This window comes from Haliotis rufescens, unplaced genomic scaffold (assembly GCF_023055435.1).
Source record: "Haliotis rufescens isolate VD_foot unplaced genomic scaffold, xgHalRufe1.0.p SCAF_10, whole genome shotgun sequence".
Taxonomy (NCBI): domain Eukaryota; kingdom Metazoa; phylum Mollusca; class Gastropoda; order Lepetellida; family Haliotidae; genus Haliotis; species Haliotis rufescens.
In genome coordinates, this window is record NW_025963780.1 from 8838876 (window position 1) to 9114301 (window position 275426).

Below are 275426 nucleotides of genomic sequence, written 5' to 3' on the forward strand. Positions count from 1 at the left end.
ATGTAACATGTCCGATATACACACACCCGCCTTTCATTCTGAATGATGCATATATAAGATGTCCGATATACACACACCCGCCTTTCATTCTGAATGATGTATATAAGATGTCCGATATACACACACTCGCCTTTCATTCTGAATGATGTATGTAACATGTCCGATTTACACACACCCGCCTTTCATTCTGAATGATGTATGTAACATGTCCGATATACACACACCCGCCTTTCATTCTGAATGATGTATATAACTTGTCCGATATACACACACCCGCCTTTCATTCTGAATGATGTATGTAACATGTCCGATATACACACACTCGCCTTTCATTCTGAATGACGCATATATAAGATATCCGATATACACACACCCGCCTTTCATTCTTAATGATATATGTAACATGTCCGATATACACACACCCGCCTTTCATTCTGAATGATGTATATAACATGTCCGTAATCACACACCCGCCTTTCATTCTGAATGATGTATGTAACATGTCCGATATACACACACCCGCCTTTCATTCTGAATGATGTATGTAACATGTCTGATATACACACACTCGCCTTTCATTCTGAATGATGTATATAACATGTTCGATATACACACACCCGCCTTTCATTCTGAATGATGTTTGTAACATGTCCGATATGCAAACACCCGCTTTTCATTCTGAATGATGCATATATAAGATGTCCGATATACACACACCCGCCTTTCATTCTGAATGATGTATGTAACATGTCCGATATACAAACACCCGCCTTTCATTCTGAATGATGTATATAACATGTCCGATATACACACACCCGCCTTTCATTCTGAATGATGTATATAACATGTCCGATATACACACACCCGCCTTTCATTCTGAATGATGTATGTAACATGTCCGATATACACACACCCGCCTTTCATTCTGAATGATGTATATAACATGTCCGATATACACACGCCTGCCTTTCTTTCTGAATGATGTATGTAACATGTCCGATATACACACACCCGCCTTTCATTCTGAATGATGTATATAACATGTCCGATATACACACACCCGCCTTTCATTCTGAATGATGTATGTAACATGTCCGATATACACACACCCGCCTTTCATTCTGAATGATGTATGTAACATGTCCGATATAAAAACACCCGCCTTTCATTCTGAATGATGCATATATAAGATGTCCGATATACACACACCCGCCTTTCATTCTGAATGTTGTATGTTACAATGTCCGATATACACACACCCGCCTTTCATTCTGAATGATGTATATAATATGTCCGATATACAAACACCCGCCTTTCATTCTGAATGATGTATATAACATGCCCGATATACACACACCTGCCTTTCATTCTGAATGATGTATATAACAGTCCGATATACACACACCCGCCTTTCATTCTGAATGATGTATGTAACATGTCCGATATACAAACACCCGCCTTTCATTCTAAATGATGTAATATAAGATGTCCGATATACACACACTCGCCTTTCATTCTGAATGATGTATGTTACAATGCCCGATATATACACACCCGCCTTTCATTCTGAATGATGCATGTAACATGTCCGATATACAAACACCTGCCTTTCATTCTGAATGATGCATATATAAGATGTCCGATATACACACACCCGCCTTTCATTCTGAATGATGTATATAAGATGTCCGATATACACACACCCGCCTTTCATTCTGAATGATGTATGTAACATGTCCGATTTACACACACCCGCCTTTCATTCTGAATGATGTATGTAACATGTCCGATATACACACACCCGCCTTTCATTCTGAATGATGCATATATAAGATGTCCGATATACACACACCCGCCTTTCATTCTGAATGATGCATATATAAGATATCCGATATACACACACCCGCCTTTCATTCTGAATGATGTATGTAACATGTCCGATATACACACACTCGCCTTTCATTCTGAATGATGTATGTAACATGTCCGACATACACACACTCGCCTTTCATTCTGAATGATGTATATAACATGTCCGATATACACACACCCGCCTTTCATTCTGAATGATGTATGTAACATGTCCGATATACACACACTCGCCTTTCATTCTGAATGATGTATGTAACATGTCTGATATACACACACTCGCCTTTCATTCTGAATGATGTATATAACATGTCCGATATACACACTCCCGCCTTTCATTCTGAATGATGTATGTAACATGTCCGATATACACACACCCGCCTTTCATTCTGAATGATGTATATAACATGTCCGATATACACACACCCGCCTTTCATTCTGAATGATGTATGATACATGTCCGATATACACACACCCGCCTTTCTTTCTGAATGATGTATGTAACATGTCCGATATACACACACTCGCCTTTCATTCTGAATGATGTATGTAACATGTCCGATATACACACACCCGCCTTTCATTCTGAATGATGTATTTAACATGTCCGATATACACACACTCGCCTTTCATTCTGAATGATGTATGTAACATGTCCGATATACACACACCCGCCTTTCATTCTGAATGATGTATATAACATGTCCGATATACACACACCCGCCTTTCATTCTGAATGATGTATGTAACATGTCCGATATACAAACACCCGCCTTTCATTCTGAATGATGTATATAAGATGTCCGATATACACACACCCGCCTTTCATTCTGAATGATGTATGTAACATGTCCGATATACACACACCCGCCTTTCATTCTGAATGATGCATATATAACATGTCCGATATACACACACCCGCCTTTCATTCTGAATGATGTATGTAACATGTCCGATATACACACACTCGCCTTTCATTCTGAATGATGTATGTAACATGTCCGATATACACACACCCGCCTTTCATTCTGAATGATGTATATAACATGTCCGATATACACACACCCGCCTTTCATTCTGAATGATGTATGTAACATGTCCGATATGCACACACTCGCCTTTCATTCTGAATGATGTATGTAACATGTCCGATAGACATAAACCCGCCTTTCATTCTGAATGATGTATGTAACAGTCCGATATACACACACCCGCCTTTCATTCTGAATGATGCATATATAACATGTCCGATATACACACACTCGCCTTTCATTCTGAATGATGTATGTAACATGTCCGATATACACACACCCGCCTTTCATTCTGAATGATGTATGTAACATGTCCGATATAAACACACCCGTAGTATAAATAAAGCTTCAAAGCAATACATTTTGTAGTATCCAGACGCTTTGTGAACATATTGTCGTACCGTTCACAATAAAACCATACGACTAAAATAAAACCATATTCCGTATATATAGCAGCATACGATTTAGAGTTAACTGAAAGCAGTACCGCAGTTAATGTGGTTTTAGAGAAATTGTGGACTGTTTATCCCAGTTCTGGTCGATACACACGTGTGCGCGAACTGCACCATAGCGTTGCAGAGTCGATGAAATCGCATCACTAAGTTTGATCACACCAGGGGACATAACTCTTCCTGCCTTCGTTTCATCATAAATCCATGCGCTCATTGTTGGGGAGTGCTGCAAATGTATTTTCTTAAACATATATGCTTGTGTATTTTTTTACAATGTTTATTTCAGGATTATTGTTTTAAAGCAAGTGAACACAAATCAACACGGAAAGCAGTCTTCTTTAACCTGCCTCATCTTCCTTGGATTATTGACCAAGCATGTCAATAAGACAAGAAGCCAAACTAGTCCTGCCTAATAACGTATTTCAAAATATAAACTGGGCGGCTAAAGAAAGTATAGGTCGAGTTCCATGATCGATAAAAAAATAACAAGAAGAGGTTTTGTTGTGAATTATAATTATATAATCTAGGGAGGGGTAACAAATGATTGATCAACCACAGTTTGAATGAAATTGTGCAATCACAGGTAATGTAAGCTCAAGGTAAACAATGGTGGGGTAAGAAATTTCCTTTTCAAAAGTTGTCTGAAATGTCCCCAAAAATTGTCAGACACACTACAAGTTCATTGTCGACACAGTTGCCTTCAATAGCGTGTATGACCTCCAGCTGCCTCAATGCATGCTGTGATACGCCGCCTCATCGATGACGTCAGTCTTCTGATGACGTGGACTGGAATCCGTTGCCACTCAGCCGAGTGGCAACGGATTCCTGTCCACGTCATCAGAAGACTGACGTTATCGACTCACTGCTCAGGACCTGCTGCAATTCTTGTCTGTTGACGGGAGGCTGATGGCTTGCTATGATCTGCCTGTCAAGATGGTCCCTCAGATAGTCAAAAGGATTCATATCGGGTGAGTGGGCAGGCCAGGGCAAAACGTCAACGTTCTGCTGGTTTAGAAAGTTCCGAGTCAATCTTGCAGTATGGGGCCTGGCATTTGTCGTGTTGAAACAATGTCCCCTGCTGTTGATTTTGTAAGAACGGAAGCACAACTGGCTGCAACACTTGGTCTCTGTATTGCACAACGTTCAGGTTTCCCTGTATAATCACCAAATCAGTCTTCTGATCTCCACAAATACTGCCCCACACCATGACACCTCCCCCGCCGAATGGATGGACCTCTCGAATACACGCCGGAGCCAAACGTTCCCCTCTGCGTCGATAAACTCGTTCTCTGCCGTCATTTCGAAACAAGTTTAACCGACTTTCATCAGTAAACAGCACTCGACGCCAATTTCTCACTTGCCAGCGTCGAACCTACCTCACCCATCGCAGTCTCAGGCGTCGAGGTTGAGCAGTCAGTACCATTCCTCGGAAAGGACGATACGCTCGGATTCCAGCAGCACCAAGTCGTCGTAGTTCTGTACGTTGGCTAATGGGATGTCCCAACGCTGTTGCTGCCGTCGCCGTCGCCGTTACGAATCTGTTTCGCAGGTGAATGAGCCGTATCTGACCGTCTTCCAGTGGTGTTGTCACTCGGGGTCGTCCGGTTCTAGGCCTGTCCTGTGTCGTCCCTGTCTGCCTGTACCGTTGAATCAGCCTGGCTACTGTCAATGGTGTACAACCAAACCTTCTGGCAATTTGGACCTGTGTTGCCCCCATTTCGGCCATACCGATGGCTCTCTCTCTCTCTCTCTCTCTGCTCCTGTGACAGTCGTGGCATTTCTTTTGCGTGCTTTCATCACGTGTGGTTATACCCTGCAGACGAACGCATTTATACAAGTAACATGCACGTGCGGTTAGGCGTAGTCTGTCTTACAGACCCTGATACAAATATATATAAAAAATAGCCCATGCAAGTCTATAATGTTTGGCAAGTCTAGATCACTGCAGTATCAGGGTCTGTACAAATCTGCTGAATTCACAAGCGAGCACAGAGCTTGTAATTATCAGTAAATCTCTAGCTGTCATTAGTGTTTAGTATTAGGATGTGAAAATGAAGAGAGTCACTGGGCTCCTTTTTATTATATTTTTATTAAGATAACTGAACAACTGTTTTTTTTATGTACGATATGTTCATTTCAGAGACTAGATTTTAGTCTAGGTTAGGCGGGAAACCTGGGTTTTTTTCACCATTGTTTTGTCACCGCACGAGCGCCGTCAAAGGGGGCGCGTTCGGGTGAGGTGTTTTTTTGTACCTGCTCCTGGGCAGTCATATTCCCAATACCCACTTTCCACTAGTTATCGCTGTTTTTTAGGAAAATTACAAATTGCCAACCTATACTTTCTTTTGCCGCTTAGTTTATAATAAAAATGCCCATACAATAACACTGATTAAGAACCCAGGCGAGAACAAATTATTGCAATTGCAATTAATTAAGTGTATTCTTTCTGATGTTTCAAAATGTCTCTCCCATTAGAAACACAAAAGAAACTCTTGAAATTAACATTGTTTTTCACCCGAGCCGTAATAACAACAGATAAACAAATACGCCTACTCTGAAGAAGAGTGTTGTCTGTCCAACCCAACAAACAAAAATCACACAAGAAAGCAACCATAAACCACTTGCTCTAATCAGTTCGATTTTGTACAACGTTTTTTTAACCCCTATTCCTATTGTCTAAAACACGTTGTAAATCACGTTGCCATATGGTGATAATCTCGTGTTTATATCCTAATACAAACTGTTCTATAAATATTGAGTGATGTATGGTGTGATGGATTGATTCCTTTCTCATAATCTTATTATTTCTGTTCGCATTATTGCAACTATATTTAGCAACAGATCGATATTCTATTGACTAGACCGACAAACTGTCCATGGATATATCAAAGTATTGTCAAATCCATGAACCCTGCCAACGAAACTGTTCATGCCCCTGAACCTTTAAAACTTGAAATGCCCGCATGGTGCGAATGTCAATAAATTTTAAGCTGATTTTAGCTAGATGTACACGGTTAGACAATTTCCTGTTGTGATAAAACGTCTACTTGATGTCAAAAATAGGATCTTGGTGTAAGTGCCTTTGATATTGAAGTGTAAACCTTATCATTTGCGCATGTGCAAAATCATGAATTTATCGATCTTGTACTACAAAAGATGAGTGCGTTACCATTTATGAGTTTTGATCAATGTTCTAGTCATTCGTGACCATTCGTTCAGTTTAGCAGAGATTGGACAAAGGTTTGTCTGGAAATAAATTGTGCAGCCATAATTGTAATCAACATTGCACGAAAATGTCATCAAAGATACCTTGGTGTGGTCATCTTCCAGAGGCAAGGGAGTTAACTGACTGAATAGTCCCGTTTCCACCCTGGTCGAACTATGGAGTTATGGATGGACTAACGGCTCTATGCATAGTCCAATCGAAGTCGCGTAACGAAATCAACATCCGGTTCATAAACTGCCGTGAAGATTTCGATCGATTGAAGTATTTGCGAAGCATGTGTCCCGTCAACTAAGCGTCAACGGATATTTTCCAAATCTTTTCATTTTTCTAATCAAGGTGCTCACGTGATGTGATGCACTTTGCGAAGTAAAACCCTGTTTATGACAATGTAGATCTTTTATTTGATGCAAATGCAAGTAATACGAGAAGTGGAATCTGATTGGTCAGTAGGAGGGACATAAAAGGGACATAACTCGTAATAGCCACTGGTGGCGCTACGGTCGATCCCAGAAACTCTAGGTTCTACAACACAAAATCAGAATCAGTCGTTTAACAAGCAGTTATCGTAAAGCCTTCAGTGCAGACCGAATCATCCGGCAGCTGTAAGTGGATGTTTTTGTGTAAGATGTTTTTTTTTTAAAATTTATTTTACATCCATCCAGTAATTACAAATGACCATTTTTGTCTATATTTAGTCCTGTGACCACAGGTATATTTAAGCACAGGGATGTGTTTGGCGCGGAACTGGGGTTGGTGGTGATAGTGCGTGTTTAACTTCCTGTACTAGGAAAAGGACTTCTTTAATAGGCATTTAGAAGTTGGAGTACTAAGTAAGGATAAGAATTTATGGATTGTAAATTCTTATCCTTACTCGGAGAAGGAGCTGGCTAACCTAGTAATGTTTTTGTTGTTATTGCTGCTCTAAGGCCAGCCAGTGCATACATGTACAGGTAAGATCTGTTGAATGCTTAGTTAATTTAAAAAAATGTATAACGCTACAATAGAAGTCTATGGGAAAACATTTGGTTGTGTGTTATCTATTGCCTAGTTAGGCAAGTGTGGAAACTGGACTTTTATTGACTTTCGACATTAGACATGGCGAAGCACGTCAAAATACGAAAATGGGGTGTATCTTTCACAGAACTGTTACTCATGCGGTTGTGATTATGTGTTTCTTTCGACACTCGAAAAAACACTTGAAATCGCAAATAATATGACAATGAAACATATGAACAAAGGACTGTTAGAAATGATTGAACGAATTTAAACATTTCAATATTTTGAACACAAGTACGATTTGAGGAGGTAGGGGGAGGAATGTGTGCTAACCCTGAGTCCATATTATCAATCCGTGTGTGTGTGTGTGTGTGTGTGTGTGTGTGTGTGTGTGTGTGTGTGTGTGTGTGTGTGTGTGTGTGTGTGTGTGTGTGTGTGTGTGTGTGCTCTAACCTGTTTGTCCAGGATTTGTTGTGCTACATTGACTTACACATGGCTTTTAAACAATACATAGGCATGCCATGGGAAAAGTAGGTTACATTGTGGTGGACGTCAGCGACAGTTTCGTAACCATTCATGTCAATAAATTGCATTCGACGATTATGTATACACCGGTCTAAAAAGTCTGCACTCACAGAATGTATTAGAAATAGGCAGAACAATCCCAAACAGTCGTGTTTTTAACAGCATATCGAGTAATGGTTTCAGAAGACTATGTCATACAGCCTTACGATTGCAACCTTAGCGCTAAGATTGACACACAAAGTTAAGACCGAGCTTCGGTTGCTTTGTGAAACAGGCGTAATTTCAGATTAGGGTAAACTTAAAGCTAACCTTAGTGGTTAAAGCTAACCTCAGTCGAGGTGTTTTTGTGTGATGGGGCCTTGACTGTCTACAAATAGCAGAGTAGATATACCAACAGAAGAAGTAGGGGGCTAAGCTGGGGCGGGTTTTATTCATAACTGAATTAATATATTGAACTAAGTCGCCTTTACGATCACTGCTGGCTTCTAACCAGAGTACCACACCCAAGGGTGAAGTAAAGATAGGGCAACTTGTTAACACTGGCCAACCAAAGTTAAACTGGTTTATACCTAGGTCAACGCTGTCCATAACGGCCGTCCGTGGTTTGTACGGAATATAGAACATCGTAAAAGGTAACTATGCTTGTCGTAAGAGTCGACTAACGGGATCGGCTGGTCAGGCTCGCTGACTTGATTGAAGATACATGTCATCGTTTCCCAATTGCGTCGATCGATGCTCATGATGTCAATCACTGGATTGTTTGGTCCAGACTCGATTATTTACAGACTGCCGTTTACAGTGTGACGTAAAACAACAACCAAACAAAATACTGTGTGCAGGAAACACAATGGCTCATATTGTTGGGAACACGGTCAATGTTGCAGAACACGGTAGAAGGCACACAGGGTATGACTTGAAGTTGCAAAACACATCATGACAGAAATAGAAAATACATATTCTTTCGCTTACAAACGCTTGTTTTAAAACCCACGTGTACTCAGTTATCTCTATAGGGTCGTCTGAACAATTGTCTATCGAGAAAAACCATGACATAGGGATGTCAGACTATGAACTTCGATTATATTTGGGGGAATAGAAACCACTGGATGGTGTACCAGCAGCGGTCATCTCCGCTATCACTGAGCGACATAACCGACTCAATTAGGGAAGTTTGGAGATGCTCCCTGTCCAGTGATGTCAAGTAGCGGTCATAGAATTGGAAATGCAGGCTTCTCCCCAGAAGTGTAGAACTCAAATTGTCTTAATTAAAGAAAACCCCAAAACATGACCAACTTACCATCATGATAAACAGATTGCCTAATTAGTTCCCCTGAACGTGCCAAGTTATTAGTGCATTGTGAAAGTCGAAATGTTCACGACAAGTGTAACCATTTCATCATCCGACGGTGAGGTAAACTGGTAACAGTGTTCGTTCGTCATGCGAAAAGTTCCTGTATAGGCTTAATTTGTAAAACCGATTGTTGGTGTCTTTGGACGTGAGCAGTTGAAATGTTCACCCAGCAGTGATTTGGGGAACCCGGTGGGATGAGGTAGTTGTGTGAATGCAAACCTCGCGCATATAGGAAGTGCTGTTGTATTGGAAATACTATCATGCATAATACATTACCGGGGATAGGAATCATCCGTGTGACTTCGTCTTACTGTTCTATGGTATATTATATCCCAGTAACAATTTGACATTACAAAAAAACCAACACTTTGCGATGACAGACTGTTCCAACAGGACTGTGGCAAGACCTGTTTTTCACGTGGCTGCACTGTTATACAAGTGTCCCTGGTTGGGTTACATGTCAGCTACCCACATCTGTTGAATACAGTATGCCAAAGAAGGAAGTCAAAAGCGTGTCCCCCTGAAAATGACAAAATCAAAGCTTTGTGCGTCAGGACCTTGATGTCCCGATAATGCACTGTCTGAGGTTCACTGCCGAACTTAAATCTCAGCTAAATATAATATTTTACTTTTAATTCATGTGCAGCAAACAGTTCTGCGAAATGCATTGTCTGCAATACAATTATGGGGATATAAATGTACCCCATGTGATCGAAAAACGTCCTCCTATTTGACAAGAGCATTAAGTTGATCTTTGATGACATGGTATTCCTGGTGCTAATTGTGTGCATACAACAGTATTGAGTCAAGGCACTCGTGGACATAATGTGTTTGCACGGATGGCGTGACAACCGTGCATGGTTAATCTTATATCGTGTTAGTCCGTTGAACCTGCTGATGGCAATAACGTTTGGGTGCGGTTGCGTTTCTATTTTATGACGCACGTTATTTCCACCTGAAACCTGTCCCAGGGGCAAAGGCTATGTCCCACTATGTCTCAGGGGAAACACAGGGGAAAGATGTCACTGGAGTGTCGCTTTGAATGTATTCTACCGGAAACAGCGGAATCTGCAAAATAACTTCACTTTCAACTGATCTGATGGTGCAACCGTGCTGAGCGTTTTTCGTGTTGTAAATAACTCGTAACGATGGTTCTTAACTTGTAATTGTTGGTGTCCAATGGCAGGCTGATTGCGAGCAGCAGTGTAAATCCTATTCAACCACACAAACACTCACATTCAAGCAGCAAGCGGGAGTAACAGCCGCGGTTAGAGTGACTTCTACGGTGTATATATTGCTTTAATCAGCAATGCTTAAAAAAATGTCAGATTAAAGAAAGTTTTCGATTGATTTAAATGTGCCAACGGCAAAAAAATTCAATATATCCGAACATGGTGTCGTTCTTGACAGCAAACTTTCTAACATGGCGTGTGCGAGAGGTAAGTAACTGAAGACCACAAATCCGTATTCGGTTTATTTAGAAGGAATTCCTAGAGACCAGTGTAACGACAAAAACAAACCATGCACGCGGAACAAAAGTCCCTGAGATATTGAATAAGATTTAAGCAAAGTTATGTTTTTTACCAAATCTGAAACAATTTCGGTTTCCAACAGATAAAAGACTCCTGTAAGTGTTCAAATGGTTTAATTTGCCATACTGACTTCAGAAAATGCGTGATTTCATAAAACAAAAAACATGAACATGCCAAAATGTCAATTTATAAATCAATAGCGTGTGTGTCCACCTCTGGTTGCGATGCAAGCAACACATCTTCGTCTCATGGAATGGACCAAGTGTCGCACAAAGTCCTGTGGGATATCTGTCCCTATCTGCTGGAGCATGTTACGAAGTTCCTGGAGTGTCTGTGGAACAAGTGGTTGACGTCGAACAGCGCCGATCCATCTTATCCCACATGTGCTCGATTGGTGAGAGATCAAGTGAGCGAGCCGGCCAGGGGATGACATTCACGTTGTTTTGTTGAAGAGAATCCTGAACAAGTCGAGCAATATGAGGCCGGGCGTTGCCATGTTGAAAGGCAATGCCTGGGCCATGACGACGCAAAAACGGTAGAACAACAGGGCCGATGATCTCGTCGCGGTAGCGCTGTCCATTGAGATTTCCCTCTACCACTATCACTGTCTTGCTGTAATCCAACCCCATACCATAACGCTGCCGCCCCCAACCGGTCTTCTTCCATGACACAATGATTGACGTAACATTCACCACGACGTCGGTACACTCGAATCCGTCTGTGGCTTAGTTGAAAACGAGACTCGTCAGTCAATAGAACTTGTCCTCACTGCATGGCCGTCCAGCGTAGACGCTGTCTGCACCACTGTAGACGTGCTTGACGGTGGTTTCCTGTCAAAATGGGACGTCTGGCGGGTCTTCTGGCGACAATCCCTACACATCTGAGGCGACGACGTACGGTTTGTGAAGATATTCGTCGAAGGCCAGGGATGCTTCTTGCAGTCACTGTTGCTGGCTGGAATCGATTTCGTAGGTGTGTTGTTCGAATCCATTTGTCTTGTCGATTATTGGTGCCACTGCCACACCGAGGATGGTCTCTGACTGCATTCGTCTGTTGCCAACGTTGCCATAAATACCAAATGGTGTTTCTGTGGACGTTAAATTGTCTTGCAACATCACGTTGACTCGATCCTGCTTCAAGCATACCAATGGCTCGCAGACGCTCATTTTCGGACAGGCGTGGTATTTCGTAATGTTGAATGATTGCGTAATTTTGTGGTTGTTGTCAGCACGATGCTAAACAATGCATATGGAATCCCGTTGCAGGGTCTGTAGAAATGTGGAGCAAACAGTAGGGTCTGTAGAGATGTGGAGCAAACAGTAGGGTCTGTAGAGATGTGGAGCAAACAGTAGGGTCTGTAGAGATGTGGAGCAAACAGCAGGGTCAGTAGAGATGTGGAGCAAACAGCAGGGTCTGTAGAGATGTGGAGCAAACAGCAGGGTCTGTAGAGATGTGGAGCAAACAGTAGGGTCTGTAGAAATATGGAGCAAACAGTAGGGTCTGTAGAAATATGGAGCAAACAGTAGGGTCTGTAGAGATGTGGAGCAAACAGTAGGGTCTGTAGAGATGTGGGGCAAACAGTAGGGTCTGTAGAGATGTGGAGCAAACAGTAGGGTCTGTAGAGATGTGGAGCAAACAGTAGGGTCTGTAGAGATGTGGAGCAAACAGTAGGGTCTCTAGAGATGTGGAGTAAACAGTAGGGTCTGTAGAGTTGTGGAGTAAACAGTAGGGTCTCTAGAGATGTGGAGTAAACAGTAGGGTCTGTAGAGTTGTGGAGTAAACAGTAGGGTCTCTAGAGATGTGGAGTAAACAGTAGGGTCTGTAGAGTTGTGGAGTAAACAGTAGGGTCTCTAGAGATGTGGAGCAAACAGTAGGGTCTGTAGAGATGTGGAGCAAACAGTAGGGTCTCTAGAGATGTGGAGTAAACAGTAGGGTCTGTAGAGATGTGGGGCAAACAGTAGGGTCTGTAGAGATGTGGAGCAAACAGTAGGGTCTGTAGAGATGTGGAGCAAACAGCAGGGTCTGTAGAGATGTGGAGCAAACAGTAGGGTCTGTAGAGATGTGGAGCAAACAGTAGGGTCCCTAGAGATGTGGAGCAAACAGCAGGATCTGTAGAGATGTGGAGCAAACAGCAGGGGCTGTAAAAATGTGGAGCAAACAGCAGGGGCTGTAGAAATGTGGAGCAAACAGCAGGGTTTGTAGAGATGTGGAGCAAGTAGTAGGGTCTTTTGAAATGTGGAGCAAACAGTAGGGTTTGTAGAGATGTGGAGTAAACAGTAGGGTCTGTAGAGTTGTGGAGTAAACAGTAGGGTCTGTAGAGTTGTGGAGTAAACAGCAGGGTCTGTAGAGATGTGGAGTAAACAGTAGGGTCTGTAGAGATGTGGAGTAAACAGTAGGGTCTGTAGAGATGTCGAGCAAACAGTAGGGTTTGTAGAGATGTGGAGTAAACAGTAGGGTCCCTAGAGATGTGGAGTAAACAGTAGGGTCTGTAGAGATGTGGAGCAAACAGTAGGGTTTGTAGAGATGTGGAGTAAACAGTAGGGTCCCTAGAGATGTGGAGCAAACAGTAGGGTCTGTAGAGATGTGGAGTAAACAGTAGGGTCTGTAGAGATGTGGAGTAAACAGTAGGGTCTGTAGAGTTGTGGAGTAAACAGTAGGGTCTCTAGAGATGTGGAGTAAACAGTAGGGTCTGTAGAGTTGTGGAGTAAACAGTAGGGTCTGTAGAGATGTGGAGTAAACAGTAGGGTCTGTAGAGTTGTGGAGTAAACAGTAGGGTCTCTAGAGATGTGGAGTAAACAGTAGGGTCTGTAGAGTTGTGGAGTAAACAGTAGGGTCTCTAGAGATGTGGAGCAAACAGTAGGGTCTGTAGAGATGTGGAGCAAACAGTAGGGTCTCTAGAGATGTGGAGTAAACAGTAGGGTCTGTAGAGTTGTGGAGTTAACAGTAGGGTCTCTAGAGATGTGGGGCAAACAGTAGGGTCTGTAGAGATGTGGAGCAAACAGTAGGGTCTCTAGAGATGTGGAGTAAACAGTAGGGTCTGTAGAGATGTGGAGCAAACAGTAGGGTCTGTAGAGATGTGGAACAAACAGTAGGGTCTGTAGAGATGTGGAGCAAACAGCAGGGTCTGTAGAGATGTGGAACAAACAGCAGGGTCTGTAGAGATGTGGAGCAAACAGTAGGGTCTGTAGCCACCTTGTGGAAACAGTAGGGTTTGTAGAAATGTGGAGCAAACAGTAGGGTCTGTAGAGATGTGGGGCAAACAGCAGGGTATGTAGAGATGTGGGGCAAACAGCAGGGTATGTAGAGATGTCGAGCAATAGGTAGATATGTGGAGCAGATAGTAGATTTCGTTGTTATGTGCTGCAGACAGTATAGATCTATAGACGTCTTGAGCACACAATCAGGGTTGTTGAGTAGGAGAAATCTCGGATGGTCAGTCGTCTTGTGGATTTAAGTTATTGGGGCAATGGCTGCCGAACATACTTGCGCAATATATTAACTCGGATGCAGATACTCAACGATCCCTGCACCACGATGCCCGATGTTGATCAGCACGGAGTCACACCCCTTCTGCCAGGAAACAGCTATCTGTCACGTCGAGTCTCGTCCCATGAGTCACGTTGGGTGATTATGTAACATGTGTTGTTGAGAGCATCCATGATAACGCCAGTCATACACTCTTCAAAAAAAGAAACGCACATTGAACCTGACTACACAAAAATCCGGTATATAAATTGGATATATGTTATTGGAAAATGTTGGTGGCCTGATATGCGACAAACGATGCCTCAAAGAACAGCCATTGTCAATTTGCAATGTCTTAAACGGCATTGTTTTCACACTTGTTCAAAAATGTCATGGAGGAAAACAGTAAAGCAAAATGCACGTGCAACTTATGGCATTCGTAACTCGTGCTAGTGGCTATCAAAAGGTAAGCATAAGCCAATAATTTGTTATTCAATTGTCAACATTTTTTCAGTTCGAAAATGCCGAGACTCAGCGCTGCCGATCGGAAAATAGCCATAGGACGTATCCAAAGAGGGGAATCGCAGTAGTCTGTTGCACGCCACTTCAACGTTCACCACAGCACAATTTGCCGCCTTTGGGACCGATACACACTGTTCAGTTCCACTGCAGACCGTCCTAGGACCAGCCAACCACCCCTGCACAGGATCGCTACATTCGACTGTTCCACCTACGTCATCGCAATGCCACAGCTACGGAGACTGCAGGACGCATCCCTGGTTTGAGGAGGATCTCGGACCAGACTGTCAGGAACCATCTTAGCGAGGCTGGAATCCGACCCAGAAGGCCAGTTGTCGTCTCTGTTTTACAACAGATCCATCGACAGCGACGCTTGCGTTGGTGCCATACCTTACAGCCTTGGAATTTGAGAACTGGAGACGAGTGTGGTTTAGCGATGAATATCCTATCTGGGAAATTTGACAGCAAATCGCTACATGAATCAAATTCTTCAACCTCTCCTTTTTCCAATCATTGACCGCCAGACCGCCAGACCGCCAGAACTGTTTCAACGGGATAACGCTCCACCGCACACAGCTCGTGTCAACGTAGACTACCTCTATAATGCCAACATCAACGACTTGCCCTAGCCGTAGAGATCTCTAGATCTCAACCAAATCGAACACCTCTTGGATGAACTCAATCGACGCGTACGTCAACGTCAGAACACGCCGCAGACATTCCATCAACTGGCCAACGCGTTACAAGCAGAATGGCGCAGAATTCCGCAGGACAGAATTCGTACACTTATCCAGTCAGTACCGAGGAGATCCAGAGCCGTGATTGCTCCCCGGGGCGGTCACACGAGATACTAAGTTCAGCGCAACCTTGTGGCCTTATGTGACATGACAATGAACAGTTTTCAACATGTGACTATTGAGCTCCAAAATTTCATATTTGTATCTATGATATTAAATTAAATATATTTACTTTACTAGGTACAATAAAGTTACTAGTGAGTGAGTGAGTATGGTGTTACGCCGCTTTTAGCAATATTCCAGCAATATCACGGCGGGGGACACCAGAAATGGGCTTCACACATTGTACCAACGTCGGGAATCGAACCCGGGTCTTCGGCGTGACGAGCTTACGCTTTAACCACTAGGCTACCCGACCGCCCCTATAAAGTTACTAAACATGTACCTGTGCGTTTCTTTTTGGGGAGAGTGTAAATGACATTACATCCCTAGCCAAACATGGTTGAACACAGTTATTTATTGACACTCGGAGCCATCGTTATTTCTCAGAAAATGGCCTGGAATTGTGAAGTAGATTTTATGTTGAGTCTTGATTATGTGAATACCCAATACATATACCTACAATGTCATGGCTTTACGTTCAAGATTACATACCTCATTGCTTGTACTAAGTGCCGATTATAATTGGGATCTCGACATGTGATCTGGTTGACTCGGTATTCCCGCAACCCGACATGATAGATCGACTCTCTGTCCATAGACTCCGGCACTACACAGTCATTAGACTCTGTCCATAGACTCCGGCACTACACTGTGTCATTAGACTCTGTCCATAGACTCCGGCACTACACTGTGTCATTAGACTCTGTCCAAAGACTGCAGCATTTGATCATGTCATTAGACTCTGTCCATAGACTGCAGCATTTGATCATGTCATTAGACTCTGTCCATAGACTCCGACACTACAATGTGTCATTAGACTCTGTCCACAGACTCCTGCACTACATTGTGTCATTAGACTCTGTCCATAGACTCCGGCACTACACTGTCATTAGACTCTGTCCATAGACTCCGGCACTACACTGTGTCATTAGACTCTGTCCATACACCCCGGCACTACGCTGTGTCATTAGACTCTGTCCATACACTCCGGCAGTACACTGTGTCATTAGACTCTGTCCATAGACTCCGGCACTACACTGTGTCATTACACTCTGTCCATAGACTGCAGCATTTGATCATGTCATTAGACTCTGTCCATAGACTCCGGCACTACACAGTCATTAGACTCTGTCCATAGACTCCGGCACTACACAATCATTAGACTCTGTCCATACACCCCGGCACTACGCTGTGTCATTAGACTCTGTCCATAGACTCCGGCACTACACAATCATTAGACTCTGTCCATACACCCCGGCACTGCACTGTGTCATTAGACTCTGTCCATAGACTCCGGCACTACACTGTGTCATTAGACTCTGTCCATAGACTCCGGCACTACACAGTCATTAGACTCTGTCCATAGACTCCGGCACTACACTGTGTCATTAGACTCTGTCCATAGACTGCAGCATTTGATCATGTCATAAGACTATGTCCATAGACTGCAGCATTTGATCATGTCATTAGACTCTGTCCATAGACTCCGGCACTACAATGTGTCATTAGACTCTGTCCACAGACTCCGGCACTACATTGTGTCCATTAGACTCTGTCCATAGACTCCGGCACTACACAGTCATTAGACTCTGTCCATAGACTCCGGCACAACACTGTGTCATTAGACTCTGTCCATACACCCCGGCACTACGCTGTGTCATTAGACTCTGTCCATACACTCCGGCAGTACACTGTGTCATTAGACTCTGTCCATAGACTCCGGCACTACACTGTGTCATTACACTCTGTCCAAAGACTGCAGCATTTGATCATGTCATTAGACTCTGTCCATAGACTGCAGCATTTGATCATGTCATTAGACTCTGTCCATAGACTCCGGCACTACACTGTGTCATTTGACTCTGTCCATAGACTCCGGCACTACACAATCATTAGACTCTGTCCATACACCCCGGCACTACGCTGTGACATTAGACTCTGTCTATAGACTCCGGCACTACACAGTCATTAGACTCTGTCCATAGACTCCGGCACTACGCTGTGGCATTAGACTCTGTCCATAGACTCCGGCACTACACAATCATTAGACTCTGTCCATACACCCCGGCACTACGCTGTGTCATTAGACTCTGTCCATAGACTCCGGCAGTACACTGTGTCATTAGACTCTGTCCATAGACTCCGGCACTACACAGTCATTAGACTCTGTCCATAGACTCCGGCACTACACTGTGTCATTAGACTCTGTCCATAGACTGCAGCATTTGATCATGTCATAAGACTATGTCCATAGACTGCAGCATTTGATCATGTCATTAGACTCTGTCCATAGACTCCGGCACTACAATGTGTCATTAGACTCTGTCCACAGACTCCGGCACTACATTGTGTCCATTAGACTCTGTCCATAGACTCCGGCACTACACAGTCATTAGACTCTGTCCATAGACTCCGGCACAACACTGTGTCATTAGACTCTGTCCATACACCCCGGCACTACGCTGTGTCATTAGACTCTGTCCATACACTCCGGCAGTACACTGTGTCATTAGACTCTGTCCATAGACTCCGGCACTACACTGTGTCATTACACTCTGTCCAAAGACTGCAGCATTTGATCATGTCATTAGACTCTGTCCATAGACTGCAGCATTTGATCATGTCATTAGACTCTGTCCATAGACTCCGGCACTACACTGTGTCATTTGACTCTGTCCATAGACTCCGGCACTACACAATCATTAGACTCTGTCCATACACCCCGGCACTACGCTGTGACATTAGACTCTGTCTATAGACTCCGGCACTACACAGTCATTAGACTCTGTCCATAGACTCCGGCACTACGCTGTGGCATTAGACTCTGTCCATAGACTCCGGCACTACACAATCATTAGACTCTGTCCATACACCCCGGCACTACGCTGTGTCATTAGACTCTGTCCATAGACTCCGGCAGTACACTGTGTCATTAGACTCTGTCCATAGACTCCGGCACTACACTGTGTCATTAGACTCTGTCCAAAGACTCCGGCACTACGCTGTGTCATTTGACTCTGTCCATAAACTCCGGCACTACATTGTGTCATTAGACTCTGTCCATAGACTCCGGCACTACACAGTCATTAGACTCTGTCCATAGACTCCGGCACTACGCTGTGGCATTAGACTCTGTCCATAAACTCCGGCACTACACAGTCATTAGACTCTGTCCATACACCCCGGCACTACGCTGTGTCTATGGACTCTGGCCATAGACTCCGGCACTACACAATCATTAGACTCTGTCCATACACCCCGGCACTACGCTGTGTCATTAGACTCTGTCCATAGACTCCGGCAGTACACTGTGCCATTAGACTCTGTCCATAGACTCCGGCACTACACTGTCATTAGACTCTGTCCATAGACTCCGGCACTACGCTGTGTCATTTGACTCTGTCCATAAACTCCGGCACTACATTGTGTCATTAGACTCTGTCCATAGACTCCGGCACTACACTGTCATTAGACTCTGTCCATAGACTCCGGCACTACGCTGTGTCATTAGACTCTGTCCATAGACTCCGGCACTACACAGTGTCATTAGACTCTGTCCATAGACTCCGGCACTACACTGTGTCATTAGACTCTGCCAACAGACTCCGACATAAGACTCCGTCTCAATACTAGGATGGTACGACCCGAAGCCGTATTTTTATCAGTTACTGTATATGATTTACGGATGTTCTTTCATAAAGAAGGTACAGTTTGGTGATTCGGTCGGGTGAAATTAAGAAAAAAGGGTGCAATTCCTGTGAAAGAATGTATGTAAATCTATAGGCGCTTATTAACCCGTAAAACCAGAATTTACAAAGCGATATAATTTCTGCAGATCTGTAAAAAAGATGTGTGACAACATATCGAAGTACTTGCGTGATTGTCCACAGGCCGATACGGTCGATGGCGTTTGAAGATACCAATGGTTGACATCGATAGCATGCCAGAGTAGGGGCAGTTTCGACATACGTCATATGAAAGTAGATGCACTGTCACCACATCAGTATACATCCTTATCATTTTTTCAGTCATAAAGTATCAATAATTGTACACAGGCTTTAGCCAAGGCTACATGTACTTAATTCTTGAATAACTTGACAGGCTACAGAACCTACTCATACATGTAAGCGGGAGCGTATGTTCGGGTTGAAGACGAGTGAGTGAGTGAGTGAGTTTGGTTTTACGCCGCTTTTAGCAATATTCCAGCAATATCACGGCGGGGGACACCAGAAATGGGCTTCACACATTGTACCCATGTCGGGAATCGAGCCCGGGTCTTCGGCGTGACGAGCGAACGCTTCAACCACTAGGCTACCCGACCGCCCCGGGTTGAAGACGAACGTACTAAAGAAATGTGCAGTGATGAAAGGTAATGGAACTCGGCTCTCTATTGCAAGTATTGTTTGCTAAAAGGAAAGTGTCACATCAACTTAATTAATATTTTATCATTTTCAGTTTATGTTTGACGTGAGCTCATGTACGTTCAGGTCAGAAATGAATACCAAACCTATAAATATTTAAGCATAATATGGATCTTGTTGAAATACATCTGTCAACTTTCTTTCTTCATCTTGTATAGTTAAATAGCGTGGGTTTTGTCCTATAAATAGGAAATGGGTCCATCTGCGTCAGTATTGTACCACATAGAACTTGCTGCTTAAAATTGGCATGATTAATAAACACAGACGTCAGTATGACGTCACTCGGTTAATCGTGACAATCCATATTTTAATGTGAGATAAGGCAGACAGCAAGTGCTATTCCTCTACAGCCAGATAATCTGAGGTAGCCATGAAAAAAGATTGATTATTTGTTTGCCGGATTTATTTTGGGACGCTGATCGACGAATGGATAATTATTTATTAACGTTATTAATTACAAAAAAACCACCATGAATTCGACCGATTCAGGACAACGGTTGTGTGAGTGAACATTTCCTTCCAAAGGTTAAGTTTCCTGCAGCCATGAAATGTACATGTCTAGAATCACTCAACTGCCTTTATTTATATGAAGCTATTCCTACTTGATAATCCTCATTAACATACTATATATGAAAAAACGGGATTTTGATTATCTTGATGCTGTTAAATTTCGATACGTAGTTTAATAGATGTAACTTTACGTTTCCGTTGATTCGTGGATTCTAAAACAATTCGGCTTCTTAACTTACTGCCTTCATTCGGAAATTTCTTTCTGTATAAGGCCACGCAGAACACACATATTTTTTCAACAATAAAATGACGCGACCTTTTTTATCTACATCCCGAAGTTGTCTTTTAAGTTCATGTTTAACATACAAAACCCAGATAGGTCTTCTGGTCTGAACGCTTCACAGATTCTTACAGCGAAGTTGGTATTTGGCTGATTCGACAGTTCACTAGACGCGACCTAACATGGAGGTGTCCTCAGATCTTCGTGCACAGTGGTATCGAGTCCCAACATGATCTTTGATTTTAAGGGGTCGACCATTTGATATTCTGGGGGCCTTGGAGTTTATCGAAGTTTTCCCAAAAAATACTTCATGCTTCAGTCTTGTGGAAAAAGTCGGGTTTTAAAAAAAACAACATATATTAGACACGTAGTTTTAAGTTTTAAGCTGCGGCTGAAAACAATCTGATCTCCATACAAAATCCCAGCCATAGCACGGCTACCAACAATGTGTAATCGGGTCTAAACTACCTTTTTCAAAACATGTCACGGCAACCAACAATGTGTAATCGGGTCTTAAACAACCTTATTCCAGCCATATCACGGCAAACAGCATTGTGTAATCGGGTCTAAACTACCTTTTTCAAAACATGTCACAGCAACCAACAATGTGTATTCGGGTCTTAAACAACCTTATTCCAGCCATATCACGGCAACCAACAACGTGTAATCGGGTCTTAAACAATCTTATTCCAGCCATATCTAGTCAACCTACAATGTGCAATCGGGTCTAAACTTATATAGTCTACCTTTTTCAAAACATGTCACAGCAACCAACAATGTGTAATTGGGTCTTAAACAACCTTATTCCAGCCATATCACGGCAACCATCAATGTGTAATCGGGTCTAAACTACCTTAGGCCAGCCATATCACAGCAACCAACATTGTGTAATCGGGTCTAAACTACCTTTTTCAAAACATGTCACAGCAACCAACAATGTGTAATCGGGTCTTAAAAAACCTTATTCCAGCCATATCACGGTCACCAACAATGTGTAATCGGGTCTTAAACAACCTTATTCCAGCCATATCACGGCTATCAACAATGTGTAATTGGGTCCTAAATTACCTTTTTCAAAACATGTCACGGCAACCAACAATTTGTAATCAGGCCTTAAACAACCTTATTCCAGCCATATCACGTCAACCATCAATGTGTAATCCGGTCTGAAACAACCTTATTCCAGCCATATCACGGCTATCAGCAATGTGTAATCCGGTCTTAAACAACCTTATTCCAGCCATATCACGGCAACCAACAATGTGTAATCGGGTCTTAAACAAACTTTTTCAAAACATGTCACAGCCACCAACAATGTGTAATTGGGTCTTAAACAACCTTTTTCCAGCCATATCACGGCAACCAACAATGTGTAATCGGGTCTTAAACAACCTTATTCCAGCCATATCACGTCAACCAACAATGTGTAATCGGGTCTTAAACAACCTTTTTCCAGCCATATCACGTCAACCAACAATGTGTAATCGGGTCTTAAACAATCTTATTCCAGCCATATCACGGCAACCAACAATGTGTAATCGGGTCTTAAACAACCTTATTCCAGCCATATCACGTCAACCAACAATGTGTAATCGGGTCTTAAACAACCTTATTCCAGCCATATCACGGCAACCAACAATGTGTAATCGGGTCTTAAACAACCTTATTCCAGCCATATCACGGCTATCAACAATGTGTAATCGGGTCTTAAACAACCTTATTCCAGCCATATCACGGCAACCAACAATGTGTAATCGGGTCTTAAACAACCTTATTCCAGCCATATCACGGCTATCAACAATGTGTAATCGGGTCTTAAACAACCTTATTCCAGCCATATCACGTCAACCAACAATGTGTAATCGGGTCTTAAACAACCTTATTCCAGCCATATCACGGCAACCAACAATGTGTAATCGGGTCTTAAACAACCTTATTCCAGCCATATCACGGCAACCAACAATGTGTAATCAGGTCTTAAACAACCTTATTCCAGCCATATCACGTCAACCAACAATGTGTAATCGGGTCTTAAACAAACTTATTCCATTCATATCACGTCAACCAACAATGTGTAATCAGGTCTTAAACAATCTTATTCCAGCCATATCACGGCAACCAACAATGTGTAATCGGGTCTTAAACAACCTTTTTCCATCCATATCACGGCAACCAACAATGTGTAATCGGGTCTTAAACAACCTTTTTCCATCCATATCACGGCAACCAACAATGTGTAATCGGGTCTTAAACAACCTTTTTCCATCCATATCACGGCAACCAACAATGTGTAATCGGGTCTTAAACAACCTTTTTCAAAACATGTCACAGCCACCAACAATGTGTAATCGGGTCTTAAACAACCTTATTCCAGCCATATCACGTCAACCAACAATGTGTAATCGGGTCTTAAACAATCTTATTCCAGCCATATCACGGCAACCAACAATGTGTAATCGGGTCTTAAACAACCTTTTTCCATCCATATCACGGCAACCAACAATGTGTAATCGGGTCTTAAACAACCTTTTTCAAAACATGTCACAGCCACCAACAATGTGTAATCAGGTCTTAAACAACCTTATTCCAGCCATATCACGTCAACCAACAATGTGTAATCAGGTCTTAAACAAACTTTTTCAAAACATGTCACAGCCACCAACAATGTGTAATCGGGTCTTAAACAACCTTATTCCAGCCATATCACGTCAACCAACAATGTGTAATCGGGTCTTAAACAACCTTATTCCAGCCATATCACGTCAACCAACAATGTGTAATCGGGTCTTAAACAACCTTATTCCAGCCATATCACGTCAACCAACAATGTGTAATCGGGTCTTAAACAACCTTATTCCAGCCATATCACGTCAACCAACAATGTGTAATCGGGTCTTCAACAACCTTATTCCAGCCATATCACGGCAACCAACAATGTGTAATCGGGTCTTAAACAAACTTATTCCAGCCATATCACGGCAACCAACAATGTGTAATCGGGTCTTAAACAAACTTATTCCATTCATATCACGGCAACCAACAATGTGTAATCGGGTCTAAAAGTACCTTATTTCATGGAGTCACATTGCCACAAGACCCGTGAAGCAACCCATGCTTGTCGTAAGAGGCGACTAACAGGATCGGGTGGTCAGGCTCGCTGACTTGGTTGATGCATGTCATGGTATCCCAATTGCTTAGATCAATGCTTATGATGTCAATCATTGGATTGTTTGGTTCAGACTCGATTATTTACAGACCGCCGTCTTATAGCTGAAACCTTTCTGAGTGCGGCGCTAAACAGTTAACAAACAAACAAACAAACAAACAAACGAAACATTGCTACAACCAATATGATATCTCATCTGGGTAATATTGAGGGCCTGAGTACAGGTTAAACTACATCATATTATTGATTAAGTAGCTTTATTGACATTTCCCAATGTATCTTCCATGAGTACACGTTACACACTATCCCACACATTGTACTTGAGTGACATTCAGGTGGAACTATGTTGGGACTGTGCGTGTTTAATTCACATCGTTAATGGCAAGTGAGGAAATTAGGTCCAAACAGTCTCTGGAATAATGGGATTCAATAAAGCGTGACTAATATCCTGTGTGGCGTGATGACATACGACGGCAACCGCTGTCCTAACGTTCTTCACTTATATAAACAAATACTCAACCCTGCATTCCCACTGACTCCTCAGTTTCACACCCGACCCCTCAGTCTCACACTCTCGACCCTTCAGTCTCACTCCCGACCCTTCAGTCTCACACCCGACCCCTCAGTCTAACACTCCCGACCCTTCAGTCTCACGCCCGACCCCTCAGTCTCACACTCCCGACCCCTCAGTCTCATACTCCCGACCCTTCAGTCTCACGCCCGACCCCTCAGTCTCACACTCCCGACCCCTCAGTCTCATACTCCCGACCCTTCAGTCTCACACCCGACCCTTCAGTCTCACACCCGACCCTTCAGTCTCACTCCTGACCCCTCAGTCTCACACCCGACCCTTCAGTCTCACTCCCGAGCCCTCAGTTTCACTCCGGACCCTTCAGTCTCACTCCCGACCCCTCAGTTTTCACTCCCGGCCCCCCAGGCTCACTCTTCCGACCCTTCAGTCTCACTCCCGACCCCTCAGTCTCAATCCCGACCCCTCAGTCTCACTCCCGACCCTTCAGTCTCACTCCCGACCCCTCAGTCTCACTCCCGACACCTCAGTCTCAATCCCGACCCCTCAGTTTCACTCCCGGCCCTCCAGTCTCACTCCCGACCCTTCAGTCTCACTCCCGACCCCTCAATCTCAAACACCCGACCCCTCAATCTCACACACCCGACCCCCCAGTCTCACACACCCGACCCCTCAGTCTCACACACCCCACCCCTCAGTTTAAAAACACCCGAACCCCCCTCAGTCTGAAACACCTGACCCCTCAGTCTCACCACTGGACCCCTCAGTCTCAAAAACCTATCCCCTCAGTCTCAAACACCCGAACCCTCAGTCTCACTCCCGACCCCTCAGTCTCACTCCCGACCCCCAGTCTCACACACCCGACCACTCAATCTAAAACAACCGACCCCTCAGTCTCACACACCCGACCCCCCGTCTCACACACCCGACCCCTCAGTCTCACACTACCGACCCCGCAGTCTCACACACCCGACCCCTCAGTCTCACTAACCTCACCCTTTAGTCTCAACGACCGACCACTCAGTCTCAAACAACCAACCCCTCAGTCTCACACACTCGACCCCGTAGTCTCACATACCCGACCCCTCAGACTCACACACCCTTCCCCTCAGTCTCACACACCCTACCCCTCAGTCTCACACACCCGACCCCTCAGTCTCACACATCCGACCCCTCAGTCTCACACACCCGACACCTCAGTCTCAAACACCTGACCCCTCACTCTCAAACACCCGAACCCTCAGTCTCAAACACCTGACCCCTCAATCTCACACACCCAACCACTCAGTCTCACACACCCAACCCCTGACACGTCGGTCTCACACCCAACCCTTCTCATTACACTCAAACCCTTAGTCTCACAATGGACCCTTCAGACTCACACAAACACACCCCTGATCAGTTGCACATCCCACCCACAGTAACACACAAACACACACACATCTGATCAATCACACTCCCTACCCCACAATGATCACGCAAACACCCCTCTGATCAGTTACACACCCCACTCCACAGTAACACACAAACACAACCCTAATCAGTTACACACCCCACTCCACAATAACACATAAACACCCCCCTGATCAGTTACACACCCCACTTCACAATAACACACAAACACACACCTGATCAGTTACACACCCCACTCCACAATAACACAAACACGCCCCTGATCAGTTACACACCCCACTCCACAATAACACACAAACACACACCTGATCAGTTACACTCCCCCCTTCAAAATAACACACAAACACAACCCAGATCAGTTACACACCCTACTCCACAATAACACATAAACGCACCCTTGATCAGTTACACACCCCACTTCACAATAACACACAAACACACCCCTGATCAGTTACACACCCCACTTCAAAATAACACACAAACACCCCCCTGATCAGTTACACACCCCACTCCACAATAACACACAAACACACCCCTGATCAGTTACACTCCCCACCCCACAATAACACATAAACACGCACTTGATCAGTTACACTCCCCACCCCACAATAACACACAAACACCCCCCTGATCAGTTACACCCCCCAACCCCCATAACACACAAACACACCCCTGATCAGTTACACAGCCCACTCCACAATAACACATAAACACCCCCCCCCCCCCCCCCCCCCCCTTGATCAGTTACACACCACACTTCACAATAACACAAACACGCCCCTGATCAGTTACACACCCCACTTCAAAATAACACACAAACACTCCCCTGATCAGTTACACACCGCACCCCACAACAACACACAAACACCCCCCTGATCGGTTACACATCCCATTTCAGAATAACACATAAGCACTCCCCTGATCAGTTACACACCCCAATTCACAATAACACATAAACACCCCCCGGATCAGTTACACACCCCAATTCACAATAACACATAAACACCCCCCCGGATCAGTCTCACTCCCCACTTCACAATAACACATAAGCACTCCCCTGATCAGTTACACACCCCAATTCACAATAACACACAAACACCCCCCTGATCAGTTACACGCCCCATTCCACAATAACACACAAACACCCCCCTGATCAGTTACACAACCCACTCCACAATAACACAAAAACACCCCCCTGATCAGTTACACACCCCACCCCACAATAACACAAATACCCCCTGATCAGTTATACACCCCACTTCACAATAACACACAAACACCCCCGTAATTAGTTGCACCTCACACCCCTGAATAACACACAAACACCCCTCTGATCAGTTACACACCCCACTCCACAATAACACATAAACACCCCCCTGATCAGTTACACGCCCAACCCCCCAATAACACACAAACACCCCCCTGATCAGTTACACACCCCACTCCACAATAACACATAAACATCCCCCTGATCAGTTACACATCCGACTCCACAATGACACACAAACAGCCTCCTGATCAGTTACACTCCCAACTTCACAATAACACACAAACACCCCCCTGATCAGTTACACTACCCACTCCGCAATGACACATAAACACCCTCCTGATCAGTTACATTCCCCACTTCACAATAACACATAAACACCCCTCTGATCAGTTACACACCCCACCCCAAAATAACACACAAACACCCCCCTGATCCAGTTACACACCCCACTTCACAATAACATATAAACACACACCTGATCAGTTACACACCCAACTTCACAATAACACACAAACACCCCCTGAACAGTTACACACCCCACTCCACAATAACACAAAAACACACCCCTCATCAGTTACACACCCCACCCCACGATAACACAAACACCCCCCTGATCAGTTACACACCCCACTTCACAATAACACACAAACACCCCCCTGATCAGTTACACACCCCAGTCCACAATGACACACAAACACCCTCCTGATCAGTTACACACCCCACTTCACAATAACACACAAACACCCCCCTGATCAGTTGCACTCCCCATCCCACAATAACACACAAACACCCCCTGATCAGATACACACCTCACCCAACAATAACACAAACACCCCCCTGATCAGTTACACACCCCACACCTCAATAACACATAAATACCCCCCTGATCATTTACACACCCCACTCAACAATAACACAAACACATCCCTTATCAGTTACACAGCCCACCCCACAATAACACACAAACACACCCCTGATCAGTTACACACCCCACTTCACAATAACACAGAAACACACACCTGATCAGTTACACACCCCACTCCACAATAACACAAAAACACCCCCCTGATCAGTTACACACCCCACTTCACAATGACAAACAAACACTTCCTTGACCACTTACACATCCCCCTCCACAATAACACACAAACACAAACGTGATCAGTTACACACCCCACTCGACAATGACACACAAACACCCTCCTGATCAGTTACATTCACCACTTCACAATAACACACAAACACCCCCCTGATCAGGTACACACCCCACTCCACAATAACACACAAACACCCCCCTGATCAGTTACACACCCCACCCCACAATAACACAAACACCCCCCTGATCAGTTACACACCCCACTTCACAATAACACACAAACACACCCCTGATCAGTTACACACCCCATTTCACAATGACAAACAAACACTTCCTTGACCACTTACACACCCCACTCCACAATAACACACAAACACAAACCTGATCAGTTACACACCCCACTTCACAATAACACACAAACACAACCCTGATCAGTTACACACCCAACTCCACAATAACACAAAAAAACACTGATCAGATACACACCCAAATCCACAATAACACATAAACACCCCCCTGATCAGTTACACAGCCCACTCAACAATAACACAAACACACCACTTATCAGTTACACAGCCCACCCCACAATAACACACAAACACCCCCCTGATCAGTTACACACCCCACTTCACAATAACACACAAACACACCCCTGATCAGTTACACACCCCATTTCACAATGACAAACAAACACTTCCTTGACCACTTACACAGCCCACTCCACAATAACACACAAACACAAACCTGATCAGTTACACACCCCACTTCACAATAACACACAAACACCCCCCCCCTGATCAGTTACACACCCCACTCCACAATAACACACAAACACCCCCCTGATGAGTTACACACCCCACCCCACAATAACACAAACACCCCCCTGATCAGTTACACACCCCACTTCACAATAACACATAAACACACCCCTGATCAGTTACACACCCCACTTCACAATAACACACAGACACCCCCCTGATCAGTTACACACCCCACTTCACAATAACACACAAACACCCCCCTGATCAGTTACACAGCTCACCCAACAATAACAGAAACAGCCCCCTGATCAGTTACACACCCCACTCCACAATAACACATAAACACCCCCCTGATCAATTACACACCCCACTCCTCAATAACACATAAACACCCCCCGATCATTGACACACCACACCCCACAATAACACAGAAACGACCCCCTGATCAGTTACACACCCCACTTCACAATAACACACAAACACAACCCTGATCAGTTACACACCCCACTTCACAATGACAAACAAACACTTCCTTGACCACTTACACACCCCACTCCACAATAACACACAAACACAAACCTGATCAGTTACACACCCCACTTCACAATAACACACAAACACAACCCTGATCAGTTACACACCCAACTCCACAATAACACAAAAAAACACTGATCAGATACACACCCAAATCCACAATAACACATAAACACCCCCCTGATCAGTTACACAGCCCACTCAACAATAACACAAACACACCACTTATCAGTTACACAGCCCACCCCACAATAACACACAAACACCCCCCTGATCAGTTACACACCCCACTTCACAATAACACACAAACACACCCCTGATCAGTTACACACCCCATTTCACAATGACAAACAAACACTTCCTTGACCACTTACACAGCCCACTCCACAATAACACACAAACACAAACCTGATCAGTTACACACCCCACTTCACAATAACACACAAACACACCCCTGATCAGTTACACACCCAACTCCACAATAACACAAAAAAACACTGATCAGTTACACACCCAAATCCACAATAACACATAAACACCTCCCTGATCAGTTACACAGCCCACCCCACAATAACACACAAAGACGCCCCTGATCAGTTACACAACCAACTTCACAATAAGACACAAACACCCCCCTGATCAGTTACACACCCCACTTCACAATAACACACAAACACAGCCCTGATCAGTTATACACCCCACTCAACAATAACACACAAACACCCCCCTGATCAGTCGCACTCCCCATCCCACAATAACACACAATCACAACCCTGATCAGTTTCACACCCCACTTCACAATAACACACAAACACCCCCCTGATCAGTTACACACCCCACTCAACAATAACACACAAACACCCCCCTGATCGGTTACACTCCCCACCCCACAATAACACACAAACACCCCCCTGATCAGTTACACACCCCACTTTACAATAACACAAAAACACACACCTGATCAGTTACACACCCCACTCCACAATAACACACAAACACAGTTACACCCCCCCACAATAATACACACCTCCACAAGAACACACAAACACAATAACACACAAACAACACCCTGATCAGTTACACCCCATACCCCACAATAACACACAAAGACCCCCCCTGATCAGTTACACACCCCATCCCACAATAACACACAAACACACCCCTGATCAGTTACACACCCCACTCCACAATGACACACAAACACCCCCTGATCAGTTACACTCCCCACTTCACAATAACACACAAACACCCCCCTGATCAGTTACACACCCCACTCCACAATAACACACAAACACAGTTACACCCCCCCACAATAATACACACCTCCACAAGAACACACAAACACAATAACACACAAACAACACCCTGATCAGTTACACCCCATACCCCACAATAACACACAAAGACCCCCCCTGATCAGTGACACACCCCATCCAACAATAACACACAAACACACCCCTGATCAGTTACACACCCCACTCCACAATGACACACAAACACCCCCTGATCAGTTACACTCCCCACTTCACAATAACACACAAACACCCCCCTGATCAGTTACACACCCCACTCCACAATAACACACAAACACACACCTGATCAGTTACACACCCCACTCCACAGTAACACATAAACACCCCCATGATCAGTTACACACCCCACTCCACAATAACACACAAACACCCCTGATCAGTTACACACCCCACTTCACAATAACACACAAACACACCCCTGATCAGTGACACACCCCACTCCACAGTAACACACAAACAAAGCCCTGATCAGTTACACACCCCACTCCACAGTAACACATAAACACCCCCATGATCAGTTACACACCCCACTCCACAATAACACACAAACACCCCTGATCAGTTACACACCCCACTTCACAATAACACACAAACACACCCCTGATCAGTGACACACCCCACTCCACAGTAACACACAAACAAAGCCCTGATCAGTCGCACTCCCCATCCCACAATAATACACAAACACATCCGACCCCACAATAACACACCCTTGTCCGACACCTCATTCACACACCCGGATTTACCTCCCCACACTGATCCCTCAGCACAAAAACCGGACCCATCACACACACACGACCCTTCATTCCCCTAACCGATCCTTCGTTCCTACGTTCAACCCCTCATCCCACACCAGTACCCGTGTCCCTCTACCCGACCCCTCACCCCACACCAGTACCCGTGTCCCTCCACCCGACCCCTCATCCCCACACCAGTACCCGTGTCCCTCCACCCGACCCCTCATCCCACACCAGTACCAGTGTTACTCCAACCGACCCCTCATCTCACACCAGTACCCGTGTCCCTCCACCCGACCCCTCATCCCCATATCAGTACCCGTGTCCCTCCACCCGACCCCTCATCCCACACCAGTACCCGTGTCCCTCCACCCGACCCCTCATCCTCACACCAGTTCCCGTGTCTCTCCACCCGACCCCTCATCCCACACCAGTACCCGTGTCCCTCCACCCGACTCCTCATCCCACACCAGTACCCGTGTCCCTCCACCCGACCCCTCATCCTCACACCAGTTCCCGTGTCTCTCCATCCGACCCCTCATCCCACACCAGTACCCGTGTCCCTCCACCCGACTCCTCATCCCACACCAGTACCCGTGTCCCTCCACCCGACCCCTCATCCCCACACCAGTACCCGTGTCCCTCCACCCGACCCCTCATCCCACACCAGTACCCGTGTCCCTCCACCCGACCCCTCATCCCCACACCAGTACCCGTGTCCCTCCACCCGACCCCTCATCCCCATATCAGTACCCGTGTCCCTCCACCCGACCCCTCATCTCACACCAGTCCCCGTGTCCCTCCACCCGACTACTCATCCCACACCAGTCCCCGTGTCCCTCCACCCGACCCCTCATCCCACACCAGTCCCCGTGTCCCTCCACCCGACCCCTCATCCCCACACCAGTACCCGTGTCCCTCCACCCGACCCCTCATCCCCACACCAGTACCCGTGTCCCTCCACCCGACCCCACACCAGTACCCGTGTCCCTCCACCCGACCCCTCATCCCCACATCAGTACCCGTGTCCCTCCACCCGACCCCTCATCCCCACACCAGTACCCGCGTCCCTCCACCCGACCCCTCATCCCACACCAGTACCCGTGTCCCTCAACCCGACCCCTCATCCCACACCAGTACCCGTGTCCCTCCACCCGACTACTCATCCCACACCAGTCCCCGTGTCCCTCCACCCGACCCCTCATCCCCACACCAGTACCCGTGTCCCTCCACCCGACCCCTCATCCCCACACCAGTACCCGTGTCCCTCCACCCGACCCCACACCAGTACCCGTGTCCCTCCACCCGACCCCTCATCCCCACATCAGTACCCGTGTCCCTCCACCCGACCCCTCATCCCCACACCAGTACCCGCGTCCCTCCACCCGACCCCTCATCCCACACCAGTACCCGTGTCCCTCCACCCGACCCCCCATCCCACACCAGTATCCGTGTCCCTCCACCCGACCCCTCATCACCACACCAGTACCCGGCTGCTGCTTCAAAAGTCTTGACACAGCACTTCCTTATCCCATAAACCGTTCCACTCTGAAACACCCACGTTGCGTATGAGAATTACAGCGCATCGCTTTAAGATTTTATCGTCACTGGATCGGAAATCACAAACGTCCCTGCTTAATCGGCCACACGGATCCATGTTTTTATACTCGCCTGGTCACTGTTGATCAGGTCGTTTGAAGCAGAAGTTAGAATTGTTCTGAAGCTCATTATAATCAATACACTCACTCTCCGCCGAAGACCAGTCGGAAAATTGCGGGGATGTTGCCACAAAACTGGTAATTTTATCTCACTGCAATTGTAGTTAGATACGTAATCTAAGCAAAGCCAGAAAGAGTCGAAAGTGAAGGCCGACCATCATAATAGTTTCAAAGGGGCAGTCCACGGCCTGTGGCTTTGTAATGAGGGCTAATTAAGTTGTAAAGTGGGACGTTCTCTCCCACAAAGCAACTCCTCCGCGGTGCATCCATGGCACAGGTATTCACAGATCGCTCTTGGGTTGCGGTCTGAACCATTGGGAGGGAGACAGAGAGGGAAACTCTCACGTGTGACGTCACCCATGTCTATTTTTGGCCTCTAATGCTTCTGGGCCCTGACTGCAGTGGAAGAGTGTTGAGCATATCTGTATCGAAGCCCGGCCTGCCCCTGCACAATGGAGAGCGGTAGGACTAGCTTTCGATCCACTTTACAGTAGTTCCACTGAATCTACCAACACAAATAGGCCAGTTTGCAAACGAAAGGCCTGTTGCACGTTCGCACCATGGCGCTCTCTCGCCTTTTCTCTCTATCCATTTGTCGCCTGCTCAGTGCAGATGTATCGTCTGCTCTCTGTACGAACATCGCCTGCCCGTGACATGTGTGTTGGTCTAGTGCGCGGGATACTAGAAAGAAGATTACATTTGTGATTTGCCGGACTAGCATTCTCTGTCGGGAAACTGCATCAGTTAGTTGCTGTCGCCGAGCACGGTGGAGTTTCTAGGCTCGAGTTGGATTACTTCAAGAAACTTTGTGAGGGCAATGTAGACAGCCACGTTTATACCGACTCGGACCATGTCTGACTCACACTCACAGGATCTTAATAGTGGTGTATGTTTGTAACAAGGAACAGACTTTAACATGGAGAATACCCCTATGTTGAAGACATCTCGTCGACCACGAGTCCGCCGTCTGTTCAGTCGTTACCACTTCCACTGTGACGAACTGGAGCATCTGTATGGGAGATACGTTTACAAGCTTCAACAATCGGCTTTGGGATACTTGTTGGGGCTTTTCATACTCCTTTCGTTATGCCTAGCGATCCTGGATTTCTCCTATGCAAAATATGTGACTGTGGAGGCCCTGTACCTCACTGTACAGTTTGTAGTGTTCTTAGGTTTGCTGATACTGATTAATACCCGCTGTATGAAGGAGATTCACTTCCCTGTTGTGTGCTACGTTGTGCTCCTGTTATTAATTTGCTTCGCAATCTCATCTCTGCCCCTGGATTTTGGATTGGATATACCTGATCGTCCACGTCCTAAGAAGAACCTTGCGGACGGAGTATGGCAGACCGTGTATGTCATATTTATGATATACGCAATGATGCCTATAAGGTCCCTCATCGCTATACTTTTGGGATTTTTGTTACCTGTGCTCCACCTGACTGTCTCTGCCCTAGTTGCCAACAGGTTCCCCTTGTTGCTATGGCGACCGGTAAGTTTATCTTTTTTTCACTTTCGAGTTGTTGGCCCACGGAAGTGAGCTATCCGGCGACCTATGGTTTAAAATTAGCACATTTGACGCAGGCGCTAAAATGCTGCACGTCTGTCTATCTTATGTAATCAAAGATTTGAGCACCCTTCATCTTCCATCATTTGAAATGGGCACCAACACATAGCATGTTTGATTAGGAAGTTAAGAAACAGCCTAGAAGAATAACATTTGCTGACTAAGGGCTGTCCGTGTCTTCTAGCTGCATTGTTTGATAAACTCCACGATAGGAGAAGCCGCCAGCTGTTTATCCATATCCGCGATGTGTTTAAGAATAACGTTTTTGAGGTTGCTCTAAGTTTGAGGGATAATGAAACAAACTATATTCGTTCACAGATGACAATTTATTTTCATCGCGATTAAATGCATACTTATAGGTCGTGGAATGTGGATGATCTTTCCATTCATTGAGGACGTTGTGACGTCAATGTAGTGGAATATCTTTGAATGTTTTATATTTTTACATACATGGATCTATTATAGTTTGATGTGTGAGATGAAATGAAACGATTATACTTCAAACCTGCTAGGTGTATATTTTGAAAATATGGAATATTTACACTTGACATAAGGAAACATCCAACAGTCCTCTTAAAACAGGCGTATACGTCTCTGTCCATACCGTCATTAGTAACACACGAAATACATATGAAACTGTAAATTCACCGCCATTGAACATACTTCACTCCGCTTGAGAACATTAACACATGTTACCCGTAAATTATCACTCTCCCAGACATAAAATCTTGTCTATATGCACCTTCACATGTGTCCGTGTCCCTTTGGACACTTCACTATCTTAGCGGCAGGCGTGGGGGACCGATATCACGATGACATAGGCGATGCGGCGGAGAAGTCACCATGCGCTGTGTTTGTGTCAGCGCAGTGCAATCAACTAACGCACACGAAGCTGGTTCTCCTTAAAACCCTTTTACCAACTACTGGAAGCGTTTATACCGTCCTCCCAACCTTGTTGGGCCCTGCGATGCTGGACCATTAGAGTCCATCACATTGCCGACGAGCGTCATACAATTTCTTGTACTATCTTCGCGATATCCACAGGGAAATTTAATGTATGGCTCCATGGTTGCGGGAGGAAATGTTTGTTGAAGGTTGTGCTTTTGAGATGTACTTTTATTTCTTCATTTTAGCTACGGTATAAACGTGTGTTTTCTGAGTATGTGCTCTGGTGGCGGGAATCAGAGTTATTGAGAGCACTAGATTTGTGTATAGACAGTATAGTACATTGCAGTTATGTTTGAAACAGTATTTGACTCCAGATTATTGAAAGTAGAAATGAGTTGAAGCAGATAGGCATGGATCGTTGCTGCTACTGTCGACCACTATATGTCTGGCCCGAATGCTGATCTCACACCGCTGTGATATGGTTGTGATACTTCTGCCTTCGCTTCATACATCAATATGCCATGGCGTATTCCGGAGACATGAGTGTGAGCCATATATCGTCACCAGCAAAGTCAGTAATTCAAGTTTAGCGTAGCAGTCAAAATGTTACGATGTATTCGCTATTTGTGTATGTTGTTACATGCAGTACTGTTACTACGTGCTGCGTTCGATATAATCATTTGAGTGACATGAGTCAATCGAGGCTACCATTCTTCTGGTATAACAGGCTTCAGCAAACCCATGCTTGCCGTAAAAGGCGACTATGCTTGTCGGATGTGGCGACTAACGGGATCGGGTGGTCAGGCTCGCTGACTTGATTGATGCATGTCATCGTATCTCGGTTGTTGAGATCGATGATCATAATGTCAATCACTGGATTGCCTGCTCCAGACTCGATTATTTACAGGCCGTCGTCATATATCTGGAATATTGCTTAGCTGAACGACAATCAAACAATAGATTCGAGCTGAGTGAACTAGTGTTGATCAAGCAGAACTGAGGGCAGTGTCCCAAATATAGCGCATAACATGCAACCTTAGATATAATACAAAATGGCTACCAGGAGAAAAACGCTACAACCATGTGTATTGCTATGAGAGGTTAGCCAGTATTTCATTGCTTGGCAAAGCTGCCATTGTACATTGCCTCTTTAATGCATGTGAAACAGAGATGCAAATTCATCATCAAAGTCAACTTTCATTATTGATTCGAAACTATTCATATGACACACTGAAAGATAACTGTCCCTCACGCATGTAGGTATGGGCGGCTGTTTGGCGTAATAAGTTATCAGGTTTTGCCATTGGTCATCACGGGTTCCCCTGGGTCGTCTAGGGTTTACACAATGACTTTACCTTCATGATAAGTAGATATCAAGAGCTGAGTCGTTTGAACTGCCACTTATAAGTTATTGCAAAATGGAGTTGGAGTTCAAATATCAACTATTTGTATCCTAGCTCAATATGTGTGACGACTATCAACCCGACAGTTTAGGAGCACCCTAATTACACGTATGTCTTGCTCGCAAGACGCAAATGTCGTTTTGACCAATTCTGTTACTGGTCAATGGACCTATTTACGACAGCGGCCTGCGCGTCATAGGAAAGGTTGGGGTGGTATAGAGTTTGCAATGTTGACTTGTAAAGTATGGATTCATTTCAGTTATAAGATGAATTATTGCGCAATGTTCGTGCATGACTTCCCTAAAGCATGCACACGTTATTGTTCAATATGATGTTATAGTCATTGTCAAGTCTTGCACAGACACTTGTACATTGTACTTCACGTGGTCAGAAACTACCCATGAAGCGTGGCAGAGAAATAGAACAATTCAGACATCACGTATACTCCCACAGCGCGTAGTATCTTATATCTCTTAAAATACTCACTGCTAATAGGATATTGTACACACACACGCACACACGCACACACGCACACGCAGAGCGCAGCAGACCTTCAGCTTTTCCCATCCCAGTACATCAACTGCTGGCCATTCTGCATCCAGACCAGATGTCTTAAAGCGCTAATTACCTTAACTTAGTGAAAGGTGGAACTAGCAACGAGTGTGTGTATCTGTCGGTATCCTACAGGTATGACGTCATTATGTTGAATAACACAGCCTTGATGCTGCAACACACTGTCATTAATGACTGCCATTTCTAAACATCTGAAATCGTTTTTCAGTCCACATGGCTTACATCGTTAACCTCCTTACGTCACTGCAGCAGGGCCAGCCAGCCAGCCAGACCGACTGTAGTGGTCCCCTACTGTCCCCTACTGACAGTTTCCGGTGTTCCTGGCATCCAGGGCACAACCAGTCCCTGATGTGTCTACAGTGATTACACACGGAAGCCAATATCAATCAGACTTCGCAATTATTTCCTTTTAGGAACAAAGACACGCATATAAGTTTGATTATTTCTTATGTCGGTTGCAAGTGTATGTTGAAAATAGGCACTGCGTGTATTTCACGTGTTTCAGATTAATTATTGCTTTGCCGCGTTGCTTATCAAACACCACAGGGATAATTATATATTGATATTTTGTTAATTTTTTACCACGGTACTCACGTTAATCGTTGAAATCAATCACAGATATACATAGCTGGATGTGACTATTATTGAATACTGGTTTGCTGACAAGTGGTTTTGTAGCAATCGTAATCACCTGAAGTGTTACCTGGGGCACTATGCTAAATCCCCCTGAAGATCTGTGAAGATCCGGCATAGAATAGTATAGAAGGTTAAAAGGTTGATGCTAGTCTTCGTATCCCGGTTGCGTAGATCGATGCTTATGATGTCAATCACTGGATTGTTTGGTCCAGATTCGTATATTTACAGACCGTCGTCATATAGTTGGACTATTGAGTTCGGCGTTATAGAAACAAACGAGCCATATGTTTTGATGCGCTTTAGCTTAGATACAGACTCTTGACAGTGCTTGACAGTACATTTGTACCTTCTTCCTCCACGTTGTGACATTATAGGCCAATTCTCGAGCCTGAGAAGGTATGATTTGAACATGCTTACCAGCTTTGACATGTTTATTTGTTTGTAATTAACTTCTATCAAACGACTTTTCGAGAACTCTGGTATGGACTTGTCACACCGTCCTCTTGATAGTCTTATGAGCAACGCGTGAGTCTACAGGAGCAAGGTCAATTTCCTCGTCATGACCTGCACGTGCACAACATGCGTACATCTCTCTACCTGTAACAACTAAATATGTTTGCCCAAATTCTGTGCACGATCTTCTTGTCTCAAACACGGATTGTGAGTTGGCTTTACTTATCCTGGACTACCAGTAGTTGATCAGTTATCCAGATATTGTATTTGCTATTTCGATCAACCATTAATCATTTATGGTTTTCGTACTCGGATTTCGAGTTTGAAAGGTCATTCCCGACTTACCAATATACACCTCCTATAGAAACACCGCCCAGGCTTGGTCTGGTGCTCACCAACGCATGTTGCCCATCCATTATTCAAGCAAATAGTCTCATCTTTACATACGATTTACAACTCTGGTGTGTGTAAGTATTCATGTTCTGGCCACACGCTCGTTACTGTTACACCCTTACCAAGGATATGTACCCGTGCGCAGTGACCAGTTGGTCTAAAACATGTCAATGTCCCGTTATGCCCGACAGCCAGGCGGACATGCTATCATTCTTTGAAAGCATTCCTATTGATAGTGGTACATCTAGGTATGGTTGACATCACTTCCACAATAGACTAGTACAACTATCACACGACTTTCTACAGAAGGGTTGCAATACGAGACCTATACAACTATCATAAGCGAATTTATAACAGGGACCACTTAGGTTGAGCAGTGGGTTCATTACATGTCTATCAATGTCTATCTATAATCAACAATTCCGAGCGATTTCTCTAACTTAACCATGTTATGATTGATATGTACATACATACACACACACACACACACACACACACACACACACACACACACACACACACACACACACACACACACACACACACACACACACACACACACACACACACATATATATATGTGTATATATTGTCTGATGAAACCATCTATCTTCACTGACAAAGGTTTAGTTTCAAGTGACAATGATTCAGCGTCCGTCCGTCCGCACACCCATCAGTTACATGACCTTACAACTCATGGAACAGCATGGAATCAGAACTATAGTGCTGACCAATACAAACACTATTAAAGTTAATTGAATCAGTGAAGCATATGTCATCCAATCAACCCTGCATGTCCCGTCAATCGTTGTCTATAAACGTCTAATGACTTGTTTGTCAGCATTAACACTATCATCAGCTACATTTGGGTCCCTGGGACTAGTGGTTGAGGGGTGGACGTTTGTTTGGACCCACATCTGAAATATCTCTCCCTCCCTGTATCTCTCTCTCCCTGTATCTCTCCCTCCCTGTATCTCACCTCCCTGTATCTCACCTCCCTGTATCTCACCCTCCCTGTATCTCCACCCTCCATGTATCTCCACCCTCCCTGTATCTCCACCCTCCCTGTATATCACCCTCCCTGTATCTCCACCCTCCCTGTATCTCCATCCTCCCTGTATCTCTCCCTCATGTATCTCTCCCTCCCTGTATCTCTCCCTCCCTGTATCTCTCCCTCCCTGTATCTCCACCCTCCCTGTATCTCTCCCTCCCTGTATCTCCACCCTCCCTGTATCTCTCCCTCCCTGTGTCTCTCCCTCCCTGTATCTCACCTCCCTGTATCTCACCTCCCTGTATCTCACCCTCCCTGTATCTCCACCCTCCATGTATCTCCACCCTCCCTGTATCTCCACCCTCCCTGTATATCACCCTCCCTGTATCTCCACCCTCCCTGTATCTCCACCCTCCCTGTATCTCTCCCTCCCTGTATCTCCACCCTCCCTGTATCTCTCCCTCCCTGTAACTCCACCCTCCCTGTATCTCTCCCTCCCTGTGTCTCTCCCTCCCTGTATCTCCACCCTCACTGTATCTCCATCCTCCCTGTATCTCCACCCTCCCTGTATCTCTCCCTCCCTGTAACTCCACCCTCCCTGTATCTCTCCCTCCCTGTGTCTCTCCCTCCCTGTATCTCACCTCCCTGTATCTCACCTCCCTGTATCTCACCCTCCCTGTGTCTCCACCCTCCATGTATCTCCACCCTCCCTGTATCTCCACCCTCCCTGTATCCCCACCCTCCCTGTATATCACCCTCCCTGTATCTCACCCTCCCTGTATCTCCACCCTCCATGTATCTCCACCCTCCCTGTATCTCCACCCTCCCTGTATCTCACCCTCCCTGTATCTCTCCCTCCCTGTATATCACCCTCCCTGTATCTCCACCCTCCATGTATTTCCACCCTCCCTGTATCTCTCCCTCCCTGTATCTCTCCCTCCCTGTATCTCACCTCCCTGTATCTCACCTCCCTGTATCTCACCCTCCCTGTATCTCCACCCTCCATGTATTTCCACCCTCCCTGTATCTCACCCTCCCTGTATCTCTCTCTCCCTGTATCTCTCCCTCCCTGTATCTCACCTCCCTGTATCTCACCCTCACTGTATCTCTCCCTCCCTGTATCTCACCCTCCCTGTATCTCCACCCTCCCTGTATCTCCACCCTCCCTGTATCTCTCCCTCCCTGTATCTCCACCCTCCCTGTATCTCTCCCTCCCTGTAACTCCACCCTCCCTGTATCTCTCCCTCCCTGTGTCTCTCCCTCCCTGTATCTCCACCCTCCCTGTATCTCCATCCTCCCTGTATCTCTCCCTCCCTGTATCTCCACCCTCCCTGTATCTCTCCCTCCCTGTAACTCCACCCTCCCTGTATCTCTCCCTCCCTGTGTCTCTCCCTCCCTGTATCTCCACCCTCCCTGTATCTCCATCCTCCCTGTATCTCTCCCTCCCTGTATCTCCACCCTCCCTGTATCTCTCCCTCCCTGTAACTCCACCCTCCCTGTATCTCTCCCTCCCTGTGTCTCTCCCTCCCTGTATCTCACCTCCCTGTATCTCACCTCCCTGTATCTCACCCTCCCTGTGTCTCCACCCTCCATGTATCTCCACCCTCCCTGTATCTCCACCCTCCCTGTATCCCCACCCTCCCTGTATATCACCCTCCCTGTATCTCACCCTCCCTGTATCTCCACCCTCCATGTATCTCCACCCTCCCTGTATCTCCACCCTCCCTGTATCTCACCCTCCCTGTATCTCTCCCTCCCTGTATATCACCCTCCCTGTATCTCCACCCTCCATGTATTTCCACCCTCCCTGTATCTCTCCCTCCCTGTATCTCTCCCTCCCTGTATCTCACCTCCCTGTATCTCACCTCCCTGTATCTCACCCTCCCTGTATCTCCACCCTCCATGTATTTCCACCCTCCCTGTATCTCACCCTCCCTGTATCTCTCTCTCCCTGTATCTCTCCCTCCCTGTATCTCACCTCCCTGTATCTCACCCTCCCTGTATCTCTCCCTCCCTGTATCTCACCCTCCCTGTATCTCTCTCTCCCCGTATCTCTCCCTCCCTGTATCTCACCTCCCTGTATCTCACCCTCCCTCTATCTCTCCCTCCCTGTATCTCTCCCTCCCTGTATCACACCTCCCTGTATCTCACCCTCCCTGTATCTCTCCCTCCCTGTATCTCACCCTCCCTGTATCTCTCTCTCCCTGAATCTCTCTCTCCCTGTATCTCACCTCCCTGTATCTCACCCTCCCTGTATCTCACCTCCCTGTATCTCACCCTCCCTGTATCTCTCTCTCCCTGTATCTCTCCCTCCCTGTATCTCACCCTCCCTGTATCTCTCTCTCCCTGTATCTCTCCCTCTCTGTATCTCACCTCCCTGTATCTCACCCTCTCTCTATCTCTCTCTCCCTGTATCTCTCCCTCCCTGTATCTCCCCCCTCCCTGTATCTCCACCCTCCCTGTATCTCACCCTCCCTGTATCTCTCCCTCCCTGTATCTCTCTCTCCCTGTATCTCTCCCTCCCTGTATCTCACCTCCCTGTATCTCACCCTCCCTGTATCTCTCCCTCATGTATCCCCACCCTCCCTGTATCTCACCCTCCCTGTATCTCTCTCTCCCTGTATCTCTCCCTCCCTGTATCCCTGTATCTCACCCTCCCTGTATCTCTCCCTCCCTGTATCTCTACCTCCCTGTATCCCTCCCTCCCTGTATCTCCACCCTCCCTGTATCTCTCCCTCCCTGTATCTCTACCTCCCTGTATCTCACCCTCCCTGTATCTCACCCTCCCTGTATCTCTCTCTCCCTGTATCTCTCCCTCCCTGTATCTCACCTCCCTGTATCTCACCCTCCCTGTATCTCTCCCTCCTTGTATCTCTACCTCCCTGTATCTCTCCCTCCCTGTATCTCCACCCTCCCTGTATCTCTCCCTCCCCGTATCTCACCTCCCTGTATCTCACCCTCCCTCTATCTCTCCCTCCCTGTATCTCTCTCTCCCTGTATCTCTCCCTCCCTGTATCTCACCTCCCTGTATCTCACCCTCCCTGTATCTCTCCCTCCCTGTATCTCACCCTCCCTGTATCTCTCTCTCCCTGAATCTCTCTCTCCCTGTATCTCACCTCCCTGTATCTCACCCTCCCTGTATCTCTCCCTCCCTGTACCTCTACCTCCCTGTATCTCTCCCTCAAGTATCCCCACCCTCCCTGTATCTCTCTCTCCCTGTATCTCTCCCTCCCCGTATCCCTGTATCTCACCCTGCCTGTATCTCTCCCTCCCTGTATCTCTACCTCCCTGTATCTCTCCCTCCCTGTATCTCCACCCTCCCTGTATCTCTTCCTCCCTGTATCTCTACCTCCCTGTATCTCACCCTCCCTGTATCTCACCCTCCCTGTATCTCTCTCTCCCTGTATCTCTCCCTCCCTGTATCTCACCTCCCTGTATCTCACCCTCCCTGTATCTCTCTCTCCCTGTATCTCTCCCTCCCTGTATCTCACCCTCCCTGTATCTCACCCTCCCTGTATCTCTCTCTCCCTGTATCTCTCCCTACCTGTATCTCACCTCCCTGTATCTCACCCTCTCTGTATCTCTCTCTCCCTGTATCTCTCCCTCCCTGTATCTCCACCCTCCCTGTATCTCCACCCTCCCTGTATCTCACCCTCCCTGTATCTCTCCCTCCCTGTATCTCTCTCTCCCTGTATCTCTCCCTCCCTGTATCTCACCTCCCTGTATCTCACCCTCCCTGTATCTCTCCCTCATGTATCCCCACCCTCCCTGTATCTCACCCTCCCTGTATCTCTCTCTCCCTGTATCTCTCCCTCCCTGTATCCCTGTATCTCACCCTCCCTGTATCTCTCCCTCCCTGTATCTCTAACTCCCTGTATCCCTCCCTCCCTGTATCTCCACCCTCCCTGTATCTCTCCCTCCCTGTATCTCTACCTCCCTGTATCTCACCCTCCCTGTATCTCACCCTCCCTGTATCTCTCTCTCCCTGTATCTCTCCCTCCCTGTATCTCACCTCCCTGTATCTCACCCTCCCTGTATCTCTCCCTCCCTGTATCTCTACCTCCCTGTATCTCTCCCTCCCTGTATCTCCACCCTCCCTGTATCTCACCCTCCCTTTATCTCTCCCTCCCTGTATCTCACCCTCCCTGTATCTCTCTCTCCCTGTATCTCTCCCTCTCTGTATCTCACCTCCCTGTATCTCACCCTCCCTGTATCTCTCCCTCCCTGTATCTCTCCCTCCCTGTATCTCACCCTCCCTTTATCTCTCCCTCCCTGTATCTCTCCCTCCCTGTATCTCTCTCTCCCTGTATCTCTCCCTCCCTGTATCTCACCTCCCTGTATCTCACCCTCCCTGTATCTCTACCTACCTGTATCTCTCCCTCCCTGTATCTCCACCCTCCCTGTATCTCACCCTCCCTGTATCTCTCCCTCATGTATCCCCACCCTCCCTGTATCTCTCCCTGCCTGTATCTCACCCTCCCTGTATCTCAACCTCCCTGTATCTCACCCTCCCTGTATCTCTCCCTCATGTATCCCCACCCTCCCTGTATCTCTCCCTCCCTGTATCTCTCCCTCCCTGTATCTCTCCCTCCCTGTATCTCTACCTACCTGTATCTCTCCCTCATGTATCCCCACCCTCCCTGTATCTCTCCCTCCCTTTATCTCACCCTCCCTGTATCTCACCCTCCCTGTATCTCTCCCTCCATTTATCTCACCCCCCTGTATCTCACCCTCCCTGTATCTCTCCCTCCCTTTATCTCTCCCTACATGTATCTCACCCTCCCTATATCTCACCCTCCCTTTATCTCTCCCTCCCTGTATCTCTCCCTCCATGTATCTCTCCCTCATGTATCCCCACCCTCCCTGTATCTCTCCCTCCCTGTATCTCACCCTCCCTGTATCTCTCCCTCCCTGTATCTCTCCCTCCCTGTATCGCCAACCTCTTGGTCGGTCTACCCTTCCCACTGTATCATTCTCCTTCCCCGTCTTTTTTTCCTGTTTCGCTCGTCTTCACGCATTTCTCAAACTTTTCTCTTATATGTTTTAAGTAATGATTGAAAAATGCCTGGCAAGGATCATGGACATCCATGGGATCTCGGTGAAGGGGTCTCTCTCACGAACACACAAACCACGTTAGCCATGCAGAAACCGCCGTCTCGCCGCCTCAGTGAGCGACGCTTGGCGTTCACGAGGCTTTCTGTGGATATAATGTTATGAGACGATACCCCCTGTAAAAAAAGAAATAAGAGGATAGTTATTGAATATGACACCCTTTGTGTACAGGGTATCATAGGCTCCGGATGTCGTTAACGTCCTGATATACGTCTTGGGAGCAAGCTCCACCCTGTGGCCTAGTATATGTACAATTGTGTTATTCAATGCTTTGGCTTTAAGAGATGATAATGCTAAAACGATGTTTTTAATTTGATAAAATCTTCGAAAGACTAGGTGGCTGCGGGATGTATAGTTGAAATGAGAGACCACAGAAATGTGTAACACCGGCATCACTGTGGTCGTAGTCCCACACCAAGCTGACATGCCGGGATCTGTAATTAAAATACTGAACAAAGCGGCGTTAATCTAAACTTACTTACAATTAAACTCAATATAAAAGTTTTGTGTGCGCATTCATTTCTCAAAAGTTTAAGATTAAAGAGTGTAGCGTCAGGCTCAGCTGTCCTTCTCAAATGGTCAGGTGCCCTTATTATGCCAGTAACTCGTTGTTTAACGCCCACTAGCTGTTTTGCTGTGAAGCAAGATGAGTCGGAAATAAATATTGAAACTAGAACCTTAAACCTTCGAAGAACGCTTACCTATAGCGATTCGGTCATGACCGGAGTATACGAAAATAATGGTTCAATGTGACCGTCATAAGACATGTCATCGGCTGTTTAGCTTTCGTTAGGACAATACCCGTTGCTTTTGTCAAATTTCATTTAAAGTCTGTTTGAGCGACAGGGTACTGTAGAAAAAGGTTCAATGACCGCTAAATCGACACATCATCCTTTCAGTATCCTGCGAAAATAGTATCCCCCAAAACATGTCAAAATGTCTCTGCACGGAATGAGATAGGCGGCCCCGACCTTGTAGTGAGTGAGTGAGTATGGTTTTACGCCGCTTTTAGCAATAGTCCAGCAATAATACGGCGGGGGACACCAGATGTAGGCTTCACACATTGTACCCATGTCGGGAATCGAACTCGGGTCTTCGGCGTGACGAGCGAACACTTTAACCACTAGGCTACCCGACCGCCCCCCTCGACCTTGTAGGTTCCATAAAGGTACGAGTCTGGATGAATGAACAGATAAAACAGCTCAGTGTACTGTGTGTGGCCCATCCTTGTGGCCCGTCGTGGTTTGCTGGAATATTCCTGAACACGGAGGCAAACCATACCCACTCACAAAATCACTCACATCGGACAAAACACACCAACGAACGCCCAACGACGGATACACTTAAAGTCCATTTCAATTTGAATGTCCTGGTCGATGATATGTCTAATGTCAAAATTACATTCTCCGCTCTCTTTGGAGTACGTTACTCACGTGAACTGTTGTACAAACTTTGTGCACGAATACGGCATCGTGCATTAACAACATCTACTCAACCTTGTCCGCGCCGGCCACAGAGACCGAATGCGGTCGACAGAGATAGCAGTTACTACACTGTCTATTCCTGACGAGACCGGAAGCGTTTAATGTAATATCAAGGCATTGTTTGGATCAGTGAAATTCATTCATTCTTCACTGCAGTTTTAGTTTTCTTCCATTAATCTGACCCATCAAACTCTGCCGTGTTGAAACCAACTGGCAAAACAAGACCTGTTGTTCGTTTTCATGCTCAAGTATTAGACCCTCACATATGATTGAATTGAACACATTTACGCAAGTCACCTTAAATGCCCATGTTTGCTGCAGCTCAAATGTCTCCCCAATTACCCCCTTTCTTTGATAGCCCCTAAGGCGCAGAACGCAAGGGGTAGGCTTACATGTAAAGGAAGGGATAAAACGTCTTTCCTTACTGAGATGTACACTACAACACAGATGATAACATCAAAGATGTCAGTGCATGCAGCACCGCGGGACGCCAGTTTGGCGAGTTATACATGTGCAGTGGCTCTGTTGACGGCAGATAGCGGTAAATTCAAGTCGGTCACTTTTGCAAACAAACCATGATTCATTATGTTAAGTCACGAACCCACAAGACACGAAAATGAGCACAAAGCACTATGTTCAATTTAAAGTTTTCTCGCTTGAGCTTCTCTTCTTCCGCCTGCCGCATCAGTCGTTGAGCAGTGTGGCATGAGTTTGATTAAGATAAATACCGAGGTTCCCAGAAAGGACGGCACATGTTCGCACATAATTGATGGCAAAAACATCACCACCATCGCAGGTTGAGAGTGATGTAACCTTTTTCCCGATCTAAATCTCGCGAAAGTTGTAGGGGTCCAAACATCATTGTCCAATTATCCGCTGACTGTGGTGCGATCTCACATCCACTCCACGTAGTGCTCCGCAGTTTGAGTGAGGAGTTTGTCAATGGGAAATGCAGCATGATACAATGATTAACATTTCTTCAAGATAAATCTGTTCAGCTCATGCCTACCTATCTGTCTTTTGTTTCTGTCGTTCTTATAATCGGCGAGTTTGATTAATAGATTTGATCCAAAGGCTAATTGTCAATGAGATGACACCCATCAGTTGAAATTGCTGAGACTGTCGTTTCCAAACTGGGCAATAGATACAGCGTCCATTCAATATCACGGTTTTGTAGCGCCGGTAATCGCATTAAAGCAAATGTTTACATGACAGCATCGGGAAACCGGTAAAATGTTCGCAGAGAACCAACATTAACAATCACATGCAAAAACAATCGCCTTTTGTAACAACATCACCGCCAAATGAGGAGGCAATTGTCACATTTACATGGAATTCAAGTATCAGTGCAGATAAAAGATGTGGGATTTTTATGAAAATAGCTGATAAATATCAAGATCTGATTACAGCCGCCATTCTCCCAGGGCAGGCTTTGGCTGAAAATTAATGAAGTGATAAACGTCATTTCATATACGATAAATCACCTTCTAATGACATTTTCGTAATATGTGGCATATTATCTCATTAGGGAATCTCGGGGGCTCCAGCGACCATAATTAAACGAGCGTTACTTGATTATCACGGAGAATGTCTAATCTTGGAAATGGTGACCCTACCACAACCGGCGGCTGTCATCCAGTGCTAATGTCATGCGCCAGAGGGGTCAGGGGACGTATGCAGATGATGTAGCTAGAATTAGGTATGATTTTACGTGATTTGCAAGGTCAACTGTTGTGATCCGCTATGCTTTCTACTTGTTCTCAACGTGGCGAAGGTCCTATTGTTGGAGTGCGCGGCGGCGACCACCTCGTTGAACCTACACTATGTGTGTAGAGAGGAACCCAGTTGTCTCTGTCTGGTTTCCACGTAGAGGCTGATACGTATGCAGGAAACATCCACATTTCTCATGAAAGGAGATCAAAGAAGATTAAAACCCCAGAAATTCTCATCTGTAATGCTTTCCTATTCGATCATAAAACAGTGAAATCTTACACATGCATATAATTTCCCCGAATCAGAAAAAATATAATCATATTTGGTCGAAAATTCTTTACATTTATTAAAACATTCATAAATGTACATAAACTATGCATGTTATGAGAGCTCATTCCATCGTTAGCCCGTCTGTATAGTTACCTATATCGTTCAATGTTCCTTTGTTTCCAGATTTACATTCTACCAAATTATGTTCTGTCTGCCCCTGTCAATATTCATTTTGGTGAATCAACTTTCATTTCATCCGTACACCGAGTAAATAAGTTACTATTGACCTTGTTTGAACTGTAAAATGTTATCCATAGATTTAATCTCAAAACCTTGCCGTTATTATATTCCCTCATTAGAAGTACCAATGTTATTTTCCGACAACCCGGATTTTCATCATTGAAAGCTGTGTTATTGAAATATGTTTGTCCAAGCCCTTTGTTAATTCTTTGTTTGACGTTGGCGACAGGACGAGCTGGCATTGCTTACATTCTGCTTCTTGACAACTATTTCTGCTTTATATTATGCAGCTGTGTTGCCGACCTCAATACGGTGTCAAGTCCGGGAAATGCTAGACACAACATGGGCATGACGTCATTTCGCCTTGCATGAGATCACGCTCTTCACGCCCAATGTAATTTGTTTTGACCGCAGATGTCGATTCGGTATGACCGATGTCAGTTTTGTTTCTGGTTATGGGGTGTGTTATGACCAATACGGCGAGAATGTGTACGGGTGAAGCACCGGTTTGACAAGTGATTACCAGCTGATGTAACACGCTGCCATCACCTGTGTATGATCAACACAGCAAGTTCTATGCTGGTTCAACATTGGCATCCACTGATTCTGTAGGCTATATTCTTTGTCATGCCGTGTTTGGTTCAGTGTGTTATATTTTAACAGGATTTCAGTCGTATCACGGCGTGTCGCCGTAAAGGAGGACAACCATTTCTTAGTAGTTATGATGCAAGTAATTCAAAATCCATTTTATGTGTCTGCTAACTCAGATTATATTCCAACTCCCTTATATCTAGTATACTCTAATTACCTTATAGTTACTTGTATGTTCAAAGTAGCTTATTTTTACTCGTATATCCTTAATACCCAATATTTACCTGGATATTAATTACTTATCAAACGTGGATTCCTGGTTCGAATTGGTTCCAACAAAAACTAGACTTAAAATCTACTGACAATTGGTTTAACTATTTTAGATCTCTCTTAAAACATCCTGCTGATATAGATTCTAACCCTTGCGGGGTCCATTTTAAGGATCATTTTGAATGCAATGGTAATGGTGAATTTCGTGGAAGTGGTATGATGTGATTGTATTATCATTAAACAAATTGAAAAAAGATAAATCGAGGAGATGGGCTATCTGTTGAAGCATTCCTTATTGCTACCTACTAAGAGCGTCGTTCTTGACTTGATATTGTCCTGAATATTGGATCGCTGGATTAATCGTTCACCTGCACAAATCAGGTGGTGAGGATAATGAAACAACTAATTACAGAGCAATAGCATTGCCGAACACTTTAATAAAATATCCGTTTCGATAATACACAACCGTGTTAAAACTTGGCTGTCCACAAACACATTGTGTCAGAATGACGAGCAGGATTCAGAGAAAAGTATTCCAGAAAACAAGGTGGAATCTATAGTGTTAGATTGTAAGAAAAGCCTTTGTCTCTGTGGGGAGACTGAAGTTACTGTATTTATTGCTTTAATATAGTATTCACGGGAAACGTAATCCGTTTCGCTTGTTTCACAATATATGCACACAAGTCAAAGCATCTGTACGAGTTAAAAGGTATGTAATAACTGATATATTTACAACAGAAATAGGTGTTTGAGAAGGCTTCCTATTGCCACCTGTTCTGTTCCTATTGTATATTGCAGAATTAGTGAAGGAAATAATCCTTACGACAATAGAGGAATGTTGATCAGTCAATACTGATGTTTGCCGACAGTGTCGCTATCTTTGATACATTATTACAAAACACATTCAAAGTGAATATGAGGTTTGTCTATTGACGTACCTACGACGAAAAAAGAAGTATTACAAAATATCAAGATGGACATGGACAAGTATTTATGCATCATCTTTTCATGCTAAAATATTATTCAAACACACTTGGGACACACTTGCTATACAAGCGGAGAAATCTTTTTATGTAATTAAGCTTTTTTTTTAGAAAGTATCAATATTTGCCACTTGATTCAGCATTTCAATTATTCGATGAAACTTTAGCCTATCTTGATATATTTTTCGGAGCTCTAATGAAATAATTTCAATCATTCTTTATAGAAACTTATCGTTACCACACGATTAGCCTAGGCACAAGTGATGCAACATTCCTTAAGGCTAAGTTCAAAGTCAAAACTATTAATTGAACTGCTTTCTCGTTTCTTATTAGCTGCATATTATATGTTTAAAACTTTATATATTAATCGTAATTTTGATACCATGATGGTTTGATCTCAACTAGCACTTCTTTAAAGAACGTATTACAAACCCTGTATAGATATCAAATATTACAGTTGACAATAGTTTTATTGTTGGCCGGTGATCGAAAAAAACAATATCCAATTTCCGGAACATGAAGTAAATATGATGTACACAAACGTGAACGTAGTTAAGTCCCGTAGTTAGAACAATCCCGCCACGCCTAACCTTGGTGTCAACGATTGCACACTGTCCGAGATTAAACCACCCCTTTCCTGTGATTGTAGCACGTATTGGTAATCCCACGGAAACGTTTTCCTGGGAAACCTGACTTTATCGCCGTTTTATTGACATAAAATATATCGCCCCCGTCTGTACGTTGTAATTAAGGTGTTACGGTAGAGACGCCACTTTCGTAGAGCAATTTTGCATTAACTCGGCGGAAGAGAAATCTCACCTGGCCAAGGATCGGCACCTTTGATGTTTAGATAAAACGATGACTGTAGAGTGATCTAAAGTTCGTGGTGTGTGGTGTTTGGTGGTGGGAGCAGCATGTATGATGTGTGTGCTGAAATTGTCCCTGTGCTTCGTTTCACAAAGCAAACGTAGTGCCACTATGTACGTCGGTTGTACATACTAGCCCCAGTCGGAGCACACCGGCTTTGGAAGGACGAGACCCTGGTGAGCGCTCCCGGTATAGGCCCGTGTCAGGAATATGTTATTACTGTTTGGATATCAGATATTTTATTACTTCTTTATAATTAGTTTAAAATGAATGTGGCATATATATTGTTTTAGAACATAATACTAAAACGCATATTTATGATCCAAACATGTACTTGGTTATATTCAGGGCTCGATCTAAGAATCTTGATTTCACTTGCACCAGATGCGTTTTGACATGAAAACCCAGTTGCACCAGACACAATAGGTTAAATAATAATATGTCGCAATGGTGCATGTTTACATAGCTACATCGAGGCCTGGCTATAGTTGGTAGACTCCAAGACCCTGTACAGGTGTTATGTTGAGATCCCGGGGACTCAAATACAAAGACATCAAACATTCCTGTCGGTCAATCAAATACTGCATTTTCCACATGTTGCGAATGAGGAAAATTGGTGGGAAAATATTCATTCGAAGATTTCTTCCTCTAAGATATCCCACCAATCAGATTGAGGCACTCACAAAACTGCACGTGACAGGATTCTTGTCAAGGTGTAGATGGATGTCATTTATCCCCAGTCATGTAAGTGATACAGTTATGTCTCCACAGTACGGAAACAATATTGAGTCGACGCCAAGAAAACCAGTGATTGATAGCGTAAGCATCATATATCGTCATACGTTTATACACTATCACAGCTGGAGCATACATTGTCACCTTTCAGCTGGCGTGTACGTCGACCCTGTCGACAAGCCTGTGGTCCACGCAGTGTCTGGAATGGGAACACACGTGTTTGTTGTGATATTCCCACAGGACCCGACACTTCTTGCATATAACTGATTATAAATGCTGAAGTTGCTGTAAGTCCCCAATCACAAACTGTTAGATGTATTCACGTCCATAATTTTGTTCGAATAGTTGGAGAACTAGGGGTAACCAGTTTAATTAAGTTAACTTTTACAACACATGCGTGAAACACTCATTATATTTATTATTCTTAGCAGTTGTTAATATTCATGACAGGCCTTCGTATCGAAACTTTACGGTAATAGCAAACACCTCTGCGGATCAAACAGATTGAACAATTCAAGAATGTGCGTGTAAGCCGATGTACTCACGTCTCAAAACAAGGAGGTTATACATGTTTCACCACGGTTTTCACTATGGTAAACGGCTCAGCGCCCATGCTAGATTGAATTCGTTGTCTATTGACATAAGGGTGATTGGGACAACGGTCGTGCCAAATTGATATCCGAACGGTTTACATAAAATTGATTCTCTTCCATCTGGCTTCATGTCGCCGTTGGTACACTCCGATAGTGAAAGTCGGAAATAGGACATTAAAGCGACATGGTCAGCTGTGTGAATTGTATTGTGCCTTTAAATTATGTATGTAAGTAAAGTAAGCAACGATTTGAATGACTGGCAACATCAGTCAGGTCCGGTCAGGGGCGGGGGTGGAAATCCTACCACAGACAGGCCTCGAGGAAGAGCAGTAGGAAGGACCTTTCAGGAAAACGTTTTTAAATGTCAACATCTATCACGTGGTGTTCTAGTTGCGGGTTGCACAGTTTCCTACGCAAGGACAGTTGGAGACGTGTGGCACATTGTATGGCGTCGACGTAGTATTCTTGTTTGTTATCATTAACATACAATGAATGACCCCAGGCAGCCGTCCCCGTTCTGCTATACTAAGATGTTAGGTGTCTGATGATGAGCGATTGTACGTTAGTGCAGTAATAAATCCAGCAATAAAACCCTTACGACAGTCGTGGCGAAGACTGATTTGTGGAACGGGTTCCTGTGAACTATATTGTTCCTCGGAAGATCGTTTTGACGTCTTCAACTGTTCGATACCGGACGGTGCAGCTAGTATCAGTGAGACGAAATATTCATATGAAGTTAACGTTTTCTATCCGGGTACTGGCGCGAGTTGCAATCGGTCGATCTGATTCTAAAACCATCTGAGTGTGTTCCGAATAATTTAAATGACATACCCACTTAATTGAACATTTGAGAAGATTATGGCAGTGCATAACCTATTGGTTCAGTGACTTGTACACGAGCTGATCTCTACAGTGTTTACATATGCTTTGGATGTCAAGTGTTTGAGACTAGCATTGTTGTTTATGCAGGGAGCTTAATTCACTAATTCAGGTGGGAATAAAGGGGACACTTTCCCTGATCTTATAGAGAGACTGGCCACTGTAAGCCCCGGGGGTTAGCAACATAACTATTGCTTTTAAGGGGCTCGGAGAAATGCACGCGTACATGATATTATCGATACTGTTATACGATTACTGCCAATAACACAAAAAAATAAGATATCTGAATATATTGTCAGTGCAGGGTCGTTACCAGATTTGTGATAATGATACTGTTAATGAGGATGATGATGAGTGCTTTTATCAATGTTTTAGCATTGTTACGACTGTAGTCCTGCATCATGATGGAGAATATCTGCATTTATTTTGACCAAAACCAATTATATATAAAGAGGCAAACTTAGCTACATGTATTTGTATACTTAGTATTGATGTACAGTATCGCCAAGGTTTAAAATGATGATGATGACGGTGATTCTAATATTACTAAGACTCGACTCGCAATACTTACGCCCAATGCTTCACGTTTAGGTGAAAACGTTACAATCAAAGTGTCCCTTCCTGTGAGAGGAGATGGTTGACTCACTGAGATATAACAAACCACGGGCTCGGAACAAGGCATTCACTCAAGAGTGCTAACAAAATTGAGATGAATGTCCGCGTCTTTTGTTGTCGGGGACGACGTTAACTATCGTGACGCTGCCCCTGAGGGACAGCTGACCGGGGACAATTGGTCAGAGATAGAGGAGGAACATCCGGATGGGTTGAGTGGTAAGATATTGAGGGGTATCTGTGAGACGAAGTTATCGGACGCAGTCTGGCGGGTCGGTTGAAAAGAGGAGGAAAAGAAACATGCTCAGCTTTTCGATCACGGCCTTGGATATTTTTATAGCATTGTTAAAAACAATGGTAGTCTCTTGTGGAAGAAGAACGTTTTTTAATTGTAAAGATTGTTTCAGGTTGGATGTTTTATTGCAGTGTCCTTTATATAATAATCACAGACATGGCCTGTTATCAAATGTAACGACATAGTTTCAGTACTTATACCGATTTAGCAAAAGAGTGATTTATATTTTCTAGCACTGAAATGTGTGGTTTATCTTCCAAAACTTGCTTTAATATACTCCGAAAAAGAAGTGTAATTATGCACAATGCCGTGCAACGTAACATTTAAAGTAAATTTTACTGTAAAATAATCTGTTGTTATTTCATCCAGAATGCCCCAGGCATGTTACTGCACGTGTTATATTTATATATGTTGAGGGTAGACTGTACTAAGATGTGTCGGTCCGTTATCGGGCTCAGTGTGACGGGTGGATTGACATGGAAGACGCGGGAAAAGTGAGTGTAGTTGTTATTATTGTTATTGTGTTAACCATTTCAATACTTTTATTTAAAAAAAGTTCAATTACCTAAAATACCTCAGTTTGCCAAGTGCATCGAAATTCTAACATCTTTGTCTGTTTAAAATCGGCGTAAACCCTCTAATCATAAGCTCCGTCTGGGCAAGACCCTCAATCCCCAGCGCTATCTGTAAATGTCAATTAACACCTCCTTACGTCGCCGGATGTCACATATGTACATGTACGCCATTGACCTTCCACCACATTACGTAACACACCTACCTCCAAAACCTCAATGACATATGGTCAATAGAGGAGACGTGCCCAGATCATCGACAGAAGCGGACGGATTGTACATCGAGTCATGGTGTCGGTCAAGGCCGTCGCCTCACAAACGACTACGCCGACAAAGAAGAATCGCCGTTCGACATATTATCAACCTGTAGCCTTTCGACTTATTTCAACCAATCAACAATAAACGTGGTTGCTGTGGTCTTCAACTTCACCCCTGAGTTTTGTCTTCCGTCATCACCCTAAGCAACCATCTGAGGGCACAACTAATATGCTCTTGGACATTATTTTATTTATTTTATTTTAATTTATGTATTTATTTGTTTTAATCTAAAACGAACCCACTGATGATTCGGAAATCCGCTATAAAGGAGGGAAGACACACCCATGGACAACTGGGCCGACCATCAGAGTGCTAGTGGGTGTACGGGTGAGTTCCGTATAACGCTGATTTAAACAGTATTTCCATGATGTCCTGGCGTGTGAGCTTGATGCGGACAAATCCTAATGTGACGATTGTAGTTTACGTGCACTTCGGTGTGACCCTTGCGCCCAAACCAAGGATCATATTCAGCGCGAATCTTTTATTTCGACCCCACAGCAGTAAGGGGTGCACAATTCTCACGCGGGGAGTTGTTGCGCCATATGACTCCTTTGGGGTTAATGAACTCACCGTATGTGAAGTAAGTTTAACAGAAATGTTTGTCAGAAATGGATAAAGATAAAATATGTATGTGATAAAGCACCAAATTCATTTGTAAGGTGATATGTATTCGTAAGCTATTTTCTCAAGTATGTATTATGTTCTTATTTTGTTATGGCAACATAAGTGCACCGCCGCCAGCTGCCCCCCGCCCCTCCTTCGTGAACCAGCCCACTTCCTTGATCACACTGACAATGGAACAGGAAAACAGTTCGTCAAAATTCACCTTCAATCACGTGAAGTCCTATCACTGGACCGAAGGATGTATGGGGATAAGTAATGGGTACTTATTCAAATGAACTTGTTCAGTAAAGCGCGAAGCATAACGCTCTTCATCTGTCTGGGTGCATTGTCTTCGGCAGACTTCAGAAACACACTACTGAGGTACTTGGTCTTGGGGTAGGAATCCACATCTGTCGAGTTTAAGAACAACGGCAGGTGTTCCCCAAGATAGACTAACGCTTATTCTTTGAAAATATATGATTTTGATGGAAACAAACAACTGAAAAAGGTGAAGTGTTATGGAATTTCAGAACCATTGAAAAATCTAGACTTGTTTCATATATGTAGACCATGTAGATATGTAAGTCAAGGGTGTCTTGTGTTCAGATATGTGATCCACCAGTTGACAAAGTTGATAACCTTGTCACGTATATCATTGAGAGGGCCCCTGGGTTCAGGTCACGATGGCACATCAGAGACCACACAGCAGCACAATAGGGTAACAAAATTACGATGGAGTCATTCCTATCGAAAACGCACCACTGAACCACCCGTGCTTCCCACAGACCCATAGGAAAGGCAGTCGGTTACCGATAGCATGTTGCTCACCCATAAACGTGTGGGTGTCAATTCAGATAAGCGTAGTCTGACCGACAACACGTTGGTATATATACTATGCTAAAAAGTGGGGGATATTTTGTTTTGAGGTTATTTCCTAAGAAATCAAGCTCCCAAATATTGTGACAGTCATGAAGCACGTGACGTCGGACAACACGTTCCAGGGGTGGTATGGCAGACTTACCATTGTCACCGAGACCGTTGTGAGCAGAGGCATATTGATTTCTTGGAACCAAACGCTCCAAGAATTTTATTAAACACACCATTCTCATAGATATAGCGACAGGCTGACTCTATGGAAGTTGGATATGACGATGTTAGATATAGCGACAGGCTCACACTATGGAGGTTGGATATGACGATGTTAGATATAGCGACAGGCTCACACTATGAAAGTTGGATATGACGATGTTAGATATAGCGACAGGCTGACTCTATGGAAGATGGATATGACGATGTTAGATATAGCGACAGGCTGACTCTATGGAAGTTGGATATGACGATGTTAGATATAGCGACAGGCTCACACTATGGAAGTTGGATATGACGATGTTAGATATAGCGACAGGCTGACTCTATGGAAGTTGGATATGACGATGTTAGATATAGCGACAGGCTCACACTATGGAAGTTGGATACGACGATGTTAGATATAGCGACAGGCTCACACTATGGAAGTTGGATATGACGATGTTAGATATAGCGACAGGCTGACTCTATGGAAGATGGATATGACGATGTTAGATATAGCGACAGGCTGACTCTATGGAAGATGGATATGACGATGTTAGATATAGCGACAGGCTGACTCTATGGAAGTTGGATATGACGATGTTAGATATAGCGACAGGCTCACACTATGGAAGTTGGATATGACGATGTTAGATATAGCGACAGGCTGACTCTATGGAAGTTGGATATGACGATGTTAGATATAGCGACAGGCTCACACTATAGAAGTTGGATATGACGATGTTAGATATAGCGACAGGCTCACACTATGGAAGATGGATATGACGATGTTAGATATAGCGACAGGCTGACTCTATGGAAGATGGATATGACGATGTTAGATATAGCGACAGGCTGACTCTATGGAAGTTGGATATGACGATGTTAGATATAGCGACAGACTCACACTATGGAAGTTGGATATGACGATGTTAGATATAGTGACAGGCTGACTCTATGGAAGTTGGATATGACGATGTTAGATATAGTGACAGGCTGACTCTATGGAAGTTGGATATGACGATGTTAGATATAGCGACAGGCTCACACTATGGAAGTTGGATATGACGATGTTAGATATAGTGACAGGCTGACTCTATGGAAGTTGGATATGACGATGTTAGATATAGCGACAGGCTGACTCTATGAAAGTTGGATATGACGATGTTAGATATAGCGACAGGCTCACACTATGAAAGTTGGATATAACGATGTTAGATATAGCGACAGGCTGACTCTATGGAAGTTGGATATGACGATGTTAGATATAGCGACAGGCTGACTCTATGGAAGATGGATATGACGATGTTAGATATAGCGACAGGCTCACACTATGGAAGTTGGATATGACGATGTTAGATATAGCGACAGGCTGACTCTATGGAAGTTGGATATGACGATGTTAGATATAGCGACAGGCTCACACTATGGAAGTTGGATATGACGATGTTAGATATAGCGACAGGTCGACACTATGGAAATTGGGAAATTGGATATGACGATGCAAGATACAGTGACAGGTCGACATAATGTAGTTGGGCATGAGGAAGCATGTTTTAAACCCTGATATCAGGTAAAACACTGTTTCCGATTTGGAAAACAGTCCCTACGCAGAATTACATATATGTTGTGATGTTCGGTGACCCGGTTGATAAGACACAGGTACAAGGTCATTCTAGATAAACGTCAGTGCTGTCAGCAGTGTTAGGGAGGCGAAATATAATCAAATTAAAAAAATCACAACCCTGTAATAATTGTAATAACTATGCTCTTCGTTCTACTGGAGTGTTTATTCTGTGCATAAAACTGACGGTAATGACGCACACGTATGACGTCATTTAGCTATATTCCCGGACTTAAATGGTTAAATTACCTTAAAGGAGATTTAGTAAATATCCAGCAGTAATGGACACATTTAAATGCATTTGTTAGAAAAGTACCAACTCGACTGGAAGGATTGAGAAAAAAATACTTTTCCGAAAGTTAAAATAAACATGCTAGTGAAAAGTTGCAGGCAGTAGCTTGCGTCATGGCAAAACAACAGACACTAAGAAACCAGGAAGTAAATTCAGTAATTTGAGACGAGACGAGTTTTTCCGTCCACAATTCTAAGTTACTGGGCTAAAAGGAAGTAATTTTCATTCCTCCGTTTCACTGCAATTTTAGCATCAGTGCCTATAACACCATTTATTGAGCGCAGGGGATTCCATGGATTTCTCAGGACCAGAGTGCCAATGCTGATAATTGAAACTCATCCTTATCGTCCGGCTGATAGCATGGCGCAGGTTGTTGGGCCTGTTGTGAATTTGAGGAAGCAGCTTATGTCAAGTCTAGTTTGAAATCACTAGGATATAGATAACAGCTCTGACTTATCCTATTATAGCGCTTCACATTGACAGCAGCATGTTAACTAGTAAGTTGATGTGACCTTAGATGTGACCATATGTCATGAAGCACTACCTACAGTCAAGTATTTTCACTACTAAACACCATATCTCGCAAGAAGGCGCGACTGCTAGCTGTGTTAATGGATATGTTTGCCCACGTTTGGCAAATGTGTATTGCTTGTGTGTGAGAACATTTCAACCTTATATCAGAACACGCGTCGCATTTAACGGTTTGCAATAAACCACCTTTGTTATGCAGGTAATATATGTTATTATCTCAACTCCACAGGATCAGCTAAGCTTTGAAATATAAACTTTCGGACCAACACTACTGATGTACTGTTACCTTACGCCATTGATCCCACCTATGGTCTCTCTCAAGGGTACTCAAATTATTCTAATCCGAATATCAGCAAGGCCGCCATAACAGTCACATTTCACATCTCTATTTGGACCCTTACTCAAGTGCGTACACCTGGTGACGTTGGTTGCCCAAAGCAAACAACCACGGTTGTCCGAGTTAAGTGACCCGAAAACACGAAACTAAACGTTTTTGGTAAATGTTTCTTGCCCAAATACGAGCTCTCTGAGCGGGAGTATTCTGGAGGGAGTCCAGCTTAAATAGTCCAGAAGTCTCTGTTAGTCTTGCAATTCAATTCAATCGCCAGACATACTCAGGTCATATACGTCAGTAACGGACTAATATCGCCACGCATTCTTTGTATCATAAATCTCTATTCACATGTCATACTTGGCATTTCGTGGTAGGTTTTGTCGGTATCCAGTAAAGTTGCGATAGCATCTCTTTCATGTTTTTAATACCTCTCTCCACACTGCAATCATCCCCAGACACGCACGGGGAAAGATGCAAAGGCCCTAGTCACGAACCAAACAGACTTCAGGGCTATACTCAGCATGTTTTTAAGCCGGCGACGTGTAAATAATGAATTTTCTGGGTCTTGGATAAACGAGTAAAATTTAACTGAGCTTTTAATTTAGTGAACGTTTTTCCGGGTTATTTAAACTTGTATCGATTGATCATAACTGAATGACATCTTATGTCAGATGTGTTGCAAGCGCGAGTAACTATCGATATATGGGTGATCCTTGATCCACATGGATGGTGCGAGGTGATGTGGAGGAGGCCACAAGACTCATCTTGTAGTACAGTGTACGTTTTGAGTAGAGGACGAGTTAGTAAATTTGGTCTTTCCTAGAGTCCAAATATCAACTTCACTATTACACCCGAACAGTTAATATCCGTTTATGAATTAATTGTGTTTTACGCCGCTGTGACAGTACATGTATTTTAGTCACATCACGGGGTGTCGGCTCAAGATTCAAAGAAAGAGCGAAGTGATACACAATGTAGACGATTAACACATGGGTAAAACCTATGGCGAGGTGTTATGCTGACAGACCAGTTATTGGGGCGAATCTTTAGCTCAAACCCACGACCGGGGGCACAGCTCTTCACAGCGCGGGAACATAGATCACATATTGAAATAATGGGACAGAATTACAAAATACGTCGCCAAAGGCACATCGACGGCTTATCTTTAATAACACCAAACCTTCCTATGGTAACGGGATGTCAACGGTTGACATAATCTCAACCCTGATTAGCATCAGACCATGGTTGCGAGGAATACCACAGTCACTTGGACTTCTGTCTGACCACCAACAGGGAACACCTCCATACTAAGCATGTATTTAACATCCCCTGGCCATGTTTTGTTTGATGTGAGTGACGTTGCAGAATCCCCAATGATAGGCACCTTCGTGATTGACCCATTGAACGTCTTCCCTTGAAGCGCCCATAGCCATTAGGACATAGAAACTCGAGACTGAGAAAAACGAAGCCTTTCCCACAGGAACCAATGTAGATCAACCAGTCCATCTTCTGGAGGAGCTGCACCTTAACCATTGGCATACATCTGACGTTAAGCTCTATCTGAAGGATGAATTAAGGGTTTCTGTTCTGTGTGATGCTCGTTTCGGGCACAGCGCCCAGTACCATGTACCCTTACTGAGATTTACTTTATGTGTTTCTTGAGGTATGCGCCGTGTCCGTTTCATTATAACTGACACTAATCTGAATAATGCATTTTGTGTTTTTCTTCTTGAAACATGTTTTGAGGTATTCTTGTTCAGGGTTCAACTGCCTTGTACAATGTCCCCTCAAGTACTGTAGATAGTTGACCCTTCTTCTACAGGAATACTAACCACAGCAAATTTACAGTTATAATTTAAACCCCAAATATGTTTTCCGCATTAATAGTTAATTGTTTTCATATCCTATGTAAAAAAAATAAATCATGTAATTAATCTCGGTATTCGATTTTTTGCAACAGTTTTTGCTTCTTCATGTTATTCGATATTCTGATTACACCGTGGTTTTAGTCCAGATCGTTATCACAAGAACGCCACATCTTGGAAACTATACTTCATATTTCGACAATGCTCTCTTCGTGACATCAGATTTACTCTGAAATGGTAACACGAAGTCACACCAAGGAAGCTGTCTCTGCTCAACGAATGTGTTCAATGCTTCGAATTAAGAATTGGGTTGCTCAAATTGCAGAACCCTTTTAACGCGCGCAAGCTGTACGCCCTATCGTTACTGGACAGCTGAAGGCTCTGATCGTCGTCTATGTTCGCTGATTTTGCCATAGTCAACATTTCCACACACAGGGTTAAAACACGCAGTATATAAATGTATGTATTCTAAATTGAATGCAGCTGTTCATGTTTGTCTGGTAAATATTTTCATAATAGGCTGGTATCATCAGACTAATGACTACACGCCCCACATGTTCGTTTTGAGTCTTCTCATTAATGCCCTCTGAGACTATATTGGTTTTATAATGAAACGTCCAGGACAACGCCTTCAATTCGAAACTAATTGCTCTCCTGCTTATTAAAGAAATCTTTTACATTGTGTAAGGACAAATTGATTTTTGCTCTTCTTAAAGGCCCCACTTCTTCTTCTATCTCATTGTATTTGTGAATCATCCACGCTGTCGACAACCGCCATATATCGGGAATGATGCTAGAAGGGCATAAAACCTTATTCACTCACTTTGATATTGTTAAAATAAGGTAAATGAACACGTTTATCTTCAAGCTACCTACTTAGAAGACACCTCATACTACCTCAGCAGAGAGCGGGTTCTCAAGCTTCCATCTTTCAGGAGGACTTTCTTGTCTTTTCTACATTAATTTGCTCACCAACATCAACTTTGTATCAAGACATTCGACTGACACATTAACGTGTTAGTGAACTTATATGTATGGTTACTGAATGAGTGAATGATGTTTTACGATGCACCTATCCTACACCATCCTACACGTACTCGAGTTCGGAGATCACCCGATCCTTGTAAATAAATGGAAGTTGAACACGAATAGCTTATTCTAAGGCATCGGCCCAAATAGGTCTGTTGTGTATGATCGGGGAGTGGGGTATCTTCAAGTTAATAAGTCGTCGGCAAAGGAAATTGAGCCTGTACTCTGTTCACCACCATGAGCTCTCTCACGCGATATTTTCTTCTCTTTATAGACACGAACACTTTTGGGCATAGTTTTAATATCCCATAAGCGCTACCTCGTCTGGTGATGTAATTCATAATGCCAATCTATGATGAGTGTCCCTTGCTGTGTGGTGTTTTTGACGCGATGTGATGATTATCTTCTTAGTTAGGGAATGCATGGATACCATCAAGCTGGATATGAGCATTGGGCTTTTATTTCATTAATCATCATCGTGGGTCTATTTAACTCAACAATTCACTATTCATGGGAACATCTCTAGTTTGCAGTGGATGTATAAACATTTACTGCCATAGGTACAGCTCATATACTTGGTTAAATAGAAATGCTATTCACCATGAACGGTTATGCCAGAGCGAAAGTGTCACGCGCTGGTAAATTGGTAACCCACTCCTCCAGGGATAAGACGAGTGGTCTGTGGCTTACGGAAAATGCCTGGTCTATTCATTAGGTGGCATGTTTAATTTGAAATAATGGCAAATGTTGGTTTACTTGGAATGCGAACATGGCAATAAATCTGAGAGAATTTAGACGCAGACAGAAGCAACGAATATTTAAGCCTGCTTCCAAATTTGCGGGAAAAGTTTTTAGGATCAAGATTGCGCAAATTAGGTAGACTTCGATCTATCTAATGGACAGCAACAGCGACTGGTGTCTACACAGCGATCTTCTACCTACAGAAAGTCAAGTCCGGCTGGGCTAATTGGGAAATGGGGAGAATCATGTGTAGCAGAGGGGGGAGATGTGCGACCGCGTTTAGCTCTCATAGAATATTGTAGTGCTACATCATCAACTTGCCCGTGTTTCCGCTGGGTTTGTGTTGTGGTTTATCGTTGTTGTCATCGCTATCATTACCTTCACCCGTCACTCACCCGTGTAGTCAACTCCTCACGTCACCAGCATTGACCATGTACTAAAATGACCAAAGGAAATGACCAGTCCGGTAATCAAAACGTTATGTAGTTGGATAAAAAAAATAGTACCAGTAATGGTAGATATTTGTCTCGGCAATGATAAAACTAATAATAACAACAAAAATAAAAACAGTATCAGATGTCGCAGCAATATTGTTTCCATTGGAGTATGATGGGAATATCATTGTTGAACTTAGCATTAGACTTTGCTGAGACAAGTATCTGACTAATGTTGCGACAACAATACTGTTTGGAGAACTAAAGGAGTTTGCAAGATGGACATTGTCCGTCAATGGGCCTCAGGGGGATTAAGCTGCCGAATTCAAAATGGCGCTTTCTGAATTTCTCATCTCGCGTTGATCTCGGCAAGTGCCAGTGTACGAGACGTGAATTGCTGAAGAGGGTTTCTGTGTCATTTAATCCATCAATCGACCCCCTTTTGTAGCTGTTCCGTCCATTAACTATATTTGACGAAGTAACTCGTGGAAAATTGCCCGTCAAGGTGCATATTGTTAACTAAGTGTGAATGACGAATGGCCTCCGTGATAGACAACGGGTACGTAGTTCACACATTTCGTTTCCATTGCTGTAACAGTTGGGTGTTGAGGACACCTAATGCTAAAGGTCATATTCGAACACACATTGAGGGCTCGGTAATCACAGGTGGCATTTCATTGATTTTAAGTATGTGTTAACTTCGACTTGAATTAAACCGCGTGAGTCAGCGAAAACGTGCCTTAAAGGACGTGAAATGGAAGTTCATCTTCTAAACTTGTAAGCAAAGATATTAAATAAAGTGAAAATGACATAGTTTAGTTCTAAACCTGGTACAATATTATGACTTACGGCCATGGGAGCCGTGCCAATTTGCACTGTTCAGAGGGGTACACAAAGTACGCTATCTGGACTATCAGTTGTCGGACTTCCATTTTTTGTGGAAGCCTCAGTGGCTGAGTGGGTAAGATCGCTGACGTTGTGTGCTAGCGATTAGGTGACCCACTCAAAGAGTTTGGTTTCGAATCCCGGATGGGACTCAACCCCAAGGTACTAGAATTAGTACCTAACTCTTTATTCCTAACTATCATGTCGTGAAAACATTCTATAAATATTGCCGATGTTAAGTGCACCTTCACCTCACAATGCCAACAGAGGCTTTTTGATGCCATACATGTGACATGGTAGAAAGGGGGATTTCCACAACGCTAGGGTTTCATTCACCGGAATCAAACCCGGTTTGTGTGTGATACAATGGCATCTGGATTTCCAAGGCGCCAAGCTGAACGTGTCTTCCCATGCTTTCAAAGCAGACAAGATGATGGCCAGCCTATTACATAATAACTTCACTATAGCAATCAAATGTCAGATAAGGCGGAATTGTTACTCAAATTTGCTTAGTGTCATTATGAAAGTCGGAAATATGCGCGGCTGAAGGGAATGATCCAATTACTCTTCGATTTCTTCAATAATAACGCTTTAAAGAAATCTTGATAGATTGGGGAGACAAACGATTGTGATTTGTTTCCCAGAAGTATCATCTACTTTTTGTCATTTAATGATGCCACGATGAAGTTTGATGTATTTTAATAACGACATGTTGGCGGGGACTGCGCGTGCGGATCATCAAACGTCATGTGCTAAGATATGAAATCAATTGATAGTTCCTCACTTTATTTAAAATCAAAGGTTGGTGTCAAAAAAACAATAAAAATCTATTCCTTTTAAATAGTTTCGTTACTTCGATTTGTTGGAGCACTACAAAGAATGATAACGAACGGCCGTGTTTTGCCCTTCAAACGAAAGCTTCATTACGTAAGACAAAAGTAAGACTTATGTTGAAATGTTGGTAGCAGATGTATTGAATAAATACAAGTGCTACGTTTTGTTTGAATATTGAGTCTGACGTTTTGTCGCGAATGATTGTGGTACAGTTCCACCTGCACCGTGGTTGTGTTTGTCAAATAAAAAGTGCCCTCTTCATTTGCCACTGGAGCGCTAGACAAGGCTGTAGTCGAAATTGGAGTGAATATCCCGTGTTTGTTTGACATTGGAAGTCTAAAAGTAGGAATGATAAGTTAATGGCTATAAAACGAAATTAGAGGAACTTAAAACGAAACGCGACCTGAACATTGTAATCAACGTCAATGCAATGGGTTTCTCCAAGACAGGCTGTGGTTGAAAAGTAATATACTTCCCAAGCACACGTTGGTGGACCACATTCGTTCCTTGAGTACAGAGGGGGACAGACACGTTAATCTTCATAAACTGATCGTGCCTTGGTTTTCTCAACCAATCTACGACAGAGGCGGCTGTGTGGAAAGCCAAACAGGGGTTAAATATTATTTTGGCAGTTAATCTGGCTGTGCAGTCTCTCATGCAAAATGTCCTGATTAATATGGAGGTTTCTGTTTTTGGTTTACCATGTCGGACCGATGATTGTTTTGTGTAAGGGTTTTACAACAGAACTGACGTTTGATTGGCGACTGGCAAAGAACTTTTTAAAAAATCATTTTTACCTTATCTAATATCACAACCACAACGGTACCGACATTAATTAGCTATATTAGAGGAAAAGTAACACTGATCAAAACAACAGAAGCAGGGCATCTGTTAGTAACCTAGAGCGCTTTATGAATAAGATCAATGTTTAATTTGCCCGTTCATTGCTCACAGAACACGCTGCTTGTCGTGAGAATTGATTGATGATCGGGTGGTTAGTGAGTGAATGTTGTTTTATGTCTTAGTCAACACTATTCCAGCTACTTCGCGGCTGTAAATGACCAAGGCAGTGTACGATGAAACTAGACCTACTAGATCTGGCTTGTCACCTGGGTGTTCTTGTCTGCTTTGGTACACTAGGTGCAGGGCTAGTTGCCTCATATGCACCACCGGTTACTGTCCTCCAGTTGAGGTGTCAGTAAGCACTGGACATACTGGTATATAGCAGCTGGGTGCCGATATTTGCTCAGCGTTAAATCAGGATTGGCGGGATAATAAACTTTCATCGATGAGCTGGGATTTGACCCTAAGGTTGTGTAGGCTGCCATCATGTCTTATTGGAGCCCTCAGGTTGTGTAGGCTGCCATCATGTCTTATTGGAGCCCTCAGGTTGTGTAGGCTGCCATCATGTCTTATTGGAGCCATCCGGTTGTGTAGGCTGCCATCATGTCTTATTGGAGCCCTCAGGTTGTGTAGGCTGCCATCATGTCTTATTGGTGCCCTCAGGTTGTGTAGGCTGCCATCATGTCTTATTGGTGCCCTCAGGTTGTGTAGGCTGCCATCATGTCTTATTGGAGCCCTAAGGTTGTGTAGGCTGCCATCATGTCTTATTGGTGCCCTCAGGTTGTGTAGGTTGCCATCATGTCTTATTGGAACCATCCGGTTGTGTAGGCTGCCATCATGTCTTATTGGAGCCCTCAGGTTGTGTAGGCTGCCATCATGTCTTATTTGTGCCCTCAGATTGTGTAGGCTGCCATCATGTCTTATTGGTGCCCTCAGGTTGTGTAGGTTGCCATCATGTCTTATTGGTGCCCTCAGATTGTGTAGGTTGCCATCATGTCTTATTGGGCCCTCAGGTTGTGTAGGTTGCAATCATGTGTTATTGGAGCCCTCAGGTTGTGTAGGTTGCCATCATGTCTTATTGGAGCCCTCAGGTTGTGTAAGTTGCCATCATGTCTTATTGGAGCCCTCAGGTTGTGTAGGTTGCCATCATGTCTTATTGGTGCCCTTAGGTTGTGTAGGCTGCCTTCATGTCTTATTGGTGCCCTTAGTTTGTGTAGGTTGCCATCATGTCTTATTGGTGCCCTCAGGTTGTGTAGGTTGCCATCATGTATTATTGGTGCCCTCAGGTTGTGTAGGCTGCCTTCATGTCTTATTGGTGCCCTCAGGTTGTGTAGGCTGCCTTCATGTCTTATTGGTGCTCTCAGGTTGTGTAGGTTGCCATCATGTATTATTGGTGCCCTCAGGTTGTGTAAGCTGCCATCATGTCATATCGGTGCCCTCAGGTTGTGTAGGCTGCCATCATGTCTTATTGGTGCCCTCAGGTTGTGTAGGCTGCCATTATGTCTTATTGGTGCCCTCAGGTTGTGTAGGCTGCCATCATGTCTTATTGGTGCCCTCAGGTTGTGTAGGTTGCCATCATGTCTTATTGATGCCCTCAGGTTGTGTAGGTTGCCATCATGTCTTATTAGTGGCCTCAGGTTGTGTAGGTTGCCATCATGTCTTATTGGTGCCCTCAGGTTGTGTAGGTTGCCATCCTGTATTATTGGTGCCCTCAGGTTGTGTAAGTTGCCATCATGTCATATTGGTGCCCTCAGGTTGTGTAGGCTGCCATCATGTCTTATTGGTGCCCTCAGGTTGTGTAGGTTGCCATTATGTCTTATTGGTGCCCTCAGGTTGTGAAGGCTGCCATCATGTCTTATTGGGCCCTCATGTTGTGTAGGTTGCCATCATGTCTTATTGGAGCCCTCAGGTTGTGTAGGCTGCCATCATGTCTTATTGGAGCCCTCAGTTTGTGTAGGTTGCCATCATGTCTTATTGGAGCCCTCAGGTTGTGTAGGTTGCCATCATGTCTTATTTGAGCCCTCAGGTTGTGTAGGTTGCCATCATGTCTTATTGGTGCCCTCAGGTTGTGTAGGCTGCCTTCATGTCTTATTTGTGCCCTCAGGTTGTGTAGGCTGCCTTCATGTCTTATTGGTGTTCTCAGGTTATGTAGGCTGCCATCATGTCTTATTGGTGCCCTCAGGTTGTGTAGGTTGCCATCATGTCTTATTTGTGCCCTCAGGTTGTGTAGGCTGCCATCATGTCTTATTGGTGTTCTCAGGTTGTGTAGGTTGCCATCATGTCTTATTGGTGCCCTCAGGTTGTGTAGGTTGCCATCATGTCTTATTGGTGCCCTCAGGTTGTGTAGGTTGCCATCATGTCTTATTGGTGCCCTCAGGTTGTGTAGGTTGCCATCATGTCTTATTGGTGCCCTCAGGTTGTGTAGGTTGCCATCATGTCTTATTAGTGCCCTCAGGTTGTGTAGGTTGCCATCATGTCTTATTGGTACCCTCAGGTTGTGTAGGTTGCCATCATGTATTATTGGTGCCCTAAGGTTGTGTAAGCTGCCATCATGTCATATTGGTGCCCTCAGGTTGTGTAGGCTGCCATCATGTCTTATTGGTGCCCTCAGGTTGTGTAGGTTGCCATTATGTCTTATTGGTGCCCTCAGGTTGTGAAGGCTGCCATCATGTCTTATTGGGCCCTCAGGTTGTGTAGGTTGGCATCATGTCTTATTGGTGCCCTCAGGTTGTGTAGGCTGCCATCATGTCTTATTGGAGCCCTCAGTTTGTGTAGGTTGCCATCATGTCTTATTGGAGCCCTCAGGTTGTGTAGGTTGCCATCATGTCTTATTTGAGCCCTCAGGTTGTGTAGGCTGCCATCATGTCTTATTGGGAGCCCTCTGATTGTGTAGGCTGCCATCATGTCTTATTGGTGTTCTCAGGTTGTGTAGGCTGCCTTCATGTCTTATTGGTGCCCTCAGGTTGTGTAGGTTGCCATCATGTCTTATTGGTGTTCTCAGGTTGTGTAGGTTGCCATCATGTCTTATTTGTGCCGTCAGATTGTGTAGGTTGCCATCATGTCTTATTGGTGTTCTCAGGTTGTGTAGGCTGCCTTCATGTCTTATTGGTGCCCTCAGGTTGTGTAGGTTGCCATCATGTCTTATTGGTGCCCTCAGGTTGTGTAGGTTGCCATCATGTCTTATTGGTGCCCTCTGGTTGTGTAGGCTGCCTTCATGTCTTATTTGTGCCCCCAGGTTGTGTAGGTTGCCATCATGTCTTATTGGTGCCCTCAGGTTGTGTAGGCTGCCATCATGTCTTATTGGAGCCCTCAGGTTTTAGTAGGCTGCTATCATGTCTTATTGGTGCCCTCAGGTTTTGTAGGTTGCCATCATGTCTTATTGGTGCCCTCAGTTTGTGTAGGTTGCCAACATGTCTTATTGGTGCCCTCAGGTTGTGTAGGTTGCCATCATGTCTTATTGGTGTCCTCAGGTTGTGTAGGTTGCCATCATGTCTTATTGGTGCCCTCAGTTTGTGTAGCTTGCCATCATGTGTTATTGGTGTCCTCAGGTTGTGTAGGTTGCCATCATGTCTTATTGGTGCCCTCAGGTTGTGTAGGTTGCCATCATGTCTTTTTGGTGCCCTCAGGTTGTGTAGGTTGCCATCATGTCTTATTGGTGTCCTCAGGTTGTGTAGGTTGCCATCATGTCTTATTGGTGCCCTCATGTTGTGTAGGTTGCCATCATGTCTTATTGGTGCCCTCAGGTTGTGTAAGCTGCCATCATGTCTTATTGGTGCCCTCAGGTTGTGTAGGCTGCCATCATGTCTTATTGGAGCCCTCATGTTGTGTAGGTTGCCATTATGTCTTATTGGTGCCCTCAGGTTGTGTAGGCTCCCATTATGTCTTATTGGTGCCCTCAGGTTGTGTAGGCTCCCATTATGTCTAAATGGTGTCATCTTAAGGAAACGATGTTTGGCTTTCAAATACAAGTACAAACTGACATCACCCTTTCAAATTTCAAAACTTGTTTTCGTCCTTACATGGCCCAGTTAATGCTGACGCAACGTTAAATGTGAACTCAATCACATTAACGTAACGAGTTGCGAGTGTTAAGCTGCTGTTAGGAGATAAGTTGAGTTGTAGAAATACAAACCAATGAGAGATCAAGTACTTCAGCTGATGTAAGGAGATATGAGGTAGAAATACCAACCTATGAGAGATCAAGTACTTCAGCTGATGTTAGGAGATATGAGGTAGAAATACCAACCTATGAGAGATCAAGTACTTCAGCTGATGTAAGGAGATATGAGGTAGAAATACCAACCTATGAGAGATCAAGTACTTCAGCTGATATTAGGAGATATGAGGTAGAAATACCAACCTATGAGAGATCAAGTACTTCACCTGATATTAGGAGATATGAGGTAGAAATACCAACCTTTGAGAGATCAAGTACTTCAGCTGATGTTAGGAGATATGAGGTAGAAATACCAACCTATGAGAGATCAAGTACTTCAGCTGATGTTAGGAGATATGAGGTAGAAATACCAACCTATGAGAGATCAAGTACTTCAGCTGATGTAAGGAGATATGAGGTAGAAATACCAACCTATGAGAGATCAAGTACTTCAGCTGATGTTAGGAGATATGAGGTAGAAATACCAACCTATGAGAGATCAAGTACTTCAGCTGATGTTAGGAGATATGAGGTAGAAATACCAACCTATGAGAGATCAAGTACTTCAGCTGATGTTAGGAGATATGAGGTAGAAATACCAACCTATGAGAGATCAAGTACTTCAGCTGATGTAAGGAGATATGAGGTAGAAATACCAACCTATGAGAGATCAGGTACTTCAGCTGATATTAGGAGATATGAGGTAGAAATACCAACCTATGAGAGATCAAGTACTTCAGCTGATGTAAGGAGATATGAGGTAGAAATACCAACCTATGAGAGATCAAGTACTTCAGCTGATGTTAGGAGATATGAGGTAGAAATACTAACCTATGAGAGATCAAGTACTTCAGCTGATGTAAGGAGATATGAGGTAGAAATACCAACCTATGAGCGATCAAGTACTTCAGCTGATGTTAGGAGATATGAGGTAGAAATACTAACCTATGAGAGATCAAGTACTTCACCTGATGTTAGGAGATATGAGGTAGAAATACCAACCTATGAGAGATCAAGTACTTCAGCTGATGTAAGGAGACATTAGGTAGAAATACCAACCTATGAGAGATCAAGTACTTCAGCTGATGTTAGGAGATATGAGGTAGAAATACCAACCTATGAGAGATCAAGTACTTCAGCTGATGTTAGGAGATATGAGGTAGAAATACCAACCTATGAGAGATCAAGTACTTCAGCTGATGTAAGGAGACATGAGGTAGAAATACCAACCTATGAGAGATCAAGTACTTCAGCTGATGTAAGGAGATATGAGGTAGAAATACCAACCTATGAGCGATCAAGTACTTCAGCTGATGTTAGGAGATATGAGGTAGAAATACTAACCTATGAGAGATCAAGTACTTCACCTGATGTTAGGAGATATGAGGTAGAAATACCAACCTATGAGAGATCAAGTACTTCAGCTGATGTAAGGAGACATTAGGTAGAAATACCAACCTATGAGAGATCAAGTACTTCAGCTGATGTTAGGAGATATGAGGTAGAAATACCAACCTATGAGAGATCAAGTACTTCAGCTGATGTTAGGAGATATGAGGTAGAAATACCAACCTATGAGAGATCAAGTACTTCAGCTGATGTAAGGAGACATGAGGTAGAAATACCAACCTATGAGAGATCAAGTACTTCAGCTGATGTTAGGAGATATGAGGTAGAAATACCAACCTATGAGAGATCAAGTACTTCAGCTGTTGTTAGGAGATATGAGGTAGAAATACCAACCTATGAGAGATCACGTGTTTAAGCTGATGTTAGTAGGAGATAAACTGATTAGAGTTGTAGACATATCAACTTAGTAGAACTGAAGTGGATATGCCGCTGTCTGTGTTGGGCCCTTGACGAAAAGCCTTAACCCGATACCTTCATCAAGAGGTGCTAAATATAGACAATAATCTCGGTGCCATTGGGAAAACATACTAGTACTCTGAAGACCAAATTTTGCAATATTTCTTTAAACGTAAGCACGACTACCCCACTGTTCAGTCCGTGACTATCTTCATATCATGATCAGTCGCCAAAGGGGAGATAACTCCCGCAATCCATCCTGCTGTGGAGACCGCCTCCGTGGTCTAGTGGTAGAGCGGAAGGTCCGGGGTTCGATCCCCGGCCGCGTCATACCAAATGACGTTAAAAGATGGTACTTGTTGTTACCCTGTCTGACGCTCGGCATTAAGGGGCTAAAACAAGGACTGGTCGGCTCGGAGTCAGTCTACGGTGTCTGGGTGGGGTGCATGCATGCATGTCGCTACATTCTTGGACGCGACGTTAAACCCCATTTCACCTCACCTCACCCTGCTGTGCATGCGCACCCTGGATGATTAGGACAGTTTATTGGCAATATATCGCGCGTGAAATACCCACACGCCCTCGGGTCGCGGTGCCGTGTGAATGACCTCTAGTCATAGTATAATCTTGATGGTAAAAACGGAAATTATGGTGTCATTTTATAAAACGAGTTCTATAACTATTATAGCGTCATATGGGTGAATTCAAGCACTGCACTCTTTGAATACAGAGTATCCCCTCACCTTCATCGTAATTAAGAGCTTCTGAAATGACGCTTCTCTTACTTGCAAAACGGGTCAGGTGATACACATGATGGCGGTATAAATGGGTGTTGTTCAGGTGAAATAGAGATTATTACTTTAGTTACCAAATGTTTACAGTGTTCCATCGTCCAAAGACTTAAATATGGAGGGGAAGCACATATGGATTGGGGTGTCATTGGTTGTAAGTACAGACCTGATGTATGAACATCGCGTTACAACGGGTTGATTGATATCATACACATGGCCTGTGGAATGCTCATGGGATTTAAAAGAAGAACTTGTGAATGTATGGTTTTCATTAACTTAGATTGATGGAATTATAGGGGTAAAGAGCATGAACTTGCTGCCATTAGACATGAAGGGGTGAAGGTGTTATCACACACCAACCAGCAGCAGCCTTGGATTTTATATGGAAAAGCATACATTATAGAATCCGTAGGTTTATCTCGAATGATTAACCTTGGATGTTATTTCGTTGTATATATGTGTTGTTGTTGTTGTTGTTGTTGTTGTTGTATTACGCCAAAAAGTATTCAAGCTGTCTGACAGCGGGATTTCGTTCGTGGCAAGTTATAGTTTGGTCATTATTTTTAGCAAATACATTTCTTTGAACAAAGAATGACCAAAAATCCGTTCCGCGTGACTAGTGCATGATATAAGCAGTCATCCAAAACCACATATGTATATAGTTCTTACAACACAGTCCAAGACATCTGTCTCACCTTTCGTGACCAGTCGGCTCAGTCCGGAACAACCCGCACGCGTTATTTGAGTTTGCTGGAGAACATAACGGAGACACTCAAGCAGTTATTACGGGCGAGTTCACTAACAAACATGGCTCCTGTCTCACATCGAGTGTGATTCCGGTACTTGCCAGTGCAGATCTCGGAGAGAAGCTGACATACTGGACACCTGTCAGTAATGTGTTGTTACGTAATAGCATGGTGGCTGGAACTGTTTACAAAACGAGGAACTGAGAGACCATTGTTATTCTTTGGTTTCATTAATTACATTACAACACACGAAGAAGACAGGAACATGTAAACCCACGCTGTGTCTACCGCGTGTGTTACGACAATTAACGTCAGCGTAAACTACACCAGGGTTACCTGCGGTGAGTTTCCCCTCCATATACTCGTTACCCTTGCAAAACAGTGTAATCCGCGCCGACTTTCTTCATTCTGGTGTAACTACTTACATGCAGTTTTTTGTCTACGCTGCCGAATGATGTTTATTATATTTCATCGTGGAACCAAAGGGCTCTCATTGGAATTAAAATAGTGTCATTCCGTTTGAACAGACACCAGGTGGTGTTCACGCTCACCCTACACTGTGACCAAGCATGACCAGCGGCGCAGTGACTGCCCGAGCGGAATTCACGTGATCCATAATGTAGCTGTTGGGCGAACACCCAGTAACAGATTATTAGCTATAATGCGATTTTTATGAAGACTTGATAAAGAGCCCTCACTGTGCGAGAGGCGCCAGGTTGCCATATGAATTATTTAAAAACGTTGATTCCTGCACTGTTGGCGTAGCGGTCTGGGCGATTGATTAAATATCAATAGTTGGATCTTATTCCGGAAGTAAAGTAAAATATCGTTGCGAGGGGACATGCAAGTGTTTTTTTCACAGTAATCACAGTTCAAACATTCCAAGCTGTCGAGATTGTTGTAGTACGTGACCGTCAATGTTGGCACCATATGGTGAATGTAAATCCGATCGTAATCCGTTCCTGACACTTTCAAACGTGGTAAACATGATTGTTACCAGTTGGTGTTCGTGTTTGCATTACTTGATAGCAAGCTGTTGACAAAGGGTTTGATTACTATCTAATCGGAGAACGCCGATGTAGTATTTTCGAGCATTTACAATTGTACCTTAGCTCTGGAGCTGGTCGCAGATGTATCAAGGATGTCGTAAACTATATCAGTCGCGACCTGATTAATAAAGTCTGCATTGTGATGGTAATAAAAGCAGGGAAGAAAAAAATATTCAAATAAAAAGCCAAGTGTTGAAGAGAAAATCGATCTTATAAATTTTGCTCTAAAGGGATATTAGGCTTTTCTTGAAACATCTTGCTTAAATGAGAAAGACTTTATCGTCTTTATAGATTTGGCGTTAAGTGTTCCAAACGGCCACGAATGAACTGTGAGAAATTGCAAGAAAACAGGATAGAGGATACCATTCAGAATAAATTGTGAAGTGAAGATATTATAAACAGCAACGGCATGTTGCCAAAACTCGGCATTTTGGAATCTATATATCTAGCTATCATCTCAATATGAATTGTCTTATCAAATGATTTGTGTTTCTATAATATTCTTTCAAATATTGCCAATATCATTAAAGAATACGAATGAAGACTATACAAATTCAAACATTCGTGAAAAAGGAGCACTTTGGTCGAATAAACAAATGTTGCTCTTGGACGTTGCTTTTGGATGAAGCGATAAAACAAATAATTTTATGACCATGTTCTATCAGTGAAAGAGGAAATGTTAACTTCTGAAATTATGACTGATGAATTTATTCCTACTCGTGGGTGTTGCTTCTTTACCTCGACGGTGTACACTACAACCTTTATATAGAAAAACAAGACTTCACATACACGTACAATCACATCAGGGCCAATCAAGCCAGGTCATAGAGCCACCACTCGCTAAGTGGTTTTTTGTACCACAAGGAAATGATATAGACTTTGATTAAAGGTCAACTGGCGGTATCTCGACCCTTTGGCGTTGGTGTGAACAAGGGGCACTATATCGTCGTCGCCTTTTGACATTTCATTGTTTTCACCACATGCGCGTCATTTTGTGTGTACATGTATTGAGCAAGTAAGTCATCGACCTCGGGGCACTGTGTGCAATTACCCTGGCCCTAGTCCCCACGATAAGTCAATACTGACCACGAACCCGCTATTCATGTCCTGTGGTCGAGTAATAACTGTATATCATGTTCATTGCATACGTGCTGTGTTAGGTGTCGTACTGAATTAATGTCCAGCCATTGTTTTCATGGTACTATGCTAACACGTTTCATTAAAAGAACCAGGTGATGGAGGTGGAAGGCAATATGCCGATGTTGAATAGCAGTGTCCCCAAGGTATTCATAAATGCATGGACACGGCAGGGATCGGCATTTAAGTTTTTATCAATTGTTAGTTTGAATGAACATTCCATGATAAATTGTATCGCCGGTTGCATATGTTGGCTAAGTGTGTATATGCCGATAGGCATAGGCAGGATAAACTAGAACATACACACACGTGCACTGCACGCACGCACGCACGCACGCACGCACGCACGCACGCACGCACGCACGCACACACACACACACACACGTCGCTATTTAAGTACAATAATCTCGGACGCTACGTTAAACCTCATGTCACCTCACCTCACTGTCAATCACACACACTGTCAATCTCATACTCAGATAGTACAACACGGATCTCATACACAGAGAGTAAAACACGGATCTCGTACACAGATAGTACAACACGGATCTCGTACACAGAAAGTACAACACGGATCTCATACACAGATAGTACAACACGGATCTCATACACAGAGAGTACAACACGGATCTCGTACACAGAGAGTACAACACGGATCTCATACACAGAGAGTACAACACGGATCTCATACACAGATCTCATACACAGATAGTACAACACGGATCTCATACACAGATAGTACAACACGGATCTCATACACAGATAGTACAACACGGATCTCGTACACAGAGAGCACAACACGGATCTCATACACAGATAGTACAAAACGGATCTCGACCTCATCTCACAATCATCATACAAAGTCAGTACAAGTACAACACGGATCGTGTAAGAGATTAAAACATGTAAAGGTTGCAGCCACCCAGTAAAGTCAATTCTTGACCTTGAAAACAAATTTCCTCCTGAAATCACGTTCACCGAGACCAAGCACGTTCATGCCTCAGTACACAAGTGATGCTCATGACATAAGATTATAAGTCTCTAACAACCAATGACCACTTGTATTGCCACCATACAACACTCTTATGGTTTGTTTTGTTAAAGTGGCGCTTCAGACAAAAGGGATGTGGCTTTGTTGAAACAAGAAACGAAATGAAATAGGTGAAAGTGACATTTTTAAGTCTCGTTTACTGGTGATACTAACTGAACGTAGTAAAGCAAATGTCCTTGAACCATGTACACTCCTGGTGAAGTTATATACAATGTGATCATCTCCTGTGTGCCTCCATCCCACTGTGGCCATCTTCTCCACTGTGTTGTCTGTAGGTCTCATATTGCAGTCGTAAGGAAGAAGGCCAGAACGTACAACCTTGTTCAGTGATTTTGATGATGTGTATTTTATGTTGTCTTCATATGGAGACATATTTAAACAGTCATGATTGTTTTCTTAATCATATTTGTATGATTTACGTCTAATCATTTTGTTAATGTGACCAGATGGAGGAATATCAAAACTTGCTAGTAGGTAATTGCAAACAATATAATTTAGTCACAAGGTATATAATTGCAGTGGGCAACTTGGGCTCTCGGTTCGGTTATCCATGGACTAGGGTTAAGCTATCAGCATATCTAACTTACTCACTTCTTCAGTCGAGGTCGAGGCCTTCACGTTGCATTGTGGGGGAAAAAGATGTATTAACTGAGAAAAAAGTTATTAGTCACAGCAGCCAGTTAGTAAACAACGAATTTACTTAGTTGCCTGGTATGATTGCACGAAGATGCTGACGATTAGTTAATATCACTTATTAATTTATAATGCACTTCTTAAACCACACTGTGAAAAAATGTGTTAAGAATGTAAACACATACAAGACATGTTTATGAATGTCCTTCAATCCTGAACGAGTTGCACCTTTGGCGTGTTCTGTCTTAACACGTAAGGGCCTAAACAGATTAAGCGAGCTATCGCTTCATGGCCTAAACACCACCCAAACGTAACGTCCCCATAATCGAAACATGTTTAGAATGTAAATACCTTTAAACATGTTTCGGAAAACAATCATTTTTATGAACTGTACACAGTTATGATGTAAGTCAATATGTTAGGCTACGGCAAAAAAATTCTCATACTTAACCCAGATTTGAAATACTCTAAGCGCCCTTGAAGGTTGTGTGTCGGGAGAGGCATTGGTAGTTATATTCAGCAACTCAACTTAAATGTCACATATTCGTGACCTTCAGTACTTGTTGCAATGCCTTGAGCTACAAATCAGCATTTGGGTCACCATTTATATATAGGGTACCCGATAGGACGATTCACTACAATATCATGTATGATCCTGTATTCCCTATGGTATTGCTGTACCAGTGCATATTTAGATATGCTGACCAAACGCAAACCGTAAATTTAAACATAGAGAAGTTGTTTGTTAAAATAGACACATTCAAGGACTACCCACGTATACATTTTCGTCTTTGAAGCTTTAAACAAGGAATGCAGGCTTACTTCCTCCACTACTGGTATGGCACATGTAGTGACTGCCTTCATTGCCCAGTCAGGGAATGTAGACTTACTTCCTCCACTACTGGTATGGCACGTGTAGTGACTGCCTTCATTGCCCAGACAGGGAATGTAGACTTACTTCCTCCACTACTGGTCTGATACGTGTAGTGACTGCCTTCATTGCCCAGACAGGGAATGTAGACTTACTTCCTCCACTACTGGTATGGCACGTGTAGTGACTGCCTTCATTGCCCAGACAGGGAATGTAGACTTACTTCCTCCACTACTGGTATGGCACGTGTAGTGACTGCCTTCATTGCCCAGTCAGGGAATGTAGACTTACTTCCTCCACTACTGGTATGGCACATGTAGTGACTGCCTTCATTGCCCAGTCAGGGAATGTAGACTTACTTCCTCCACTACTGGTCTGATACGTGTAGTGACTGCCTTCATTGCCCAGACAGGGAATGTAGACTTACTTCCTCCACTACTGGTCTGATACGTGTAGTGACTGCCTTCATTGCCCAGACAGGGAATGTAGACTTACTTCCTCCACTACTGGTCTGATACGTGTAGTGACTGCCTTCATTGCCCAGACAGGGAATGTAGACTTACTTCCTCCACTACTGGTCTGATACGTGTAGTGACTGCCTTCATTGCCCAGACAGGGAATGTAGACTTACTTCCTCCACTACTGGTATTGCACGTGTACTGACTGCCTTCGTTGTCCAGTCAGGGAATGCAGGCTTACTTCCTCCACTACTGGTCTGATACGTGTAGTAGCTGCCTTCATTGTCCAGACAGGGAATGTAATAAGTCTTATATTTGGGGTAAGTACAGATATAGTATATTTGGGGGTTGAGACCCGTCCGGAATTTGAAGCCACACTACCAGAGTGAGGCACCTAATTGTCAGCGCACCAAGGCAGAGATCTAACCGACTATGGAACCTGTTGTAATCAGTCCACACCTCTTTTACTCCAATGTTATATTGTTGGGATACATTGCAAACTGGGATGGGATTTAGAGTAGATGTATTACCCTTTCTGTATAATGGAATAATGTGTTCAGTACAAGTTTTCATTCTCAAAAGAATGCCAGACTATGCACTTCCCTCTTCGAGAATTATTGTCTTCACGTTGTGCGGTATATCAACCTGTTGGAATTAATGCGAGAAGTCCTACGAGATTTGCCTTTGCATACACAGGATGTATGTTGAATTAGTCGTAATAAAAGATAAAAAATCAAGAAAACATCAGAATGCGTAATGTGAGACAAAAAAATCAAACAAATAAATAAATAGCTTTGTCAGTTTTTTCAGCACTTATCCACTTGTACTACGAGCTGTTTTCGTTTCATCTTGTCTACAGTCATTATACAGTCTTTGTTGAGATTTAGATGTGCGAATACAACGTTGATGTGGGAGAACCATTACCCTAACTCCCTAAACTGAAGAACATCCTCTTTTATGTGAAGGGAGCTGATTCAAATGCAGTAGCATGACGCGTGGTTTACACTTGTCTAACATTACGTTGTAATGGCATAGTCGAAGGTGGCACGTATTCAAGTGGATTTGAATGCATGAACACGACCAGGTCGACAGCATTGAGTTAACATAGTCATGCTTCTAACTGAAACGAATACTACATTTATGCAGAACATATTAGGGTTGTAAAAGAACAGAAGCGTAATGTCAGTACATTCACTCTAAGATTGACGTGCTAGTTTACGAATACAGAAACGTGACCATCCCGATTTGCAGCGAGGACGCTCTTAAGCGCTGTTGTTGACGTGTGGTAGATTTTCATATTTGTGAAGGTGCGTAAAGTTGATAAGTTCACATACCTCTCATTCATATCAGCACATTGAACTTGTGTATATACATCATGAATGACATCACGATTAAGTTACTGCTATGTATGTCCCAGGCTGCCTGAACACAAGGATTATGCCTCCAATGTCCTACCGTACACGAACGTCATGATTTTGTCACACTAATACCCCGATTGGCACATTGTAATTGGAAATAATGTGCTACCATACATTATGATTATGTCATAAATAATTGTTTCACTGTACATGAAATATTCCTATCATTACATCGTCCATTCACGGACGTATATACGTCTTTGGTCCATTACAATGTGAATTGTCGCTTATGCTATCACCCACTGGTTCGTCACAGGCCGTCCTGGAACTGTTAGCTTCGAGAAGATAGTATCTTTCGTTTAACACAAATGATGTTTATTATTAATTATGACACTTGTAATAATTCATTCGTTATTATCACTTACAGAACCAGCGACGCCGCTATGTCAGTCTGAGAAACAAGGTCGCTCGTCAGTTCAATTAATTTCATTATGTGATGATGCCTATTCCAAACTCTGAAATAACATTTTCACGGCAATGTACAGGTGAATACATGCTAGAACGAACCCGCATACCACAAGGCCGGGATGTGTTATCCCGACCCGACCCGAAGGGGATGCACTTTCTGACCTATTGTGTCACCTTTGACCTTTATGCCAAACATGAAAGCTTTGGGATAAGGTCATGTGGTATGTCTAACATTGGGTTTGTGTCAGTTCACGTTTTCTCAGTGGTTGATATATCTGGCCGCTGAACTCACTCTTGGCGTGTTTTATGTGAGTACCTGTTCACGTCTTGGTGATGGTCAAGCCATTACCCTGCTGATAAAGGTTTTCTTGTTGTGTTATGTGTTTACCATATTTGTTGTCTTAATGAAGGTTAATCATTTGTATCGATTGGAAACTGTTTTGTTTTGTTAGATTCGTATTATACTGCATAGCACAGAATCCCTTATATACCTTTGGGACTTTCTGCAGATTTTAATCTGAAAAGTGTTGGTTGTCCTACATGTGAAAATACGATTTATAAAACTATCCTCATACTTGGGGCAAAGTTACACCTCGTAGCTGAAGTATTCACTGGTCGTTGGTTCGAATCCAAGATGTGACCCGATTATTAGCCTTAGTTTGTCAGCACCATGGCGGTACTCGTGGTAAATATCTTTGACTTATCTGGGACCAGTTTACGTTGTCCTTCCACATGAAGCTGATACGACGTGCTATACTGTTCTTACTGTCCTATACCCACTCACCCCGGCTTAGGTCTGTAGGTGCATGCCTCTACAACGGTACAGGATACAAAAGTAACGATAATATAGAAGCACCATCTACGATACTCGTTGCCACAGTATCGACCACTAGTTTCTCTGGCACCGTCATCCTACATGTCGCTGTGACCTGTGAGTACAAATACTGACATTGGTCTGCACATTTAGCACAGATTTTCAGAAATCTGTCATATTGTTCATTGTTTGCTTGCGGTAGAAAAAGTAGGTAGGTGGAGTTATAGCAGCAACTGTGTCCGCGCACAATACCTAGACTTAGTTGTTGTCTGTTCGTCCGCAAAATCTAATATAGCTGACTACCACGAAGTTGTCTCTCTAGCACGCAATGATAATTCAAGCTAGGGATAACTGCTAGACAGACCATTACAGTTACCGTACCGTTTGCTCAATCTCGGACCGTGTGTAATTCGCCATCCAATAATCACGGTACTTTTCAAGAAGGTGATTATAAAGTACTAGAAAAATATAGATAAGTCGATTGACGTCGTCTACAGGCAGTGGTGCAGCTGTATATTATGTCCACTATAGACGGTGACTTCAAAGGATTGACATGTTTATGCGTTCCGACACGCGCCAGATGTGGACCTCAGGAGCATCAATTCCTCCGTCCTGTCCACGTCTTCATCAGCTGTGACGGTCGGAAGAAGATGGAGCGGTGTACCTCTCCGTGGCCTAATGGAGACATCTATCAGCGAATTCCCCCGAGAACGACATTCCCGTATACCGCGATACTGTTAGTTTTACGGTAATTTATCATTTTGTAAGCTATTTTCTCTCTCGGTATGGACAATAAATCTACATTGATGGCAGAATTTGTGAGAAATCGATCTCAATGTTAGGAAAATGCGATTACATATTCGGCTTCTCGTCTCGGTTTTTGATATAACCTAGTTACTCTAATGGCGTCCGGTTATATAGCGGCTGTGGGCTAATCTGCAAAGCGCTAATTGAATAAGCATGTTTCCTTGACAATAATATATCACTGTTGTCGTAATTTCCATCAAAATAGATCTAAATGTGTTCTTATGTAACAATGTTCTTATTAACCCCTTTGTTTCAAAATGATGATCCACCATTAAGCGTTGTTAAATGTCAACCCAGCCCCTGTTCATGTACCCGAGGTCTCCGCTTCGTGGGTTACAGTACTATACATGATATGTGAAGTTTCAGATTCGATTCAGATCATGACATTTACATGTGGAAAAACTGTGACTTTAAACCATTCACAAGTCAATGTTAGATGCATTGTTAAGCAGGCCTGAAAAAAATTGAAATGTAAAACCTCTGAGCAGGTCTCACCTGAAAGTACCTCACACAAGATGAATATGAGATAGCAAGATATACCTACAATACAATAGGCAAAAGTGGTAGTAGGTTTATAGATATCTGACTTCGAGGCAAAGTAGCGTTCACTAAAGTGCAGTAAAGGGCTACGTTCTAACTAGTTGAAAAAATGTCACCATGGTAATTCTTGCTTACGGGTCGTACTTGTTTTGTTCATCACAATTTGAGTTATATTTGGCATGAAGTATTGAGTAGTGGTTTGCTGTGACACCACCAGCAATATCCACATCCACAGTAGAATTCATTGCACTCATAATGAAAACCTAAGTCCACCTTGTGACAAACTCCCACTTTATCCACAGTCGTGCAAAGACTGGACATACGTTACACTGAGCATGTCAATCCAGCATTTGATTTACGGCATCTCGAAAGACGTGTGTTATACACTCTGGTTTGCTTAAGTGGGTACATGTGTGTTGTTGCATGAACTCAAGCAGCAATGACGGCACTTTATGTTGACGCCACCTCTCTAGACGATATGATGTCTCATATTATGTTTGTTTTTCGGAACTTGATTTGTTTATTGAATCCTTCCTTTTCCCGGCTCCCTTACTTAGGGCCACGGCCAGTCAAATTAATAGAAGGCACTTGGAAATGAAGCCAAGATATATATTTCTGATATTGTACCAACTTTCAATTTTCCATGAAAAATCGATAACAATAAGAATGATTAGTGATCGTCCGTGATCAAGGGGTCGTCTGACCGTCTGAGCCTCGGAATGACATGTTCCCTGGCGGTAAATGGCGCACATGAATACACAAAGGGACGATCTGGGGTATGGACCCATCACCATTACAGAGACGCCATGTTAGAAGATCGATGGGACTTTTCCTCAAATTGGGTGATCAGTTTCAACCGATGTTATGTAGACTAATATCCCCAGGGTTTGCCCGGCTCGTTCTAGACTCATTATATGCACTGCATAGCATATGCCTTCATAACGATCTTATCTTTTCAGTTACCCATAGATATAACACCAGTTGCATATGCAGCAGGTGGGCAGGTCTAGGTACTGATATTGCCTGGGCGGATCTGGATGGAAGATAGGGTTGGTTTGGATTGGTTTGGGTTGGTTTGGGTTGGGTTGGGTTGAAGTGAATGTAGATATTGGTGAAGGTGTGGGTGTGGGTGTAGGTGAGTGCGTGGTTGTGCCTTCCAAAAACAGCTCCCCTCTCACTTGTCCATGATATCTGATGTAACCAAGTTCTTTTCATATCGTTAGTGTGGGACGTTTGTTTACGCCCCAGTCATCAATATTTGGACACACCACATCGTTCTAATAATCAAAACTGGTCCACGTTAACCAGCTGTGGTTGAATGACAGGCTACGTCGTCGAGAACGTTGACAGATTATCAGCCAAGTCACGCATTGTACCTGCTAAAGAATTTCAAATTAGGAACTATTTTTCGTGTGAACTTTAATAGTTTACTGATTCTCATCCCAATTGTTTGTATTTGCAAATTGAAAACTTTGACCCTTTCATTCACACCTCGGACAGCGGGACAGTGGTGCATCCCACACCTGAGAATGTGGGTATGTTTGTTGACCCACAAGGATATGACAACACAATGTTGGTGTAGGATGCTGATCCAAGGTTCAGTCTCCCGCATCTGACGCTGAAATCAGTAGTTGTGTTCACCCTTGCCGGGAATCAAACCGCATGGCCTTCGACACTTACGAGAGCACTTGCATCTTGGCTATCCTAAGCTCTCCTAAATGTACATGTAGACATGGTATTTAACATCCTATCACTTAGCGTATTACTTCAATACATCGAATCCCCGTCAGATAACCAATGTCAAGTTAGAGACGGAAAGCAATCTTAAAAAATCAATTATATTTCGTCCTGAGCTCAGACATCCCAACAGAAACCGAAGTCTAAATCCAGACTTCTCTAATGGTCTACTGTTGCCTGTCGCTCGAAACTTCCACACCTCTACGCTGATTCATAGACATTTGTACAGCGGACGGCAGTGACGGATACTGTAGTTCTGTGTGTTCGGGCTATTAGTACGGCGGCAGACACAAATCAATAGGTCCTGCCTCTGGACAGTTGACCGTGACATGCGATTAGCACGACAGGAATCATGCCTTGTCGCTCGCGTAATCAACTTAAAGGATTTCCTTTGCTAACTACAGGATTTTGGGAGATGATGGCCAGCACGCTGTCTCCATGCACTGAGTGCGTAACGGGATGAGTTCTGACGTGTAGTCACTCTGTGGGGGAATCCAACGTAATGTGGTTTTAACGTCATGTTTTTGTCTGTTTTCTGTTTCTTACACATGTTAGAAATTAACTTTGATGTTTATTACGCATGTGAAGTTTTATTGGTAACATTATGTGACACACAGTATATATTATTCCTCAATATGTGCAGTTTGTGTCGTATGTAGTGTTATACTTGTTGCTGTCCCCCAAAGCAAGTGATAGTAGGATTTTCTCGCATAATTTTGTCCACATTCACAGCTCCGAATATCCCAATCAGTAATGTAGAGTTTGAAGGTCATCTATCACTCACAGACATGGATATATGAGTAAAGAACCCTTGCACAGTCAAATGATCCTTTGGAACTTCGTTTTACCTCTCACAAGGCTGACAGGTTTTGTCACGTCTGGCTAATAGTGATTAGCGCCAGTTAAGCCTGAATTAAGATATGGTTACCATGTTGACTGACATTTTATATACAGCATGTGATACGTACTTTTGCTGTTTCCGACTAGCGACTTAGTGATGGCGTTTGTACTGACGTGATATAAGTCCCTGAGGTCCATGTCTCCCTCAGTGCCATATCAACAGTCTTTGTCTTTATCAGGGCCTGATCCTGAAAGATGATGTTTTGCCAACAGATATGTTGCTGTGAAAGTGTAAATCTATCTGATACTTGAATGTGACACGCTTGTTTAAAGAAGAAACGCCCAATCAAGAACTAAAACAAACGTTGCTGATATTATTGACGGAAGAAACGACTAATGTGCACGTGCCCGACATTCTGTGTTATCACAACGCGTCATGTGACTGAAATAGTTCACCATTAAGGAGGCGAAAGCAAAATAAATGCTGGAGGGTCTTGAACTTGACTGTTTAGTATCATCATGCTAATTGTTACGGTTATCACCAGGTCATTGCCAACTAATGCACTATGATAGACAATAAAATAGTCCACCCACTGCTCACGGCAATATACAGCTGTAAAGCGTCCGAGATTACATAGCTTCTATAATCGATACCCTCACGTATTATGCCTCTATAAAGAGCAGCCACGGGCTAACTGTACAACAGGAGATGTACACTCCAGTTTGATGGAAACATCAGCTCTGGAATTTGTTCGATGACCTTTTAAAATTGTTATCATAACTTTTGCTCGTACATAAAACACACTTTACGAAATTCAATAACATCAATTTATGGTTATTCTGCATAAAGAATAGTATCTCATGAACACACTCAAACGCAAATGCTATAAACGTGTGTCAACACTGATTGTGCATTTTCGATTTCTGAAACTATTGTTGGTGCATGTTTAATTATTTGGCGTTTTTTCTGTTTCGATGTATCCTTTCAGTGGTTTTGAATTGAACGATTCTGTTGTGAGATAAAGAATGACTGATGAATGATGTTCCTAGAAACAATAGTTTTACTTTTTACCGAAGATTTGAAATATCGGTCGGAAATCGTACTTGGTAGAACACATTATCGCACATTATTTGGTGACCGTTTTGATTCAACGACAATAACTTGTCCACAGTAATAGAATGTCAATGTCGTTTGTTGTCCGAGTTTGTTGAATGGAGTTGAATCTCACGAGAACGCTTCTGATGCGTGTATACAGGTCAAAGGCAAAGTTAATCAGCCCGGATCTGGGGTTCGAACTGGCAATCAGTGGAGCATTTTCGGCTACGTCTTTGGTAGTCAGGACCTAAGCCACTACGCCGTCATAGGAGTTTACCACGTGTGCCGGGTAGAAAGTTTCGTTTGTTTGTTGCTTAACGACGCATTCAGCAATAATCCAGTTTTATGACGGCGGTCTGTAAGTAATTGCGTCTGCACCAGATAATCCAGTGATTGACATCATGGACATCGATCTTCGCATTTGGGACATGATAACATGCATAACATCACCCAAATCAGCGAGCCTGACCACCCGATCCCGTTAGTCGCCTCTTACAAGCGTTGTCGCCTCATAAGACTTTGGGTTCCTGAAGACCAATTCTAACCCGGATCTTCAGGGGTTTCAAATATGTCGCCACACCACAATCATTAAAGAGACAAATCCAGTTCCCATTCTCCGTTCTTGCCATGTCGTGTTGATATTGCAATTGTCATCTGTCCTCCTGTCTTGTGCTTGTAAGGGTTATGGAAGGAACCAGACCTCCACACAAAGAAAGTGTATTAGTCTTGTAAGTCCTGCCGACCAGGAACATATTGGTCTTCACAGAAGACATTTATACGCAGTGAGCAGATTCACCTAGATTTACTGCAAATTGTAAGTCGTGCAGACACACATACCAAAAAATATATACCTTGTTTAGGTTAAAAAATTTTTTTTTTATTATGGTTCTTTCAAACAGTGTTGTTTATTGCTAAACCACACAGCATCCTCCAACAGCCTAGATGTTATGCGATGTTACATAGTCACGATGCATTCCGATTCCTCCTGGGCTCGTGGCGGTAGTTCAGTTGAAGACAGGTCTCTGGAGTAAGGTCTATTATGGGAGTTGCACGATTTATGAAACGTTCATATATACCAGCGACCTGTGTAAGGTCTATACGCCTGTTTCATATTGCGGACTGACATTTATTACAGAAACACGGCATAATCCATTGTTAGTGCAGTACTTGCTGCGTTTTTTCAGGATTGCCTGGCGTAAATAGCGTCTGTTTTACAAGCGTGGTACATGCATATCCCACAGATTCTATTTGTATTGCACTACATTTGAACTATTTCACAGTACTGCGATCGTAAAACATATTGTTGCTAAGCGATTGCAATAGCTGTGAATCCTGAGTACGTTTGCGGGGACCTCGTTCCATGAAGCGTGGATCTAAGTGCTACGACCCTCGTATGTGTTTTTGACTATTGGAGTTACGGTTACGACAGAGCCCTACAACACAGGAACTCGTTATTGGTCAGCAAATAAAATATGTACTTCCATGTGTAAGTTCTCTACTCCAATAACGAGTTGCTGTGCCCAACAAGCACTTTGTAAACAGGACCCCGGGGCTCCTTCCAGGTAGCGGTCTTAGGGCTACGACTATACTTATATATTAAAGTAACGACAGTCGTATACCTAAGATCGCTCTGATGTGGATGAACACATCTATTTTGTCATATAGCTGTTGTAGATGTCACACATTTCACTTTCCAACACTCATTTACATCATTATCAAATGTGTTTATGATTTGTTTTTATCCTACTTTCCACCTACGTATTATTGTTCATGGGCAGATATACCATGAGCATGAATATTGTAACCTTAGTCTCTTGGCACTGGGCAGGGTGTCAAGAAAGTTTACCAACACAACACAATTACTGAAAACATGGAGTCAGGGCTGACGACAGCGGTGTATACAGTGAAGCCACTACCAGCAACCAGGGACAGCCGTAAGGTCAGATGATCAGCACACTACATTACGGGCGGTCATCTGAGGTCAGGACATTCTCATCACGGCTGTCATGCCCACTGGCAACTGCCCACCGTGGGCCAGGATCAGGCCAGCGTCAGAGTTGACGTCATCTGGGCGCGGGAAGGGAACAGCGCACACAACTAATTGTAATATTGTCAAGGACTGTCATAAACAATGTTGTACTGCCAACATTAACTATTTGAAGGAAACTAGTTCTACGTTCACGCACTATGTACAATATAATGACAAGAGAAAGACAGTAAGTAGGGTACTACACAGATTTAAATAATAATCCAGCAATACTGCGGCAGGGATTTCACTTATTGTCCCCATGCAGGGGATCGAACCAGTATCCTTAGCGTGACGAACTCGTGAATCCGTTATCTTCAGCCCTGTCATCACCCCTCCACCACAAGATCTCCTTCTCCATCTCCCACCTGACAAGACACATAAGCTCTCTGCATTACAATGGAGTACACTGAGAATAATTCACATGGCCATCGTTTTACAGGGACGTAGGAAGCATGAGTATTGTGTCAGATACGCTGTCTTATATTTTGTCGAACATCACCGTTCTTAGTGTGGAAGGCATCTCATGTAAAATGTTGTTCCTAGTGGTCGGGTGCCCTGTTGGCCCACACCTACCTGCGGGTTTACTTCAGGGGGCTTGTCAATTGGAATGCACCAAACACCAAGTAGTTTTGGAGTCTTTACGATCACAGGACCAACAACTGTTGACATTTAAGTGGTTATTTGTGGTAGACAAAAAAGGTTCCATTGAGAAAGAAACAGAGGATCGTGTCCAGTGAACCCACTGATCACAGTTTCACGCCGTCCGGGTACAAACGTTACTGAGCGTTACACAAGAACTGCCCGGCACACGTCTACAACGCCCACATATGAGGAAGCACGCCAAACTACCGCTTCGCCCAAAGTCACGCAGCCCTCTACCATTCCACAGCCCGATTGATACATATTAGATTGAAACGTTTGAATGACACATGTGTATGTAAATGTAAGATTTTAAAGAACGTTGAATCTCCCTCCTGTGTTGGGACTTAATTTTCTCCAGTAGGCAATGCTTTTGTGGGTCAGGGTACCTGGATGGAGACGTCCTGGAGATACTCGTATTTATGGGTTTCAGCAAAGGGACAAATGACTACGACCTACGTGCCGCAGCTGCCCCGCCATCACGTGAATGAACCACTGTACAAAGCGGCGTCAAACCCCAATCCCTCACCATCAATTTTCACAATGTGATTTCCTGCCCTGACGTTGCATGATGCCCCCCACTACTGTGTCTGACCCGACTGAATCACCAAAACCTAGGTCAGATTAGCTGCTCAGATTAGCTGTACGAGTCTTTCTGTATCAGCAGTAGATGCCGGCAAGTGTGACAGAGTCTGTCTATAGTGTATCTAGTGCAGTCAGTGTAGCTAACAGCTGTTACAGATCTTCACACACCACCACGCGACGAATGAGTGAGTGAGTGAGAATAGTTTATGCCGCAATAAGTATGTCAAGGCAACATACGACACGCTTCGTCCAGTAAGGACTGGTTTGCGCCTAAAGGTTGGTCAATCTTTCTGCCTTTTCTGCTGCATAAGGATAAAGCTACCTCAAGTCTACAGGTTTTCACCATATGGTTATGTTTGCAGAAACAGGTTCCCACGGCTCTCCATAAGCCACTCGCCACCACCTATCCCCCATCTGTGCAATACTGTCTCACCTTGTTCATTCATTATGAACTCAATCATAAATAGCGCACAGAAACATCTGTACGGAGTGTGACTTTCAAGGGAGATAATGAGCCTCGATTCTGAGCCGAACTGACAAGTACGCGATGTTGAAATGAGGTGAGCTCGAGTTCGGAACTCGATATGCACTACCTTTTTGTTTTCCTTGCGCGTCCCATATCTCTTATGTGAGGGCATGTTATAGCCGTAACATATGGCAACGATGTTCCCTCAAGGTGAAGGTCAACGTGTAGAGGTAGTGCCTGGAGGCGATGCGGCACCTGTTGTAAACCAGCCTCCATTAACGGCGCTGTTGAATGTAAACTTGGTAGGGCTTGGTAAACGATGTTTGTAAATAGGCCTGTAGGGAAGGCGTCACACTAAACTGTTGTAGTATGTGTTTCTTTCTGTTTTGTCCGATTTAGCCAAGCAAGAACTATTTTCATGGATACATATTTTTAAAAGCATGTTTCATTGTCAATGCTGGAGCGGTTATGTACCCTGGTCTGTTAAGCGTTCAGAAGACCTAAGTTCAATTTCACATATTGGTCCAATATATTCTTTTTAATGTATGCTGCCTATCACACTCACTTATTGACATCAGGCGGACTGATGTGACTTCATAGTGTTGCTGCTGTCGTAAGTCATCGGTATTGGTAATATCAACTATATAAACGTTTCAGTTATTCTTTATCGTTTATCTGAAATACCTTCCACACTGTGATCGTTTTAACGTAGACTACAACTAGGCATCTGTGTGACTCTTTACCCCATGAAACCCTGATTCATTCCATCACGTATATCTAAATTGGCAAGATCGTAGATTACACAGACTCATAAAATCGCATATTCCCAAGTTTTGTGAAGTATTTATCTTCATAAGACGCATATACAAAACCACATACGGGATGGTTATACACTATGAGTGACTCGCGACACAACACATTTAGATATAAACAGGTATAAGGCACCCACCTTGCTGCACCCTAGCTTCGAGATGAGTGCGATGACTTATCAGCTATTTGATACCCCTAGGACGAGGCACAGCGCTGAAGAGAGTTTAATGATGGATGAATTTGGCCTGACTCGTCTGTAAGTGCTTTCCCAGTCGTAATTAGCACGTGCAGGCAGAGTGAAGACGGTTTCTCTGACATGACCGAGGGAGTGATGCATGAGTTCGAAGACGCCACTGACCACCCTCACCACCACCACTGTGTCTGCAGATGAATATAGACACGCTGCACAAAAGACCGGAGTACAGAGGCTGCAGATGAATATAGACACACTGCACAACAGACCAGACTACAGAGCTTGCAGATGAATATAGACACGCTGCACAACAGACCGGAGTACAGGGACTGCAGATGAATATAGACACACCGCACAACAGACCAGACTACAGAGCTTGCAGATGAATATAGACACACTGCACAACAGACCAGACTACAGAGCTTGCAGATGAATATAGACACACCGCACAACAGACCGGAGTACAGAGGCTGCAAATGAATATAGACACGCTGCACAACAGACCGGAGTACAGAGGCTGCAGATGAATATAGACGCGCTGCACAACAGACCGGAGTACAGAGGCTGCAGATGAATATAGACACGCTGCACAACAGATTGGAGTACAGAGGCTACAGATGAATATAGACACGATGCACAACAGTTCGGAGTACAGAGGCTGCAGATGAATATAGACACGCTGCACAAAAGATCGGAGTACATTGCGTCAAGGAAATATTCAGTGTTGAAACTGATATCCAACATAAGTATCATAACAGACTGCTATTGCTCTGAAAATGTTCTGAAACTATTCATAAATATCCTAATAATAGAAGAAAAATATATCAAGTCGGAGTGAGTCCCAGGGATCATATTCGTGTCGCGTCCGACCTATCCTCGGAATGCCCATCGACGTGACTCTGTGCAATGTATTGCGGCAGTCCGTACCATTACGACACAGTTAAAGACTCGATGGGGTAGCCATAGAGACATGAAACGTGACTGACTGTTGCCGTATTAAGTTAATTCAACGGTCCTAACTTAGTTAGGTTGTGATTATATCATGTGCTTGTAACTTTGTTATCGTACCTTATCGAGTTATTCGTGTCATTAGTTGATATTCAAACCCACGGTAATACTATTGACTTGATCCTGTGAATCCTGCAGTTCGTTGTATTGGAATCATAACAGAACTTGTCAGTCATTTTCACATCATAAACCTTTATAATCTTTATCTGCAAATTAAATATGACCTCACATTGGGACCTTGTCATCCCAGCTCGTCATGCGACCACTTTCACGTTCAAGCACATAGCGTTTTACGCACATTACGTTTTACGCACGTGTTATTTGTTCCGAGGTTTGGAAATAATGTATGTCAGGCTATGAAACGTTGTTGTTGTGGATTATCAAGACACATCGCTGACACTAAAAGTTGCCCAATCTGACTGCAGGAAAGCTTCAGCGGCCTAAGGCGTGATACCTTGCCAGCTTGTGCAGAATAGTGTCCTTAACTGCCAGGATCGGTTAATTGTTAGTTCCAAGCCCTGGACTTCGTATGGTGTCCGGTTTGTCATTCATAACCGAGCTCGGAAAGTTTCAAAATATGGCAACCACAATAACACTTCCCTCCAGGAAATACCTGAAACTATGTCACCCCTAATATACACCCCAATACATAACATCGTCATGTTGTCGCAAAGCATGTAAACTATATACACAATTGATTCCAAATATAGTTCGGTATGTTGTCATAACCCTTATTTATTGCTGAAGTAATAACTCAGGTCAAAGACTCCACGACAGGCCTCTAATCAGACACTAACAGGAAAACACGTTACAGCTTATCGGCTGAAGTATTTTGCTGCCACCCCAAAGATTTCATCGATTGACGGAGACCCTGCAAGTATCTTGTTTGGATACTTAAGGTAACCTCCATTAACACATTAAATGCTTCGATAGTCCAACTGTATTTCAAAGGTTTTGAAACCTCTGAGTGAGACATGGAAAAACTGGAGATGACAGCCTAGGTGGAACTTTTCCTATTGAGAGACAGGTTTAAGTTCTAAATCCTGCGTCCATTATCATCTTTCCTAGTACACCACATAGCAACAATACCATCAAACGATGTCGGTAACAATAACGTCTCATCGCTTTCTTTGATGGAGGTTTCTCTCACTCGCAATATTAACACTTCATCAGTTCCTTAAGATGGTCAGATGTTGCTTGCAGACGATGGGCACCAGTTCAAAATAGTGTTGCTGGTTTTGAGAGCTATATTGATTTGAATAGTAAATGCTTGAACACTGAGAGAGTGTGAATGTATGTAAGAAGACGTACCTCGCTACCTGGAGCTGCGTGATAACATTCCAGTGTCTTAGAATACCTTAAGATACGCTGGTTTCTAGTCAAAATTAATCAAAGGTTTTTCTCTGTTATTACGATGATTCGTGGTAAACTTATTTGTATTTATTGCTTCCAGGTTGATTAACCTTTGATGTGTATGAGTATTTTGGTTGATGCATGTTTATGTATTTTTTTAGGATTTCTTCATAATTGTCGTAAATCTGTCTCACGTAAGGTCTCACGGCATTTTCGACTATAATATCTATTAGTTGTGTCATTTACCTTAACTACTGTTCATGTTGTCACTTTAAAGGTTTTAGTTGTGTCATGATTGTTTAACTACTGTTCATGTTGTCACTTTAAGGGTTTTAGTTGTGTTATGATTCTTTAACTACTGTTCATGTTGTCACTTTAAGGGTTTTAGTTGTGTCATGATTCTTTAACTACTGTTCATGTTGTCACTTTAAGGGTTTTAGTTGTGTTATGATTCTTTAACTACTGTTCATGTTGTCACTTTAAGGGTTTTAGTTGTGTTATGATTCTTTAACTACTATTCGTGTTGTCACTTTAAGGGTTTTAGTTGTGTTATGATTCTTTAACTACTGTTCATGTTGTCACTTTAAGGGTTTTAGTTGTGTTATGATTCTTTAACTACTGTTCATGTTGTCACTTTAAGGGTTTTAGTTGTGTTATGGTTCTTTAACTACTGTTCATGTTGTCACTTTAAGGGTTTTAGTTGTGTTATGGTTCTTTAACTACTGTTCATATTGTCACTTTAAGGGTTTTAGTTGTGTTATGATTCTTTAACTACTGTTCATGTTGTCACTTTAAGGGTTTTAGTTGTGTTATGGTTCTTTAACTACTGTTCATATTGTCACTTTAAGGGTTTTAGTTGTGTTATGGTTCTTTAACTACTGTTCATGTTGTCACTTTAAGGGTTTTACTTGTGTTATGATTCTTTAACTACTGTTCATGTTGTCACTTTAAGGGTTTTAGTTGTGTTATGATTCTTTAACTACTGTTCATATTGTCACTTTAAGGGTTTTAGTTGTGTTATGATTCTTTAACTACTGTTCATATTGTCACCTTAAGGGTTTTAGTTGTGTTATGATTCTTTAACTACTGTTCATATTGTCACTTTAAGGGTTTTAGTTGTGTTATGATTCTTTAACTACTGTTCATGTTGTCACTTTAAGGGTTTTAGTTGTGTTATGATTCTTTAACTACTGTTCATGTTGTCACTTTAAGGGTTTTAGTTGTGTCATGATTCTTTAACTACTGTTCATGTTGTCACTTTAAAGGTTTAAGTTGTGTCGTGGTATCTGGGATGACATGATTGCAGCAACACCGACATAGCATACACACAAGTGAGCGAGTTAATGACTGTTTTTTTCTCCATTGCTGGTGATAATATTTCAGCATTATCACGGCTTATTATGTTGTGCCCCATTTAGGAATGGAACCCGGGTCTTCGCCGTGAACCTCTCTTAGCAGTAAACACTTTCTCAATTTGATACAGTCCCACGTAATCCTCAGAGTAAAAGATGCATACATTAATGTTTATCACAAGCGGATATCATCAATGTATAACGTCATGTGCTATTAGTCATAAAATAGACTGTTAACGGCATGCGTCATAGCGTTGATAAACGTAACAGGCGCTTGTGCATTTTCAATGATTAGAAAACCCTCACGATGACTTGCTAATGACATCCTGGAAAATTCCTTTGATTTATCGGCGCCTCCAGCGTCTTTGCGTGCCAGATAAACAAAGAGGATGCTTTTGAGACCGTTTTCATTTCATTCCTTTCGATTCCCTACCAAATAGTAAAGAAACTTTAATTGGTATTGTATTACATAGGTGTTCGTTGAACGAAACATTGTCCATTACTGAACAAACGGAAATGAGTGTTTATAAAATAATTTTCGATTCCAGTCATGTTTGAAATTAATGACATTGTCAATGTCACTCTTTTTAGATATTGGAGGATTTATGTTGTTTTTATATATTTTACGAGGTTCTTTGTGAAATCAAAATAGAAATTAAATATTTATAAATAACACCTGTTTTATCAGGTTCTTGTCTTCTCCATGCATGTGCAATGTAGAGCAATGTAGTTAAGCGTTTTGTCAATCAATGTATACTTATGCAGCACATCGTTTTACGTCTTAATAGATCTACTTAATATGTTTTCAAGCAGAGACAAATATTTCTGTAATGGATGGCCTATTCTTCGGCGTGAAGCCAACATTGATCCCAATCATCATATCCTAAGCTAACATGACGCCATTGCGCCAAGATTCGACTAGTCTCTACACAAATCAATGTCCTTGGACAAATCACACGCCGTTCTATACACCCATAGGGATCATTATAAAACTGTACTTAATTCAACGAGACACTTAACCAGTGTAGCTTCTCTTGCTAAAATATATTGATATCTAAGGGTGTGTAATTTCAGGTCTGTTTGACCTGTATGGTGTGTCTACATTCAAATTTAACTTACTGTCAAAAGCTCTAACGACACGGGGAAGGAAGACAGTTTAGCATTCAATGTCACTTTTTACACTTTCACTTGTTTCACTTCTTTCCCCATTTATTTAGCATGGCCATCTTTACATCAACCAACACAAGTGAATGAATGTGACGGCAATGTGATCACTTTAGACCATCAGTCTAGTACACACCTGTAAATTGATAACATATATTTTAACTTTTATGTCGATGAAGGGTTCAAAACGCCTATCGAAGTTTGTTGTTTATCGGGGCTCATTTGAAGTTACGATTGCCCTGTCTTCATTCACAATCAACAACAACGACGACTACTTATTGTCCAGTTAACGTCAAAAATGAAACATTCCTCAACACCGTGATCAGACACAAGGATTTCACCACAGAGTGGTTTATATCTATTTATTCTGTCAATGGCGAAAAATGACAATTCGGAACATCAAATTATCAATTTAACATTTTTAGATACTTTATAAGAGCCAGTGAATTGTGGGAAATGATAAACGTCATCGCCAATAACGCATCCGTTTACATGTCAAAATAGCGAATTGTGTTAACGTTTAAACATCTTAGAGTATACTGTATCTAGCCTAATGTAACACTGACTACCAGTGTTTATGTGTATGTTAATGCTGGTTGATGTTTAACTAGTATGGCCCTTTCAAGCAATGGTTGTATACAAGTTTCTCTACAACATAGGGTAGAGCACAGCGACTTATGGTAAAAACATGCTGAGTTTTGTAACACCGTAGAAAATGCACTGCTTGGCCTCCTGGAGATATAAGCATCTGTAAGCGAGGCGATGTAGTTTGCAGATGGTATTTTTCCAGCAACTTTTTTGCTGACTATGAATGCCATTACTTTGCAATAGTTTCTTATTTATCTCTTTTGCTCGTGTTACAAAAGAGAGGTAAAATATGTGTGACTAATGTGTGTGTTGGTGTTGGTGAGTGTGTATGTAAGTGAGTGAGTGAGTGAGTGAGTGAGTGAGTGAGTGACGTATTTGTACATTGATTGATATCTGTTCAACCATCGGTTTTACTTCTAGAGGGCGCAAACGACAATATGGTTTATTCACTTCCCGGAAGCATGCTTTCATTTAATTTACGTGTTGACCTTAAATCTTCACTAGCTTTACATCTATTATCATTATCGCTCAGGCAACGTAAATTTGAAGTGATCCACTTGTTGCTGCGTGTACACCCAGGAACCACTTCCAGGCCACCCAACGCGGAAGGTGAACGCCGCATTACGTTGCCAAGATGGTTGACTCGTGGGTTAAATGTCTAATGTTTCTGGTATGCTGCCTGTTGCAACGTATTGCATGGTGTTATACAGAACAAAACGACCTACAACCAGCAGAACACAGTGTGGCAGCTAGCGTTTTGATTTACAACTGACTGACACAGGCACATTCACAGGTGGTACGCATTGAAACACACGCAGAGCGTAATTTAATTTCTTAATTAACGGGACTGACTCGCGATGGTCGCATTTGAAACACGGAAACCCGATTACCAGATGGCGAAATGGCATTTCTACATGGGCTTTGTCTATACATGGATACAGGAATCACTTCGTTACAGAAAACAGGGCCTCTTCTAAAACGGTTAATGTGGGTGCAAACCATTCTTCATATGTCCGCCCCAACTGCCATTATTATTGACGGACTGGAAGCTAACCATCTCACTCAATGACCAACTACATATTACTAACCGATTGGCTGTCTGTGAAGCTAACTCTACGCCAGGATAATTAACTAACAATTGACTGACTGTCTGATCTGGCTACTTATCTAGGGCGGCTGGTTGATCTTGTGGAGAAATGACTCAGGTTTTAAATATCTAACCGACTGGTTTGGTGCTTAACTGAACAACACACCACTACCGATACTCCTAGCTGCCTGGTACCAGTATGTGATTCAGAAATGTATTATTGACTACGGAGAAGAATTAATTTATCGACTCAGACAGTAGGTACTTTGAGATATATATTTGATGAACTAGTATCATCATAACTACTATTATTGGTGTAAGTAGACATTTCACATTTCTCGTCTGCACTGACGATTAAGTGTTTCACTTTACTAAGAGCAATGGACCAGAAAGAGGTTAAGCTATTTACAATTTCTTCCAGGAACCAACAGGATTTGCCATAGGTAATTAGAAAATAATAAAATCTCAGTGAAACAATCTTCATTGTTTCTATTCGACATCGCGTTTTCAAAACTAAAATATTGTTCAAACAGAGTTAAGCTCTCTCATGGCGTGTGAGTAGGTCTTGGGACCTCATCCATGTCACGGGGCAGATATACCAAGCCACTCTCGCTTTCATGTAAAACAAACTCGTGAAAACTCAATCGGTTCAGGTTGTGCACCTCACGAATCAGTATACAATGCCTTGCACCGTAAACCGAATGACATGATGCCCAAAGGCTGTATTTCAATGTGGCCTGATATATTAGCCCAGGGCTGAGTTCCATGTGCATCTCCCATTCTCCTCTAAATGGTAGGAAGTATATTTCATTACAGAATTCGGGATGTTTTGTGTACCGCCAGATTCATAACATCTGAACTAAGTACTTACATCTGTTGTCTGCAAATACGCTAACCTGGATCCAAAAAATGAACACCTTGTACCTCCAGAAATAACATCCTGCAATTCCTGCAGTTATTTGTTCTCTCCTTCTCTTCCCATCGTTCCCTCTGCCTTTCTGGAAAGAGCATTCACCGTTGAAGAATTTGCATTCAAGTTTTCTACCGTCCCTCGAGACACATCAGACGGCAGCAAATTAAGACAAAACCAATAACAGAGCAGTTAGAAATTCTCTCTGTCTTACAGCAAGATGTTTCCTGGCTTTTAGACCTTTTGACAAGGCATGTGCGAAATACGACAAGAGATTTAATCATGTCTCTGTCTTTCTATTGTACGCTCGGTTCTGACAGAAGGTCGCGAGATATGTACAACAGAAGGGTGATGTACATCTTCAGGTGTCGCTCAGGGTTCACGTTCGTTTGAGAACATACAGGTGGTAATGTTTGTTTCAAAGAAAAACACAGAGATAAGAGAATGTTTTACCTTTACTGTAATACCTTATTCGTATATAAACTTCGAATGAGGGTTCACGGTTGGCACTAATTCGTTGGGCGTGGTGTGTGTGTGTGTGTGTGTGTGTGTGTGTGTGTGTGTGTGTGTGTGTTGTGTGTTGTGTGTTGTGTGTTTTGTTTGTTTTGGATTTTTGGTTTGTTTTTGTTGTGTGTTTTGGGGGGAGGGGAGGGGGGTAATGTTCAAAACAATAATTTGGCCGATCAGATAAAATTATTAATCGTACAAATATTTGCCTTTTATATTTAATTTACGCGGAAAGCCATTGATATGCACAGGTGTAACATTTACCTGGAGCGGATGTATTAAAGTTTACAATTCATTACATTAGTCGGAGATAATGAAACTTAGCAACCTGGGTTGCAGGTGAGTCAGTCGAGAGGGGAGAATATCTAAATGAGTCGATGGATGATTTGGTACTGGCCGGGCAAGTAAGGACACTTCCACGGTCACTGAATAAACATTGGCGACTAATGGAAGGGAAAAGCTTGGCTGTGCTACTTTTTTTAACGATTACCATACGCCTCACTGATGCACTTGTGTGTCTACTGCTACATTATCATTCAGTGCTACTCACTCGTACTCCTGTGTATTTATTTCAGAGGATCGTTGTTAACGGGGGGTTGTGTGGTATGTATGGTCCTCCTGCTGTGACGCACGTAGTGTATCTGTATCTGTACAAGAATCAAACCCGATTCATTAGAAATACCGTGTCTGGCCACCCGGTCCATTGAAAGGAAACCCCTTACGACCAGCATAGACTGCTGGGGACCATTCTGACCCGGAATCCCCACGGGGTCGTCATAACTTCCAAATAAGGAACATCAAATCTCGCATGCACAGTTACAAGGCTTTGCCTGACACATGTTTGTACTTTGATGTATTACTTTGTATTTGGTTGGTACAAGTATATTGGTAAAGCATCTTCGTTTGAGTCGTTGGTATAGGTTGTGATCACTTAGATTCTAATGCAAGATTCGAGTATAGTTAGTCAAGATGGAAATGTCCTGTATCAACAAAGTGGGTAATGTTTTATTTTAATCTCGTCTGTTGTACATGAAGATACATACACCACACAGAACGTGCATGCCATACTCCTCCTTCGAAGTCACTGGTCATGTCCTTGCATAAAATGATGATTCAAAAGATTACAGATTTCTTAAATGAAAATTGCAAAGATTTACAGACCGTAAACGTTTCTTACAATAACAGAAACTGTATAAATGAAGATTAAACAAAGAAAACCATCTAGATGGAATTTTATGCAATTTCTATTACCACTGATTATCTATGGTGACGCTCGTCTTTGATGTTTAAGCTACGTAATACAAAATTGACAGGGAAGATTGCAGTATAATGACATACTCTTCCTCGTCAAAGTTGTTACGGAAATTGATGAATGGAGAAATTAATTAAGTAAACGATTTTACTTCAGCAGAGATATGAGCAAGATACTCTAAGACCTTTTCCTCTCGCTTGTCCAAACAGCTAGATACTTCAGTGAGAAAATCTAATTAACGCCTTCATTGCAGACTCTTGTTGATAATAAACGACGCTTGTAAATCCCCTTGATGCCAATACATTGCTCTGTACGGTTTCCCCATTTCGTTTATCGATTTTCTTACAAAGAGAGTTCATCACAAGGGGAGATAATGATTACAAGACTTCCCATTTGACCGTTCATAGTTTGTATTATTCGCCGACGTCTTATCGGCTCAAAGCCAAGACTCTCCAATTGACATTTCTCCCAAGTATGGCTGTAAAGTCAAGTTTGCTGATGACCAATGTCTATTTAGGTGTCTGGGGACGCCAAAGCTGTAAGACAGACACATACGAAGAAACAGGGTCGAGGGTTTTATACGTACATATTCCCAATGATCTCCTGAAGATGTTGATGTTGCTTTGGTGCGTATGTATGAAGGGTATGTAATAAAGGTCTGGTGCTATAGATAAGGGATGGCCTTTTTTGTGAGGATGATCTATTGTTAATATACTGCAATAAAACGTGATGCCGTTTGTGATTAACACAAGTACAAAGTGGAAATGGAAAGTTCTGTGCTGACGAATCAGACTCTATGGAGACAAATAACGCGACTAAATGCTGAGATGATTTTATCGATGAACAGAGTTTCTTATTCAATTGAAGGAAATGTGTTGAAAATTCGTTACTGAATGTATCTTACAACAATAAGTTGTGGATGGGAAACAAGCGCGGAAATGAGTGACTATCCCATCCCCATTCAGGTGAACCTTTTGATCAGCAACTTCAACGTGTAGCATCCGAGTCTCAGGAAACTAATATCGTGGTCTGTTAAGTATTGTCTCAGAAACTTCACCGTGTAGCCTCAGAGTATTAGGAAACTAATATCGTGGTCTGTCAAATATTGTCTCAGAAACTTCACCGTGTAGCCTCCGAGTATTAGGAAACTACTATTGTGGTCTGTCAAGTATTGTCTCAGCAAACTTCACCGTGTAGCCTCCGAGTCAATTAGGAAACTAATATTGTGGTCTGTCAAGTATTGTCTCAGAAATTACACCGTGTAGCCTCCGAGTATTAGGAAACTACTATTGTGGTCTGTCAAGTATTGTCTGAGCAACTTCACCATGTAGCATCCGATTATTAGGAAACTACTATTGTGGTCTGTCAAGTATTGTCTGAGCAACTTCATCGTGTAGCCTCCGAGTATTAGGAAACTATACTGGACAACAAAAAGTCCTGTGACATTGAATAAGATTTAATGCAAAGTTATGTTTTTTACCAAATCTGAAACAATTTCGGTTTGCAACAGATAAAAGACTCCTGTAAGTGTTCTAATGGTTTAATTTGCCATACTGACTTCAGAAAATGCGTGATTTCATAAAAAACCACAACCCATGAACATGCCAAAATGTCAATTTACAAATCAATAGCGTGTGTGTCCACCTCTGGTTGTGATGCAAGCAGCACATCTTCGTCTCATGGAATGGACAAGGAGTCGCACAAAGTCCTGTGGGATATCTGTCCATATCTGCTGGAGCATGTTTCGAAGTTCCTGGAGTGTCTGTGGAACACGTGGTTGACGTCGAACAGCGCCGATCCATCTGATTCCACATGTGCTCGATTGGTGAGAGATCAGGGGAGCGATGACATTCACGTTGTTTTGTTGAAGAGAATCCTGAACAAGACGAGTAATATGAGGCTGGGCGTTGTCATGTTGAAAGGGAATGCCTGGGCCATGACGACGCAAAAACGGTAGAACAACAGGGCCAATGATCTCGTCGCGGTAGCGCTGTCCATTGAGATTTCCCTCTGCCACTATCAAACGGGTCCTCTGTCTTGCTGTAATCCCACCCCATACCATAACGCTGCCGCCCCCGAACCGATCTTCTTCCATGACACAATGATTGACGTAACGTTCACCTCGACGTCGGTACATTCGAGTCCGTCCATCGCTGTGGTTGAGGTGAAAACGAGACTCGTCAGTGAAAAGAACTTGTCCCCACTGCATGGCCGTCCAGCGTAGACGCTGTCTGCACCACTGTAGACGTGCTTGACGGTGGTTTCCTGTCAAAAAGGGACGTCTCGCGGGTCTTCTGGCGACAATCCCTGCACTTCTGAGTCGGCGACGTACGGTTTGTGAAGATATTCGTCGAAGGCCAGGGATGCTTCTCGCAGTCACTGTTGCTGACTGGAATCGATTTCGTAGGTGTGTTGTTCGAATTCAGTTGTCTTGTCGATTTTTGGTTACGCGTAGCCTTCCACTCCGAGGATGGTCTCTGACTGCATTCGTCTGTTGCCAACGTTGCCATAAACACCAAATGGTGTTTCTGTGGACGTTCAATTGTCTTGCAACATCACGTTGACTCGATCCTGCTTCAAGCATACCAGACGCTCATTTTCGGACAGGCGCTGCATTTCGTAATGTTGAATAATTGCGTAATTTTGTTGTTTTTCTGAGTGGTTGTTGTCAGCACGATGCAAAACAATGCATATGGAGTCCCGTTAACGCACATGTTTTTATACCCATTCTTGGGCAGTGAAATGCATGGGGCTTGCATAAAAGTAAACTTTTGCATGGAATGTAGCAGTTGCGTTTTTGTGACTTGATTCCATACCTGTACTACAATATTGAAAACCAAACTTTACTTGTTTGAAAAATACAGTCACTAAAATATTGGTGTCACAGGAACTTTTGTTTTTGAGTATACTATTGTGGTCTGTCAAGTATACTCTCCATTTATGCAGCTCTCTATGGAAGATATGAAGATATGAGGACGGGTTAACACAATTTATGATAAAATGTACAAACTGTGTCACAGGAACAACTTGACTGATATACCATCCAAGTACATCAGTGAGGTAAGTATTAGGATTAGAAATATTGAATTTGTAGACACTAGACTTGTGCGACAACTGCATTAACAGAATATATCATTGAAGACGATTTTACTTTTGGATAGTAACAAAAACATCATTGGTGATCTAAAATATACAGACCGCTTGTCTTGAACTACGGATCAATAGCTTTTATTCGGATGGTTTACGAGTCTTCGAGTTAATTGTCTTTATTCAGGTCGCAGATAAATCGCGTTATCGCGTTAAACATAATACCCCAATATTAATTCTGGTTGAGGAAATCAGATGATGGAGCATAGAAACCCTTTTAACAAAGTATACAAGAATACATAGCATCTTAAGATTGCACACCTGATAATATCCGATACAGTATTAGTAGAAATACACTTTCTCAACTTGAGCTGAGCTTCCTGGTAACATACAAAACATGCAATGTAGACACAAGAACCGCGTCAGGAGGTATGATTAATAACAGAGCCCGGATGTAGCATCATCAACAGCGAGTGGTACTGCCGGGGTAGATGAAAGGGATGAGATACTCGTGTGTTCGTACTCCCATGTAGGTACTCCACGCATGCAGGTGCGCTGGGAACATGAAGTGTTAACTGTCTGCTGAATTCTCAGGGCGTTCATCCTGGCTGGGACTTGTTGACTTATTATCATCAAAAATTTGGTGAATGGGGATCGGCTTTAGCTGTTTGTGTATCGCGGGTAAGAGCTTCTTGATACAGTATATGCGATCACGCATGGTGTGAGGGGTCTCATGGGATGTGTACGCTTTGAAGCTCTAACAGATTATGCTGTCAGAGAAGGGTCGTCACTGGGGTCAATCTCTGTTAACCTTGTTTATATCTGTTTTTATTGATTTCCAAAGGGTATAGTGGATGATGTGTGTGCATATTCACGCGTAGATCACAACAATACTGGCAAACAAAGCGAAGTTAAATACTGAAAGAAACGCTATTGAGATCTGGTTGCGCTGAGGTCGCTCTTATCACTAGCTCCTACCGCCACCTGTCCACACCCATTTCAGTGTTTAATAGGAATAGAAGTATAGCCTTATGTATCTTAGGAGAGTGTTATTATTTCCCTGAGTAGAGGGTATGTTCAACAATATCAGTAATACAGAATTTGATGTGGCCACAGTGAATTATTTACATAATTATCTACCTACATGTGTAAACACGTTTTTTACTCCAGGTGTTAGTGGTCAGGTACATGTACGTTCCATCGGGACTTGTCATGATCGGCTCCTGGTAGGGCACAGACGCTACGGCTGACAATATCTGTGTGGTATTCCTGGTTAGCATGCTGGTGCATCATGTATGTCGGATTTGTCCCTAGAGTCTGTATTGAGTGCCTCTGCTACGCTTTCCAATTACGAGAAATCAGAATACATTTTCATTTATTTTAATAAACCATTTAATCGTCATATCAACTCTTCTAGTCTATAAACTGACAAAAACATAGTACGTATAGGGCAGATGGGTTCAGTATTTAGTGTTTAAATGATATGAAAATGAAATTCCTCTGACCGTCTCCTTCCCGGACCAGTTAACGGAGACACGTTCGAAATACATGAACCTTTGCAATAATTAGCGAATTGGTATAGTGGTGCCATTTGTCATGTATGTTGGTTACATGGAATGTCAAATACATTGTTTATTCTCATCACAACAACATCAAGTACGCCAAAGAATAGAACCAAAATTATTTGCTCATCTGACTGATATCTGGGCATGTTGTTGTCCGTCACACTCAGTAGTCACAGAAATCCTATATCGACATATAATAAACTTTAATGACATGATTTTCATGAAAATTCCAAGACTATAGCTAATCATGCTTTTACACCATAACTTTGCTACAACGGGAACATGTAAATCACGCCAAACAATTACCGTCGAGCAAAGGACCTACAGCTCTTCAAAGAGAGGTTTCTGTCTTATGGCGTGCCACTTGCATGATGCTGGGACCCCTGGTAACCAGACCGCAGACCTTTGCACTTTAACCATGATGTTCTAAAACATCTTCTCTGATACTGCTGGACTGATGATGTTTAAATTTGGCATGGGTGTTCCTTGTTATAACAACATCTTATCATTTTGTTCAAATCATTGTGATAGCTAAATGTTTTTCGTAAAAATATTAATAAGATCCAAGTTAGCAAAATATTTAAATACCTTACTCTCAGGCACCACAAGGCGCAAAAAGCTCAAACGTCGTGGTGATAATGGGAGTTAACAAAGGTGCCAGTTTTACTTCCGTTCCGTAGACGTTTGTCGACATTACAAGGTTTAAGCGTCATTAATGAATGTCTTTATAATTCAGGTGAGTAAAGAGTATTGTGGCTCAATTGTTTAAGAATCGAAAGTTTAGAACCTTAATTATAAAAATTCGTAGCCTTGCCAAATTGTCAGAATTAGTTGTTCAAGAGAGCTGTTATCATACCTCGTCTTCCCTGTATTGTGTTAACAACATCGTTCTTATAACATCCAAGCATATGTCATATAAGCCCGTACCATAATTCCAAACAGGAGAGAGTTGCGGTGATATAGATCACTGGTCTCCTTGTTGTTGCTTTGTACAAATGAAGTCCATGTCAACATGTGTAACTGGATAACCTTCATAACACCATTGCTTTTCAGTCTTAACATCTGTCACATTATGAATTGCCGACTACTGGTGATAGACACCGCAAATTGTTGTAGATGTGTGTCACCATAACTTAGATGCACGCACAACCCAAAAGTACTTTCAGTACAAATCATTTGACACAAGGTCAAGTAAAATTGATATCAAATACTGAGGTTACGCGGGAGACTATGCTAAGACCATTATCTTCAGACACCACTTTCCCGACAACTAACAAATTGGAGTCATGTGTCTCAGAGCGTCTTGAAAATCAATGTTGATTCCACGACCGTTTTTACTACTTTTATACCATTTTCTTTGGCTTCTCTCTTTTTCAAACATCCGGGGCTCACATTCGAACATCTGAGGTCAAACTTTGGAAAAAACTTTTTTTCATTTAGAGGAAGCTATTTTGGAACGCTGAAGATTAAATTAGTATTTTCCCTCATTGAACTCAAGATGTTTTTCCATACCTGTAGCAGCCCTTGTGTCTACGTAAATATCATCTTTTAAGATGGCTCTTTCTCGAAGTATTTATATGGGGAAATCGATATCCGGACTTTCTAAGATGTTCTTTCCGTGGTAATGTCATCTTCTTCTAGTCAGCACCACCTCCGTGGTCTGTTGGTAGAGCGTCTGCCCAGAGAGCGTAAGGCCGGGGTTCGATCCCTGGCCGGACCACTCAAAAAAACGTTAAAAGATGGAACGTGTTGTTACCCTGCCTGGCGCTCGGCATTAAAGGGTTGAAGCAAGGATTGATCGACTCGGAGTCAGTTTTATGTGTCTGAGTGGGTTAGCACTATAAAATCTTTAGTCATTAGTCCGGACTAGTACAATCAGCCACATACACACACATGTGCACGCAAGTCGCTATATAAGTTCAATAACTTGAAAACGCCACGTTAAACCCCATTTCACCCATTCTCTGCTGGTCATTCCTGGTTACTCCTGAAGTTGAGGTAATTATCACCTGTCTTTGATTACAAAGTTAAATAACAACAACACACTATGAATGCCAGATATTGGAATTGAGTGATATACCTTTTGGTATTCTCCCACACCCTACAAATATGCACACAACACTAAATGTGAGTAGTTATACGCTGACCCTTTAGTTGATACATACACTAGTTCTACAAGATGTCGTCATGGATTACTCGTATGATTAAGCTGATAACTTGTCTTTTTCCTTGAAATCACCGCATAACAATTCCAAGTGACCGAATATGTGTCTACCCCACTTTTAGCAATCCCCCAGCCATATCACGACGACCGGCAATAACGATGTCCAGTCCGGCGGGGCTACGTCCCCCTCCACCCCCCGCCCCAGCCCCCACCTCGATGTTATGTATAGTATGTATTCAAACAGTCACCCCTGAATTGAATGGCGGAATAAGAATGCGAATTCGTTTATGCGAATGACAATTTATATGGCCTATCAGCACTAAAATACATTTTCTTACATTGAGTTCCCTCTTTCTCTCTTAGACCGTTTGTCATTGCTTCTACTTAAACATGTTTTATCTTTAACTCAGTATCATTTAACATCTTAACATCTTCAACTCATTATTCAAATAATTAAACATGTCTATTTGTCCACGAATTCTAATCTTCTTAATGCATTTTATCCCCTTGAAATAAATCTTTATTCAAACTGAACATTCAAAGTTGTCCCAATGAATAACAAGCTTGTGCAGAAACCGACCTTTCAGACCGAGTTAAATTGATAGAGTCTTTGTTGTAACCCGGAAAAACGTCGAGAGATGATATTTTCCCATCAACAAGTTTCAGCAGCACCGCAGTGAAATGAAGTTAATCCAAGCACAAAAATCACACAAGGCGAACCTTTACAAAGGCTTGTGATCGATCTACAGTTTGCTTGCGTTCACCACACAGCCGATTTTAAAGACAGGCCTATACTGAAACCCTCTCCCAGCAGAATTAAACCACCTTATGGCCAATACGATTTTGCTTGGAAAGTCTGGAAAGGGATTATCGCAAAAAGCCAGCTTTCCTGGACGACACTGGATGAAATCCGAAGAGGATTTGGAAATGCCACAGACCTTCTCTGGTGATATCGATCTCCTGTATTTAAAGGCAAGCTTGGAAAAATCAATTTTCGTGCGTTTATCTTCGATGATGGCCAGGAGCATTCCAATCGTGCTGAGTGTGCAAAAATACTTGGGATGAAAAGTTCTAATGTCTGAAAACATAAATGTCTTTGATATGAAGAAGAAACTACGTGTATCTCGCTACAGAGAAATATTCCTGAATATCATCAGAGTGTAAATGTTCGTGTTTGCCGTGACTTACATTTTCCCGTTGTATCAAAGTTGTGGTGCAAAGTATGATTAACTGAAGTTCTTGTGATTATCATGGAATGTGTAAATTATTACCATTTTGATTGTCAAGACTTCAAATGATTTGCTCGAAGTTTTGCAATCTTAGAAAAGAACCACGTTCTATTATGTCAAGATATTTGATTTTTCAACTTTGAACACCACTAGCCCACATGACAAACTTAAGGAACAACTCCATTTGGTGATGCATAGGCCATTTGTTAAAAACGTGGTGACCAAAGATATACTTACGTCGTGAGATCTTCACAGGTGCAGAAAAGTTTCTCAAATAGGAAAGCAAATGGCATCTGTAGTTTTACTGGGTGACGTACTGGACTTTCTCGTTGATTACGTTCATGTGAAATCTGGGGATGAGAAATTTAGGCAAGAAGAAGACATCCGCATCGATACCAATCTAACCCTTCTTACTGATTCGTTTTTGTGCACTGAATTTCGAATTTCTGATCGGATTGGCAAGGGAATTTGGACAGAAGTTCAACTTAAGCTTCAGATATATTGATTCAATAATTGTCAAATTGCCAATTCCCTTCCACTGATTTAGTCTCCTGACTTAGAAATAAAACAGAGCAGTGAAACCATCTATGTGGAAAGACCAAGAGTGATAAAAAGGTCTCCAACACACAGTATGACAAGAGGGATGACTTCAACTTTCTTAAAGTCAACTTTCCTTTTTATGTCTACATTTTACAACTTTTGAGGTACAATCGAGCATGCTCGTTCTGCGATGATTTCAAAACTGTCATCAAGTTTATGGTGGCCATGTGGACGAAATGTCCCAATTTGACGCATCAGTGACAAACATGATGTCCGCCGACACAATTCCCTATTTTGACTTGTAACATAAGATCACGTGTTTTTTCCTGTGAACACTTGACTTTCCTTTGCGTGTGTTGTTTGTGTGACGGGTGCCACCGGTGGAGCAGGATACGATCACATTTTCACGAACACTTGGTATAATCATTATTATTTTGAAAGTGATCGTATAATCACTTTTTTACAGTGATGATTGCTTCCGATACAGTCGGAATCGTACAGCTCAAATCCTAGGTAATTGTTTCACACGTGTGACAGAGCGACTGTCGAGGGAGAGATGTACCTGCCGGTTAGTGCAAGAGTCCTTTTATCTGGTAACGCAAAGAAGCCTGGTCTGGCTCAGGCAAAATCAGTCCCAGTGGAGATGTAGGTATATACCTGAATCCGACCAGTCACATCTAGTGAAGAGGTGTTCAAGGTACATGTAGTAGTAATTCTGTACAGATTTCTTGTCCCAGAGACGCGGTAGTTCAACTAAACATGCTGTCTTGTAAATTCAAATTAGTATGAAGTTAATGAGCCTTCTCTAAGATACCTCCTGTTGTTGTTTATAATCGATGGTCATTCAGTCGTTGAGTGGGATACATTCACTTGAACTGCAAGGTTTACTAACACTACTATGTCATGTCTTATACAAACACGCATTGATTGTTCTGTAAGAAGGGGTTTCTACAACTTTTGGGATACAATCGTGCATGCTGTTTCTGTGATGATATCAAAGAGTGTCCACCGACACTTGCACAATAGTTGAAAAGTTGTTCAAAGCCTCAAATTTGACACGTCATTGACAAAAATGATACCCAATCTTCCCTTTTTTTCCGTGAACAATTTACTTACCTTTCATGACTATTTTTCACTGAGCAATGATGTGCATAATAAACGGATCCTATATGGACACATTCACACGGATCCACCAGGTGAAGCATCTCCTTTTAGTATTGACAAGTGTGGGATTCTGCGAAAAACTACTCTTCGGTGATTAATTATTGGAATTTGTCGGGTTCTTCATGATGCAGCTAAATTTTCAGAGGCTTTCTGAAATCAGAAGGAGCACTGGAACCGGTGGGTTATGCGTCTGGAAATCAACTCTGCAAAAAGCACACAACAGTCTGAAATCGGGAAAACTCTCCTCACTTAATTCACTCTCATTAACGCATTTTACCCCAAAGTTTAAACCGGTGACACGGCAAGTCACCCCTGTGTAGGTTACTTCCTAGACTAACATTCAGTCTCTGAAATCTTATATTACACAATATCCTTCTTGACTCTAAAAATAAAAAAAAGATTCCCTATGCTGGGAGCTAGCTTGAGCTGGCTAGACTTGCTTTTGTATGCATTTCTAGATTATTATTTTTTCATAAAATAAATATATTCCACGGTCATGGTGCAGGACTAGTTACTTCCCAGCTGCTCCTTCTCTTATGGGAGTCAACAAAACAACTATTTTTTGCTATATATTGGATGATTCCATGTTTTTCTTTTGTTCTAGTTTCAATATCAAGCAAACGCTTGTGAAACTTTGCGTGACTCGCGGGTTTCCGTGGTAACAGATTGTCACTTATTGTCATTAATTCAGTTTACTTAATTGATCTGGACAGCAGAGATCAATTTTGGCCTTCGTGACGATAGAATACGATTTTGTCTGTGCAGTATGAGGATATATAAACAGGATTTTACGACTTCATTTTCACAGTTGCCAAATCCAAACCAATTATTCTTGTCTGTGCTCAATGCTGACAGTATTATTGTTTTGTATCCAGGCTAAGGACTGACCCCTGTGTATACAGACTACTGGAACAAACATTCCGGGGGCGTCGTTGGCAATAAACGTGTTGCACATAGCAGCACTTCCAATTTATGGATGTTGTTTGAAATGGTGCTTTTCATATAGGTACTTAATCAGTGAAATATCAAGTGTTCCAAAGTAACGAAGGGAACGCAAAATCGATCCTTCATACATAGTAGGAAACTAAACTGCACAAGCGGACCCTTCCAGGGACTTAACAAATACTGTTTCTACCGTTCTGATTGGAAAGTAAATGCCTTGGTTAACCAGCCGATATACAGACATGTCACGACCAAAGAAAGGAAGTTAAGAGAAAGTACTGAAATATCTTTGACATGCATTAGTTAAAGTACCCACTCCTGATGTTTATGTGCAGCTACGCTCAAAGAGGCAGCTTTCACTGCCAGTACCGGGTTGTGTTGAAGCGCAATGGTGGGATAAAGCAATAACCAGACAGGTGCTTTTTGTATTTGGTCATCATATTCCTCAGATAATGTTTGTACAATGCATACTCCTGACATAGGTGGTCTTGTGGTAAAATGTGCCACAACTCTCTGTATGTGGGTCTAGGTCGTGGCAGGGTCATGGGTTCGGATTCTGGATTCCACCCGATTACGATCCCCGAGTTGTTTGCTTCATTACCGCTCATTCGCTTTTCACCAAAGTGGGCGACGTGTACAAGCTCCGTCTCGTCGAAACTCCCTCCCACATTAAGCTCAAGCACTGGAACTATAATACCGTATAAAGCAGCTTTATGTCAAACATGAGGGACCACGTGGTCCTATTTAGCCCTCATTATTTTCATAATTAAGCATGCTAGGATTATCTAGTGTTAAGTCAACCACTCCGTTCCTGTTTTAGCGAGGTTCATGAACTTATTTATTTATCGTAATTGAGACGTAAATATTGAACCTAACAAAATCGTCTGTGGCCATACGTGATAGAATTAAATGAAACTGATGTTATTGTTGAATTTGACATCTAAGTATTCTATATAGCAAGGCAAAGGTGTGTTTGCAAAGGTTAAAAATGCAGAAGACGTGTATCAAGGACACCTTTTTAGATGTGAAATCGAATTGCACTTTAGACGTAATCACCCACAGAGAACAACGGTTTCTATATAAACGAAACGATCTTTGTAAGTTTTCCTTGTCACAGTTTCTGACATGTTCAGTCATCTTTATGTTTGTATATCTGAGATTGGGTTTTCATTCGTATGGTTTCCCCGGAGACGTGGTTGGCACGGGAGTAGTAATTGTATCCTTGGGCTTTCGGCTTTGAAACAAATAAAATTTAAAGAAAACGATAATGACGGATGGCAGAGTCTAGGTCATGCCTACATTGGTCGCTTGAAAGCCTAAGTCCAAGAAAACATTATTGAATAAAATTATTGAATAATTTACGGTTTTCACGTTTGCTCAACAAGTCTTAACATGCTCAATTCGGTTACAACGATCGAACGGAACTTTATGATATACTGTTTCACTGGATATTTGATAGTTAAATATACAGTCATATGTGTACGTCCCATTGCGATTGTATTGTTTCTAAGTGAAACTTGTTGTCCCCTGTCGTAATATTAGTGCTGAAAATGTTAGCACCAAAAGCGTCGTAAAACCATATTCACTCACTTAAAATATTATCTTCCTTGAATAATTAGATAGAATAATTATTGCAGAATGTAGATATATATATTTATACTTCGTTATCCGATGTTGGGACGTTGCTCATAGTATCAAACACTGGTTTATCTTCTCCAAAATCGATTATTTACAGATAACCGTCAGATGGCTGAATTATTGCTGAATGCGGTGCTAGACAACAAACAAACCATCTGAAGATAAGACGATTGAACTGCTTATATATGTTGACAGTGTATCAAATATTTGGATTCTACGTTTGTTGATGTTATCTTTTTCTTTTCCAGCTTGTGGCGAATGGTGTGCTCTTTCTGAGCGTCAACATAGCAGGGATATTTATTCATTATCTCACACAGAGGTCTCAGAGAAAAACGTTCATTGACACACGCAACTGTATAGCAGCTAGATTAGAAATACAGGAGGAAAATGAAAAATTGGTAAGTATACATACGCTTGGGCAGACTTTCTGTCAGTTTGTGATACAGGTTTCACGGTGTTGGCACACGTGTACAGACAAAACAATACAACAATACAACAATAGTAACATCGGGTCTTGTGTGAACTAATGTCGTATCATGTCGGCGGTTCGTCTTGAACATATCCATCCAGAGTTACTACGAAACCATGGGTCTGCCGGATGATTGTATTAAAAAGAGGAAATTAGTAACGCTATGACGCGATTTCAAACGTGTTATCCATGGTGGCTAAGGTGGATATATCTGCTGGCACCTACTTGGTGGTTGATAGTTTTGAAATGTTACAAAATAATGTGTAAGAATAAGTCCACATAAAGGCAAACTTCACTTTTGGCGATGCCACGGTTGATGACATGACACGGAACATACGCGGTGTCCAAGTGTCCCCTGGTGTATACAGCTATCAGTAACATGATGTGGCATGTGCGTGAGTTCTATACTTGGTATGTTAAAGCAGACATGGCAACAGCTGATCTTGTGAGTTAAGCGGCAAGGTTCGGCAGGTGCAACCGATTGACTTGTTCTGAAGTTGTCGGAAAGACTGCAGTGGGCATCGAACAGTCCTTTAACCTATATGTCGTCTTTCCAGCTGACATTTGAGATAGACATTAAGTTCCACTACTTGGTATGCACGGTATTTTTAAAGGTAATATTAAAAAGAGGAAACGTTGTTGATTCCTAAAGCACATTGTTGATTCCTTAAGGTGAAAGCTATGAGAATTACAAGAGCGTGTGTGTCTGTCAGACAAGACGTAGTGGAGGTTACGTCTGTCCTTGGCGTTTCCCCTGAAATGTTGATGGGATCTAACACTATACTGACCCTGTGCAGACAGGAGCATGTAGGACTAGGTCGCCGTCCCTCGTCCCTTGTGCTTGTCAACATATGATTGGCACAAGTCATAATGAGTTATGCTGGAAGATCGTTTGTTTGAAATATACTCTGAGCTGTACATGCGTAATACATACCTTCTTTCTCTACTCTCTCTACTCACCCTCTCAGACCTAATGGATCCCTATGTCTTCTTTCTATCTCTCTACTCTCCCTCTCAGACCTAATCGATCCCCATGTCTTCTTCCTATCTCTCTCTACTCTCCCTCTCAGACCTAATCGATCCCCATGTCTTCTTTCTATCTCTCTCTACTCTCCCTCTCAGACCTAATGGATCCCCATGTCTTCTTTCTATCTTTCTACTCTCCCTCTCAGACCTAATCGATCCCCATGTCTTCTTTCTATCTCTCTCTACTCTCCCTCTCAGACCTAATCGATCCCAATGTCTTCTTTCTATCTCTCTCTACTCTCCCCCTCAGACCTAATCGATCCCAATGTCTTCTTTCTATCTCTCTCTACTCTCCCTCTCAGACCTAATCGACCCCCATGTCTTCTTTCTATCTCTCTCTACTCTCCCTCTCAGACCTAATCGATCCCAATGTCTTCTTTCTATCTCTCTCTACTGTCCCCCTCAGACATAATCGATCCCCATGTCTTCTTCCTATCTCTCTCTATTCTCCCCCTCAGACATAATCGATCCCCATGTCGTCTTCCTATCTCTCTCTACTCTCCCTCTCAGACCTAATTGATCCCCATGTCTTCTTCCTATCTCTCTCTACTCTCCCTCTCAGACCTAATGGATCCCCATGTCTTCTTTCTATCTCTCTACTCTCCCTCTCAGACCTAATGGATCCCCATGTCTTCTTCCTATCTCTCTCTACTCTCCCTCTCAGACCTAATCGATCCCCATGTCTTCTTTCTATCTCTCTCTACTCTCCCTCTCAGACCTAATCGATCCCCATGTCTTCTTTCTATCTCTCTCTATTCTCCCCCTCAGACATAATCGATCCCCATGTCTTCTTTCTATCTCTCTCTACTCTCCCTCTCAGACCTAATCGATCCCCATGTCTTCTTCCTATCTCTCTCTACTCTCCCCCTCAGACATAATCGATCCCCATGTCTTCTTCCTATCTCTCTCTACTCTCCCTCTCAGACCTAATGGATCCCCATGTCTTCTTTCTTTCTCTCTCTATTCTCCCCCTCAGACCTAATCGATCCCCATGTCTTCTTTCTATCTCTCTCTACTGTCCCCCTCAGACATAATCGATCCCCATGTCTTCTTCCTATCTCTCTCTACTCTCCCTCTCAGACCTAATGGATCCCCATGTCTTCTTTCTTTCTCTCTCTATTCTCCCCCTCAGACCTAATCGATCCCAATGTCTTCTTTCTATCTCTCCCTACTGTCCCCCTCAGACATAATCGATCCCCATGTCTTCTTCCTATCTCTCTCTACTCTCCCTCTCAGACCTAATGGATCCCCATGTCTTCTTTCTATCTCTCTCTACTCTCCCTCTCAGACCTAATGGATCCCCATGTCTTCTTTCTATCTCTCTCTACTCTCCCTCTCAGACCTAATGGATCCCCATGTCTTCTTTCTTTCTCTCTCTATTCTCCCCCTCAGACCTAATCGATCCCAATGTCTTCTTTCTATCTCTCTCTACTGTCCCCCTCAGACATAATCGATCCCCATGTCTTCTTCCTATCTCTCTCTACTCTCCCTCTCAGACCTAATGGATCCCCATGTCTTCTTTCTTTCTCTCTCTATTCTCCCCCTCAGACCTAATCGATCCCAATGTCTTCTTTCTATCTCTCTCTACTGTCCCCCTCAGACATAATCGATCCCCATGTCTTCTTCCTATCTCTCTCTACTCTCCCTCTCAGACCTAATGGATCCCCATGTCTTCTTTCTATCTCTCTCTACTCTCCCCCTCAGTCCTAATCGATCCCCATGTCTTCTTTCTATCTCTCTCTACTCTCCCTCTCAGACCTAATCGATCCCCATGTCTTCTTTCTATCTCTCTCTACTCTCCCTCTCAGACCTAATCGATCCCAATGTCTTCTTTCTATCTCTCTCTACTCTCCCTCTCAGACCTAATCGATCCCCATGTCTTCTTTCTATCTCTCTCTACTCTCCCTCTCAGACCTAATCGATCCCCATGTCTTCTTTCTATCTCTCTCTACTCTCCCTCTCAGACCTAATCGATCCCCATGTCTTCTTTCTTTCTCTCTCTACTCTCCCTCTCAGACCTAATGGATCCCCATGTCTTCTTTCTATCTCTCTCTACTCTCCCTCTCAGACCTAATCGATCCCCATGTCTTCTTTCTATCTCTCTCTACTCTCCCTCTCAGACCTAATCGATCCCCATGTCTTCTTTCTATCTCTCTCTACTCTCCCTCTCAGACCTAATGGATCCCCATGTCTTCTTTCTTTCTCTCTCTACTCTCCCTCTCAGACATAATCGATCCCAATGTCTTCTTTCTATCTCTCTCTACTCTCCCTCTCAGACCTAATCGATCCCCATGTCTTCTTTCTTTCTCTCTCTATTCTCCCCCTCAGACCTAATCGATCCCCATGTCTTCTCTCTATCTCTCTCTACTCTCCCTCTCAGACCTAATGGATCCCCATGTCTTCTTTCTTTCTCTCTCTATTCTCCCTCTCAGACCTAATTGATCCCCATGTCTTCTTCCTATCTCTCTCTACTCTCCCTCTCAGACCTAATCGATCCCCATGTCTTCTTTCTATCTCTCTACTCTCCCTCTCAGACCTAATGGATCCCCATGTCTTCTTTCTATCTCTCTCTACTCTCCCTCTCAGACCTAATCGATCCCCATGTCTTCTTTCTTTCTCTCTCTATTCTCCCTCTCAGACCTAATCGATCCCAATGTCTTCTTTCTATCTCTCTCTATTCTCCCCCTCAGACATAATCGATCCCCATGTCTTCTTTCTATCTCTCTCTACTCTCCCTCTCAGACCTAATCGATCCCCATGTCTTCTTTCTATCTCTCTACTCTCCCTCTCAGACCTAATCGATCCCCATGTCTTCTTTCTATCTCTCTCTACTCTCCCTCTCAGACCTAATCGATCCCCATGTCTTCTTTCTATCTCTCTCTACTCTCCCCCTCAGTCCTAATTGATCCCCATGTCTTCTTTCTATCTCTCTCTACTCTCCCTCTCAGACCTAATCGATCCCCATGTCTTCTTTCTATCTCTCTCTACTCTCCCTCTCAGACCTAATCGATCCCAATGTCTTCTTTCTATCTCTCTCTACTCTCCCTCTCAGACCTAATCGATCCCAATGTCTTCTTTCAGGAAAAGCTCCTTCTCAGTGTCTTACCTCAACATGTCGCCATGGAGATGAAAAATGATATCACTACGCCTCATCACGGAATTTTTCACAAAATCTATATACAACGTCATGATAACGTATCGTAAGTTCCTCTGGCTGATCTGGTTAAGATATTAGAGCGTTTGATGTTCGGGTGTATTGTCTGGTGGTTGTTGGTGAAGTGCTTGTACGAAGGATTAACCCAATCTGAATCACCCTGCAACTTTACTGATGTTTGTTGAGCTCAAGGAAACTGCAATCGAAACTCGCTGAATTTTAGTGTAATCTCCAATTTGTGTTTGAAGCCTCATTGAGTCGCATTAATCATAACACACTATTACAGTGTACCGACAAATGTGTATTCCGTCATTCTGTCCAAAACGACATATGTGTTATCCGACATTCTCTTTGAACCGACATATCTGTCCTCTTGTTGTGGGTTCGCCACGATTATTATTATTATTGCATTGGTATCCTATTTCTGTCTGCACCATACCTGCTTCCGGGTTTCATAAAAATGAAAAACGTCAAAGACATCCATCACTTTCGGCTTTCTTCCTTGATTTGACACGCTATAATATGGCTGAACTGCTATAATTAGACGCGGCGGGAAAGCCAACTCAAGTCACTTTACCGTAACAACTTATTGGAACGCCATTATATAATTCATTCTAATCCCTGAATATCCGAACTACTCATCCGCTAGTATTCTGATTTGTGTGGTTCCAGTACACAGTAAACCACCTGGTCTTCTGGATCGGTCGTTTATTACAGTTTCTACTCATGTTTCATAATCCACTGGGAATTCATTTATACGTGCACATTAACTCGACCTTTGTCTCATTTTTCAGAATATTATTTGCTGATATAGTTGGGTTCACCAACCTTGCCTCTCAGTGCACAGCACAGGAACTGGTTAGAATATTAAATGAGCTGTTCGGAAGATTTGATCATTTAGCAAAGGTAAGTTTATTTCAGGGCCATATAAGGTATGTTCCACTATCTCGGAAAGTACATTTTATTGAATCAGTACACGTCATGTTTCATTTTGCGAGTTACTTGGACAAGAGACTACTATTCTGTCAAGTCTGCCATATTTCATTTACCCAATGAAGAACAGAACAGCGTAACAAGTGAGGTTTTATCCCGGGAGTTGAAACGCTTTTCATGTAATATTAAATAAGCGTCAGCTCACAGTGAATTAATGGGAGTTCGGATCTAGTTTGCTGGTGTGAGAGAAAAGCCGCTAGTATTTATGACGTGATATTGCAGTGAGGAGACAACGAGGGCGGATGTTATACTGAATGCATTCCTCTTAATTACAAACCAAACTTTACAAAAAAATTCAATCGCTTTCAAAGCGGAGTCACTGAAGTTCAAAATTAAGTTCTACATTGTTTGATATTCCGATTTTCAGTCGAGAAGGATCTTAAAGCTCTTGCAAGCCACAAATACGATAACGTGTTTTTAACACACGGGCTATTACGGGCCCGCTGTAAAGATAATTATCTCTCATATATGTTCGATCAAAATATGTGGGACTCAAGAGACTGCTTGAAATTACCAAAGTCTAAAGCAAAACTTGGTGACGCCCAGGGAAATCAGGGACAGACCGTTTTGTTCGAAAAATAAACAGTCCAGGAAAATGTGGAAAAAATTCTTTCGCTCTAAATACTGAACAAATAATCATCAGACGTACGTGTTGAAAAAAAAAAATGCAAAGGAAACCTATTTGACATATTTTAACAACTACATATACCACTTGCCAGGTACAATGATAGGCACATTGATTTCTTTTCATTTCTTGAAGTTTGAATCCTGACTATGATTCCAGAACAACTACTGTCTGCGCATCAAGATCCTCGGAGATTGCTACTACTGTGTGAGTGGCCTCCCCGACCCCCGGGCCGACCACGCCCACTGCTGTGTCGAGATGGGTCTGGATATGATTGAAGCTATAGCGTAAGTATTCTCACTATGATTGCCACTTTACTGCATAAGCATAAATGTGAAAATTGACGCTATAGCATACGTATTCTGAATATGATTGACTCTACAATGTAAATGTGAGTATTGTGGATATGATTGACGCTACAACGTACATGTGAGTATTGTGGATATGATTGACGCTACAACGTACATGTGAGTATTGTGGATATGATTGACACTACAACGTACTTGTGAGTATTGTGGATATGATTGACGCTACAACGTACATGTGAGTGTTGTAGATATGATTGACGCTACAACGTACATGTGAGTATTGTGGATATGATTGACGCTACCACGTACATTCAAGTGTTGTGTATATGATTGACGCTACAGCGTCCTTTTGAATATTGTGGATATGATTGACGCTACAACGTACATTTGAGTGTTGTGGTTATGATTGACGCTACAGCGCACTTGTGAGTATTGTGGATATGGTTAAAGGTACAACATACATTTGAGTGTTGTGGATATGTTTGACGCTACAGCGTACATGTGAGTGTTGTGGATATGATTGACGCTACAACGTACATGTGAGTATTGTGGATATGATTGACGCTACAACGTACATTTGAGTATTGTCAGTATTGTGGATATGATTGACGCTACAACGTACATGTGAGTGTTGTAGATATGATTGACGCTACAACGTACATGTGAGTATTGTGGATATGATTGACGCTACCACGTACATTCAAGTGTTGTGTATATGATTGACGCTACAGCATCCTTTTTAATATTGTGGATATGATTGACGCTACAACGTACATTTGAGTGTTGTGGTTATGATTGACGCTACAGCGCACTTGTGAGTATTGTGGATATGGTTAAAGGTACAACATACATTTGAGTGTTGTGGATATGTTTGACGCTACAACGTACATTTGAGTATTGTGGATATGTTTGACGCTACAATGTACATTTGAGTATTGTGGTTATGATTGACGCTACAGCGTACATGTGAGTGTTGTGGATATGATTGACGCTACAACTTACATTTTAGTATTGTGGTTATGATTGACGCTACATCGTACATTTGAGTGTTATGGATATGATTGACTCTACAACGTACATTTGAGTGTTGTGGATATGGTTGACGCTAAAACGTACATTTGAGTATTGTGGATATGTTTGACTCTACAATGTACATTTGAGTGTTGTGGATATGATTAACGCTAAAACGTACATTTGAGTATTGTGGATATGATTGACGCTAAAACGTACATTTGAGTATTGTGGATATGTTTGACTCTACAATGTACATTTGAGTGTTGTGGATATGATTAACGCTAAAACGTACATTTGAGTATTGTGGATATGATTGACGCTACAACGTACATTTGAGTGTTGTGGATATGTTTGACGCTACAACGTACATTTGAGAAAGCTGGATAGGATTGACACAATAGTTTTGCCATGTTGAATTAGATGTAGCTGTATATAGAGCAAATATTGACGATTTGATTATATTCCCTAATTTAAGATGTGTTTGCAGATCGAGGATTATCACTTTCTTTATAAGTGGAATCATTTTGCTCTATACAAAATTGTACGCATTTCTCACTGTAAGTAACAGACGTGATACCATACATTTTTGTAAAAAAAATCATACTTTTGAAAAATTGCAGATAAACAAAACAAATCAAGTAGAATAGGAAAACCATTACTCGTCAGTGAGGAAAATGAAGGACATTAAACTTAAGTGTAATACAGTAGTAGTAGTAGTAGCATTACCTACATCGATTACCTACACTCGGCGTGTCTTGAAGCTCTATTTCTCGAGGGTTATGCGAATCTTACATAACAGCATCAGAGCAATGCTCTTGGGTACATTCGATAAATATTCATCGATATTTCGTCAGTTTGTTTGGTCCTTTTTCCCAGACGTCATGAAGTCAAAGCCATACATTACACCTTCCTATTTGATGTTCACCACTACTTCCCTTGGACTTAAACCTCCACACTCAAAGGTCTTATAACCAGCGATAACATACGCCGGGCCAAATGGTTTTTCTATATGTGTAGCTATGTGCATAAGAAAAGCACCGCTCACTAAACTTACTCCGATGTTCAGGAGAAACACGGCGTACAATAACATCGGTGCTGTTAGGGCCATCGATTCTTTTTCAGATGCCAGAACTATCTTTCATTTCCCATCCGTCAAGCAGTCTTTGTGGCCAACTATTTGCCATTATTTCCATTGGCCGAGGGCAGGGACAAAATATAGGCTTATTGGCCTTTTTTCGTGCCATAATTACGTCAATCAACAAGAATCGATTTCTCTTGAGGGAGACGAAATCTCATGTATGACAAAGGTGGCCCCATGTTATAACCTGCTTGTTTAATCTCGGACCATGATAGAATGCTCTGTTGCTATCAACTTGTCACATTTAAATTTCATCCCCACATCAATCAACACGCGCAACGAGCTGCAGTCGAGGGGTCTCTCCATGATGTGTTCTTTTAACCTTTAGAATATGTCACTGGTTAATAGATAAGGGATATCATTGTGTGTATTTTATACGTGTGTCTCATATGGTGTGGTGAACAATTCCAAAACTTTAGATCAGTCGAACACGCTCCTGCGATATCTATCACAATTGTAACGAAGCAAACGCGACAAAGATTATTTTCTAATGCAGAGCGTTGCTATATCTTTGTAAGGTAGACCTATATTTCGTCTCTTTTTCCTGGTTCTTGCATGATCTTTTTAAAGATTATTTTTTACTCTTTTTTTTCATTTGTTTCTTTTTATCCCCCGTGTTTTCAGCTCACGTACGAACAACACTTTGTGTGTAGTTCTTCCCATCTGTCATGTTCAGTGAATTGGCAGAACTCTAACATTCACAAGCGACCCTAGTCCACTAATTTTCTATACATATATACATATGTATAAGGCATTAACAAATATTTGCACAGATATTATGTTATCAATTTATTAACCAGACTAAAGGGGCGAGATTGTCTGTTATTTATTAAGAGACATGACATAAATGTAATATGCAGCCACAGTTGCTACTAACTGTACCCGGGGGATTAGTATATTTACGCTTGCACTTATGACAACAATGGCTATAAACTTTAATCCAACAGCAACATAAAGATTTGTGTTACTCTTTGTCTTCGGCATTGAACACAAGACTCTCAAAGAGGGATGCAGCTTACATATCTACCATAGGTCGTCCCATCACACGTGGCCGGAAAACCTCAAAGACCTTCACAGAGCTTCCGGAAATAGCCGAGTGTTAACGATTACTAACTCCAGGGGCATTTGTTAATGTCAGTTTTCGTAATGAGATCTTATTTACTGCTATGTGGTCGGCAGTGTTTAGACATGTATTTAATCAGTTGGTACACGGGATTGGAGGCCCAACGACTAAGGTAATTAGAGGGACGTGTTACAGTTGTTGATATCGGGTTACGCAAACCAGACGAGCGGGGTTGTCGTACTTTGCTAAGGAGATAGTTATACATATTGCAAAAGGTCAAACGGTTTTGTAACGCAGTCTCCCAAATCTAGCTCCATTCTCTACCCCAATTCTGGTTAGGGGCGGTCGGGTAGCCTAGTGGTTAAAGCGTTCGCTCGTCACGCCGAAGACCCGGGTTCGATTCCCGACAATGGTACAATGTGTGAAGCCCATTTCTTGTGTCCCCCGCCGTGATATTGCTGGAATATTGCTAAAAGCTGCGTAAAACCAAACTCACTCACTCACCCAATTCTGGTCAATACATTGCGCAATTAGCGCCCCCGAAAACTATACAAAATATAAAATATCATTGATTCTGTGACACCATCAGTAACCTTTACGCCGGACCAGCTACACGTTATTGGGTTAATGACTGAGGTAATTCATTTCGTCCGTTCTCGGTCGCACTTCTACCAATACTTCTCACCTGTCTATGCGTTAGTGTTCTTTCGTGTTGACACTTCTGATTTGTCACTGGTGAATTAGTTAAATATTCTGGTTCCGTCTCGACGCTCATTGTCATCTTTGCGACAGGACAGAACGATACCGTTCCATTTTCTGTATATGGTCTTTGAATTTGATAAAGCCCAATGTTTTGCATATGATACTGTAACAGTTTTTTTGGAAAAAGGTAGAATTTGACAAATAAAAATATGTACGTCTCCATATTTTATGACAGCGATGAATTTGAATTAGACCTTTTCCTTGCCTTTACACCCCGTAGCACCTGGCCTTGCACGTGGACGAATTATATGTTCGTACACCAATATTGTGTGTTTATCTCGAACTTCCACCAATAGTGTGTGTTTATCTCGAACTTCCACCAATACTGTGTGTTTATCTCTCACTTCCACCAATAGTGTGTGTTTATCTCTCACTTCCACCAATAGTGTGTGTTTATCTCTCACTCCCACCAATATTGTGTGTTTATCTCGAACTTCCACCAATAGTGTGTGTTTATCTCGAACTTCCACCAATACTGTGTGTTTATCTCTCACTTCCACCAATAGTGTGTGTTTATCTCGAACTTCCACCAATATTGTGTGTTTATCTCTCACTTCCACCTATATTGTGTGTTTATCTCGAACTTCCACCTATATTGTGTGTTTATCTCGCACTTCCACCAATATTGTGTGTTTATCTCTCACTTCCACCTATATTGTGTGTTTATCACGCACTTCCACCTATATTGTGTGTTTATCTCGCACTTCCACCAATATTGTGTGTTTATCTCTCACTTCCACCTATATTGTGTGTTTATCTCGCACTTCCACCAATATTGTGTGTTTATCTCTCACTTCCACCTATATTGTGTGTTTATCACGCACTTCCACCTATATTGTGTGTTTATCTCGCACTTCCACCAATATTGTGTGTTTATCTCTCACTTCCACCTATATTGTGTGTTTATCACGCACTTCCACCTATATTGTGTGTTTATCTCGCACTTCCACCAATATTGTGTGTTTATCTCTCACTTCCACCTATATTGTGTGTTTATCTCGCACTTCCACCAATATTGTGTGTTTATCTCTCACTTCCAGCTATATTGTATGTTTATCTCTCACTTCCACCAATATTGTGTGTTTATCTCTCACTTCCACCTATATTGTGTGTTTATCTCTCACTCCCACCAATATTGTGTGTTTATCTCGCACTTCCACCAATATTGTGTGTTTATCTCGCACTTCCACCTATATTGTGTGTTTATCTCTCACTTCCACCTATATTGTGTGTTTATCTCGCACTTCCACCAATATTGTGTGTTTATCTCTCACTTCCACCTATATTGTGTGTTTATCTCGCACTTCCACCAATATTGTGTGTTTATCTCTCACTTCCACCAATATTGTGTGTTTATCTCGCACTCCCACCAATATTGTGTGTTTATCTCTCACTTCCACCTATATTGTGTGTTTATCTCGCACTTCCACCAATATTGTGTGTTTATCTCGCACTTCCACCTATATTGTGTGTTTATCTCGCACTCCCACCAATATTGTGTGTTTATCTCGCACTTCCACCAATATTGTGTGTTTATCTCTCACTTCCACCTATATTGTGTGTTTATCTCGCACTTCCACCTATATTGTGTGTTTATCTCGCACTTCCACCAATATTGTGTGTTTATCTCTCACTTCCACCTATATTGTGTGTTTATCTCGCACTTCCACCTATATTGTGTGTTTATCTCTCACTCCCACCAATATTGTGTGTTTATCTCGCACTTCCACCAATATTGTGTGTTTATCTCGCACTTCCACCTATATTGTGTGTTTATCTCTCACTTCCACCTATATTGTGTGTTTATCTCGCACTTCCACCAATATTGTGTGTTTATCTCTCACTTCCACCTATATTGTGTGTTTATCTCGCACTTCCACCAATATTGTGTGTTTATCTCTCACTTCCACCAATATTGTGTGTTTATCTCGCACTTCCACCAATATTGTGTGTTTATCTCTCACTTCCACCTATATTGTGTGTTTATCTCGCACTTCCACCAATATTGTGTGTTTATCTCGCACTCCCACCAATATTGTGTGTTTATCTCGCACTTCCACCAATATTGTGTGTTTATCTCTCACTTCCACCTATATTGTGTGTTTATCTCTCACTTCCAGCTATATTGTGTGTTTATCTCGCACTTCCACCAATATTGTGTTTATCTCGCACTTCCACCTATATTGTGTGTTTATCTCGCACTTCCACCAATATTGTGTGTTTATCTCTCACTTCCACCTATATTGTGTGTTTATCTCGCACTCCCACCAATATTGTGTGTTTATCTCGCACTTCCACCTATATTGTGTGTTTATCTCGCACTTCCACCAATATTGTGTGTTTATCTCGCACTTCCACAAATATTGTGTGTTTATCTCGCTCTTCCACCAATATTGTGTGTTTATCTCGCACTTCCACCAATATTGTGTGTTTATCTCGCACTTCCACCAATATTGTGTGTTTATCTCGCACTTCCACCAATATTGTGTGTTTATCTCGCACTCCCACCAATATTGTGTGTTTATCTCGCACTTCCACCAATATTGTGTGTTTATCTCGCACTTCCACCAATATTGTGTGTTTATCTCGCACTTCCACCTATATTGTGTGTTTATCTCGCACTTCCACCAATATTGTGTGTTTATCTCGCACTCCCACCAATATTGTGTGTTTATCTCGCACTTCCACCAATATTGTGTGTTTATCTCGCACTTCCACCAATATTGTGTGTTTATCTCGCACTTCCACCAATATTGTGTGTTTATCTCGGAAGTTTACATAGCTAGGTTGTAGTCAACCATGTCTTACAAACTAAGAATAGCAGTTAACCTCATATATATGTATGTAGAATGATGTTGTTTACGACACTGCGTCACAGTGTCACTATTTGCCATTGAACACAGCAACAACATGTTCGTTTAATAAATTTTGTTTTCATCGTGGCACATTTATTAATCTGTCATCTGCTATCTACCGTTTGATCGGAATACATGTGATGGTATATGTTGTTCAAAACAGTGTTTTCTTTATATTTGCGAAAACACAAGGAGAATGACATGCAGACGCACGTGATAGATATTTCCGACACGGCACAAAGCTGTATTCAATCCTCATCAGATATGAAAAGCCTTGAAATGATGTGTTTTGATTTGGTTCAATTCAGGACGGTGTGCGAATCTACAGATGTCAATTTAAATATGCGCGTTGGGCTCCATACAGGGAGAGTGTTGTGTGGAGTTCTGGGCCTCAAGAAATGGCAGTATGACGTATGGAGCAATGACGTCACTCTGGCCAATAGGATGGAGGCTGGGGGTCTTCCAGGGTAGGTGGACATATCACACATGACCTTAAACCAGGATGGTTTTGTTAATGTGGCAATATTCAAGCGCATGACATAGCAAATTAACAACTGTTGTGGACAGTATTTAATGTCATTGGTATTGTAGTGTTAGGAAGCATCCATTTGCTTTGTATGCGGGGGATGGTGTGTGTGTGTGTGTGGGGGGGGGGGGGGGGGGGGGGGATGTATGCGAGGGATGGGGTGTGTATAATATGTATGTGTGTCTGTGGGGTGGGGTGTATGAGGGGCATGGGGGTGTATAATATATGTGTGTGTGTGTGTGTGTGTGTAAGGGGGTGGTAATGGAAATATTTACAAGAACAATCTATTTTTTTAGCTGTATCAAAAAGAACTTTTAACTTAATGATTTCCATCAAACATTCTATTCATTTCACTATTAACAGAAACATTTTGATGTTTTGGTATTTCCCACAACACAAACTATTCACATAGGGCATATTTTGAACACAATATCCTCCCCCGTCCCCTTTAGAAATCAAATGGATGCTCCTTTATCACGGTCACTTTGAAATTTGAGCGTTTGCCGTGCAGATTTGCCCTCCTCGGGCGTGAATGGACCGTGTGTGTGGATCGAATCCTAAATATGATCACCCCGGATATGATCATTGGTCTGTCAGAACCGAATCAGTTGCTTTCACCCGTTGGCAAATGTCCTTGACCTGCACCACCCATAACTTTCCTCTCACCTCAAGCTGGCACACTCTGACACAACTGCAATATTGTCCAAAGCGACGTTAAGCCAAACTCACTCACTGACATATTTACCTGTTTTGTAGACGTGTCCACATCACCCAGGCAACGCTTGACAACCTCCATGGACAGTATGAAGTCGAACCCGGCCATGGTGGGGACCGGAATTCCTACCTGAAGGAGGAGGCAATCGAGACCTACCTCATCAAGGCCAAGCTCCCAAGGAGGGTAGGCTGCAATGCTACACATTAATCCACAATTCCTTTTCATGGTTCCGTCAAACCATTTTGTGAATATTCGTGGCCAATATTATGTATATTTCAAGAAAGAAAAAACGAAACGAAAACTTTAAAAAAAAATGAAAACATGAAATAAATCAAAACTAATCTCACACTCTTGAAGTTCACTGTGGCGCAGTCGTACCCTTGCAATGGAAGCGTTTCCTTTTCCCACGCTTGATTCGCGTGGCTGATTGTTAACTGCCGTCAGAAAAACAACGTCTAAAATTGACACAAAATATTATTTTATTATGTCTGTCCTCTAACAATGTTCAGTTGAGGTAAGTTCTTTGTAGTCATATATCCCAGTAACACGATTTTCGAGCGACGGGATATGATTCATCGTGTAAAGGAGGTCATCTATACTAGACCTGTGCAGGCTTAGGTATGTGTACGAATTCTCAGAGTTTAGATTTATCCATAGGTATAAAAATATGGGAGCAATAAAAAGAAAACCTTTATCTTGCGTTCATCTAAGAATAAGAATACTTGTTTATATTTCCTTCTTCGCAACAGACGCCGAATATCCCATTTCTGCTGATCATTGTAAGCAACGGTGATATGCGCACGAGATAGTTACCGTTTCGGTTATACACGATTCAGCTGCTGAGCTAATATTCTGCGCATCCCGGAAACTGTGGCTGTGTAGGGCCAGCTATTTAGGGCCTAGATGATAACTCGCTGTTGGAACTGAAATATAAAGAATAGTATCAAAACAAGACAATTCTCTCTGAGAACCATCTTTTGATATTCGTTGTGTAGCAAGTATGTTTTATCGTGGGGGTAAGTCAGTGAGTGGACGTGATACCGAGTCCATTAGAAGCTACACTAAACACTGGATGGGAGATACAGGTTGATTGCCAGCCATTAATTACCCAGCATTCCGTGCGCGCGGCTATCAAATTGGGTAACTTGCCATGTTTACACAGACTACACCTGACGGCTTTTATCAATTTCAACGGACCATATGTTTGTTTTACATCTTCAGCTATCTGTTTCTTGTTTTCATGACCTGCTTGTATTAATGCTATTAATGTTAGCTACAATGTCGTGTATTTTGTAACTAGATTGATAGATGCAGCAACATGTTTTGTGTTCTTGTGAATATATCCATCTTGAATGACCTCTGCTAAAATGACTAAAGTGACCCCTGTCTGTATTCAAACCATCCCTCATTATGTCCTGAACCAGATACTTTCTGTTCTAGGGTTGATAATAATCTTTGCACAAAAAGTATAATTGTTTTGTCAGTTCCAAATAGACAGTGGCATTAACATTTTGTTGTTCGTAACGGAAAACGGACATTCGGAACGTTAATACAGAATGTAGTTTGTCTTGATGAATAATGTCATTTGCTAGTTCGCTTTTACACTATACTTTTGATGATGGACTTGTGACGATCAATGTAGGGAACACAAAAACATCTTCCTCCCTGCCATATGGCATTACCATGTTCACAGATGTTTAAGCTATGAACACACAATCCCCCAATAAGTCAGTCCACTTTCAAAATTCTGTATACAAAACACAAAGCAAGAAACGCAAACACTAAGACATCTTAATTTAATACAGCCCGGCGTGTTTCATCAGAAGGACTGGACTGGTTTACGGCCGAAGAAGTTGTCATTCCGGAACGTCACCAACTGCGTCATGCGATTGATGCAGTCCGTCAAGTTCAATGCTGAAATCCCATTCCAGAATGTTCTTACCCCAACACAAGACGAGAAACCAGTTCATAAGTTCGTAAGTACTCTGGCTTGAGATGTTAATGTACGTGTCTCTCAGTTTGACTAGGGTTTCAGAACGTGAGGTAATGACTTTGTAGATTGCACTGAGTGCCCCGTACACTGTTGTGTATATTCCCGGTGTCCACCCTGAGGTTGGTAATGACTTTGTAGATTACACTGACTGCTCCGTACACTGTGTTGTGTATATTCCCGGTGTCCACTCTGAGGTTGGTAATGACTTTGTAGATTGCACTGACTGCTCCGTACACTGTGTTGTGTATATTCCCGGTGTCCACTCTGAGGTTGGTAATGACTTTGTAGATTGCACTGACTGCTCCGTACACTGTGTTGTGTATATTCCCGGTGTCCACTCTGAGGTTGGTAATGACTTTGTAGATTGCACTGACTGCTCCGTACACTGTGTTGTGTATATTCCCGGTGTCCACCCTGAGGTTGGTAATGACTTTGTAGATTGCACTGACTGCTCCGTACACTGTGTTGTGTATATTCCCGGTGTCCACCCTGAGGTAGGTGGTGACTTTGTAGATTGCACTGACTGCTCCGTACACTATGTTGTGTATATTCCCGGTGTCCACTCTGAGGTTGGTAATGACTTTGTAGATTGCACTGACTGCTCCGTACACTGTGTTGTGTATATTCCCGGTGTCCACTCTGAGGTTGGTAATGACTTTGTAGATTGCACTGACTGCTCCGTACACTGTGTTGTGTATATTCCCGGTGTCCACTCTGAGGTTGGTAATGACTTTGTAGATTGCACTGACTGATCCGTACACTGTGTTGTGTATATTCCCGGTGTCCACCCTGAGGTTGGTAATGACTTTGTAGATTGCACTGACTGCTCCGTACACTGTGTTGTGTATATTCCCGGTGTCCACTCTGAGGTTGGTAATGACTTTGTAGATTGCACTGACTGCTCCGTAGACTGTGTTGTGTATATTCGCGGTGTCCACTCTGAGGTTGGTAATGACTTTGTAGATTGCACTGACTGCTCCGTACACTGTGTTGTGTATATTCCCGGTGTCCACTCTGAGGTTGGTAATGACTTTGTAGATTGCACAGACTGCTCCGTACACTGTGTTGTGTATATTCCCGGTGTCCACTCTGAGGTTGGTAATGACTTTGTAGATTGCACTGACTGCTCCGTACACTGTGTTGTGTATATTCCCGGTGTCCACTCTGAGGTTGGTAATGACTTTGTAGATTGCACTGACTGCTCCGTACACTGTGTTGTGTATATTCCCGGTGTCCACCCTGAGGTTGGTGGTGACTTTGTAGATTGCACTGACTGCTCCATAGACTGTGTTGTGTATATTCCCGGTGTCCACTCTGAGGTTGGTAATGACTTTGTAGATTGCACTGACTGCTCCGTACACTGTGTTGTGTATATTCCCGGTGTCCACTCTGAGGTTGGTAATGACTTTGTAGATTGCACAGACTGCTCCGTACACTGTGTTGTGTATATTCCCGGTGTCCACTCTGAGGTTGGTAATGACTTTGTAGATTGCACTGACTGCTCCGTACACTGTGTTGTGTATATTCCCGGTGTCCACTCTGAGGTTGGTAATGACTTTGTAGATTGCACTGACTGCTCCGTACACTGTGTTGTGTATATTCCCGGTGTCCACCCTGAGGTTGGTGGTGACTTTGTAGATTGCACTGACTGCTCCATAGACTGTGTTGTGTATATTCCCGGTGTCCACTCTGAGGTTGGTAATGACTTTGTAGATTGCACTGACTGCTCCGTACACTGTGTTGTGTATATTCCCGGTGTCCACTCTGAGGTTGGTAATGACTTTGTAGATTGCACAGACTGCTCCGTACACTGTGTTGTGTATATTCCCGGTGTCCACTCTGAGGTTGGTAATGACTTTGTAGATTGCACTGACTGCTCCGTACACTGTGTTGTGTATATTCCCGGTGTCCACTCTGAGGTTGGTAATGACTTTGTAGATTGCACTGACTGCTCCGTACACTGTGTTGTGTATATTCCCGGTGTCCACGCTGAGGTTGGTAATGACTTTGTAGATTGCACTGACTGCTCCGTAGACTGTGTTGTGTATATTCCCGGTGTCCACCCTGAGGTTGGTTGTGACTTTGTATATTGCACTGACTGCTCCGTACACTATGTTGTGTATATTCCCGGTGTCCACTCTGAGGTTGGTAATGACTTTGTAGATTGCACTGACTGCTCCGTACACTGTGTTGTGTATATTCCCGGTGTCCACCCTGAGGTTGGTAATGACTTTGTAGATTGCACTGACTGCTCCGTGCACTGTGTTGTGTATATTCCCGGTGTCCACCCTGAAGTTGGTAATGACTTTGTAGATTGCACTGACTGCTTCGTACACTGTGGAAGTGTTTCCAGTATCATCCCTTCTTGTAGATTATTATTCTTAATCACCAATATTATTCAGGGACAAATTGAATGGTTTGGAAGAAGTGACTGGTGATGAATGTTAATGTTGCTGCCAGATACTAAAGCCATAAAGAACTAGGTCTACCCCCATCTTATCTTGAAAACCGGTGTTCCAGCAGTCAATTACCTCTTTGCATGCCAAGTATCCCCATGAACCCATAAATATTACAGGGACCATGAAACAAGTACACCGGATCACCACGCATATAAGAGAACAGACATGTAGACACACATTACATGCTACATCGGATTTGTGGAATGCTTGGTGAAAACGGTCGCCTTGATGCAAGTCTCTGAAAGATCAAATAGAAGACATTATCGTTCTGAATATGTTTCAAGAAAATAATGTCTTGTTTTGTTTCCGTTACATGATAACTAGTTGGACATCACGTGTTATTAACATTACATTTGAATTTCAGAGTGTATTTGCCTCGATGACAGACAAACTACGTAAACCCTTCAAGGAACGGTATGTGGACAATTTGTTTCTAACATGCTCATAATCCAGGTTCAACCTCGTAGTGTCTCCCTAGTGGCTTCCGGGCCTCAAGTACACCATGCACCATACATGTCGTAATGGCCTCCTGGAATTACAGCATGTGACCTGTCTGGTGGTATATCGTCGTGGGCCAACGGTGTGTTTTTTCCCGCGTTGTCAACAGCTGATTTGCGTGACTAAGACTACTTACAGGTCACCGCGATATAGCTGCAATATTGCGGACTGCGGACACACTCACTTAGTTCCATTGCGGCTGGCAGCTGGATGGCTTTCGCCAATGGTTGTTCTTATCGGTTGCCTCCCTTTACTGTGACAGTATCTGGGATTCTAATTTAGATGCGTCCCGTTCATGATCTTTGGTTTGTCAGCATATTTCTCATGTTTATAATTACACAGCGTAAAGGAAGGGAAAACACAGTCGTTCAATGGCACTCACTTCCTTTATGGCTGTCCATCAATACCTACAAAAGAACCAGTTGTCTGCGATGCATGGCATCATGAGATTTATTAGAATGTGAATTGGTGCTGTTGTAGGCACTCCCACCTGCCTGAACCTCGGGACCGTGTCAACAAGTACCTGGCCCAGGCCATCACAGCCAGAAGTGTGGAGAGGGAGAAGACCAACCACGTGAATGTCATTACCCTCAGATTCCGCTGCTCGGAGACGGAACGCAGAGTAAGGAAAATGCACACGTCGTAGATGACAATATGTTTTGTTATAACTCTCTGTCATCAACTAGATCGCAGCATAGCATACTGTAAGTGTGCTGTTGAAAATGTCAATGCAGGATCAACTGTTGCCAACAGTCTGTAAAATATGTTTTCCTATAACTTTGGTACATCTGTTTTACACAATACACCGTGTACTTTGCAAAGACATTTGATTCAAAAGCCACTTCTAACCTTCATGACAAGCACACCATTCTTACACGAGGGATGAAACTATCTCTGTATACAACTATGTCTCCGAACATACTTGGTGAACATCTGTGCCTAAAAAATTTTCACAAACAAACCGATTTACTAGATGTCTGTGATATTTAATGTTATTTGGAAACATGAGAATCTCCAAGTTGTCTTCTACTCGAATGTACTGTCACGGCCATGTCGCACTGTGCTCTATATCCTGCCTACATGGCACAGCAGTGTATGTGTTTCCTGGTTGTTGACAGTATCAGACAGTTGAGGACTTTGCGTTTGGCGGCAGCCTCATCTGTTCCCTGCTGCTGCTGCTATCTGCTGCGGGACTCCAGGCGGTGATACTACCCAGGTAAGGTCAGGTCTTGGCTTTCCAGATGAGGTCAAGTGTATGTTGCTGTGTGTGGTCAGAAGTGTGGCTGTCCAGGTGAGGTCAGGTGTATGTTGGTAAGTTTGATCAGATGCTTGCTGTCCAGGTGAGGTCAGGTGTATGTTGGTAAATGTGGTGAGATGCTGGCTGGCCAGGTGAGGTCAGGTGTATGTTGGTAAATGTGGTGAGATGTTGGCTGGCCAGGTGAGGTCAGGTGTATGTTGGTAAGTATGATCAGATGCTGGCTGGCCAGGTGAGGTCAGGTGTATGTTGGTAAGTATGATCAGATGCTGGCTGGCCAGGTGAGGTCAGGTGTATGTTGGTAGGTATGATCAGATGCTGGCTGGCCAGGTGAGTTCAGGTGTATGTTGGTAAGTATGATCAGATGCTGGCTGGCCAGGTGAGGTCAGGTGTATGTTGGTAAATGTGGTCAGATGCTGGCTGGCCAGGTGAGGTCAGGTGTATGTTGGTAAGTATGATCAGATGCTGAATGGCCAGGTGAGTTCAGGTGTATGTTGGTAAGTATGATCAGATGCTGGCTGGCCAGATGAGGTCAGGTATATGTTGGTAAATGTGGTCAGATGCTGGCTTGCCAGGTGAGGTCAGGTGTATGTTGGTAAGTATGATCAGATGCTGGCTGGCCAGGTGAGGTCAGGTGTATGTTGGTAAGTATGATCAGATGCTGGCTGGCCAGGTGTGGTCAGGTGTATGTTGGTAAGTATGATCAGATGCTGGCTGGCCAGGTGAGGTCAGGTATATGTTGGTAAATGTGGTGAGATGCTGGCTGGCCAGGTGAGGTCAGGTGTATGTTGGTAAGTATGATCAGATGCTGGCTGGCCAGGTGAGTTCAGGTGTATGTTGGTAAGTATGATCAGATGCTGGCTGGCCAGGTGAGGTCAGGTGTATATTGGTAAGTATGATCAGATGCTGGCTGGCCAGGTGAGGTCAGGTGTATGTTGGTAAATGTGGTCAGATGCTGGCTGGCCAGGTGAGGTCAGGTGTATGTTGGTAAGTATGATCAGATGCTGAATGGCCAGGTGAGTTCAGGTGTATGTTGGTAAGTATGATCAGATGCTGGCTGGCCAGGTGAGGTCAGGTGTATGTTGGTAAATGTGGTCAGATGCTGGCTGGCCAGGTGAGGTCAGGTGTATGTTGGTAAATGTGGTCAGATGCTGGCTGGCCAGGTGAGGTCAGGTGTATGTTGGTAAATGTGGTCAGATGCCGGCTGGCCAGGTGAGGTCAGGTATATGTTGGTAAATGTGGTCAGATGCTGGCTTGGCAGGTGAGGTCAGGTATATGTTGGTAAATGTGGTCAGATGCTGGCTGGCCAGGTTAGGTCAGGTGTATGTTGGTAAATGTGGTCAGATGCCGGCTGGCCAGGTGAGGTCAGGTATATGTTGGTAAATGTGGTCAGATGCTGGCTGGCCAGGTGAGGTCAGGTATATGTTGGTAAATGTGGTCAGATGCTGGCTGGCCAGGTGAGGTCAGGTGTATGTCGGTAAATGTGGTCAGATGCTGGCTGGCCAGGTGAGTTCAGGTGTATGTTGGTAAATGTGGTCAGATGCCGGCTGGCCAGGTTAGGTCAGGTATATGTTGGTAAATGTGGTCAGATGCTGGCTGGCCAGGTGAGGTCAGGTATATGTTGGTAAATGTGGTCAGATGCTGGCTTGCCAGGTGAGGTCAGGTGTATGTTGGTAAATATGATCAGATGCTGAATGGCCAGGTGAGTTCAGGTGTATGTTGGTAAGTATGATCAGATGCTGGCTTGCCAGGTGTAGTCAGGTGTATGTTGGTAAGTATGATCAGGTGCTGGCTGGCCAGGTGAGGTCAGGTGTATGTTGGTAAGTATGATCAGATGCTGGCTGGCCAGGTGAGGTCAGGTGTATGTTGGTAAATGTGGTCAGATGCTGGCTGGCCAGGTGAGGTCAGGTGTGTGTTGGTAAATGTGGTCAGATGCTGGCTGGCCAGGTGAGTTCAGGTGTATGTTGGTAAATGTGGTCAGATGCTGGCTGGCCAGGTGAGGTGTGGTATATATTTGCAGGTGATGATTAGGTGACAGCTGTGTCTATTCCCCAGAGTCGTATCAGGCAGAATTAGTACATCATGAGTGTCGCAAAATTGCAATGTCGAACCGGTGTTTACAATGGCTGACGACCTGATGGTTGAAAAGAAAGTGAAAGTTAATATATCATCACCGTGACGCCCTTATATCACATCTAGGTAATACCTTTATTTGATGATAATGGCTAAGAAACACGCTCACGCACTCATTATATTTGTTACAGAACACTTTTGCTCCTGATGCTGTTTCTTGCGTCCTTCACGTGGATCGCCATCGTCCTAATGCTCATTCTCAGTGTCAAGATCAAGGTCAGTTACACGCGCATTCTTCCTTGCTGCGTTACATTGGCTCGATGCCACTCAACCTGATCATGTTGACGTTTTGTAACCAATAACCTGCGCAATCTTCTCGTTTAAGAGAGTGAGTGTTTACAACTGTCCTAATATAACAAGACAGTAGAGAAATTCATTTCGCATAACTGCTCATTTATTCCAGTGCACGCCTTTTGATATTCGGAAGTCCGCCGCCTTGAGACTGTTTATTATGATAACTACCATCGTCCTCATCTACGCTACTGCTCAAGTTAACGTGGTGAGTTTAGTCTACAGTCGGCTAATGTTACATCATACAGCTATGTTTGGCTGGTCAAAGACGGTTTGCTTTAGAGAGACCCCGATCCCATTCTTCATAACAAAACTCATCATCGTGTCATGTTGTACTTGTATTCAGAATAGCAGGGAAGTTCTTTTAATGCGCTTTCATTCCAACCTTCAGGCCTTTAATTTAGACTAACTGAATTCAATATGCACTGGACAAGAAATGTTGAAATTGAACGCTTCAAAAGTATGTGATCGATAATTGAAGATAGCGTCTTCAAATACTGCTAGATTGGGTTCACGTTAAATATAGTGTCATATGACGATTTCTCTTAATTGAAATGTGGGCACTCCATTTACTTTAGACCTCCAAGTAGTTCCCATTGGGGGCGGCAGGTAATAGTTACACTTTGAATATCAACCATATCATTACCGCTATAATTTCTTCAAGAGGCTAATTTCCATTCGTGATCTGCTTTGGTTCCATTAATGTTCTCTAAAATGAGAATTAAGCAGATTTGCTCTTTTCGTCCTAAGTATCACTTCTCTAAATTTTACATTTGACAGAAAAAAGCATTTCTAGTTTAAATCAATGATTTTCATCTGCGAGAGAAATAGTCTTTAATCAATCAGACTTTGGAGCCAATCAATTTGGGATTTTTCGGAAATTAGGATGGATTATGCACCTTTAAAAAAATCAGAAAATAACATTATAATCTTCGAGATAGTTAAACGGTAATCATTCATTATCACGCGAGATGAAGACCCATTCTCCTCTCAGACCCAACATGGGTGATCATTGGAATAAAATATTTTATTGCAGACTTCGTTTTAATGACGGAGGTAATGCTGTAATTACAGACCGATCACGTGGCGAGGCAAACCATGGCTGTCAATCACAATGGCCCCTACTAGACTGGTATGGGTGTCGGTTATTGTGGCGACACTGCCCGCTGTTGGGACAATGATAGGGGCCAAAACACTTCAAGTTACAGTGTCCATTTCTTTTGTGAGATATTCAATTTCAACTTGATAATTGCAAAGTATCAACAACATATTAGAATCACCTGTTTAGAATAAACAAAGAACGCAGATTCGATGAATTTCTGAAAGGCGCCTGTAAACAATAGGATCAACAGTTCCAAACCAAAGCGCATTTTATATTTAGCAAAATATTTGTAGTTACCCTCCGATATTTAAAGAGTTTAGTTTTTAGCTTATTTGACAGCCATACTGAAAGTATCATAGTTGCCCTTCCCTCGGGCTATGTATTTATCTTTATGAAGTTTATATATACAGCAAGTACTTCTTCATTATACAACATTGGACTTTCTCACCAACCTAGAATCTTTAACCTTCATATAAACCATGTTTCTAATTTCACTATATTTTCGACGAGTGCTCCGAAACCTGAAATGAAGTGGGAAATACCAGCAATGGTGTTAAGGTAGACACAATTATATGGATAACAACTTCTTTGATACTGTAACAAGCGACGTTTCGGTATAGATCCTATATTCCGTTGTCAAGCAAGACTGAATGAGGGACATAGTACAGAATATATATGGTAGGTGGAGGATTAACAGTAACAACAATTGCATACATGAGTGGGATAACATAGGTAGGTGTTGTGTCTACCTTGTCATCCGTCAACTTCTAAGTAATGCCTATCAAACCATTTAGCAATGGTGTTTCTAAAATTTGTCACGGCAGCCATATTGAAATTTCATTTTCGTCATTTTTTCAGTTTTCAGCATGTTTCATTGGGGCTATTCTCAATAACACCATACTAGTGCTAGTGGGTTTCACCCAGTGTTAACGTATGAGGCTTCACCATGGCCTTTCCAGCATCAGGCTGACAGCCTGTGATGTCAAAAGAGATACTGTTCAAAGCGCATGAATGTAGCATTTCACATCACCTTTTCTCATTAAAAAGTTGCGATTAGTTTGAGCAATGTTTCAGCAATATCAAGGTAGAGGTACCAAAGAATTGGATTTACATATTATTCAATGTAAGGATTCGAACCCGGGTCTTTGGTTTTAAGGTAAACGGTAGCTCATCGCTTGCATCTACTGAAATCTCTAAATGCGTACACACTGAAACACCTTCAACGTTTCAGCATTTCCCGAAAGAATCCCCAATATACATCTTTCATTACCCCTATAACCCAAACATTTCTTGAGTAAGTTCGGTCTGATGCTGCCTTGATCGGTATTAACGATATATCATGGCTTTTCAACCTAACGTCCAGAATATAGCGGGTATGAGGCTGATAGACCAAGGCCCATAATCTGGCGAATGTAGTGCTCGATCTCACGTCCAGTTTCTCCCTGTATCTAATAAACACAACTCTGCAACAGTGCAACTTAGCCACGTCACGGTTGTATCATCGCGCCCAAGACCAGGGTTCGAAATCCAGCAGAATAAAATGTGACGCCAGACCACGGCGTTTGGCTGGACTGTTACCTCTACACTCATTCAATTACTTTGAATTGTGTGATGTGCTTCGGGAATTTTCACAGCTCATATGGTTTTTTTACAGTTCTGTTGCAAGGGTGGGAATATATTTGCCTTTCTTACCAACATCACGATGACGTCATCAAACGACAACCACCTGAAGTGCGATATGCCCCAGTACATTTACCTGAGCTCCATTGTGTCCTTCATCTGTGTGTCCGTGTTCCTCAAGCTGTCCTCCTGCATCCGCCTCGCTCTCATGCTCATAATGGCGGCTTTCTACTTGGTGTTGATGGAGTTTACACATAAGATTGTCTTTGACAATTTTGATGGCAAGGGCACGAATTCGGGAAACTCATTAGGCGCAACGGAGACGATAAGAAGGTAACCTATTGTCATCAAAGCCACACTGCAGTCACGCCACAAGCTGACTGTGGTAATTGTCGCACAGTACAAACTATATATTTTTCGTTGGGAGATTTAAGAAAAAAAGTTATTCTTCTAGAAAAATCCTTAGAAAACCAACTTGCCTCAGGTTTTAGATCCATTATAAATTGTTCCGGGGTGTCCTGAATATATTTTGGCTCCTTATCACAAAAGGGAATCATATGTCAGGAATCAGTGACAGCAATGATAATCTGTCTCTAAAAATGTCCATCTGAATATTATAGGTCGTGCCCTAGTGCGTACATGTAGTTGTTGCCTGAGGATTGCCACCAAGTCGTTCACGCACAGAGCACGAATTGGATCGACGAAAACACATGTGTTATCCACTTATCGTAGACGCGAATATCGTAACACTAACATACAAAACAGTTTAACGTAACGACATAAGTGCAATTGTTCAACCGCGATAGTGTGATGGGTTCTCCGAAAAGTAAATATGGCGGGTTTCATTCGACACGATATCAATGCCTTCCTTTATAGGGGGTTTGTATTCAGTATTCTGTCATTCCAATGAATCGATCGTTCGAGTAGAGATGTAAAAGAATCATGTTTTATAATGTCATCGCTGTATTGCCATTAGGCCAAGGACAAATACGAATTATCAATAGTTGAATACAATCTGTACACCTATAATTTCAAGTCGATTTTGAAGTTTCGACATTCCAAGAACTGTGTGTAAGCTTGGCGTCAGAAAACGTTTATTACGTAATTGGGGTAATTACGTTTTGAAATAAGGCTACAATAAGGTTTAAAAGGAGTGACTTGTTTTTACGAGATCTGCACCAAGTGAACATAACTGCATTGAAACAACATGTTCAACTTGTGTACATACAAACATCGCTCTTATTTCCCATAGTGTTATGTTGATTCTTTTCTCATACTAGAAGAACATAATTTACTGTGTGGGGAAATATATTTGTCTTTTAATTCCAAATGGACACATGAGGGTGGCGAAAGCTTCAAAAACTGACAACGACCTCTGTCTGTTTCAGCGAACCCCTAATTCCCACCCACGTGTCCGGCATCGTGTGTCTCATCATCTTCATCATCACCTTGTTTGTCCAGGGTCGACAACAGGAGTGGACAAACAGACTAGACTTCCTGTGGAAGGCTCAGGTGCGTCAGTAGAACTTCCACCTTCGATCTTTCCAACTTTTGGTAGTTGCGTGACCCTTTATCCGCCGAGTTTGACTTCCCAAACAGACTCGGTGTACACATTGTTGATGCCCTTCCCTGCATACTCACTCACTCAATGGCTGAGAAATGTATGTTTCGTCAGTCGAAGATAACGCTTCCTCGTCAAGGTGCTTCGACTGTACTCAATATGATCAAAGGGAGATAACTTCAAGTACATGTTTGTCATCGCGACATATTTCTTTCTTTTTAACGATTGCATCCTACCCTTAACATGTTCTTGATCTTCTTTTGCGGTAGTACGGGCTACAGCGATGAAAGTACATACATACAGCGTGCAAGATGTAGACCACGATACAGACCACTTATACTCTACAGTGTCTGCCATGATAAATGAAATATATGGATGTTGGAATTTAGTTTAGAACTTTCAATTGAGATAGATCTTCCATAATATATGATAAAGGTACATCTTAACAGGAACTTATATTTATTTTCATTGGCAACAGAACGACAAACTTATCATTTCCTGTGCTAACGAGTGTTTTCATTCATTATTACTGGATCTGGTTTTGATCGACGAAGATGTTTTCCCGCGAGTGCAGCATGTTAGAGCGGGTTCCAATGCATGTAATCATGTAGTCTGGCGTCTGCAGGCGACGGAGGAGAAGATCGAGATGACAGACCTGCAGACCAACAACCGCCAGATCCTGTGTAACCTCCTCCCCACCCACGTCGCCGCACACTTCATCGACAACGGCAGTAGGAGTCACATGGTCGGTTCATTACATACAAATATATATTTCATTTAAAATAGGGAAGCAAATTTATACATTTTCCAAAAATTAAGTCGACAGTTTAACTCAAACATAAGGAAGGAAAACTCATTAGATAATGGTTGTTGGTCTTTGGATATGGAAAACTGTTTGATTAGACAAGGACCATCATTGATTATCATACCTCCATGTCAGAATGATGAGATCTGATTGGTCCACATGATCTTGATAAAATACTTCATCGTACCTCCATGTTGCAAGGACGAGATCTGATTGGTCCACGCCATCTTGATAAAATACTAGGTATCCCGCCTGCGAGAGAAATATATTTCTTGGAGGGAGATTAATCCCTTACACTCCGACACGAAGAAAACAGGCTCCACGTTGATTACTCAGCGGGAGAAGCAAAAAGCCGCACGCTTTTTCCGAGTCAATAAAAGTCAATCAGCTCAATCGAACAGCTGTTTTCTGTCAAGTTTGAAATTGTATTAGTTTCAAAATGACATATTAAAACATGTTGCTAAGATAAGTTCGTTGTATGACTTGGGGTACATGTGGTTTTATGCGCCACCGGCTTGTGGTATAAAACCTAACGCTGGACGCATGAAACCACATGTACCCCGAGTGATACGGCTACAACGTATAATGTTATGTGTTGTTTCCCGAGATCACCCCGAGCTCAATATGGTGAGGCGACTCAAATGTAGATGTCGGCATTGTGCATGTATCTGTGGTAGTAGCTGTAATCTTGTGTTTCACCAGGAGCTGTACAGCCAGCAGTATACTAAGGTGGGCGTCGTTTTCGCCTCTATCCCAAACTTCTCCGACTTCTACATCGAGCTCGATGCCAATAATCAGGGTGTGGAGTGTCTCCGGGTGCTGAACGAGATCATCGCTGACTTCGACGAGGTGAGGCTAGCAAACACCTCTCCAGATGAGGGTTTCATTTTGTTTGATTAGAAATAAAATATGCAAAATTGTTATAAAAAAAAGCTGTGTTATTGTGTCTATTGAAGAGTATCCTTGCTTATCCTTGTGAAGTTTTGAAAACATTCAGAGGGAATATGTTGGTTTAATCATCAGTCATAACGTCAGTTGCACTCTAAAGCTTTAGGATGAACCTCTTGTCGAAAATTTAGGTACATAGAACTATAATGTTTGTGACTGTATGCGGGGTGGGGGGTGGGGGTGGGGGTGTGGGTGTGTGTGGGTGTGTGTGTGGGTGGGGGGGGGGGGGGGGGGGGGGGGGGGGGGGGGGGTATCGATGACTTTGTTTTCTTGTTACTATTTGTAACCAAGCCGACCGTATCACCGACGGCGACACTCCTGCTATCAACCACTGGTTTGTGTGGATTCATTCACTGGCGGTGGGGGGTTCTCTGCGTTGGTGCATTCACTCGTCATGTATAGCAGCCGGGTCTGAGGCTTGGAATGTGTTAGCCCCTGCTATGGTGTTGCTTCAATGTCGCCGGATTGATTTAGTGCTCTCTCATCTAGTAGTCAGTTATCCTATAATGCAATTTTCAAATAGTCTTTTGGATAATTTAGCGGTTCATATCACCTTTCATTCCCCTCATTTTATATTCTTAGCTACTGAATGAGCCCCGGTTTCGAGCTATAGACAAGATCAAGACCATCGGCAGCACGTACATGACAGCCATTGGTTTAATGCCGGAACATCTGATCCAGGTGAGGGAGCTACTTCACTCAACTGCTCTGCCACTAGGACGATCTTATGTCGCTCAGGAATGTCTCGTTTCCATTTATATGTCATAGAAATCGAAGGAATACTCTCAATTACCAACACATGAAGAACTGGGACAAGCTGATGTGTAAATGTTAAAGCTCCCTGAGAAAGACGATGTGTTACGTCGCCTCATTAAAGTTGCCTTTGTACTCTGTGTATTTTGTAGTTCAAGAAAACGAGCAATTTGGTTGCAGTATAATGAGCTGGTATTGTAATGAGGTGTCCTGTCAGCTAGTATCACGTTCCTGCCAAGCTATAGCGCACAACCACCCACTCACCCTATCAAAGTCATGTCTACATGCACAAGCTGCAATAATTCAAATACCTCTCCTAAGACATATCCTCACTGTAGATTTACATCTAAGACATATCCTCACTGTAGAGTTACATCTAAGACAGGGGCGGTCGGGTAGCCTAGTGGTTAAAGCGTTCGCTCGTCACGCCAAAGACCCGGGTTCGATTCCCGACATGGGTGCAATGTGTGAAGCCCATTTCTGGTGTCCACCGCCGTGGTATTGCTGGAATATTGCTAAAAGCGGCGTAAAAACCATACTCACTCACTCACTACATCCTCACTGTTTTGTGGCCAAGACCTGTCAAGGTTTCACTGTGAACAATGTCCATTTATATGCAATATGACCCAGATCCAAGTACATATAAAATTAGTGTTTGAATGGCAACACCAAGATAAATACAACATCAGTTTAGACAGGAGGAAGGTTGGTGTGGGACTGGAGGGTATTTCAACACTGGACGTGTGTTGTTTTATTCATGTATGATATCGTACCGGTAATTAACAAATTTGAATATGGTCGTTGTTTGAAGTTTATGTGATTGTTGAAGGACAACGACGTCTCCGTGACGCATCACATGACGGTCCTGGCTGAATTTGTGTTTGCGATGAAGGAGAAGCTCAGAAACATCAACGAGAACTCCTACAACAATTTTGTTCTAAAAGTCGGTAAGTAGTACACTGTTCGGGCCACACACTGGACACTCAATGTTGCCATGTCAGACGGGTGGAGTATAGGTTCCAACACGACCATGACTGTAAGTCACCAGTAGCCACTGTTACTACTGTAGGTGGAAGAGCATTCCTTCAGAAGTCAGTCCTCGGTCTGTCAGTACCGCTGTTTCACCAAAGTGTATGAACGTTGAAGTCCTGCGTCACTTAAGACTTTTGTCCTACATTAAACTTTCACACTTTATAAATCTGAATTATCGGTAAAAACAGTGTTAGACCTAATTCACTTTCCCCGAAATATATCGAAATAATAGTCGATGTGTGCATGTGTTGAGAGCGTGGTTCCTCTTGAGACGTCAATGTGATAGGACGCAGCATACGCGTAGTTTGGACCTGCATACACTAAGGGAGAGAGTATAGAACCCGCAACCACCCACCCCACCACCATACACCCACACCCACACACACCCACACACACATACTGTAAGGGAAAGAGTATAGATCCCCCCAACCATCCACCCACACCCACAACCATACACACACACACATACTGTAAGGGAGAGAGTATAGATCCCCCCAACCATCCACCCACACCCACCCACACACACATACTGTAAGGGAGCGAGTATAGAATCCGCCACCATCCACACACGCACACACACACACACATACTGTAAGGAAGAGAGTATATATAGATCCCCCTACCACCCACCCAACCACCACCCACACACACACACACCATAAGGGAGTGAGTATAGATCCCCCACCACACACACACACACACACATACTGTAAGGGAAAGAGTATAGATCCCCCCCCCCCCCCCCCCCGCCATCTCACACACATACTGTAAGGGAGAGAGTATAGATCCCCCCAAACCCCCCCCCCCCCCCCCCCCCACACACACACACACATACTGTAAGGAAGAGAGTATAGAACCACCAACCAACCACCCACACACATACTGTAAGGGAGAGGGTATAGAACCACCACCACCAAAACCACCACCACCCAGACACACAGAAGCTGTAAGGGAGAGAGTATAGAACCACCCAACCACCACACACACACACATACTGTAAGGGAGAGAGTATAGATCCCCCCAACCCCCCCCCCCCCCCCCCCCCCCACACACACACACACACACATACTGTAAGGGAGAGAGTATAGAACCACCAACCAACCACCCACACACATACTGTAAGGGAGAGGGTATAGAACCACCACCACCAAAACCACCACCACCCAGACACACAGAAGCTGTAAGGGAGAGAGTATAGAACCACCCAACCACCACACACACACACATACTGTAAGGGAGAGAGAATAGATCCCCCCACCACCCACCCACCCACACACATACTGTAAGGGAGAGATTATAGAACCACCCACCACCCACCACCCACCCCACCCCCACCCACACACACATAATGTAAGGGAGAGAGTATAGAACCCACAACCACACACACACACACACATACTGTAAGGGAGAGAGTATAGATCCCCCAAACACCCACCCCACCCCCACCAACCCACATACACACATACTGTAAGGGAGAGAGTATAGATCCCCCCCGCCCCACCCACCCACCCACCCTCCCACACACACACACATACTGAAAGGGAGAGAGTATAGAACCCCCACCACCCACCCCACCACCACCCACACACCCACACCCACATACAGTAAGGGAGAGAGTATAGAACCCACCACCACCCACCCACACACACACACACACACATACTGGAAGGGAGAGAGTATAGATCCCCCACCACCCACCCAACCACCACACACACACACATACTGTAAGGGAGAGAGTATAGAACCACCCACCATCCACCACCCACCCCACCCCCACCAACCCACACACACACATACTGTAAGGGAGAGAGTATAGATCCCCCCACCACCCACCCACACACATACTGTAAGGGAGAGATTATAGAACCACCCACAACCCACCACCCACCCCACCCACACCCACACACACACATACTGTAAGGGAGAGAGTATAGATCCCCCCACCCCCACCCACACACACACATACTGTAAGGGAGAGAGTATATAACTACCCACCACCCACCAACCCACACACACATACTGTAAGGGAGAGAGTATAGATCCCCCAAACACCCACCCAACCACCACACACACACACATACTGTAAGGGAGAGAGTATAGAACCCCCCACCACCCACACACACACACATACTGTAAAGGAAAGAGTATAGAACCCCCCACCACCCACCCACACACATATTGTAAGGGAGAGAGTATAGATTCCCCCACCACCCACGCACACACACACACACACACACACATACTGTAAGGGAGAGAGTATAGAACTGTGTGGCATCGCCCTTATGTGACATCGTTGCTCATAGTATAGACAATTGGTTTACCTGGACAATGGGCCGCAGAGATACATTTGTACTACTGTCATGGCTTAAAACACCATTTAGTCACGTGCCCCCAACAACATGGCCGAATGAGCAGGGTTCTACCCAATGAGATTACAGCTACCAAGCCTATATTACGAGGGACCTTGAAATGATTCAGACATGGTCCCAGACAACCATAATTATATAATTGGTATGGATCTATGACGTCATGCTATTCGCTTTAGACGGGCGAGAATTGGTAAGTGGGGTTATTGGTGCAGGTGTGGTTTACCTTCTATTGACTTGGTAATGTTCCAGGGATGAGCATCGGGCCAGTGGTCGCAGGCGTGATCGGGGCCAGGAAGCCGCAGTACGACATCTGGGGGAACACCGTCAATGTAGCTAGTCGTATGGAAAGTACTGGCAGGCCAGATTACATACAGGCAAGTAGTACCATTTGTGCGTTGATCTCATAGTGATTAGATAGTGCAATAACATACAATGTGTCTAATAAAATGTTGGTGAATAGGGAGGACATTTCAGAGACGGAATTTAATTATGTTTGGAACTTCTAAAACTTCTAACGTTTGAAGTATCTAAGAATTAATGTATGTGCATTTAACGTTTTGAAAGCTGTGTGTGGACTGATGCTTCTGGTCACAAGTGGTACACGTGCTTCAGTAACTTTACGTTAACGTTATTAGAGCACATGTACTACTTGTCATGACATGTACATATGAACAGACATGTATGTATGATAAATGTATTGAATTCGTTTGTCTAAAGTCGCAAAATTATGATGTATGTTGTGTTTGAATAATTATAGTAATTATTGTATGTTGATAATCTGTAAGTTATATAATAATTGACATATCTATGACCGCATTCATTTCATTGCTGCAGGTGACGGAGGAGGTGTACTCGCGACTGAAGGAGGTGTACGAGTTCAAATGTCGCGGCAAGATCAGCATCAAGGGAAAAGGGGAAATGATCACATACTTCCTCGTTTGCCGGAAGTCGGGGGGTTTCTTCCCAGACTACCCGTCCCCTCTTTCACCCGACAGCCCTCGGTTACCCAGACCTCCGTCACGTGAATCACGCGAGAGTATGTCTATGAGATACGGAAGTGGAAATAATATCCGGGACTCCGTAAAACAGGGTTCGTTGACCTCTCAAGGGCGAGGTGGCAACGGCTATGGTGCTATTAGTTTAGAGCGGCAGCCAAGCTTAGATTCGCAGAGAGGTAATATGCCCACTCCTCCTGGGAGTTTAAGTAAGAATTCCAGAAGGAAGAACAGTAATGACAGTCCCAGGAACCCACTGCGAAAGTTGAGCAATTCCTCCGTGACAAACTGTTTGTCTGGTGACGTGAACAATCAGGGAAGAGTGGAGTCCCCAGAGCTGCCAGCCATACATTACATGAACATCAAGATGCAGGGCAAGACAGACAGGTCAAGATGCAATGTTATACAAAATGCAATGTTTGATAGTCTCAAAGAATCGAATAATGAAAATACAATATACAGAAACGTGCCTTCTCATTGTACAAGTCCCACCGACTCCTCCGCAGCCACTAGTCCAGCTAGTGTTCGCAGTCAGAGTCAGATGACGCAGACTTTCCAGGGACAGAATTCCTCCCAGCCGATAAGAAGAACCACCCATGACATGACGAGTAAGCCTCCCAGTGGGAACACCACGGCTCTTTATGCTCGGCCCACGCCTTTAGTCTTTGCAGGGGTAGCTCCATTTATGAAGCAGCCTTTGAAGATGCCTAGTCCTGACGATTCTATTCCCGAGGATCCTAATATCAGAAATAGTAAAGCATTCTTACTTGAAAAGGATATGCCAGAGAAAGAGATTATACCAATGAGCAATATTATCAAAGAACTTGGTCAAGTCGTCTCCCCTTCACATCCAAACAGACCTTTCCTGAAGAGCGTTGCTCGTCCTCCGTTTTCTGCTACTCCCATACGACAGGACGAAGAGAAGTTTGTGACAGCAGTTTATAGAGAGCCCATTGATAGGTCACACTGTTCTACGCCGTCTCAGAAAAGCAATGCCTCTTCAGATAGGAATTCTACCAACGGTGAAAAGAAGTCTCCTCCCAAACCAGCGCCCAAACCAGAGATCCGACGATCATCCTCTGGGTCAAGGGAGAGTAACTCTTCCGGCTCAACCCTTACGCCAACGTCTGCTCTTGTGGTAAGTGTTGATGGTAAGACTATGTCCATCCTCCCTCCAAGCCCAGAAAGCCCATCTCTTGCGTTGAGGAGAGTGCCGTCGGGGGGAGACAAGCAAAAGATGAATGGTGTTTTGTCTGAAGAAAACCTAGCGAGACAATCACCCAGACTGCCAAAGGGACGATCTGCAGTTTTTAAAAGGCCACTGACAAATGTATCTGACGATGACAAAGACTCTGTTAGTTCTCGACCCATGAGCGACAATTCATCTATTGTGTTGTTACAACCGATAGAATTAAAACCTTCTCGACCTTCTTATATTCGTCAGATTACCTTGCCAGAAGGGAAATATTATGACTTAGATATGAAGTATTTTGATATTCCCTATCGCAGTCTGGATAGGCAGATTTCAAGGTCCAGTGATACCATCAACAGTATACCAAGATGTCCTCCTACACCAAAGTTTCCAGTCCCTTCAGCATCTTCATCTCTCACTCAACTGCTGCAGGAGCTCACTGGAGAACCACACTGTCAATGTGACGGATTGCCCTCCCTCAGACCCCGATTGAGTAGCCCCAGGGCGGGGCGTTCTCCCAGAGAGGTCAGTAAATCCAGTCGAATTCCCAGACCAAAAGCTGCAAACCAAAACGGTCCGACCAAACCAGATAGTGATGATCCTAAACAAAACGATTCTTCAAAAACTATTCCAGCTCAGCATAACCGTCTGTCCATTAACCCTTTCCAAGTGAAACGTCGTCAAGCCCACACCATGCCACCACGGCACTGTCGAAGTCTGGACTATATCCCCAGCGATCGGGAGGATTACGCTTCAGCTATGTCATCCAATGCTTCATCAACGTGTGGAAGTCCTAAAATCAAGCATTCATATTTGATCCCACTGATATTCGGGAAACAGCCCACAACCTTGGACAACATCAGCGTATCCTCTCTCGCCAGCAGCAGTGAAATGTCAAAGAGTGACCCTGCTGTGAACTTTGACTCGGGGTCAGCGGCGTATGAATCTGAGTATGATAATTATAGGCCGGGAATGGCTAGTGACGAGGACTACTTTGCTCCTGACGCTGTAAGCGATGTAGATATTGATATGTTTGATGACATCAACATTGACAATGTTACTGTGAGCGATTCCTACAGCCTTGAAATGCCCCTTCGCCGCCTACAAAAGAAAGTAACTGATGTATGATAACAGACACGCTAACCTACCCCTCTGTCGCTATCTCTTGTGTTATCTAATATTCTATGACCTTGTAGGGAAGAATGTGTCAAATGATCATCAAGCGATGACGATGTCTCTGTAATGTTTGGTGCTGCCAGATAGATACATGAAACGTCAATAAAGATTGATGACAAAGAACACCAATGAGATTAACTTTTGTGGTGCTGCTTATGCCTATTATTTTACCTTATGATGTTGAACCAGTTTTTTCGAAATGCTGCTGATGATGTTTCCAACGTTGATGATCAACGATATTGCTGCTATGTCTCTGATTGTTTTGGAATTACCATTTGGTCCTTTTGGAGAACGAGAGTCAACACAAAACTACAGATCACATCTGACAGACACCTTGCCACTGAAGGACTTCAAACTTGAATGAGCATTTGTCGATTACTGTTATTTCCACGTTAGATCGGGCTCCAGTCATGTGACTCTGATATCATAGAAAGATCAGACATAACAAGCCAGTATTGTTAAGGTTTCAGATGGTTCAGGATTTGAAGTGATCTGGAGGTTGCAGGTATATAATGTATTTCAGTGGGGAAATTCCTGCCGGTCGGAAGTGACGTTGAGATGATGGCCTGCCCATTGTGACGACACCAGACGGTCATTCAGGATAATGACAAGTTCAACCTGAAGTCAACCGGATATTCGTGTGTTGTGTCTATCAACTGACTGATATTGTCGGAGCACCTGTGATTGTGTACATGATTCTCATGTTTGGAAAGGCCATTTAATATTTGATTGGTAAGCGATTAATAAAGTCATTTTGGAACGTCATGTACTTGTGACCAGCGAGGAGTTTATGTGTCTAAACATAGTACTTGGTCAATCCTGGAATGTCTCCTATAAATGTTATCCGCTGGTTATATATGATATAAGCTATTATAATAGCCTCTGTGGATGATTGACCTGTTTGGTACTACTTTGTCACGTTCTAGTTCTTGTATAACTTACTCAACCACAGTACTCAGTGGTTATTGTCATTTTGTATTAAGTACTACGATTTGGGGTACAAAATGAAAACAATTATTTCCGAGTTCTACCAGGAACAAACTCGGATGAAAGGGACCCGTGTTGTAATCATAGAGTGTATGTAAGCCATACGAACGGCGTATTTGGAAGAGAAATATGTTTAAGATATCACATCATTGTGTAATCGCATGTTACAGCATTAATACTTCAAAACCACCTGTGTGTCAGCATTATACCAGGGCTCTTGAGCTCCGCCAAACTGGTAAACATCAGCGATCCCCGCTCCTTCCGCTTTCAGCTGACACGCCGGTATAAAACTGAATTGTGTCCCTTGGACGTTCAAGAGTCCGATGGTCGAGTATGGATCCCATATTTGCCCTATTTTGTATCCTTGCATGGCTTGTCAGCGTAAATACTCGTTCTCCTGAGCTTAACCAAAAAGGTAAACGTGTAAGACCTTATGGTAGTATGCCCACCCACACGTATCCCACGCCAAGGCATGCCAATATCCATCTGTTTCACTTTGATCCCAACCATTTCCTTGACACTTGATGTTTTGAATCCACAGACTTAGGAGAGATGTGTTGCTACTGCATGTATGTACACAACCTTTACGCTGTCTTTGCTTAAGGACTTATGTTGTTTGAGATCTATTTCCAACATTGTGCGACCGAGACACCTTCTTGGGTAACTTATGGACAGTTAAAGGTGAGACTTCTTGTGTAGCAGGGGTTTGTTTAGACCTAAAAGGACGTGATGATAAGGCTGAGTGGGAATCACTTCCATGTTCATGTGCATAATATACTGGTCTTATGACGTGATGTTCGTGATGTCGTGAACACTTAATGTCTACATGCGTATTTATACTTATTTATGTGTATGTTACTATTAAACCATGATCCATGAAAGGTCAAGATTGCGAATATGCTTGTAAATACCATTTGTTGTCTGACCAGATGCTCTTATATTTATTTCATGATTTCGTGAACTTAACTATATATGTGTTTGAGAACAATCATTCGTGATCTAAATTTGTCGGCTCTTTCTTGGAGAACAAGGATTTGTAGAACTTTCGGATGATTTTGTCTGATTGCGATACCTGACGATTTTCTTTTTGTTGAACATCGAGGGATAACTATGTATTGTTTATTATTTAGTCACTGACAATGTTCACACGTGTCAAAATATATCAGACCATGTTGAGATGTTTTGAATTGTCAGATGTTAAAACCTAAAACAAACAGGTGCATATATATGTGGCCGTATTGGGCGGACTATATTGTTGACCATGTCGGTATGTAGACTATGTGAATGTAGCCCTGACCCGAATAGAGTGTATGCTTTGTAATAGATACCAGGAGTACTACAGAACTTCCTGTACACATACAGCTGACCTTCATAGACACATTTAGGAAATACACAAAAACTGCATTTAAATATCTGTACTGACAAATGTGTATTGAACGTAAAGCAGTGAACGTTTTTCGTCTTCAGAATTATTTCATTGAATGTAGGATCGCCGTGTGTATTTTCGGAGTTAGAGAATCTTCGGATATGTCCGGCTTTTCCCTCATGCTGGGGAAAGTCGAGTATGTGCGAGGCAAACTGACTGAAAGCATGCGTTCTCTTTTCGGGACAGGACGATATCGTGAATGTAAATACAGTTGTTGAAGCCCAGCACGTTATGACTCGCGGATCTATATATGCAAGTTTGGATTGGATCCCGTGTTTGAGAAACAATCATCCTTTGATTAATCATACCGCAATCGTTAGCAGTTGGTTGCTTCCCTGATGTCGGATGTTATCGGTATTTGACGGAGATTACCGAAGGTATTTCATGCATTTTTGTACGAAATAAAATCACATTTGTCAAGCCATTTGAGCTGTTTTATTTTCGTGGATTATTTATTGACCATATTTAGACAATGTTTGTGCGTAAGACAACTACAATCTTATCACATGAAAACCATCCGATCCTATACATGTACAATTGCGTGCTACGATTCTCATGAAATCAATCTCTGGATTGTCTTGTCCTCGATTATTTACAGACCGTTGTATATTGCTGGAATATTACCGAGTGCGGCGTTAAGCAACAAACATACACACAAACACGTGGAAAATGACAATAACTGAAGAGATCTGAAGATGAAGGGTTCGATTCACTGCATGGTCACGATCAGTGAAGCCTATTCTTCGTCTTGCACATGGTATGTTTGTTTAGCATTGGTGTTATGGTTGCTGGTATATATGAGAGTGTGGATTACACGTACGTTGTCTATTCCTTTTTATTAACGAATGGTTATACATTGAAACGTTATGATTATTGTATAGTGCTACAGACATGTAACTAACGGAATCAACACAATAAATGCGCGAATCATGTTTTTAGCTGAAGCTGTACCGCTAATATTGGTAAATACACTGAGTGTAGGTCAGCATGATCAACGATAGTAACACTGTCACATTCTCAAGTTGCGCAGTTTAAACGCATGAACAGTTTAACCACTTGTGTTACAACAAACATTGGGTGCTAGGGCCTTATCTGCCCAAACACAAGTTCGACGGGGGTCAACGGGAATTATTCTTATTTTAATGTATAGATAGGCCTTCGAATTACGGAGAGTTTGTTGAGTAGCATACAAAAGCCGAGCATTTCCCTCCGACCTGATTGTGATCCAGGTGCTTTTTGTGCCAATCCTTTCAGAAATTATCAGCACGAATATGTGTTAGATCAGGGCCACACCCAACACTCTCTGATAAGCCAGATAGTTGTGTGCTGCCTTGGGTAGTAGACCAGAAAGGTAAGTTTATACATAGCCAGCAATTCTGAAGGAGACATAAGTACACAGTTGTTAGATACTCCCAGCCTATCTAGTATGCGTATCGTGTCGGATTTGTAGAATAGTCAGAAATCAAATATGTCATTATATATAAACATACCTCCAAAACTCTGAAACACTTAAAAGTGGACCAAACGAAATTAATTATGATAAGAAGTCATTATGGCATTGCCTGTTTCGAGATATTCTTGGTACTGTAGATATAACCAGGTTCAAACGCACTCTCGTCAAGGTATCCGACAGCTGTACAGTTTAGAAGTGCTTCCCACACAAACCGGTACATTGCAGAAAAGGTAATATGAATCACACTAACGTTTCTGTGTATTTGCAGATGGTTGTTTTGCAAGTATTCTTCTATGCCATATTCCTCCATATCACGTCTGCGGAACGATGCGCATGCGCCACCGGAAATGTTCATATGCGTGACGGCGCTGGCGTCACCCACAACGTTGTGGGCACGATGACGCCAGGTGAGTGTGTCAGCTACAAGGGGGACAAGATTCCCGTCGGCAGCATGCAGTGGGCTCACGTCGAATATAATGGAAACGTACGTTAATTTTGATGACCCATTTGGAATATATACAAGTGGGCAAAGGTAGTTCCAGCTACGTGATTCCTCGTGCAGAGTTACGTCACTTATCAGTGCCAGGTTTCGTGGATGCGCATCCAGGATTCTTCCTGCTTATGGTCCTTGGTTTTCAGCACCACATACCCGTGCTCGCGGCTTTCACCGCTGGTCTGGCAGCTTCACCAGAGGGGTATACGTTTACGGCCTGAGTCACTTTGGGTTATTTTCCTACTGGCACTCGATAAACTCAGTCACTCACTGCAGTTCTGTACTGCCGTACAGGTAATCATAATTATACCAACATCGGTATACTGTCTTCCCATGTTGGGAAACGAAAGCAAGCAGCTTCATCAAGTGTATAGTGTTGTGACAGCAAGTACATGCACATGGCTTTATATCAGGCTAAACACATCGCTGCATTTCTAAGTGTCATTTGATGAAAGGAAATAGTTCCCATATTTCATTCAACTATTTCAAACAGACAAAAACCAAAATACTTGATGTTCATGGCCATGTGACCAAAACTTCACATAACTCGTGTTTCAGGACGCCTATGTAGCTGTCAGTTGGCTCAAGTTCCAGGACTGCACGAGTACGTTCATTCATTCGTGTAAACATTCTTCCTGGAGACTATGGGGGGTATATATGTATGTTTGTTTAACGCCGCACTGAGCAATATACCAGCTATATGACTGCGATGATTGACATCATGAGCATCGATCCACGCAATTAGAATACAATGACGTTCATCAACCAAGTCAGCGAGCCTGACCACCCGATCCCGTTAGTCGCCTCTTGCAACAAGCATAGTCGCCTTTTACGGCAAGCATGGGTTGCTGAGATCCTATTCTACCCGGATCTTCACGGGTCAGCTGGTGCATACATAACTGCCAAGAATTGACATTGCCACTGTTAGCCATGGGACGGCTGGTGGCACTAATACTGGGCTCCACACACTGCATCCATGTGATAAATCAAAACCCGGACGTCGGTGTGACGAGCGCACACTTTATTCACTAGACTACCACTACAGTACCGCCCCGAGGGTCAAAGATGGCCCCGGTAAAAGGTGGTACACATTATTTTGATTATTGTAGATACTGTATGCCTATACACAACACAGTTAAACATTGGCTATTTGTGTTTGCATGTACGTGTCCCTTTGTGTCCTACACGACTATCCTTTTCAGTTCCACATGTTTCAAGTCAGTGCGCATGCGCCACCGGAAGCGTACATGTACGAAGTGGAGCCGGAACTAGTCACGGTGTCATCGGGACCTTGACCCCGAATACCTGCTATGCCTTCAAAGGCAAAACAACTCATGTGGGTGGATTAAACTGGGCCAATATTGACTACAACGGGAAGGTTGGTTTTGTTTTTTTCATCATTCCTGTCTTGTCATTGATATTTATAATTTATGACTTTGTTCATCCATCGTGTAAAAAAAACCTGTGAGGTGAAATGTACATGAGAGATTACGAAGTTGTAATTGATAAAACCATGTATAAAACAATGGCTACAAAACGTAAAAAAACTCCACTCCAAACATTGACATGAATCAGTGTAATATCTTCCTCACACTATTGACAATGCCAACTTAATGTCTAGGATGGCTGGGTGGCGGATAGCTGGCTGGCCATTGGGAGTTGCGCAGGTACATGTACACCGCATCATTCAATATTGTCATTAATGGCCATTTTATACCACGTCGATAGCGTTAATAGGTGTAATATAATGAGAGAGATGGGCCGCGCCGTTGTGTGTTAACTGCAGTAAGTGTTTCAAAACCGACATTGTTGTTTATTTTTATTTGATAACAAATTCTGTCTGTTTTAGCTATAATCACGGTAATGCTAATTGTCAGGGCATTATCATTAGAAATGTATACGCACGGACGGAAAACATAGAGAAACATCGATACTTACAACTCCAATAAATCCCAACGTTATAGTCCCGTCATTACCCGCATCGGCAATGTGGTCTAATATCGGAATTCTGTTTGTCTCGAACTATATCTCCATATATGTTCGATGGTCCCCATAACTTCGAGTTAATTGGGTTTAAATCAACAACAAATCCCTCTAGTCTGAGAGCACTAACTACCCCAAATAATCGCTTCATTACATTACAGCATATATGTCGAATTTGTTTTCATCTGAGTTGAATATATAATTCATCTTTTCTCTGAAAGTGGCATTAATCGTACCGCTCCTTAATAAGGAAACCACGGAACGACTTCGACCTCCATTCAGCAACTACCCGGATGTCCCCACATAGTGTCACGGGCTGAGTGGGGCGCTAGAGCCCCGAAGGTGCATATCGGTAATCTACCAGCCACGCCCCAGAACGTGTATATTCACCACGGGGCCTCCACCAGTTGCCATGATGAGTCGACCTGCAAGTCCATTATGAGGTCCTATCAGAACTACCACATGGATGGACATGGTGGGGTCACTTATCCTGTTGTCAATTTAAAGTTGCTTCACTAAGACGTGTCATAATCCTATGATCGTGGGTTCATAATATTAGCCAATAATCCCACAGAATTATATATAAGGCTTTTCCACACTACACCCATGTTTGTGTGTTTTACCAAAGTTGTAACCGTCTGAGATCGCCATCACTTTAGGTATTTCCTCCCACATTAAATTTGAATTGACATAGAACTGACATATGTTCAACGCGGCGTGAAACTCTACTCACTCACTCATTCACTCAAACTCACTCCTCGGGCAAAATGCCATTTCCAGTATAACCGCCGAATCTGTATCATATAGACATCATGTTTGACAACTCAATCAGTTTTCCGCTTTGTTCCGTGTGTGGTCACTATAGGTGTACAGTTGAATCTATGTTAAAGGGTGTGGTTTTCGGGGAATATAATAAGGCGAACATTTGTAAACAGTTGTAATCCAAGACTTTAACGATGAAAAGGGACAATGATATCTTACCATACAGGCTGGGACGATATCGGCTACACTTTCGTCATCGGTGAAGACGGAAATGTGTATGAATCTCGAGGCTGGGACAAGATTGGAACCCACACCCTGAACCACAACTACGACGGCCTAGGTGAGGCATTTCCCAGTTAAACAGTACTTACAACCTTAGCTCTTTCAATAGCGGCGTTAAGAAACAAGCAAACAAACAATAGCAGATGATGGCATCTCTGAAGTACATAGGGTACGGGGCAATGGAGAGTATACACCCATGTTTAATGATGACATCTCTGAAGTATATAGAGTACGGGGCAATGGAGAGTATACACCCATGTTTGATGATGGCATCTCTGAAGTATATAGAGTACGGGGCAATGGAGAGTATACACCCATGTTTGATGATGACATCTCTGAAGTATATAGAGTACGGGGCAATGGAGAGTATACACCCATGTTTGATGATGGCATCTCTGAAGTATATAGAGTACGGGGCAATGGAGAGTATACACCCATGTTTAATGATGGCATCTCTGAAGTATATAGAGTACGGGGCAATGGAGAGTATACACCCATGTTTAATGATGACATCTCTGAAGTATATAGAGTACGGGGCAATGGAGAGTATACACCCATGTTTGATGATGACATCTCTGAAGTATATAGAGTACGGGGCAATGGAGAGTATACACCCATGTTTGATGATGGCATCTCTGAAGTATATAGAGTACGGGGCAATGGAGAGTATACACCCATGTTTGATGATGGCATCTCTGAAGTATATAGAGTACGGGGCAATGGAGAGTATACACCCATGTTTGATGATGACATCTCTGAAGTATATAGAGTACGGGGCAATGGAGAGTATACACCCATGTTTGATGATGGCATCTCTGAAGTATATAGAGTACGGGGCAATGGAGAGTATACACCCATGTTTGATGATGGCATCTCTGAAGTATATAGAGTACGGGGCAATGGAGAGTATACACCCATGTTTAATGATGGCATCTCTGAAGTATATAGAGTACGGGGCAATGGAGAGTATACACCCATGTTTAATGATGGCATCTCTGAAGTATATAGAGTACGGGGCAATGGAGAGTATACACCCATGTTTGATGATGGCATCTCTGAAGTATATAGAGTACGGGGCAATGGAGAGTATACACCCATGTTTGATGATGACATCTCTGAAGTATATAGAGTACGGGGCAATGGAGAGTATACACCCATGTTTAATGATGGCATCTCTGAAGTATATAGAGTACGTGGCAATGGAGAGTATACACCCATGTTTGATGATGGCATCTCTGAAGTATATAGAGTACGGGGCAATGGAGAGTATACACCCATGTTTAATGATGGCATCTCTGAAGTACATCGAGTACGGGGCAATGGAGAGTATACACCCATGTTTGATGATGACATCTCTGAAGTATATAGAGTACGGGGCAATGGAGAGTATACACCCATGTTTAATGATGGCATCTCTGAAGTATATAGAGTACGGGGCAATGGAGAGTATACACCCATGTTTGATGATGGCATCTCTGAAGTATATAGAGTACGGGGCAATGGAGAGTATACACCCATGTTTAATGATGGCATCTCTGAAGTATATAGAGTACGGGGCAATGGAGAGTATACACCCATGTTTGATGATGGCATCTCTGAAGTATATAGAGTACCGGGCAATGGAGAGTATACACCCCTGTTTAATGATGGCATCTCTGAAGTATATAGAGTACGGGGCAATGGAGAGTATACACCCATGTTTAATGATGGCATCTCTGAAGTATATAGAGTACGGGGCAATGGAGAGTATACACCCATGTTTAATGATGGCATCTCTGAAGTATATAGAGTACCGGGCAATGGAGAGTATACACCCATGTTTGATGATGACATCTCTGAAGTATATAGAGTACGGGGCAATGGAGAGTATACACCCATGTTTAATGATGACATCTCTGAAGTATATAGAGTACGGGGCAATGGAGAGTATACACCCATGTTTGATGATGACATCTCTGAAGTACATAGAGTACGGGGCAATGGAGAGTATACACCCATGTTTAATGATGGCATCTCTGAAGTATATAGAGTACGGGGCAATGGAGAGTATACACCCATGTTTGATGATGACATCTCTGAAGTACATAGAGTACGGGGCAATGGAGAGTATACACCCATGTTTGATGATGACATCTCTGAAGTATATAGAGTACGGGGCAATGGAGAGTATACACCCATGTTTAATGATGGCATCTCTGAAGTATATAGAGTACGGGGCAATGGAGAGTATACACCCATGTTTGATGATGACATCTCTGAAGTATATAGAGTACGGGGCAATGGAGAGTATACACCCATGTTTAATGATGGCATCTCTGAAGTATATAGAGTACGGGGCAATGGAGAGTATACACCCATGTTTGATGATGGCATCTCTGAAGTATATAGAGTACGGGGCAATGGAGAGTATACACCCATGTTTAATGATGGCATCTCTGAAGTATATAGAGTACGGGGCAATGGAGAGTATACACCCATGTTTAATGATGGCATCTCTGAAGTATATAGAGTACCGGGCAATGGAGAGTATACACCCATGTTTGATGATGACATCTCTGAAGTATATAGAGTACGGGGCAATGGAGAGTATACACCCATGTTTAATGATGACATCTCTGAAGTATATAGAGTACGGGGCAATGGAGAGTATACACCCATGTTTGATGATGACATCTCTGAAGTACATAGAGTACGGGGCAATGGAGAGTATACACCCATGTTTAATGATGGCATCTCTGAAGTATATAGAGTACGGGGCAATGGAGAGTATACACCCATGTTTGATGATGACATCTCTGAAGTATATAGAGTACGGGGCAATGGAGAGTATACACCCATGTTTAATGATGGCATCTCTGAAGTATATAGAGTACGGGGCAATGGAGAGTATACACCCATGTTTGATGATGACATCTCTGAAGTACATAGAGTACGGGGCAATGGAGAGTATACACCCATGTTTGATGATGACATCTCTGAAGTATATAGAGTACGGGGCAATGGAGAGTATACACCCATGTTTAATGATGGCATCTCTGAAGTATATAGAGTACGGGGCAATGGAGAGTATACACCCATGTTTGATGATGACATCTCTGTAGTATATAGAGTACGGGGCAATGGAGAGTATACACCCATGTTTAATGATGGCATCTCTGAAGTATATAGAGTACGGGGCAATGGAGAGTATACACCCATGTTTGATGATGGCATCTCTGAAGTATATAGAGTACGGGGCAATGGAGAGTATACACCCATGTTTAATGATGGCATCTCTGAAATACATAGAGTACGTGGCAATGGAGAGTATACACCCATGTTTGATGATGGCATCTCTGAAGTATATAGAGTACCGGGCAATGGAGAGTATACACCCATGTTTAATGATGACATCTCTGAAGTATATAGAGTACGGGGCAATGGAGAGTATACACCCATGTTTAATGATGACATCTCTGAAGTATATAGAGTACGGGGCAATGGAGAGTATACACCCATGTTTGATGATGACATCTCTGAAGTATATAGAGTACGGGGCAATGGAGAGTATACACCCATGTTTAATGATGACATCTCTGAAGTATATAGAGTACGGGGCAATGGAGAGTATACACCCATGTTTGATGATGGCATCTCTGAAGTATATAGAGTACGGGGCAATGGAGAGTATACACCCATGTTTAATGATGGCATCTCTGAAATACATAGAGTACGTGGCAATGGAGAGTATACACCCATGTTTGATGATGGCATCTCTGAAGTATATAGAGTACCGGGCAATGGAGAGTATACACCCATGTTTAATGATGACATCTCTGAAGTATATAGAGTACGGGGCAATGGAGAGTATACACCCATGTTTGATGATGACATCTCTGAAGTATATAGAGTACGGGGCAATGGAGAGTATACACCCATGTTTAATGATGGCATCTCTGAAGTATATAGAGTACGGGGCAATGGAGAGTATACACCCATGTTTGATGATGACATCTCTGAAGTACATAGAGTACGGGGCAATGGAGAGTATACACCCATGTTTGATGATGACATCTCTGAAGTATATAGAGTACGGGGCAATGGAGAGTATACACCCATGTTTAATGATGGCATCTCTGAAGTATATAGAGTACGGGGCAATGGAGAGTATACACCCATGTTTGATGATGACATCTCTGAAGTATATAGAGTACGGGGCAATGGAGAGTATACACCCATGTTTAATGATGGCATCTCTGAAGTATATAGAGTACGGGGCAATGGAGAGTATACACCCATGTTTGATGATGGCATCTCTGAAGTATATAGAGTACGGGGCAATGGAGAGTATACACCCATGTTTGATGATGACATCTCTGAAGTATATAGAGTACGGGGCAATGGAGAGTATACACCCATGTTTAATGATGGCATCTCTGAAGTATATAGAGTACGGGGCAATGGAGAGTATACACCCATGTTTGATGATGGCATCTCTGAAGTATATAGAGTACCGGGCAATGGAGAGTATACACCCCTGTTTAATGATGGCATCTCTGAAGTATATAGAGTACGGGGCAATGGAGAGTATACACCCATGTTTAATGATGGCATCTCTGAAGTATATAGAGTACGGGGCAATGGAGAGTATACACCCATGTTTAATGATGGCATCTCTGAAGTATATAGAGTACCGGGCAATGGAGAGTATACACCCATGTTTGATGATGACATCTCTGAAGTATATAGAGTACGGGGCAATGGAGAGTATACACCCATGTTTAATGATGACATCTCTGAAGTATATAGAGTACGGGGCAATGGAGAGTATACACCCATGTTTGATGATGACATCTCTGAAGTACATAGAGTACGGGGCAATGGAGAGTATACACCCATGTTTAATGATGGCATCTCTGAAGTATATAGAGTACGGGGCAATGGAGAGTATACACCCATGTTTGATGATGACATCTCTGAAGTATATAGAGTACGGGGCAATGGAGAGTATACACCCATGTTTAATGATGGCATCTCTGAAGTATATAGAGTACGGGGCAATGGAGAGTATACACCCATGTTTGATGATGACATCTCTGAAGTACATAGAGTACGGGGCAATGGAGAGTATACACCCATGTTTGATGATGACATCTCTGAAGTATATAGAGTACGGGGCAATGGAGAGTATACACCCATGTTTAATGATGGCATCTCTGAAGTATATAGAGTACGGGGCAATGGAGAGTATACACCCATGTTTGATGATGACATCTCTGAAGTATATAGAGTACGGGGCAATGGAGAGTATACACCCATGTTTAATGATGGCATCTCTGAAGTATATAGAGTACGGGGCAATGGAGAGTATACACCCATGTTTGATGATGGCATCTCTGAAGTATATAGAGTACGGGGCAATGGAGAGTATACACCCATGTTTAATGATGGCATCTCTGAAATACATAGAGTACGTGGCAATGGAGAGTATACACCCATGTTTAATGATGGCATCTCTGAAGTATATAGAGTACCGGGCAATGGAGAGTATACACCCATGTTTGATGATGACATCTCTGAAGTATATAGAGTACGGGGCAATGGAGAGTATACACCCATGTTTAATGATGACATCTCTGAAGTATATAGAGTACGGGGCAATGGAGAGTATACACCCATGTTTGATGATGACATCTCTGAAGTACATACAGTACGGGGCAATGGAGAGTATACACCCATGTTTAATGATGGCATCTCTGAAGTATATAGAGTACGGGGCAATGGAGAGTATACACCCATGTTTGATGATGACATCTCTGAAGTATATAGAGTACGGGGCAATGGAGAGTATACACCCATGTTTAATGATGGCATCTCTGAAGTATATAGAGTACGGGGCAATGGAGAGTATACACCCATGTTTGATGATGACATCTCTGAAGTACATAGAGTACGGGGCAATGGAGAGTATACACCCATGTTTGATGATGACATCTCTGAAGTATATAGAGTACGGGGCAATGGAGAGTATACACCCATGTTTAATGATGGCATCTCTGAAGTATATAGAGTACGGGGCAATGGAGAGTATACACCCATGTTTGATGATGACATCTCTGAAGTATATAGAGTACGGGGCAATGGAGAGTATACACCCATGTTTAATGATGGCATCTCTGAAGTATATAGAGTACGGGGCAATGGAGAGTATACACCCATGTTTGATGATGGCATCTCTGAAGTATATAGAGTACGGGGCAATGGAGAGTATACACCCATGTTTAATGATGGCATCTCTGAAATACATAGAGTACGTGGCAATGGAGAGTATACACCCATGTTTGATGATGGCATCTCTGAAGTATATAGAGTACCGGGCAATGGAGAGTATACACCCATGTTTAATGATGACATCTCTGAAGTATATAGAGTACGGGGCAATGGAGAGTATACACCCATGTTTAATGATGACATCTCTGAAGTATATAGAGTACGGGGCAATGGAGAGTATACACCCATGTTTGATGATGACATCTCTGAAGTATATAGAGTACGGGGCAATGGAGAGTATACACCCATGTTTAATGATGGCATCTCTGAAGTACATAGAGTACGGGGCAATGGAGAGTATACACCCATGTTTGATGATGGCGAAACACAAAAACAAGAAATGGTTACCCGACGTTGATGGTATCACAGTTATTGACCTTAAGTTTGCAGTGTTTCGGTGACTGTTTACAACATAGTATCATTTTGATAACGTTTGTAATTTTGGGGTAAAATTCAATTTTCAAGTGTATGCTGTCTTTTGTCACACCCGATATTACGTGAGAATGCACTATCCGGATCGTGTGCATTGTTCCATTGTTTTGAATTTTAATTGAGTGGAAAAGAAAGAAGCATGTAGTACTTGCTGCGCATATATACTTGTTATTACAAAGTAATCAGGAAGTCTCGCTCACACGACGTTAACATGTTGATAAAGTGTGTTAAAAACAAGATAATGTTCAAGTTTAGGATAGCAGGCATTAATATTATTATATACCTTATTATGCTATACCCCATCAGCTATTCCCCTCATCAGCCGTTACTTTCAGGGTTCTGTGTAATTGGAGATTTCACTGATCACATTCCAAATGCGGATGCGCTCAACGCTTTAAAGCAGCTAATCAAGTGCGGCGTAGACAACGGCAAAATCCGCACCGACTATGTGATCTACGGCCACCGTGACGTCAGACAAACAGCCTGCCCTGGTCAGAAGTTTTATGACCTCATTCAGACCTGGCCGCATTACAAGTCTCCTCACTGATGTGTGTGCGAATAAAGTCAGTGATAAAACCTCAGCACATGAAGCTGATGGCTTCCTTGTGTTATTAGTTAAAGCTAAAACGCATCTAAGTTTTCGAATTTTATTAATGTACGCCACTAGGGTGACTGTTAATAATAAAGCGTCACAACGTTTGGTGTTGAGTGAAATTGTTGTACATGATTGTTATCGTAAAAAGTATAATAGTTAGCATAATGATCGCACTCCGTTGGACTTCTTGCTTGCCTCAGGGCCAGAACCCGTAAAAATAAAGGAATTGTCTTTTCCTGGTCGAAAGTAGGATTATAATTCATTGAATAGTTTCTTTCCTGAAATAGTTGATTATCGAAGAAGATCGAGCGTCGATTCGTGGTGTCCAAGTCTACTGCATTGAAGCAGTCTCACATACATGGATGCGGTCGCTAGGTATGAGAAACACATTGGGCAAGTCTCTTTGCACTTTCTTCAATTTTATAAATGTTTGTAAATAAGTTGAATCAGAATTATTGATACACGTCGTTTCCTTCTACACTTTTGGGTTTTATGAACAATATTGATATAAATTTACTTGGTAAGTGTATACATAAGGGGTGGCCGAATCGTTCGGAGCCTAACTATTGAGGAATGCGTTGATAGAGTTGGGTTTTTTACACACATACCAATTTATTTTACATCTGATTCAGCATTGTGACTTTAATGGGGAAAAAAACAGATGAGGATTATTTATTTACCACTGCACCTGTTTATAAATGTTTTGCAGATAGTAAGACATTTTCAGTATAAAATTTATGCCATATTGTGCCAACATTTATTTAAAATTGGAAAAAAGTAATGACAGCTGTAGTTAATACAATTGTGAGATGGGTTTCACACAGTGTATCCATGTGTGGAAATGAAGCCGGGTCTTCGGCGTGGGGAAAGGGGAAAGGGGAAAGGGGAAAGGATGACAGGCAAGCAAGGGGAGGGGGCCAAATCAAAATCACTAAAAGTTTTCAAAGAATAGTAATACGTAGAGATTTACAGAAGTTTTATTTGAGACAAGTTTGTGTCTTTGAGAAAATTGCAAAAAATCAGATAGAGCACATTCATCAAAAGTCACATACTGTAAAGTCAATATGGTGTCATTGCTTCAAGGAACAATAGTGCATTGCCGAAAAAGGCTACTAAACTATGCAATTATAAATACTAATAAAACAGTGCCTTATTATGAGGTTGACAGCTATATGAGGCAGCGTGGTTATGACATAGTGCGTTCACTGCCATATCATTGTGATATTGTCAAAGGTGATGTCGGTAAAGTACACTGACACTACGTTCAAACGGAGTGGTCATGATGTAAGGTGTGAAGGATCGCTTGGCTAGGTGAGTGTTGCAACCTGGGATAGAGATGTGTGGAAACAGTAGACATTTATAGTAACATGGAGCTGGCCTACTGATCAAGGAATGGCCTGGCCAAGTCAGCATTGTCATATCTGTAGATTCAGCCAGTAGTGATTCACAGTATGAATTTAATTATTTATGTTTTGAGATGATCCTTTTTGGCGCTCGCTATTCTGTCAGTTACTGTGCACTCAACACTTATACAACCTTATCACAACGTATAGCGCGATATACACAACCATCCTGCAGATGACAAGGATATTGTCATTCAGGAATTCCTCCCCAAGTTAAAAATAATTACAGTTCGGAGAGCAAGCCTGTTCTAACCACTCCAACATCAACAATTTTGTAGTCAGGAAGGGTCAGTGTCCATGCTGCGACCTATCTGAAGATAATGTAACGTCTATATTGACAATCATGTCGTGTGATATCTCAATATCTGCCTGAATGATTTAGGGGCTTATACAGAATTCCACAATTAATGTAGGTATATATGAATGTATGAAAATTTAGTAAATGTTATCCCTCCCCCCATCCTGTTAAAAAAATATATATATAATTACCAATTAAAACCATTTACTATGACAACACTAAAATTATTGTAACCAAATTGTTTTATTTCAACACATGAACCGTTTAAGCATCTTACATATATGAGCTTGAAAAAATTGTTTTATCCAATATGGCCCCCAAGATGGCCGCCAAAACAGGAAAATGATAATAGTTCATCTTCACTTCGGAATGTATGAGAAGTTTAAATGTCAAAATTTAGGTTTCGACCGGCAATTCTATCTATCATGTTAATATCGCCGATGTTATATACTATAACTGCTGATCATATTGACTTACTTTGAAGTGTCAATGTAAAGCACTTATCTGCAATTGCTTTAATATTATCAGTAACTCAGTAACAAATCCGTTCTTTTTCTCCAATGCAGAAACTTGCATCTAGTCACTGCCGTTGTCACTCAAGCCTCCAGGTTCACCATCATGTGCAGAGTTTTGGCAGCCAGAGCTGGGCCGTGTTCTGTACGTGGCAGTCCAGCCAGGAGGCAAGGACTCTTTCTGTAGACGACATATGACCTGTCACTGCAGATTATGTGTTGCTTGAAAGCATCTTCTGTAGGTGGGAGCATTGTAGCTGCCTTGTCAGTGTTGGAAGCCTTGACATAGCCTAGGCCGTCCAGGGTGACTGGTGTCTTTTACTTGTAGAGCAGGAGTTTAGGGACACTTCTTGGGGGCTCAATCCAAACTGACCAGTTCTTCAACATTTCAATATGTGTCAGCAATATGGAGAAAGTTGTCTTCTAACCAGACATCTCCCTAAGAATACCACGTATTGTTTCACAATGTTCTTCTAGATCACAATTACCAGCATGCAACTGCTTTTCACGTACAAATATATTACAGAGAATAACCACTCTCGATTATCTCAGCTCTTACAATTTCGCCATTGAAGCTTCTGTCCCAAACAGTGTATCATTAAGTGAGAGCAAATAATTTGCATAAGATCTTATCCTTATCATTATCTCAGCAAATAATTAGACATCTAATATTATCTTTGTATATACATTAGTAGTTGGCACTCTCGCCCCCATTAATCTGTTGATTTAAAACACCCAAACACTTTGTTCCTTTTGGGACTGAAACATTAATCCAAGGCACGTTTAGAGGATAAGTATGTTAAGCACCTGTATTATACCTAAACACATATTTACAGTCTCTAAATGTTTAACATATGGACGCGACCCTTAAAATTCAGTATTGCAGCAGATAACCGAATAACATTGTTTATTTATTATAGAATATACTAGATTTGAAGGTGATAGGAATCATTATGAAGTTAATGTAAATCTGAAGGGTGTTTTATTACATATAAGTGATTGATTCTGTTCATGTGTGTATGTGTAGAACGCAAAACACTCATAGTATTGATACCGGGAACATGTACCTTTGCGAGCAATGTCAACCAAAAATACACACACTACAAGGGTAACATATAAACTGACGCCCAAAAGAAACTTTACCAGAGTTTGAAATCACTCTTGCTCAAAAACAACAAAACATACATGCCTGAAGTAAAGTGTATTGAGAAGATCAATATATCAACATAATCAACACTGAAAATGACAATCATACCGCGACCGAGAATGACGTCAGAGCCCCCCAAAGTCGGGTGTGGTACAAAACTCGAGCTTTCAGAATCATGGACAATAGGCAGAGTACATAAACAATCGTTCACGTTCAATAACAAGTCATTAGTAGCGTGTGTGACCACCAAATGCCTCAATACACGCAAACTCTTCGACGCACAGAAAAAGTCAGTCATCTGATGAGGTCACGTGGGATTTGACGCCATTCTTCTTGGAGGGCCAAGATCAGTTCTTGCCGGTTGGCTGAAAAGTGTGGTCGTTGTCGAACACGACGATCCATCAAGTCCCAGAGGTGTTCTATGGGGGACATGTCGGGTGAGCGTGCAGGCCACGGCAGGACGTTGACGTTGACGTTGTTGGCTGCGAGGAAGTTAGTGACAATTCTGGCTGTATGGGCTCTAGCGTTGTCATGCTGATAAATGACACCACGTGGCTGCTGTTGGAGAAATGGTAGGACAACTGGACGAAGAATGTTATCCATGGAACGCTGAACTGTCAAGTTTCCGTCAACGATGACCAGCGGTGTCCTCTCCTGCCCACAGATCCCTCCCCACACCATGACACTCCCTCCACCATATGGCACGACCTCCTGCACGCAACACGCCGCCGTTCGTTCACCCCTTCGGCGGTAAACACGTTGTCTTCCATCAGCCCTAAACATACAGAATCGACTTTCGTCAGTGAAGACAACCCTCTGCCAGTCACGTCGTTGCCAACGTCGTACAGACCGGGCCCATCTCAATCGCAGACGACGATGTTGCGCTGTCAATAGCTGTCCTCTGTATGGTCTAAAAGCCCTGATTCCACGAGCCCTGAGTCTCCTGGCCACTGTCTGTCGACTAACCCTGTGACCTAAGGCATTTGTCGTCACTGTCAGGAAGCGATTTCGGAGGTGCAAGGTAAGCAAGTACCGGTCATCATAGGGCGTGGTCACTCTGGGTCTGCCTGTTCTTGGCCTGTCAGCGGTCCGCCCTGTCTGTCTGTAACGTTGCATCAAGTTGGTAACGGCAACACGGGAGCAACCGAAGGTTCGTGCAATATGGGCGTGGGTAGCTCCCATCTGTACCATACCCAAGGCTCGTTCACGTTATTCGACTGTGAGTCGTGGCATTTCTTTTGTGGGTTTTTTTATCACTGTGGATGTCTGACTTGCCGTTGCAATCGTTTTATACCCTTACCCGCACGTGCATTTGCAGTTGTCCGTGGTGCACGTGTTTTTCACTTTTTCGCGTGTTATCTCGCAAACATGTAACAGACGATTAACATTTTCTGCATACACTATTGTTGTATTTAGGTTATGTGTATTAGATAGACTTCATCGAAAAAGATTTTATACTTTGTCTGAAATTTATATTTTTAGTTGTTAAAGTTTCTTTTGGACGTCAGTTAATATAATAAAATCGTTCCCATGTAGGGCGAGGAAAACAAAGACTTGAACTATTGAACTATTACTACTGTCATACTGATGATAGTAATAAGTTCATTATAACCTATTTAAACGTTTAAACTAATTTCACCAATACTACTGTCATACTGATGATAGTAATAAGTTCATTATAACCTATTTAAACGTTTAAACTAATTTAACCAATACTAAATCTGACCTTAAGATATAGTGAAAAATCGTCAAATGATGAATGTAACTGGTATATTTATACTTGTAATCTTCTCTGTAACCGATGAGACCAACAAACCCGTAAAGATCTTGTTGTTATAGACACTGACACTAATGCAAGATCTACTAAACCGGGCACTTTAAGTTTATCATTCTTAGTTTATCAAACGTCAACAACAGACAACAGCCAGTCTCGATTATCGGCCGATACAGATTCCATTGGGCGAAACAGCAAAATAGCGGTGAAAATTATCTGAAACCATCACTGAAAATCACTGAAAAAGGTAAGCATGTCCTGTCCTACTGGTACCACCTGCCACTCACACAATTTGCATGAAAAGTAAGTGTTTGTATGTTGCCTTCCACGCGACGGTGGGGCGGTCGAGTAGCCTAGTGGTTAAAGCGTTCGCTCGTCACGCCGAAGACCCGGGTTCGATTCCCGACATGGGTACAATGTGTGAAGCCCATTTCTGGTGTCCCCCGCCGTGATATTGCTGGAATATTGCTAAAAGCGGCGTAAAGCCAAACTCACTCACACTCCACGCGACGGTTGTCTTTCTACAAACCAGAGAATCAAGCTATGGACCAGACAGAAAATTCCGTGACTCGATAATGCATTTACTGTTTTTGTGGAAACTAAAAACCGATATGTTAATTATGAATTACGTCTGCCGTGTACAAGTTCAGAAGTTTGTTTGGAACGCAACATGGCTACATAGCCACACTATTCTTTTATGCCAAGAGTAAATATATTTCTCGGTTATTTCTTGGACATATCCATTTGTTGTTACTTTTGACTACTGTTGAAGGTGAAGTAATACCGAGCTGTACGTGTTTTGTGGTTTAAGTGACTTTCCCTAATGAAGAATCAATATAGTTACAAATATTATCATAAGAGTGCACACCTTGGGTATTGAGACCAATGGCGTATTCATAAATATTCTGATTTAAATGTCAGATTCCGAGGTCAACATACCTTTATCTGTCTTGAGATTGTGTCCACAAAACCGTCTGCTTGTCCATTTGTGAGAGGAAGTAGTTATTCTTTCGGTGTGCAAATTTCATACCAGTTAGGGCAGTATTATATGCATTTGTGGCATATTTTATACTGTTTATGCATTAAAATAATCATAAACCTTATTTAGAATATGGACACTGCCATCTCATCAAAAGACGTGTCGGCTAATGTTTACATATCAAATGGCTGGGTTGATAATACTAATAATACATTGCGGTTCATTTTCCAATAATTGGAAAAGGAAAATAATGAAGCAAAAATGTACCATTTTTGGCTTGCTTTTACTAATAACTCAATTTTTGCGAGGCTATGGTTTAAAAAATAATTATAACTCAAGTCTACTATGAGTAGACTATCTCATAAATGATAAAAAAAGATGGCTCAATGCACACACTACCTTTTTAGGGACTTCATTTGATTTTCTCTATTTTTACAACAGAAATGTGTATTTTGACCCCAAAACAGTATTTGCCACCAAAATATTTGACGACAACCATCATTTTCTAGTCTGCTGGATAAAAAAAAGACATAAAGCACATCTAAGTCTACTATGGGGAGGGGAATGTCGGCCGTTTTGGGGTCTTTATAAGCGAATGTTGTTTGTTTGTGACAACCAAGCCATGGTCGCAATGATCAATAAACAAACAGCAAAACCACCCCGAGTTATGTAGTTACTTAGGCGCCTGATACTTCTCTGTTTACAAAAGAACATCTTGTTCAAAGCAGCGTATGTTCCTACGCATGTAAACGTTATAGCTGATTCACTTCCCCGAGTTCAGTGGTCCTGGTTCAAGGAAGCAGCGCCGCAGGCAAACGAGATACCAGCACACATACCACAGGGCATACAGCAGATCTGACCACAGAGGTGCAACGTCTAGTGCAGTTTTCTCTAGCACTAAACACATGGAACCTGTATGAGTCCGCAATAAAGCCATTCAATGTTTTCCCATCTATTTCAACCTGCCACACACAAGTCCCACCCCGGTAGATCACCTTATGCATTTTATCGCTCATCTCTCCTTAACAGGAAAACCTCCTCGCACGGCAAAGTCGTATACATCGGCATTAGTAACATGGCATCAGCTACATGGTATGCATGACCTACCTTTCCATTTTCTTATTCATAAAGTCTTGATCGCATTTGTCAGACAGAAACGGAATGCCGACTCCCGACTCCTAATTACAATTGACTTGTTGTCTGTTATTATCACATCATTACCGGTAGTTTTTGCTTCAACTTATGAAACATCTCTTTTCACAGCTGCATACCTGCTTACAATTTTTGGATTATTTAGAATCAGCGAGCTGGTGGCAACGTCAGTCAAGGATTTCTCGCATAAGGCGTGCTTTTGTCTGATATTCATGTGGCAGGAGATATGTCACATAACAGTAATTTTAGGAACATCCAAAACGGTTCAGAGCGGCACAGGTGTGCAAATAAAAATAACAGCTATTCCTCACACTAGACTGTGTCCTGTAGGGCAATGCAACAGTTTCTATCCATCAGACCACCACTACACGGTCATTTGTTCGTCCATTTTGATGCACGTCCTTTAACTAGATTCCAATTTCAGGCAATTTTAAGAAAGGCCCTGGCTTTTTCTTTAGGGCAGCTCAATCTTCATTTGTTTTCGTCACACTCCTTTCGCATTGGAGTGGCTACCACAGCAGCAATTAATAGGGTTACTTCATGCAGATCCAGGAATACTGGCGTTCCAAATTAAACTGTTACAACAATTATATCCGCATTCCTCAATTCACTACATAACAGTACACGGAGCATAAACTAAGCGGCGAGTACACTTAAATCGGGCGGCATGGCCCAGTTTAAGACAAAAGTGTGCAGGACATTGTTTATTTCTAAAGTAAAGGTACGGGACTCCAAATGGAGTTCCGGGTAAGTATGTAACTTCACTTTGAGGCGCATATTTTTTTCTTTTCCTTCACAGTCCCTTACACCCCCTCCCCAACTTCATAGACTAAATGTTAGTCTAATATTTTTTTAATTTGAAGTTTACACGATATACGGCTTTTCCATTGGACGAGCGGTCGGTCACATGACCGCGAAAATTGACGTTCATTTAAGGATTGAACGTCAGTTTGGATGGGTTCATTGAAGTGTGAACGATTTAAAAGCGCTGGTTAAACTGTGTGAACCTCCGAGCTTATTTATTTTACTCTGCGATAGAGCTGGTTGTTGTATGGCTGTCAGTGTAAACATGAAGTCACAGGTACTAAATAAAATTGTGCTTAGATCTTGGCCTACATCCTTCGAGGTAAGAAATTGTGATAATTGTTTTTATAAGAATTGACTTTCACTTTGTGTATGAACCTTCACAGAGTGAGGGCCAAACATTGTATGAACGTCGTCGCAAGCTCCGACGTTCATACAGTTTGGCCTTCACTCTATGAAGGTTCATACTCCAAACTCACTCAAAGCGAAGGTCAATTCTTAAATAAACACCATGCCGGTATAGTACGATGCCTGCTAACTTCAGCGGAAGGCAAACTTCTGCCCGCTGTTTCCGCGCGGGGAGTGACAATATCTTTGCTGTGGGTCCTGTCTGCCAAGCACGGTGGAGGGACAACTTGACAACTGTATGCGATTTCTGGTCCGCGGTAGGTCCTTGCTTATCGCCCCCGTCTGCATCATCCACACTCTGCCCATTATATCCCACAAAACATCATTGTTATGTAAATCGTTTCTTCTTAGGTAGTCTGAACATAAACTACTCGTAATTATCCTATGCTCCGAACCCAAAATATTATAAAATATGTATATACATGAACTCTCGTTTTCTTTTAATCCTATCATTTTCAATCACTGGGTGATGAAACAGAGCATAATATCATAATATAATAAATTATAAGCTAATAAATAATGAATTCGTTATCATTATATAAATGTTTGTAAAGTGACATTTTGTAAACTGCCATTTTACATTTTGACTGTAACAGATATAACAACAGATAAAAGCGGCGTAAAACCATACTCACTCATCAGCGAATAGAAGCCTATTTCTGGTGTCCCCCGCCTTGATATGGCTGGAATATTGCTAAAAGCGGCGTAAAACCATACTCAGTCATCAGCGAATAGAAGCCCATTTCTGGTGTCCCCCGCCTTGATATTGCTGGAATATTGCTAAAAGCGGCGTAAAACCATACTCACTCATCAACGAATAGAAGCCCATTTCTGGTGTCCCCCACCGTGATATTGCTGGAATATTGCTAAAAGCAGCGTAAAACCATACTCACTCATCAGCGAATAGAAGCCCATTTCTGGGGTCCCCCGCCTTGATATGTCTGGAATATTGCTAAAAGCGGCGTAAAACCATACTCACTCATCAGCGAATAGAAGCCCATTTCTGGTGTCCCCCGCCTTGATATTGCTGGAATATTGCTAAAAGCGGCGTAAGACCATACTCACTCATCAGCGAATAGAAGCCCATTTCTGGTGTCCCCCACCGTGATATTGCTGGAATATTGCTAAAAGCGGCGTAAAACCATACTCACTCATCAGCGAATAGAAGCCCATTTCTGGTGTCCCCCGCCTTGATATGTCTGGAATATTGCTAAAAGCGGCGTAAAACCATACTCACTCATCAGCGAATAGAAGCCAATTTCTGGTGTCCCCCGCCTTGATATTGCTGGAATATTGCTAAAAGCGGCGTAAAACCATACTCACTCATCAGCGAATAGAAGCCCATTTCTGGTGTCCCCCGCCTTGATATTGCTGGAATATTGCTAAAAGCGGCGTAAAACCATACTCACTCATCAGCGAATAGAAGCCCATTTCTGGTGTCCCCCGCCTTGATATTGCTGGAATATTGCTAAAAGCGGCGTAAAACCATACTCACTCATCAGCGAATAGAAGCCCATTTCTGGTGTCCCCCGCCTTGATATTGCTCGAATATTGCTAAAAGCGGCGTAAAACCATACTCACTCATCAGCGAATAGAAGCCCATTTCTGGTGTCCCCCGCCTTGATATTGCTGGAATATTGCTAAAAGCGGCGTAAAACCATACTCGTTCATCTGCGAATAGAAGCCCATTTCTGGTGTCCCCCGCCTTGATATTGCTGGAATATTGCTAAAAGCAGCGTAAAACCATACTCACTCATCAGCGAATAGAAGCCCATTTCTGGTGTCCCCCGCCTTGATATTGCTGGAATATTGCTAAAAGCGGCGTAAAACCATACTCACTCATCAGCGAATAGAAGCCCATTTCTGGTGTCCCCCGCCTTGATATTGCTGGAATATTGCTAAAAGCGGCGTAAAACCATACTCACTCATCAGCGAATAGAAGCCCATTTCTGGTGTCCCCCGCCTTGATATGTCTGGAATATTGCTAAAAGCGGCGTAAAACCATACTCACTCATCAGCGAATAGAAGCCCAGTTCTGGTGTCCCCCGCCTTGATATGTCTGGAATATTGCTAAAAGCAGCGTAAAACCATACTCACTCATCAGCGAATAGAAGCCCAGTTCTGGTGTCCCCCGCCTTGATATGTCTGGAATATTGCTAAAAGCGGCGTAAAACCATACTCACTCATCAGCGAATAGAAGCCCAGTTCTGGTGTCCCCCGCCTTGATATGGTGTATTTGATTTTTGGCTCAGCAATCGCAACCAATAAGTGATTATTCTCTTATATTGAAAACCTTCACAGAAAATCTCCCAACCTCCCCTCTCGCAGTATTATTCGGGGGTTTGACGTTTAAGACCCAATGCTAATCTACAAAACCTGTCATGAATTATATCAATGGGGATGGGTGGAAACCACATACCTCAGATCCATATAATGAAATTGGCATGATTTTAATATCAAAGATATGAAGCTGTATACTTATAAAAAGTTTTTTAAACATAAAAGATTTACATTGCAATATTTGGATAACTTTCCAAGCTTGTTGCGCATGACGTAGCTGAGGAAAAATTACACCCAGATGTTTATAGCAAGATATAAAACCGCAAAGGTCCACCAGTTCTAAAAACAAAGATTTTACTTTTATTAATGTTAACCTTCAATTTCCATTTGTAACAATGAATAACAAATTTATCTAAACGCTTTTGTAGGCCAACTGGTGTGAAATCAAAAATGACAATATCGTCAGCAAACAGCAATAGAAACAACTCCAATTGGTCCATGGGTAATTCCTGTTTGTCCATCAGAACTCAAAAAGTCTACAATATTATTGATATAAAAAAAAGGAAAAAAAAGAGGTGACATTTGACATCCCTGCCTCAATCCATATTTACATATAAGTATGTATATCCAGCATCCATTGAAATACAAGCTTTAATGTGTTCGTACATATCTTCTGTTAACCTATACAGTCTACGTTTAACCCCACCATGCCAAAGTTTACACAATAAACCATTTCTGTAAACTGAGTCAAATGCAGCCTTCAAATCTAAACTAAGCGGCAAAAGAAAGTATAGGTTGGCAATTTGTAATTTTCCTAAAAACAGCGATAACTAGTGGAAAGTGGGTATTGGGAGTATGACTGCCCAGGAACAGGTACCAAAAAACATCTTACCCGAACGCGCCACCTTTGACGGCGCTCGTACGGTGACAAAAAAAATGTTGAACAGGTTTCCCGCCTATGGCATAAACTGCACGTGCATGTTAGTTGTAAAATGCGTTCGTCTGCAGAGTATAACCACACGTGATGAAAGCACACAAAAGAAATGCCACGACTGTCACAGGAGCAGAGCGAGAGAGCCATCGGTATGGCCGAAATGGGGGCAACACAGGTCCAAATTGCCAGAAGGTTTGGTTGTACACCATTGACAGTAGCCAGGCTGATTCAACGGTACAGGCAGACAGGGACGACACAGGGCAGGCCTAGAACCGGACGATCCCGAGTGACAACACCACTGGAAGACGGTCAGATACGGCTCATTCACCTGCGAAACAGATTCGTATCGGCGACGGCGACGGCAGCAACAGCGTTGGGACATCCCATTAGCCAACGTACAGTACTACGACGACTTCGTGCTGCTGGAATCCGAGCGTATCGTCCTTTCCGAGGAATGGTACTGACTGCTCAACATCGACGCCTAAGACTGCGATGGGCGAGGCAGGTTCGACGCTGGTAAGTGAGAAATTGGCGTCGAGTGATATTTACTGATGAAAGTCTGTTTAACCTGTTTCGAAATGACGGCAGAGATCGAGTTTATCGACGCAGAGGGGAACGTTTGGCTCCGGCGTGTATTCGAGCGGTCCATGCATCCATTTGGCGGGGGAGGTGTCATGGTGTGGGCGGTATTTGTGGCAATCAGAAGACTGATTTGGTGATTATACAGTGAAACCTGAACGCTGTGCAGTACAGGGACCAAGTGTTGCAGCCATGGCCAGTTGTGCTTCCGTTCTTACAAAACCAACAGCAGGGGATATTGTTTCAACACGACAATGCCAGGCCCCATACTGCAAGACTGACTCGGAACTTTCTAAACCAGCAGAACGTTGACGTTTTGCCCTGGCCTGCCAACTCACCCGATATGAATCCTATTGAACATCTGTGGGACCATCTTGACAGACAGATTAGAGCACGCCATCAGCCTCCCGTCATCAGAAGACTGACGTCATCGATGAGGCGGTGCATCACAGCATGCATTGAGGCAGCTGGAGGTCATACACGCTATTGAAGGCAACTGTGTCGACAATGAACTTATATTGTGTCTGACAATTTTTTGAAAATGAAATTTCTTACCCCACCATTATTGACCTTGAGCTTACATTACCTGTGATTGCACAATTTCATTCAAACTGTGGTTGATCAATCATTTGTTACCCCTCCCTAGATTATATTATAATTCCAAACAAAACCTCTTCTTGTTATTTTTTTATCGATCATGGAACTCGACCTATACTTTCTTTTGCCGCCGAGTTTATAAATGCACAACAGAAACGACCACGTTTCTGAGACAAATATTTTTGTATTATAGTATTCGAAATATGTATATCATCTGATGTCTGAAACCCTTTCTGAAAACCCGCCTGTTCCTTTATTATTTTATCCGCAATATCAGCCCATGATGTTAATCTAGAGCAGATAAGTTTTGCAAATATTTTCCTTGCAACTTCCAGTTATGTGATAGGTCTATAGTTTCCCGGATCATTGGAGCGTCCTTTCTTCTAAATAGTCAAGATAACACCATGTGTGAACTGGTCGGGATAAATTCCCGTCCGCAAGACAATTACATTATATAATTTATAATAACATTTCGATATAGGGTGGGGGTATATTTTTGAAAAATTCAATTGGCAAACCACAATATCCAGGTGATTTTCCAGATTCATATCATGGATGTCATAAATGTACATTCATCAACCGAATTATTAATACGTTCCTCGGATAATGAATTTACAAAGTCTATCGTCGATAGTTGTATAGAAATCAATATAGTCATCAATATAACCCATGCCTCCAATCAAAGTCTCAAAGTGACATATCCTGTCCTTGGGTGGGATTCAGTTTATTTTATGGTATGGTGTACACGATAGGAGCAACCATGCAGAACTGTTTACTGTCGTGTCCCCAGAAGGCTACTTTTAATTTATCAACAAACATAATAAATGCATCATCCATATATAAGTCTTGATAATATTTTCGAGCTGATGTGTAATTGTTGTCTGACAAATTTCCTGTTACTGGAATGGAATGCACGAAGCCGTCGACGAGTGATTGCACGTGCGTCCCGACATTCCTGGTCATACCAGTTGCCTCCCCTTAATCTATTGTTGTTCGCACGAGTTGTGAGAATCCTGCCGCAGGGGCTTGCACAATTTGTCATCATGTTTGTAAACGTTGAAGCCGCGTTATCAATGTTTTGCAGAGTCAGTTGGAAATAGAAATCCTGTAGAAATGAAGCAGGTGGATGAAATAGAAACCCTGTAGAAATGAAGCAGGTGGATGAAATAGAAATCCTGTAGAAATGAAGCAGGTGGATGAAATAGAAATCCTGTAGAAATGAAGCAGGTGGATTAGTCCATTTAGTAGTGTATTCGTCTTTGAAGCCATCTTTCCATATGTATCGTTGTTTTACAGTGACAGATGTTCATATGTATTAGTATATGTACCATTTCTTTGGTTAGAAGCAACTGGCAAATGTAAAGATTCTACTTGATCACAGACTGTAAACGATGTGAAGCACGCACAGGAATGTTCTGTAGCCAAAACGTAGTCGACTACACTCTAACCGTCGTTAGAGCTCTATACATGTTATCTTTCCACGTCCTACGTCGTCACCAAGCCTAGCTACCATTGCAGATTCTCAAACCAGTTGTTGCATGAATCTGGCTGAAATGTCAAGAAATTGGACTACAGGTATACTGTATATTAAATATTTATTTTAGTAAGTAGGAAATTAATAGTAATTTTATCGATTTTCCATGTATATCTCCCTGCATGGTCCCTTCTCTGTCGACAGCCGACATCACAAGAACGCATTAATGCACGAATAAAGCATATAGAATCGTTCTTAACGATCGTTATTAAATAAAGAGGTGCCGTTTTCGCCAAATGAAGTACCGTTTTCGCCCGAGAAATCGGTGGTGTTTTGCCGTCTAAATGTCTCTCACAGAAGTTAGATAAGGGTGTTTCGTACTTGTATATTTCAAAACGGGGGTTGAAACCCATGACACACACACACACATCCGCACATAAAATCTCTGTCAATGCATCTGGGTGTGAATTAAGATTTGACTGGAGGCAAGTAGGTGTAACAATTTGGGAGTTAAGTCCCTTTGGGTGGGAATACGGAAGTAAGGCACGTGAGCGAAAAAATAGAGGAAAGGAAAACTGTTAGGGAAGTACCTAATGTACTGGCCAAGGATTTGAAAGAACCCAATTGCGCTAACAAGCGGCGATGTTAAGTTTGTCGAAAGCCTTTCATCTTGACAATTCTGCTTTTCCTAACAGGCTTGTCATCTCTCGCTCGTCCAAGTCTCCTGCCTGTTTGATTGCCCTCACATTCATATGCATCATTTCAACCTACGAGAGCGTGAATGGAGATGTGCCAAGCGACACGGGAAATGCAACACTGTCGTTAGTGCAGATTGTAAGTTGAAATAAATAGGTAAATCATTGACAACGCGGTACTGGGATAACGGGAGCCCTAATTCTAGATAATCTATGGCTCATTGATCAGACAGAATACATGTTCGGTATCCCCTCCCCTATCCCACAGCACGTGGGATATTTCTGCTGGAAGACCTATGATCCTCATTTGGGAGGTTAGTACAGCTATGCTAAGATGATAACACTTTAAGTTTTTCATTTATAATATTACATGGTCTCTGACAAAACGAGCTAAACATTCAAATCGAAACAAACATTTACGTGAAAATTATAAAATATAATTGTCTACTGGCTCACAACTACTTAGAGTATTGGCTTTTCACCATTTTATTTCTGATGTATTCGGACATTAGGGTTAAGTATAATACTACAAACTTTGATGCGCTCATGTCAGTCAATTTCTGTTCTAGGCCTTCTGTTAATAGTAGTTTTACTGCCATCATTTACGTATCATGGCCTACGGTCCGTGCGACCTATATAACAAGTCCGTGGTTATACAAGTAACATTCTTTTATTACTCTAAAGTAGCTGTTCACCTCGTTCACCTGTTTTTATTTTATATTGCTAAATAAGACACACATGAAGATGGGGGTTAGAATTTGTCTTTAGCAATACATGCTGGTTGTAAGAGGCAACCTTTAAACTGGATCATGTTGGCAGGCCTTCTAACTTGGTTAATTCAAGGCATTGGGTCCAGTTATGAAGATTGATGCTCATGATGTCAATCACTGGATTGCCTGATCCTCACTTGATTATTTACAGACTGATGTCATTTTTATAGCTGGATTGTTGTGGAGTGCAGCGTTCCAAAAGAACCAAGTAATCTAAATAAGAAATGTTTGTATCAATATGTAGTCTGACAATGGATTCACACAAATATAATGGAAACCTTTATGTAGACTTGCACAGGTCTCTAGGGCAAAAATAATTAGTTCAGGTTTCCCTCAAGGCCAAGGAAGCAGATAATGTGATAAACTTCCAATATATAAATAATATTCTTTATACCACAGGCCTATTCCAGATAAGCAACAGTACCCTGACACAGTCTATATTTACATTGAATATTCCAACCATGATATTCCAACACACCTGCTAATGATTGCAATGTCATGCTCCTTAAGAAATTTACAAATACAGTTTTCTCCTTTCTTTTGCAGTTGTTTCGCCATGGTGATCGGGCCCCCCTGGGAATCTACCCCAGAGACAAGTACAAGGAAAACTCCTGGCCAGTGGCATGGGGGATGCTGACGGACGTGAGTGTATCAGAATATTGCTGGATGTCTTGTGTTACTCAGAATGTATGTAAACTGTAACATTATTATTGTTTCTGTGTTCTACACAGTCTTTGTAAAGTTGACAATTATGTAATTTTGTGTATTTATCATTACGTTTTTAATCACCATCCATGTAATCAGCATGATCAGAGGTCACGAAATTCCTCAGGACAGTTCGATCAACAGAGGTCCAGTAGTTGGAGATGTCTGTCCCTGCTTGATAGTTAAGGTCTATCCCCAGGCAAGAGTGTCCACTCTCCTATACCAGAGTCTAGTTTGTACACGTGCCGCTTCAGTACTACTTTGTTTTGCTCAATCATGGAGCCATCTTTTGTAGAACAAGAGTTCTGCCCCTCGTGATGAAAACGAGATATCCAATCAGATTGCTGTTCTAATTTCGAAATGACTGCACAATGATGACTGCCATAGCAGATGACCTGGTCAATCAGATAAAGACAAACACAAATTTGACAACCACTTAGTTTGGGCACATTTATAACCAGTCGTGAAAAATCATCAATTTTTGTATTTTTGTTTGATTTGAGCCATTTCTGTTCAGAGCTTGAAACAAGTGTATCGTTGTTTGGTCCTGATAATATGAAACATGTTGTTACTTGCTGTTGGACCTATGACCTACACTTAGCTGGCCATTGTGGGCAGGGTTTGACATATAACAAGATGCCAAGCTGCCATCAGGACCCACAGACTTTGGAAGCTCCAGCCCCTGACTCAACTTTTTAAACTTATTGTGACAAATACATAGACGTGATAGACATGTACATTTACTACAGGTCGTAAGGACCCAAACAACTTTCAAACTAAGGGCCAGACATGAGATTTACTTGCCACGGGTCTACGGGGGGGCGCTTATATTGTAAGTCAGTAGATGCATGTATGTTATTTTCTTGTCTCAAAACCCTTTGACTGAGACTGAGTTCAAGCAGTCATCTGTTTAATTGGTATTACCGTATTCGACGTAATTAGCGCCCAGGGCGCTCTCAAAATTAGAAATAGGGGGCCCTTATTAGAATATTATTTTGGTGGAAAAAAAACGAATTGAAAGATAAATTTCTTGGTTTATGCTGACAGCCTGAAATGTTTATATACGACAGATATATTTTTCCAGAATTTAATTGCCCATAATTAAGGATGCATATAGCACACGAGTGCGTATTATATGCGAATAAATAAGTCTTGTGTACATTGATCAATCGGAAGGGGTGCTAATTTGGATTGTTCACTGGCCAATATATTAGCAAATATTGCCGTGGGCGCTTATTAGAGTGGGGCGCTTATTATGTCGAATACGGTACATATAATTGCCACCTTCATGGTGATGATGAGTGTTCTAATTATTGACCACTGGTTTGTGAGACTGGCTAATCACAGGCTGCTGTGATAGTTGTAAGACACTACTGGCACCCTCTTGTTTCAGATAGGAGCAGACCAATCTTTTCTCTTGGGCCGCTTCTTGAGGGACCACTATAAAGAGCTGAATGTTGGATCTCTGACAGATTCTCAGGTGAAGTGTCTGTCCCTGTGGTTGTATAACAAGCACTTGTATGGTCATTGTTTGCAGGGCCTCTGTAGTCTTGGGGAGAAATGAAGGACATACCAAGGGCAATAAACAATCTGTCAGTATTGTCATTAAATAGATCAAAGGTGAAGAAATATGATTTAGAAACCTAAATGTTTTTTCAATTGTGACCAAATTGTGACACTAGACAGGGAATTAAATTTGTTCATGACTATGTTTAAAAACCAAACATTCTAGCATTGTGATTGAATTCAAAGTTGTACATCTTGTTTGTGTCAGTAAAATAACAAAAATATTATTTTTGTAACAAATTGATGAAAGTATGAAGATAATTCTTCTAGTAAATACGTCAAATGAAAAATATGTCGGTATGACATGTAGCGCCCCATTAGGCTTAAAAAAATAACAGAATTGTTTTTTGAAAATATAGTGCGGGTGGGCAGGCAGTTTAGTTTTTTGATTGGTCAAACTAGTATGTAACCAAATAAACAGTTGTGTACAATCAACCTGGGGAAGGGCCTCCCCAAATTAATGTATTCCTTGATAAGTAAAATACTGGAATACAGTATTTGACTACCATTAGACTCCCAGTGCATACAATGAGCCTTGATTCTATGTCACAACAAGTAGTATAAGTAATGATGGTTCTGGACCACTTCCACTGGAGCCAGATTTATATACCTATACTGCTACTACAGAGGGAATTTTTTATGCAAAAATGATGATGTGATTCAAATGTCGTCATGATTCATATTAAAAGAAACATCAATATTATTTTTTTTACAACGAATGAAGTTCATCAGGCTGACCTCTTGTTTCTTCCCCATGATAAGGTAAGACGCAAAAGGTATAAATATGCTTTAACTGCAGTGGATGTGGCTAGTCGCTACAAAGAGGCTGAACCATTAACCTCGAAAGATTCAACAGAAGTAGCTAATGCACTGTGTCGCATATATAAACGCGGACCACTAAAAGGGCCTAAGCTATTTCAAGTAGATCCTGGTCGCGAGTTTATGGGATCAGTAACTAAACTGTTAACAAAGCACGATGTCGCAGTCAGGCATGATGAAAAAAAGGCCCACCGTAGTCAAGCTATCGTTGAAAGATTTAACCGGACATAAGCAGAATGTTTGTTTGGCTATCAGTATGGGATTGAAATGAAATCGGAACGATTGAGATCAACTGAATGGTGACACGATTATCAGCGCTGAATAATGAAGTAACGAGATTAATAGGGAAGAAACCATCCGATGACTTCTGTGACTTCTGAATCTTCTTAAAGATGGACCGGGCCGGGGATTTGTACAAGAAGAGTTGCTCATAGTTCCCAACGATACAGTATTACCACCATAACCATAAGCATAGGTAGTTACACCATCCTTATCAATCCATCTCTTTGTATCTAAGGGGGATAATGATGTCTTGTTCATTCTTAATCCATATATCCTGTGATTGACACTTCTTAAAGTGTTCATCTCGTGTTTGAATGTTCTACCATTGAATAATGCTTCTTTATACTGTTTGTGTTTGATATGTTTTTTTACTACATACTTCTTAACACCTTTAGCTTTTCTTACCTCCCCATTATTAGACTTCTTTATAGAATACATCTTAGGTCTTAATCCGACATACTCGGTAATAGGGGTCCCAGCACATTCATCCTTTATCTTACCTAACACCTTTTTATTTACTACACTGTGCAGTGGATTACTTTTGAGTAATTGCTCGTGTCGTACATATCTATGTTTTAGTCTGTTTTCAGTCGTACAAATGGGTATCTCTCATACCTCTAGTCGCACGTTTAAAAGGAAGCCAGAAGCTGGAATGTAAACATTAAACTTGTTTCCGTCCGGTTGCACACGCACCTCCCTATGACATGTCACAAATCTCTCAGCGCGCCTCTGACCGGTCGCTCGAGAAAGACTTTCGCGAAAGACTGCTAGTTTTTCTACTAGTACTTATCGTGTGTCTACAGTTGTTCTTCTAATACAGTAATAATAATATGTCTTACCTGTAGACTCCTAGAATGTAATCCTTGGTAATCCATTGTTTGTGTTCAACACGTGTTTCACTGTTTGACTTGTTTATACACGTGGCAACATGTCGGGCTTTTCTGCCTCGTGTCAAAGTATACTGTCTAAAGTAGATCCTCACAAGTATTGTCCTTCCTGCATAATAAAGGACGGATTTTCAACGTGTTTGTGGGATGAACGTTGTAAAGAATGTGAGCACTTTAATAAACTTTAATTGGTATCTTCGTGCGTTGGCGAAGCGTGCTACTGACCAGCGCTACTAGCAGAGTAGGTCATCGGGTGGATCCCTGGACTCTGCAGCCTCTACATCTGGCCCTGGGGGTGGCGCGTCGGCCACACCCAAGAAATCAGTTGATAAAGACCCGCCCCAGTCATCTTATGTTTTCGACAAGACACGTGACCATTCGCCTGCTGATGATACTACCCGCACGACTGATCTTCGTCAATCGTTTGATCGAGAGCGTCACTCAGCCACCCCCGTTCTGACGGGACTGGCTCGTGACGAGGACCATTAGGGGACTACTGTCCCCAGTCGGTCCGTCTCTCGTCCTACCAACGACGATAGGGATGTCGTGCAGGTAGACAGTGAACACAGATCCCACTCTACAAGTCGTTCCCGCCCCGGGACGACAGGTCGAGTGCCTCGTCGAGAGACAGTAAACGACACGAGGACATTCGTCGCCTTCGGGGTCGTTGGGAGTTCGATTCGGACGATAACTACGATGGGGATCGTAGTACTTCTACAGTTAGAGATCGTAGCCCTTGTCCCCACGGGGACGTGCGACGCTCTCGAAGGGAGTTTTTGGGAGATCAGCGTCGTAGAGATAATGATCGGTCGTCACCCTCGTCTCACTTTCATATCGACCCGGCTTTGATAGCCCAGATCACGATACTTGCCTCGACGGCGTCGACCAAGAAGGATTTGACTCCGTCGGAGGTCCATGGACCATCGACCAGTACACCAGTACATTGACCAGTATCGACGTCTACGATGGATTGTGACGACAGCCTGGCTATGGCTTGGCTATCTCACTTTTTTGCCTGAGTTATCAAAAGATGATGACAAACCGACGTGTGCTGGCTTTAAGGTCGGAGATACGCCGCAGTCTCTTCAGTATTCTCCTCCCGATGTCTTCAGAGCCATGGCTCACGATATGGACCAGAACTTTGCCTCTGCTCTGCCGGGGCAGAGTTTCAGGAAACCACCTGTTCGATCGCGTTACCCGATCTATGGCATGCCGTTTTCGTCACCCATGAGTAGGGACTTTCTGTTCGTCACCAGCTACAACCGCTTGCTATGCTGTCGACAGCGAGCCAGCAGGGGAGGTAGTGAGGTCCCTTCCCCCTCCGTCACCGTCGTTGGAGTCTACTACCTTTAGACGAGCTACCAGTAGGGGGGAGACTTCATTACACGGATCATAAGGACGGTCGTAGAATGGCTCCATAGGCAGGCGATCAGGGTCGCCTTCTACCTAGATGATGGGCTCCATGCTCACCAGTTCACAGAATCCCTTCAAGGAGAGTTAACGACAACCCTGAATCTACTACGGTACCTCGGGTGGATGGTCAACCTTCAAAAGTCGGGATCTACAGTACATCGGGATATGCTTCCAGACGGGAGTCAATCTGGTCAAGGTACCTCAAGACCGTTGGGACATGATTGTCAGCAGCGTTCCGAGACTTCTACATGCCCCGGTGTCGGTGCACACGTGGCAGGAAGTCCTCGGTCTGTTGACATCGGCTCAAGACCTGATTCGCCGAGGTCGTCTTCAACTTCGTCCGCTGCAGAGATTGCTGTACCCCCACCTGGAGTTTCCCAACCTCCTGGTTCCACTTCCAGCGCAGCTATGTTGTCATCTGGAGTGATGGCTCCAGCCGTCGAACGCTTGTGACGGCGTCTTTATGAGCGAGCCTCCGTTCATACTACACCTATTCGTAGACGCGTCATTGGAAGGCTGGGGAGCCCATTTCGAGGACGACCAAGCGGCCGGGCTGAGGTCGCCAGAAGAAAAGGTCCTCCACATCAACTGCCTCGAGATGGAAGCAGTGATTCGGGCGGTCGTGTTCTGGAAACTTCGACTCCGTCGGAAACGGCTGATGATACAGTCAGACAACTCCACAGTTGTCCACTGCATCAACAAACAGGGGACGGCTCGGTCGGCGGCCCTTCTGGGTCAAAAGATGTTCACAGATGGTACTTGTTGTTACCCTGTCTGGCGCTCGGCATTAAGGGGCTAAAACAAGGACTGGTCGGCTCGGACAACTAGCCGACGCCCTGTTGAGACCATCGAGGCCGTCTCCCATGGAGTGGATGATCCATCCGACAGTCTTTTCATCTGCTGACAGATGGACTGGTTGCCCCAAGTAGATCTCTTCGCAACCCGGTACAACAACCGCCTACCTCGATTTGTGTCGCCGGTTCCAGACCCACGGGCATGGGACCACGACGCTCTAGCGATGTCGTGGGAGGGTCTAGACGCTTAAGCGTTTCCGCCAACGGCGCTGTTACCATCGATACTGGAGAGAGTTCGTCAAACAGCAAACCTACGTCTGCTTTGGTCGCGACTTATTGGCCGGTCAGAACGTGGTTCACGGAACATCTTCAGATCATCGATCAGCCACCGTTCCCGTTGCCAGATCGAGACGACCTCTACTTCATCCTTACAACGATCACTCCAGTCATCTCGGCATCTGAAAGGGTCGACGATCTCGACTTATCTGGCAGCTTTGCCTTCCGTGGTGCCGTCTCCTACGGGCGACAGGCTCACTAAAATACCAGAGTTGCAGAAAATTCTACGTGCCTTCATGGTTGAAGATCAGTCACATTAATTCCGACTGCCGGCCTGGGACCTCGATATCGTTCTGCGCACCCTGTCTCGTCAGACTTACGAGCCTCTCGATCAGGTTGCGTTTGACATTGTCTCAGAAAACGGCTTTCCTTCTCTCGCTGGTTATAGCTGCGAGAGTATCGGAACTACATGCCATTGACGTCGATCGGATTCGAGATTGTTCCACATTCCATCCGTGTCTGCCATAATGGGCCCTCATGATCACGCTGTTCTCACCCTGTGCCCAGTTCGTGCGCTTCGTATTTACCTGCAGCGATCTGAACAGCGCCGACAACATTTTCGACGGCTGTTCATACCGCTCTCAACCAATACAAAGAAAGAGATTACACGTAATACTCTCTCCTTTTGGTTGAGAGCGGTCATTCTCAGAGGTTACGAGGCGCAAGGACTCGCACCTCCCACCTTCTCTCATCTGCACGAAGTTCGAGCCATAGTAGTGGCACAACAGGTCTCGCAGAAAAGACAGTGAATTTGTGCTTTATTCACTTTGGACTTTTTGCTCGACACTTCGTGCCAGATAACAGGTTACAATAAAAACTGTTGGTGAGTGTACGCAGTCTTATGTTTTTTGTTGCGTGCAGTTCTTCGGCTGTTTTATTATGGTTATTCGGTGTATGCATCGTCTTCCCATACTTTATAGTACTGCTCGTATTTTTTAGTTACCTTGTATACTGCGAGTTGCTCTGTAACTAAATTATGCGCTGACCACACTTTGATCACAATTCAACTGACGTGTGCAGTTGTCCTGTCGCATCGATAATTATAGTTGTGTGTCAAAGAGCATTAACCATGCTACTTTTAGTTACCTTGGATACGACGAGTCGTTCTGTAACTAAATTATAAGCCGACCACACTTCGATTGTAATTCAACTGACGTGTGCAGTTGTCCTGTTGCATCGATACTTACTTGTGGGTCGAAGAGCATTAAAAATGCTGTTTTAGTTACCTTGTATACTGCGAGTTGCTCTGTAACTAAACTATATGTCGACCACACTTCGATCGCAGTTCAACTGACGTGGCAGTTGTCCTGTCGCATCGATAAATAGTTGTGTGTTGAAGAGCATTAACCATGCTGTGCGTTCGTGATAAACAACTTGTCTCGTCCGTGCATCTGGTCGAATGTTCTATTGTCACTACAGGGGTGAGGAACTTGGTACATTTGACGTGAACGAGGTCACTTCCTGATTACTTTCCCGACCCTTCTTCCAGTGTTCCGTCGAATTCTACCCATTTGTACGACTGAAAACAGACTAAAACATGGGTTTTTCAGATTAAAAAGGATGTTTTATTGGTCTGTTTTCAGTCGTACGTTCCCACCCGGCCATCCCCACTGGGAAGTAATCCAGTCCAGTCCAGTCCTGCTTGATGGCTTATTCTTCGAGATTTGTGACATGTCATAGGGAGGTGCGTGCGCAACAGGACGGAAACAAGTTTAATGTTTACATTCCAGCTTCTGGCTTCCTTTTAAACGTGCGACTAGAGGTATGAGAGATACCCATTTGTAAGACTGAAAACAGACCAATAAAACATCGTTTTTAATCTAAAAAACCCATTTTTTCTGCCATATCTTTATACACATCCTCGGTTTGTATTTCCATCAACAAAGAATCTGTATCTGTATATAACACCTCGCACCTATCACTGTATTGCTTCTTAAGGTCGTTGTAATAAAAGTCATACATTAAGTGTTTTGACAAGTCAAGAATACTCATACCAACGTACACCGGTCTGTTGAATTTTATATTACTTTCCTGCATATGTAGTGCGGCTAGGTCGTTATCGAATATCTTGCTTCTGTTAAAAGCTGGACTGGCTATAAGTTTCCTGAGTCTTTCTTCCTCATTAGACCTGACTAATTTAACATCAACATGCTTCCTTAGATTCTCCGTAGTTTTACCAAATACTGAGTTATTTATGAGCTTATATAGGTTCTTTTCGAAATCGCTGATAGCCATCTTTCTTAAATCTGTGTTCAGTCTTATATAAGGTTCCATCCAAGGTCTTTGATCAAACTTTAGATCTCTGTGTATTTTTGTAGTGAACTATATATTTTGTCTTCTCCATCAAATTTGGTACAAATTTTTCTTCGCTAGCTAACCTAGTATTACCCATCAAGGACTGTTGATATTCCGACATCCAATTTTTATTAACCATTAATCTTTCGAGAGCTAGCGGATAACTGTTATGGTCTTTCCATATATTCCAAGTCAACTTCTAGTATTTATTCGCATCAGAATCTGTGGGGATATCATTCACATCAACCCACTCAAAACCACCCGCGGGTAAAGGTTGACTCATAGCCCATCCGTACAAATTGTTGGCGTCGAGATATAATATGTGCGTATTGGGTTTACCCGGATCATATCCTTCCACTAATTTATAGCCTTAGAATACCTTTCACCGATATACCACCTCTTAATCCTTTCTCAACAAACAAGTGCATATCGTAATCGGTGAGTAGTTTTAGTTCTACACAGGTCTTCTTCAACAATGCATCCCACGACAGTCCGGGACTGGAATAGTACCATGCCGGATCCAAACCTTATTGTTTTAAACATGTCTTTCTCAATATCTCTAATATATAAAGTACAGATCGGGATAATCATCTAAATTCTTAAACCTAATTTATCCCACACCGTCAGAACGTGTTCATAATCGGCATCGGTTATTTTAGATTCTGTTAAGTTACTATAGAATGATTCAAGGTGTGGTAATTTAGTTTCGTCAAAACTAGACCAATCATCCATATCTTCGTAAGGATATACACCTATTCTCAGCAACAAATGCCGTGTTGTCTGTTCAGTATATTGATTTGTTATTGCAAAGTCATCGGGATTGTTCGCATTAGCTAAATTGTCCAGGGAAGATAACAGAAACTGTACGGAGTCTATGAATCTAAGCCCATTACTTTGCTTTGTTCTAACTTTCCCATCCTTGTCCGTATAATGTATAGTTTTAGTCAACGAGAATGATATGTATTTTCCCATATTATTAGGAATGCACGTTAAGCCGCCGTCAGTCTTTGAGATAGCTTGCATGATGAGATGAGAATCATATCCTCTAAGGTTATGAAACTCAACGGGGATGGGTATTGTTTGAGTATTCATTTTTAGTTTCAAGTTACACTCGTTATGCGCGGCTTGCCGATAATTACCCATGACGTGGCAACGATCTCTTACGGAATCCCCATTGAGGGGTTTATTACAAACATGACAACTCGTTGACTTCTTATAGGCCCTCCAATCATCCCTCGTCATACACATGGGTTTCTTATGCATAAATTTTCCCTGATTATTCTCTCTTCATTTTGTAGATATGCTAGGAACTTTTCTGCTGCATTGGGACCTCTGTAAATCACAGGCTGGTCTGTTTTCCCATCATACCTTACAACTGTATATCCAAATCCACAAGGAATATGTTCTTGAGTTTTGTACGTAGTATTGTGTTCTGTATTTTCTATAGGTTTGCTTGGAAGTCAGCGTAAATTATGTACGGTACTGGCATTTGATTACAATAATGTTCAAATTTTAATATATGCAAAATGGTATATGCAAAATGAGTCAAATGTCTAAATGGTTGTTTTTTCATATATCTAAACACGTATTCTCCCCAACCCATTCCTTTCGTTGATGTAATCTCTCCTCCTAGCGTAAATAATCTGGTTCCTGATCCTATCAGCACTGTGTTTCTTACATAAACAATAACGACCTTTGACCCCTATCCCACATACAGAACACATAATTTACATTTCCTTGTCTGATGTAATAAGCATGAATTCCTCAATATATACTGACGCAACGTCGGTTGCATTGAATTGGTTTTCCCATGAATGTAAATCTGCACAGATTCATGGTTATACACCTATCATATCATTTGTCTAAATGCTAATCACACCTCAACTGGTGAGCAGTTGAGTCATCGCTATTTATGTTGCAAGCTGATACGTAATAAATCATAGCTTATGCGTAATTGTGTAGCTAAAAATAGACACAGCAGTCAGGGTTAATAGCTGATAAGACTCAGCCCGACATGAATCATAGCTTATTGTGTCGCTGAAAATCGCAACTACCGACAACCCACACGTTTAAATACTATCTCGCAGTCTTTCTGAGCCTCTGTAGGTGTATAAAACTGACTTATTGTTGGCCTTGGTATTGGGTCAAGTTTCTTTCCCTAAACAAGGAAGTATTCGTGCATGGCAGATTTAACATCCTTAAATGCTGACCGTTGCTGAATGATACGTTGCGTTTACCAACATTTTACCGTCTGTAACTGGAGTAGTCATGCTTTTATAACATTACATGAGGACTTAACTCTAATTGAACCTCATCTAATTTTTTAACTTTTTTTTTAAATAGCGTGTTCGATGAATGGATCTTTCTCGAGAGATTCGCGAAATACATGCAATTTTCTGCCGGGGTAGGAAGAAACGTACTAGCTACAACTTTGTATAGTTGTAACATAGCGAACCTATTGTTTTAGTCATGGAAGTTCCCTGGCTAAAGTCGTAACGCGCGTACAGTTTTTCAATTTCTTCATCGTACACGTTATCAATTTTTTCAGTGGTATAATTTCCCCCAAAATTTTGGGAACATTTTCCACTGGCTACCAAAGCCGCGAGTCTTTTTCTATGTCTATCTAAAGATTTATCATCTACAGGCTCATCTTTGAGCAGTTGTTCGATTAGTTCATCGTATTCCATAATGTAATACCTAAGGAGATATTAAAGTCTAACATAATGAAAAATTGCATATCCAATACAGCCCGAAATAATAAACTGTTGTAAAAGAATGTGGATTTCAAACCACAATATTACTTAATAACTGCTAATGTTCAATTTATCGTATCTTTTGCCATTTTGTTGCTGAATTTTGCTATAATTTTGCTATATATTTGCTATATATTTGCTAAGCAATTGTACAAGCAGCTTGTTGATCGGTTTTAAATACGAGTTTACAGTGCTTCGTTTCCGCTAACAGTTTTCTGACTCTATCTCGTTCGAGCTTGGTAGAAATAACATCATTTTTGCGTACACGTTCCTCAAATGAATATCTGTTGGCCACTTCTGCGCGAACCATTTACCCCGAAAAGAAGCACAATAACCAATGGATGCAGCAGCGTCTGTGTATAGTTCTATCCCTGGTGCTGCGATCTCGTCTTCGTAGAAGAATGATTTGCCATTCCAGTCTGTTAAAAATGAACACCACATTGAGAAGTCTAGTTTGCACTCATGGGTAAGACTGACATGGTGATGTAGTTTGGGGACAGACTGCGCAAGCTTGAGCAGGTAGCTAACAAAGGCTCTATCTGGTTTAATTACCTGCATTGCAAAATTAAATGTCCTAATACACTCGACAGTTGTCGTTTGGTGACCTTTCTTCTCTCTTGGACTGAATCAATGACAGCAATGATCCTAGCTACTTTATCAGCTGGGAGTTGAGCTTCCATCTTGTCAGCGTCTAGGATGATGTCCAGGTACTCTAAACATGTTGCAGGGCCAATGTTTTTTCTTTGTGACAATGGAATCTTGACATCATTGAAGAGATATCGCAATTTGCTCATGGTTGAATTGCCATCATCATCATTTGCGTCTATTGTGAGAAAATCATTGAGAAGATGAAGAATATGAGGAATGTGGTACACCGTGGTTGCTATCCAACAGATGGCTTGAGATAAAAGGTCCAATATTTTAGGGCTGGATCTGTATCGGAAGACCAATCTTGTGAAGTAGTAGAAGTAATTGTTCCAATGAATACCTTTTAGATGCCAGAGAGCGTGATGTATGGGTATCAGTTTGAAAGCATTCACAATATCAGCTTTACACATATAGGTGTGGGGTCCAAGGTGTTGGATGATTTGTATGGTGTCATCCAGCTTAACATACACCAGGGAATACTGCTCTTTGTCGATGAGTGAGTTTAAACTGGGAATGTCATGGTCGTTATGCAGTGCAGATTAATCAGCAATCATGCGTTGTTTCCTAGAGTACTTGCCTTCGACAATTCCTATGGGATTGATACGATGATAGGGAAATGGAGACACAGTAAAAGGACCAATGAGGTAAACCTTATTTAGCTCAGTTTGTAATAAGTTATCAGTAACATTTGGATCTTTATTGGCAGAGAGGAGGGTTCTGAATACCCGTAAAGAATCCGTTTGTCAGCCCTGTTATAAGTCTTGGCACAAACTCGTTGTCTGGATGGATGAGCAGGTAGGCAGCTAGGCGTTGGACGGATACAGGGGAGGGAGATGCACCTAGTCAGTTCTTCTTTGAAGAGGTTTTATCTTGCCATTTGCTGGTACATTCTTCTGTGTCTAGACTTCGGCACTTCAGGGCAGAGTGGGGTTTATGGCAAAATAAACACAGATGTCTGTATTTGCTGTTGACATGGATGCACTTATCGGCTATATAATTATTTCAAAGTGGAATGCCTTGGTGGATAATGATTGCTCTTCCATATTGATCTGATCTTTTGTCTGACTGCCACCACTGATCTGGGGCGTCATAGTGTGATGACTATGCTTTGGGAGCTTGAGAGGTGGAAACAAGGGACCAGAACTGTGTAGAATGTCCGACGTCGTGACAATGTTGACAGGCGTTGAGTCGTCTTGTAGAACTCAGCATCCACTTTTCACCAGTTGACCCTCCAGTATTGCTGCTCCAGTAATGCTGCCGCCTTTGCCGAGAAACGCTTGTGGTACTGGTTGTAAGATAATATTGAGTGTGCATTTCAATGAGTGCGCTGATACTTGTCCATTTCTTTCCTGCATTGTGGCCAGAGACTAATCATGATATCCTTATAGCAACCACATGCAATAATGAACTTACAATCTGGAATCACCATTGTTAGGCCCCTTAAGAAATAACTCTGTGTCATCGACATGTATTGTTTTGGATGGAGTTGAAAGATCATCTGGCATAAGAAGAAGAGCTAAGTTAACGTCTCTACCCTTCCAATATTTGGCGACAGAGTGTAGACAGGACCACTTCCACCTTGTGTATATTACCATCATTGATTTGTAGTGGCATTGCTGGGAGGTTACCTTTAGGCTCCACTGCAAAGGGGTTGTCTTTAGCAAATCTGGTGGTGTACAAGGTGTACCCTTGACTAGTACTGGCCAGTGCATCCATGAAGAAATGTTCAGGGCATTGAGGTATTTGGTTGTGACCGATATTGGGGTTGTTGTAGCAGTTGAGATTGTGATGACTTTTATGGAATCTGCTGACGTTGAACTTGTTTGTAAGTTTTCCACTATCATCATATCTGACAAGTCAACACTGGAATGAGGTGGGGTGGCTGGAGGAAGCACTTGAGTGTTTATATAACTATCAGACGGTTGGTTTTTAAGAAGGTGGAGATTATCAGTATAAAACAGCTGGTACTGCTGTCCTGTCAGGCCTGATGGAGCTGTGATGTTAAGTGTGTCTTTGATATAGCTGCAGATATTGGGCAGCGACCAGTCCCGAGGGAATGTCTTGTATTGACGTTGATCTCTCACATTGCTTCTTACTGTTGACGGTCTACCTGTAGCATTAACATGGACTGAAGACTGGAATGCTGTGGATGTCCCTGAAAAGTTGACATTCTTGGCGTGAAGAATTTCTCCTGTGTCAGTATTCAGGAGATTGACATGAGATTCTGTGGTTCCCGATCGCCCTGGAGTGGCTGACTTCCTAGGTGCCTTGGGCATCTTTTTTTGTCTCACAGGTGTCATTATGACTTGTGGAGCACAACTACACTGATTTCTACCTCCAGTAGAAGCTGTTTTAGCTCAGTTACTAATAACTTATTACAAATGTTACTAATAACTTATTACAAACTGAGCTAAATAAGCTGTTTTCATCCAAGCCATCCTGCCTCACGGGGCTTGTTTCTCCAAAACAAGCCCCGTGAGGCAGGATGGCTTGGATGAAAACAGCTTGTCATTGTTTACCAATTGATAACAATGGCTGCTGACCTGTACAAACTGTGCATGTGTGGGAGGAAGGTTTGTAAGCTTCCTGGGAGGAAGCTCATATCTGAGCATGCTTCTGTGAAACTTCCTTCCTGTCAAAACAAATAGTTCTAGACTATGACAGATTTGGCATAAACTGTTCAGGTTATCAGTGCATCTTAGAGAAGGGAAATAGATAGCTGGTACAAGCCAGGCTGGCATGACCTGTAAAGTATGTATGTAGCAGCCAGTTCTGGCCGTCACTAATGTAAACAATATCTGATGGGCAAACTGCTGCTAACCACAACATAGCACACATATACCGACCAACTTAAACATAAGTAAAGTAACAAATTCAAGTAGCAAGAATTATGCATGGTTGTTTTGTTGTCATTATAATAATGCTCATAGTACCACAGAGCTATAATTAAGTGGCTGTCACTTTGACATGTAAAACTGTTGACTACATGTCCAGGTGAGCTACAGTGCTAACTTTTCCATGACCCATTGTTTCAGGTGTATGTGCGTAGCACATCCGTCCTGCGAGCTCGGATGACGGCAGAGTGTGTAATGGCGGGGATACTACTGGCCAATGTGAGCAAGTGTGACTTGAAGAAAGTGCTGCAGCCAATCAAAGTGCATTATAAAGATGAAAAACACGATCAGGTAAAGTTTTGTTGTGTGGTTGAACGTACATTTCATTTCCTTGCTCTGGGAAACGGTAATTCATTGTTTTATGGAAACCCAACCAACTCATCATTTCACTTACCACAATGAAATTTGTATGACATCTGTAACCATTTACAGGAGGCATCAACCTTAACACGACCTACATTTTTGTTCCCCTGGCATATAATGTCAAATTATCAAATCACATAGATAATATAGTAGATAAAGTAAGCCCAATGATTAACTGCTTTAGGACTTTCAAATACCGCCTGTCCAGCTGTAACTGTTCTCAAGAACAAGTGTTGGTATTGGAAAGTTTGTTTGTTGTTTAACACCAGCTATATAATGGCAGGATTGGAAAGGCTAAATTTAGATGCACTGAGAACAATATGTGGAGCTAGTCATGAGTCTTTATACTCTGAAACTAACCTTACACCCTTATCCAAAAGACGGCAATCTCATAAATTAATAACATTTTACAAAATGGTAGACAAGTTGGTCCCTGAATATCTATGTGATCTTGTTCCTCCTAATGTCTCAGGGGCGGTCGGGTAGCCTAGTGGTTAAAGCAGTCACTTGTCATGCCTAAGACCCGGGTTCGACTCCCAACATGGGTACAATATGTGAAGCCCATTTCTGATGTCCTCTGCCGTGATATTGCTGGAATATTGCCTAAAGCGGCGTAAAACCCTGCACGCACGCACGCATTCCCATTCCTTCTTTTGGTAATAAATATTGTTTAAATCATATACTGTGGGGGGATAAAGTCATCGTCTGGTATGTTTGTCCATCCATATTTTGTTTCCAGAGCTTAACATGAAAACCGTGAAAGTTTTTTTATCCAAACATTTATTAACCAGCGGCTGAAGTGCTGCCTCTTGCTGTTGTGGGAGCTGGGGGAGATTTGTCATCTTCTGATGACACTGGTATGAACCAGCTACTGTCAGACTGGTGTTTTTGGGGTCATGCCAGCTGAGACCCAAATAGGACTATTTGGCCTTCTCAGATCAGGAACATATTTCATCCAAGCATATTGTAGTAACAAAATCATTGTGTTTTACACAGCTGTTGTCCATGGCACCGTGTCCCCTTCAGGCGAGACTTAAACAGGAATGGAGGAGTAAATCCACTGCATGGGGAAGGTTTCTCAAGAGCTGTGAGGTAGTGTACCAGTCATCTGTTCCCTGGGGTTTTGCTCGAGGGTTTTGTGTCATTTAATTAAGAATTGACCTACACTTTGTGTGAGTTCATTGGAGGTATGAACCTACATAGAGTGAGGACCAAACTGTACGAACGTCGGAGCTTGCGATGAAGTTCATACAATGTTAAAGTAAATTCTTATAATTTTTTTATCACAATTTCTTACCTCAAAGGATGTAGGCCAAGATCTAAACACAATTATACTTAGTACGTGTGACTTCATGTTTACACTGACAGCCATACAACAACCAGCTATATCGCGGAGTAAAATAGTTCCTCAAAAAGAGAGGTGACATGGGCGTATGGATGCACAACATGCTCTTCAGAAACATCTTATGCAGTGCATGTGTTCATATCCTCATTAGATGAGAAAGGTCTGTAAAGAACTACCTCAGTAAGTCAGTCACAATGACAGCGCGTCGTAATACATTTACATCAAGTACAAGACGTCAAAATGGCCGATACGATAAAAGTGACGGGAGAGATTTCTGTAGTTGTTAATGAACCTGTGGCGGTTACATGTGTTAGTCATTGATCAACTGTCCGATCATTGAAAGGTGAATAAGAATGTGTCAAACAGACACTAAAGTCAATTCATAGATTGCAGGAGATGGTCAATGTCAGCCTAGGCACGGAACGAGTCGATACTACGATAGTTTAGATGTGCATTTCTTCGTTTGTTCATTAGGATAGGCCGCAGCGAGGATATTCGTGAACAATCTTGCAGTCACGCTCTCTGAAATTTCTCAATGTATACTGAAACGCTGAGACCAAGAATAAAGGTTCTAAATTATCAGAAAGAACACTTATGTATGTTTTCGTGCTAAGGAATTCCCAGGGGTTTGCCCAGGAATATGGAAGTAGTTCGTCGGTGTTTACGTCATTTCAAGAACACGATCTCATGAAAAACGTATGAACGTCAAATTGTGTCGTTCATACACTTATGAACGTCAATTGCGCATTCATGTGACCGACCTCTCGTCCAATGGAAAAAGCTGTATATCGTGTAAACTTTATTGAAGATTGTTAGATGTCATACTGTATGTGACAGATGATAAAATCTAAAGTGATAGATGGTATTATGCAAAGTGATAGATGGTATTATGTAAAGTGATAGATGGCATTATGCAAAGTGAAAGATGGCATTATGTAAAGTGATAGATGGCATTATGCAAAGTGATAGATGGCATTATGTAAAGTGATAGATGGCATTATGCAAAGTGATAGATGGCATTATGTAAAGTGATAGATGGCATTATGCAAAGTGATAGATGGCATTATGTAAAGTGATAGATGGCATTATGTAAAGTGATAGATGGCATTATGCAAAGTAATAGATGGCATTATGTAAAGTGATAGATGGCATTATGTAAAGTGATAGATGGCATTATGCAAAGTGATAGATGGCATTATGCAAAGTGATAGATGGTATTATGTAAAGTGATAGATGGTATTATGCAAAGTGATAGATGGTATTATGTAAAGTGATAGATGGCATTTTGCAAAGTGATAGATGGTATTATGTAAAGTGATAGATGGTATTATGCAAAGTGATAGATGGCATTATGCAAAGTGATAGATGGCATTATGCAAAGTGAAAGATGGTATTATGCAAAGTGATAGATGGCATTATGTAAAGTGATAGATGGTATTATGTAAAATGATAGATGGCATTATGTAAAGTGATAGATGGTATTATGCAAAGTGACAGATGGCATTATGTAAAGTGATAGATGGCATTATGTAAAGTGATAGATGGCATTATGTAAAGTGATAGATGGCATTATGCAAAGTGATAGATGGCATTATGTAAAGTGATAGATGGTATGATGCAAAGTGACAGATGGCATTATGTAAAGTGAAAGATGGCATTATGTAAAGTGATAGATGGCATTATGTAAAGTGATAGATGGCATTATGCAAAGTGATAGATGGCATTATGCAAAGTGAAAGATGGTATTATGCAAAGTGATAGATGGCATTATGTAAAGTGATAGATGGCATTATGCAAAGTGATAGATGGCATTATGTAAAGTGATAGATGGTATAATGTAAAGTGATAGATGGCATAATACAAAGCGACAGATGATAAAATGTAAAGTGATAGATGGTATTATGTAAAGTGATAGATGGCATTATGTTATAAATGATAAGTGATAAATATTAGTCCTAATGTGAAGTGGTAGACGTCATAATGTAAAGAGATAAATGTTAGTTCTAATGTGAAGTGGTAGACGTCATAATGTAAAGTGATAAATATTAGTCCTAATGTGAAGTGGTAGACGTCATAATGTAAAACAGCACAATGTAATTTGTAAAGAGATATATTGTTTATGTCATGTGCAGTGATTCTTACGTAACACCAATGTGTTCAGATAAGAACGCTTGTATTAATTTCAAATTCACAGTGTATGTATTTTGAGATAAGTAATAAAAAAAAGACATAGGTATAAAGCTTTTAGATATCTAAAATAATTTGTAGCTACTGAAGCATATGTACACTGTAAAGTTTACGTGTGCACTGTGTTGATCAAGGTAAGAGTTCTGATAATTGATTTGAAATGTCGCTGTGTTAACCAGAACAATGTTGTGTTTCCAGAAGTTGTTCATGTACCTCAGTAAGTTCACTGGATGGAAGGTTGACGTGACCAACATACTGAGGATAGCTGATACAGTGTACTGTGAGGTGGGTGAGGGATGTACTGTGAGGTGGGTGAGGGATGTACTGTGAGGTGGGTGGGGGATGTACTGTGAGATGTGTGTTGTGAGGTGAGTGAGGGGTGTACTGTGAGGTGGGTGGGGGATGTACTGTGAGGTGGGTGGGGGGTGTACTGTGAGGTGGGTGGGGGATGTACTGTGAGGTGGGTGAGGGGTGTACTGTGAGGTGGGTGGGGGATGTACTGTGAGGTGGGTGAGGGATGTACTGTGAGGTGGGTGGGGGGTGTACTGTGAGGTGGGTGAGGGATGTACTGTGAGGTGGGTGGGGGGTGTACTGTGAGGTGGGTGAGGGATGTACTGTGAGGTGGGTGGGGGGTGTACTGTGAGGTGGGTGAGGGATGTACTGTGAGGTGGGTGGGGGATGTACTGTGAGGTGGATGGGGGGTGTACTGTGAGGTGGGTGGGGGGTGTACTGTGAGGTGGGTGAGGGGTGTACTGTGAGGTGGGTGGGGGATGTACTGTGAGGTGGGTGAGGGATGTACTGTGAGGTGGGTGGGGGGTGTACTGTGAGGTGGGTGAGGGATGTACTGTGAGGTGGGTGGGGGGTGTACTGTGAGGTGGGTGAGGGATGTACTGTGAGGTGGGTGAGGGATGTACTGTGAGGTGGGTGAGGGATGTACTGTGAGGTGGGTGGGGGGTGTACTGTGAAATGTGAGGGGTGTACTGTGAGGTGGGTAGGGGGTGTACTGTGAGGTGGGTGAGGGATGTACTGTGAGGTGGGTGAGGGATGTACTGTGAGGTGGGTGAGGGATGTACTGTGAGGTGGGTGGGGTGTGTACTGTGAGATGTGAGGGGTGTACTGTGAGGTGTGAGGGGTGTACTGTGAGGTGGGTGGGGGGTGTACTGTGAGGTGGGTGAGGGATGTACTGTGAGGTGGGTGAGGGATGTACTGTGAGGTGGGTGAGGGATGTACTGTGAGGTGGGTGGGGGGTGTACTGTGAGATGTGAGGGGTGTACTGTGAGGTGTGAGGGGTGTACTGTGAGGTGTGGGGGGTGTACTGTGAGGTGTGAGGGGTGTACTGTGAGATGTGTGCTGTGAGGTGAGTGAGGGATGTACTGTGAGGTGTGAGGGGTGTACTGTACTGTGAGGTGGGTGAGGGATGTACTGTGAGATGTGTGCTGTGAGGTGAGTGAGGGATGTACTGTGAGGTGTGAGGGGTGTACTGTGAGGTGGGTGGGGGGTGTACTGTGAGGTGGGTGAGGGATGTACTGTGAGATGTGTGCTATGAGGTGGGTGAGGGATGTACTGTGAGATGTGTGCTGTGAGGTGGGTGAGGGATGTACTGTGAGATGTGTGTTGTGAGGTGAGTGAGGGATGTATTGTGAGGTGGGTGGGGGGTGTACTGTGAGGTGGGTGAGGGATGTACTGTGAGGTGTGAGGGGTGTACTGTGAGGTGGGTGAGGGATGTACTGTGAGATGTGTGCTGTGAGGTGGGTGAGGGATGTACTGTGAGATGTGTGCTGTGAGGTGAGTGAGGGATGTACTGTGAGTTGGGTGAGGGATGTACTGTGAGGTGAGGGATGTACTGTGAGGTGGGTGAGGGATGTACTGTGAGGTGGGTCAGGGATGTACTGTGAGGTGGGTGGGGTGTGTACTGTGAGATGTGAGGGGTGTACTGTGAGGTGTGAGGGGTGTACTGTGAGGTGGGTGGGGGGTGTACTGTGAGGTGGGTGAGGGATGTACTGTGAGATGTGTGCTGTGAGGTGGGTGAGGGATGTACTGTGAGATGTGTGCTGCGAGGTGGGTGAGGGATGTACTGTGAGATGTGTGTTGTGAGGTGAGTGAGGGATGTATTGTGAGGTGGGTGGGGGGTGTACTGTGAGGTGGGTGAGGGATGTACTGTGAGGTGTGAGGGGTGTACTGTGAGGTGGGTGAGGGATGTACTGTGAGATGTGTGCTGTGAGGTGGGTGAGGGATGTACTGTGAGATGTGTGCTGTGAGGTGAGTGAGGGATGTACTGTGAGTTGGGTGAGGGATGTACTGTGAGGTGAGTGATGTACTGTGAGGTGAGTGAGGGATGTACTGTGAGGTGAGTGAGGGATGTATTGTGAGGTGGGTGGGGGGTGTACTGTGAGCTTGGTGAGGGATGTACTGTGAGGTGGGTGAGGGATGTACTGTGAGGTGAGTGAGGGATGTACTGTGAGGTGAGTGAGTGATGTACTCTGAGGGGTGTACTGTGAGGTGAGTGAGGGCTGTACTGTGAGGTGAGTGACTGATGTACTGTGAGGGGTGTACTGTGAGGTGAGTGAGGTGTGTACTGTGAGGGGTGTACTGTGAGGGGAGTGAGGGATGTACTGTGAGGGGAATGAGGGGTGTACTGTCAGGTGAGTGATGTACTGTGAGGGGAGTGAGTGATGTACTGTCAGGGGTGTACTGTGAGGTGAGTGAGGGGTGTACTGTGAGGTGAGTGAGGGATGTACTGTGAGGTGAGTGAGGGATGTACTGTGAGGGGAGTGAGGGGTGTACTGTGAGGTGAGTGATGTACTGTGAGGTGAGTGAGGGATGTACTGTGATGTGAGTGAGTGATGTACTGTGAAGGGTGTACTGTGAGGTGAGTGAGGGGTGTACTGTGAGGTGTGAGGGGTGTACTGTGAGGTGGGTGAGGGATGTACTGTGAGATGTGTGCTGTGAGGTGAGTGAGGGATGTACTGTGAGGTGTGAGGGGTGTACTGTGAGGTGGGTGGGGGGTGTACTGTGAGGTGGGTGAGGGATGTACTGTGAGATGTGTACTGTGAGGTGGGTGAGGGATGTACTGTGAGATGTGTGCTGTGAGGTGGGTGAGGGATGTACTGTGAGATGTGTGCTGTGAGGTGGGTGAGGGATGTACTGTGAGATGTGTGTTGTGAGGTGAGTGAGGGATGTATTGTGAGGTGGGTGGGGGTGTACTGTGTGGTGGGTGAGGGATGTACTGTGAGGTGTGAGGGGTGTACTGTGAGGTGGGTGAGGGATGTACTGTGAGATGTGTGCTGTGAGGTGAGTGAGGGATGTACTGTGAGTTGGGTGAGGGATGTACTGTGAGGTGAGTGATGTACTGTGAGGTGAGTGAGGGATGTACTGTGAGGTGAGTGAGGGATGTATTGTGAGGTGGGTGGGGGGTGTACTGTGAGGTTGGTGAGGGATGTACTGTGAGGTGGGTGAGGGATGTACTGTGAGGTGAGTGAGGGATGTACTGTGAGGTGAGTGAGTGATGTACTGTGAGGTGAGTGAGTGATGTACTCTGAGGGGTGTACTGTGAGGTGAGTGAGTGATGTACTCTGAGGGGTGTACTGTGAGGTGAGTGAGGGCTGTACTGTGAGGTGAGTGAGGGATGTACTGTGAGGGGTGTACTGTGAGGGGTGTACTGTGAGGTGAGTGAGGGATGAACTGTGATGTGAGAGGGATGTACTGTGAGGTGAGTGAGGGATGTACTGTGAGGGGTGTACTGTGAGGGGTGTACTGTGAGGTGAGTGAGGGATGAACTGTGATGTGAGAGGGATGAACTGTGAGGGGTGTACTGTGAGGTGAGTGAGGGATGTACTGTGAGGTGAGTGAGGGTGTACTGTGAGGAGAGTGAAGGGTGTACTGTGAGGTGAGTGAGGGATGTACTGTGAGGGATGTACTGCGAGGGGAGAGAGGGATGTACACTGGAGGTTTCAGTTAGATTGTGCAGTGTACATCTTGTTTTTGGCTGAATAAAAAAATCTATGCAAAGTCCATTCTAAATCGTGTGAGGTGTGAAATGTAATGAAATCGACATAATAAACGAAGTCTTCCAGTTGCACAGTCGATTGTGATGGAAAGGCTTTCAGTTAGATTGTGTGGTGTAAGGCTTTCAGCTAGATTGTGTAGTGTAAGGCTTTCAGCTAGATTGTGTAGTGTAAGGCTTTCAGTTAGATTGTGTAGTGTAAGGCTTTCAGTTAGATTGTGCAGTGTAAGGCTTTCAGTTAGATTGTGTAGTGTAAGGCTTTCAGTTAGATTGTGTAGTGTAAGGCTTTCAGTTAGATTGTGCAGTGTGAGGCTTTCAGTTAGATTGTGCAGTGTAAGGCTTTCAGTTAGATTGTGCATTGTAAGGCTTTCAGTTAGATTGTGTAGTGTAAGGCTTTCAGTTAGATTGTGTAGAGTAAGGCTTTCAGTTAGATTGTGTAGTGTAAGGCTTTCAGTTAGATTGTGTAGTGTAAGGCTTTCAGTTAGATTGTGTAGAGTAAGGCTTTCAGTTAGATTGTGCATTGTAAGGCTTTCAGTTAGATTGTGTAGTGTAAGGCTTTCAGTTAGATTGTGTAGATTAAGGCTTTAAGTTATATTGTGTAGTGTAAGGCTTTCAGTTAGATTGTGTAGTGTAAGGCTTTCAGTTAGATTGTGTAGTGTAAGGCTTTCAGTTAGATTGTGTAGTGTAAGGCTTTCAGTTAGATTGTGTAGTGTGAGGCTTTCAGTTAGATTGTGTAGTGTAAGGCTTTCAGTTAGATTGTGATGGTAAGGCTTTCAGTTAGATTGTGTAGTGTAAGGCTTTCAGTTAGATTGGGTAGAGTAAGGCTTTCAGTTAGATTGTGTAGTGTAAGGCTTTCAGTTAGATTGTGATGGTAAGGCTTTCAGTTAGATTGTGCAGTGTGAGGCTTTCAGTTAGATTGTGTAGTGTAAGGCTTTCAGTTAGATTGTGTAGTGTAAGGCTTTCAGTTAGATTGTGTAGTGTAAGGCTTTCAGTTAGATTGTGCAGTGTAAGGCTTTCAGTTAGATTGTGTAGTGTAAGGCTTTCAGTTAGATTGTGTAGTGTGAGGCTTTCAGTTAGATTGTGTAGAGTAAGGCTTTCAGTTAGATTGTGTAGAGTAAGGCTTTCAGTTAGATTGTGTAGAGTAAGGCTTTCAGTTAGATTGTGTAGAGTAAGGCTTTCAGTTAGATTGTGTAGTGTGAGGCTTTCAGTTAGATTGTGTAGAGTAAGGCTTTCAGTTAGATTGTGTAGTGTAAGGCTTTCAGTTAGATTGTGCAGTGTGAGGCTTTCAGTTAGATTGTGCAGTGTAAGGCTTTCAGTTAGATTGTGTAGAGTAAGGCTTTCAGTTAGATTGTGTAGAGTAAGGCTTTCAGTTAGATTGTGTAGTGTAAGGCTTTCAGTAAGATTGTGTAGAGTAAGGCTTTCAGTTAGATTGTGATGGTAAGGCTTTCAGTTAGATTGTGCAGTGTGAGGCTTTCAGTTAGATTGTGTAGTGTAAGGCTTTCAGTTAGATTGTGTAGTGTAAGGCTTTCAGTTAGATTGTGTAGTGTAAGGCTTTCAGTTAGATTGTGAAGTGTAAGGCTTTCAGTTAGATTGTGTAGTGTAAGGCTTTCAGTTAGATTGTGTAGAGTAAGGCTTTCAGTTAGATTGTGTAGAGTAAGGCTTTCAGTTAGATTGTGTAGAGTAAGGCTTTCAGTTAGATTGTGTAGAGTAAGGCTTTCAGTTAGATTGTGTAGTGTGAGGCTTTCAGTTAGATTGTGTAGAGTAAGGCTTTCAGTTAGATTGTGTAGAGTAAGGCTTTCAGTTAGATTGTGCAGTGTGAGGCTTTCAGTTAGATTGTGCAGTGTAAGGCTTTCAGTTAGATTGTGTAGAGTAAGGCTTTCAGTTAGATTGTGTAGAGTAAGGCTTTCAGTTAGATTGTGTAGTGTAAGGCTTTCAGTAAGATTGTGTAGAGTAAGGCTTTCAGTTAGCTTGTGCAGTGTGAGGCTTTCAGTTAGATTTTGAAGTGTAAGGCTTTGAGTTAGATTGTGTAGATTAAGGCTTTCAGTTAGATTGTGTAGAGTAAGGCTTTCAGTAAGATTGTGTAGATTAAGGCTTTCAGTTAGATTGTGTAGAGTAAGGCTTTCAGTAAGATTGTGTAGAGTAAGGCTTTCAGTTAGATTGTGTAGATTAAGGCTTTCAGTTAGATTGTGTAGAGTAAGGCTTTCAGTTAGATTGTGTAGTGTAAGGCTTTCAGTTAGATTGTGCAGTGTGAGGCTTTCAGTTAGATTGTGCAGTGTAAGGCTTTCAGTTAGATTGTGCAGTGTGAGGCTTTCAGTTAGATTGTGCAGTGTAAGGCTTTCAGTTAGATTGTGCAGTGTAAGGCTTTCAGTTAGATTGTGCAGTGTAAGGCTTTCAGTTAGATTGTGCAGTGTGAGGCTTTCAGTTAGATTGTGCAGTGTAAGGCTTTCAGTTAGATTGTGAAGTGTGAGGCTTTCAGTTAGATTGGGTAGATTAAGGCTTTCAGTTAGATTGTGCAGTGTGAGGCTTTCAGTTAGATTGTGTAGTGTAAGGCTTTCAGTTAGATTGTGTAGTGTAAGGCTTTCAGTTAGATTGTGCAGTGTAAGGCTTTCAGTTAGATTGTGATGGTAAGGCTTTCAGTTAGATTGTGCAGTGTAAGGCTTTCAGTTAGATTGTGTAGTGTAAGGCTTTCAGTTAGATTGTGTAGAGTAAGGCTTTCAGTTAGATTGTGTAGTGTAAGGCTTTCAGTTAGATTGTGTTGGTAAGGCTTTCAGTTAGATTGTGTAGTGTAAGGTTTTCAGTTAGATTGTGTAGTGTAAGGCTTTCAGTTAGATTGTGTAGTGTAAGGCTTTCAGTTAGATTGTGATGGTAAGGCTTTCAGTTAGATTGTGCAGTGTGAGGCTTTCAGTTAGATTGTGTAGTGTAAGGCTTTCAGTTAGATTGTGATGGTAAGGCTTTCAGTTAGATTGTGTAGTGTAAGGCTTTCAGTTAGATTGTGATGGTAAGGATTTCAGTTAGATTGTGTAGTGTAAGGCTTTCAGTTAGATTGTGTAGTGTAAGGCTTTCAGTTAGATTGTGTAGAGTAAGGCTTTCAGTTAGATTGTGCATTGTAAGGCTTTCAGTTAGATTGTGTAGAGTAAGGCTTTCAGTTAGATTGTGATGGTAAGGCTTTCAGTTAGATTGTGTAGTGTGTGGCTTTCAGTTAGATTGTGTAGTGTTAGGCTTTCAGTTAGATTGTGTAGTGTAAGGCTTTCAGTTAGATTGTGTAGAGTAAGGCTTTCAGTTAGATTGTGTAGTGTAAGGCTTTCAGTTAGATTGTGTAGAGTAAGGCTTTGAGTTAGATTGTGTAGTGTAAGGCTTTCAGTTAGATTGTGCAGTGTGAGGCTTTCAGTTAGATTGTGTAGTGTGAGGCTTTCAGTTAGATTGTGCAGTGTGAGGCTTTCAGTTAGATTGTGCAGTGTGAGGCTTTCAGTTAGATTGTGCAGTGTGTGGCTTTCACTTAGATTGTGCAGTGTGAGGCTTTCAGTTAGATTGTGAAGTGTGAGGCTTTCAGTTAGATTGTGAAGTGTGAGGCTTTCAGATAGATTGTGTAGTGTAAGGCTTTCAGTTAGATTGTGCAGTGTGAGGCTTTCAGTTAGATTGTGTAGATTAAGGCTTTTAGTTAGATTGTGTAGTGTAAGGCTTTCAGTTAGATTGTGCAGTGTAAGGCTTTCAGTTAGATTGTGCAGTGTGAGGCTTTCAGTTAGATTGTGCAGTGTAAGGCTTTCAGTTAGATTGTGTAGTGTAAGGCTTTCAGTTAGATTGTGCAGTGTGAGGCTTTCAGTTAGATTGTGTAGATTAAGGCTTTGAGTTAGATTGTGTAGTGTAAGGCTTTCAGTTAGATTGTGCAGTGTAAGGCTTTCAGTTAGATTGGGTAGAGTAAGGCTTTCAGTTAGATTGTGATGGTAAGGCTTTCAGTTAGATTGTGTAGTGTGTGGCTTTCAGTTAGATTGTGTAGTGTAAGGCTTTCAGTTAGATTGTGTAGTGTAAGGCTTTCAGTTAGATTGTGTAGTGTAAGGCTTTCAGTTAGATTGTGTAGAGTAAGGCTTTCAGTTAGATTGTGTAGAGTAAGGCTTTCAGTTAGATTGTGCAGTGTAAGGCTTTCAGTTAGATTGTGTAGTCTAAGGCTTTCAGTTAGATTGTGTAGTGTAAGGCTTTCAGTTAGATTGTGTAGATTAAGGCTTTCAGTTAGATTGTGTAGTGTAAGGCTTTCAGTTAGATTGTGTAGTGTAAGGCTTTCAGTTAGATTGTGTAGAGTAAGGCTTTCAGTTAGATTGTGTAGTGTAAGGCTTTCAGTTAGATTGTGTAGTGTAAGGCTTTCAGTTAGATTGTGTAGTGTAAGGCTTTCAGTTAGATTGTGTAGATTAAGGCTTTCAGTTAGATTGTGTAGTGTAAGGCTTTCAGTTAGATTGGGTAGAGTAAGGCTTTCAGTTAGATTGTGTAGTGTAAGGCTTTCAGTTAGATTGTGTAGTGTGAGGCTTTCAGTTAGATTGTGTAGATTAAGGCTTTCAGTTAGATTGTGTAGTGTAAGGCTTTCAGTTAGATTGTGTAGTGTAAGGCTTTCAGTTAGATTGTGCAGTGTAAGGCTTTCAGTGAGATTGTGTAGTGTGAGGCTTTCAGTTAGATTGTGTAGTGTAAGGCTTTCAGTTAGATTGTGTAGTGTAAGGCTTTCAGTAAGATTGTGTAGTGTAAGGCTTAAGGCTTTCAGTTAGATTGTGTAGTGTAAGGCTTTGAGTTAGATTGTGTAGTGTAAGGCTTTCAGTTAGATTGTGCAGTGTAAGGCTTTCAGTTAGATTGTGTAGTGTGAGGCTTTCAGTTAGATTGTGTAGAGTAAGGCTTTCAGTTAGATTGTGTAGTGTAAGGCTTTCAGTAAGATTGTGTAGTGTAAGGCTTTCAGTTAGATTGGGCACTGTAAGGCTTTCAGTTAGATTGTGTAGATTAAGGCTTTCAGTTAGATTGTGCAGTGTGTGGCTTTCAGTTAGATTGTGTAGTGTAAGGCTTTCAGTTAGATTGTGTAGTGTAAGGCTTTCAGTTAGATTGTGTAGAGTAAGGCTTTCAGTTAGATTGTGTAGTGTAAGGCTTTGAGTTAGATTGTGTAGTGTAAGGCTTTCAGTTAGATTGAGATGGTAAGGCTTTCAGTTAGATTGTGATGGTAAGGCTGTGTGTAGTTTCTGATGTGAACACATCTTACTCCATCAGCTGTTGCAATAGTGTTGTTTTTTTAGATTCACCATAACCTCACACAGCCTCAATGGATGTTGCCGGAGGTTTCACCACTTATGAATGTTTTCAATGAGTCCTCATCCTTCGCTTACCCAACATCAGAGGTGCAGAAATTAGGTGCAGGTGAGTGACGTTAACAAGTTTAATCAGGAGTCAAAACAGCTGTTAAACACCTCAAGTCATTGTTTGTCCCGCTGTAACACATCTGACACATCGAACTCATTCACTGATGTGTAGCAGCTGTTAAACACCTCCAGTCATTGTTTGTCCTGCTGAAACACATCTGATACATGAACTCATTCACTGATGTGTAGCAGCTGTTAAACACCTCCAGTCATTGTTTGTCCCGCTGTAACACATCTGACACATGAACTCATTCACTGATGTGTAGCAGCTGTTAAACACCTCCAGTCATTGTTTGTCCTGCTGAAACACATCTGATACATGAACTCATTCACTGATGTGTAGCAGCTGTTAAACACCTCCAGTCATTGTTTGTCCTCCTGTAACACATCTGACACATGAACTCATTCACTGATGTGTAGCAGCTGTTAAACACCTCCAGTCATTGTTTGTCCCGCTGTAACACATCTGACACATGAACTCATTCACTGATGTGTAGCAGCTGTTAAACACCTCCAGTCATTGTTTGTCCTCCTGTAACACATCTGACACATGAACTCATTCACTGATGTGTAGCAGCTGTTAAACACCTCCAGTCATTGTTTGTCCCGCTGTAACACATCTGACACATGAACTCATTCACTGATGTGTAGTAGCTGTTAAACACTTCCAGTCATTGTTTGTCCTCCTGTAACACATCTGACACATGAACTCATTCACTGATGTGTAGCAGCTGTTAAACACCTCCAGTCCTTGTTTGTCCCGCTGTAACACATCTGACACATGAACTCATTCACTGATGTGTAGCAGCTGTTAAACACCTCCAGTCATTGCACAAACAATGACTGGAGGTGTTTAACAGCTGTAACACATCTGACACATGAACTCATTCACTGATGTGTAGCAGCTGTTAAACACCTCCAGTCATTGTTTGTCCTCCTGTAACACATCTGACACATGAACTCATTCACTGATGTGTAGCAGCTGTTAAACACTTCCAGTCATTGTTTGTCCTCCTGTAACACATCTGACACATGAACTCATTCACTGATGTGTAGCAGCTGTTAAACACCTCCAGTCCTTGTTTGTCCCGCTGTAACACATCTGACACATGAACTCATTCACTGATGTGTAGCAGCTGTTAAACACCTCCAGTCATTGCACAAACAATGACTGGAGGTGTTTAACAGCTGTAACACATCTGACACATGAACTCATTCACTGATGTGTAGCAGCTGTTAAACACCTCCAGTCATTGTTTGTCCTCCTGTAACACATCTGACACATGAACTCATTCACTGATGTGTAGCAGCTGTTAAACACCTCCAGTCATTGTTTGTCCCGCTGTAACACATCTGACACATGAATCATGAGAGGTACATACACTGACTGCCATACACAGTCATACACTGACTGCCAGCACAAAGAACTTACTTTTATGTAGTCTGTAGAATGGTACAGAGACTGCATGAACAGATGTAGACCTTAGCTTGTAGATTAAAGCCTGAAGAAAGATAACCCCTCCTTTGATTACGGTCATGTCCTTGGCTTACGGTATACATGACAAACTATGAGTTGGCATGCTTGCTCAGGGATGAACTCGAGCCCTTCAGTATCCAGACTTCAGTGGTAGCCCAAGCTTTTCTATGGTTTCCTCAGCTTAGTTGGCAGTTTTAATTAATATGTTGGTTTCTAGGTCCTCTAGTTGAGAAGATGCTGTCAAACATTATGCAGAAGATGAAAAAGCCTCGCAGTCAGATGAAACTGTTTGTGTACTCAGCAGTAAGTAAATCGTCTGTCAATTAGCCAGTGGGATGGTGATTTATTTGTACTGAGCAGTATGTACCTAGTAAGTCAGTTAACCAGTTGGATGGTGATTTATTTTTACTCCCGAGTAAGTACCTAGTCAGTCAGTTAACAAGTGGGATGGTGATTTATTTGTACTGAGCAGTAAGTACCTAGTCAGTCAGTTAACCAGTGGGATGGTGATTTATTTGTACTGAGCAGTAAGTACCTAGTCAGTCAGTTAACCAGTGGGATGGTGATTTATATGTACTGAGCAGTAAGTACCTAGTCAGTCAGTTAACCAGTGGGATGGTGATTTATTTGTACTGAGCAGTAAGTACCTAGTCAGTCAGTTAACCAGTGGGATGGTAATTTATTTGTACTGAGCAGTCAGTACCTAGTCAGTCAGTTAACCAGTGGAATGGTGATTTATTTGTACTGAGCAGTAAGTACCTAGTCAGTCAGTTAACCAGTGGGATGGTGATTTATTTGTACTGAGCAGTAAGTAACTCATTAGTCAGTTAACCAGTGGGATGGTGATTTATTTGTACTGAGCAGTAAGTACCTAGTCAGTCAGTTAACCAGAGGGAAGGTGATTTATTTGTACTGAGCAGTAAGTACCTAGTCAGTCAGTTAACCAGTGGGATGGTGATTTATTTGTACTGAGCAGTAAGTACCTAGTCAGTCAGTTAACCAGTCGGATGGTGATTTATATGTACTGAGCAGTAAGTACCTAGACAGTCAGTTAACCAGTGGGATGGTGATTTATTTGTACTGAGCAGTAAGTACCTAGTCAGTCAGTTAACCAGTGGGATGGTGATTTATTTGTACTGAGCAGTAAGTAACTCATTAGTCAGTTAACCAGTGGGATGGTGATTTATTTGTACTGAGCAGTAAGTACCTAGTCAGTCAGTTAACCAGTGGGATGGTGATTTATTTGTACTGAGCAGTAAGTAACTCATTAGTCAGTTAACCAGTGGGATGGTGATTTATTTGTACTGAGCAGTAAGTACCTAGTCAGTCAGTTAACCAGAGGGAAGGTGATTTATTTGTACTGAGCAGTAAGTTACTCATTAGTCAGTTAACCAGTGGGATGGTGATTTATTTGTACTGAGCAGTAAGTACCTAGCCAGTCAGTTAACCAGTGGGAAGGTGATTTATTTGTACTGAGCAGTAAGTACCTAGTCAGTCAGTTAACCAGTGGGATGGTGATTTATTTGTACTGAGCAGTAAGTACCTAGTCAGTCAGTTAACCAGTGGGATGGTGATTTATTTGTACTGAGCAGTAAGTACCTAGTCAGTCAGTCAACCAGTGGGATGGTGATTTATTTGTACTGAGCAGTAAGTACCTAGTCAGTCAGTTAACCAGTGGGATGGTGATTTATTTGTACTGAGCAGTAAGTACCTAGTCAGTCAGTTAACCAGTGGGATAGTGATTTATTTGTACTGAGCAGTAAGTACCTAGTCAGTCAGTTAACCAGTGGGATGGTGATTTATTTGTACTGAGCAGTAAGTACCTAGTCAGTCAGTTAACCAGTGGGATGGTGATTTATTTGTACTGAGCAGTAAGTAACTCCTCGACCAGTTAACCAGGGAGATGATGATGATTTTGTGTTTGCAGCTGTAATGAACATTATTATTACTTGCAATTAAATCCAGGTATCTGTTCAGCCAGTAATTATTCTATTAAATGTTTTTTAACATAGCGTTGCTCTGTCAACTGGATCAGCACACCTTATTTTTAGTTGACACACTTAAATCCCAATGGGCACGCTAATCATTTTTTTTTTATCATTAACATTTTGTTTTCATTCTGTCAATGTCTGATGTACGGACAACCATAAACATCTAAAAATGATATGTCTTGATACAGACTGAATCTTTACTATGATGTATATAAATATTTAAATATATACAAAAGCATGCTTGAATTTCAAGCTGGGGAATTCCCTGCATAATCAATGACATCTTAGAAAAACCCCTAGCTTATTTTCCGTCTGTCACATATCTTACTTAAGATCTGTGTCATGAGTACAACAGCTTCAAGAAATGCTGTTTTGCCAGTCGTAAGTCTATAGATGGTCAGAAGTTTCTGTTTGATAAAGTGTGATAACGAATAGACCTTTGGTGATGCTATTTTTCAATGGATTTATACATACACCTCATCTCCTCGCCCCCCACCACCCCAAAAACAATTGATAAAATGTAGATATTTTAGAATTAAAGCAATTACAGTGGAAAGCATATCTTATTTTGTAACTCATTTGTTACAATCTTTTTCATGTTTATCAGAAACAGAACTATTCCTTACATTTATTCCTTCTTTTACACCTACAGCCAGAATGATTCTAAGAACACTCGAGAAAGCAGGAGCTAAGGAATGCCTGCTTCTCTTTTCAGCATGACTCCAACGTCATAGCTTTTCTGTCAGCGCTTAGAGTGTTCAACACCATCCAGCCGCCCTATACCGCCTGCGTGATTCTGGAGTTATATCAGATGAAGCAGATGTACTTTGTTAAAGTCCTGTACAGAAATGACACAACAAGACTCCCCTACACATTAAAAATACCAGGTGATGATAGACACATCTTCAGATACATCTTTCACTATCTTTGCTTGACAACTCTTTTTATAATACATTACTTAGGTGGAATCCTTCAGTGTGAAAAGAGTGCTTCCATGTTCTAGTGATTCAGCAGTGTCAAAAATAGACAGTAGCTGCTGTATCAAGTGATCGATACAAGGCAATATCTCATTATTAGGGGTAAAACTAGCCTTTTGTTACACAATGACTTCATCCACAGATAGTCATGTCAGAGATTTCTTTCAGTATGTTTCTGTTTTCACTCTCCTGAACTAAATGTGAACTCCTGCCATGTCCAATGTCTGCCATGTATCAGTGAAGGATGGCTTGTGTGTTCATGTGTTCATCATTTGGTGAATCTGGAAAATATGTGTATTTTGTATGCACACTCAGTTCATCTGAATGTACAAATAGCTTACACCATTTAGCTTTGCTCATATTTTGTTTGTTTCTGTAGGTTGTGCCACACTATGTCCTGTTGCCACTCTCAACCGACTGTTGAGTAATGTGACATTAGAGGCCGAGTCTCGAGGTTCAGTGTGTGGCTCCAGCAATGCTGTGTTTGGATCCACCAAGCCTGAAAACAGTAAGTGACTTGTGAGACTACACTGATGGATTGTGGCAGAAACTAATTGTCTTCTGAGGCACTGAAGTTTGCCTTGCAGAGTTGTGTCCCTTACTTGTGCCACAATTCGCTGATTGTGGAAATCCCAGATTTGCTCAATTTTTTAACTTATCCTGCATCCAGCAAGTGACCCGGAAGTCATGACGTCACATCAAAACACATCACTGCTTTGTCACCTCCACAGACGGACGTACTTTGTATCCCTTGTGGAAATTAAAGCTTATTGTTACTTTGCGTGTTTCTGCATTCATTGTATGCCGCTATATTGTTACGTATGGGCTGTTACCTTTAGGGTCTTCCATTCGTAATTTGTAATTTTTATCTCTTGTTTGTGGCTTTAGTCACAGCAATTTATGGGCATACTGTTGTTCCTGCCATTTTGTTTTTTTCCTGCCATTTTTGCTATTCACCACGTGGCCACATATTTTCGTGTCCTTGTTTTGAATTCTTTTTTTGGCTTGGTTAATGCACTTAATATATATATTTTGTTTTGGCGTGCTTAAAGCTTTGCCTTTTCACTACCTTTAGTGTATTGTTTGCTCTCATGAACTCAAATAAAATACAAAGTTTTTGAGTTACATTATGCTTCCCGTACTTTGTGGTTTTACCTCATGGTTATGTTTTTGCTTAAATTCTGGACTTCTGCCTTGATTGTACGACGCCCTGTACTTTCACAACGCAGTGCCGATATTGCAGTCCTTCGTCGCTGTGCTCCTTCAACTCAATATGAGTATCAAGGACATGCCTCACTCAACATGCTCGTCAACACCCTGATATGGTTTACAAGTCGAGTCTTCTACCCCTGCGTGGCCATGACCTTTAGCGACAACATCGTCCCCTCCTCCAGTGACACCCGTAACGAGACCGGCTTTCCATCTCCTCCTCCATCTATGTCGACAACAGCAGCGCCATCGCCGCTCCTGATGCCACCGCTCCCATCAAGCAGCCCCACCAGTTCTCCTAGCACTCCAGAGAAGCTACGCCATCTCTTGAGTATCTCCGGCGCCTCCTGAGCGCCTCCTCTGCCATCTACGTTGATAATGCCGTCAGTGCTCCCAAAGCCATCAGCACGGCTGGTGCTCCCGAGAAGCAACCCCACTGGCGCTCCCGGCGCTCCAGAGAACTTACGCCACCGGCGCTTCCTGAGTATCTCCAGCTTGCCAACTGGTTGAGGTTCTGTTTTGTGACGTTCTCCTTAACCCCGTGGTTTAAAGCACCATGCTTCAGGAGAGATGGCCAGCAGGTTCACTCCTTGGATGAAGTTGAAGGAGTTCACATGTTTCTTCAAAGCCTACTATGAGCCATGCTTTAGGAGAGATGACCTCCATCGAAACAGGGCTTCTGGTGGACAGTATCTGTATCAGAACTGGCAGATCTTCACTGTTCAGGTTCATTTAGCCTGTTTGACCCCTTTGTCATAGGCTCTCGCTTTCATTGTTGACTGGTCTCTCATGTCACGGTGTTCATTTGTTGTTCTGCACCGGCCTCGCCTTCCAACGATGACATCCACTGTCTTCTTCGTCGACATCGCCAACACCAACACTCCTCTACTCTGCCTTAGCGACAGTGTTCCACAAAGCAGCTCTTCCACGGCGCTCCTGCGTTTTTTCGCAGAACTCGGGTACACCACTTTCGTGCAGTATGGTGCGATCTACCCGAACCACAGTTTTACAGATTTCTACCTTATCTTATGGACATTGCTTTGACTTTCGACTAATGGGTTAAGTTAATGCCTCGGCAGTCGATTGTGGAGCGGGTTTATTTCGATTATGTATCTTCCCCACAGGACACGATCGGAGACCCCTGTTGCTGACTTTTCAACTTTGCAGTCTTGTAGACGACCTCATTTACCATGACTTTCCGCACTTCCACTGCGGCTTATACTTTGTCAGTGGCTAGTGTTTCTGGGATTGCTCGCACCAGCCCTAGTTGTGACCGACTGTGATCTGGAGATCTACTCCTTTGGCACAGCAACAGCCTCAAGATAAAAGCGCTTATCCTGGCCATCACTTGCTGGCAGAGCATTCTAGGTCACGCCTTTTTGATCATATTCATGGACAACATCACCATGGTGTGGTGTTTGAGGAACCAGGGTACTCTCTTCTCTTCATCCCTGCTAAACCAGACCTTCCGCTTCTTCGACTTAGTGGTCAGCCTGGACCTGTAATTACTCGTTTAGCTTTCACCAGGTTGAGAGCATGTTCTGGCACAGGCTCTGTCCAGGCCTGGACAAGTTGGCTCCCACCAAATGGAAGCTCCACCCAGAGGTCTTCGCCAGACTTTGTCAAACGATGGACACCCCAAACATCGATCTGTTCGCCACATCTCAGAAGTGCCAACTGTCGACTAACATTTCACCGGTGCAGGATCCGGCCGCTGTGGCAGTCAACGCCTTCAGTGTTCCCTGGGAGGGATTACATGCTTACGCTTTTCCGCCTCCAGTTCTCTTTTCCAGGGTTCTTCAAAGATCCAGGCCAGTCGGCACCTGACACTGATTTTGGTTGCACCTTGGTGGTTGGTCAGAAGTTGGTTTGCCGACCTCTGAAACATCACCAGAGACAAGCCCCTGGAACTTCCGGCATGGCCCAACCTTCTGCTCCACCCACACAGTCGGTTGCCACACCCCAAACAGTTTCGTCTGCACGCCTGACAATCTGCAGAAAGCCCTAGGAGCCAAGGGCTATTCGGTTAGAGCGGCCAAGGCTATTGCATCAGCACACAGTCCATCTACATGGAGACTGTATGATGATAAATGGTGCTCTTTCCAGGCATTCTGCTCAGACAAACACCAGGATCCAAAGACAGCATCAACTCAGTTCCTGGCTGGTTTCCTTCTGTACTTGCGCAGCACATTTCGGTTTAAAGGCTCTACCATCTTCATATACCTGGTCGCCATCAACCCCGTTCTTACCATCCTGGACGACTACAGGCCTTGCTGCACTCTTCTGTCTCGAAAGACCAGAAAGCCAACACTAGACCAAGGAACATCCATTCCAATTTGGAATGAACGTTGGATTGCTTTGGAAAGATCGCTCATTCCAACCTTTCCAAAGCTTGGAAGGATCGATCTTTACGGAAAATCCAAAATTGGATTGGCAACATTTCCAAATATATTTCCAACACAGGAATGGACTTGGAATGGTTTGGAATTATTTGGAATTGTTTCGGAGTATGTTTAGAAGGAACAAGTTAAAATATGTTTTATTAGTAATTTGAACAATAAAAAGACTATGAATTATCTATTGAGTTTAAACTATATATAATAAATAATAAACTTATCTCAAACATTCACTACTTGTCTGTCTAGCGAGGGGCTTTTACAGTCGCATTCTCCCTAAGGTGAGAGAGAGACCCGCACTTGACTCGACAAAACAATAATAGGTCTCAAGATTAAGTATTCGGCTGGATGGCAGCTGCCATTTAATTATAAAACAGACAGTCGTCTAGACGGCTCACATGTAAGTGCGCCAACATGTGCCTAAGATCATAAAATGGACAATCTTTGGTAACATCTAAATTGTTGTCTCACGCCAGAGCTTTGAATAATAGTTCATTGAACAATTGGAATTCAGGAAGTTATCAATAATTGTTTTACTTAACATAAGATAAGATAAGTTGTTTACAACATAATATTATCATGTCAGGACGTACTACAGTCAAAACCATATATTTTAAAATCATTTTAATGACAGACTATGATTTCCAAGTCCCGATTATCAAATCAATGAGTTATCAGTTTCACCACATGTGCACAGACCGCCTATACTTATATATATATTTTTCATAACTATTCTCCAGTTAAAGTTCTATCCTCTTATCAAATAATTTGTGAGAGTGATCATCATTAACGAAACTCATTCTCATCAAAGAATACAGATCAAATGAAGAATCAGATGCATGCATTTATTGCCATGCTTCATTCATCACAAAGCAGATTTACATACATTTGTGAATAGCACTTAAACTGTGATAATGAATTTTACCATTGTCCATATTATTCCGAATATATAAACGACTTCAACGTTAATATTTCAGACAAAAACAAAGTCTCCTGTCTTTTAACATTCAGGGTTTGCTTTCACAATTGAACATTTGTTTTCACCAAAGGACAATCAAATCAAGCCAAAAACACGAAAAATACATATATATGGTTAGCGACCGTCATTATACAGCGAGGGGGGAAATTCGTCTGCTCTAACTGCCTTCACAAAAACATTCCAGCCCTTAATTACCGAGGCAGCTGTGATGTAGTAGCTTTACATTTGCTGCTTTTGCAGCATATAAGATGTGTAATCTGTGGAGTAACTAAAGTAATGTTACGGCTGAAATCTTACTTGAATGGTTGTTTTAATAGAAAACTTACGTTTTAAAAACACAAGTGTTCTTATATAATGTTTTAAGGTTTGGTTTATAAATACTAGAGAAGATTTTTTATACATATAAAACTGATCGAAAATACAGCTGAACAATAGAAAAATCAAAATAGGAGTTGTGAATAGTGACAAATTTTAATTACATCACTGTGTCAATAAGTATTGACTGATTCCGTCAAACAACTGTCAAACCATTTATTGCCATGTACGTACATGTACACAGGAAGTCAGCGCTGTCTGAGGCTCCAGGTAAATAACCATCGTGGTTTTATGACGGGAGATCAGACAAACCGTGAACCAGGGGCATGCGACGTAATTACATCTAAAGGTGGTAGAGGGGGGCACGGGTGGCCCAGTCGTCTAAGGCGCCGCGATTCGCTGTGCAGAGTTGCGTCCCTTGGGCATGCCAGAAACCTATGATTGTGGGTTCGAATCCCGGTTCGCCCCATTTATGTTTCTAGGTTTGTCAGCACCATACCCATGCTCGTGGGTTTCACCGAAGTGGTAAACGTCTTAGACCTGCATCACTTCGGGCTTTCCTCCCACATTAAGCTGACACGCCGTGATATAACTGGAATAATGTTAAAAGCGGCGTTAAACCCAACTCACTCACTCACTCACTAAAGGTGGTAGAACCAGGGTATTGTCTCTTGAACTGGCTAATTGACCGTGCATAAAATTGGTAAATATATTTCGTTTTGACACCTGTGTTTCATGCGCATCCCAGCTCATAAGCAGAATACAGACAAATGAGGCACCGTGATCAGCGGAGCATGAACAACATGGATGCCGCCTTTCGGCCGTACCGAACAGTCAAGCTGCGATCTCAGAACTGCTCGCCCGATTGAATCTAATTGCAAGCGGAGACAAGATTACTTTCCTTGCCCAAACATGATCGTTGCTCAGAAATGTTCAAATCTATCTTCAGTTAATCATGAATTTTATGCGAGCATGACATTTATGCGAAAAATGCGATCATCAGTCCCTCTGATTATTTTAATATGTTTCATTTCATCATGATAAAAAAGTTAGTCACTTATAAGGGTACCACGTTGAAACTGGAAACGATCGTTAACAAAAACAACAAAATGTGATATAACTGCAAATAAAACAATCAAGTGCGCTAAAGGTGTCATCAACTGGTCAAGTAACATCACGGTTTGTATATTCACGTTGATTGGACAGTCTAGACTGGCGCCAACTAATCATGACGGCGTCTTCAGAACAGAACAGAACTTTATTTCTCCCAGGTTTAGGCTTACGTGGATAACGGAAAATTTTGTTTTAGTGATTTTTAGCACATTTTTAATATAATCTAATATACTTTCCTTGATTGATTATATGACTGCGGTCGTAGATCCGGATGTACCTAAATATGCTCAGTAAATACACAGGATTTATTGTTATACTATTAGGATTAATAGATACAATTGAGTATTTATACCCTTGATCATAAAGTTAGTCACTACTTTTATTTTCACATGTTCGATTTGTATGATTTGGGTTATGATTAAATTGACAAAATAAGAAATCATTCCGTGTATATCTGTATTATATATTGTACCCCAATACGTAAGTAAATTGTGTATAAATAAGGACACTAGGTTAATTACTGTAATTGATTATTTGATAAACATATTCACCTTTAGTTGCGTAATATGTCACAGAGGTAAAGCTAATTCATAACAACTAATTGTCCCATTTATTTGGCTTCTATCTTTTATATGAAACAAATGCTATAACATGGGGTGATAAACTTCACTGGCAATAGACGTAGCATATAATTGTCCGCATGAACAGTCTACTCTGTTCCAGATATGTTTATTCATTTTGTCAGCATTTAAATCGTTGCATTCCTGGCTCAATGATTCATTTGACGAAATCTTGTTCCCTGTTTTGAATTACCGTCAGATAGTTCCAGACCAATTATAGAATTTCCAGCCCTATGTGTTGCGCATAATTCCGAGATAATTCGAAGTTCATATTCTTGTACGAACACTTATCAAAATTCATTTATACCTAGTACTATTATGTACATATGTATATTAGTTCAAATTATAATAATGAGGCCCTCTATTCTCGAAAGGGTCTTTGTTCTACGACAACCGTAAGTCGGTATGGGAAAACAAAATATTTGTTTAATTGTTCAAAGTTCATAGTCAATATCATATGATTATGGACAAGGAAGATAAGAAATTAAATATAAAGAGTAGCCACTTTAAATGACAGAAATTCTTTTAGTTAAATTTGCTCATGATTTGGTCTTTTCGTGGTAAATAGTGCCAAAATACTCTTAATTATTTACTTTCATGTCATTACTAATCTCACATAAAATCAAAAGTTGTACAACGTTTAACAGATATGATTATGACATGTTGTATCCAAACATATCCAAACAAATCCAAGCTTGGAAATATGACCTTGACAAATTTTGGAATGGTCATATTTCCATTTGGAATGGTGGTATTTCCAAGTTTTGGATTGTTTGGAATGGATGATATTTTGTCCAGTGCAAGTTCAGACCGATTGCGTGTGATCTGAATGTGGTCTTAAAGGTTCTTTGGATGGCTCCCTTTGAACCACTCCACTCATCTTCCTTCTACAGTGTTTCTACTGGCTTTGGCTACTGCGGCTCGAGTCGGTGAGTTCCACGCCCCCTCCCATGTTCGATTCGAATGCGGTACTCATGCCGCCGTTCATCTTGGGCTGTGCTGAGACTTTGTCACAAAGAATCAACTCCCAGGACAGCCTGATAGATCATTCACCATCCCACCCTCTCGTCCATTGTGGGGCCGACGATGAGTAGGAGCTTTTAATATGCCCAGATAGGACACTGAGGGCTTTCCTACGACGATCTAAAGCCTGCCGCAAGTCTAGGAAACGCCTTTTTCTGCCAGTCTCCTCTTCGTCAGAGGTCAGCCGGAATACTATTTCCCAGTGGCTCTGGGCAGTCATCCTCCAAGCTTATGAAGCTGCCGGATTGGACCTACCCTGCCTCCCCCAAGGCTAACAACCCACACGAGATCAGGGCGGTCGCATTTACCATGGCTCTTCACAGTAGTTGCTCCATCCAGTTGATCGTAGAAGGCTGTTATTGGCGATCTGACACCGTCTTCGCCAGCCACGGGCGTTCACAGCTTTGGTCCCCTGGATGGAGCCCAACAGGTCACCAATCACCGACATCACTGATTATCCGATACCCTGAGCAGGGCCCATCAACCTCTCTGGTCTTAATCACCCCAGAAAAGACAGCTCTACTGTGTTCTGCATTCGCTCTTAGATCAGTTCTAGTTTTTGGCTACCCGCCTCATTCTACTTCTGTCACCTATTCGAGTTTTACTATTTGCATCGACTCTCGTTTCCTGATGACAGGAATGGTAGTAGATGTTAACGTCGATGCCAACGCTCCTGATTCTCCAATACCCCGAGCGGGGCCCGTCGACCTCTCTGGTGTTTATCACCCCAGACTAGAAGGCTCTCCTGCATTCCGCATTTGCTCTTTGGAATGGTCGTAGATCTTGGCGCCGACACCGCTGATTCTTGAGCGGGGCCCGTTGACCTCTCTGGTGTTTATCACCCCAGATTAGCTCTAATCATTAGAGCGTTCCCCATTTGCTCTAAGAAAAGTTCTAGTTATGGCTACCCATCTCATTCCATTTCTGTCACCTATTTGGGTTTTTCCTTTTTGCATCGACTCTTGTTTCCTGAAGACAGGAATGGTTGTAGATGTTCCGGTCATCACTTGTATGCGGTGCAGATTCATCAGACCTTGACGAGGGTTCATTATCGATCGCATCTGAAGGTATGCCCACCGTCCGTGCTTAATACAGAATAATGCAGGATAAGTTTTAAAAAATTGTAAAATCTAAATATTTTTTACATTTGTACACTTGTCCTGCATTACAAATGTCTAAGTGCCATCCCTTCGCTACGCTGACTCCCCACGTAGTTTCAGCAGTTATGTGTTTTGATGTGACGTCATGACTTCCGGGTCATGTGCCAACTGTGCAAGGGTGCTGTCTCTACTGGTTGGAACAACTTTTCTTCAGCAGCTGGATCTCACTCAGTTGGTCTCTCTGTTAAGAGACAGCAGTAAATGCAATACGGAGTAATGCAGGGGAAGTATACAAATGTAAAAAATATTTAGATTTTGCTTATTTTGTAGTGGTTATGTGGCCTTGACTCTGTGGTTAGTATTTGTTTTATTTAATTGTGTGTTCTGTAGACAATTTTAATTGGTTTATCGGCAGCCATCATTATAGGTGTTCATGTTTTTGCTGTCAATGTTTTCATATGCACGTTTTTTTGTGTGAAAAGGCATGTTGATTTTGAGGTAATTTTCGAATAAGATACAAAAGTTTCACCACCAGAATCAAGGGTTCTTGGAATCACAGTAAAATGTTGAATCAACCGGTGGTCTCCCTGGCCAAGTGTATATATTGGGTATTTGTAAAGCGATATTGGTGACTACAATAAAACACCATTCACTAACTCTTCTCCAGATGTAATACCACTGGTAGCTGCAGGCATCCTCAGCCTCATCCCGGTTGTTGCTGTTGCACTATTTGTCTTCAACCGATACTGCCGCAGGCCCAACAAGCATGTCACCAGCTATCGCCAGCTCCTTAATTCTGAGACCTACCCACTCGACAGTGACGAAGATGAACTTCTGTCCTGATGCACATAAACGCAACATTTTTTTATTGGTTTGGTATGATAGAGACTCAGTTGCATTGATATGGGTAAAACAATCTCACTTGTTAGTGATATTTTGTTTACAAAATGTCATTGTTTTTTACCATTCCAATTAAGATCGTGTTTATAGTTTCTGCAGTTAAACATACTTACAAGGTATGCAGAACTGCAATACGAAATATACCTATATTGAAGACGCTGATGGTATCAGTGGTGGCAACACATTGATAACAAGTTAAAATGTCACTAGTAATTATTGCTGCCATCAATGTTACAGCTCGGACAATCACCATCTCTGGTGCTCTTCCATTCATTTTCATCCCACGCATGAAAAATCAAATTACTATTTCGGAAAGGTTTGTTACCTGACTGACTGACTGAGAAGGTGAAAAGTTCATGGAAGTAAACAAGTGGACAAGAATTGTTTTTGAAACGGTTATCTGCAAAATAATTTCAGTAATGAAGAATACTTCAGATTCATCTGCTTGAAAAACAGGATGTTTCAAAAATACAGTATACTACGTTTATGACGAACATGGTTATAACAAACTGATGGATGTAAGGAACTTACTTATTGGTCCCGGTCGTTTACTTATATACTGTATATATTATGCTTATAACTAACTACAGTTATAACGAACTAAATATAGTGGTCCCTTTGAGTTCGTATAACCGTAGTTCACTGTATAAAAATATTACACGTTTGTGAAATGTTTAGTTTGAAGATCTGTCAAACACCATTCTGTCAAATTTGATAGGGCCTACATAATTACTTCGGGTTATCCAATGTTTGACGTAACCAAAAATGATGAATAAAGAAGAAATACATAGGGACCAAGTTTTTACTTTGCGACAACTGTAAATACAACAGTGTTTGACTATATTTCACTGATTTAAGACGGGCATCAAAGCTTAAAGTGTGCTTACTTGTGTGCAGGTTACTTGTTTCCCTACCCTTCATTCCTCAGTGGACTCGACCAAGGCAAGTGTTACTTGGGTGCAGGTTACTTGTTTCCTTACCCTTCATTCCTCAGTGGACTCGACCAAGGCAAGTGTTACTTGTGTGCAGGTTACTTGTTTCCCTACCCTTCATTCCTCAGTGGACTCGACCAAGGCAAGTGTTACTTGTGTGCAGGTTACTTGTTTCCCTACCCTTCATTCCTCAGTGGACTCGACCAAGGCAAGTGTTACTTGTGTGCAGGTTACTTGCTTCCCTACCCTTCATTCCTCAGTGGACTCGACCAAGGCAAGTGTTACTTGTGTGCAGGTTACTTGTTTCCCTACCCTTCATTCCTCAGTGGACTCGACCAAGGCAAGTGTTACTTGTGTGCAGGTTACTTGTTTCCCTACCCTTCATTCCTCAGTGGACTCGACCAAGGCAAGTGTTTCATGTGTCCCTGTTTACCAGCAGGGTCTCCTGCTCAAAGCCATAAACATATGGTTTTAAACATGGACCAGGAAGTTGTTGGTGCAACATATTTATTACCCCCTGGCAGGAGGTGGAAGGGGGATAATGGTATGGCTGCTGTCCATCCGTTCGTCACGTTTTGTTTCAGGAGCAATACACAAAAACCATGAGAGATATCTTATCCGAACTTGGCATATAGATAGGTCTAGTAAAGCATTGTTATCTTTTGTTAGTTTGGCATTTTGTTTAAATATATTTTTCGAGTTTCCATAGCAAGGACTTTGAATTAAACTGAAAATGGCAGTAGTGTTTTGTTTCCAGAGCAGACCGTACAATATTTCTTCACCAAACTTGGCACAAAGATAGGTCTAGAGGTAAACTATTTTTTGTGTTTCCATAGCATCGACTTTGGCGGGGGATATGAGAATTCAATGCTTGTTTGTTACCAGGATCAGCTTTTCTGTCTTTTGGAACGATTGTTAAATCTCTTAAATAATCTGCATGAATTCATGTTTCTGGAAATTCAATAGTTCCTCTTGATTTTAATCATCCAAATATCAAGGATTTACAATCTCACATGCAAAATGTGTTTTTCTTCTTATGTTACGGTAGATTGATAGTAATTGACATTGAGTATGATACTTTATCATGACATAGCACATTGAAGGTATTTCACAAGATGTTCACAGTTTCCTTAGAAATAAATGCTGATCAAATAAGTGAAACATAATCAACAGCTCACAGGCATTTTCTAAATGAAATGAAGTATTTGCAGAAATATCACCATTTCTTGTGCTTGCTATCAGGGTTCAGCAAAACACTAGTTTATTTGACAATAGTCAATAAACAATATTTTGGACCATTAGTCTTTAAACAAATTGGTCCAACTTGCTTGTGGAAAATATGAAATGTCAGTTACCTTATTTTTTTTAACTTGGCTTTATTGGCAGAATATTTGAAATACACAAATCACCAAAGTTAGGTGCAGTTGTTTCTATCTCTCACTCCAAGTCAATAACCTTCGTGTTTATCAATGTTCACTGAATGATCATCAAGTTTAACAAATTCTTAGTTCCCATGGGGGCACGGGTGGCCCAGTCGTCTAATGCGCCGCCATTCGCTGTGCAGAGTTGCGTCCCTTAGGCATGCCAGAAACCTATGATGGTGGGGTTTGAATCTCGGTTCACCCTGATTATGTTTCTAGGTTCGTCAGCACCATACCCATGCTCGTGGGTTTCAACGAGGTGGTAAACGTCTGAGACCTGCATCAATTCGGGCTTTCCTCCAACATTAATCTGATATGCCATGATATAACTGGAAATACTGTTAAAAATGGTGTTAAACCCAACTCACTCACTTAGTTCACACTACCACTAGAAAGAGATCTGAGGACATCTCATTACGGGTCATATCAGAACGACCTTTCATCTGACCAATCAGAGCTTCACTTACCAGATCCTGAAAGTGACAGTCGGAACGTGTTTTCTAATCACGCAACCTTGAAAAAGCCACAAATACCACAGGGTATTCTGAATGACAGTTACAGGAGGATGGACTGATTCTGTCAAAATGCTCATCTCATGGGATAAACATTATGACAGAAGAGACAGCACAGCCTGTGGGAAGTACTGCCATGCAATCTCTACCATCTATTAGACATTCCACAATTTTATTGAGCTTAGTTTTCAGATCTTGAATTGATAGTTTGCTAAGCGTGAATAGATCACATTCACATGCAATCATATATATTCATTCAGAACCTCATAAGGATGACATCATAGAAATAAACTGAACTCATATATTTAACAAGTACATTCAATGATGTGTTATTATTTACAGTAATTTTCTATATATCTACATATATATGTATCTGTTTACATGCATAATGATATAATATTCATAATTATAAATTACATTAATACACAAAAATACACTCCTACCCTGTGGTTGATCCTAGGGCACAACCTGAGTTCACCAAGTGATGAGCTGACTAGACTAGGGTGCCTGCATCTAAATACAAATAGACTCAGTTAGGAAAACTGGGTAGTGTAGCAAACATGAATTATGTATTATTCATAACACACCTATGAGTGCTTCACATGCATTAACAACATAGAAAATTTCAAACAAACACATACATGGTAGTAAATACACACCCACTCATTCTCCTAGAAATGTTGAAGATATATAGTGCTAGGTTTCTGTATGCCTTAAACTATTAAAAAACTTGCTGACCTATCTATAATATTTAAATGGCTGCAATTATGTGACTACGTGTATTGACAATTAAGATAAAAGTTAAAACTTTGTAACTGTATAACAGATTACACAAACACATACATAATTACAAGATGCACAGAATACACCACCAACACGTGAGGACAATCTCGAGATGAGACATGACACACCAAGCAAATGACGGATGTGGATTCTGATTAAAGGCTGAGTGTGTGTTAGTATTTTTAACAAGGCCAATCAAGCATAAGCTGACTTAAACAAAAGGACCCAAGAAACCTTCCATACCCCATACTAATAGTAGTTGAATAAAAGCAGGGCCAAGTTATTATTCTGCTGAAAGTACAGCAGTAGAAGTACATCAGCTGTACCGGTTTATTCAATACAGCACAGTAATCATGTCATTACAATATTCATATACAAATATGTAAAATACAGAAGGCTTACATTTGTACAACACTGCAACATACTGTTTGATTTCACATCATGTGACATGGCTGTGTGTGATTGTCAAATGACATGCAAGGATGGTTGTCTGAATAAACATGAGAGAGAGATAAACTGTCCACTGGTCACTTTGTTACCATTGTCTGGTTTTACTGGTCCTTATCAGGGACTGACCATTTGATATAATGGAAAACCACATACCTTTTTAATTATACCTATGAGCCTAAATCTTTTTTTGAAAGAAAACGTCTTTTTCCAAATCTCTGAAGCATACATATATTTTTAAGCATTTTCTGGGACAATATATTTTTTTCAATAAAATCCTAGCCTCTTCTCCCCCCCATCCTTTAATATCAAATTATTTGTCCCTTACCAATACCAATTGTTTCCATTTCAATATTATATATATATATTATAATTTCATTTAAATTACCAGCAAATTCTTTTTTGTAGTAGTTGGTATTTTTCTTTGTTGATTCACCATATGAACTCGCAGACATGTTTTCAACCGAAATAGCTTCAGACCTAGACTGGGACATGCATAATGTGTTGTATGCAATTATTGAGATATACATCCTTCTGAAATTTGTTTTACAATAAGTCTGTCTATATATATTGGTTGATATATTGTGAATGTTTTATGCAGATATTATATTTTGTATTTTTGACAGAATTTTAGAACATGAATAAAATATTTTGCCAAGCCATTTGTTATTGTGCCAGAAACCTATGATTGTGGGTTCGAATCCCGGTTCGCCCCAATTATGTTTCTAGGTTTGTCAGCACCATACCCATGCTCGTGGGTTTCACCGAAGTGGTAAACGTCTTAGACCTGCATCACTTCGGGCTTTCCTCCCACATTAAGCTGACACGCCGTGATATAACTGGAATAATGTTAAAAGCGGCGTTAAACCCAACTCACTCACTCACTCACTAAAGGTGGTAGAACCAGGGTATTGTCTCTTGAACTGGCTAATTGACCGTACATAAAATTGGTAAATATATTCGTTTTGACACCTGTGTTTCATGCGCATCCCAGCTCATAAGCAGAATACAGACAAATGAGGCCCCGTGATCAGCGGAGCATGAACAACATGGATGCTGCCTTTCGGCCGTACCGAACAGTCAAGCTGCGATCTCAGAACTGCTCGCCCGATTGAATCTAATTGCAAGCGGAGACAAGATTACTTCCCTTGCCCAAACATGATCGTTGCTCAGAAATGTTTAAATCTATCTTCAGTAAATCATGAATTTTATGCGAGCATGACATTTATGCGAAAAATGCGATCATCAGTCCCTCTGATTATTTTAATATGTTTCATTTCATCATGATAAAAAAGTTAGTCACTTATAAGGTTACCACGTTGAAAATGGAAACGATCGTTAACAAAAACAACAAAATGTGATATAACTGCAAATAAAACAATCAAGTGCGCTAAAGGTGTCATCAACTGGTCAAGTAACATCACGGTTTGTATATTCACGTTGATTGGACAGTCTAGACTGGCGCCAACTAATCATGACGGCGTCTTCAGAACAGAACGGAACTTTATTTCTCCCAGGTTTAGGCTTACGTGGATAACGGAAAATTTTGTTTTAGTGATTTTTAGCACATTTTTAATATAATCTAATATACTTTCCTTGATTGATTATATGACTGCGGTCGTAGATCCGGATGTACCTAAATATGCTCAGTAAATACACAGGATTTATTGTTATACTATTAGGATTAATAGATACAATTGAGTATTTATACCCTTGATCATAAAGTTAGTCACTACTTTTATTTTCACATGTTCGATTTGTATGATTTGGGTTATGATTAAATTGACAAAATAAGAAATCATTCCGTGTATATCTGTATTATATATTGTACCCCAATACGTAAGTAAATTGTGTATAAATAAGGACACTAGGTTAATTACTGTAATTGATTATTTGATAAACATATTCACCTTTAGTTGCGTAATATGTCACAGAGGTATTTTTCTTTGTTGATTCACCATATGAACTCGCAGACATGTTTTCAACCGAAATAGCTTCAGACCTAGACTGGGACATGCATAATGTGTTGTATGCAATTATTGATATATACATCCTTCTGAAATTTGTTTTACAATAAGTCTGTCTATATATATTGGTTGATATATTGTGAATGTTTTATGCAGATATTATATTTTGTATTTTTGACAGAATTTTAGTACATGAATAAAATATTTTGCCAAGCCATTTGTTATTGTTACTAAGGTCACAACCTTCGACGACTTTTTGTTGTTGAAACTGTGGTTGTTAGCATGGTCTGAGTATATTTGACACATCTGGCCAAATAACATGCATGTCTCATGGATTAGTGTGACTTCTGTTATGTTTTCAGGAGTTGCTCAGCACTTAATAGATTATTTAACAAGGCAAGTTAAGTATGCCCTGAATACATGTTTCCCAACTGGACATGTATGTCTTGGTCTGAAAGCTGTAGTGTCAGTGAGCAAATGGAAATTTGTTTTGGTGAAATAGCTTGTCATTTGAGTGGAATATTAAGTTTGTGATTCCAGGTAAATAAGTGTTTCCTCACTCAGAATGTACCCGGTACTTCTATTAATAGGTCATTAATGTTGTAAATGATTACAACTGACTGACAAAGAGGCTTCAGCTGATTCAAATAGGGATATACTTTTAATAAAAAATATTGGTATCTGTATCGTTAGGTTATTTAAATAACTACTCGTGATTACCGATTTGTAACTGTGATCTGTTCTGAGAAATACATGTCAACCTGGAATCCTGATCATGTAAAAGTAGTTTGGAAGCAACTGAGTATGTACTGACAAGCCCTCATTCCCATTGCTGCTTGTATTGGGCTATTCAATGTTCGGTTCCCTTGGTCCAGTCATATGGTAGGGATATTGATGAAGCTATTTATGGCCACTGCTCCCTCCTCTCATGTACTGTAGTGCTCTTCGATTCTGTCAAAATGCTTTTGGCAGCTGTAAACATCTCTGAAATTGCCAGACTGGGAAAGCTGAACTTTTTGGCATGTACATGTATGTTTTTCTAATGATGACATCGTATTTTGTTTGATGTCCATTGTCGCGGGTCATCCCTGTGTTAGCATTGAAAAATATCTATTTAACATCATTTTAGCATAACATGCCACTGACTCCCCAGTAACCATATCGGACAATATTGCTTTTGGATGTTTTGGTTGATGTTCATAAGATCCTTCACAGTGTTGAACGACTAAATGTCATATTTAGTCGTTCAGTGTGTGATTGTCCATAATCACATGCAGTATTAAGAAGGATTTAGATTTAAGTTGATTATATTTAGATTACATTAATTTGCTTCAGTTTAATCACGCGACACAAAACTTTCATAAGTTGTGCGAGTTGTGAGTCTTTGTTTTACTACCTCGTCCGCAGCATTAGTTATTCCAGCTTCATTATTATTGTTGTTACCCTGCCTGGCGCTCAGTATCAAGGGCCTAAACCAGGGTCTGGCCGGCTTGGTGTCGGTATACTGTGTCTGAGGGGAGCATCGTGTTAAACTGTGGCACGACCTGGGCTTCCTTCTGTAATAGAGACGTTGATCATTACGATCTTATCATGAGTCACACAAAATACACACGAAAAGATATATATGTTAATAAATGTGAGTGTTGCTTCGTAAATATAGACGATTGTGTTTCATCGGAAACATTATACAGAATACGATTTCTCAAACGGATATTTTCTGTTGATAATTATTTAAAACAGTTTTAAACTTGTTTCCAAAGTTAACGTATTCTTTCTCATTTAACCGATTTCCTGATGTTTTAGAAATTCTTGAATTGAGGCGCTGATTTCAATACAGATTTGAAATATGTCGGTAATTTGGAAATTGTTGAGGCTGATAGTATCACCAGAGTGTCTTAATCTCACATGAGGTGATTAACCTAACAGCTTCTCGAGGATATTTCTACGAGTGTTGATATGTCAGGATACGCAAAAACGAGATTGGAGCATTCACAGATGAGACAACCCGTTCCTCCTTGAGAGTCGCCTTGTATGACATTCCTGAAGTACAAAGGACTATTCTGACTCGGCATAAAGCAGGGACGTGACACACATCAGGGGTGAATGTCAACTCATTTTGAGATTGACTTATCATTTTCTGTTCATCGAGTACAGAATCGACAAACCAGCGTTTAAAATGCATGGATCCTCCTTGAACAGAACAATAATAACGTTATACATACATTCAGTAACATCGATTATACGTGACGTGTCAATCATGCCTATCGAAAACTCCCCAATACGTTGATTATAATGTTAGACGAGGATAACGTTGATATTCTATATATCTGTAAAAGCACAGATTCTGTTAACAAGAACCATCGTAACTTACATTTTCCGTTGAGAAATAGTTTGAATGAGAGCGTGAGCTTCATTTTTGTATTCTTCGAGTTATAATTACTTTTTTTTACTCGTTAGTCAATCGAATTTCTCGAAATTACATGAATCGTTAGTTTAACGCCGGTTTGAGCAATATTGGAGTCATACTAGTATTACGGCCAGACGTGTGCATGTTTTTCACGTGTACCGCTTTGGTGAAATGGGGAAAAAACACGGATAATGTGATGACAAATCTGGCTACATAATAAAGCGCTTGTTGGATGCCATGTAACAGCAGAAACCTGACCTATATTGATCATCGTCTACAGCAGGATAGGGACTTCTTCACGAACACCCCACGGAACTTCCGTCCCAAAAAACAGAAGAGTATAAAATTGACGGCCGAATTGATGACTACTGATATCTGACTGACACCGCTTACATAGCCACAAATCTCCGAACACTCATCCAAAGTGATTGCCGAATTGACTTCATACATGATCAGCTCCATACAGGCTGCTGCGAGTGACACCAGGAAGACTACCACCACTGCCAGAACCATTGCTGTGAAACGCTCCTTCTCACTTCCTTTCCGCTCCTGTTTCTGAAGGTTAGGCTTTGTACGGTAGAGCTTGCGGACCATGATCGTGTTAAGGATGATCAATAGGACTCCAGGGATGACAAATTTGACGATGACGTTGATGTAGACCAAGTAGACTGTCAAGTACCAATAGTTGTAGGACATATCAGAGATGCCCACTACTAACATGGTTTGGTTGAACTCGGGTACCCAGTCCCATTTGAGATACACTTCAAAATAACGGGGTACATTGTATAAGACACACATCATCACGACACCCATGGACGTTTTTATGGCTCGGGAGATGGTGCAGAACGATGCTGCTTTGAGAGGATGGCACACAGCGATGTATCGTTCAACGTTGACTGCAACAACGATGTAGATCGACCCAGTATGGGAGATGCTGGATATGGCGAACATTGTAGGGTATGCAGGCAGCATGAAGTGATAGACATAGGAAGAATAATAATCTGTGTAAACCAGGAGCCATTTCATACCAGTGATTAAGATATTTGTTAACAGCAAACAACTGTCAAACGTCGCTAGAACTATCAGGAAGATGCTTGTGGAACTTTTCATCTCAGGACTTGAAAGAATTATCATTGTTACGATATTTCCCCCAATTCCTACAAAGGAAATGATACTACAGACTACCCCTCCCAGGTAATACCAGTAGATGTATACACGATCAAGGAAGTTATCCGGGATCCCAGCGAGGGTGGTAGGAGGGTTATCGTCGGAGTTATTTCCCTTTGACTTGTTATGTTGAGGTTCCTCAGAAGACCATATGGTGTCAGCTTCAGTGGTGCCATTTCTTGATATAATCAATGTGGTTGATGTTGTGTTTTGCGACATCAGCTCGCCCCCTTGAATCTTCAGAAAATGGTATTGTTACCGCATTAGCTTTGTCGTTGTGTACTCAATCTTTGCACTTTGCAGTTTGAAGGTTTGGAATTACAGGAGATAATTCATATTGTGTTTCACAGCATTGACATATTTCCGTCTAAAGTGTTCATACCAAATAGCGTTATAACAACAAATATCTTAAAACAATTGTTGTAGTTAAAGCATGCAAAACTTTAAAAGGAAAAATGAGTATTCGAAGTAGTGAAGTCCTTCAGATATATTGTGACAATACAAATCGAAGTGTGAGATCGCAATCAGGACAAAGAACAATAGGAATTATTAGTTCAGTGTCTTTTTTAAAATTGACACAGACTCGTGTGTTTCCATATCGTATAATAACATATATTGATAAGGAATATAAATTATGTGTTATGCCCACCTTCATAAATTAAATACAGACAATAATTATGTGAACGTTTGGCGAGCATGGTATATACGTTTTTGTCCTATTTACTGCTTAAGGGCGGTCGGGTCGGCTAGTGGTTAAAGCGTTTGCTCGTCACACCGAAGATCCGGGTCCGGTTCCCCACATAGTTACAATGTGTAAAAGCCCTTTTCTGGTGTCCCCCGCAGTGATATTGCTATAATATTGCTAAAAGCGGCGTTAAACCATACTCACTCACTCACTATTTACTGTTTTCCAATGGAAACACACGAGAGTATGTCATTCTGAAAATAACAGGTAAGACCTATTTCACTCACTCAATTCTCTTACTTCATTATTGTATAGTACCAAATAGTTTGTAGCCACGTTTATTCACGGAAACATCCACACATGGGGACTCCTAAACGTTTGGTGAACGTAAGGTAATACGTTATTGAGCAAACATGCAATGTATATTTGAGATTCCTCAGGGATGTAGGGAGTTTTCCAAAAGTAGTTCCTGCCAGATGACCTAATTTGCATATTCATTAGATCGTGATATTTATCGGGTTGGTTTGTCGCATCGATAACCTTTGTTATGTATCCACTGTCTGATAAATGCTATCATTTCCGTGAGTAACCTGTAACGCTCATTATTATTCATCTCGCTAGTGGGATATGTGAGTGTTTCTCCAATTTATTACCTGTTCCGTACTATATGTACTCACTTTCAGGAGGGAGAGTAAACTCAGAAGGGCGACACACTTCATGGCTGTATCTGAAACACACAGTCAATTTGTTAACATTATGTAATAATCCGATGTTGAAATGGCTGGTTATACACTCGTGCCAATGACTGCAAAATGGTAACAATGTGCAGCTTGACAACAGCTGACAATTAAGAAACTAGCACATCTATGACAAGTTAACATGGAAGATAAATGGATATGTTCACGACAAGGCCACATAGTAAACTTTTACCTAATAACTCACGTATCTACTTGTCCAGTAAACCAACATGTTTGCTGGGTGTAAAACCACAAAAGCTTACATACACATATAATGTACGGAGTAGCGCCTTATGCTGTCACATTAAACGGTTGGATGTCTATGTTGGAGCTATGACAAGCAAGGTTGACATGGTGGTTTATATACCAAGGTTAAAATTAGTCTTTCGCTGTGAACTGTGAACACTTTATACTATTTAATTGTTCTAATGTAGACTGACATTAGCGTACGGTACGGCAGATGTGTGCAGTATGATATATCGTCTTTAAATGTAAATATAACAGTTAATGTTTAATGCTTAAACCGTATTCGGTCCCTGGTGTTGTCAGCCCCAGATTGACCATGGTGTTACGATGAACATCAACGCGCCCAGGAAATCCAGTTCCAAGCATTCCAAAATATTGCACGCAGCGACTCATTTTTCGAATGGCGTGGCATGACATTTACGAAGATTGTCTGTCAACAAAGTTCTTTTTAACTGTTAAACACTTCAACGATGTATTCTGTGTATGAACTGACTGTACTGTGAAAGCCTGGCGGATTTCTTACACATAAGATTTTATGCATGCACTTTCAGGGTCATCGTGGGTTATCATGACAAAGTGTTTGTACATGTGATCATCATGCATGATTCTGAAAAATGCATGGCATTATATCTTAATATTATTTTTTTTTATGGTGCACAGAATATTTTTCCGCTGGTATATTACATGCGGTTTGTGTGACATTTTCGTCTAACATGTTTTTACGACGTAAATTGTAATAACGCTGAAAAGTGTGATCAACTGCAGTAAAATGTTATAACACTGCGGTAAATGTTATAAATCTGCGCAAATTGTAATAACTTAAAATGCGGTAAATTGTAATAAAAGCTGCGGTAAATTGTAATAGAAACTGCTGTAAATTGTGATAACTCCACCGCGGTAAATCGCAATAAAAAGAGCGGTAAATTGTAATAGAAACTGCTGTAAATTGTGATAACTCCACCGCGGTAGATCGCAATAAAAACTGCGGCAAATTGTAACAACCACTGCGTGAAATGGTAATAAAATATTATTCCTTTGCTAATATCAAAAGAAACATGCACGAAGTTTAAAATGTGAGGCTAAGTTGTTTGAAAATCAAAATCCGGACTTTGAAAAGACTGAATTGATAAAGACTACAATACATTACATTTTTAATATTTGCATTTACTTCAAACAGAATTCGAGTTCCAGTGATTTTGTTTGGAATTTGAAGGAGGGAGAGATATTACAATTTACCGCACTTGGAATTACAGTTTGCCGCAGTTTTGTTACAATTTGCCGCACCTGCATCTCAATAGGAATGGCAGAAATTGAAACAATATCGTTTGTTTGATTTCCTTAAACATGCTCGAGGTTGGAATTGATCATGTTGAGCGCCAACAAACACTGTAACTCGAATTCTGTTTGAAATCCGAAGGCTTGAGAGATATTATTACAATTTACGGCCCTTGGTATTACAATTTGCCGCAGTTTGTTACAATTTGCTGAACCTGCCTCTCTATAGGAATGACAGAAATTGAAACAAAATCACTGGAACTCAAATTCTGTTTGGAGTAAATACCAAATATAAAAAATTTAATGTATTGTCTTTATCAATTCAGTCCGGATTTTTATTTTCAAACAGGTTACTCTCAGAGTTCATGCACAACTTCATGCACGTTTCTTTGTATATTTGCAAATGAATAATATTTTACAATTTACCGCAGTAGTTATTACAATTTGCCGCAGTTTTTTGCGTCGTGACACATATCACTGTACCTCTTAGTTGCATTTTCTGTTGCCATTGAGCCTGCTCGTCTGGAATCGATTATGTCGCTGGTGCTTTGATGGAATATTGTTACTGTGGCGAAAACATTCACACGAAACTTTGTTTAAATAATTCTCATATGATGTGTCCTTGTACCCACAGGTTTAAATTACCATTTTCTTGGTGCGTTCACTTGCTTCAAGACTGTTCTGGTAATATATGGGTAGCGCTAAACCATAAGTAGCATGTCACATGTATTCGTGTTATTAATTTTGCGATTCATCAAATGAACCCACGATCAGTATCTCCTGACAAACCAAGTCGCGCATCTATGTACACCAAATTGCGAGCCTTATCCCCCCCCCCCCCCCTGAACTGAACCACATGTCCGTCTCCTTTGAGTTAATATCTATCTATCTTCTACACCCTGTTTTATTCGGGGGCACTGGTTGCCCAGTCGTCTGGTGGACTGACATTAGCGTTCGGTACGGCAGATATGTGCAGTGTGATATATCGTGATTAAATGTAAATATAACAGTTAATGTTCAATGTTTCCACCCTATTCGGTCTCTGGCGGTGGTGTCAGCCATATATTGACTATGGTGTCACGATCAACACCAAAGCGCCTAGCAACAACGTTTTCGGTAAATCCAGTTCCATGCATTTCAATTATTGCATATTTGAAATGGCGCAGCATCACATTAACGAAGTTTGTCTGTCAATAAAGTTCTTTTTAACACTTCAACGGTGTATTCTGTGGTTGAATTGATTTGGCCTCACGTGTACTGTGTGAGCGTAGCGGGTTTCTTTACACATACTATTTTATGCATGCACTTTCAGGGCCAATCATGGGTTATCATGACAAAGTGTTTGTACGTGTGATCATCATGCATGATTCTTAATGGGTTTTTTGGGGTTTTTTTATGGTGCACAGAATATTTTACCGCTGGTACAATGTACATTGCGTACTGTTCGTGTGACACACACACACGCACGCACGCACGCACGCACGCACGCACACACAAACACATACACACACACAAACACACACACACACTCCCCATTAGTAGTCACAAATCTGGTATCACGAAGAACATTTGTCTTGTTTTGTTTGTTCGTGTCCTTATGGAAACACAGTATATATATATATATAATGTACCAGGGTACCAGTACAATTACGACAGTTAATCTTAACGCCTCGACCCTACAGTTCCTTCACTCATATTGATGGATTGATCATAATGTATAGCCACTAAGTATCCCATCAATAGGTAATACAGTAGTAAATAGCCCTGTCCAATCATGTGAAATCTGCAGTCAAATACCACACAGTCAAATATTAGTCAAATATATCAAATGCCACACAGCTGTGGGAGCTCTCCACATAATTTAATAGTTTCAATCGGTACACATTCCATTCACCTTTATTCTTCTGGAACACATCACAGAATGCTGTTCTACGTACAAACATGTACAATTACATATTACAAAATGCAGTTTTACGTATATACGAATGGTACACAGTACCGAATGCAGCTCTGCAAAAATACTACTAGTACACATAATAATATGCTGCTCAATATATATACTTCTAGAACACATAATAGAATGCAGTTCCACATATCTACTACTAGGACACTTCACAGAATCACAGAATGCAGTTCGACATATCTGCTACTAGAACACTTCACAGAATGCAGTTCCACCTACATACTACTAGAATACATTACAGAATGCAGTTCCACATATATACTACTAGAACACTTCACAGAATGCAGTTTCACCTACATACTACTAGAATACATTACAGAATGCAGTTCCACATACGTACTACAAGAACACTTCACAGAATGCAGTTCCACATGTATACTACCAGAATACATTACAAAATGCAGTTCCACATATATACTACAAGAACTCTTCACAGAATGCAGTTCCACATGTATACTACTAGAATACATTACAAAATGCAGTTCCACATATATACTACAAGAACTCTTCACAGAATGCAGTTCCACATATATACTACAAGAACTCTTCACAGAATGCAGTTCCACATGTATACTACTAGGACACATTACATAATGCAGTTCCACATGTATACTACTAGAATACATTACATAATGCAGTTCCACATATATACTACAAGAACTCTTCACAGAATGCAGTTCCACATATATACTACAAGAACTCTTCACAGAATGCAGTTCCACATGTATACTACTAGGACACATTACATAATGCAGTTCCACATACAAACTAGAGGAACACATTACATAATGCAATTCCACATATCTACTACTAGTACACATTACATAATGCAGTTCCACACATATACTACTAGAACTCATTACAGAATGCAGTTCTACATATATACTGCTAGTGCACATTACATAATGCAGTTCCACATATCTACTACTAGAACACTTTACAGAATGCAGTTCCACATCTATTCTACTAGACAACATTACAAGGTGCTCACCTAATTTGATGCACTTCGCAGGGTAAAACCTTTTTTTGGGAAAATAGATCTCGACTGTCCATCAGACTGGACAAATGCAAGTGATACGAGATGTGGAATCTGATTGGTCAGGAGGAGGGACACGTTTGATGACGCACAATTAGTCATGTAGCAGGTGGTTAACACTGAAACTTTATATTAGATTCTACTTAAAGGAGCACTTGGCTCTGGATTCTAGGATCCACTCAGTGGTCTAGTGGTAGAGCGTCCGCACAGAGAGCGGAAGGTCGGGTGTTCGATCCCTGGCCGGCCGTGTCATGCCAACAGTCGGTACTTGTTGTTACCCTGCTTGGCGCTCGGTATTAAGGGCCTAAATCAAAGACTGGTCGGCTTGGAGTCTCTATGCTGTGTGGGGTATTCATGTTAAACTACGGCATGGTATCTCAGTGGGCTAGCACATAAAATCGGCATTAGTCCGGACCGGTACAAGCAGCCACACGCACGCAAGCACGCACGCACTTGCACACGCACACGCACATACGCACATACACACGTGCTATGTAAGTGCAATTATCTTGGACGCCACGTTTAACCCCATTTCACCTCAGCTCACCTCAGGACTCTACCCTGCTGTCCGATACTGCTTTTTGTGTGTCGATTTGCTGGATGAAGCAAATGACCTGGGCTTCCTTCCGTAATAGAGACGATCTTGTCATGGGTCACAAAAATACACACAAAAAGATATTCATATTAATATATGAGAGTATGTTGCTTCGTAAATACAGACAATTGTGTTTCATCGGAATCATTATACAGAATATGATTTATTAGAATTACATTAGTATTACGGCCAGACGTGTGCATGTTTTTCACGTGTACCGCTTTGGTGAAATGAAAAAACAAACACGGATAATGTGATGACAAATCTGGCTACATAACAAAGCGCTTGTTGGATGCCATGTAATAGCAGAAACCTGACCTATATTGATCATCGTCTACAGCAAGATAGGAACTTCTTCACGAACACCCCACGGAACCTCCGTCCAAAAAAACAGAAGAGTATAAAATTGACGGCCGAATTGATGACTACTGATATCTGACTGACACCGCTTATATAGCCACAAATCTCCGAACACTCATCCAAAGTGATTGCCGAATTGACTTCATACATGATCAGCTCCATACAGGCTGCTGCGAGTGACACTAGGAAGACTACCACCACTGCCAGAACCATTGCTGTGAAACGCTCCTTCTCACTTCCTTTCCGCTCCTGTTTCTGAAGGTTAGGCTTTGTACGGTAGAGCTTGCGGACCATGATCGTGTTAAGGATGACCAATAGGACTCCAGGGATGACAAATTTGACGATGACGTTGATGTAGACCAAGTAGACTGTCAAGTACCAATAGTTGTAGGACATATCAGAGATGCCCACTACTAACATGGTTTGGTTGAACTCGGGTACCCAGTCCCATTTGAGATACACTTCAAAATAACGGGGTACATTGTATAAGACACACATCATCACGACACCCATGGACGTTTTTATGGCTCGGGAGATGGTGCAGAACGATGCTGCTTTGAGAGGATGGCACACAGCGATGTATCGTTCAACGTTGACTGCAACAACGATGTAGATCGACCCAGTATGGGAGATGCTGGATATGGCGAACATTGTAGGGTATGCAGGCAGCATGAAGTGATAGACATAGGAAGAATAATAATCTGTGTAAACCAGGAGCCATTTCATACCAGTGATTAAGATATTTGTTAACAGCAAACAACTGTCAAACATCGCTAGAACTATCAGGAAGATGCTTGTGGAACTTTTCATCTCAGGACTTAAAAGAATTATCATTGTTACGATATTTCCCCCAATTCCTACAAAGGAAATGATACTACAGACTACCCCTCCCAGGTAATACCAGTAGATGTATACACGATCAAGGTAGTTATCCGGGATCCCAGCGAGGGTGGTAGGAGGGTTATCGTCGGAGTTATTTCCCTTTGACTTGTTATGTTGAGGTTCCTCAGAAGACCATATGGTGTCAGCTTCAGTGGTGCCATTTCTTGATATGATCAATGTGGTTGATGTTGTGTTTTGCGACATCAGCTCGCCCCCTTGAATCTGCAGAAAATTCAACGGCATGTTATATGGTTTGTTACCGCATTAGCTTTATCGTTGTGTACTCAATCTTTGCACTTTGCAGTTTGAAGGTTTGGAATTACAGGAGATAATTCATATTGTGTTTCACAGCATTGACATATTTCCGTCTAAAGTGTTCATACCAAATAGTGTTATAACAACAAATATCTTAAAACGATTGTTGTATTTAAAGCATGCAATACTTTAAAGGAAAAATGAGTATTCGAAGTATCCTTCAGATATAATGTGACAATACAAATCGAAGTGTGAGATCGCAATCAGGACAAAGAACAATAGGAATTATTAGTTCAGTGTCTTTTTTAAAATTGACACAGACTCGTGTGTTTCCATATCGTATAATAACATATATTGATAAGGAATATAAATTATGTGTTATGCCCACCTTCATAAATTAAATACAGACAATAATTATGTGAACGTTTGGCGAGCATGGTATATACGTTTTTGTCCTATTTACTGCTTAAGGGCGGTCGGGTCGGCTAGTGGTTAAAGCGTTTGCTCGTCACACCGAAGATCCGGGTCCGGTTCCCCACATAGTTACAATGTGTAAAAGCCCTTTTCTGGTGTCCCCCGCAGTGATATTGCTATAATATTGCTAAAAGCGGCGTTAAACCATACTCACTCACTCACTATTTACTGTTTTCCAATGGAAACACACGAGAGTATGTCATTCTGAAAATAACAGGTAAGACCTATTTCACTCACTCAATTCTCTTACTTCATTATTGTATAGTACCAAATAGTTTGTAGCCACGTTTATTCACGGAAACATCCACACATGGGGACTCCTAAACGTTTGGTGAACGTAAGGTAATACGTTATTGAGCAAACATGCAATGTATATTTGAGATTCCTCAGGGATGTAGGGAGTTTTCCAAAAGTAGTTCCTGCCAGATGACCTAATTTGCATATTCATTAGATCGTGATATTTATCGGGTTGGTTTGTCGCATCGATAACCTTTGTTATGTATCCACTGTCTGATAAATGCTATCATTTCCGTGAGTAACCTGTAACGCTCATTATTATTCATCTCGCTAGTGGGATATGTGAGTGTTTCTCCAATTTATTACCTGTTCCGTACTATATGTACTCACTTTCAGGAGGGAGAGTAAACTCAGAAGGGCGACACACTTCATGGCTGTATCTGAAACACACAGTCAATTTGTTAACATTATGTAATAATCCGATGTTGAAATGGCTGGTTATACACTCGTGCCAATGACTGCAAAATGGTAACAATGTGCAGCTTGACAACAGCTGACAATTAAGAAACTAGCACATCTATGACAAGTTAACATGGAAGATAAATGGATATGTTCACGACAAGGCCACATAGTAAACTGTTACCTAATAACTCACGTATCTACTTGTCCAGTAAACCAACATGTTGGCTGGGTGTAAAACCACAAAAGCTTACATATACATAAAATGTACGGAGTAGCGCCTTACGCTGTCACATTAAACGGTTGGATGTCACAGAGCGGCGAGGAATTGTCTCAAATGACGAATGGGTATCACCAGTAAATATAAAAGGTCACCACAGGAAAACTACACCCTGTTTTATTCCACATCAAAGATTTAGACTTTAATGTGTTACTTAACGCCAAAGAGTTTGGACAAGCAAGGTTGACATGGTGGTTTATATACCAAGGTTAAAATTAGTCTTTCGCTGTAAACTGAGAACACTTTATACTATTTAATTGTTCTAATGTGGACGGACAGTAGCGTACGGTACGGCAGATGTGTGCAGTATGATATATCGTCTTTAAATGTAAATATAACAGTTAATGTTTAATGCTTAAACCGTATTCGGTCCCTGGTGTTGTCAGCCCCAGATTGACCATGGTGTTACGATGAACATCAACGCCCCCAGCAAATCCAGTTCCAAGCATTCCAAAATATTGCACGCAGCGACTCAATTTTGGAATGGCGTGGCATGACATTTACGAAGATTGTCTGTCAACAAAGTTCTTTTTAACTGTTAAACACTTCAACGATGTATTCTGTGTATGAACTGACTGTACTGTGAAAGCCTGGCGGATTTCTTACACATAAGATTTTATGCATGCACTTTCAGGGTCATCGTGGGTTATCATGACAAAGTGTTTGTACATGTGATCATCATGCATGATTCTGAAAAATGCATGGCATTATATCTTAATATGATTTTTTTTTATGGTGCACAGAATATTTTTCCGCTGGTATATTACATGCGGTTTGTGTGACATTTTCGTCTAACATGTTTTTACGACGTAAATTATAATAACTTAAAATGCGGTAAATTGTAATAAAAGCTGCGGTAAATTGTAATAGAAACTGCTGTAAATTGTGATAACTCCACCGCGGTAAATCGCAATAAAAAGAGCGGTAAATTGTAATAGAAACTGCTGTAAATTGTGATAACTCCACCGCGGTAGATCGCAATAAAAACTGCGGCAAATTGTAACAACCACTGCGTGAAATGGTAATAAAATATTATTCCTTTGCTAATATCAAAAGAAACATGCACGAAGTTTAAAATGTGAGGCTAAGTTGTTTGAAAATCAAAATCCGGACTTTGAAAAGACTGAATTGATAAAGACTACAATACATTACATTTTTAATATTTGCATTTACTTCAAAGAGAATTCGAGTTCCAGTGATTTTGTTTGGAATTTGAAGGAGGGAGAGATATTACAATTTACTTGGAATTACAGTTTGCCGCAGTTTGTTACAATTTTGCCGTACCTGCATCTCAATAGGAATGGCAGAAATTGAAACAATATCGTTTGTTTGATTTCCTTAAACATGCTCGAGGTTGGAATTGATCATGTTGAGCGCCAACAAACACTGTAACTCGAATTCTGTTTGAAATCCGAAGGCTTGAGAGATATTATTACAATTTACGGCCCTTGGTATTACAATTTGCCGCAGTTTGTTACAATTTGCTGAACCTGCCTCTCTATAGGAATGACAGAAATTGAAACAAAATCACTGGAACTCAAATTCTGTTTGGAGTAAATACCAAATATAAAAAATTTAATGTATAGTCTTTATCAATTCAGTCCGGATTTTTATTTTCAAACAGGTTACTCTCAGAGTTCATGCACAACTTCATGCACGTTTCTTTGTATATTTGCAAATGAATAATATTTTACAATTTACCGCAGTAGTTATTACAATTTGCCGCAGTTTTTTGCGTCGTGACACATATCACTGTACCTCTTAGTTGCATTTTCTGTTGCCATTGAGCCTGCTCGTCTGGAATCGATTATGTCGCTGGTGCTTTGATGGAATATTGTTACTGTGGCGAAAACATTCACACGAAACTTTGTTTAAATAATTCTCATATGATGTGTCCTCCTTGTACCCACAGGTTTAAATTACCATTTTCTTGGTGCGTTCACTTGCTTCAAGACTGTTCTGGTAATATATGGGTAGCGCTAAACCATAAGTAGCATGTCACATGTATTCGTGTTATTAATTTTGCGATTCATCAAATGAACCCACGATCAGTATCTCCTGACAAACCAAGTCGCGCATCTATGTACACCAAATTGCGAGCCTTATGATACGATTCCTTACCTGTTTCCGCTTGACAGTAAGCAGCCGCACAGGTGGATCGTGAGGAGCTTTTTGCAGGGCGCCTCGGGGAATCTCACCCGTATATGAACGTAATTAATATAATGTTTGAAATCCGGATAATTAGTTATTCCTGACTCTAACTCCCGCGGTGTATTGTATCAAACCTTCTGGGGTGATAAACTGAACCACATGTCCGTCTCCTTTGAGTTAATATCTATCTATCTTCTACACCCTGTTTTATTCGGGGGCACTGGTTGCCCAGTCGTCTGGTGGACTGACATTAGCGTTCGGTACGGCAGATATGTGCAGTGTGATATATCGTGATTAAATGTAAATATAAGAGTTAATGTTCAATGTTTCCACCCTATTCGGTCTCTGGTGGTGGTGTCAGCCATATATTGACTATGGTGTCACGATCAACACCAAAGCGCCTAGCAACAACGTTTTCGGTAAATCCAGTTCCATGCATTTCAATTATTGCATATTTGAAATGGCGCAGCATTACATTAACGAAGTTTGTCTGTCAATAAAGTTCTTTTTAACACTTCAACGGTGTATTCTGTGGTTGAATTGATTGGCCTCACGTGTACTGTGTGAGCGTAGCGGGTTTCTTTACACATACTATTTTATGCATGCACTTTCAGGGCCAATCATGGGTTATCATGACAAAGTGTTTGTACGTGTGATCATCATGCATGATTCTTAATGGGTTTTTTTTTTTTTTTTATGGTGCACAGAATATTTTACCGCTGGTACAATGTACATTGCGTACTGTTCGTGTGACACACACACGCGCACGCACGCACGCACGCACGCACGCACGCACGCACGCACGCACACACAAACACATACACATAAACACACACACACACACACACACACACTCCCCATTAGTAGTCACAAATCTGGTATCACGAAGAACATTTGTCTTGTTTTGTTTGTTCGTGTCCTTATGGAAACACAGTATATATATATATAATGTACCAGCGTACCAGTACAATTTCGACAGTTAATCTTAACGCCTCGACCCTACAGTTCCTTCACTCATATTGATGGATTGATCATAATGTATAGCCACTAAGTATCCCATCAATAGGTAATACAGTAGTAAATAGCCCTGTCCAATCATGTGAAATCTGCAGTCAAATACCACACAGTCAAATATTAGTCAAATATATCAAATGCCACACAGCTGTGGGAGCTCTCCACATAATTTAATAGTTTCAATCAGTACACATTCCATTCACCTTTATTCTTCTGGAACACATCACAGAATGCTGTTCTACGTACAAACATGTACAATTACATATTACAAAATGCAGTTTTACGTATATACGAATGGTACACAGTACCGAATGCAGCTCTGCAAAAATACTACTAGTACACATAATAATATGCTGCTCAATATATATACTTCTAGAACACATAATAGAATGCAGTTCCACATATCTACTACTAGGACACTTCACAGAATCACAGAATGCAGTTCGACATATCTGCTACTAGAACACTTCACAGAATGCAGTTCCACCTACATACTACTAGAATACATTACAGAATGCAGTTCCACATATATACTACTAGAACACTTCACAGAATGCAGTTTCACCTACATACTACTAGAATACATTACAGAATGCAGTTCCACATACGTACTACAAGAACACTTCACAGAATGCAGTTCCACATGTATACTACTAGAATACATTACAAAATGCAGTTCCACATATATACTACAAGAACTCTTCACAGAATGCAGTTCCACATATATACTACAAGAACTCTTCACAGAATGCAGTTCCACATATATACTACAAGAACTCTTCACAGAATGCAGTTCCACATGTATACTACTAGGACACATTACATAATGCAGTTCCACATACAAACTAGAAGAACACATTACATAATGCAATTCCACATATCTACTACTAGTACACATTACATAATGCAGTTCCACACATATACTACTAGAACTCATTACAGAATGCAGTTCTACATATATACTGCTAGTGCACATTACATAATGCAGTTCCACATATCTACTACTAGAACACTTTACAGAATGCAGTTCCACATCTATTCTACTAGACAACATTACAAGGTGCTCACCTATTTTGATGCACTTCGCAGGGTAAAACCTTTTTTTTGGAAAATAGATCTCGACTGTCCATCAGACTGGACAAATGCAAGTGATACGAGATGTGGAATCTGATTGGTCAGGAGGAGGACACGTTTGATGACGCACAATTAGTCATGTAGCAGGTGGTTAACACTGAAACTTTATATTAGATTCTACTTAAAGGAGCACTTGGCTCTGGATTCTAGGATCCACTCAGTGGTCTAGTGGTAGAGCGTCCGCACAGAGAGCGGAAGGTCGGGTGTTCGATCCCTGGCCGGCCGTGTCATGCCAACAGTCGGTACTTGTTGTTACCCTGCTTGGCGCTCGGTATTAAGGGCCTAAATCAAAGACTGGTCGGCTTGGAGTCTCTATGCTGTGTGGGGTATTCATGTTAAACTACGGCATGGTATCTCAGTGGGCTAGCACATAAAATCGGCATTAGTCCGGACCGGTACAAGCAGCAACACGCACGCAAGCACGCACGCACTTGCACACGCACACGCACATACGCACATACACACGTGCTATGTAAGTGCAATTATCTTGGACGCCACGTTTAACCCCATTTCACCTCAGCTCACCTCAGGACTCTACCCTGCTGTCCGATACTGCTTTTTGTGTGTCGATTTGCTGGATGAAGCAAATGACCTGGGCTTCCTTCCGTAATAGAGACGATCTTGTCATGGGTCACAAAAATACACACAAAAAGATATTCATATTAATATATGAGAGTATGTTGCTTCGTAAATACAGACAATTGTGTTTCATCGGAAACATTATACAGAATATGATTTATTAGAATTACATTAGTATTACGGCCAGACGTGTGCATGTTTTTCACGTGTACCGCTTTGGTGAAATGAAAAAACAAACACGGATAATGTGATGACAAATCTGGCTACATAATAAAGCGCTTGTTGGATGCCATGTAATAGCAGAAACCTGACCTATATTGATCATCGTCTACAGCAAGATAGGAACTTCTTCACGAACACCCCACGGAACCTCCGTCCAAAAAAACAGAAGAGTATAAAATTGACGGCCGAATTGATGACTACTGATATCTGACTGACACCGCTTATATAGCCACAAATCTCCGAACACTCATCCAAAGTGATTGCCGAATTGACTTCATACATGATCAGCTCCATACAGGCTGCTGCGAGTGACACTAGGAAGACTACCACCACTGCCAGAACCATTGCTGTGAAACGCTCCTTCTCACTTCCTTTCCGCTCCTGTTTCTGAAGGTTAGGCTTTGTACGGTAGAGCTTGCGGACCATGATCGTGTTAAGGATGACCAATAGGACTCCAGGGATGACAAATTTGACGATGACGTTGATGTAGACCAAGTAGACTGTCAAGTACCAATAGTTGTAGGACATATCAGAGATGCCCACTACTAACATGGTTTGGTTGAACTCGGGTACCCAGTCCCATTTGAGATACACTTCAAAATAACGGGGTACATTGTATAAGACACACATCATCACGACACCCATGGACGTTTTTATGGCTCGGGAGATGGTGCAGAACGATGCTGCTTTGAGAGGATGGCACACAGCGATGTATCGTTCAACGTTGACTGCAACAACGATGTAGATCGACCCAGTATGGGAGATGCTGGATATGGCGAACATTGTAGGGTATGCAGGCAGCATGAAGTGATAGACATAGGAAGAATAATAATCTGTGTAAACCAGGAGCCATTTCATACCAGTGATTAAGATATTTGTTAACAGCAAACAACTGTCAAACATCGCTAGAACTATCAGGAAGATGCTTGTGGAACTTTTCATCTCAGGACTTAAAAGAATTATCATTGTTACGATATTTCCCCCAATTCCTACAAAGGAAATGATACTACAGACTACCCCTCCCAGGTAATACCAGTAGATGTATACACGATCAAGGTAGTTATCCGGGATCCCAGCGAGGGTGGTAGGAGGGTTATCGTCGGAGTTATTTCCCTTTGACTTGTTATGTTGAGGTTCCTCAGAAGACCATATGGTGTCAGCTTCAGTGGTGCCATTTCTTGATATGATCAATGTGGTTGATGTTGTGTTTTGCGACATCAGCTCGCCCCCTTGAATCTGCAGAAAATTCAACGGCATGTTATATGGTTTGTTACCGCATTAGCTTTGTCGTTGTGTACTCAATCTTTGCACTTTGCAGTTTGAAGGTTTGGAATTACAGGAGATAATTCATATTGTGTTTCACAGCATTGACATATTTCCGTCTAAAGTGTTCATACCAAATAGTGTTATAACAACAAATATCTTATAACGATTGTTGTATTTAAAGCATGCAATACTTTAAAAGGAAAAATGAGTATTCGAAGTATCCTTCAGATATAAAGTGACAATACAAATCGAAGTGTGAGATCGCAATCAGGACAAAGAACAATAGGAATTATTAGTTAAGTGTCTTTTTTAAAATTGACACAGACTCGTGTGTTTCCATATCGTATAATAACATATATTGATAAGGAATATAAATTATGTGTTATGCCCACCTTCATAAATTAAATACAGACAATAATTATGTGAACGTTTGGCGAGCATGGTATATACGTTTTTGTCCTATTTACTGCTTAAGGGCGGTCGGGTCGGCTAGTGGTTAAAGCGTTTGCTCGTCACACCGAAGATCCGGGTCCGGTTCCCCACATAGTTACAATGTGTAAAAGCCCTTTTCTGGTGTCCCCCGCAGTGATATTGCTATAATATTGCTAAAAGCGGCGTTAAACCATACTCACTCACTCACTATTTACTGTTTTCCAATGGAAACACACGAGAGTATGTCATTCTGAAAATAACAGGTAAGACCTATTTCACTCACTCAATTCTCTTACTTCATTATTGTATAGTACCAAATAGTTTGTAGCCACGTTTATTCACGGAAACATCCACACATGGGGACTCCTAAACGTTTGGTGAACGTTAGGTAATACGTTATTGAGCAAATATGCAATGTATATTTGAGATTCCTCAGGGATGTAGGGAGTTTTCCAAAAGTAGTTCCTGCCAGATGACCTAATTTGCATATTCATTAGATCGTGATATTTATCGGGTTGGTTTGTCGCATCGATAACCTTTGTTATGTATCCACTGTCTGATAAATGCTATCATTTCCGTGAGTAACCTGTAACGCTCATTATTATTCATCTCGCTAGTGGGATATGTGAGTGTTTCTCCAATTTATTACCTGTTCCGTACTATATGTACTCACTTTCAGGAGGGAGAGTAAACTCAGAAGGGCGACACACTTCATGGCTGTATCTGAAACACACAGTCAATTTGTTAACATTATGTAATAATCCGATGTTGAAATGGCTGGTTATACACTCGTGCCAATGACTGCAAAATGGTAACAATGTGCAGCTTGACAACAGCTGACAATTAAGAAACTAGCACATCTATGACAAGTTAACATGGAAGATAAATGGATATGTTCACGACAAGGCCACATAGTAAACTGTTACCTAATAACTCACGTATCATCTTGTCCAGTAAACCAACATGTTGGCTGGGTGTAAAACCACAAAAGCTTACATATACATAAAATGTACGGAGTAGCGCCTTACGCTGTCACATTAAACGGTTGGATGTCACAGAGCGGCGAGGAATTGTCTCAAATGACGAATGGGTATCACCAGTAAATATAAAAGGTCACCACAGGAAAACTACACCCTGTTTTATTCCACATCAAAGATTTAGACTTTAATGTGTTACTTAACGCCAAAGAGTTTGGACACGCAAGGTTGACATGGTGGTTTATATACCAAGGTTAAAATTAGTCTTTCGCTGTAAACTGAGAACACTTTATACTATTTAATTGTTCTAATGTGGACGGACATTAGCGTACGGTACGGCAGATGTGTGCAGTATGATATATCGTCTTTAAATGTAAATATAACAGTTAATGTTTAATGCTTAAACCGTATTCGGTCCCTGGTGTTGCCAGCCCCAGATTGACCATGGTGTTACGATGAACATCAACGCCCCCAGCAAATCCAGTTCCAAGCATTCCAAAATATTGCACGCAGCGACTCAATTTTGGAATGGCGTGGCATGACATTTACGAAGATTGTCTGTCAACAAAGTTCTTTTTAACTGTTAAACACTTCAACGATGTATTCTGTGTATGAACTGACTGTACTGTGAAAGCCTGGCGGATTTCTTACACATAAGATTTTATGCATGCACTTTCAGGGTCATCGTGGGTTATCATGACAAAGTGTTTGTACATGTGATCATCATGCATGATTCTGAAAAATGCATGGCATTATATCTTAATATGATTTTTTTTTATGGTGCACAGAATATTTTTCCGCTGGTATATTACATGCGGTTTGTGTGACATTTTCGTCTAACATGTTTTTACGACGTAAATTATAATAACGCTGAAAAGTGTAATAAAATGCAGTAAAATGTTATAACACTGCGGTAAATGTAATAAATCTGCGCAAATTGTAATAACTTAAAATGCGGTAAATTGTAATAAAAGCTGCGGTAAATTGTAATAGAAACTGCTGTAAATTGTGATAACTCCACCGCGGTAAATCGCAATAAAAAGAGCGGTAAATTGTAATAGAAACTGCTGTAAATTGTGATAACTCCACCGCGGTAGATCGCAATAAAAACTGCGGCAAATTGTAACAACCACTGCGTGAAATGGTAATAAAATATTATTCCTTTGCTAATATCAAAAGAAACATGCACGAAGTTTAAAATGTGAGGCTAAGTTGTTTGAAAATCAAAATCCGGACTTTGAAAAGACTGAATTGATAAAGACTACAATACATTACATTTTTAATATTTGCATTTACTTCAAAGAGAATTCGAGTTCCAGTGATTTTGTTTGGAATTTGAAGGAGGGAGAGATTTTACAATTTACTTGGAATTACAGTTTGCCGCAGTTTGTTACAATTTTGCCGTACCTGCATCTCAATAGGAATGGCAGAAATTGAAACAATATCGTTTGTTTGATTTCCTTAAACATGCTCGAGGTTGGAATTGATCATGTTGAGCGCCAACAAACACTGTAACTCGAATTCTGTTTGAAATCCGAAGGCTTGAGAGATATTATTACAATTTACGGCCCTTGGTATTACAATTTGCCGCAGTTTGTTACAATTTGCTGAACCTGCCTCTCTATAGGAATGACAGAAATTGAAACAAAATCACTGGAACTCAAATTCTGTTTGGAGTAAATACCAAATATAAAAAATTTAATGTATAGTCTTTATCAATTCAGTCCGGATTTTTATTTTCAAACAGGTTACTCTCAGAGTTCATGCACAACTTCATGCACGTTTCTTTGTATATTTGCAAATGAATAATATTTTACAATTTACCGCAGTAGTTATTACAATTTGCCGCAGTTTTTTGCGTCGTGACACATATCACTGTACCTCTTAGTTGCATTTTCTGTTGCCATTGAGCCTGCTCGTCTGGAATCGATTATGTCGCTGGTGCTTTGATGGAATATTGTTACTGTGGCGAAAACATTCACACGAAACTTTGTTTAAATAATTCTCATATGATGTGTCCTCCTTGTACCCACAGGTTTAAATTACCATTTTCTTGGTGCGTTCACTTGCTTCAAGACTGTTCTGGTAATATATGGGTAGCGCTAAACCATAAGTAGCATGTCACATGTATTCGTGTTATTAATTTTGCGATTCATCAAATGAACCCACGATCAGTATCTCCTGACAAACCAAGTCGCGCATCTATGTACACCAAATTGCGAGCCTTATGATACGATTCCTTACCTGTTTCCGCTTGACAGTAAGCAGCCGCACAGGTGGATCGTGAGGAGCTTTTTGCAGGGCGCCTCGGGGAATCTCACCCGTATATGAACGTAATTAATATAATGTTTGAAATCCGGATAATTAGTTATTCCTGACTGTAACTCCCGCGGTGTATTGTATCAAACCTTCTGGGGTGATAAACTGAACTACATGTCCGTCTCCTTTGAGTTAATAATGCACTTCACTGCCTACTTGTTGTCTTCTGTGGAACCATTATCCAATTTTAACTAGCTTCTGCTAGTACGAAATTGCCGATTAGTGCTGTAATAAACACGACACGTGCACTATTAGCCATACCATAAAAGATAACACGGATCAAAGACATTATTAATAATGTACCAGCGTACCAGTACAATAACGACAGTTATTCTTAACGCCTCGACCCTTCAGTTCGTTCACTCATATTGATGGATTGATCATAATGTATAGCCACTAAGTATCCCATCAATAGGTTATACAGTAGTAAATAGCCCTGTCCAATCATGTGAAATCTGCAGTCAGCTCTGAACATTACTTGATAGTTTCATTCAGTACACATTCTATCCACCAGTATATTACTGGAATACATCACAGAAAGCAGTTCCACCTAAACCCATCTAGAAAACACATTCCGAATGCAGTTCCACATATATATTGCTAGTGCACATTACCGAATGCAGTTCCACATATATACCACTGGAACACATTACAGAATGCAGTTCAACATATATACTACTAGAACACATTACAAGGTGCTCACGTAATCTGATGCACTTCGCAGGGTATAGTAAAACCCTTTTTTAAGAAAATAGATCTTGACTATCCAGTTCCACATATATACAACTAGAACACATTACCGTATGCAGTTACATATAACACATTACAGAATGCAGTTCCACATTTATACAACCAGAACACATTGAAGTATGCAGTTCAACCTATATACTACAAGAACACATCACAGAATGCAGTAAATATATATACTACTAGAACACATTACAGTATGAAATTTCCACATGTATACTACTAGAACACATTACAGTATGCAATTACAGAACACATCATAGAATGCAGTTCCACATATATACTACCAGAACACATTACCGAATGCAGCTCAACCTATATACTACAAGAACACATCACAGAATGCAGTAAATATATATACTACTAGAACACATTACAGTATGCAATTTCCAAATTTATACTACTAGAACACATTACAGTATGCAGTTACAGAACACATCACCGAATGCAGCTCAACCTATATACTACAAGAACACATCAGAGAATGCAGTAAATATATATACTACTAGAACACATTACAGTATGCAATTTCCACATTTATACTACAAGAACACATCACAGAATGCAGTAAATATATATACTACTAGAAAACGTTACAGTATGCAATTTCCACATATATACTACCAGAACACATTACCGAATGTAGCTCAACCTATATACTACAAGAACCCATTACCGAATGCAGTTCCTCATACATACTACAAGTACACATTACCGAATGCTGTTTCACATATATACGACTAGAACACATTATAGAATGCAGTTCCATACATATACTACTAGAACACATTATATAATGCAGTTCCACATATATACCACCAGAACACATTACATAATGCAGTACCACATGCTAGAGTGGGTGATTTGTGTTAACGTGGCTTTTAACGGTATTCCAGTTATATCGCGGCGTGTCAGCTTAATGTTGGAGGAAAAGCCGAAGTGATGCAGGTCTTGGACGTTTACAACTTCGATGAAACCCAGAAGCACGGATATGGTGCTGACAAACCTTGAGTGAGTGAGTGAGTATGGTTTTACGCCGCTTATTCCAGCAATATCACGGCGGGGGACACCAGAAATGGGCTTCACACATTGTACCCATGTCGGGAGTCAAACCCGGGGCTTCGGCGTGACGAGCGAACGCTTTAACCAACCTATATACGACAAGAACACATTACGGAATGCAGTTCCACATTTATACTACCAGAACACATTATAGAATGCAGTTCCACATATATACTACTTGCAGAGAATAGGGAGTTTAGTGACTACAGAATGCCATTCCACAAAAATACTACTGGAACATTTTGAAGAATACATCTCCATATATATACTACCAGAACACATTACAGTATGCAGTTCCATATAGATGCTTCTTGAACACATGACAGAACACAGTTATAGAACACATTATAGAATGCAGTTCTACATATATACAACTAGAACACATGACAGAATGCACTTACAGAACACATTACAGAATGCAGTTCTACATATATACTACCAGAACACATTACAGAATGTAGTTCCATATAGATACTTCAAGAACGCATAACAGAATGCAGTTAAAGAACACATTATAGAATGCAGTTCCACATTTATACTTCTAAATAAAAAATAGAATGCAGTTCCACATATATACTACCAGAACACATTACAGTATGCAGTTCCACCTATATACTACTATAACACATTACAGTATGCAGTTCCACATATATAACAACTCTAACACATAAAAGAATGCAGTTCCACATGTATACTGCTAGTGCACATTACCGAATGCAATTCCACATATATACTACTGGAACACTTTTCAGAATTCAGTTCCACATATATACCAGCATAACACATAAAATAATGCAGTTCCATAGAGATACTTCAAAAACGCATGACAAAATCTAGTTATAGAACACATTATAGAATGCAGTTCCACATTTATACTTCTAGAATACATTATAGAATGCAATTCCACATATATACTACTGGAACACTTTTAAGAATTCAGTTCCACATATATACCAGCATAACACATAAAATAATGCAGTTCCATAGAGATACTTCAAAAACGCATGACAGAATCTAGTTATAGAACACATTATAGAATGCAGTTCTACATATATACTACAAGAACACATTACAAAATGCAGCTCCGACTATATACTACTAGAACACATAATAGAATGCAGTTCCACATACATATTACTAGAACACATTATTGAATGCAGTTCAACATATTTACTACTAGAACACATTAAAGAATGGAGTTACAGAACACATAACAGAATGCAGTGCCACATATCTACTACTAGAACACATTACTGAATGCAGTTCCACAGCGGTACTACTAGAACACATAACAGTATGCAGCTCCACTTATATACTACAAGAACACATTTCAGTATGCAGTTCCAACTTTATACTATAATAACACATTACAGTATGCAGACCAACATATATACTACTAGAACACATTACAGAATGCAGGTACGGATAAATACTAGAAGAACACATTACAGATGCAGTTACAGAACACATTATAGAATGCAGTTCCATATTTATTCTACAAGAGTACATTACAGAATGGTGTTCCACCTATATACTACTAGAACACATTACAGAATGCAGTTCCACATACATATACTACTAGAACACATAACCGAATGCAGTTCCACATATGTACTCCTAGAATAATGCACTACCACATATATACTACAAGAACGCATTACAAAATACAGTTCCACCTACATACTCCCAGAACACATAATAGAATGCAGTTCCACATATATATTCCTAGAACAATGCAGTTCCGCATATATACTACCAGAACACATTACAGAATTCATTTCCACATACATAAGTGCTAGAACACATCATAGAATGCAGTTCCACATATATACTACTAGAACACATTACAGCATTCAGTTCCACTTTTATACTAATAGACCACTTTAAAAAATGCAGTTCCGCAAATATGCTACCAGAACATATAATAGAATGCAGTTGCATATACATAGTACTAGAACTCATTACTGAATGCAATTCGACATATATACTAACAGAACACATTACAGAATGCAGTTCGACATATATACTAATAGAACACTTTAAAGAATGCAGTTCCGCATATATACTACTAGAACACATTACAGTATGCAGTTCCACATATATACGACTAGAACACATTATAGAATGCAGTTGCATATATGTACTACTAGAACACATTACCGAATGCAGTTCCACATATATAATACTAGAACACATTATAGAATGCAGTTCCAATAAAGAGACAGGAGCGCCACCTAACGGTGTGTAGTGCAGCAGCAAAACCAACTTACCACCGAAGGTAACATTTTGAGAAGTTCCTCATATCAACAACGTCTAGAAGATGAGCTGTGAAATTGCAAATTATACAGCCAGAATCGGCTGTTTTCACTTAATCTTTATCAACTTCATGTTCAAAAGAGCTAGACGAGCAGCCATGAGGCCGCACGTGCTGCGCGTGCCGAAGAACACCAGGTTACTTTTGCGTCTCTGTTTCTTTGTGTCCGTGTTGACGTTGACACTTAGCAACGATGTTGAGTCCAACCCAGGCCCGCCAAAAACCCGCCAACTGACGATTGAGGGAGAGTTTACTGCTTCTGAAGTCTTAAAAGAACTGAAAGAAATGTGTCGGGAAATAAATGTGAACTTTGATAAACTTAACCGAAACATTGAATCTGTTGAAAGGGATATGTAATTGGTGATGGAGGAAAATAAAGAACTAAAAGACACTGTGAATAATCTATCAAATAAAGTGGAATATCTGGAGGGACTTAGCAAGAGAGATAATCTGATATTCTATAATGTTGAACAATCAACTGGCGAAACCACAAGTGTAATCGAAAATAAACTTAAAGAAGTTATCACCAAAATGGAACTGAGACCCACATACTTTGTATATGATGATATCAGACGACTACCTACCAAGACCTGTACTCGTGGCTATTAGAAATTCGCTTGACAGAAATTGAAAGGATCAAGTAAACTGAAAGGATCGAAGTTTGGTGTCTCTCAGGATTTTCCAGAAAAAGTACGACAAACTCGACGTTAGTTGAAACCGTTCTAGATAAGGCAAGAGATGAAATGAAGTATGCAGCACTGAGATACGATAAGATTCAAAGTGATAACAAACTGTACAGATTTGATCACATAAATGAAAATCTAATACACATAAAGACATTCTCACCAGTCACTAGGGGTGGTATAAACAACGCAGCAGCAGTGACGGAATCAGCGGAAGCAGCAGATACGAATGATGATGATTAGGGGTGTGGCCAACGTCCATTATGTACAGATATCAGCCTAAAACTGTCAGTGTGGAACTGTGAAGGTTTCAAGAGATTACTACAAAAGAGTCTTTCTTTAGATTTTATCAATATACATCAAATAGCATGTTTCGTGGAATCCTGGTTGAATAAAGAAGATAAAGTAGACATTAATGGATATAATACATACAGCAAAACCAGAACTAAAGCAAGTGGTGCTATCAGAAACTCAGGCGGGATACTCACATTCGTGAATCAAGATATTTCATCTAACGTCTGTGAATTACATGGCTGTACTAAAACAGATAATGTCCAGTGGATAAAACTTCAGTTAATCATTACTGTGGTGATAGGCACTGTATATTACTCTCCAGAAGGGTCAACCAGCTCGCACCCAAAGGAACAATTGTTTGATATTCTAGAAGAGGATATTGATACGTTTCGAAGTACTTTTCCTAAATGTGAATTCATTCTACATAGTGACTTTAACGCAAGAACTGGGAATTTAGCAGACTTTTTAGAAAATGATGATATCACCTATTTGCCAATTAACGAAAATGTAAACTATATAATGGATGAACCCACCCCAAGAATATCTCAAGGCAAAAATGTAAACAAAAGGGGAAAGTCATTGTTAGACTTTTGCAAGAAAAATGAACTCCGTATCTGCAATGGCCGTTTATTTCAAGATAAAGATATTGGGAAAATAACTTGTGTTGTAAATGAGGGCCAAAGCGTTGTAGATTATGTTTTGTGGTCAAATAACATATTCCACCAGTTTACCAGCTGCAATATTTGTAACGAAGTTGAATCCACACACTTTCCTATCACATACTCTGTCTTGTTCAAGGGATATAGATCACCTAAGTTGACCAACGATACATTATCTAAAAAGTCAAGATATGTCTGGAACGAGAAGAAAATGGTAAAATACACTGAAAATTGGAATTTAATATCGGAACATTCTATCCAAGAAATAACAACAATAGCAGCATGTGGGCGTGTCGAGGAAGTGGCTGAAAAATTCCACGACTTGCTACTGTCATGTTCAAAGGACTTCAAGAAATCATCAGTATCCACAGTTAACAAGGGACATAACAGGTTGGACGCGGAGTACTACCAAGCCAAGTGTGACGCACGCCGTAAACTTCGTGCATTTCATGCAACTAACTGTACACGCGACCGCCTCACCTATATCGAAGCATGGAAATCATACAAACATTTATGTCACCTGTCAATTGTACACGTGCTCTCAATATGAAAACGGGAAAACTTCAGGAGAGCCTTCTTAATAGGGACAACAAACAATTCTGGTCAATTCTAAAGGAAAAACGACAATTCACAAACCCAGTTATTACACCTGCTGAGTGTATAAGACATTTTGAAAGCCACTTTAATAGTATAAGCACTTCACCTGAAGAACAATTCTTTATTGAAAGCATAATAGACTGTATTGACTCAATCACCGATGATTTGATAGATACAACTGTAAATACGAATGATTTAGATAGAGTCATTAGTTATGATGAAATTACTGCTGCTATTTCAGGTATGAAAAAGGGCAAAGCTCCAGGATATAGTGGTATACCAATTGACTTTTTCAAAAATGCTCCATTTGCTTGTGTTAACCTATTACTGATTTTATACAATGCAGTATTGAGAACTGGTATCTATCCAAAACAGTGGTCACTTGGTGCAATACTTCCGATTCATAAAACGGAAATGTTAACAATCCTCAAAATTATCGCCCCATAAATTTATTGGAAGTTTCTGGTAAAATATTTGCTATAATTATATGTGAAAGACTGACCAAATTTGTTGAAACTAATGATATTCTTATCCCTGAACAAGCTGGTTTTAGACATGGATTTCAAACACTGGACAACATCTTTGTTTTAGATACATTGATCGATAAATATTTTGCTTTGTATAAAGGTCGATTATATTGTCCTTTTATTGACCGTAAAGCTGCATTTGATTCAAGTAATAGAAAAAGTATCTTATATAAGATTTGGTTATACAACATAAAAGGAAGTGTTTTTCGCCTCATTAGAAATATGTACTCCAATGTTCAGTCATGTATTTCACTGCAGGATGGTTTTACTGATTTTTGTCAACGGCTCAAACGGTGTGAAATCAGGGATGTCAATGTCGCAGAGGCTTATGCAGGGTAATGGAGAGACACAAAAGCATGCTGTTTTTACAACCGGATTTATTCCAATGATGGTCCACAATCAGTGGTTATGATGATGATGAAGAAACCCTAAAACACAATATTTACAAAATGTAGGCAAACATCATAACCAATAGATCATTAAAAAAATACTGCCATTATACATCCATTACATGTGTTTGATATGCCAATCAATAAGATATAATGTGAACACTTACTTTACATTTAGTACGGTAAAGCATGTTATGGAGGATATCTCCTCAGTGAGGATGATATCACTGGATACACTACAAAGCAATTAAATAATGCTATATTAAGCAATATAACATTACAATAGTATAGACAATTATGCCATGACATGTTGACATAAATATATGTATAACTAAGGGAAGTAACCCTCACCTCGTCTAAGGGACGGAGGCCAAACCACAAGATGTCATCAAAACTGGTCATCCAGTATCTTACGTGACCTGATAAATGATATATAACTACATGAATCTTACTGGTATGGTAAACATCACATATATTTTATACATGGCATGTGAAACTCATCTAGCAGTATAAAAATCAACATTTTTAGGTATTTCATATGTATGATAAAATCAACAAATATACTGGTTTGTTTTTTTAGACTTTCATGATAAAATAGTACCAATACATGCTTAAATCTAGAACACTCATTATGCATATACCTCAATGGTAACATCTTACAATATTTAAATATATATTGCACTAACATGAATATACTGATAATTCATGTTTATAACATATTCATGATATACTGTACTTATGGAACATAACTGACTTAATATGAGTGTACTAAAATACATTATATATACTAGAAACCTAAGTACAATGATAATAAACATATTTAACTCACCCCAAACTGAACGGTCCTTTCCCAGTTAGAGTTGTGACTAGAAATGGTGCACATAGTAGAGGTGAGAAGTACATGACCAAGGTGGTCATGTGACGCGAGAAATACAAAGCCAGGCCAAGCTGACCGACAGAGAACAATAGACTAGGCTGAGACCGCAGTAGCCTTAGCACAAAGAATCAATCACCACATGTTAGATTATGTTACTGAGGTGTGAGTTAGTGGACTAAGTAAACTAATTTATTTAATAAATACACTAATCCTAAAATACCTATGTTTTGGATAAGTTTATACTAAACTACTTTTAAAATAATCCCAAATATATACATCCTGCCACATACTCCCCCCTATTGTGAAATGGCGTCCAGGTATTTCCTGAAACAAACACAAATACAGATATCAGGCTATATACAAATTCACAATCAGAGGTGTAGAATTTTAAGAATTCGTGACCAGTGAGAGTATGGCTCTATAGGCATCGGCGGGGAGGTCCTTCAATGTTCCATTTTCTGCTAGCGATCTCAGGTAGTTGGCTCTTCTCTCCCAATCTGCTGGTGGTACCACTGTTTGTGCCATAGCATACTCACCACTGGTGATCCAAGCTGGTTGACGCCTTTCTCTTCCAGATCGTCTTGGTGGTATCGAAGGAGAAGGTGCTGTCTCCTCATTGGTTGGCAGGCTTTCTTCAGAGTGAATTTCTCCCTCTGTTGGAACATCTCCTTCCTTTGGTAATGTCTCCTCTTCGTCCACAGGTTGCACCTGAGGCTCTGTCTCACCTGTCTGTGTCACATCCTCCTCCCTCCCCTGAATCGCGGCATCAGGTAAACTCGCTGTATAGTGGTCCCGATCCAGGACTGTTTCAGTGGAGTCATCTTCAGCAACCTCAGCACTGTTGTCTTCGGAAGTCTTCGGGACTGACTCAGCAGGTGGAACTTCTTTCACTAGTAGAGTTACATCTACTTCACCATCGACACTGTCGCAATCAGTTGAGTTTGGCTCTTCTGTGCTGACAACTGTCTGGTCCTTCTTTTCTTCCTGTTCCTGCCTTCTCTTCCTTGGTACACTTAAGTACACTTAAAATAATCCCAAATATATACATCCTGCCACATCAACTATTTCCACTACTTTTTTCATTGTATATTAATGATGTTATAGATTTTCTGAATGTAGATGAGGACAGATGTATAGAACTGGGTATTTGTAATATTTTTATGTTACTGTCTGCAGATGACATGGCACTCTTCGATAGTACAGTAAAGGGTCTACAAAAAAGACTTGACAAATAACTGTTTATTGTAAAAAATGGAGCCTCTGTGTTAATGTTGAGAAAACTAAAGTAGTTGTTTTCAGAAAAGGTGGTAGGCTTAGGAACTATGAATTTTTTTATCTTGACAATAGACCATTGGAAATAGTTCCTTCCTATAAATGTTTAGGTGTTCAGTTCTCTAGTAGTGGTTCCTGGTATAAAACACAGAAAACTCTGTCATTTCAAACGTCTAAGGTTTTGAATACAATGCGTTCCCAATGTAATAATTTTAGAAATTTACCATTGTCAGTATTGCTGTATATTTTTTATGTTAAATTGTTTCCAGTGTTGACTTATGGATCGGAAATTTGGGGTTTTCATCCATCGCCAGACGCAACCCGTGTTTACGATACTTACTTTAAGCAATTACTCTGTCTTGGTAGAAGCACACCAAATGTTGTTGCTAGAGATGAAGTTGGATATTGTTCATTAAAAGCTAAGATGTACATCAAAATAATTAAGTATTGGCTGAGATTATTTTATCAACAAGATAATGTGATTCTACAGCAGGCTTATTCTTTTCAATATAGATTAGCTGAATTAGACAAGAGTTGTTGGGCATATAATGTTAAAATGCTTTTATTTAAGTACGGTTTGGGATTTGTTTTGAAAAACCAAAATGTTAATTGTATCACTTCTTTTTTGTCAGAGTTTAAATAGCGTTGTAAAGAGATTGACTACCAAATGTGGTTTAAGGATTTGTCAAAATATTCTAAATTGAAAATGTACCAGTCTGTTAAGACTGTCTTTAATTTTGAAGAATACCTATCACTTGTCATTGTACATCCTTATAGAAATTCTTTGATTAAATTTAGATGTTCAAACCATAAACTTATGATTGAATACGGACGTACACTTGGTATAAGTGCGAATGAAAGATTCTGTTCATTGTGTATCGTACCTTGTGTCGAAACTGAATGCCATTTTTGTATGATATGTCCATTCTATAATGATATAAGAAGTTTATTACCGAAATACTATTTACAAAACCCAACTCTTTTTAAATTCCAACAACTACTGTCATCACAAAATGCTTACACTGTATATGTCTTAGCGAAATATATTTTCCTGTCAATGAAAAAAAGATGTAAACAACTCAATATTAATTAATTGTCACTTAGATTGTGCAACGTATAATATTGTATGGCGCTCAATCGAAAAAAAACAATGAAATATGCATTGTATAATGGGCCGGTGGCCCCTTTACTGCAATAAACTCTCTCTTTATATGCATACTACTTCCCGAGACCAGGGAGTTCACTGACTACAGTCAGAGAACTCATTTGCCTCGGGAAAATAGAACAAGATTGTTTGAGGCAATTTCTGAGGATTTGAATGATATAAATTGAGTTAAAATTTCCTTCTTGGCCAATCAGCCTTTGCATAGTTCCATGTGGCCAAGATTGGGCTGTTCCTCTGCATGTAATTGTGGTGGGCTACCTATGTAGGTGAGTATAGGAAGGTGGTCGCTTCCCCCATGTGTCATCATGGATTTGCCATTGGTAATGTGAGGCGAAGTTGTTGGTGGCAATTATGAGATCAGTTGAACTCAAAGTGTTGCGGACATGGTCATGACGTGTGAGACTGCCGTTGTTGAGATTTATGGGATTATCGTCTTCATCCCATTTCTCTACGATTTTGCCGTTTTTGCAGAATCATTCCTGTCTTCTCATAAAGCACTGTGGACATTAAAGTCACCCAGGGTAATCGTATGTTTGCCTACTATTTGAGCTAGTCTCGTTAGCTCTTCAGGCATTGTTTTATGAGTAACCCTGTGGTATACATTAGCTATGCGTAATTCATTGCCATTTTACCAATTGTAAGGAGATAACATGGGTTTCAAGGTTTCCTACAGTTATATTCGATATTTTTAGAGGTTCAGCTGTCGTGAAAAAGGGTGATACGCCCCCCCCCAGGCATAAATCTTCTTTTCTATGTTTGGTGGACCCAGGTAGTGTGATTTTGGCTTTCATCACCTGTTCTTTTACGAGTGCATTTAGTTCGCTGCCGTGGCTCTTAGGGCCATGTGCGTTCCATTGTAATAGAAAGCAAGTCGATGATTGTTGGAAAGAGCGCTCATTGAGTTTTAGGTCATACCCTTTTTTGGAACTATTTCTTTGTTTCTGTGTATTTCAGTACTTTGGAAGCCAGTTTGGGGATGCAGGTAGCTTTGGCTTTTGCACTCATTTTCCTGCTTGTAATTTGGATCAATGTCGTGCCAATAAACTCTACAACTTTGTGATCTGAGCCTTTTGTTTGTCATGAGCTGGTGTTTTCTTTGCCTGGCTGATTTGTTGGTTGTGTGCCTCAGTCTAGGTAGAATAAGCCATGTGGTTTGATTTGGGGGCATGGGTCTTCACCCTCTTGCGTTTTGCAGTGGCATTTTGTCTGTGAGCAACAGTTGTAACAATGGGCAGCTGGATGTTGATGTAACAATGAGTAGCTTGGTGTTGTGAAAAAGAGTAACTGGGTGTTGTAACAATGAGAAGCTGGTCGTTATTGTAACAATGAGTGGCTGGGTGTTGTTGTACCAATATGTAGCTAGGTGTTGTAACAATGAACATCTGGATGTTGTAACAATGAGCAACTGAATGTTGTAACAATGAGCAGCTGGGTGTTGTTGTAACAATGTGTAGCTGGGTGTTGTAACAATGAGCATCTGGATGTTGTAACAATGAGCAGCTGGATGTTATTGTAACAATGAGTAGCTTGGTGTTGTAACAATAAGCACCTGGATGTTGTTGTAACAATGTGTAGCTGGGTGTTGTAGTAATAACGAGTAGCTGGATGTTGTAACACTGAGCAGCTGGATGTTGTTGTAACAATGTGTAGCTGGGTGGTGAAACAATGAGTAGCTTGATGTTTTAACAATGTGTAGCTGGGTGTTATTGTAACAATGAGTAGCTGGGTGTTGTAACAATGAGCAGCTGGGTGTTATTGTAACAACGAGTAGCTGGATGTTGGAACAATGTGTAGCTGGGTGTTATTGTAATAATGAGTAGCTGGATGTTGTAACAATGAGCAGCCGGGTGTTATTGTAACAATGAGCCACTGAATGTTTTGTAGCTAGGTGTTTTGTAGCTAGGTGTTGTTCTAACAATGAGTAGCTGGGTGTTGTTACAATGGGTAGCTGGGTGTTGTAACAGTGAGTAGCTGGATTTTGTAACAATGTGTAGCTGGATGTTATTGTAACAATGAGTAGCTGGGTGTTGTTACAATGCGTAGCTGGGTGTTGTAACAGTGAGTAGCTGGATTATGTAACAATGTGTAGCTGGATGTTATTGTAACAATGAGTAGCTGGGTGTTGTTACAATGCGTAGCTGGGTGTTGTAACAGTGAGTAGCTGGATTATGTAACAATGTGTAGCTGGATGTTATTGTAACAATGAGTAGCTGGTTGTTGTTACAATGAGCAGCTGGGTGTTATTGTAACAATGAGTAGCTGGATGTTGTAACAATGAGCAGCTGGGTGTTATTCTCACAACGAGTAGCTGGATGTTGTTACAGTAAGCACCTGGATGTTGTTGTAATAATGTGTAGCTGGGTGTTGTTGTAATAACGGGTAGCTGGATGTTGTAACAATGAGTAGCTGGGTATTCTAACAATGAGTAGCTGGGTATTCTAACAATGAGTAGCTGGGTGTTGTGACAATTAGTAGCTGGGTGTTGTTGTAACAATGAGTAGCTGGGTATTCTAACAATGAGTAGCTGGGTGTTGTAAGAATGAGTAGCTGGGTGGTGTAACAGTGAGTAGCTGGGTGTTGTAACAATTAGTAGCTGGATGTTGTTCTAACAAAGAGTAGCTGGGTGTTGTCATAATAAGTAGCTGGGTGTTGTTGGAACAATGAGCAGCTGGGTGTTGTTACATAGAACAGCTGGATGTTGTTACAATGAGTAGCTGGGTGTTGTAACAACTAGGAGCTGGGTGTTGCTGTAACAATGAGCAGCTTGGTGTTGTTACAATGAGCAGCTGGATGTTGTTACAATGAGTAGCTGGATGTTGTAACAATGAGCAGCTCGATGTTGTTGTAACAATGAGTAGCTGGATATTCTAACAATGAGTAGATGGGTGTTGTAACAACTAGTAGCTGGGTGTTGCTGTAACAATGAGTAGCTGGGTGTTGTGACAATTAGTAGCTGGGTGTTGTTGTAACAATGAGTAGCTGGGTGTTGTAAGAATGAGTAGCTGGGTGTTGTAACAGTGAGTAGCTGGGTGTTGTAACAATTAGTAGCTGTGTGTTGCTGTAACAATAAGAAGCTGGGTGTTGTAACAATTAGCAGCTGGGTGTTGTTCTAACAATGAGTAGCTGGGTGTTGTCATAATAAGTAGCTGGGTGTTGTTGGAACAATGAGCAGCTTGATGTTGTTACAATCAGCAGCTGGATGTTGTTACAATGAGTAGCTGGGTGTTGTAACAACTAGTAGCTGTGTGTTGCTGTAACAATGAGCAGCTTGGTGATGTTACAATGAGCAGCTGAATGTTGTTACAACCAGTAGCTGGGTGTTGTAACAACTAGTAGCTGGGTGTTGCTGTAACAATGAGTAGCTAGGTGTTGTGATAATTAGTAGCTGGGTGTTGTTGTAACAATGAGTAGCTGGGTATTCTAACCATGAGTAGCTGGGTGTTGTAAGAATGAGTAGCTGGGTGTTGTAACAGTGAGTATCTGGGTGTTGTAACAATTAGTAGCTGAGTGTTGTAAGAATGAGTTGCTGGGTGTTGTAGTAATGAGCAGCTGGGTGTTGTTACAATGAGTAGCTGGGTGTTGTAACAATTTGTAGCTGGGTGTTGTAACAATTAGTAGCTGGGTGTTGCTGTAACAATGAGTAGCTGGGTGTTGCTGTAACAATGAGTAGCTGGGTGTTGCTGTAACAATGAGTAGCTGGATGTTGCTGTAACAATGAGTAGCTGGGTGTTGTAACAATGAGCAGCTGGATGTTGTAACTATGAGCAACTGGGTGTTATTATAACAACGAGTAGCTGGATGTTGTAACAATAACCACCTGGGTATTGTTGTAACAATGTGTAGCTGAGTGTTGTTGTAACAATGAGTAGCTGGGTGTTGTAACAATTAGTAGCTGTGTGTTGTTGTAACAATGAGTAGCTGAGTGTTGTAACAATTAGCAGCTGGGTGTTGTTCTAACAATGAGTAGCTGGGTGTTGTCATAATAAGTAGCTGGATGTTGTTGGAAGAATGAGTCGCTGGGTGTTGTAACAATGAGCAGCTCGATGTTGTTGTAACGATGAGTAGCTGGGTATTCTAACAATGAGTAGCTGGGTGTAGTTACAATTAGTAACTGGGTGTTGTTGTAACAATGAGTAGCTGGAAGGTGTAACAATTAGTAACTGGGTGTTGTTGTAACAATAAGTAGCTGGGTGTTGTAACAATAAGTATCTGGGTGTTGCTGTAACAACGAATAGCTGGGTGTTGTAACAGTGAGTAGCTGGGTGTTGTAACAATTAGTAGCTGTGTGTTGTTGTAACAATGAGTAGCCGGGTGTTGTAACAATTAGCAGCTGGGTGTTGTTCTAACAATGAGTAGCTGGGTGTTGTCATAATAAGTAGCTGGGTGTTGTTGGAAGAATGAGTAGCTGGGTGTTGTAACAATGAGCAGCTCGATGTTGTTGTAACGATGAGTAGCTGGGTATTCTTACAATGAGTAGCTGGGTGTTGTGACAATTAGTAACTGGGTGTTGTTGTAACAATGAGTAGTTATTACTCAGGAATTTGAGTCGAGTTTATAGTGACACACAACATTTGCTTATGACATGTATAAGTACGTACCTTAGGATTGCATGTGTCTTTTATACACTACATCTAGTCTTTATTTATTGTTAAGTATGTTTCTTACAGTTACAGATTCACGTAATTGGACTATGGTAGTTATATTTAGAATGCAAGGGCAGTAACTCGCACCGCACATCTCATCTGCGCATTGCGATGCGCATGTTCCTCAATTGTTTTGTTCACAATCGCCTTGTTCTACCGCCTCCGTGGTCTAGTGGTAGAGCGTCCGCCTGGAGAGCGGAAGGTCAGGCGTTCGATCCCCGGCCACGTCATACCAAAAGATGTTAAAACATGGTACTTTCTGATAGCCAGATTTCGTCACCTAGCACCAGATGCAGAGTGTCACCCAACCCCTTGTCCTCAACTGACAGACCTGATGTACCCGTAACCCATGGAGGAACTATCGAGACAGACATGGAACTTATCATGGTTATCAGCTGTGTCTACCAGAACATATCAAGTCTACCAATCAGGAGTTAACGCATTTCTGACTTTCATGACTATGCAGGGTTTTCGTGTAGACAACTGCTTTACCTCCTATCTCGGAAGACATTCTCATTAGATTTGTGGCACACTGTTATCGTAGATTGTTCCTGCGATATTCTACCATTAAATCATACATGTGTGGCATCCGGTTCTTTAATTCGGTTGCAAACTATTGTGCAGGGGGTTAAGAGACATCAAGGGCTGTCCACATCACCAAGCTTGCCAATAACAACTCCTATCTCAAGCTGTGTATGTGTATAGCTTTAAATCATGGTGTTTTTATCCCTACACCTGTGTACTACTGAAAGCAGTGTGTTGTCCGGCTTTCTTCGGATATCTCCGTTGCGGAGAATTTGCTTGTGACACTGACAAGTTTAATCCAGTTTACAATCTTACCCTAAGAGCTGTGCAATTCTCCAGGATCTCGGCTACATTCACCTTGCTGTTGGCAGCGTCCAAGACAGATCCATTCCGGAAGGGAGTCACCATCAACTATACAGCCACGGGCAATTGTTGTATGCCCTGTAGCTAGTATGCAAGCCTACCTCGTTCAACGCCATCGCTATGCCTTGCATAATACTGATCCTTTATTTGTGACTGTAGATGGCAAGGTATTATGCAGGAGATATTTCATTGTGCAACTTAAGAAACTATTAAGACTGTGTGGTTATGATGACAATGCCTATAAGGGTCATTCCTTTCGAATAGGAGCCGCTACATCAGCAGCCAGTGCAAAAGTACCAGATCACCTCATACAAGTCAAAAAGATATGGCTTATCTTTGTTAACATGTGGCTATAATACCCTTCTCCACATCGCCCAGTGTATATATTCGTGTTGTTAGAATTTATCTGTGAACCTTTTCTTCAAGTGTAATGTATTATCATGAGTATATAGCATATTTCTTGATTCCGATACACATGGCAGTTCACTACATATTCTTATGATTTGTTGTTTGTTTGAAGGCGTTTCCCTTCACAGCTATAATGTGTAATCCACTGTTGAAGGCGTTTCCCTTCGCAGCTATGTTATCTGTAATCCACTGTTGAAGGCGTTTCCCTTCGCAGCTATGTATCTGTAATCCACTGTTGAAGGCGTTTCCCTTCACAGCTATAATGTGTAATTCACTGTTGAAGGCGTTTCCCTTCACAGCTATAATGTGTAATTCACTGTTGAAGGCGTTTCCCTTCACAGCTGTAATGTGTAATTCACTGTTGAAGGCGTTTCCCTTCACAGCTATAATCTGTAATCCACTGTTGAAGGCGTTTCCCTTCGCAGCTATGTTATCTGTAATCCACCGTTGAAGGCGTTTCCCTTCGCAGCTATGTTATCTGTAATCCACTGTTGAAGGATTTTCCCTTCACAGCTATAATGTGTAATCCACTGTTGAAGGCGTTTCCCTTCACAGCTATAATGTGTAATCCACTGTTGAAGGCGTTTCCCTTCACAGCTTTAATCTGTAATCCACTGTTGAAGGCGTTTCCCTTCGCAGCTATGTTATCTGTAATCCACTGTTGAAGGCGTTTCCCTTCGCAGCTATGTTATCTGTAATCCACTGTTGAAGGCGTTTCCCTTCACAGCTATAATGTGTAATCCACTGTTGAAGACGTTTCCCTTCTCAACTATAATCTGTAATTCACTGTCGAAGGCGTTTCCCTTCGCAGCTATGTAATCTGTAATCCATTGTTGAAGGCGTTTCCCTTCCCAACTTTAATCTGTAATCCACTGTTGAAGGCGTTTCCCTTCGCAGCTATGTTATCTGTAATCTACTGTTGAAGGCGTTTCCCTTCGCAGCTATGTAATCTGTAATCCACCGTTGAAGGCGTTTCCCTTCCACTTTTGGGCAGAGTATCCGCCTGTAGATGCGGTTATTCATGCCCCCAAACATGTTAGTATTTTCACCACTAGGCCTGGTCATCTCAGCGCTTGAGACTGCAGGGCGTTTCCCCTCAGGATGGGGTCGAGTGGTTTGCTGTATTTACATAAGTAATGGGAGGTATTCGCCTGTAGTTGCGGATATTCATGGCCCCAAAAATGTTAGTATTTTCACCACTAGGCCTGGTCATCTCAGCGCTTGAGACTGCAGGGCGTTTCCCCTCAGGATGGGGTCGAGTGGTTTGCTGTATTTACATAAGTAATGGGAGGTATCCGCCTGTAGTTGCGGATATTCATGGCCCCAAAAATGTTAGTATTTTCACCACTAGGCCTGGTCATCTCAGCGCATGAGACTGCAGGGCGTTTCCCCTCAGGATGGGGTCGAGTGTTTTGCTGTATTTACATAAGTAATGGGAATCCCATAGGCCAAATGAATAAATCATTATATTATCATTTGTATGTTTGCTGTTCTGGTGTGTGTCAGTATAAACTGGGTGTTGTAACAATGACAAACTGGGTGTTATTATAACAATGAGCAAATGAATGTTGTAACAATGAGTAGCTGGGTGTTGTTGTACGAATGTGTAGCTGGGTGTTGTACCAATGAGTAGCTAGATGTTGTAACAATGAGCAGCTGGATGTTGTTGTAACAATGAGTAGCTGGGTGCTGTAACAATGTGTAGCTGTGTGTTGTAACAATGAGAAACTGGGTGTTAATGTAACAACGAGTAGCTGGATGTTGTAACAATAAGCACCCGGATGTTGTTGTAACAATGTGTAGCTGGGTGTTGTAGTAATAACGAGTAGCTGGATGTTGTAACAATGAGTACCTGGGCGTTATCGTAACAATTTGACATCGAGGCTGTACATCAGCTGGCAGGGTGACTGAGTCGCTCCAGTAATTTTGCCAAAATTACTGGCAATAGGGTATTTTCGTGTCCCAAAATGTTTGCCATCATCCTTTTGAAGTATGCCAGACGCTAGAATGAGCGACGAATTAAAAAGTAAACCAAAGAAAAAGAAGACAAAACGGGAAAAAACATCGGCCTCCTCGGATAGCGATTGTTAACTACTGCACAAAATGGCGTCGAACAGCCCGTCACTCACAAGTGGAGACTCACCAACTGTTTTTTCTCAACAACACTTGTCACAAGCTACCCCTCAAGGATACCTATCTACACGCACAAACCCGCAACTAGTTGGTATGTACCAGCCCTACACCAATCCTAATTTAATGACAAATGTGCCTTATCCCCCGCTATACAGCGAATCTGATAAAATGGGAGGCCCTTCGTGGGTGAAAGAACTTTTCAAAGAAATAGCTGATGTGAAAACACAAGTCTCCAAAATTGATGAAGTAAATAGTGAACTCGCTAAGATTAAAGTGCATTTGTGTACTCTTGACCACTAAGTGCAATTAATTGAGACCATGAAAACTTCAGTGTCAGACTTGGAGAAAAGTGTCAACTTTATGAATTTGCAGTTTGAAGATTGGCGGAAAGAGAAAGCGGAACTAGAAGAAAAAATAAAAGATGAACAGGACAACTTAGAGTCTAAGAATTTCGAATTATTGCAGTTTCATCAGTTGCAATTGAAAGAAGAAGTGATTAATCTTCAGGTGCGTTCAATGGCCACAAATTTACTATTCATGAACATCCCTGAAACAAGCTCCCCTACAGAAGATACAACTACTGTCTTGACTGACTTCATTAAACAAAAAATTGATATATCTGATGCTCATATAGAGAAAGTTCACCGTATGGGGGGATTCAAGGGAGTTAATCCCAAGCCCAGACCAATCATTGCCCGATTTCGGTCAGTCAAAGATAGAGATGAGGTGAGATACGCTGCATATGGAAAGTTAAAAGGTTCTCCATACACAGTTGCAGAGCAGTTCCCTGATGCCGTGAGAGAGTACCGGAAGTTGGTTCTGTACCCTTTGATGAGACAAGCCAGAACAGATAACAAGAAGTGCCGTATTGTTGTGGACAGAATCTACACTGATGGCAAACAGTTCTTCCCGGATACCTCTCCCCCATACCGACCACCCCCACCCAGGAAAGAGTTCACCATGGCCACCCGTTCTCCACTCAGTGTACACCCTTCAATGGATACTTCGAACCCGAGAACATAGGGCACTCACAGCGGACACTACCCACAGCCTACTGTCAATGCTGAACAATCAGAAAACCAATCTAATAGAAATAATAACTTGCCCTTAGTTTACCATAATACAAGTGTTAATACAGTCTTTGATACCAGTAGCTTGGATTAAAGAAATGGATTAATATCTAGTGAAATAAGTGTACAAAGTAACCCCAATAACAAACAATTGAAAGTTTTATCCCTAAATGTTTGTGGATTTCGTAGTAAGTTAAAATATCCAGAGTTTCATAAACTTCTCAATTCCTGTGATATTATTGGTCTACAAGAAACCAAAACAGATGAGTTGGATGTTAGTATAAACATCAAAGATTATACTGTTATTCTCAAAAATAGAAACACGACCGGTCGAAGGTCAGGAGGTCTAGGAATTCTCATTAAAAATGAAATAGCACCTTATGTTACTGTTGTGCCATCTGACAATGATATATCCTTGTGGATACGTATCAGTAAGGTAATGCTAAGTACAGATAGTGATCTTTGTATTGGATTTGTTTATATCCCACCTGTTAACTCTAGGTACGCAAGCGACAGTCATTTTCAGGATTTGTCAAGTGATATTCTTAATATACGAGATATTACAAGATATTTCTATCTTTTAGGAGATTTTAATGCCCATACGAGTATTCTTGAAGATACATGTGTCATAAACACCACTATTAGCCATTCCATTGGTGTAGACGACTCTGAGATGGAGTACTTTAATAATAATGATATTTTTGAATTAAACGACGTGTCGCCAATACGAGTCTCTCAAGACAGGTCTGAACCAAATAGACATGGTCGTCAACTCATTGAAATGTTTAAAACTTTACCTCTTCTTATATTAAACGGAAGATTGGGAAAAGATAAAAACATCGGTGCTGTCACCTGTAAAGACTGTAGTGTTATTGATTATGTCGTGTCATCGTATGAAGCTGTCCCTTTAACCAAAGACTTTCAGATCTTGGACTTTGATTGTTTATATATTACATTGTTTGTGAATACAGCTGGTGATGTGTTCGGTACTAAAAAAAAAACAGCTCATAAGTTCAAGTCTAAAAATAACTTTCATAAATGGTATGACCAAGACTGTCGTAATATGAAAAGAATATACAGGAAAAAAAGAAGAAAATTTAAAGTTTCAAAAAACCCTCTAGATAAGGTTGTGTTACAACAAGTTAATAAAGACTACAAAAGAATCTTAAAGAAAAAGTATTTAAACCATGTGCATTTTATGAAAGGCAAATTTTCTTATATGGCCCGTCACGATGTGAAAGGTTTTTGGAAATATTTTAAAGATAAACCTGGCCCTAGCTCCAAGAATGTCTCATTTGATGAACTTTATAATTACTTTAAAGACATTAATAGTGCTATAGATGAAAGTGGCTGTTTTGTAACACAGCCGAACGACATTGATAATGATCTCAACAAAAGCTTTGACACTAAAGAAATAGAAGAAGCAATTAATAAACTTAAAAATAAGAAAGCATCAGGTATAGACATGATTGAAAATGAATATATTATTTCAACCAAATCTATTCTTTTAAAATTGTATTGCGAACTGTTTAACCTAATTTTACAGACAGGACATTTGCCTGAACCCTGGTTAATGGGAATGATCAAACCAATTTATAAGAAAACGGGGGATGTTTCCAAACCAGAAAACTATAGACCAATAACCATTTTATCCTGCCTAGGGAAATTGTTTACAAGTGTTATTAATCTGCGTTTAACACGTTATATTGAAACTATCTGTAGCTCAAGCCGGATTCCGTAAAGGATACTCTACTGTTGATAATGTCTACGTTTTGAATAGTATCATTGAACTATTGAAATATTCAGGTAAAAAACTATTTTGTGTTTTTGTTGATTTTCAAAAAGCCTTTGATAAAGTGTGGAGGAACGGACTGTGGCTTAAACTTGTAAGCTATGGTATTTCAGGAAAATTATTTACTCTTATAAGGAATATGTACAATGATATAAAGTCATGTTTTTGTCTAAACGGTCAAATATCTGGGGGTTTTTCAACTGTGATAATGGTGTCCGTCAAGGAGAAAATCAGTCGCCTTTGTTATTTGCTATTTTTTTGAACGACATAGAAACCTATTTGCAATCTATTAATTGTGATGGTATCAACATTGGCACACTTAAACTTTTCCTTCTTTTATACGCTGATGATACGGTGCTCTTTGCTGAAACCCCTGAAGGTCTACAGCACTGTTTAGATAATTTCGAGAAATACTGCACTGAATGGAAACTCAAGATAAATATGCGAAAAACAAAGGTTATTATCTTTGGCACTTCTGCAATTATTCTGCGTAAGAAAAAGTATGTTTTTAAAATTCATAATGTTGAACTAGATAATTGTGATTGTTACACTTATCTAGGTATAAAGTTTCACATGAACCGAAAATTTAACCAAGCCATAATATCTCTTACGGAACAAGGACTTAAAGCTATGTATTATTTGTTATCCAAAGCTAGAAACTTAAATCTACCATTAGATTGTTTATTTATTGCGTTCGACCACATGGTTGTTCCAATTCTTCTATACTGTTGCGATGTCTGGGGTTTTACAGACTTTTCTATCATTGAAAATGTCCACAAGTTATTTTTAAAATTAA

General features: G+C 41.9%; 6 protein-coding genes and 1 long non-coding RNA gene across 8 annotated transcripts; 4 read left to right on the forward strand and 3 right to left on the reverse strand.

Moving 5' to 3' along the window:
• The first annotated feature begins 33911 nt into the window (after window positions 1–33911).
• Window positions 33912–153427, forward strand: LOC124125393 (adenylate cyclase type 1-like). The gene is made up of 21 exons (XM_048386747.1): window positions 33912–35105; window positions 114013–114162; window positions 118341–118459; window positions 119208–119319; window positions 120191–120318; window positions 127480–127638; window positions 128454–128595; window positions 130218–130388; window positions 133229–133278; window positions 133843–133984; window positions 134481–134578; window positions 136882–136966; window positions 137154–137249; window positions 139798–140096; window positions 141152–141275; window positions 141950–142069; window positions 142832–142978; window positions 143660–143758; window positions 144660–144777; window positions 147481–147605; window positions 148066–153427. The coding sequence occupies exons 1-21, from the start codon at window positions 34530–34532 to the stop codon at window positions 150544–150546; spliced, it is 5541 nt and encodes a 1846-aa protein (XP_048242704.1). The 5' UTR covers window positions 33912–34529; the 3' UTR covers window positions 150547–153427.
• A 773-nt stretch (window positions 153428–154200) lies between these two features.
• On the forward strand, window positions 154201–165421 carry LOC124125397 (N-acetylmuramoyl-L-alanine amidase-like). Its single transcript, XM_046488707.2, has 8 exons — window positions 154201–154358; window positions 154729–154944; window positions 155512–155557; window positions 156156–156331; window positions 156575–156620; window positions 157187–157411; window positions 157925–158038; window positions 165057–165421. The coding sequence occupies exons 2-8, from the start codon at window positions 154729–154731 to the stop codon at window positions 165266–165268; spliced, it is 1035 nt and encodes a 344-aa protein (XP_046344663.1). The 5' UTR covers window positions 154201–154358; the 3' UTR covers window positions 165269–165421.
• A 14751-nt stretch (window positions 165422–180172) lies between these two features.
• LOC124125395 (prostatic acid phosphatase-like) lies at window positions 180173–225243 on the forward strand. 2 transcript variants are annotated; one of them, XR_007218827.1, is made up of 12 exons: window positions 180173–180491; window positions 181669–181764; window positions 183221–183307; window positions 196656–196805; window positions 197874–197969; window positions 200608–200694; window positions 209674–209794; window positions 211491–211576; window positions 213980–214151; window positions 214621–214749; window positions 223664–224793; window positions 224860–225243. XR_007218827.1 is itself a non-coding variant. In XM_046488706.2 (11 exons), the coding sequence occupies exons 1-11, from the start codon at window positions 180300–180302 to the stop codon at window positions 223837–223839; spliced, it is 1392 nt and encodes a 463-aa protein (XP_046344662.2). In that variant the 5' UTR covers window positions 180173–180299; the 3' UTR covers window positions 223840–225243. The 2 variants fall into 2 exon arrangements, 1 of the variants encoding a protein (XP_046344662.2); XM_046488706.2 differs by having other exon boundaries at window positions 223664–225243.
• A 1375-nt stretch (window positions 225244–226618) lies between these two features.
• On the forward strand, window positions 226619–230173 carry LOC124125396. The gene is made up of 2 exons (XR_006859633.2): window positions 226619–228405; window positions 229928–230173. It is a non-coding gene; the product is annotated as an uncharacterized LOC124125396 (long non-coding RNA).
• A 2459-nt stretch (window positions 230174–232632) lies between these two features.
• On the reverse strand, window positions 232633–233316 carry LOC124125394 (FMRFamide receptor-like). Its single transcript, XM_046488705.2, has one exon. The coding sequence runs from the start codon at window positions 233314–233316 to the stop codon at window positions 232633–232635; it is 684 nt and encodes a 227-aa protein (XP_046344661.2).
• A 7080-nt stretch (window positions 233317–240396) lies between these two features.
• Window positions 240397–241554, reverse strand: LOC124125400 (FMRFamide receptor-like). Its single transcript, XM_046488710.2, has one exon. The coding sequence runs from the start codon at window positions 241552–241554 to the stop codon at window positions 240397–240399; it is 1158 nt and encodes a 385-aa protein (XP_046344666.2).
• Window positions 241555–248215: 6661 nt separating this feature from the next.
• On the reverse strand, window positions 248216–249373 carry LOC125377695 (FMRFamide receptor-like). Its single transcript, XM_048391641.1, has one exon. It carries the CDS (start codon window positions 249371–249373, stop codon window positions 248216–248218), a length of 1158 nt encoding a protein of 385 aa, XP_048247598.1.
• Window positions 249374–275426: the final 26053 nt, after the last annotated feature.

What these genes read in the sequence shown, in the direction of transcription:
- LOC124125393 (XM_048386747.1), top strand. Translation starts at nt 34,530, where the DNA reads ATGGAGAATACCCCTATGTTGAAGACATCTCGTCGACCACGAGTCCGC. An exon ending in GATTTGATCATTTAGCAAAG is followed by an intron (nt 119,320 to 120,190) that starts GTAAGTTTATTT and finishes CTATGATTCCAG; the next exon opens with AACAACTACTGTCTGCGCAT. An exon ending in GCAGGCCAGATTACATACAG is followed by an intron (nt 147,606 to 148,065) that starts GCAAGTAGTACC and finishes TCATTGCTGCAG; the next exon opens with GTGACGGAGGAGGTGTACTC.
- LOC124125397 (XM_046488707.2), top strand. Translation starts at nt 154,729, where the DNA reads ATGGTTGTTTTGCAAGTATTCTTCTATGCCATATTCCTCCATATCACG. An exon ending in ACGTCGAATATAATGGAAAC is followed by an intron (nt 154,945 to 155,511) that starts GTACGTTAATTT and finishes CTCGTGTTTCAG; the next exon opens with GACGCCTATGTAGCTGTCAG. An exon ending in CTACCACATGGATGGACATG is followed by an intron (nt 157,412 to 157,924) that starts GTGGGGTCACTT and finishes CTTACCATACAG; the next exon opens with GCTGGGACGATATCGGCTAC.
- LOC124125395 (XM_046488706.2), top strand. Translation starts at nt 180,300, where the DNA reads ATGTTAAGTTTGTCGAAAGCCTTTCATCTTGACAATTCTGCTTTTCCT. An exon ending in CACTGTCGTTAGTGCAGATT is followed by an intron (nt 180,492 to 181,668) that starts GTAAGTTGAAAT and finishes TTTCTTTTGCAG; the next exon opens with TTGTTTCGCCATGGTGATCG. An exon ending in GATCTCTGACAGATTCTCAG is followed by an intron (nt 183,308 to 196,655) that starts GTGAAGTGTCTG and finishes CCATTGTTTCAG; the next exon opens with GTGTATGTGCGTAGCACATC.
- LOC124125394 (XM_046488705.2), bottom strand. Translation starts at nt 233,316, where the DNA reads ATGTTCGCCATATCCAGCATCTCCCATACTGGGTCGATCTACATCGTT.
- LOC124125400 (XM_046488710.2), bottom strand. Translation starts at nt 241,554, where the DNA reads ATGCCGTTGAATTTTCTGCAGATTCAAGGGGGCGAGCTGATGTCGCAA.
- LOC125377695 (XM_048391641.1), bottom strand. Translation starts at nt 249,373, where the DNA reads ATGCCGTTGAATTTTCTGCAGATTCAAGGGGGCGAGCTGATGTCGCAA.